Raw genomic sequence first — 231,073 nt, forward strand, 5'->3', positions numbered from 1 at the left:
TTTGCTGAATATGGCGTATCCATCGAACGTGGCATTGACATGTAAACACCATTCGACTGTTTCGCAATACAACACTAATAGGAATGGTAAGACTTGTATTGTTGAGTCAAGTGAATGTGAATGATGTATTGCTTTGAAGAACAAGTCAATATGCTTCTAATTTATGGAGAATGCCAACGAAATTCAGTGAGAGTTAGAGACTTATACACTGAAAAGATATCCTCAGTGTACTCACCCTACACATTTACTTTTATAATGTGTGTATGACAAATTGAGAACAACTGGGTCTTTAACGCATCGGAAACATATTCAGCAAAGGAAAGTTACTAACGAGGAAATGGAAGTTGGTACTCTTGCCACTGTGGTTAGAGGTTTTTGTGTTAGTTCGCGTCAAATCGCAAGGGAATCTGGCATGAGACAGAATAGTAGTGTTTGTGTTCTGCATCACCATAAATAACATCCTTACCAAATCAGTCTCCACCAAGAACTAACTAGTACGGAGTGTATGCATCGCATTGAATTCTGCGGATGTGCTTAAGTTCATATTCAGAGAGATGACACATTTATTAATTTAAAATCCATGTTGGCTGCAGTTAGTTGCACACTAAGAACAATGATTGGTGAATGTATGATGTGGGATACTGGAGGACAGAATTATAGGCTCCATTTCATCGAAGGAAATCTTAAAGGTAGGAAGTACGTCACATTCCTGCAAGACACATTAGATCTGTTATTGGAAGAAATACCTTTAGAAACAAGGAACAGAATGTGTTATCAACAAGATGGGGGTCCAGCACATTTTTCACTGATGGCTAGAAATGAGTTGCAGAGACAATTCCCAAAACATTGGATTGGACGCGGAGGAGATGTGTCCTATCCGGCTCATTCACCAGACTTGACGCCTCTGGATTTTTTTCTTGTGGGAATTCATAAAAGACATTGTTTGTAAAGACATTCCAACTACAGCTGAAGATATGCGAGAGAGAATTGTAAGAGTATGTGCTTCAATAAGTGTCGATGCGATAGGGAATAGCACTCAGTCCCTGATAAGAAGATTGCAGCACTGCATTGATACCAGTGGCCATCATTTCAAGCACCTTCTGCAGATGGACGCTCATACTACCTTTGTGACCTTCGTTGACCTTCAAAGACCTTACTGTTACACATCATTGGATTCGTCTCAACAGCCACTATCACAAAATAAGTACCAAACTATAGCATCCCATTTTAAAAAAAAGTTGACCTTCATATTGCTGAAGCGACACCACCAAGCAACAAAAAACCAACGTCATATTATGGCTCCCATTGTCCCATGCAACTTTTGTCCCACAAACCTTTCAGCTCCTATCATACTTTCAGAGTTATTCTAGGTGTCAATAGTTAGTGACTCACCCTGTATGTTGGGTTTAAATCGTGGTAGTTTGTTGGCCAGACGAATACAGTAAAATCATCCTTGTGCTCTTCAAACCATGCATGTACACTGCAAGCTACAACACACCGCGTTGTCTTGATAGCAGATGCCATCGTGCTGAGGAAAAACAAAGTGCATGGAGAAGTGAACACGATCCCCAAGGACAGACGAATACTTGGGTTAGTCCATTGTGCCTTTCAGAATGACGAAACAATTCCCAGATTGTAATGCTCTCTTCTCCACATGGGACCTTTCAGATAATTGTTGTAGGATGTTTGCTTTCCAATGTTTCATGCTGTACTCGCCAACAGCTTCCTGACTGATTGAGTTTAAAATGTGATGGCTGCCTGACATCACTCAGTGGGTGTCCAGCTAAAGTACTGGTGTGCAAATTCCAGTCTTTGTCAACAGTGAACAGCAGTCAGCACGGATGCATAAACTGGGCACCTGCTGTGGGGGCCCCATACACATCAACATTTGCTGAACGGTCATTGAGGAGACACTGTTGGTTCATCTGGGCACTCAGTTGCGCATCTATTTGCCTGTGAACATCTCCATAGCTGTTGTTCACCCCTGTCAACTGTGGCTTGTGGTGCACCACAGTTCCCTTGGTGCTGGTTGTGGATAGCGGCATTTTGCAGTGCTTGGTATACTTCTACCATGGCGGGTTGTGAACAGTTAACAACTTGCCCATTTTGGAAATGCTTCCATGGCCTGAAAGCCAATGATCATGCTGTTTTGGATGTCAGATACTTCGCTCAAATTCCACGTTATGCTGATGACTTCCATGTTTCCTCACCCCCAACACCATTTATACATACTCCACTTTTAGCGCTGTCACCTTCCATTATTGCACATCGATTCAGACACGGGTGATAGTCACATTAATGTGTCTGCACTGTATATTTCGTGCAGTGAGCGAAGGTTTGATTTAAATGTGAATAAATGTATGTTCTTGCAGATTAGGAGGAGGAATATTCGTGTAATGTCTGAATTCAATATCAATAGGATGATGTTTCATTGGTAAAATATCTAAGGGAGCCTTACAGACTTACTCTCTTAGGTTTCCTTCATACTTAACAGGATTTTAAGCTCAGTGCTCAGATATCAATTTTGTAAAGCTGTACGACACAAACATAAGACGATTTTCAAGCACTGTTAAATATAAAATATTTGCAGATATTTCACGTAACCACCGGTAGCTGGATGTGTAGTGTAAAAGTATGGTAACCTTAAAATCGCTGGTTTGACTCTCACTAGCCTTATGAAAATAAATTAAAATTTGATACATATGTGTAAATGTCTTATTGTTAAACAGAGAACTATACATAGCAATAGGCTAGTACTATTCAGTCTGTAGAAATAAATTATCATTTTCTATTTGGAGTTCCGCAATTTTGTGACACATTTTCACTTGCTGTGAAGACTGAAATTTTCATGTGACTAGTAATTCAAAATAGAGAGATGTAATTGTTATTAAAAAGTATTGCTCCAGTGTACACTGCCTGACAAAAAAAAGTATAGCACACAGAAGAGGAAATGAAACTATACAAAGAGCATATGTGATGTTCTTTCATTGATTACAAAATCAAGTCAAATTTACAATGAACACAGTGATGGCAGTATGAGACCACTTATCAATATAACGTCGGTCCCCATCTGGCCCGAATGCTTGCATCGATTCAGTATGGAAGTGTGTCATAAAGCCATTGTATCTCACCCTGAAGGAGTCTGGCTCACAACTGTTCTAATTGGTCCTCGATAACCTTCAATACTGCCACTGGGAAAGAGTTGGCATCCGAGCTGGCCTCTCGTTCATCAGGTCTGGAGGTCTGGAGGTCTTGCTGGTTACAGGAGTATCTCAAAATTGTGCAGATATTTTGCAGACACATGTGCCACGTGTAGACAAGCATTATTCTGTTGAAAAAATGGCACCGCAGTGCTGTCACACAAAAGGAAATGTGAGGATGCAGGATATCCCTGACGTATCATTTTGCTGACAGGGTTCCTTCGGTCACTACCAGTTGTGGCCTGAAATCGGGTAGGAGCAACACCACTGTGCCGCTCCAAAGCATTGGAAGCACGGGACCTATCTCCAGGTCACTCAAGTCGTTGCCACTTTTTCCGAGATAGTCATCCGGTGTATCGTAGAACACCGTGTGACACCATTTATCCGCAATCTGTGTTTGCCGATCGTGGCACAGCTCCAGTGGTGTCGATGGCACTCTATGAACGGGATGGTAATTCCCAAGTCTGGCTTCTTCTATTCTCTGATCAGTGATGTGGGATGACATAGAATGTTGTAGGCAGACCATTACTTGTTCTCGAATGGCGGGGGCAGGTGTGACGGGGTTACGATCTGCTCAGTGCGCACTACAGCTATCCCTGCCCCCCCCTCCCACCAGTGAGGTCACACGTGATCGATCGGAACCTCAGGTTCCCGCGCGGTCCAGCATATGGCCACTGTCATATCTGAGAGCTCCACAAATCTGGGCATTGCACGTTCCGACCAGTGGGCCAAATGTAGGCCCATAATGAGGCACCTGTCATGTGCTGATGATGCTGTCTCACACAAGTTTATGGCATCTCCGAGCCATTCGCATTGGGCACTGAACATCTGATGCTGTTTGTGTCCTTTGTATACCGAACCAGCCTGGCAACAACATTAAAGACGAACAACACTAATAGCCTCCATTGTCTGTTCTACTTATATAACCGCTATGAGTGAATTAGTTAGTTAGCTAGTTAGACATCTCACCATGTCTTGTTGGTGCTTCAGTTTTTGTCAGGCAGTGTATGTTAGTGTACATTTGCACTTGTTGAAAAATATGGGATTGAAATTAAAAAAAAAAATAAGTTGCTGTTGGTGAGATCTGAACCATTGACATTACAATTACCAGTCTTTTACGTTACACGCAAAATACAGATCTTGCAGTAAAGGCAGTGTACTACCTCAGGTATGTTGACAACTATCTCTCGTCAGTTAATGACAATGTCATCGTAATCTCTACAACTGCTGATAATGTAATGGAATATATCAAGTTCAGCTGTCAGACGGAAACCAATAGTTCCATTAACTTCTTAGGCGTAAACATCAGGAATGATAATGGGAAACAGTCTGAATCTTCAGAAAAAAATTACATGTGATATTATTGTTGACTACCACTCGGGTCACCCATATCAGCATAAGAATTTTTTTCTATTAACCGTCTTCTTAAGCTCCCACTTTCTCCAGCTGAACAAAAAGAAAAAGAATTATGCACCATTCAGTGGAGTGCCAGGGTGCACAACCACCCCTCATTAAGTAGATATTGTAAAAAAAAAAAATACCACATGTAAAATAACCTTTAGGTAATAACGAAATGGAAGATACAAGTAACAAATACATGTGTTTGCCGTACTATGGCATCTTTAGCACAAAAATAGTAATCGTTTTCAAAAAACAAGACCTAAAGCTGCTTGTCCTGTGAACACAACCTCTTGTCATTCAGGTGCTCTATGGGTATGAAGATTAGACTGATGCAAACTGTATCATCCAAGTTCATATAAAATGATAATTACCCCTATGGAGCTAATAGGCTACTTGAAAAAATTAGCTGCTGCACACACAGGGAAACTTCATTTGGTAAGTACCTGAACTTGTTAGGGGTCTCATCTGTTGCTTATGGTTGGAGGACCTGGGCATTTCAGTAGAATGATTTGGGTTAATGGTTGCTGAATGACACAGTCTGATCTTGTAAAAAGAATATTTATTCAAGCAGTGTATAAAAATTACACAGAAGACACAAATGTTGAGGTTATAAAACAATTGGAAATGAATTTACGTAATTGAAATATAATGATGATAAGAAAATGAATGGTTGTTACGGTCACCACCAGCATGATGCCGGACATTTACGACTGAGATAGTACCCAGACACATAAAGGACAAAAATTATATTTTCAACCATGATTTCAAAACTATGTAATTACACAGAAGAGGTATGGATCCAAACAGCAGCATGCAACTGATCAAGAATAAAGGAAGAATCAGAAAGAAATGTCAGTAGGCGGGGGTGATTTCCAGTGAGTTAACTCGAGTATAAAACAAAACATTAGCGGTTGTGAAAAGAATCCGCTTTTGAAGGAAGAAACACGTACATGCCCATGTGTGAAGCATGTAGATAAAGTTAGGTAAACTAAAAAATAGAAACCAGGAATGAACTCCTCTCCCCCACTCTTTCATGATTTCTGAAGGTGGGAGTATGGAATGCAAACATGATCTTACCACGTCTGCCATTTAGGTGGTTACCAGCGAGTCAGGGTGCGCCGAACTGCGGCTGCTGTTAACTGTTGCTGGGCTGAACCGATGTTATGAGATTGCAAATTGTGTATCTCGTCATCCTTCTCATTACTTGCTGCAGACATGCATAAGTTTAAAGTGAAACTTCATAGACTTGGCAGAGGACCAAAGTCAAGAAAAATACATTTGAGCACAGAGTCCAGAGTAGCCTCACCAAGTAGAAGTTCAAATCAGAATGCCTGTGTGAATCTGAATACAAATCCTAATACCTTTCTCAATTTTTGGTGCCCTCCTTTCATGCCTGGGAAAGGAACCCTGTGCAATATTTTCTAGCCAATCCCAGAAAGAGCCTAAGTACTCTTACAATCAGGGATGCGGGAGTCCATTCCCTAGCTCCCACCACAAAGTTAATGGTGCATGTGCCAGTGAGATACGTATATAGTCAGAAATTTTGGAAACTTGGTTGGGCTTTGCAAGGCATTTCCAAGGGAAGAGCAGAGTTTGGAAATTTGTAGACACATGAGTGGCTATTTATTTTTCTTGGGGAAAAATGTATGTCAATCACACACAGCAGGATAATAGCAAGTGGACAGCTGAGGACTTCACCCAAAGGTTACTGACAAGCAGAGTTCACACCCCTTCCGTCAGTGATTTTGTGTTCTGCTATGGAGGACAGCAGTCTTCCATTCCATCACTCATTGTCTGCAGAGGATGAGCATCCCTGAAAGGTTTGCTTGACTGTCCATGTGATCTTCTAGCATAGGAGCTGCCCTTTGTGAGACCAGCAGCTCTTCCAAAACATGTGAAATTTCTTCTGTTTTCACCCGAGGAGAAAGGAGACCCCCTGGTCAAGACCAGAGGTATTTAATGGGAAAAAACTACTAAAAGATTGAAATTTTAGGTTCGGTGCAGAGAGCTATACCTAACCAGTCATGTAATCGGCAAACAATACCAGTGAAAAGTTAACAAGTAAAAACTTAATCAGAAAGTAAATGAAGCAAGAGTTTCTCTTGTGCAAATAGGATAAAATGTGAGGAGAAAGTTCTGAAATAGGCCATCACCTCACAAGGTTTCCTTTTCAACTACAGCCTTGGTCATATCGATTGATTGATTTCTTCATTAATCCATGTAACAATTTACATTGTGTTGATTTCGTCAGCAAAATCATATACAATACAATATACCTAAAATTATACACATAAAATTAGTATTTACACACATTTTTGAGGTATCTTAAATTAGTTTTATATCCTTATGTAATTTGTCATTTTCTTATAGTACTATACAATTCTAGATTTCATATTATAATTATTTCCTCATGTATTACAATGCAGGCTACTTTAATTACACTACATGTTTTAATTTAGATAGTCCATTACTGCGTAATAACTTTTATTTAATAAAAAAAATTTTAGTTTTGTTTTGAACTGCCCAATTGTGTCAATATCTTTTATTTTTTGGGGGTAATTTATTATATAATTTAACGGCATTGTACAACAAGCTCTGCTGAGTTTTAACTTTATTTTTCCTCTCAAGATGAAGATTGTGTTGGTTTCTAGTTTCATAGCAAAAATGGGTCAAACGCTGATAACTCAGCGGTGCCTCAACCTTATATGTGTTCCATCCTTGTCTAGGGGAGTGCTGACCGCCTCTCCTTTCTCCACTAATGGGGTTGATGAAAGAATTGTGCACCATGAATAAGGTGTGTACAGGATAGAATGTCCAGGTTGTGACACCTGTTACATTGGACAGACAGGTAAAAGACTTGAGATCAGGTTTGGTGAGCTCATAGCTTTGGATGTAGTTAGATCCAACTGCATGGCCCAATCGGTTGAGAACGGATACACGATACTGTCTCTGAGGTCAGGTGTCAGGTTGCTACACAAAAACAGTAATATCAGAAATTGAGTCTGCCTGTTTTTCTATGCAAACACAGACCAAATGGAAGAGTTCCGAGATAAAATCATAGTTGCTACACAAAGCTGATAACAGCAGTCTCCTGAGCTTCCTGGAGGAGATGGAGATACACTCCCATCTGAGGCCATCTGGCATTCACATGCTCAGTGGGCAAGTACTAGTGAAGGGCAGCCAGTTTTGGGAACACTTTGACTGCCTCCTGCTTAAGGGCAGGAGACATCATGAGGGAACTAATATCGAAATTTTGGTCTGCATTGAGTATGAAAACAGTAGGCACAGTAGTATGTGAGTATGTAACACATTTAAATAACCCCTTGAAACTTTCCCCAAGTCTTCTTACAGTACAAATTAGATTCCTCACTTTTATGCATAATGAAATTAATTATAGTTTACGACCTCTGCATACCCAATTTGTGAGGCCAATGTTTACGCATTCCGTGCGCTAAATGGCGCCTCTTATTTTAACACACACATCTTAAATTCATCACTACTAGCTTACACTAAATAGAAATAATCCGCAAAATTCGTAAATTCTACACTTCAAAATGCGCTTATACAGGGTGTTACAAAAAGGTACAACCAAACTTTCAGGAAACATTCCTCACACACAAATAAAGAAAATATGTTATGTGGACATGTGTCCGGAAACGCTTAGTTTCCATGTTAGAGCTCATTTTAGTTTCGTCAGTATGTACTGTGCTTCCTCGATTCAATGCCAGTTGGCCCAATTGAAGGAAGGTAATGTTGACTTCGGTGCTTGTGTTGACATGCGACTCATTGCTCTACAGTACTAGCATCAAGCACATCAGTACGTAGCATCAACAGGTTAGTGTTCATCACAAACGTGGTTTTGCAGTCAGTGCAATGTTTACAAATGTGGAGTTGGCAGATGCCCATTTGATGTATGGATTAGCACGGGGCAATAGAAGTGGCGTGGTACATTTGTATCGAGACAGATTTCCAGAACGAAGATGTCTCGACAGGAAGACGTTCGAAGCAATTGATCGGTGTCTTAGGGAGCATGGAACATTCCAGCCTATGACTCGCGACTGGGGAAGACCTAGAACGACGAGGACACCTGCAATGGACGAGGCACTTCTTCGTGCAGTAACCCTAACGTCAGCGTCAGACAAGTTGCTGCTGTACAAGGTAACGTTGACCACGTCACTGTATGGAGAGTGCTACGGGAGAACCAGTTGTTTCCGTACCATGTACAGCGTGTGCAGGCACTATCAGCAGCTGATTGGCCTCCACGGGTACACTTCTGCGAATGGTTCATCCAACAATATGTCAATCCTCATTTCAGTACAAATGTTCTCTTTACAGATGAGGCTTCATTCCAGCGTGATCAAATTGTAAATTTTCACAATCAACATGTGTGGGCTGACGAGATTCCGCACGGAATTGTGCAATCACGTCATCACAACAGATTTTCTGTGAACGTTTGGGCAGGCATTGTTGGTGAAGTCTTGATTGGGCCCCACGTTCTTCCACCTACGCTCACTGGAGCACGTTACCATGATTTCATACGGGATACTCTACCTGTGCTGCTAGAACATGTGCTTTTACAAGTACGACACAACATGTGGTTCATGCATGATGGAGCTCCTGCACATTTCAGTCAAAGTGTTTTTACGCTTCTCAACAACAGATTCGGTGACCGATGGATTGGTAGAGGCGGACCAATTCCATAGCCTCCACGCTCTCCTAAGCTCAACCCTCTTGACTTTCATTTATAGGGGCATTTGAAAGCTCTTGTCTACGCAACCCCGGTACCAAATGTAGAGACTCTTCGTGCTCGTATTGTGGACGGCTGTGATACAATACGCCACTCTCCAGGGCTGCATCAGCGCATCAGGGATTCCATGCGACGGAGGGTGGATGCATGTATCCTCGCTAACGGAGGACGTTTTGAACATTTCCTGTAACAAAGTGTTTGAAGTCGCGCTGGTACGTTCTGTTGCTGTGTGTTTCCATTCCATGATTAATGTGATTTGAAGAGAAGCAACAAAATGAGCTCTAACATGGAAAGTAAGCATTTCCGGACACATGGCCACATAACATATATTCTTTTTTTGTGTTTGAGGAATGTTTCCTGAAAGTTTGGCCATACCTTTTTGTAACACCCTGTATACAAGCCTACACATCCCATGTTCTTCTTTCACAAGGTATAATTCTGCCACCATTGCCTTTTATAACTTTTCCCTCTCCAGTATGAGTATCTTTTGAACCTCACTTTTTTGCACTTTTTTACCTGTTCAAATTTCAGGTCTTATTTGTTGTTTACCAATGGACTCGCTCTTTTACATACAAAGTTTGTGAGTACTGCTGGAACATCACTTTTAGATTCGAGAAATGCACAGTTTCTTTCTTCATAATCATCACCTTCTAAATCAATGTCTTCCCATTACCTATTTTTATGTTCTCCCTACCTACCTCTATTAGCATCAACTATACTGTTTGTTTCCTCCAAAGTAAGGAGAACAGTAACTGTAACCTTTTCATGACCACACAGTTTACAACTTCATGTCCCTTTAACAAAAACTCACCTATTTCTTCCAAATCACTACCAACCTTATCACTATTAACTCCATTAGCAACTGTCAGTATATCTTAAACTCCATACATCTGTCAATACATTATAAAAATCACCACAATAATTCCATCAACCTCCCTCCACTGACACACCATGCAAAATGATGCTGCTGCATCACTTCACATACTTCACATCAGAATTCACAGTACACTCAAATTTTGCCAAATTTGGATCTACTTACATTCCCTCTCTTCTCACATCCCTCTGCCACTTTATATTTTGATCTACTGTCTAACATAATATTTTTACATTTATCCTTTAACATTCGCTCACAGTTCATGTTTTCATCAGGCGCCATCAGTTCACTTCCATCAATAGAAATGAATTCACAAGTCCCTTCCTCTGAGATATCTAAATCGGTATCTCTTCCTCCCTTTAACAATGTACTACCAGTTCTGCCATAACATAATAAAATTTGTCACCAACTGATGAGACTACTAAAACACTGTCTTCCCCAATAGCTTCACTTACTTCCACAAATACAAAATCATGTACATTACTTTCATCTACATTATTATAATTGTCACTATTGACTAGCACCTAATCAAAGTCATAATACATTCCACCTACAGCAAATCCAGATCCACTGCACCCTCTCTTCTGGCACAGAATTTTCCATCATTCATTCCATCTTTCACTTCCCTTTCACAAAATAATTTTTTCATCCCCATATCATCATTATCTACCTTCTTAATACATTCCATGATATTTCTTGTGCCTCTTTATGGTTGTATTGCTTAAAATTGTTCCCCATCTTATTCTTGCACCTCACTATCTCCAATTTAAATATTTATAGCTTCTCTGCCAAAAATGTGTCCTTTTGATGGTCATTTATTTTTCCATCTCCAGACCTGAGATGGAGCAACCTATAGGTTTCCAAACTCTTATTCTGTCGTTGCATTTCATGCAGTGCCTGCCCCTCAAATCTTCATTCCCAGTTTTGATTCCCAGTGTGAAAATTCCCATTTCCACTTCCCCTCTGAAAATTATTATTGCAGTGATAATTATTTTGATTATTGTTATGGTTATTGTTCTGATACCCATTTTCCTGTCTATTGTTCCCTTTATGCGGCTTGAATTTCAACGCCTGTTACAGTTTTTCCATAAAATCTAAAATTTATCAATGGAATTTGTCAGACCTGTGAACAAATCACATTGTAAAAATTCTGGTAATTATGTCTCAAGTGTTGTGATTTCCATGAACACTCCCGAAGGACAATTTTTATGCAGGACATTAGCCAGTTCATGCAAACAAAAATCCTGCATTAACCAACTTCCATGTTTGAAAATTTGGGGCTGATTAGGAACTCATTCTGAAGTCATGTCTGCTCTGATTCACTCCAGCATTTGTTCAGGAACAACTCTCAAAAATGAAGCACACATTAAATTTACCCATGATTGAGTGTTGTCCTCTAGATGTCTTTTTGTGAACTTAATTTTAGCCTCTCCCAACATTCATTGCCCAAAATCATCTCCACACCCAGCAATAAAATCAACTGATTTTCCATCGCTTCCAAAACATCTTGTCATTTCCGAATTAACCCACGGAATATCTTCCGCAGAAGAAGCCTGATTTGCTGCTAAAGAATTTAATTCTGCCTGCACATCTCGAATCTACTGTTCCTGCCGCAAAGCTTTGTCGTTTATTTCTGATTCGAAATGCTGTATAATTTGAATCACCTCTTCCTCACCTTCCGACACAGCTTTAGTGGTCCCTTCCTGAAGCTTACTTTGCTTCTGTATACAATTCTTTACACCACTGCCCAGCTTGTCCTGATGTTTTCCAACTTGTCACTGAAATCTTTTTCCACTATTTCAACTCCGGTATTAACTAGGCCGACCTCAGAAATTTGAGACAAAATTAGAGGTTTAAGGATAACCTCTAATTTTGTCTCAATGATACCTTCAGTATACGACTTAATTTTTCCCACTTTGGCTTTTACACTTTATGCATTTGTCTCTCATTTTCAGTTTTTGCCTACCATTTCAATATTTGAATTTCCATCTTTGTATTAAACGCCCCTATGTTAGATTGTAGTTCAAGCAAAATTCATATCATCTGAAAGCTTACTTCTCCTCTCTGATTTCTGACTATCTGTTCTGTCAGTAAGTTCCATATTGACATTACTACTTTCCGATTTAGAACTAACTGGCCCACTAGCATTACTTGAACCATGCAGACTGGTAGGTTCCTTATCCATTGTAAGCTCTCTCTAAACTCAAGTAAGACAAATTTTATCCAGTTCCATACAAAAACAAAAAAAGTGAGAGAAATAAATGTAACATGTGGAAATCAACCAATAGAAAGAATGGATGTGTCTAAATTTCTTGGAGTACATATTGATAGCAAAATGAACTGGTCCTTCCATATACAACAGACCTTTAAAAAAAATTGAGCTCGGCTATGTATGCTATCAGAATGATGTCTTCCATTGAAGATTTAACCACTACGAAGTCTGCGTACTATGGGTATTTTCACTCTGTTACGTGTTACGGAATTATCTTCTGGGGAAATTTAGCTTCGGCAAAGAAAATTTTTGTGACCCAGAAAAGGGCTATTAGAATTATGTGCAGAGTACCCCCTAGGACATCGTGCCGTAACCTTTTCAAAAAGCTGCAAATAATGACCACTGTATCCCAGTACATATATTCGCTGATGTGTTTTGTAATTAAGAACCCTGCACAATTTCCATCAAATAAGAACTATCACAAATATAATACAAGAGGGAAAGAAAATCCTCATTGTGAACTTAAGAATCTGACAGTTGTTCAGAGAGGTGTCAAATGGTCAGGAACAAAAATTTTTAACCATCTCCCTGACCAGATAAAATGTTTAAGAGAAAATGAATCTCTTTTTAAAAGCAAAACTAAAGAAATATTTGTTAAATATGTCTGTTTATACATTAGAAGAGTTTTATGATGCAAAAAGGGAAATAGCATTTAGATAGAATTATCCATCTTGTTAACAAAGAAATGTGCTTGCAATTTTTCTCCAAATTAAAACATGAAATTTTGTATTAACACTCAAAGAAATCTGCTGTTATATGTACAATATCTGTTTTTGCTCTAAACTTTGTATTAACTATATGCAGTTATGTAGAACATTTTTTTTATATATTTAATGAAGACTGTTTTGTATCTTTTTGTATGTTTGTTGTTTTGTATGTTTGACTCGTTCCACATCTCATGTGACGTGCTCACAATACGAAATCTACGGAACATGAAATAAATAAATAAATAAATTGACATGAACCTCATGGATTCACACATATTTACATTATTGATGCAAATACTTAACTTATTGATTATGCTGGCTGCTAATGTTGGGCTACTGCTGCTGTCAAAGGTGTAGATGCTGCTAATGGCAAAGATGTTGCTGACCCAGGTGAACTTGAAGTTGCTGCCAGTGGTCCGCATTGCTGTGTCTGCCGCTGTTGCTCTCACCACCATCGAAATCTCTGCTGGCACTCAGCAGGCCTCTTTGTTGCGTATTCCTCATTCTTGACTTTCCACGGTTAACTTCGCCACATGTAATTACTGTTACTAGTTATTGTGCACTGAAGTACTGCAGAAATCTTATTCTCAGTACCCCCATGCAAACTGCCTATCGTGTTGTAGTTTCGAGCTATGGGTCACAAACCATATTGTAAAGTGTTAGAATTCCAGTAGCATTTATAATGGCATTAGATTTTATCCAGGATGAGAAAATCCCAATTTATTGCAACTTTACCTGCAGGTACTTGGACCTTAGGCAACTGGGCTAAGCATAGCTCTCTTTAAAAAAGAATGGCTTGAGGAAGTTGTAGGATCAAGCTATACACACCTGTTTTCATGCCCAGCAGCTAACTGCCTGCAGTTAGTAACCAGTACCTGTGGTCTTGCAATCAAATAGTCTACACATCGGCCAGACTCATGAATTGATAAAATAATCAGCTATATTACATAAATGATAAATAAATAATGTATAAAAGGATTTTACTCTAACATCTGGCATTGATGTAGGTGACACCATAGGATCTTGTTAAATAATGATGACTGAAGAAAGTAATCTCAAATCAACGGAGAGTGGTCCTATGATTTTCATTATAATACAGACAGATAGATAACCACATTAAAATGCAATAAAGTTGCAGTAATTGCACAGCAATAATGATAGCAGAATCCCCAGGCTAAATAGCTGCCCAAGATTTGCAAAAATCTAAGTCCGTTTCGTGAACACACTATACAAATATTCCTCACCTCAAAATAATTCAAGAGCTCAACACGACGATTTACTCGTTACCACACAAGAGATGATGAGTAGGAACTTATACTCTGTCTATTCTCAAGTCTGCACTGCAAGTAAGTTAAAGTTTTCTAGCAGCCATTCACCAGCCAGAATGTATCTCTTACATGACAGAATATAACCACAGGCACATCTGCCTTGCACCAGATCCTGAATCGCTCCCTTGATTTTGCGCACCACTCAAAAAGGGTCTGTCTCAACTTGACTCCAGTAGTGTTCTGCTACTATCTAACTCTCATCCCCATCAAAGATATGTCGTTCTTATGGTCTACAGACATGCTCTGACACAACGTGACCACCTTCTGCACTAAACTCATATTAAATACAGGAATATTATAAAAATTGTCACTCTCAGGCATTTACAATGAATATAAATAACAGATTTTCATAAATAAATAATCTAGCATTCTTTCACTTTTACACTCATGTTAAATGACAAGGAAATATAAGTATTGTTTAACAGTTACTTATGTCTGCGTGTTAGAAGCATCTTTTGGCATTCTTTTCAATGGTGGTGTCAACTTACACATGTAATTTAACACTTTCAAATTATGTTGATTTTTTAGTATTTGTTGTAATGAAATTTAAATAAAATTGTTGAAAAAATGGTGACATTTTCCGTAAATAACTACCGAAGTATGACAAGAGATGTGGTATTCATTCTGCATACAGTTGCCAGTTATTGTGGTGGATATGATGTTCTGACAAATATTTGCATAACGAAAAAGATGTTAATGCACAATAAATAAGAGATAGAGACAGGCACCTTCCATGGATGGTAGCTACAGTGCTATGCTATCATCCAAAACTTTCTGAGATCACATATGTTTTCAGATTTACTTTATTATTAAACTGTGATTTATTTTTGAATCTCTGAGAGCTTTAAGTGACCATATTTCAGACCGCCTTAAACTGTGCCATTTCTGGTGTATCTACCGCATACAGCTCATGTGAGCAACCACCACCCAAATTCTCTGCTTTAGAATTTACCCATTTCCAGCTATACAGTGGCCACCTTTGTTCCTGGGCTGGACATGCTGTGCCGGAACTACCAACCAACACTCAGCTGCACAAATTTACCTTGCCTCATACCAATTTTAGGTAGCCAAATTGCTTGCCTAAGTGTTACAAGATTGAAGACATGTTTACTTGGTTAATATAAGAACATAAAAGACGTAAGAATGGAATGAGAGGGATCAGAACAAAATGGTGAAAAACAGGCAGAGAGACAAAGACTTTAAGACTTCAAAAGTCTCAGAGCCACCCTCATGTCAAACTCTCCCAATCTCTACCTTGGACTTTATTCAGCCCTCCTGGCACTGTTCTGCAGTAGTGAATGGGTAACAAATGCATCATCGTCTAAAAAACAGTAAGGGGCTCAATTTTATTGTCCAGGAAATATCTCATCAATCAGGTTTGTTTGTTTGTTGTTTCTTTTTTTTTCTTTTCTTTTCCTTTTTTTTTTTTTTTTTTTTTTTTTTTTTTTTTTTTTTTTTTTTTCCGTAACATTGGATTTGACAAAATCTTTGCATCACTAAATCTACCCATTGAACCCATGTTTATAGCAATACCTGAATAATTTATAAGGATTGCAGAGAAATCTTCTTCTTTCTTTTTTGCACCTCTATGCAGTGTCAGTACAATTACTATTGGATTTGGTAGAGTTAGTTTAAGGGCTGGCTGGATGCCCTTCCTGTCACTACACAGTTCCCACCTCAGGAGGAATATGTGTACCCCAAACAGTTTGTGTGTAGTGTATCAATGTGAAAATTTGGAAAACTGCCTAAAAGCCACATCCAGTCTATCCGGCAGTCCAGCCCTTCGATCCATGGCCAGAGCACCTGGCCGAATCTTGGAAGCGGCATGTTAACACTCATGGGCGTCTGTGTGGGTTAAGCCTACATGTCATTGCTGTTTAAAATGTGTAACGGGACATCCTCCTCTAGCATTACTTTTCCTCGACAGTAGTTGTCAATACCGGTAACAGTATTATTTTTTGAATTTTGGACAAGTCGATATTATCTCAGATGCTTTTCTGAAAACTTTCATATAATTTTGTACACAATATGTTGTATTTCAAGCTAAAATGTATGAAAATGAATTACTTTATTTTGGATGTTATAGTCGATAGCTACTAGTTCTGAATGTACAGTCAAAATGATTTTTTTTAGAAACATTTGAAATTACGAATGATTTGTCACACTTCAAATTTCTATTATTAATTACGCAACCTAGTATTGTTTATTATGTTTATTTCTGGATTCATTTCTGAAAAAATAATTGAAACTAATAGAAATCCATTTGTCAAGAAAAATGGTAAGTCCTTTGAAATATTGTTATTACTGCGGAGTGAAATAATAGTAAACATAAGGCTGAACGTATTTTTGTATTTTGCAAACTATGTAATTTCGTCTTTGTTAATGTGAAAACTCAAAAGACTCTACAATATATTAAAATGTAACAAAATATATAAACATAACAACAAAAATTCTGCAACAACAATCTTCAATTTTATTTAGATCAATTCAACCATGAGGACCTAAAATGTGAGAATTTCAGATTTGAGAATCAGACCCCTGCACAAGAAGAACTGGAGCCAACTCTACACGAAAAGCTAAGTAAACTAGAAAGTTAATTTGTAATCTTCGCTCCTCTCAAATTTTTTGTAAAAGACTTTGCTTATTGTGGACAATAACTGAAATTAGGAAGGAGGGAGGAGATTACAAACAAAATAAGAGGAAACAGATAACACAGGTTTTCTCACTGTAAGATGTTTTTCAACGAGACCTCCAAGACAACTTTAAAATGCCACTTCCTTTCAAACTTGGAGTGCTGTGCTGTGCTGTGTGACTGTTATGCACTGAAGAGCAGAAGGTCTACTGCTCTGCCGTCCCTCTCCTCTGCCTCTTCTGCTATTTGCAGTGTGTGGTGGTACTACAGTTTTGTCCTTTGGCCAACTGTGTAATGCTGGTATATGTCTTGAGACAGAGTAGCTCATGGTGCACTAATTACTCAGATTAAGTTCATCCAGATTAAGAAAGATTGCGCTTATTGACTTGCAATAAACTTTACACACAATTTTAAACATCTGCAAAACTTTTTCTCACTGACAGCCCCTACAAAATTATGGAAGGAAAAAAGTTTATCGCTCAGTCCACGTTGAGACATTACACATTCCCTTTCTATGAGATGAGGGATTGTGAAATCCAGCTCTCTCAACACGCTTTTATCTTATTATTATTATTATTATTATTATTATTATTATTATTATTATTATTATTATTATTATTATTATTATTTTAAATTTTGTTCAGAATAAGTTGGGATTGGGGTTGCAGAACTTTCTTAAACGTGTTCTGATACATATAAAATCTTATCTTGCATGCAAAACTGCACTTCAGACAGTGCCAAGTTTGAAGAAAAAGAGGGGAGAAGACTGAAAGAACTGAATAGACCAAACCAGGCTGGCAAAATACCAATATGCAACCAGCATGTGATACAAAAAACCGAAAATTTCAGCAATTTATGCATTAGCAAGCACCAGCAGAAATCTTTCTTGCAAATTTTCTGATTCTAAGAGCAGGGAGATTATGTAATTTTGGTTAAGTGTAAACCTGAATAATGGCCATTTGCAGTATTGAAGATGTCATCACCGAGAAGTGATTGTGTCATGTGTTATTATATCTTGTAGTTGCATGCTTAATTTAAATTCCCAGTAGCAACACAATTTGATGTTAAAATCACATCAAAAACGTTAGACCTATAACCCCAATCTTTTCAGTATCCATGGTTGGTAGCGTCACTGCCCAGCTGTTGCCAGCACTGTGTCATTACTGAGCACATATTTCTCTCATAAAAATACATTCCAGTTCAACATTATACAGCAAAATAATCACTTGTTATGTAGCACATTTAGGTAGAGTGCGCACAATTTATAAATAACCACAGCCAGCCGCGATCGTAAACAGAGTGGCGAGGAACGGAGCGAGTGATCAACCACAATGTCCGCATTATGTGCTCATGCAAAAGCAGAACTGATACAAAGATCATAGTAATCGCTGATTCCTTCTAGTGTTTTGAGGACAGTACTCGCGCCCAGTGTCCACAGCTCGTGGTCTAGTGGCTAGCATTGCTGTCTCTGGATCACGGATCCCAGGTTCGATGTCCAGTAGGGTTGGGGATTTTCTCTGCCCAGGAAGTGGGTGTTTGTGTTGTCCTCATCATTTCATAATAATAATAATAATAATAATAATAATAATAATAATAATAATAATAATAATAATCATCATCATCATCATCATCATCATCACGATTCATGACAGTGGCTAAATTGGACTGAGTAACAAAATTGGACTATGTGAAAAATTGGAACGTCTCAAAAATGAGATCGACAGGAAGTGCAAAATGGCTAAGCAGGGATGGCTAGAGGACAAATGTAAGGATGTAGAGGCTTAAATGATTAATGGAAAATCTCATATAAAGATGTGAAACAAATACTAACAAAGAGATAGAGGGGCGGGCCAGTACTTACCTCAGCTCATTACAGCCGATAGATACACATAAAACAGAACCGAAAATTTACATTCCTAGCTTTCGGAACAAATGTTCCTTCATCAGGGAGGAGAGAGGGGAAAGAAAGGGAAGAAGGGAAAGGAGATTCAGTTACTCACAACCCAGGCTATGAAGCAACAGGGAAAGGAAAATAGGGAGGGTAGCAAGGATGGAGGCATGGTTGTCAGAGGGCATTCTACTGTTAAGTACTGTGCCAGCTTCAAACCAAAGAGGATGCATACAGAAGTAAAGAGGTATAAAGATAAACACAACTATGTAGGATGAAAAGATGCGTGAATGGCTAAAGAGGAAAGGGAAAGAGGAGAAGAGTGAAGAGTAAATGGGAGTGAGGTTGTTTAACGTAGGTTCAGTCCAGGGGGATGGCGGGATGAAAGGATGTGTTGGAGTGCAAGTTCCCATCTCCGCAGTTCAGAGGGACTGGTGTTGGGTGGGAGAGAGAGAGACAACCATGCTTCCATCCTTGCTACCCTCCCTATTTTCCTTTCCCTGTTGCTTCATAGCCTGGGTTGTGAGTAACTGAATCTCCTTTCCCTTCTTCCCTTTCTTTCCCCTCTCTCCTCCCTGATGAAGGAACATTTGTTCCGAAAGCTAGGAATGTAAATTTTCGGTTCTGTTTTATGTGTATCTATCGGCTGTACTGAGCTGAGGTAAGATGTAGAGGCTTATCTCACTAGGGGCAAAATAGATCCTGCCTACAGGAAAATTAAAGAGACCTTTGGAGAAAAGAGAGCCACTTGTATGAATATCAAGAGCTCAGATGGAAACCCAGTTCTAAGCAAAGAAGGGAAAGCAGAAAGGTGGAAGGAGTATATAGAGGGTCTATACAAGGGCGATGTCCTTGAGGACAATGTTATGGAGGAGGATGTAGATGAAGATGAAATGGGAGATACAATACTGCGTGAAGAGTTTGACAGAGCACTGAAAGACCTGAGTCGAAACAAGGCCCCCGAAGTAGACAAAATTCCGTTAGAACTACTGACAGCCTTGGGAGAGCCAGTCCTGACAAAACTCTACCATCTGGTGAGCAAGATGTATGAAACAGACGAAATGCCCTCAGACTTCAAGAAGAATATAATAATTCCAATCCCAAAGAAAGCAGGTGTTGACAGATGTGAAAATTACCGAACTATCAGTTTAATAAGTCACAGCTGCAAAACACTAACGCGAATTCTTTACAGGCGAATGGAAAGACTGGTAGAAGCCGACCTCGGCGAAGATCAGTTTGGGTTCTGCAGAAATCTTGGAACACGTGAAGCAATACTGACCCTACGACTTATCTTAGAAAATAGATTAAGGAAAGGCAAACCTAAATTTATAGCATTTGTGGACTTAGAGAAAGCTTTTGACAATGTTGACTGGAATACTCTCTTTCAAGTTCTAAAGGTGGCAGGGGTAAAATACAGGGAGCGAAAGGCTATTTACAATTTGTACAGAAACCAGATGGCAGTTGTAAGAGTCAAGGGGCATGAAAGGGAAGCCACAGTTGGGAAGGGAGTGAGACAGGGTTGTAGCCTGTCCCTGATGTTATTCAATCTGTATATTGAGGAAGAAGTAAAGGAAACCAAAGAAAAGTTCGGAGTAGGTATTAAAATCCATGGAGAAGAAATAAAAACGTTGAGGTTCGCCGATGACATTGTAATTCTGTCAGAGACAGCAAAGGACTTGGAAGAGCAGTTGAATGGAATGGACAGTGTCTTGAAAGGAGGATATAAGATGAACATCAACAAAAGCAAAACGAGGATAATGCAATGTAGTCGAATTAAGTCGGGTGATGCTGAGGGAATTACATTAGGAAATGAGTAGTAAAGGAGTTTTGCTATTTGGGGAGCAAAATAACTGATGATTGTCGAAGTAGAGAGGATATAAAATGTAGACTGGCAATGGGAAGGAAAGCGTTTCTGAAGAAGAGAAATTTGTTAACATCGAGTAAAGATTTAAGTGTCAGGAAGTCATTTCTGAAAGTATTTGTATGGAGTGTAGCCATATATGGAAGTGAAACATGGACAATAAATAGTTTGGACAAGAAGAGAATAGCAGCTTTTGAAATGTGGTGCTACAGAAGCATGCTGAAGATTAGATGGGCAGATCACATAACTAATGAGGAGGTATTGAAAAGAATTGGGGAGAAGAGGAGTTTGTGGCACAACTTGACAAGAAGAAGGGACTGTTTGGTAGGACATGTTCTGAGGCATCAGGGGATCACAAATTTAGCATTGGAGGGCAGCGTGGAGGGTAAAAATCGTAGAGGGAGACCAAGAGATGAATACACTAAGCAGATTCAGAAGGATGTAGGTTGCAGTAAGTACTGGGAGATGAAGAAGCTTGCACTGGATAGAGTAGCATGGAGAGCTGCATCAAACCAGTCTCAGGACTGAAGACAACAACAACAATTTACTTTGTGTCTGGCATTTTCAAAAAATGGGAAGATGTGGTACAAAGTTACCTCGGTTGTCCATATATGTAATGCATCTGCGATAGTGAAAGGAAATTTGTTTACCGCTTCAGTTGTTGCGTAAGTTCGTATTTTATGTGTGTATCATTTCTACATAATTTTAGTTGTCTGTAACTTTCATTTCCAAACCTCTTGGAGATTGCCAGGCTACAGTGTGGTGTTAGAGACCATGCTCCCCCCCCCCTCCCCTACGCCCCCCGCCCCCTCGTACATAATTTTGGTTGGAGTGATAGACTTATCTGTTCATAGCCCAAGTGTAGACTAGATTGTAAGGTGATAATTTGGTTGAGAGTCAGCAAAGCTAGTGAATGTGAATGCCAAATAAAGGTTGTGCTACTATAACAGATTCACCTGCAGAATAGCCTAATTTATACACTGTCACCATGTTTAAACTTTCGTCATAGAAACTGAACCTATAAGATAAATCCATAAAACTTAGATAATGAACATGTTTGAGTGTTTTAAAGCATATGTTCAGGTCAATCCATGTGAAGTAAACAAAGGTCTGGTTCTTGATATCTCGCATTGATAGTAGGAGTTATTTGCATGAGAAGTCCCAAAAAGTCCCAAATTAAAAAAAAAAAAATCTGCTGTATGTTTATAATTTCCCACTTAGAAACAAAAAGGCTGGTGTGACATGTGCATTACCACACCTGAATAATTGGAGGAGAATTAATAGTTGGTTTTGCAGACTAGTTTTCACTGCAACCCTTTTTATTGCGTAACCATTATCGCACACTTCCTTTCCATGTGAAGTAGGTTAATAATGTCATCATCAATTCCTTTAAAACTTCCAACATGATGACGGAAAAGAATTTTTTCAGATTTGTATATTGTGGTGCTAAACCATCACTGAAATAATATGCTTTATTTCATGTTGTGAAGAAAATAAAATTTCATAATGTCTGTGAGCTGCTTCTGGAACATGTTTACAAGAATGTGTTGTGTGTTAAACTGTCAGAGAAATTTTTTAGGTACTTGTACAAAAGTAAGCACCTTGGCCATGGAATTATTTCAAAGGAATCTTGGACTTCATTATGATGCAGATAGGAATAGTTTTCCGCTAAATCACGTACAACAGTAGTCACATTCTGCAGTAGTGTAGTTCTTATTTTTCAGAAGAAAAGTGGCTCACTATTTTGCAGCAAAGTCATGTTTTGGATGTGTTAGTTGTGTACAAAAAATGTTCCATAAATTCTTCTGTTTTATTTAGTTATAGTGAAACGTGCAGTGGTCACCAGTAACACACTGCTTAAAAGTTTTATTTTCTATCATTTCCTCTTCAAGTGCAGAGATTAAGGCATTTTTAAAAAAATCTTACAGCAAGGCAGTAATGGTGCTCATTTGTGAAGTATGGAGTATTTATGGAGTTGCCCGTATTTTGGGTATGTGCAGTTGTACAATTGTTTAAGTAAATTGCAGTAAAATAAAATTTCAGTATGTTCCCACTGGAATACCATCATAAAATTTGTCGCACACATTAACAAATAGTGTATGACTGGCATAATTTTTTTCAATACCAACAAATGCCAATTTTGAAATTTTAAGAACTTAAAAAAAACTTTTGGTTTGAGAAAATTTAAATTCTTGTTAATGTGGTCAAATAGTACATATTTTTAAAGCTTACATGAAACTGAATGAAATGGTAAGTTTCAGATTTTTAAGGGAAATAGTTTTTGAGATATATGGTAATGTCACAATCTGAGGCCAGAAGAACCCCTAAAAACCTAAACATCAATGGGAAATGCTTCAAGGGAGTGTCCTCTTTTAACTACTTGGGAGCCCTCATAACAAATGATAACAGTACTGGAAAGGCTATAAGGGAAAGAATACAAGCAGGAAACGGAGCTTACTTTGCAAATATGCAACTTTTCAAAACTAGCCTTGTTACAAGAAAAACTAAACTGCTAGTATATAATTCCCTAGTCCGCCCATCTATCACATATGGGTCAGAGGTATGGACGTTGACAGAGCATGATAAAAATGCACTAAGAACCACTGAGCGGAAAATACTACGCAAAATCTATGGGCCAATAAGGGAGGAAGAAGGCTGGAGAATACATTACAATGCCAAATTACAAGAGTTAATACAAGGCAGGGACATAGTAAAATTTGTGAAATCACAGCGAATACGATGTCTAGGACTCTTGGAGAGAATGGCAGAGGATATTATTCCAAAGAAAATGATGAAAGGTGTGATCTATTCAGTTAGGCGAAAAGGGAGACCTAGAAGGAGATGGATCGACAAGGTAATAATAGATATCACCAGTAGGGGAGTCCGCGGGTGGAAAAGAGCAGCAAATAACTTTATTTATTTATTTATTTATTTATTTACATTTTCTTTGTGTGGAGCCATTGTAATGATGGCTTTTGCAAACGTCAGTGTGGAGGAAGATTGTTGAAGAAGCCAAGGCTCACCAAGGGCTGTAGTGCTACTGAAGAAGAAGTTTTTGAGATAAAGAAAACATGAAAAGAATTGCACAGTTTTGGAAACTTTTGAAAATGAAATGCCCAAAAGAATTTTAATTTTGGACTTTACCTTATTTTGGTAGGTAGAATTAAAATACAAAAACTTACAAAATTCTAAATCATTGATATTCATCTTTTTGTATTTAAAAAAAAATTTTTTTAATGGGTCGATTTCACTTGGGAAGACCGGTACAAATACCATTAATAAAACTAAACTAAAAAAATGTAAGGGGTGTCACTGTGTAACTTATACCATCTTATTTCATTTTCAGCATTTGATTCTGAATGATATGTATTTAAAGAAAGTCAAAAGATTCTTCTCTGTACTCTTGGAATTTTCTAAACTCCTCCATCTGAAACGATACTCAGAAAACCGGTGTGGTTCACATGGAAGTGGGTACCTCACTGTGTACCAGTTATTAGAGCTTTTTCCCATTCCAATCACATTTACATCACAGGAAGGATTATTGCTTAAATTCCTGTGTGTGGTCTAATTCCTCTAATCTCATTGTCCAATCCCTCTGGGAGCAATACGTAGGGGTTTTGTAATGCATTCCTACATTTATCACTTACACTGTGGTGACAAGTCATGGGATACCTCCAAATATTGTTGGACCTCCTTTCGTCTTGTGTAGTGCAGCAGCTCAACCTTTCTCAGCTTCAGGTTATGTAGCTGACTACTGTTTATGAACCTCATTAACTATCCTGTAAAATGAGCTTGAATGTATTATGGGTCAGGCACCCAGATAACAATGCATTTGGTTGACAGATAGCCAACAAATCTGGTGGATGGGCTGCCAGATGTGCATATGTGGAAAAATTCTTACTTCTGTTACTGTTACACTCTATAGTATCACTGATCTTAGTATGGCCATAACTGGATACTGTTCCTTGCTTTGCGTGTATTCTATGTCTCTGTTAGTTAATTTTTCCTTGTGTGGTTTTGGGAAATGCAGTCAGTTTTGATAATATGGTTGCATAAAGAGAAAGCCATACCAAACATGTTTGGACTCCATTCTGCATCCTATATTTAGACAGTGCTCAGCAACTGAAGATCTCCAACTCTGTGTACAAGTGTCCATTGTACACTGCTGGATTGGATGGGGACAGATGGTTTCAGCAATCCTGTGTGGTACAATGTGCAAGGGCCTCAGTGTCCTTTACTGTTCTAATGAAGCCTTAGATGGAGCTGTTTCTTCTATTTCAAGGCAGTCTAGGACTGGCCTCGTGCTATGGGGAGGAGCAGGGCAACATTGGAACACCAAAGACACATCATATTACCATACATAATATTGTGTAGGAAAAATGTTGGCATTCAAAACAGTTTCCAGTCATCTCAAAATGGATGAATACAGCTCCTGTATAATGTTAAAGGGAATCTTGTACCATTCTTGGAGATGGCTAGGTGATCATTCACCTTTCTCTCCAAAATAGACCACCATTCTCCTCGTTTGCCAGATTGCCCTGCTTACAAGAGAGAAAAGAAGATACAAGAGTACAAGTCCCTGGATTGCCTGCCTTATGCTGAGGCTTGCCAAAAATGTGACACACCCCATCCAGTGTCACTTTCTTCAACTTTTGCCTCTTGTTATATCCTTTCTCCCTCCTCCCTCTTCCTTACCCAAGCTGTGTCCCTGTCTCCCCTCCCCTTCCCCTGCAGTTCCCGTGCCTCCCCATCTGGGAGCCACTCCTCCTTTCTGGTCAAAGAAGTGTCCCCCTTCTTTGGCCCCTGCCAGTGATGGGGCTGTGCCTTGGGGAGATGCACCATATGTGCACCCCAAGATCACACACTCTCTTTCAGTTCCATATCTTGCACATGCCTGTACTCTCCCTGTGCCCTGGCCTCCTTCACTTCCGAATGAGAGGAAGAAAAAACATAAGTCCCAAGACAAGGCCGCTCGGGAGCCCCTGGAGGTACCATCTCCTCCCTTGCAGCCTGAGTCTGAAATCTTATTTATGGACGTCACCCCATCCTTGTCAGTGATGAGCACTGACCGAGTGATATGACCTCCTCTCTACATCTTTATGTCTAACTTTGACTCTTGCTAGTGGAATTCCAACAGATACTATTGTCACCTGAAGGAAATACAACATCTTGTTTCCTCCTGTTCTGCAATGTGTCTTGTTCTTCAAGATGACCACTGTCCAACATTTCGTCATTATCATGCTTTCTGTCATTACCCTGCCAGCTCCAGGATAGCATCTGGTGGCATTCGCACTTTGGTTTGCTCTGATGCCATTAGTGACTAGATCCCTCTATGTACCAACCCCGAAGTGATAGTGGTTAGAGTGCTAATGACCCTGGCAATCAGTGTTTGCAATGTCTGCCTCCCTCCAGGTAGGCCAATTCCTTATGTTGAACTGTCCACCTTAACACAGCAACTCCTACACCTGTTTCTCCTCCTTTGGGGCTTAAATGCCCAGCGCCCACTGTGGGGGACTGCCACTCCCACAGGTACGGGTCTCCTCGTTGACCAGCTTATTACAGACTTCGATTTGTGTCTCCCCAGTGATGGTTTCCCTGCCCATTTCAGTACTGCTCATGGCACCTTTACTGCTACCAATCTCACTGTCTCCTCCCGTGCTCGTGTGGCTTCCATACATTGGTCCTCCCTCGATGATATTTGTGACAGTGACCACTTTCCGGTGATTCTGTCGTTACCCTCCTGCCGCCCATCAGACAGGCCCCCACATTGGGCATTCCACAGGGCCATTTGGCCTTTATATAGGTCTGCCGTGCACTTCGACACCACCCTCTCGAATTGCATTGATGCGGTCGTGTGAGGCATCCCTGCCACTATTCTTCATGCAGCTGGCAATACTGTTCCCCTATCCACAGGTCCCTCTCTTCGTCGACTGGTAACGTGTTGGACCGAGGATGCAGCAATCACTTTCCAGGACTGCCGATGGGTGCTGCTGCAATTTAAATGACACCCTTCACAGACCATCCCCCTCACTTTTAAGCATCTCCATGCTAAGGCTCGTTACCTTATTAAGCAAAGTAAAAAGGGGATGTATGCCTCCCTGGGGCATATCCCTCTTCATCGCAGGTTTTGGTCCGAGCTCTGTAGCCTTCTGGACCACCAGCGCCAGTCAACTGTCCAGGGTCTTAACCTACAAGGTGCTCTGTGCACTGATCCATTGGTCCTTGCAGAGCACCTCGTGACACACTTTGCAACAGCATTGGCATCCTCTTCCTATCCTCCTGCCTTTCTTCGGCAGAAATGCTAGATTGAACACACCTGCCTCTGTTTCGACCCTCACCACACTGAACCATATAATGAACCCTTCACTGAATGGGAATTCTTGCAGGCTCTTACCTCTTCCAGTGACACAGTCCCAGGCTTGGATTCCATCCACAACCAGATAATCCAACACTTAGACGTTCTCCAGAGGCAACATCTTTTCAGGGTCTTCAATCGCTTTTGGCTCACAGGTGCTTTTCTGTCACAATGGTGAGACAGTACAGTTATCCCCTTCCTTAAGCCAAGGAAGAACCCGACGTCTCTCACAAGCTACCGCCTGATTAGCCAGACAAATGTACTTTGTGAACTGCTAGAGAGGATGGTTAGCTTTATATTATGTTCGGTAGTTGAATCTCAGGTCATTTTGTCCCTATATCAGTGTGGTTTCTGGGCAGCACAATCTCCAAATGACCATATACTCTGATTGGAAACAGCAGTCTGACAGGCTTTTCATTTACTAACTGCCGGCACCTTGTCATGGATTTCTTTGATCTACATAAAGCATATGGCATGGCTTGGCACCATCACATTTTCATTATCCTTCAGGGCTGGCTCTTCCGGGCTCAAATTGACACTTCACTCAGTGCCCCTTGGATTCTGTGCTAATATCACACTCTTCCTCATAGTCATCAGTGGGCTTGTATCCTCTGTTGGTTACCCTGGTATTGCATGTTGATAATTTTTGTGTCTAGTGCACTTCCCACTCAGTAGCATCTGCTGAGCACTATCTCCAGGTCAGCTTTCGACAGACCTCTGTGTGGTCCATCTCCCGTAGCTTCCAATTTTCTCCCTCCAAAATGTGGGTTATGCATTTTTGTCTTCGACCCACAGTACACCTCAATCCAGAACTTTATTTAGGTGACCAGCTCCTCGATGTTGTAGCACAGTTCCGTTTCTTGGACCTTATTTTTCATAAAAAACTGACATGGCTACCCCATATTCGCCACCTAAAGACTACATGCACTGGAAGCTTAATGCTCTCCATCTCCTGGCCCACACATCTTGGGGTGCAGACCGTACACTCTTCTCCATCCTTACCGTGCTCTGGTCTTGTCCAGACTAGATTATGGTTGTCAGGTTTATGGCTCAGTGGCTCCTTCCACTTTGCAACTACTTGACCCTATTCACCATTGTGTGGTGCGTCTGGCTATTGGTGGCTTTTGTACTAGTCCCATTGACAGTCTCCTGACAGAAGTTGGGGTTCCCCCTCTACAAATACGACTGAGCCAACTCCTGGTTTCTTACGCAATCACCAATTCCCTGATTATCCTGTGTACCCTGTTCTCTTAGCAAACGAGGAATGTCTCCCTCCTGACAACTGCCCACAGCTGGGTCTGCCGGTTGGTGTGCATCTCACTTCCCTCTGTTGGAATCTCCACTCACTGGATTGCACATCATGTATTTCCTCCCATGCCACTCCCCCCCCCCCCCCCCCTCTTGGATGGTGTCTACACCACGGATTAGGGCTGACCTATTCCATAGTCCTAAGGTCTCTGTCACCCCTATGGTTTTCCAGCATCTGGTATGTGCCATCCTTGTGGAGTTCCACGGTGCCACCATCTTCTACACTGATGGTTCTAAGATGATTAATAAGGTGGGGTATACTTTCATGTCTCCTTCTGGCTTGGAATACCATTTATTGCTGGGATTATATAGTGTGTTCACAGCAGAGCTTTTAGTCACTCACAGAACCCTCTATTATGTTTCTCAGCCCTCCTCCACAGTGCTTTAATTTGTTCAGACTCAATGAGCAGCCGGCAGTCTGTCGACCGATGCTACTCTCGTCACCCTTTGGTCTCTGCTATCCATGACCTTCTCTCTGTCCTTGGCCTTGCCACCTGCCCAGTTGTCTTTCTCTGGGTCCCATTCATGGGAATCCCAGATAATAAATTGGCTGGCCATTTGACTAGAGAAGCAGATATGCAGATCTATGTCAGATTTCTCTTTGCCCAAAGGTGGAATGACATCTGGTGTGCTACTGCTCACAGTAATAAACTCCGCACAGTCATGGGGTCTACTTCGCTTTGGCACTCTTCCTTCTGTCCTTCTCAGAAGGAGTCCACTGTTTTATGCCATCTACGCATGGATCATAACAGGCTTACTCTTTGTTTCCCTTAGTGGGGGTTCCACACTTTCTATCGGAATAGAGTGAGCCCTTTGATGGCTTCCTGTGGTGTCTGCACATTGGCCTGTATGGATATTGTTAGTACATGGGTCCCACTTCGTACACCATTGGAAGTGATTTCCGTTCAGGTCCACTTGGACTCTGCCATCACGGTTTGCAATCTCTATCCCCGTCCTGACAGGCTCCTCATTGACCAATTTCTTGCAGACCACGACCTGTGCCTTCTCAATGATGGTTCCCTTACTCATTTTATGCTTCATATGGCATTTTTTCTGCCATTGATCTTCTGCTCTCTTCCCCTCCCCTTCTTTCTCCCTTCCACCTGTCGCCACACAGTGACCTCTGTGTTAGTGGCCACTTCATGTTGATTCTCTCGTTCCCTTCCAAGCTCCTGCTGGCCAGGTTACCTCCTGGGCTTTCCATTGTGTTAGTAGGCCTCTATATTCCTCCCAGGTCATGTTTCCATATTCTTTGGCTGGTTGTATTGATGAAGTCATCTGTGATATGTCCCAAAAGACAATCCACAGTGCCAGCATTGTTGTTCCCCGCTTGATGGGCCCTGTTCACCACAATGTGGCTGTGGAGCCAGACTGATGGTATCTCACATACTGATTGAATGTCCCCTTCTTTTGGCCCTTCATGCTGATTATGGTCTTTTGGATTCCTTAATTTTAATATTAGCAGACGATTCACACATGGTTGGACTGGTCCTCAGTTTCCCCCATGAAAGTGGTTTTTATTTCCAGGTACAAGGTTTTACTTTACTCCTGGAGCAGGGGCAGGGTGGTTGTGGTTGAGACCTCCCCTCATGTCTTCTTGATTTGGGACTTCATGACCACCCCCCTTGGAAATACCACTCTTTTTTCCCCATTTTTAGATTCGGTCTCACCTTTTATGCCTTTTACTGTGTGTGTTTTAACGTTATTTTTTTATAATTTGACTCTCCTGCCTTGATCCATCCAATTTTAGCAGACCCTCTTTCACTGTGAGTGACTTCGGAATTGTAGGACTGATGACCTCACTGTTTGGTGCCATAAATCCTCTCAATTAATCAGTCGATCATGAGCCTGACATCTTATTTATGGATGTCACTTCGTCATGACACACTTTGCAACAGCATTGGCATCCTCTTCCTATCCTGGTGCCTTTCTCCGGCAGAAATGCTAGATTGAACACACCTGCCTCTGTTTCAACCCTCACCACACTGAACCATATAATTAACACTTCACTGAATGGGAATTCTTGCAGGCTCTTACCTCTTCCAGTGACACAGTCCCAGGCTTGGATTCCATCCACAACCAGATCAGTGGTGACAGACGGTGACGTGGCAGTGGGATTGACCCCAGCCTGTTAGCCTCTTATTTGGATACCCACTCCATGATTATTCAATATAACTTTAATGGATACTACCATCACCTCCCAGAGTTGCAATCCCCTATTGCATTTTATGTAGTGGCTTGTGTTGTTCTCCAAGAATCTCATTGTACTGATGCTCACTCACTGACTGCTTGGGGGTTCCACACTTTCTATCGGAATAGAGTGGGCCCTTTGATGGCTTCCTGTGGTGTCTGCACATTGGCCTGTGTGGATATTGTTAGTACATGGGTCCCACTTCATACACCATTGGAAGTGATTTCCGTTCAGGTCCACTTGGACTCTGCCATCACGGTTTGCAATCTCTATCCCTGTCCTGACAGGCTCCTCATTGACCAATTTCTTGCAGACCACAACCTGTGCCTTCTCAATGATGGTTCCCTTACTCATTTTATGCTGCATATGGCATTTTTTCTGCCATTGATCTTCTGCTCTCTTCCCCTCCCCTTCTTTCTCCCTTCCACCTGTCGCCACACAGTGACCTCTGCGTTAGTGGACACTTCATGTTGATTCTCTCGTTCCCTTCCCAGCTCCTGTTGGCCAGGTTACCTCCTGGGCTTTCCATTGTGTTAGTAGGCCTCTATATTCCTCCCAGGTCATGTTTCCATATTCTTTGGCTGGTTGTATTGATGAAGTCATCTGTGATATGTCCCAAAAGACAATCCACAGTGCCAGCGTTGTTGTTCCCCACTTGATGGGCCCTGTTCACCATTGGGTAGTTCCATGGTGGAGCATGTCTGTTGTCACCACCATCTGTGATCATTGTCATGCCCTGCAACATCTTAAGTGGAACCTGTCCTCCACCAATCTTTTTACCTGTAAATGTCTTCACACCAAAGCCCATTACTTAATCAAGCAGAGCAAACAGGTATCTTGGAAACACTTTGTCTGCTCCCTAGGTTCTTCTGTCCCTTTTGCACGGGTGTGGGGTACACTCCGCACCCTCGGAGGTTGTCAGTGGCAGTCTTCCATTCTGGGCTGTGCCATACAGGGTTGCCTTTTTAGAGAACCATGAGTTGTTGCCGAACACCTCACAACACATTTTGCAATGGCATCGACATCCTATCCAATTGCCTTCCTCCTCCAGAAACAGCGGGCTGAAGCTTTCCACTTATGTTTTCCCCTTTGTCAGGCAGAATCTGAAGGTGAACCTTTTACTGACTGGGTTGCTTCTTCTGGCCCTCTCTTCTTCCCGCATTTCAGCTCCTGAAACTGATTCCATCCATAACCATCCACCTACCCCCTATTCTCAGTGACCTATCTGGGGGCTGGTTTGCAGCTATCATCAAATCCGTTTTCTTCTCAATCGTGGCTGACTCTTGGGAGGCTACCCTCCCCTCTAATAAACTTCTCACATAAATCATGGGACTGATGACCTCACTTTGTGGTCCTCTCCCACAAATCAGCTAACCGACCAACCAGAACTTCACCTCGATGACCTACTATTCAATGTGATGAAGAACTATTGCTTTTTAGGACTGGTATTCGATGATCGGGTGACGTGGATTCCACATCTTTGCCAGCTTAAGCAAAAATGTTCGCTGTCTGAGTAACACCAGCTAGGGTGCAGATCGCACTACCCGTCTGCAGACACCGACCGTGTGGCGTTCTACCCTCTGCCTCCCCCAGTAGGAATCTATCATCCTCTGCTGTCGTAGTGTTGGCCGTACTGGGTTGACCTATCAGTTTTTACTCTGCAATGAGTCACCCCCCCCCCCATCCTCCTCCCCCTCCCCCACCCCACCCCCTTGTAGTTGCAGGCTCCACTCATGGTGGTCCATATTTTGCTGAACTGCACCCACCTTTTGGCCCTTCACACTAAATATACCCTCTCACCTACCTCGGGTGTTAGTAGATGACCCTTGCACAGTTACATCTGTCCTCAGGTCTTTTTTGCAAAGTGATTTGTACTCTCAAGTATAAGTCCTTGCCCTGGAATTTGAAACCCGCAGTTAGTGTAGCTGTTGGTGGTAGAGTCCTTGGCCTTGCCTCCTCACTGGTCAGGTGCTCCACATCTTTCCCCTACATATCGTTGTTGTGCTGTTTTGTTTCCCCTTTTATTGTCTCCTTCACCAGGTGTTGTCCTCATTATGTCGCGATAATGGTATAGTGGGGTGTCGGGACGGTTTGGTGGTGGTGCTGGTGACCCACTATGCTAGCATTTCTGGTGCACCCCTGCTCTTTCCCGTTTCCACCTAGCTGGCCGGAGTGGCCGAGTGGTTCTAGGCGCTTCAGTCTGGAACCGCGCGACCGCTACGGTCGCAGGTTTGAATCCTGCCTCGGACATGGATGTGTGTGATGTCCTTAGGGTAGTTAGGTTTAAGTAGTTCTAAGTCCTAGGGGACTGATGACCTCAGATGTTAAGTCCCATAGTGCTCAGAGCCATTTGAACCATTTGTGAACCATTTCCACCTACTCCCCTCCTGTTCTATCTTCTTCTGTCTGCCCTGACGTCCATTTTCCCTCTGTTTGCATGTTATCCCTTCCTCTTGACTGGAATGTGCTGGTTGTGTTGTTCCTACCTTGATTTATACCATCCTAAATCATGGGATTGATGACCTCACTTTGTGGTCCTCTCCCACAAATCAGCTAACCGACCAACCAGAACTTCACCTCAATTACCAACTATTCAGTGACATTTCATTTTCATTTTAGGATTATTGACGTAGACATGTCTTGTCTCCTGGCACAATATTATGAGGAAATTTCATCAGTTTTGCGTTCTTGGTCGATTTCTGATTGAAAGTGATGCTGTTTTATTTCATTCACCTTTCAATAAGCAAGGGATAAATTTTGAAGTGATAGAGTTTAGATGGTCAGTAAAATTTTGTGCCACAACTTCAGTGGAAACCACTCTGACTGCCAGCTGACAATATATGTGTGTATCACAACTAAAAGACTCCCCATATTGTGAACATATATTTTCAGGAAGGCCATCCACACCACAGGTCTCCATTGATCGACCGTCTGCCCTCTTTGAAACATTTCAATTCTTTTAGAACTGTGTACAACTTGTGCAATCTATTCCATACATTTAGTTGAGCAGTTAAAATGTTTTTGTAAATTTCTCTGTAGTTTGCAACGAAGTTACACACACACACACACACACACACACACACACACACACACACACAAACACACACACACACCATGACCTGTGAGTTCACTTCAGTAACTACAGGGATACAGATGAACCATTCTGGACTACGTTAAACTCCCAACTTTTTGTCAAATCTTGCCAGAGCAACAGTCGCAAGTACCAAGCTCACTCTCAGCAGTTGCCATTCAGAGGTGTTGTTAACACTCCTCATATAAGGTTAATGTTAGTATTTCTGGTGATTTCAAAGTGTATAGCCTTCCCTTCAAAGCTGAGAGGAACAACTGTGTTTAAATACAAGAGCTGGCTTGAGAAAAGATATTGAACTCATAGTGTGTAGAGTAATGGTGAAATAGGAAAGGAATGGCATCAGTATGAATTACTGTTGGTTCTATACAACTGTAAAATCAGTCGCGCAATTATTGAATAATATAAATAATGGAGGCCCTTAAGAGTATATTCTATAGCTGCATATATTGTAGAGATGATATAGCTGTGCATGATGCAGTTGATAGTGCAGAGAATATGGAGGAAAAAGACTGGAAGGCAACAGTAGATAGGTGGGTAATTATCACATGCAACAACCGTTTCAGTTTGGGATATGTATTGAAATGAAGTGAATGAATCGGTGGTTTGTGCAAGTTCACGCAGCGGTGATCAAATCATTAGTCACTACCTGGAAAGGGGTAGACAAAAATATGAAAACTCTACATTTTTTATGTCCATGCAATTAATTTGCGACATTGGGCATGATATTTTAAATCTTTACTAATAACTCTATCTGAAACACACTGTGTAGAAAATATCTGCATATATCACTGAATGTACCTACCAAATAAGATCACTGTGCAACACATACACATTACATCATTAACATTGAGATGTGTGAAAAATTATCTTCTCTGTAAAATGAAGTGAAAATTCCCTAGACTATACTCATCTGTTGTTTTTATATGGGAGCACTTAGTGATTTCCAACAAACTTTAAATATAATTTCAAATCTTTTCTAAACTTTTTCTCACTTATGCACTTAGAATAATTTATTTAACGCATTAACTCATGTGTAACAGAAGTGTGAAGCTGTTGTATAAATGGTAGTTTGATTCTTGAAAGAATTGGTGTTTTACTGGACTGTAGTAAGTAAAGTTTAGTATGCTGTTAGTCTTTCCCGTTTTACTTGTGTGCAAATAATTGTTTGTATTGTGTGTTTCAGAGCAATACTAAGTGAGAACAGACAGAAAAGCTGCAAGGTGTCAACAAAGAAAAGTCTGAACAAATCCAGGTTGTGGAAAATTAGCTGAAAAACATGAGGTAATAATAATTTCTGATTACAGGAGTAGGGAGGGTGGTCTGACTTCAGTTAAGGTTGCTCCCATTTTGCTGCAAAACTTGAATGGGTTTGGGGCAAGTGCAGAGAAATTGAGTCTTGATACTGGGAGACTTTTTTGTGTCTCTGTGTACAGGAGCTGTACAGTGCTCCTATGTTAAGCACCTTCAGTACTCACTGAAAAGACAGCATCACTAGTGTGAGAAGTTATGGGGACATGGCTGCGTTACTCATGACAAATAATGTGCCTTGCCTCCTACACTTATCCCTGACTTACAAGGATAATTGATAAACACCAATTTCACCAAATGATTTGGATTCTGGAAACTCATTTATCAACTCATATCCCCCACCCTTGCCTAGGGCATTTATTGCAATACTTGAGGCATATAATATTCTATGGAGCACCTTATCTACCTGTGTATCAAAATTTTTGTCAGTAAGTCATATTCCATTTGATGACTTGTGTTGGGACAGTACTGAGCATGCTGTACTTTGTCATCACTTTGGGGTACTCACCAATATTGTCCTGTCATTATATGCCATTTCCCTCAGAAATTTTAGGCAGTGCTAACTTGCCAACTGCTTTCATTTTCCTAACAAACCTCTGAAATGCACATTCATGAGGGCTAAGTGGGTATTACACTGCCTATGTGTCATGTTTGGGTACTAGGCAGTGCAAGGCTAGGTCTTAAAATGTTCTAATCAATTAAACTTTATGCTAGTTTCTTATATATGCTGTTGGATACCAATTGCCTGTTGCCAGGTACTCCTGTTTATGACCATTTACTTCAAATACTTGTTTTTCTACTGCATTTGTCACTTACAAGATGTTAATGTAACAATGCTTGTGGATCGGAAACATCCTCCTCCTCCTCCTCATTGTGTGTGTGTGTGTTCTCCAGTCATCAGTCTGTTTTCCAGGTACACAAATATTCCTGTATCAGTGGACAGAAGATACAGTTAAAAATCATTACACTTGCCCTATTACACATCTAGAAACTCACCACTTACACCAAACTGTAAATGGTAAACTCCTCTGTGTTATTTTGGTGCGATGTGAGAGAACGTTATTTCCATTATAATCTTATGCCGTATGAGATTGAACTACATCTCTAATGATCTTGTCAGTGGCTGTACATTAAATCCCAACCTTCATTTTCCTTAAAGAGGTATTGCTGGAGGCTGTTTAGATGTTAATTGTGTGTCTCAAATAACGTCTTCTTTGCACGTCTGTTTCTAAAGTGTATAACATTTTCTATACTATTTGTCTGTTTTTTGATAGGCTAGCCTCTCTGTTATCTTTGGCCGCAACACTTTAGATCGTGTTTGCTTTTCTCCTTCTATTTCTAATGCAATAATGAGATAATTTAGATAGTAATATACAGAGTGTCTCAAACCTTTTGGGTCAAATTGAAACATATAATAGTGAATCCACAACTGATTATACTGAGATAGGGAACCAATAGATGGAAAATGCATATTTATTCTGTTATGGACATTCACAGTGTATACCGCATAACACCAATGAGACTGCCAGTCTCAGTGCATGCATGGCAACAGCACATGAAGTTCTTCTGCACTCTCTTGAAGGTCCCGTGTCTGTCGTACCAGGAAACGGGCAGCTTGGTCTCTAGCAAGCAGTTCTTCATTCATTTCTATGGGGGGTTTAATACACCAATGTCTTGATGTGGCCCCAGAGGAAAAAGCCCAGAAGTGTGACATCCAGTGTTGTGCTGGCTGTGGACAGATCTCGCCTTCCAATCCAGCATTGAGGGTAAGTGTTGATCAGGTGCTCACGGGCATTAGCATTGAACTGGGCTGGTGCACCATCGTGTTGAAACCACATCCTTTCATGGACAACAATAGTTATAGTCTCCAATAACTGTGGCAGCACATCTCACAGGAATATCAGGTAACTTGGACCAGTCAAATTGGGAGGCAGCAGCAGATCAGGTCCCATTAGGTGATCTTGAACAACGTCCATCCATATGTTGACAGAAAATCATTGCTGGTGGCCACTGGTGTGGGTGGTGTACAGGTTGCCCTCACTCTAGACGTGGCTGCTGAAAACACCGTCATGAGTGAATGAAGCCTCATCTGTGAACAATACAGACTGTATGAAGTTCAGAACTACAGCACTGTGGCAGATAATCAACTGATAGAAATGAACACAGGACTCAAAATCCATTGGTTCCAGTGTTTGCTCACATTCTTTATGATATGGCTGTAGTCTCCACACTATGTCCTTCGAAGTGTGCATTTCACGGGCAAATTTAGGGGTGCTTATTGACGGGTGGTCAGCCACATGATCCAACACCATCTCCTCAATGTCTGATGTTCAGAAAGGTCTTTGTTTGTAACCTTGGATGGCTCTTTGTGGCATGAACGACCCTGTCTCTTGTAAACTGGTATCCACAGAGACAACTCTCTTCCAGTCACGATGACACCTGTTGGGAAAGCACACTCTGTTCGTTCGTGCTGCTTTATGGGCATTAGATCCTGTCACACTGTACATTAAATGCATGTCTGCCAACTTTCTCAAGTAATGTTCCACCTTTGACTATGCATCATACACAGTAGCACACATCACATTGAACAAATCATAAGCTGTTTGATGCAGTGGACAACTGAAATCCTACTTCCTCTTTCTGTGCTGCATATCTCCACTTCGACTCTCTCTTCCCTCCTCTGACTTTCGGTCAGATCGTCCTTTTTGTGCATACCCTGCCTAGACTTGGTTCACAATTTTGGTTTTGATTTCTGATTTTGCTCTCACCACTGTCTTCACCTTCCGTTAACAGTTATATGGTTCCCATTATTGGGTTTGATCTGCCACCTTTTCCAAATTTTACAGAAGTGTGTATCATGCAGGGAAGGTCACCCAATGCGGTATATGCTCCGCCTCTGTGCCCTTCCATCCTGGCACCCTTCCTTCGTGTTGTCGTATGCCCAAACTCCATCACAGTAGCCATCCCATTGTGGGGAGGTGGGGTCGTAAAGTACTTGCACGATGGCAGCTCCCTTACCACACAGGAATCACACTGTTGGTGTCTGCACTGCACGCTCCCCACTTATGCGATGGAGTATGTGCCCTTCATGACTGGGGCATAGGAACTCCTAGGAATGGATTACTAACCAGGTAGTTGTGGCTGGGTGGCACCGTGGGGAGTGTTGGTGCCTGCGCTGCTTGTTCCCCATGTATGCCATGGAGTATGTGCCCCTCATGACTGAGATACAGGAACTCCCAGGTAGCCATTACTGTGGCTGGGTGGCACCCATGGGGAGAGCCCCACTTCCAAGTGGGTGGCACCATGACAGATAGTTCACACATGAAGCGACTTAAACTTTCGTCTGCTAGTGATCGCACACCCCTGCAGTCTCTTCACTTGGAAAGGCCTCATACGATGCAATGAAGTGAAATCCCAACACGTTACCTTCCCTGGCCGTGCTGTAGGAGCAGTGCAGTACTAGACGACAAGGAGCAAAATCCTCCACCAAATACATGATATGCACCAGTACTGACTGGGACACCATTTGGCTACAAAGCCTTTATTTTTTGTTGAACACATTGAGGACAAATACAGGGAAGTTACAGCCATCTCCTTGATGAAGATCAGTTTCCTCCTCACTAAGACATCATCTCCTGCCCAGTCAAAAGCACACTGCTTACTTGTGAAAAGTTAGGTAACATTTCCATAACTGTCACTCCCCACAAGAGTCTCAATATGCTCCAAGGCATCATCTTTCACTGTGATCTTCTTTTGCCATATGATGATGAGTTGTGGACCACCTTAGAGCGACAGACTGTGCCATTCATCTGTCGTGTCCATAGGAGACCAAGGGGAAACAGAGTTACTACTTGGGCCTTCATCTTGCCTATCAAGGTGATACACTGTCTGAGAATGTGAAAGTGATGGTATGTTAGTGTGACATGAAACCCTGTGTTTCTCCTCCTATGAGATGCTTCAGGTGTATGAAATTTGGACATATGACTTCCCATTGCACCACTACCCCTGTCTGCAGGGATTGTGGATGTCATCTGCATGAGAATGTTCCTTGTGCCCTCCCCCCCCCCCCCCCCCTCCCCTCCCATCTGTGTAAACTGCAGCAAGCGTTGCTCCCCCTGTTCAACAGATTGCTACGTTTTTAAGTGTGAAAGGATAATCCAAGAGTTTAAGACCCTGGACAAGCTAATATATTAAGCCCTTGTGCCCCTCCCCCCATCTGCATAAACTGTGGTGAGCTCCACTCTCCCTGCTCACCAGTTTGCTCCATTTTTAAGTCTGAGAAGAAAATCCAAGAGTTTAAGACCCTGGACAAACTCACATATCAAGAGGCCAGAAAAAAGTATGAGCATCTAAGTCCCAGGCAATGCTGCAGTCTGATGTTGCATCTGCAATGTCGTCACCTTCTCTGTCAATGGTGCCTTCCTCGGTTGCACCTCTTACAGTGGGCCCTCAGAGCTGCCCGCTGATACCTGCCTCCTAGGTAGTTGGGGAACCTTCTGTTGCTTCCACTGCACCCACTTTGGAAGCATTCACTCCCCACCTGCTAGGGGCACTGGTCCCTAGCCCCAGGTCAGAGACACTTCATTCTCCTCCAGCTAGGAAGAAGTCCCTTTAGACTCTTCCTTCCACAGTTCCTGCTGGTCAATAGTATGTGTCAACTCCCTGAGACCAAGGTTCACTCCCTGATTTCTGACTGGCCCATAGCAGATGATGTCATTGTGGACCCTATTGCTATCCCCGACGCCTTGGGCCACCATTCTGTTGAGGTTTTGAGCTCCACACACTGCCACTCTACCTTCCTCACTCAGCAACTCGGGTGATATCCTTCTCCTCTCAGAATCGTGCATGCTACAGTGCAGCCTTTACTGTGAGGGAGCTTGACCATGCTCTCACCTCATCCTGATCTTCCGCCCCAGGGCCAGACAATTTTCACAATCAGTTGTTGCAGTGCCTTTCTCTTGCAGGCAAGGACTTTATCCTTCATATGTACAATTGCATTTGGGGAGATGGCATGTTTCCCAGGTGCCGGTTTGAAGCCACTGTCTTAGCCCGGTAAGGACAGACACCTTCCTTAGAGCTACCAACCCATTTTATTCACCAGCTGTGTTTGCAAGGTGACGGAAAGTGTGATTCGTGGCTGGTTGGTAAGGTGGCTAGAGTCATGCAGTCTACTAACCACTGCATAATGTGGATTTCATGCACACCATTCTGCAGTTGACCATCTTGTCACTTTGTCAACCAGTGTCATGAACATTTTTATGCGGAATTACCAACTTGTGGCCATGTTTTTTGATTTGGAGATAGCCTGAGTCACCTGCTGGAGGATGAATATCCTCTGTACTGTACAAATGTGGAGCTTCCAAGGCCTCTTGCCCCATTTCCTTCAGGAATTTTTAAAAGACGGAGTTTTCAAACTGTGTGTCTGTTTGGCCTTGTCGGACACCTTTATCCACCAGAAAAGGGTGCCTCGAGCCTCCGTCCTGAACTTCATACTCTTTGCTATTGCCATTAACCCTGTTATGGACTGTCACCTGCCAGAAATCTCCAGCTCCTTTTTCTTTGATGAATTTGCAATCTGTCGCAGTTCTCCATGGACTTGGGCTCCTCGAGTGGCATCTTCAGCGATGTCTTGAGGCTCATTATTTGTGGTGCACTGACAGCGGCTTTAGCTTTTCCACTAACAAAACTGTTCACTTGAATTTCTAGTGGTGCAATGGGTTTCTTCCACTGCTTTACATCTTGAGCCTGTTGCTCTTCCGTTTGCTGAAACTACGAAATTCTTGGGCTCATGCTTGATAGAAAACTTTCTGGGTCCTTCACATGTCTGACCTGGCCACACGCTGTATCGGGTTCCTCAGTGTGCTACTTGTCCTAAGCAGTACTTCCTGGGGAGTGGATCAGACCACCCTCCTCCATTTACACCAATCCCTTGTCTGTTCGACACTAGGCTATAGGTGCTTCATTCATTCCTCTACACATCCATCCATCTTACACCTTCTTAACACAATTCACCATTGTGGAATTGTTTTGCCACTGATGCCTGTTTACACTAGCCCAATTGAGAGTGTCGATGCAGAAGCTGCCAAACTACCACTGTCATATAAGTGTGATGTCTTCCTCAGCAGATACGCATGCCATATGTCTTCCGTACATGGCGACCCATCCTATGCCCCTTTTTTCAATGACTCTCTTGACTACCAGTGTAGTGTGTGCCCTTCTTCTCTGTTACCTCTGGCTTCATGCAGCAGTTTACGTTCATCTTGGACTTCATTCACTTCCCACGGACACTACTCTGGATTGGTTCAGTCACTGTAAGTTTCTTGATCTTCGCATGCAACTTGGTGGTAGTACCTTTGTGTACACTGATGGCTCTAAGACTGACCATGATGTTGGGTGTGCCTTCGTCATTGGCACCAACCACTTTTTTTTTTACAGCAGAACTCTTCACCCTCCATCAAGCCACCCAATAAATCTGGCAACACAGGCTTTTTAATTGTGTCATCTGCTCCAATTCTGTTGGTGCCCTTGAGAGCCTCTGTGTGCTGTACACAGTTAGTGCATAAGGTCCAAGAAAGCTGCCTCTTGTTCTCTGTTGAGGGAGCCACAAAGATGTTCATGTCGTTCCGGGTCACATTGGTCTGACAGGAAATGAGACTGCTGACACTTCTGCCAAGGCTGCAGTCCTCCTACCTCAACCTGCCTGCTAGCACCTACATTTCTTTTGTTGATCTCCGTGTTGCAGACTGTCAGCAGATGGTGTCACATTGGCATCATCACTGGACTTCTATTCACGGGAACAAACTCTGGGCAGTTAAACCTCTCCCAACAGTTTGGTGACATCCTCTCGTCCCTCTCATCATGAGGAAATTATTTTTGCTGGGTTGCATATTGGGCACTGTCATTTTAACCACCATCATTTTTTACATGGTGATACCCCACCTCTTTGTTCTCATTGTCATCGACCTTCAACGGTTCACCATTTCCTGACCCAATGCCCCTTTTTTAATTGCTTGCATTTCAGTGTATGTTTACCATCTGAGTTATTGGTCATTCTAGTAGACGAGGCGCGGGCTGTTGATTGTGTTTTACTTTTTATCTGTTGTAGCAATGTGGCGAAGGACATAATATTTGCTTAGGGACATCTGCTGTCTCGACAGCGTATTCTGTGGACCTTTCTCCAAGGGGAAGTCTTTCTTCTTACCTCGCTTTCCTTCCTTCGATTGGATGTAACATATAGTCACTTTTGTGTGTGTGTGTGTGTGTGTGTGTGTGTGTGTGTGTGTGTGTGCAGCACAGGTTAATGCACTGGTATGATGCATGTGGTTGACATATGATATACATGTTATGAGCTAAGCTGTGTGCAGTATGTCTGTCTGGTTGTCAGGGGTGTATGCTGTTTGTCACCTGCTGCCTGTTACAATGTACCTGACACCCAGAATCTTTACGGGAGTGCAGCATAAATACTTGCAAAATTGCAATACATTAATTGAGACTGGCAGTTGTCACTTTGAACAATTACTATGCGCTACATTGTTGCTACGGGATGTATACTGTGTTTGTGCATAAGAGAATAAAAATGCATTTCTGACTGTTTGTTCCCTATCTCAATAGAATCAGTTGTGGAGCCACTATAACCTGTTTTAATTTGACTCAAAAGATTTAAGATGGCCTGTACATTCTCTCAACTAATGTGTTGTACAAAAATCATTTGCCTTTTAGGCAGCAGCTACAGGAGGAGGCAATTGCATTACAGCAGCTTGAAAATAGCGTTATATTGCAAAATGATCAATATAGTTTGCTAAATCAAGAACTTATGGAGGCAGAAGTAAGTTAGTATTGATTTTGGTACATGTTATGTAAGAGTTCTGTGTAACCTAGATGATTTTCTTCTGAATGATACAATATGTAATAATTTATTCTATATTAAACTTACCAATCTAATATTTTCTTTAAATGCTCTTATTGAACAATAAAAATTGCAAATCTTAAAATTAATGGTTATTAAGGAATAACAAAAAGTCTGCTGAAGTCTGTTCATAATGCATATTAAGCTCTCTACGCAAGTATCCAGCAGTTGGAGGCAATATGAGAGAGTTTATTGTTTCAGTTGCAGCAGGCCTGACAAAGTATCTTCGGTTAGTATTTGTTTTTACTGTGTATACAAGATTCATTCATGGCAAATTTAAATTTGAGTAATGTTTCAAGGGACAAGCTATCTATCTAACTTAAGATAGTGTGAAGTTTTAAATTTGCGCATAAAAAGTTCTACCAAATTTCGGACAGTAACTACATGCAAACTTCTGATGCTGTACCATAACTGAAAGAAGGCAGAAAATAAGCTCAAATAAATATATTCCAGAGGCAAGTGAAGGTGTTATATGAGTAGATGTCCTTGGTAACCAGTGCTGTTGTTGAAAACTGGCTGAAATTTTGGTGGTGAAAATAGGTTGTTGCCATTAATGTAACCCATGTATAAACTTAGAGTTCAAACACTTTAATATTATTTTGATATTATCTGAATTACTGTTTATGGCTAGTATGGGTCTCACAAACTTCAATTTGGTACAGCTGCATACTACTCTCAGCAGTAGTTCTGTAGTTGCAGTAACTTAACATCAACTTTGATGTTAAACAATAAGTGTGACAAGTACACAGTGAACATAGTTACTTAATAGATCACACAAGACAACAGCAACAGTTTAGGCAGGTTATCACACTTTTCTTCAACTTACATAGAATCATTAATGTTAAAAGTTGACAGTAAGGCTTTGTTCTCAGTGAACAACGCTGTCATGATAGGTCATTGTTAGAGGTTGACACAGTCATTTGTATCATCTATAAGTTCACATCAAAAGTAATTATCAAAAATTGTAACTGAATTATTGGGTAAAAAGCAGCATTTGGCGAGCTTGGTACACTTTTCTCATTTAATGTAGGGGTTCTCAGACTTTTCGTCACTTCGTGTCACTTGATGTTTTTAGGAAGTTGGGTGTTCCGCTATAGTTTTATCACTTTTTAACTAACCCTGAGGGGGGGGGGGGGGAAGAGGGGGAGGGGGCAGAAGGTTGAATGACAGCTCCCACAGAGGTGAAGAACAGTATGTTGGACAATAGACTGGTGAAAAAATAAGATAAAACTGTGTCATCCCAACCTTTCAGTGTGTGGAAACAGACCAGCTTGGGGAAATGGGTAGTGAAAGATATCTGTGAGCCACAAGATACAGATTATGTCCATGTTCTGTGCTTTAGTGAGTGCCATGTTACTTCTGGTATAGAAAAACTTGTGATAAATAATTATTACATAGCAACATCACTCTCTAGAAAATCTAAAGAAGAGAGTTATGTTGCCATCTACTTGAAAACAATGTCACATGTAGAGCAATTTATTTGCAGAATTAAGTTTAGAACATTTGTAAGTGTGGTAACACTATACAGAGCACCTTCAGAGAATTTTAGTCTCTTTCTGAAGCAGTTAGATGCTCTCCTAATATACATATTCAAATGTAGGAGAGATGGGTCAATGTAAACTTTCTAACAAATTCCAGAGACAGATCAGACTTAGAAAATTTGATGTCCACTTGCAATCTTGCATCTTTAGTTGGTTTCCTTACTGGAATAACTTCAGATACAGGCGCACTAATGACATATTTATAGACCAGGCCAAAATAGGTGATACTACTACCAGGCAAGTCCTGAATGATCTCTCTGACCAATATGGACAAAGACACTCTGTGAAAATGAAAGTGACCTCCACTGGAAAATACACTCCTGGAAATTGAAATAAGAACACCGTGAATTCATTGTCCCAGGAAGGGGAAACTTTATTGACACATTCCTGGGGTCAGATACATCACATGATCACACTGACAGAACCACAGGCACATAGACACAGGCAACAGAGCATGCACAATGTCGGCACTAGTACAGTGTATATCCACCTTTCGCAGCAATGCAGGCTGCTATTCTCCCATGGAGACGATCGTAGAGATGCTGGATGTAGTCCTGTGGAACGGCTTGCCATGCCATTTCCACCTGGCGCCTCAGTTGGACCAGCATTCGTGCTGGACGTGCAGACCACGTGAGACGACGCTTCATCCAGTCCCAAACATGCTCAATGGGGGACAGATCCGGAGATCTTGCTGGCCAGGGTAGTTGACTTACACCTTCTAGAGCACGTTGGGTGGCACGGGATACATGCGGACGTGCATTGTCCTGTTGGAACAGCAAGTTCCCTTGCCGGTCTAGGAATGGTAGAACGATGGGTTCGATGACGGTTTGGATGTACCGTGCACTATTCAGTGTCCCCTCGACGATCACCAGTGGTGTACGGCCAGTGTAGGAGATCGCTCCCCACACCATGATGCCGGGTGTTGGCCCTGTGTGCCTCGGTCGTATGCAGTCCTGATTGTGGCGCTCACCTGCACGGCGCCAAACACGCATACGACCATCATTGGCACCAAGGCAGAAACGACTCTCATCGCTGAAGACGACACGTCTCCATTCGTCCCTCCATTCACGCCTGTTGCGACACCACTGGAGGCGGGCTGCACGATGTTGGGGCGTGAGCGGAAGACGGCCTAACGGTGTGCGGGACCGTAGCCCAGCTTCATGGAGACGGTTGCGAATGGTCCTCGCCGATACCCCAGGAGCAACAGTGTCCCTAATTTGCTGGGAAGTGGCGGTGCGGTCCCCTACGGCACTGCGTAGGATCCTACGGTCTTGGCGTGCATCCGTGCGTCGCTGCGGTCCGGTCCCAGGTCGACGGGCACGTGCACCTTCCGCCGACCACTGGCGACAACATCGATGTACTGTGGAGACCTCACGCCCCACGTGTTGAGCAATTCGGCGGTATGTCCACCCGGCCTCCCGCATGCTCACTATACGCCCTCGCTCAAAGTCCGTCAACTGCACATACGGTTCACGTCCACGCTGTCGCGGCATGCTACCAGTGTTAAAGACTGCGATGGAGCTCCGTATGCCACGGCAAACTGGCTGACACTGACGGCGGCGGTGCACAAATGCTGCGCAGCTAGCGCCATTCGACGGCCAACACCGCGGTTCCTGGTGTGTCCGCTGTGCCGTGCGTGTGATCATTGCTTGTACAGCCCTCTCGCAGTGTCCGGAGCAAGTATGGTGGGTCTGACACACCGGTGTCAATGTGTTCTTTTTTCCATTTCCAGGAGTGTAGCTAGGATAATTAATTATGAAACTCTCCAGAATTTAATCACATATTCAAGAAGTAGACTGGAGATCTGTGTATAATTTACGTAATGCCAATTTCAAGTATAATCTTAATGCTGAAGTGGCACTGATGTTTTAAAGTTTAAAGTACCTTCCAAAAAGAGCATATGTAAGACCCTAACCAAAGCCCCCACCCCCACCTCTCCACCCAAAGGCCCTGGATAACCACTGGTATCAAGAATTCATGCAAAAGGAAACGAGAACTGTACATCACTTCAAAAAATTCAGACAGCGCCAACCACTTTAATCACTATAAAAATATATTATCAAATAGTAACTAAAGTTATTCAGAAGTTAAAAAGTTTGTATCTGTGCTCCAAAATTAATAAATCTTGTAATAAAATCAAAACTGTATGGAAAGTGATGAGTGAGACTGGTGCAAATTGCCCCAGTATGACCCAAAACATTATTCTGAATGATGAAAATAGGCAAATACAAAATTGATTGATTGCGACTAAAATGAGCACTTTTTAAGTGTTAACTGAGAAAATAGAACACAGTGTCTCCTTAAAAAAGGCCTTAAAAATACTGAAGGCCCATTTCCCAAATTCCTTTGAGCAAATAGGTATAGCGCCTATGACGATGCAGGGAGTAGGAAAAAACCGTGATTTCTTTAAGAAGTGAAAATCCAGCTGGTGGACAACATTTTCAGCAAACTGCTAAAAGCCTACTGTAATCAGTTCAGTGAAGTCCTAGCTCATGTATTCAATATCTCTCTCAAACAAGGTATCTTCCCTGACAGGGTGAAGTATGCTGTTGTGAAGCCCTTCTATGAGAAAGACGATGCCCCAGATGTTACAAGCTATCATACTCTCTCTCTTTTGACTGCATTTTGTAAAGTCCTCGAAAAATTAATATATGCCAGGGTAGTCGGTCACCTAAAAAACTTTGCAATAGTGAATAAAAACCACTTTGGATTCAGAGAATGTATCTCCACACATGAAGCTATATTTTCACTTGCCAGTATTGTTTTGGAATGCCTTGACAGGAAGACATTGCCTGCTAGCATATTTTGTGACCTGTCTAAAGCCTTCATCCGTGTTGATCAAAGAATACTTATAGAAAAAGCAAGCCACTATGTACTCTGAGGACAAATGGGCAACTGGCTCAAATCCTACCTACAGGGCAGACAACAGAAAACAGTGTTAGATGGTAACAACATGCAGGCAGGAGGGGTAATTCCAACTGGTGAATATTACATTATGAAGTTCCACAAGGTTCTGTCTTTGGTTCCCTGCTGTTTCTCGTCTATATGAGTGTTGATGACCTACCTCCATCCTCAAACAAAGCAAGCAACTTTACAATGTTTGCAGATGACACAAATATTGTGATAGCCAGTAAAACATCCACTGACTCAGAGTTAAATGCCAACCAATTACTTATGGATGTTCTAAACTAGTTCATGGGAAATTCTCTATCAATAAACCTCAGCAAGACCAATTACATTCGTTTCCATTTTGATTACAAAAACCCACAGGACATAAACACTGAACACGAGAGGCAGCAGATAAGAAGGTACATTGTTTGAAATTCTTAGGTAGCCATATAAATAACAGGCTTAACTGGGAACAACACATCCATCAAACCCTGAAAGGCTTAGTTCAGAAACATTTTCCATCTGGATAACCGCCAAAATCGGAGACATCAGTGTCTCAAAATCTGACTACTTTGGCTACTCCCATTCACTTGTGTGTTCTGAAGTAATCTTCTGGGGCAGTTCACTGCTGTCAGAAAATGTCTTTGCAAGTCAGAAAAAAGGTTGTATGAATTTTGTGTGGCGTGCTTCCAAGAACCTCATGCTGTAATCTTGGATACTAACCAGTATCTTACAATATATCTTTTCAATCATGAAACTCATGCTTCACATTCCTTCTCAGAATAAAACAAATGGGTCATGCCATTGTCACAATACAAGAAGGAAATGGAACACACAGTGTAATGTGAAAAAATGGTCTCTGGCGCAAACATGTGTAAAATATACAAGCACAGAAATATTGAGTGCACTTCCCAGTAATATTAGTTGACTACAAGGTAATAATATACTGTTTAAAAGTAAATTAAAGGAGTTCTTGTTTGAAGAAAAAGTTTTTGTTCTCTAGATGAATTCTTCAGCAGAGAGAGATACGATTATTTGCCAAGTATTTCTGTGTATTCTTGCTTTAATGTATCTTGTTACTTTAATTACATTAATCTGTGTTCTGTAAATTAACAGGATGATCTTATTTACTTTATAAACAATTGTTTAAACAATAACTGAAAATTGTATCTTAACCTCTCTTTGTGAGTGTAATTAGAACTTACTGATTGTACTTTTTATTGTTATTTTTTAATTTGTATTTTTAATCATTGTTTGTGGTCCTTGATGATACAAACATACTAATAAATTAAATGTTTTGACTCATTCCACATCCATGCATTACCATGCAAAAAAGGATCTATGGAATATGTATTGCAGTAAATAAATACAGAGAAAATGGAGTGTAACTCAACACCCAATGAAGCAACAGCAACAAAAATAAACTGTTCACTGTGTAATGACTACTGCAGTGCCACTCATTGGTACAATGCATTAAGTTGGTAGCAGCTGCAATGTGGCACAGATGTTTGATAATACACCAACGAGACACTATAAAAATACTGGCGTCATCAAAATGAGATGAATCGTTCCTGGTTGAGGCAGCGATGACTACTTTACTTAAGGATGCTTTGAGGATGGTACAGTCTGACCTTCCTGTGTGCAGTTTGGAACAAACATTCTACAATAAATCCATTGTTTTCAACGTTATACTGACGTTGCCTTTATCAATCAGTTTCCTCACTATCATTGTAATTTAAAAATAGATTAACATAAGGGGATAACTTTACTTGTATCAGTGTGTGTTTTGTCTAGTCGTATGCATACCACCTTAAATGTCTTTTTGTGTACCACTAATGTCGTGTGTAACACTGTCTGGGAACCCCTGTTTTAATGTATCCACTGGACTGGCTGCAGTAAATTTTCCATATAGGCAGACATAGGTGTTATTCTATTACATAGTCACCACAGACTGACTCTTTAACAGTAGGTATGGGTCTTATAAAGAATTGGGTAAGAACTGGTATTCAAAGAACTACGTAATGCTTTAAAAATGGCTTTGTTGGATTTAAATTTTTTGGATGAGCTACAAGAAACAATAGAATTTTGTGTTACAGAAAACATTGCTGGTTATAAATTTAGAAAAATACTTGGACACTAGTTTTCTTCTTCAGCTGAATCCCCTCGTTTACATGAATATGCACCATATTGAAAATTATATAGCTTTATGTGAAATTGTTAAAAGAATGTACTGAGTGATTAAGTTAAGTTAAATTAGTCTTGTTTATGGATTTTTATGTCTGTGGTTTTATTGGAGATAAACAAAACTTGGAAAATAATTTCAGGAGAAAGAAAACATAGCATTGGATGTGGATACCCACATGCTGCGTCCTAAAGGCAAGGATCAGTATTCACACTCAGAGAGGCAAGGTAGCATGAATGAGGAATCCAGCTGATAAAAATACAAACAAACAGGGTGTAAGAAACAGAGAGGAACTTGCATAAGGAAGCATGGGTGGGTGACAAGGATTTTGACTCCAAAAGTTCCACAATAATCTTGACCTCAGCCTCTCCTAATCTCCACCTTCTTACCTCGTCCTTCTTTCTAATCTTCTAGTGCTGATTCTCCATTATTTTCTTTTCTTATTTCATTCTTACCTCTCATTATATTCACTTTAAGTAAGTAAAGTTGTCCTCAATTCATACAATGGTTTGAACACCTTAGTGCTTTAATAGGCATAGTCCTGTGGAAGGTGGTAAATGCTTACCTTTCTTTTTCCTCCATCTTTCAAACTGGCTTACATGATGTGTATCTATCAGTTCCTCTCTGCAGTTGAGCCTTGGTGCAAAGATATTCGTTTCCTTCTCTGGTATAGAGGGTGCATACCAAGGCCAAAGGGAAGTGTTAAACAGGGTGCATGTGCAGAACAGAGAGATAGCAAGTGATGGTGTGGCTTACTGGCCATGGCCTGAGGTGCTGTTGCTGTGCCAAAGCTGTGCTCATAAGTTTTTGTCTGCTGTTAAACTGACAGTGAGCATTCGGCTGGTTCTCCCAAGGATAGACTTTCCTCAGTGCAGTGAAGTTGTGTTTTATTGGTCCTGGTGCACCTCAGGTCTGAATTCCAATGGGGATGAAACATTGCTTTTCTTGGAAATGTTAGTCCAGACTGCTCTGCGTAACAGTCATCTGTAAACTTTCCTGAGATGTGAGGTTTTCTAGATGTCAGAAAGAAAAGTGACTTTTCAATAATTGTCATAATTTGATATCTTTTTTTGTTATCAGCTTATGCCTATTTTTAGAAGTCATTTGAGGTGTGTGTGACTCTCTTAATGTATAAACTGATTCTACTTCTCTCTCTGTTTTAGAAGCCCATTCGTTATTGTGTACTGTAGAGATTATTTGGCACAAGGTATGGGCTCAATGGCACTTGAGACCAAAGGCAGCCTGAAAATATTGACACTAGCCCAGTGAAACTGAGCACATGCCAATTTAAGGAACATACCTTTTTCTCTGTGTTAACATGTCTGCATAAAGTTTATTGGCTGTATTGATTAGAGTTGTTATTGCTTTGTGAATTCTGTATTTTTACATCCGGTTTCCTCAGAGGACTCAATTTGCAAGCCTCTGATAAAGGCTCATTGCCTTGCAGTTTTTTGAGAAAGAATGCTGAGTGTTCATTAGCAGTGGCACCCAGACACTTTATTTTACAGTAAATGTGTAAAGTATTTTTAACGGCTCTGTGCTGTAAACTCTGGTTTGATGCTCTTTTAAAAATTACCTTTACTGAACCCTTAGAGGTTTTAGAACCTTAATTGTTTAAAGCTTAAATTATAGTTTAAGTTCTCTATTGTTTTAAGGGGAAGAAGCCTGCTGTGTGCTTAACTGTTTTGGAAACAAGCCCATTACTTTCTTTAAAGAATTTTGCTCAGATTTAAGTGGGCCAGAGCCCACACTAAAGTGATATAAATTAGAGATATAGTTCTCAGTTTTGCTGAGGGCAGAAGCCCACAAATGTTTTAAAATCATTTGTGGGGGTGATGCCAGTCTATTTTGTAACTCTAGTTGGTTAAATCTTTAGTGGGTTAGAACCCTGTTTATATCTAGTTATTTTAACAGGCAGAAGCCCACTGCATATGTGTTACTGTTTGAGTGAAAGTCTGCCATGTTTCTAAAATTGACTACTGTTTATAATTCTGAAATGAATGTGTTATTAACCAAAGTATCTGCCAAAGTACCAACATTGTGTTTTAGTCATTTGCTGTGTAGATAACTTTGTAAATAAAGGTTGAGTTGCTTACCTCTTAAGGATCCCTCTCTCCAAATGAACCTGCTCCATGGTTAAACCTGTACCGCCACCACATCATAAGACAAAAAATTATATCCATAACTTCAATATGATGTGGACTTTGAACTGTGGTACATTGTAGGAATTTTCACATTGTCAAAGGCAAAAGAAGCAATAAGGGACAGAAAAATCTTAGAACTGACTGGGGATCTGACCCAGATGTTTGGATTTGTATCTAGCACTTACCAACTAGAAAAAAGAATCCACTGTAGGTGGACAGATTCAACATTATAAAAAAACTAGCCGAGTATTGGGCATTGCCAGGCATGTATTTATTCCAGTCTTTTATTGACTCACCTCCCCCTCCCTCTGTCTCCTTCTCACACCTATCTGCTATCCGTGTCCATCTCCCCTCCCTCCCTCCCATCTTCCCTCTCCCCATTTTTTGCCCAATATTAACTAACATATGTACCAAGTTTGGTTGAAATTCATCCAGGGGTTTAGGAACAGCATTTTACCTGCAGCTTCACTTGTGTATTCACATGTCCCATATATTTCACATGTATCCCAAGTGAATTTCGCCTTGTAGTTTTGTTTTTGCACAGTTTAATGTTTATGACTTCATATCTCTTGAACTGTGTGTCGTACAGTGATATAATTTTACAGGTACATTCAGCAGCATGTGTGGATAGTCTGTGAAATATGTAGGTAATAGAATTGATAGTAAGGAAGTAATAAATTAAAACATCATGACATGTGGCAGTTCTAAAGAAACAGCAAAAATGCAGTAAGCGATAAACTTTTTCTCTTTCATCCTTGTGTGTGATAGGGGGAAGATGGGGAGGTGGGGGAGGGGGGAATATCATCAACAAAAAGTTTCTTGAAGGTTTGAAATTATGTGTTAAGTTTGTTGCGAGGTGCTAAGTGCTCTCTTTCTCGAATACTGTAGGAATAAAGTCTGAGTATTTGCGCGTTGTGGGCTACACTTCTTTTTCACTCTCACCCCCATCCCGTTGATATAAAGGTATTTTTTACCTCACAGCACTTCTTTCCAGACTGTAAATGATATGTGTAACAAGTTTGGTTCAGATTGATCCAGTAGTTTAGGAGGAGCTGTAGAACCTACATATATAATATGTAAAGATTCAAGTGAAACGCCGAAAATTTAAAAGTAAAGATGTCATCACAGAGTGCTGTAGGTATTCCACTGTTAAACACAAAGAAGAGAACAGATAGGTGGAAAGGGGCACATTGAGGATTTGTACAAGTTGGGAGGAACTGTGTGCTAATGTAACAGAGAAAAATATGGATGTAGATGGTGTTAGATTCAGAGTACAACAGAACTTTGAAAACCCTGCTGCTAAATAGGGCAAATTGGATAGATGAAATCCCTGCAGAATCTCCAAACCTATCGGGGGAAGTGACAACCAAACAGTTATTCAAGTTAGTTTGTAAGACCTATGAGACTGGGGAAATAGCATCAGACTTTTGAAAGAATATCATCCATGCAATTCCAAAATAGCAAGTGCAGAGAAATGCAAAAATCATCCCACAATCGGCTTGACACCTAGTGGATCTCAGCTGCCAAGCTGAATAATATACGAAAGGATAGGAAAATAAGGAACTGACAGTCTCATAAATGCTGAACAGTTTCATAACATACAGTATGTACAATTGCCAAGAATGAACAATTAGAATGGAAGACCAGAAGTAAGGCAGAGGTGAAAGCCAATTTTTTAAGCATCTCACTTATGACATCGTATCTCGTGAATTTCATATCCTACAATGATATAGTTTTTCAGTGGTATATATGCTTCCTGTCTGCAAAACGTGTTGTGGATAGAGTTAATAATTAAGAAGTAATAAACTAAAATATCATGCCAGATACTGAACTTTTGCCATATGAATGGCAAAAATTTATTGTTTTTCCATTTGTCGTGTGTGTGTGTGTGTGTGTGTGTGTGTGTGTGTGTGGTCAAGAAGAAGTGCGAGAAAAGTTGCAACAGATTTAAAATTACGTATAAAGTTTGTTGGTAGCTGCTAAGTGTTCTCATTCTCAAGTACTTGAAGAATAGAGCCTGGGTAATTTTTACACACCAGATTACACCCTTTAAGACGTACACGTGGTTTCTAAATATACTACTTGTCTTACTGCATTAAACAACATTTTAAATAGTAATTGTATGAAATACTGAAAATCAAAGTTTTGTTTCCTGGAAGCTGTTAGATTGGCAACCTGCAATTCCAACCATGAAATGGGTTAGCCATTTAGTAATATAGATTGTTATACTAGACATATGCCTGAGGCGATGGTTTGGGCAATGAATTTTTTTCTGTGGAAAATATTAACTTCTCCGCTTTCTGCATTAACCACTAAGTTACTAAAGGACCAGAGCTGAAAGTGGTACTATTCTTGTAGCACTTCACTGAATATGTATTACAAAATTATATTGTAAGCATTGTCAGAAGTTTCATCTATGCGCAGCAAATTCCATTCCTTCCCTGCTCTTTCCATGAATCAATTGGGTAGGACATCTTAGCTTTGGACTCAAATAGAAGCTATCAGAACTACCATTCTTTAGGCCTGCAGTGGCATTTTGTGTCATGCCATATCATGTAGAAGCGCAATGTAATTCTTTTGGAGAACACATTCCTATTGTACTTTGTAATGAGGTTCATCTTACAATAAGCGAGGAAATATTCAGATGGAAGTGGTCAGATGTCTTCATTACTATATTGGATCAAAGAACAAAAGGAACTCTGAGTGTTTCTTAATTGAGACTCCCACTCAACGAGTCATAATAAGCTTCAAGTATAAGTCAGCATTTCTGTTTGTCCACTGAAGCCAACAGCTAGAACTGCTTTTAGCATCTCTGGATATTGTAATGTTAGAAATGAAAGTAGTGAATGGTTGTGGGCTAACATGTTTCTTCAGGGTGGATAGTGGATCATTGTTTTTTAGATCAGATTGAATGTACTTTGTTTTAGTAGGTCTGTAGTGAGGAGGTTGTCCAGAATGTAGAACATGTCCTTTTAGGAAAAATAGTCTCTGGTCAGAGAAATCATTCACATAAATCCACCATAGGAGAAACATTCATAGATTTCAGTGGGTAACATTTGTGTTCAGTGTTCTCCCCAGTCAGATTTGACTGCTTTCATTGGTAACTGAAGAATATGCTGTGCAAATAAAGTGTTGGCAGAAGAGCAATGTTTGTCCCACCACCAGATATAGCAACTTTTGGATCTTTCTGATCCTGCTGGGCACACTTACCTGCAAGAATTCCAAGGAAGTGAACAAACATGAAGTGGGTGCACCTGTTGCCATCTGAAAGTCTTAATCGGTTACGAAAGTAATAGAGGCTTTTGTCTTAGAAATAAGGAAGGAGTGTAACGTTGGTGCTTGAGTTTCAGAAACTGTCATTGGAATGTGTTATATTCACCAATTATTTTGGTGGTAGGAAGTGAACCTCCAGCTATAGGGTTCTGTGGCTACAGGAGAGTAGCCTCTACTTGCACGCTAGCTGTGGTCATGTCACAGGCCACTATGTCTGAACAGGATACTGGAACAACACATGAGAAACAAGAACAAAAATTTATTAAAATAATGTACACTAAAATACAGCTATAGGGTTCTGTGGCTACAGGAGAGTAGCCTCTACTTGCACGCTAGCTGTGGTCATGTCACAGGCCACTATGTCTGAACAGGATACTGGAACAACACATGAGAAACAAGAACAAAAATTTATTAAAATAATGTACACTAAAATATACCCAGCTTTTGCTTTGTGAAAAGTCATGGCACTGAGGTATAGTTCTGAACCTAATCTAGTGTAACACGGTAGATAATTAATAACTGATCTAAATGAAGTTCAGTTTGGAATGCAATTAGAGTTTGAGTTGAGTTTCTCAATAGATGAACACTTCGACTACTGTTTCGACTAATCTCCAACACTCAGCGTTAACTGTCCACTGGAACTGGTCGGCAGCTAATGACTGCAGATGAGAACTGTAGACAACTGGAACTGAAACCGGACAGTGATACCAGGCTGTGCGTCAGCTCGACATATTAACTCGTGACTGCAGGATACTGTTCCTGTTATGTGCGCCATCTAGGAGGCACTGGCCACACTTTCTGTAGCGCCATGTGAAGACTGTGTGTGGAGTGTGGTATCCTCTGAAATCTAGGGCACGTACTGCATCTGGTGGAGAAACAGCAGAATGTGGCGCATGGTACTTGGCTCAAGTCAGAGCGTCCCTTCATTAATCTGCTAACTGTGGGTGATTTTTCTTTACAAATTCATGGGGCATTTTTATTCTATAATTAGAATAGTTGTACAGATAGAATTGTGGGGATGTGAAAGGCAAACCCAACAAATACTTTATAGATGGTTTTTATTGACATTTAACATAAATAATGTGGGAAAGATGAAAATTTTCGAGTGTTGTATATCTTAAAGCAAGGTTCCGTACACAAGCTCGGCAATATGGTTACAAAATTGCTGCCATGAGAAGGTATGAGTATGTATGTGAGTGAGACAGGAGAATGTGTAAAACAAAACTCCCACTGTTTTCGATGGGAAAACAGCACCTCCATGTTCCAGAGCAACAGAAAAGTGTAAGTGGTGGATAGGGGGGAGGGAGGGACAGAGTGGTGGGGGCACATGGGGGGGGGGGGGAGTCATGGAACATGGTAGAAAACAATATTGATGGGGAAGAAGCAATGGGAATGACGACAAAGGAGGGAAGGGAAAGGGGAAAGGTGAGGCAGTGGGTAACAGGTTAGCAGAGATTTAGGCCAGGGGGATTGCAAGAATGTAGGATATGCCAGAGAGAGAATTCCTGGCTGCGTAGGTCAGAGAAACTTGTCCATATGGCCTGCATAGTGAAACAGCTGCCAAAGTCATTTGTGTTGTGGTGCACAGCATGTTCGGCAAATGGATGGTGATGCTCACAATGGGCCACAGTTTGGCAGTGGCCATCCATTCGAGTAGACATTTGGTTACCTCTTGTGCCCATATAGAATGCTGCACAGTATAGCTGATATACATGGCTGCTTTCACATGTGGCGCTGTATTTTGCAAAGTAGGAAATGCCTGTGGTAGAAGGTGGTGGGTGGGCATATGAGGTGGTCCACAAGGCTTTGGGTGATGTCAGTGTAGTTGAAGGATAGGGATATGACAAGGAGTATTCAAAGCCCTTTTGAAGGATGTGGTTGAGCTTTCCGAGGCCAGGGTGATGCTGGGTGTTCAGAGGAGTGGTGGTCGGTGGCTGGTTAACAGGTTTTGAAGGAACAGATGGCATGGGAGATCTGCTTGTGGACGAGCTACAAAGGACATTGTTTGTCAATGAAGACCCTGATAAGGTTATTGGTATGTTTCAGTAACTCCTGATTTCCACTGCAGATGTGGTATCTGTGGGTGGCAAGGCCATAAAGAAGAAACTTTTTGAATAGAGGACAGCTTCAAAATTGAGGCACTGTCAGAAGTTGGCACGCTCTATATGGAGGGGCGTATTTACAGAGCAATCTGAGAGTTGGATGTCGACATCAAGAAGATAGTTCGATGAGTTGAAAAGGACTGTGTGAAATGGATTTGGAAGTAGTTACTGAGTTTATGGAGGAATGAGCAAAGAATGTGCTTATCACAAGTCCAGCTCATGAAAATTTCATCAATGAATCTGAACTAGACACTGGGTTTTAGGCATTAAATGGAGTGGAAGGATCCCTCCAGTTGGCCCATCAACAAGGTTTAATGGTTGTAAAGTAGCTTTATCCTTTTTTTTTTTTTTTTTTTTGTTCTTGGCCATTTTTGCTATCAGTTAGATGCTCGATCCAGCAAAATACATATCTTGAGTCATTTTTGCTTGCCACTAAATGAATCAAGATTTTTAGCACTTGCTCTTGTCTGGTAACAATTGTATCTAGTGGGTGCGAGTCAGAAGTGCTCTTGCATTTGTAACTGGTTTTGTTCAAACTAAATTGAAGTTTATGATGTATTTGTGTGGCATACCTTATTGAGAATTGTATTTTTTGTTTGTTACATCTTAAAGGAAAGTAGCAGCAGCCTCAGAAAATAAGATAAGAGCAGAGCAGAAGTGAGATTTTTTGGTCATATAATATAAGCAGCAGAACAGTAGCAAATCAACAAAGTGTAAGAATTATAGGAAGTCAAGAAACAGTAATACTAATATTGACTGACCCTCTGCTGCCCTGCGAAGCACAGCAGTTTCCATTACTAGAAATTTTATTTCTGTGTTTGCATCACTGGCAATGATTTGGAGGACAGCAGTTTGCCTGGAGTAAATGAGGGTCTTTTTCTAGATGGCAAGTGGTATGAGAAGGTACTAAGTGTGGTTGATGTTTCCCAGTGCTACAGAGTTATGCTTTACATGTCTCCCATTCCTACCACCACACCCAGCCCTAAGGGTGAAATAATCAGTACATCACCAATCAACCCATAAACTCAGAAAAATATGAATCTGACATTAATGTAGCTAGTTTTGTTTATATTTCGTGTCACACACTCACCCTTCCTATCTTCAGCTTGCACCTAAGACAGGTAATGGCATCTTATTCCAATACTGTATTTCTCCAGGTAGCAATACATGTATACACAAATATAGACAGGCGCAACAAAAATTTTGTTTTTAGTATTTCATATAATTATTGCTCAAATTTAAAAATTCAAAATTTTGAGTAGTAGTAAGAGTAATCTTTAATATAAAAAGGTCTCACACAGTAAGATAAAGCATAAGAGTAGTAGGGGTAATCTTTAATATAAAAAGGTCTAAAACTGTGTGTACATCTTGAGACAGCATAAGCTGCAGTGTGCAAATTGTATATTCATCCAGTATTCAAGAATGAGAGCAACTAGTGACTTTGAACAAACTTTACACATAATTTCAAACCTTTATTCACTAACATGCTCTGTAAGATGAAAGTTTATCACTTACTACATTTTCATTGTTCATGCAATGAAACTTCAGCATCAAGCCTGATGTCTTAATTTATTATTTTTTTATGACAAACTCTATTGACAACACATTTTGCACATGGTATCCGCAGATACAACTGAATGTAAGTACAAAATTTTATTACTGTGTGACATGTAGTTCAGGAGATATTAGTCATAAACAGTGATATGTGTGAAAAAGTAACTTTTGCTTAAAATGGAACATAAATTACCTAGACTATACTCTTCTGTTGTTTTGCTAATGAGAGCAGTTAGAGACTACCAACAAATTAAAAAAAAAATTTAAATCCTTTGCTAAATTTTTTCTTGGTTTAATGTCAAATGTTTAACACATGAACTCGGTGTTCTCGGAGTCTTTCACGATGGCACATCTGAATAAAATCCTCTCGGTTTTCAAGCCATGTCAGTTTGAATAAAACATTTTGAGCTTTCAGTGGCCCTCTCTGTACCAAGCAGTAAGTGAGGACATGGACACAGACTGTGACCAATGTTCCGGTCCATCCCCAAGATACAAGATATGCTGCGACCTATTTGGTGTGTATGGCTCAGTACACACAATTGATTCCATCAAAGTGTACAGGCCTGAAGATGGCATTGACGTAACATCGAAACTAGTGGCCAAATAAATATAAAATCTTAAGTACAGATGGAGGAGTTTCATTTTCAACAAAAATTATACCAGCTGTGTCCCATCTTCATCCAATTTAAATATGGATGTACGAAGACTCTCTATTTGGTGTCAGAGGTTGCAGTCATGCCTACATAAGTGGAAAACCATACCAGCTATCTCAGTCAGTGGTTTTTAATCCTGATGACAATGGTGGATATAGCCATCCAAAGCTCGAGTGTTTTATTTGAATTGACAAGACTTGAAAATCGATAAGATTTTATTCAGAAAATTAACTCATTCATAAACAAGTCAGATATTTGAAAGTGTTTTACACGTGGCAGTCCAATTTTTTAAAGAGTCGACAGTTTACTGATATAAAGGGTGTCCGAGGAGGAATGGTCAAGATTCTGGAATGTGACAAGAACAGTCATTCAACGCATAAAAGTCTTATAAACATAGGCTCTAAAATGCTTAACCTACAAGTTATCAGCACTTCTTCAGTAGAAGAGATGTGTTTCACAGTAATTAAGATAAACAAGTGTTCACAGCTTTTAAGCTACATATTTTATAGCCCGTGTTTACTAGACTGTCTTTGCTTCGAACGATCGTTCCTGTCATATCCCTGAGTATTGACCATTCCTCCTGGGACACATTGTACATATAAGAGGCTATTAGTTTTACTCCTTCTGTTATTTATATTCCACCATGGAATGTACAATGTTTCAGTTGCAAATGACCAAAAGGTTGAGACTGGTGAATTTCACATATAAATAAAGTAATTTACACCCCAGAGCAGAAAATGTCTTAATTCAAAAAATTTTTAACATTTTCAGTTGTTTTTAATATTGGCAGTGCTTGGAGATGGATTTCATCTCATTATAATAGATTAAAGTGGACAAAGAGCTCGTGCTCTATTATGCTGAATTCAGCCTCAACGGAAAGATATTTGCCTAAGAGGTTTGTAATTTAGTGAAATATTGAAAATAAAATTTATGTTGCCCCTATGCTGCATGTGGTACTGAGATCTGGGTTTTGGTAATATAGCTAACAAATCTGTGACACATTTAGCACTAATGTGATGGTTTCAGTGTGAATGACTAGTAAATACACTGAAGCGCCAACAAATTGGTATAGGCATGTATTCAGATACAGAGATATACAAACACACAGAATATAGAACTGCGTTCAGCAATGCTTATATAAGACAACACGCATCTGGCGCAGTTGTTAGATGGGTTGCTGCTGCTACAATGGCATGTTATCAAGATTTAAGAGAGTTTGAGTGTGGTGTTATAGTCAGCGCACGAGCGATGGGACATAGCATCTCCGAGGTAGTGATGAAGTGGGGATTTTCCTGTATGACCATTCCACAAGTGTACTGTAAATATCAGGAATCCAGTAAAATATAAAATCTCTGACATTCCTGTGGCCGCAAAAAGACCGACGATGACTGAAGACAATCGTTCAACGTGACATAAGTGCAACACTTCCGCAAATTGCTGCAGATTTCAATGTTGGACCATCAAGTGTCAGCAGGCAAACCACTCAATGAAACATCATCGATACGGGCTTTTGGAGCCGAAGGCCCACTGGTGTACCCTTGACGACTTCACGACATAAAGCTTTACACCTCACTTGGGCCCATCAACACCAACATTGGACTGTTGATGACTGGAAACTTGGTGCTTGGTCAGACAAGTCTTGTTTCAAATTTTATCAAGTGGATGGACATGTACGGATTTGGAGACAACCTCGTGAATCCAAGGACCCCACGTCAGCAGGGGGCTGTTCAAGCTGGTGGAGGCTCTGTAATGGTGTGGGGCATGTGCAGATGGAGCGATATGGGATCCTTGATACATCTGGATACGACTCTGACAGGTGACACGTATGTAAACATTCTGTCTGATTACCTGCATCCATTCATGTCGTGTGTGCATTCCGACTGACTTCGGTAATTCCGGCAGGACAATGTGACACCCGAAATGTCCATAATTGCTACACAGTGGCTCCAGGAACACTCTTCTGAGTTTAAACACCTTCACTGGCCACCAAAATTCCCATACATGAACATTATTGAGCATGGGATGCTGTGCAACTTGCTGTTCCGAAGAGATCTCCACCCCATTGTAGTCCTACAGCCCTGCAGGATTCATGGTGTCAGTTCCCTCCAGCACTACTTCAGATATTAGTCGAGTACATGCCACGTCGTGTTGCGGCACTTCTGCATGCTTGTGGGGACCCTACACTATATAAGGCAGGTGTAGCAGTTCCTGTTGACTGTACTTAAGTGAAAAATATATCCCTTTATGAAATAAGTTGCAGATACATGGAAAATGTTCCCACAGTGAACTCTTCAGGACCTCGTCAGCTTTTCTCAAGCACATGTCACTTCACATCTCTGTGACGAACAACCCATCTCTCTTACGGCTCCGTTACAACATCTGACCTGGGGGAACTCGTAAAAAGTTAATACTTACTTCATAGCTAGTACTTGTTTCACACCAACATCTCTCTTACCTTTGGCCTAATTGTCTCTGGATCCCACATCTGCATGGACATGCAGTTCCTGTTCACATTTACTGCGGGCTTTCTCAGCATTGCTTCAAGCAATATCATCTTGTTTTTTTGTACAGTACTGTTCCACAGGTTACATTTTATGTCTAAGTAGAGCTGGGGGGCGTTAGAAAGTTTGGCAGTTGATTGCACAGAGACCTGTCTTCTGTAGATCCACCTAACTATAAGACAAGTACACCTTCTAGACATTTCAGGTTTCCAGATAACATAGAAAATTTATTTTAGCTTCCAGCTTGCCCTTTCTTCTGTGTCCTTCCTTTCTTAGGGTCCTAGGTAACTTTTATTTATTTATTTATTTGTTTTTTCAAATACTTGAAAAGTCCCATTTAATTCTACAATCTTTTTCTCCTTTTCCACCAAATAAAAACAGAATTTTCAGAAAACCATTATATCTTATAACTTGCATGTGTGTTTGTTGAATTACTACCATGTGTTAAGTAAAAATAAAAGGTGTTGGCAATGATACCTTACTTATGCATACATTTCAGAACAGTGTAAGCACTTACTGCCACTGCATTATAGAATTATGAACAGACCACGAGAACAATGTGGCAGAAACACCCACTCCCATATCAGAGTGAAATCCTGTCAATCCAATTCCATTGTTCAGGCATTTTCTCAAAGTCCTCCTTGGTAGCAGGAACCTGACTTTGTAATAACCTTGTGCATTATATTAGAGGACTGAATAACATCTCCAGCTTCAGAAGACAGTTAATGACATATCTGCTAAAGTAACAGTAAGGATTATCATTGCCCCTGTACATGCTTGTTAGTTTTGTACACCCTTCTTTCCAACCATATCTTCCTCGTTTCCCAGTATGTATCGTCGTCGTCGTCGTCGTCGTCCTCATCATCATCATCATCCTCATCCTCCTCCTCCTCCTCCTCTCTATTAGTGGCACATTTGCAGCGGTAAAAGTATTTCCAGTATTAACTTAGTTAGTTCATAGTCTGAATTATTTACTTACAGTGTCACTTCAGACATTCAAATCATTTTAACACTATTTGTCATATTAAAATTGTTGTTTTTTAGGTAACAATATCGTGAGAAACGTACTGCATGTTTGAAACCCTGGTCCAATGTAATAGAGGGCCTGATGGTTCTGACCAGATCAGTTAAATAAATGAATAAAAACACTGCAGGTTTAGTTCAGTTATCACTTGTTGTGTAAATCATTATATTAGAAGTGAAACAGTTTTGAGAAAGACCTTAAATACTGTTGTCCTCAAGGAGAACCTATTCAGAAATGCAGTCAGTTGACTTAAGAAGCCTTATGGTGATGTTGAAAGGGCCTTCATTTAAAAGTTACAAATATACATTAGTGAATTCAGAATTTCTTGCACATAGAATGTAAATTAGTTGCAAGGATCTGACGGAAATAGGGCGGTTCATACAGCAATGGGCAATCCTCCCCCAGGAGTTACCATGTTCACATCATCACTCCAAGTACACCATTTGTGCGACAACCACCTCCAGGACCAAAGAGATGCAGGAAAAGATTCAGACCTTTACTAGACTTCTGTTTACAGAGTAAGACTATTCTCATTAAACAACACTGTCACCTCAGGTGCTGACTCTGAGGGGGCCCGATCCCCCTGAATGATTTAAGAAAATTATTAGTTATGTTATGCTTTGTAAAATCACAAAATTATGTTGGAATTTTTTATTTTCATTGTTTGATCATAGTTACTTTTTAAAATACATTCAGTAATGAGTTAAAACAATTAATTATTATGGTAGTAAACAGGTTAACTGAAAACGAGTGGTGTGAATCACGATAGTGTTATGGTGCTGCGGGCACACTTAGAATTTGTCCCGGTGCGCGAACCTTCGGGTAAAGTCTGGCGCCGATGGGCCAGCGCTGCGGCCGCCGCAACATCAAAAGGACTGGAGCAGAAGCACCTGCAACTCTCCGCCTCACTTCGCCTTTACTCTTCAATACATTATGATGCTGTGGCTATATAAAGTCCACCCTGCTGCCACGTCATTCAGTGTGGATACTTTCATACAGTGCATGCTGCAGACGTGTTTCGTGTTTCGACTTTAGTGTCTAGTGGACTATTTTATATGACTATATTTTATTCGTTCACTTTAGTCTCTTAGTGTATTGTGAATTAAGTTTGCACTGGATAAATTTGTGACCAAAAAGGCACTTGGATGTTGATGATACTGCAAGTCAACCTCCAACGATTATTGTGTTGTCAATTGCTTCAGACTAGAACTGTTCACAGCCGAAACCTGAACAATCCGGTAAGGAAGATCATTTCAGAAGTCTTGGTTGTTCAAATATACATGGCTAGAATATGAAGCATCTACTGAAAAAGTTTTTTGCTAAACCTGCAAAGAGGCAGATGCTAAAAATCTATTACAATTTTCTTCAAAAAATAAGACGCATTTACTTCCACAGGGTTTTCTAACTGAAAAAAGGCTTTGGAAAAATTCTGTCTTCATGAAAATATGTTTATGCATAAAAAAGGTGTTCTGAAACTAAATTTTGTCACTAACTGAAGTGTGGCCTCCCCATTGAATGAACAGTTAGATAGTGATATGAAGAAAGGCCGTTTAGCTCTTGAGACATTTTTAGTGCCATGCAATTTATATGCTGACAAGGATTAGCAATTGAGGGCACAAAAATGTGAACTCGAATTTTTTTTCAATTGTAGAAACCCCAAAAGAATGACATACCTGAGTTTAAAGATTGGTTCAGGGTACAAGTGGACATCCCACGATATTCAAAACGAGATCATTGATCTACTATGAAAGTCTGTGTTGATAAAGGTATTGGCTTCAATTAAGAAGACTGAACATTTTTCTATTATGGTTGATGAAATAAGTGATTCTTTGATTCACGAACAAGTGTCATTTTGTATTCATACTGTTGATGATTCCTTAATCATCAACAAAAACTTTATTGGCTTGTACGAGACCCCCAACACTGAATCACAAACTCTGTTTAGTATTTGAAAAGACGTTTTTGCTCATCTTCATTTGTCAATGGATAACTTAAGAGGACAGTGCTATGATGGTGCCTCGAATATGAGAGGTAAGTTCAAAGGACTAAAAAAGTTAGTTTTGGTTATACAACCAAAAACACATTACGTGCACTGCACTGCTCACAGTTAAGGCTTGGCAGTTATAGACAGTCTCCGCAATCTTACGTCCTAGGACTTCATAAACACCGTAAGGAAATCCAACAGAAGGATGGGACTTTTCAGAAGCATACGCCGTGAGAGCACCAACGACCAAGCTGGTCTACGACCCCTTTGCCCAACTCGATGGACTATGCGAGCTTCTAGTATCTTGAAAATATTGAAAAACTTCGAGTTTTTCGAAACATTTTCTGCAGAATGTTCAGGCTACCTTGAGTCAATGTTACAATTCAAGACTTACTTCTTTTCACATCTTTATTGCCCTGCAATGAACCCAATAGAGGATATCAATGAAAAAATTCAGTGCCCTCATCTAAGTGTTGCTGATCTGGAAAAAATAAATGTGGGCTTGACTTGTATATTGAATGTGAGGCGTGATAGTTTTGAACTCTTTTGGGAATTGTGTTTAAATGAAAAACCTTCAGAAGTTGATGATCCTTCACTTCCTCGGAATCGAGGTACGCCAAAGAAGTATGAAAACAAAGAAGCCAGCTCACTGTGCACTTTCAAAACCGCAAAGGAATACTACAAAGCTATTTACATTGAAGTTTGTGAAATGGTGCAATCTTGCATTACTGAGCGGTTTGCTTCAACTGGACTCACACAGGTCATTGCAATTGAACAAAAGTGCTTGCTTTTAGTAAACAGAGGTGAAACAAATTTGGAAAAATCAACTGAGTTTTTCAAAATGACTCGGACATTGAGAGACTGCACTTACACTTGAATATGTTAGCTGATATCGCTAATAAAAAACAACTCGTCTTAAAAAACATTGATATAAGAAAGTACATTACACAAGAGCCTGCAGTTGGAGAAATGTTATGTGAAGTAGTGATGTGCATTAAGCTTCTCCAAGTAGTTCAAACCACGACAGCAACAGCAGAACGGTTATTTAGTGCCCTTAGACATCTGAAGTCATATCTCCGATCAACAATGGGACAGAAGTGATTGAACAACTTGGCTGTTCTTCATGCCCGCCGAGATGTTTTGGATGAATTGGATATCCGATCAGTCATCTACGACTTCACATTCAGTAATCCAATCAGACAGTCGACATTTGCACCTTGCTAAAGACACTATAGCCCTAATAATGGCATTTGGAGCAATATTAAAAATCTTTATAAAATAGAGAATTAAATACATACATAATGTTAAATTTCCAGTTTTGAAATTTATTACTAGTTTAGTACTGTATTACTATATTACTGTATTAGTTATTTTCAAATACTTAAATATTTTTAGGGTGCAAGATGCAATTAAAACCCGCTATTTACATACTTTTTGACTAAAAGTATTAGGCATACTGTATTAATTTTATTAACTGTATTAAAGCATTAACTTTGAGAAAGCATTAACTTTGAGATATTGTTTTTATTTAATGAACTCTGAGCCTTATTAAAAGCAAGCTTACATTAGCTATTTCACTTATTAATCAAAGTGCTGTAACTGTGCAACAGCAATATTTTATGTTTTATTCTTTTAATGATAGTTAAGGATGTATTTAAATATAATTTCAGCCTTTTCAGAGCTATATATTCACTGCTCTGTAATAGTCTATAAGTATGGGTATTACTGTAAATTAAATTAGCTTTTTACGAAAATACCATGCGTGTTTTATGTTTTGTTTCTTTTTTCAAAGCCAAAAATTGTGTCACACTTGTCGAGTTTCCTGGAGTGTCGAGTTATCGAAAGTCCAGGTTTTGGGGTTCTAATGTTGATCGTATGACTCTAAAAGACTTTAAAAAAAAACTTTAAAACTCATTTTTTCCATCTAAAATTTAGAAAATTTCCCAGGGCATGCCCCCCAGTATGGTCCCCCCCCCCCCCCTCAATATTTTTTATAAGTTGGCGCCCCTGATTATCATTATAGGTCATTCATAGCGTGTAGGCTTTCACGGCTGGCGTCTTCAGTAATTAAAACTTCCGGGCTAAGAGGCCGTGGTCCAATAGTAGAAATACTTCTCCCTGACGTGGTGATGAAGAGTGAAGACTACCACAAAAAGATCAGTGACCTTTTGGATCTTACCACTTATAAAAAGTTGAAAAGGATCCTACAACAAAAGTGTTGACGGTTACCAATCAATTAATAAAAAAGTCTTCTATTCCTTCAGAGGATAAAAAAGATCTTTGCAAAACGGAAGCTTATCCTCCTAGATTATATGGGCTACCTAAGGTGCATAAACCTAATGTCCCACTGAGACCGATAGTAAGTGCTATTGGATCACCTACTCAAGAGCTGGCTAGACATCTTGCCTCCTTGTTACAACCATTTATTGGAAAAACTGATCATCACATTAAAAACTCTATGCACTTCATCGAAAAATTGAAGGAGATTACTGTCAGCCCCAGTGATATTCTTGTCAGCTTTGATGTGGTGTCTCTGTTCACCATGATTCCTGTCGACGAAGCTCTTGCTTGCATATCTGACATATTTCCTACTGATATAGTAGCTTTGTTTAGACATTGCCTTCCACGACTTATTTTCAGTACAATAATGAGTTCTATGAACAAATTAATGGAATGGCAATGGGTAGCCCTCTAAGTCCAGCCGTTGCTAATATTTTTATGGAATTTTTTGAACAGCAAGCACTGCAGTCAGCCAGAAAAAGGCCTCTGAAGTGGTATTGGTATGTGGACGACACTTTTGTCATATGGAATCACGGTGAAGAAGAACTGAACCGTTTTTTGAAGCATTTGAATAGCATCAATCCAAAAATACAATTCACTATGGAGACAGAAAGTAATGGACAGATTAATTTTTTGGACGTCTCAGTAATTAAATGAGCAGATGGGACTCTGGGTCACAAAGTCTACAGAAAAGATACGCATACCGATCGTTATCTTCATAAGGATTCAAACCATCATCCCAGGCAGAAGAGAGGTATTATCAAGACATTGGTCGACAGGGCTAATAAAATCTGTGAGTCAGCTTATTTGCAAGAGGAACTAAATCACTTGCGAACCGCTTTCCAGGAAAATGGGTACGCTGGAAAGGAGATAGATCGAGCACTCCATCCCAGAAGAAAAATGTCCGAAAATGTGCAACAACAACAACCATCGGTGGGGAAAGTTTTTCTTCCATTCATCCACAATATTACAGACCGTATCGGGAAAGTGCTGGCCAAGTTCAGAGTTGAAACAATCTTCAGACCCACCAAGAAGATTAGTGAATGCTTAAGATCGGCGAAAGATGCACGACACCCTTTAGCTACTCCTGGTATGTATAAGATTCCGTGTAGTTGTGGGAAGGTTTACATTGGAACCACAAAAAGAAGTATCAATACTCGCCTAACTGAACACAAAAGGAACTATCGACTGGGACACACGGACAAATCGGCTGTAGCGGAACATGTTTTTGAAACGGGTGACCATGAAATAAAATTTAGTGAGACGAGCGTGCTAGCTAAGACATTGCATTATTATGCACGTATGTATAGAGAGGCTGTAGAGATTTTTAAACACCACAATAATTTTAACGGGAAAGAAGAAGGCTTGAAGTTAGATAAGATATGGCGATCGACTTTGTACCAAAGATGTGACAATCGATTACCTTTGATTGAGAGTAATGACGCCAGCCAGAGATAGTTTTACTGTTGACAACACGTGACGAGTAGTGGCGCCCTCTACACGCTCTATTTAACAGGACCTCCACGGCCTAGCAGCCAGTCGTAGACTCACCTCAGATGATGTTGCCCGCAGCTGGCAACGAAACGTCAGGGAGAAGTATTTCTACTATTGGACCACAGCCTCTTAGCCCGGAAGTTTTAATTACTGATTATAGGTCATTGTTAGAAATTGATATAGTCACTAGTACCATGTACAAATTCACATCAAAAGTGAGTCACAGATGACATAACCACATAAGAAAATGATTGATTCATCCAGTTGTGATGAAACATCCAAGTGAAGGAAAGTACCTGTCCAGATAGTGTTAACATGCCACTTCCAGGATTCAGAGAGGCATATCAGCTCCAGATCAAATCTGGCCAGTCTGAATGTAGTTTCTCACAGTTTTAATCTGCCAAGAAGTTTCGTATCAGAGCACATTCTACTGCACAGTTTTGTAATATGAGATTGTGCTCTATCTCTAATGACCACACTCCCAAAAGGATGTTAAACTCTAATCTTCCTTCCTTGTTCATATGTCGCACAAGTCTTTAGTTGTTGCTGCAGTTTCATAAAATTCTTGAACCTTTGTCTGCTGCCTCCACCATGACCTTCAGGGTTAAAATTAATGACTGCCAGTGTGAGCCTGCTTTTTTGATTGTATAGGTGAGGGACCAGCAGCTCGAACCTACACTGGAACACCAAAGATGCATGTATGGGAAAGTGAGTCACACAGCTTGAGTCATCCACACAACTGAGTGACATTATGTGGTGGAAGGGAACAGTGTGGCATTTACAGTTGCTGAATAGGTAGGTTGGAGAATTTAATAAGAGGAATTGGTATGTTGATGTTGGATATTATGGGAAAAACAGGACTTGTAGTCATGTGAGGATAGGGTTATCACCACAAAATCAAACAGAAGTAATGCAGTTGCAGTCTAATAAGCAGTAACAAAATTAGAATGCAGGTAAGCTACTGTGAATGCATAGTCAGTGCATTTTCCTAGCCAAGATATATATAAACCAACACCTATCACCATAGCATAAGTTTATGTGCTTATTGCTCACCAGAAATTGAATGAACATTTGACAAGATAAAAAAGAAATTGTTCAGATAGTTTAGGGAGCTGAAAATTTTAACTGTGATAGGGGACTGAGATGTGGTTGTAGGAGAAGGAAGAGAAGGAAAACTAGTAGGAAACATGGACTGAGTGAAAGGAATGAAGGGAAGTTACTTGGTATAATTCTGCAAAGAGCATAATTTAATTTTAATAATGAATTAGAGCGTCCACTGTCTTGCAAGAAAACAGTGTTTTCTTTTGTTTAGTTAAAAAAAAAACTGAGAAGATGGGGCCTATTTATTATAGCATGGGAACACAGCTTAAAATTCCATTATGATAATCCAGGGACAGATGTGGGATAGTGATGCACCCATATACAGATGGCAGTACTGTCATGTACACTAGGTATAAAAGGGCAGTACATTGGCAGAGGTGTCATTTGTTCTCTGAGGATTCGCGTAAAAAAGTTTCCGACGTGATTATGGCCGCACGATGGGCATTAACAGACTTTGGATGCAAGATGGTAGTTGGAGATACACGCATGGGACATTCCATTTTGGAAATCATTGAGGAATTCAGTATTCTGAGATCCACAGAATCAAGAGTGTGCTGAGAATAGCAAATTTCAGTCATTACCTCTCACCAAGGACAACACCGTGGCCGAAGGGCTTCACTTAATGACTGAGAGCAGTGGTGTTTCCATAGTTGTCAGTACTAACAGACAAGCAACAATGTATAAAATAACCACAGATATCAATGTGGGCCATACGACCAATGTATCCATTTGGACAGCATGGCAGAATTTGGCATTAATGGGCTATGACAGCAGATGACTGACAAGAGTGTGTTTGCTAACAGCATGACATCACCAGCAGCACCTCTCCTAGGCTCGTCACCATATCAGTTGGATCCGAGGTGACTGGAAAACAGTGGCCCGATCATACGAGTCCCAATTTCAGTCGGTAAGAGCTTATGGTAGGGTTTGAGTGTGGTGCAGAGCCTGTGAAGCCGTGGACCCAAGTTGTCAACAAGGCACTGTGCAAGCTGGTAGTGGCTCCATAACGGTGCGGGCAACCGAATCGATCATCGACTGGAAATAATTACGTTCGGCTACTCAGAGACCGTTTGCTGCCGTTCGTGGACTTCATTTTCCCAAACGACGATGGAATTTTTATGGACGACAATGTGTCACTGGGCCAAAACTGCTCACGACTGGCTCGAGGAATATTCTGGACAGTTCGAGTGAAAGATTTGGTCTCCCAAATCACTCGACATGAATCCCACTGAACATTTATGGGACATAATCGAGAGGTTAGTTCGTGCAAAAAATCCTGCACTGGCAACACTGTCACAATTACGAATGGCTGTAGAGGCAGCGTGGCTCGATAGTTCTGCAGGGGACTTCCAATGACTTGGCAAATCTATGCCACAACGGGTTGCTGCAGTACACCTGACAAAAGGAGGTCTGACATGATATTAGGAGGTATCTTGCGACTTTTGTCGCCTGAGTGTAAAAGAGGCTGATAGAAAGCACATTATATCTAAGCAGCAATGATTACGAGGACAAATGCGAGGCTGTAGGAGCGTGCACGACTGTGGGAGAAACAGATGCTCGTAACATGGCAAAACTATTCCACTTGATATGCAAGATATATCTGCCAAGCAAAATTCCCTCAGACCTTAAAGCAACATGTAGTAATTCCAATTCCAAAGATGTGACATGTGCTGACATGAATGTTACCAAGTCATGAGTTAAATAAGTCACAGTTGCAAAATACTGATACTATAAGAGCCAAATAAGACAATTATATGTCAGTCACTTTTATTTTCTTCTGTGATGTGTTTCAAGGGCATACACCCTTTAGGTGGATCAGTGGATTATATTACAATTTCATTTGCTGAATGTAGCCAGTTGCCTGTTTTGAACTTTATTTAGAAAAAGTTCCAGCGAAAATAACCACGAGGCTCATTGTAAATATACATTTTCATCATCAAATGACACAGAAACATGAAACAGCAACACAAACATTATTGTGATTGTACAGATGTAGAAATACAGTCCCAAATGTTACCAGCTTAGAGTACAAATTAAAGACACTGATAACAGCTATTGCATAACATAATATACTGAAAATAATTACATCCACATTCTGTGCTCTCCTTTTTCAACTGGTGTTTCCCACTCAGCTGTGTGCCCACTGCTAATTTGTTTATTACTCTTCCGGATATTATGTTCTTTCTCTCTCATGTATTTTCATTCTTCTTCCAGTAGAACAGTCCATCTACACAGGAATTTCTTAACAGTAAAACTCAATTTCATGGAAAGTGATCAATGTTCATTCTCTTCACAACAAAGACAGGTATCTTACTTGCACAATGTGAAACATAATGTGTGTACTAACACTAAAGAATCTACACAGATTAATAAGATATTTTAGCAGTTTGTACACATTTATATATAAAATTAATTATTTTCATAAAATTGATAAAACTAAAAATTACCAAAAATGGAACATACACTGAATTTCAGTACACTCATTTGGTTTGCCAAATATATCTTAACAAAACATGCATCCACATTAAATAACATTAAAACAATTCTGACCTTCAACTGATACCATTTTTTCTTGTACATTGTCCTTATTAAATAAGATTCAATCAAAAAGTTACTCTAAAATGTAAATAGCACAAAAAATTCTTAATACTATGCAGCAGTCATTACTGTGAGACATGTCCTGATGAAGAATCACTTTCCAATAAAACAACATTAAAGGCACCTAAACATCAATTCATAACAATCTTTCTAATGTTTGATAAGTAGCTGCACTCCCATGCAGATGGTGCTGACACTAAATATACCATTAATGAGTAACTTTGTATCTTTCTAAGGCACCAGTTGAGTGCAAACATACATTATTCACTGCTTTGGAACTTGTGCTGATGACATTTGAACTATCCTGGACGTAGCTCCTTAACAGTAGAGAAACTATACGAGTATACAACGTTGTTGCCATTTATAAGGAATGCCACCAACACAGGTCACCAATTTCTTACTGCTAGTTTATTCTCAATAAGTATCCCAACATATGAAAAATGCATAACATCATCTCCAGAATTGATAGTGTTGATGTACTTGTGTTCTGTCTGGTTCAGTTTCTCACCACAGCTCACAGAGTTCAATAATTGCACAGCTCAATTCTTTTCAGATCGACCAGATCTGTAGTTGGTCCACCGCTGCAGCTGAGAGGTCAGGGTGATATGCCCCCACGCGGGGGACCCGGGTTCGATTTCTGGTACTACCTGATTGTGAGGTAGCGGCACTGAGATCTAAACATTGACAAAGGTCATGAGTGTGGAGTGAAGACCCCATGCCCCTCCATACTGCATCTGATGATGAATAGCTGAGGGTGACATGACAGTCAGTCGACAATCATGTTGTCTCCGAGGCCTGATTGCAGGATTTAGTTTTTAACAATTTTTTAATACTGTAGTTGGCAGTATTTGCTGGCTTCCTGTTATTCCCAGCTTTACTGTTTTCTAGGTACACAACAGCAGCTATGAATTTATTATTCCTGGAATACTGATGGTGATGACATAAGTTTATCGTATAACATCTGCTGGTACGGAACCAGTGTGTCAGATATATTACAGGTTTCTTTATCACCTGGTGCAGACACAGTTAGGGTAGTGGCCAAAGGCAGAGGAAAGCTCTCTGTTATTTTCCTAACATCGGAGACAAAAGTGTCCTGCAATCTTTGACACCTTACATCGCTTTTCAAACACAATGGAGGCTCCAAATTGGGCACGAGGTCTTTCCTAATGCTGATACTTGCCTTTGTTTTGTTCACAAAATTTGGGAAACAAGAAGGTGGCAAATCATCAGATGCTGCATCCCTTTCCAGGCAGAGTGGATGATCTGAAGTTGTAAGTCTGTCTTCTTTAATTATGTCACTCTTTTTCATTTTTTGGCTACAATTAGAGGTAAGATGTGCCGGTACAGTTCTGCAAATTGAACTGTTTACAAAATAGGAAGAATGTCTTGAATTTGGCACTAAATATCCTTCAGTGTCAACTCTCAGTCCCATATCACTGTGGACACTAGAAACAGAAGACACTGCCAAACCTTTACTCCCGACATCGTGGCTTGAGCGTAGTGGAACCTCAGAGCTAGAGATCGGATTTTGTGTTGTTGTGCTCCACTTGGTACCACTGCTGGTTTCTTGAAAAATATTTAGATCCAAGTTCTCGGACACTGTTCTACTTTTCAAACACAATGGACCTTCTTCGTTGCTCGTCAACTGTTCCCTGGCACTGGAACTGCTAGGTGGTGGTAATGTTTTGTGCTCTGTGTCTTTTCCCAGATAGAGTGGGCACTGCACCTCTGCAGCTATGCTCTCACTGAAGTTAGTGACTGAGTGTATATTCCTGCTAACATCTGGGACAAGAGGCATGGGCACAGTTTTACAAACTGCATCATTTTGCATACACAGCAGATATTCTTCTCTCGAGCTCAGCTCTTCTTGGATGCTGACAGGTGTCATTATTTTGCCACTGAGATCAGAAACCAGTGTTCCCAGTTGGCCTATAGAAGTAGTATCACTTTCCAGATGTAGACATTCTGGATTGGTGAACAAATCTTTATCTGATTTGTTGCTTGTTTTCACACTGCCACTCACTATAGATTCTTGCATCCCTTCAGTCTGCTGAAACCTGTGATATTCATTATCTGCTGTTGCCTCTGTTTTGATATTGACTATTTCTTTTTCATTGCTGGTTCCTTCAGAGTTAGTTAGTCCCATATAGGGATACTTTCCCAAAGTAGTGGCAACATTTTCTTTGGTGATGGCACATAATTTTATATCAGTGCTGACGACGGATGCCATAGATGGCTCCGAAGTGTTTAATTCTGTGTCATTTCCCAAACACAGTGCATCTTCTACAGGTGTGTCTTTCTCATCTTTAATTATGAATGTAGGTTCTGTTATGGGTGCACTGCTGGAAAAGATTTGTGGTGGCATAGCAGTAGACACCCTATTATCTGCTGAACATGCCAAATCCTCCTCGTCAAAGATGCGTTCTTCTTTGATGAAGATGCTCACTCTGTCAGAGATAGCACCGGTATGTTCGGGGGAATCGTGTTTTTGTATCACCTCATCAGTGATTTCCAGTTGAAAGTCTGACTCTTGCAGGTTTTCCTCATCACACGGTAAAGCAAAGCCAGCAGTCGGTGTCCCTGTCCGTCTGCCACTAGTGTCTTCATTTTCAGTCTTACAGTAAGGTTGTGACTCGGGTTCGTCAGAACTCGTATGGCTCTTCTCTACTGGAAAGTAACCGTCACCCATTATATCTGAAAGGTGTCGAGAGTGTATATGATCGGCAATATCTTCCTTCGAGACAAAGCACGCTTTACAGTGCGCACACTGTAATGGCCATTCACTCGAATGAATGCGCATATGCTCCCTCAGCCTGTACTTGCGCGAAAACATTTCTCTGCATACAGGGCACACATATTTCTCTTCACGGTGCGTGTGGAGGTGTGACTTCAAGTACTCGGCATGAGTGAAACTTTTCGGACAGTAGTGGCACCCGAAAGGTCGCTCGCCCGTGTGCGTGCGAGCGTGGTCGACAAGGCGCTTCTTCTGTGAGAATCCTTTCCCACAAATTCGACAGGGGTAGGGCGTTTTGCCAGTGTGTGTCAACTTGTGCCGTGCCAGGTGTCCCGACTGTGAAAACCGTTTGCCGCACAATTCACATTCAAATGGCCTCTCACCGGTATGTGTCCGCATGTGGATGCCCAGGTTAACCTGAAAGAGAGGATGTACTTGTTACGTACATTTGCAGATTATATTACTGGCAGTTAGCAGATGTACAGTATTAATGAACTGTCAGTCTTAAATATTAATACCGATTCTGAGAGTGTAACTAGATCTTCCTTCTTATAAATAAGAAGCACAGTCAATAAAATGTATAGGAAGGATTTATTTTAACTATATGATTTGTATTTCATATTATATTTATCTCCCCATGAATTATGAACCTTGCTGTCATGGGGTATTTTGCATGCCTCGGTGATACAGAAAGCTGTACTGCAGATGCAACTACATCAGAGTGTTATCTGTAGAGAGACCAGATAACAAACAGTTCTTGAAGAAGGGCAGCAGACTTTTCAGTAGTTGCAGGGGCAATTATGTGGATGATTGACTCATATACACTCATAAGAGCAAACATGACCATGGTATATTGGTGCTGTAAATTACTGAAAGCTACAGACCAAGAGGCATGTATTGAAGTATATGATACAACACCAAATATATCATTTGAGCAACATTTTATGTTCATAAATTTTCTGACTCATGTCGCTGTTTATTCATATGCCCATTAATTGCCTGATAATTATGTCACTCTCGAATTTAAAAAAAAAAATTCTACTTTTGGTATAAAACATTATAATGTTTTTAGTTACTACATAATTTCAAACAAAAGCGAGCACATGACATGAATATATCCAATATTGAATTATATCACAAATATGTCATGTAATGTAGTATGGTATAACTGAAGAGCTAATTATACATTTAATTAAAATTTAATAGCTCTGGATGGTTGGAAGCACATATTTCATTTTCTTTAGCAACAAATCTATTTTTACACTTTATAATATGCCAAAGTGCATCTCAGTTGTATTATAATTAAATTCAGTAATTATAACATAATCAAAATTTGTGTTATTAACAATATTGCACTGTCTTGAATGTTATGAATATATGTAATGCCTGACAAGAAAAGAGAAGCACCAGAAGAGAAAGAGGAAATGAAATGAAACAATATAAGTTGAGAGTATTTCTTGATGTTACTTTAGTGATTTCAAAACTTGTGTCAAATTTACAATGAACTTCGACAGTATAAACCCATTTACCAGTATGACGTTGCACCCTCTCTCACCTGGAACCGTACGCTAATTTGAGAAGGGTGTCATAAAGCCATTGTATCCTCTTGTGAGACAATCTGGTCCATATTGGTTGTCACAGGTCACTGATGTGTCCGCAGCTCGTGGTCGTGCGGTAGCGTTCTCGCTTCCCACGCCCGGGTTCCCGGGTTCGATTCCCAGTGGGGTCAGGGATTTTCTCTACCTCGTGAGGACTGGGTGTTGTGTGATGTCCTTAGGTTAGTTAGGTTTAAGTAGTTCTAAGTTCTAGGGGACTGATGACCATAGATGTTAAGTCCAATAGTGCTCAGAGCCAAGGTCACTGATGTCCTGGATACTGGCATAGGAATGGAGGTGAGATCTGAGCTGCTCTCACATGTTCCATAAGGCACAGATCTGGAGGATCTTGCTGGGAGTACCTCAATATCGACTAGACAGGTCAGAGAGACATGTGCCGTACGTGGATGAGCACTATTCTGTTGGAAAATGGCACCACAATACTGTCACACGAGATGAGATAGGTGGTACGTGAGGATGTAGGATTTCGATGATGTGCCACTGTGCCATCGGACTTACTCCCTCGATCACTACTAGCCCTCACCTGAAGTCATACCTGATGACTTCACACACCACGTTGCCAGGAGTAACAGCCCTGTGCCTTTCCAAAATGACCTCCCCCAGGTCACTGCCGTATTCAGCGACAAGAGTCGTACGGGCTAGTGCGGAACTACAATTCGTAGCCGAACACAGTGTGACACTGTTCATCGGCGGTCCCTGCTCCCTGGTCACGGCACCACTCCAAACACCACTGTTTGTGTTCTGATGTTAATGGCTGCCTATGCACAGAATAATAATGCCCTAGTCTGGCTGTTGCCAGTCTCCGACCAATGCTGCAGGATGACACAGAGTGTTGCAGAAAGTCCAATACTCGTTCAAGGATGGCAGGCGCAGATGCGGAGGGGTTACAGCGTGCAATACAGCAGGCCTCTTTCGTGGTCAACTGTAACGTGGACAAGTATGCCACCCTCGACAATGAGTCTGCCGGCTATCACGTTACCGTGCAGCCCGACATCGGGCCACTGTCCAATTCGAATAACCCACAAAACTGGATATTGTGTGATGATTTGACCAGGTGGCAGGGTTGCCACAGGTTCTGGAAATCAGGGAATTTCAAATGTGTCACAGAAGTCAGGGAAATTTTAGGGAAATTTGAAAAAAAAAAAAAAAAAAAAAAAAAAACTGGAGAAATCTCGTGTTTGTCTCAGTACATGAAATGGTTTGTTTACTGAGATCTTGGACGTTGTCGCTGGCTGGGTGTACCTGAGTATGTGAGCTGCTTCCCCACTCCCTCATTCTAGCAGCTGCCGACGAGAGGCAGGGAGGTATGAGGAGTAGTTTGTTCAGATCTGATTCTCAGAGACTGCTGACACAGTGGCCAGAGACGGGCAGTCACGTGTGCACGATTGTGTGTGTCTGAATAATTGTGTGGATGCTCTTGTTTTCTGACAAAGGCTCAGGCCAAAAATGTAGTTGTGAGAGTGTGATTGTCTTTGCTATGTGCCTGTCTGCGGCTCAGCAATCATCTTTACAGTGAGTTGCTCCCTATCCTCATCAATGTTGATTCTCAGAGTATTTGTGCAAGTTACCTGTTGCACGTATTGATTGCCACAATCTCAATTCATCAACATGGTGTCTGTGATATGTGGGTAGCTGGCCACACCAGTGGACTTCCATGAAGGGCTAAAACCAGAGGCCATATCTGCGAATATCTCTAACAGACGCACCTGTCAATCTGAAGCCCATCGTTTACCACTGATGTGCAGGCCCTGCCTGTCGGATCTGGTCTCACCTATCTGCCCGCAGGCCAGGTCTGTTTGTGAGAGGCATAATGCAGTGGACTTTCATGGTTTATCTGGGGATCCAGAACTGCGGTGCTCCTCGGCAGGCCAGTGGCCACGGGTGATGGATTTCAGGAATTGCGACTGTCTCACCGCAAGTTGTGGTGTTTTACAGACATTTTATTTATTATAGTACATTTTGGCACTTCAAAAGTTGTTTATATGAATTAGAAAGTATGGAAAATAATAAGAAGAAAATTGTGGTAGTTGCTGATGTACTCATGTATGTCTTGAAAGAAAAACCACACAATACCCATAAAATAGTAAACATAACACAGTGGATAATAACTGACAATAACTAACATAATAGAACTGACATATTATTGGCAGTCACCTATAGTGTTGGTTTACACAACTCTTCCCTGCCTTATACACTTCTCTCAAGAGCCCTACTGTTTTCTGAGGTTATTTCTGATATCGGGAAAGATATTTTAATTCTTTCTTGCCACTCCAGTGAAATGCAAATTTTTGTTACCAGATGTGTTTCGTGTTATTGAAATAAAATAACATCAGTGGTTTTAATAAAACATATATACCATTTGGCTTGCTTTCTCCATCTAAAAAGATGTTGATGTTAGTACTTGAGATTTTAGCTCACACGTTTAGAAATACAGAAGTCCTTACATTTTTTGTCAACTTCTGTCTGAGACTTACTCTTGAGATCTCAAAATATGTCTGGGAAAAATGGTAAAACCTGTCTGGAAATCAGGAAAACATCAGGGAATTTCACTTGGGGGAACTTGTGGCAATCCTGGCTGGCCAAATGGAGACCTACAATGAGGCCCCTAGCAAACTGTGTCAGGTGCCGATAACACTGTCTCAAATGAGTAAACGGCATCTGACAGATATCACTGCACATCTGATACTGTTCTCATATCTTATATATGCTACCAGGCCTGGTAACACTAATGCAATCTGGTGGGTGTTCTACCTGTCACAGAGAATTATAGTTCTTATCATTTACATACCTGCCGTGGTGTGTACATGTATGAAGTTACATTGCCATCTGACCATGTCTTCTGGGTGCTTCACTTTTTTTGTAAGGCAGTGTTTTAGACATTACTTAATAATCTCAAATAGAAGACCATTTTACATCTGCATGGTAATGATATCATTTAAAACCGCTGACTTAACTGAATCGTATTTCTGAAGAAACTTTACCTGTGCTACAAAATGTTACTTGCTTTCACAAATCTTCGGTGAAAAAAATTATGCACAAGATTCCACCACCGTTATAAAGAGACTTTACTGAAAATATTACAATTAAGATAAACTGAAGAGTATTTCAGAGATATTTTCCATAGTGGGTAACTGAGCAAGAAATTTATTAAAAGAAGGTGGCATTTTTACACTTCTGCTGCACTTATTTTATTGGTTCATGAATAGTTTCTCCCTTTAATGCTATTTTCAAGTGATTTTCTGCAGTAAATAAATATTCTGCATTCATCGAAATGGCAGCATCTTTAAATTTCAGTACATATTTTTTCTACTGCAGAAAATCAGTATTAAAATGGCCTAATGAGTAGAAACTCATGAACCAATAAAATAAATGCATAACAAGTGGAGAAATGTCATCTTCTTTTAACATTCCAGTTGTCACTTGAAAATTAATGCCACCACCTGTCGGTTGATCGAGATGTTGGTTTCTAATGACACTGTGCGCAGTCTGTATCGTCTGTGGTCTGAGGTGCAAATCGTATTCAAACCCCGTGGTGAACCTGAAATAGCTTCTTCACTCATTTTGAAGTAAGAAAAGAAAAACAATGAGCACTGCGCACACAAACAAAGTGAAGTAGACAAAGAGCACTCGATAACACAGGGCGTTCAGCTTAAAAGAGGCTCCATCACTTATAGTCCACGACAGCATTTATGGCCTCTGCAACGGGTAGACAGATGAGCAGCTGGCCAATCAGCTCTCAGTCTGTTTCAGCATTCAATATTGTATAAACTTCCATCATATTTGAGCATCCTATTGCGTTTCATGTGAAAAATTACAACTGACTGATTTCTGCGGTTTTCTGTGTGTAATGTGAGTTTTCTCATAATGGCTGAAACACTTAGAAATTGCCAAATATTTCACAAACAGACAACGGACCTTATTTTTAAAGTGTACTTGTTCTTCAAATATGAGTCTGACTCAGGTGAGCCAATTTTTGACACTGAAATGGTGCAGGAATGTAAAGTAATTCCTGTCAACGTCCTTTGTCGAGTTGAGAATACTGCAGGCTTCACGAGCTGCACAGACAGAAGTCACGAATGTTGTTGCTGACTGTAGTTATAAGTAATATTTTATTGGCAGATTTACACCATAAGTTATTGTAAATTACAACACGTGTTCGAAATGTTGTCCATCCATTTCTTTGGACTTTTTGAAACATTTGACCATGTTCGTGGCTACACTTGTTAGCTTTACACTGTCTGTTTCATTGATTTTCACTGCCTTTCATTGATCGCTTTTATAATGTTCGTCTTCAGTTCCTGCAGGGCATGTGGATCGCTCCTGTAAGCTGTATACTTTGAGTATCCGCACAGAAAGAATTCTGTCTTACTAAGGTCGGCAGATTGTGGTGGTCACAATACTGTCAAAATAATTCTTTTGCCAAAAAGATCCTGTAGTGTCTCCACAGTGGAGTGAGCTGTAGGGCAAGTGGCCCTGTCCTGCTGCAACCGGCAGTCACGCTCAACCTCTTGCAGTAAGGTTATCATTTGCTGGATAATGTCTTGCAAGACAACAGCATCCACAGTTGTTTCGAAAAACAAAGGCCCTTTATTCACTGGCTTCAAACCGCAAATGATATGCCAATATTTTGTGTAAGGGGACTCGGTGAAAGTGTGTGGGTTGTCAGCACTCCAGGTACGGTAGTTCTGGCTATTAACATACCAAACAAGGTGAAACCGAGCTTCATCTGTGAAAAACTTTTGATCTAAAATGCCAATGTTGCCTCTAATGAGGGCCTTGAACTGTAGACGGTAGGGAAACCTTTTGACATAATCAGCACTATTGAACTCATGGAAAACCGGGTACAGATAACATTCCAGTATTCTTCTCATTACAGTGTGGACTGGTCCAAGTGAAATGTTCTTTTCCTGGTGTAATATGCACAAAGATTCGGGGACTTCTGCTTTAATATGCTAAATGACTTGCATCATTAAAACTGACATTCGTCTGGCACATTTCTTTTCTAAAATTGAACCTGTTTCGTGAAATTTTCCTTCTAATGTCTAAATAATACTTTTTACTGGTGCTTCCTTTCCACATTTCTCCATGAGATTTCATCATAAAACAAGTTTCCATCACGAACACATATTCTTCGACAGTTAAGCACATTTTAACAAACAACGAGACATGCTTATGCAACCTTGACCAAAAGCCAGTGTTCAACAATGACTGGGTAACTTAAGTGTGTAGGCAAAAATAGTCCTCCCATTCTGACTCCAGTCGGGCAAACATTATAAACACTTTTTCACTGATATCACACCAATGTATGCATTTCAGCAACAATATTTAATTAGTATAAACTATTGAAAGATGGAGGCTTTTCTAAGTTGAACATTGTAGCTGACACAATAGCTTACTGAGGTTCGCAGTGTTACAAAGGAGGCAGTAAAAACCTGACATCTACCAGTATTTCCCAACTATAATTCAAAACACCCACTACCTAAAACCGCCAAGTTAAAGTATCTGTGTGTGTGTGTGTGTGTGTGTGTGTGTGTGTGAGAGAGAGAGAGAGAGAGAGAGAGAGAGAGAGAGAGAGAGAGAGAGAGAGAGAGAGAGCCTAAACCAATTAGAACCAGCTCACCCTTTTCAAGCCTTGGTCTCCCTCTACACTCTTAACCCTCCTACGCACCCTTTCATTTGAAAATTAACAATTCCTTGATGCCTCATGATGGGTCATATCAACAGGTCACTTCATTTGATCTATCTGTGCCACAAATCTCTTGTTTACCCAATTAAATTCAGAACATCCTCATTAGTTACTTGATTTACCCATCTCATCTTCAACATTCTGCTGTAGCTCCACATTTCAAAAGCTTCTATTATTTTTTTGTATGAACTGCTTATCATATTTGTTTCACTCAGAGCAAATAACTTCACAAAAGACTTCCTTACAATTTATACTAGGTATAAAGAATGTTTTCTTTTTCAGAAATAATTTTTTTTTGTCATAACTAGTCTACATTTTATATTCTCTTTACTTTAGTCATGGTCAGTTATTTCGCTGCCCAAATAGCAAAATACATCAAATACTTTTAGTGTTGCATTTCTTGATTTAATTTGGCTACATTGCACTACATTGCATGCTGTCTTCTTCTTCTTCTAATTCTTCTTGATTTTTGTCTTATAATCTGTTTTCAAGACACCATCAGTTCATTCAGCTGCTTCTGCAGGTGCGTTGTCACCTCTGATAGAATTACAAAGTCCCTGGAAAACTGCAGTGTTTTTATTTCTTCTCCTTGAACTTTTAATTCCCTTTCCAAATTTCTCCTTTGTTTTGTTTACTCCTAGCTCACCGTACAGATTGAATATCACTGGGGGAGGCTACAACCTTCTTACTGCCTTCTTAACCACTGTTTGCCTTTCATGTCCTTTGACTCTTAACTGCAGTCTGGTTTCTCTATAAGTTGTAGATAACTTTTTACTCCTCGTATTTTACCCCTGCTATCCACAGAATTACAACCAGTATTTTTTGATATTGGGTGTTAAGTCTAGTATAGTGGTGGACAATATCACTCTTTTATTACAATTGTAATTTTAAGATCTGCAAACTAAAACTCACAAGAATATGCCACTTTCATTAAAGAGTGTATTAGTGATTGGTCTGTGTTATTGAAACATAAAGGCCTTCACATGTGGCATAGTAAGAGTGATTTGATGGAATAAAAATTAGTCAAGTAAAAATTATCTCTTTCCTGAGAAGTAGTTATAGGGTAACTCATCACTTGCGAATAACTGAGAGCATCCTTACCTGTCTGGGGAATGTTTTGCCGCACAGCGAACAAGAGAATGCTTTGGCCGTGTCCCTGTTGGCATGCTTCCTGACGTGGCGGGTCAGGGTGTGCCGCTGGTTGAATGCCTGGCCGCACACCAGGCATGAGTATGGCCTCTCCCCAGTGTGGATTCGGATGTGGGCCGTCTGTTCACACAAAAGCATCAATGTCACATATTTAAAGCAAAAATTAATGATTTGGTACCTTGTGCTTTCAGGGCACAAGGAGAACAGTCAGTCCCAGAATGAATCTTTCACTTTACAGTGGAGTGTACACAGTTTTGAAACTTCCTAGCAGATAGAACCTTCATTTGTGAAAAATATTCTTACTGGCTGACCTATCCAGGCGTCACTCAGGAGTTGCCCTCACAGTTTCGCTTCAGCCAGTACGGTCAACTCTCGACAATCTGAAGCTCGAGGCACATGACAAAAGTCAGATATCTCAGGGTTTAGTTTAATGAAGGTTTGTTAGGTCTAGGTGGAATCAGGACTGAAGGAAGATTAAGTTAAACTTGCTGTCATGAATGAGGTCATTGAGATGAGCACAAGCTCAGATTATGAAAGGGAGGGGGAAGGAAACTGTCTGTGTACTTTACAAAGGAACTGAAACTTCCTGGTAGATTAAAACTGTGTGCCGGACTGAGACTCGAACTCGGGACCTTTGCCTTTTGCAGGGTGTGCTATACCAACTGAGCTACCCAACCACGACTCATGCCCCATCCCCACAGCTTCACTTCTGCCAATACCTCGTCTCCTACCTTCCAAACTTCACAGAATTTCTCCTGCAAACCTTGCAGAACTAGTACTCCTGGAAGAAAGGATATTGTGGGGATATGGCTTAGCCACAGCCTGGGGTATGTTTCCAGAATGAGATTTTCACTCTGCAGAAGAGTTTGCACTAATATGAAACTTCCTGGCAGACTAAAACTGTGTGCTGGACCAAGACTCAAATTTGTGACTTTTGCCTATCGTGGGCAAGTGCTGAATACAGATAATTATTACTAATAAAGTAGAAAAAATCCTACCTACCATCTGAAAAATTGATCATATTCACTGAACACAACAAACAGGACACGGCGAATAGTTATCAATAATACATCTGAATGAATATTTGGAACTAATGGTTCCTGATTCCTCATTGTGGGTTGTGATGAGAAAAAGATGTACAAAGACAACAAGAGGAACAAACAGCCTCATTAACCCTTTCATTGACAATATTGCTTCCAAGCAACACTGATTTCCATACCACTTTATGGACACTGAGAGTCCTTATTATGTATTTTAACTGGTAGTTTTGCTCTCCGTCAGCTACTGACTGTATGCAGTTGGCATGCCTAGTATGGAGTGAGAACTGTACAGGAGTACTGTGAACTGCCAGATGGCACATGCCCCTTATGCTTAGTTTGATCGTGAATGATAAGAGACTTTCATGCAAGCTCTGTCAGCTATCTTCTATAAGTTGCATATGGGAACTTATAGAGTAATATTTTAGGTGATGTAGGACTTAATTGCTTCTGAGTGACATATTTAAACAAAAATTATAGTTGTTGTGGTCTTCAGTCCGAAGACTGGTCTGATGGAAGTCTGTTCTGTGCAAGCCTCTTCACCTCCGACCACGCCTTTGCACCTGCTTGCAATATTCAAGCTTTGGTTTCCCTCTACTGTTTAAATTGGCTCACTTCTCTTTGTTATCAAACTGACGATTCCTCAGTGTCTCCAGATGTGTCCTGTCAACCAATCCCTTCTTATAATCAAGTTGTGCCATAAATTTATTTTTTCCCCAATCTTCCTCATTTGTTATTCGACCTACCAACTTAATTTCAGCATTCTTCTACAGCAACACATTGAAAACTTCTTTTCTCTACTGGTGTTTCCTATCTATGAACTTCAATTGCTTTTCCAAATGTCTCCTCGGTTTCCTTTACTGCTTGCTCAAAGTACAGACTGAATAACATTGGGATAGGCTACAACCCCGTTTCACACCATGCTCAACCACCGCTTCCTAGTCTTGTTTCTGCACAAGTTGTAAATATGTTATCCGTAGTACCCTCAAAATTTCAAAAAGCATAGTTCGGTCAACACTGACAACAGCTTTCTCTAAAGAAATCAATAGATGTGATGATGTACAGACAAACAAATGATTACAATTCCAGAAAAAATCAAATGATTTATTCAAGAGAAAGAGCTTCACTATCCCTCATAACAACATCCAACAACTCTTTATCAATCAATGTCAAGCCGTATAGCTGCTTGCATAAGAGCGGGAGGTGACCAATGTATTATTGACTTGCGCAATGTGAAGCTTTTTCTCTTGACTAAATCATCCATTTTTTCTGAAATTATAATCATATGTTTCTCTGTACATGTACATCACATCTATCAATTTCCATCCCATTCAGATAAATCCTTCATGGTTTGTCCTCCTTTTTTACATAGAGTGTGTATAAATTAAAGTTATATAAATAATTCCATTAATTCAGGGAGCAGATGTACTTTGAAAACAAATTTTGAAAGCAGTGCCAGAAAACCATGAACTCCGTCAAGGAATGTGTCAAAGTGCAAGTAATAACATACAATAGTTCAAAAACCAACTAATTAGTAGCTGTTGGTCCTGATGTTGAGGTAAAATAATAATAAAACCAGAAAGTGCAATTATTACGGGCAAAACTATATGCAGGGAAATAAAGAGGGCAATATTACTTGAGAAAGCTGCTGAAAGTTACATTAATTATGAGGGTGTGCTGAAAAAGTAATGCCCCCAAACTTTTTATTCGGTTCTTAGTATTGGCTGAGGTGTTACATATCATCCATATTACTCAGTCAAGTTTTCCACTTCACTGATGAAAATTGCAACCCTCTGCCACTAGAGGGCTCTGAATTGTAGCGTGTAGCATGGTGGTGTACAATGTAACTATAATGGTGTGGGACAAACAGTGTACTGTAATAGAGTTTTAACAATAGAAAACTTCATCCACACATGAAACACACTTTCCTTCAGCATGACAATGCAAAACCACGCATGAGCACTGCAACAATCCAACACCTCAGCTTCCTGTGTTGTTGTCAATCCAAATACTTGTTTGATGCAGCTCTCCACTTGTGCAAGTATTCTCATATACACACAGTTGCTGCATCCTGCATCCCTTTGAAACTGCGTACTGTAATTAAGGTTTGGTCTCCCTCTACAATTTTTATCCCCCACACTTCCTCAGTTATGTTCCTCGATGTATATATGGAGACTGAAGCAATTAATGCTCACTAGGCAGATACGCCAATCACTAAGCCAGTCTGGCACAGTGGCTTTGCACGACTGCAAGGATACCCTAGCATGCCTCCCTCCTGAATCAAAATTCCCATGCACACTTCAGCTCACATGGTATTCCTCCTAAACTCAAACAGCATTTGCAAGTGGGCTGAGGAGTGAATGAGAATTTGCACTGACAAGGGAGGCTTGCTAGGATAGGCTGTACAGTAGTGCAAGGGCACTGTGCCAGAATGGCGTAGCGGTTAGCGCATCTGTCTGGTGAGCAGGAGACTCAGGTTCAAATTTACATTCATCACTTCAATCTGCTTATATACAGGGTGACGATTATTAAACTATATAAAAATCATAAATTAGTTACAAGCTACAGTGTGCACACACACTTTATTCAACACGTAAACATCACTACAGATATTTGGATTTAGGTTATGACATGTTCAATATGCCTGCCACCACTGGCAATGATGTGGCACAGGTGAACAGCAAAATTCTGCACTACCCGCTGAAGCGTCAGAACATCAGTGCTGTTGATGATCTCCCGAATGTCTGTTTTCAGCTCAGCAATGGTTTTGTGCTTATTGCTGTACACTTTGTCTTTAATCAAAACAAAAAGGAATTGCACTTGTTCAGATCTGAAGAGCATGACGGCCAATCGAGGCCCATGGCAGTGGGCTGTGGGTACTCCAGAGTCAGAATGCAGTCCACAAAGTGCTCTTCCAAGACATCAAACACACTCCTGCTTCAGTGGGGTCAAGCGCTGTCTTGTATGAATGAAACCGTGTCAAAACAGGATCACTTTGGATAATGTGAATGAAATCTTCCAAAACCTTCATGTACTGTTCAGCAGTCACCATGCCATCAAAGAATATTGCACAATTATTCCATGACTGACAGTCACCTGTTGAGGGTGTAGATCTCAGTCGCAAAATGCAGATTTTCAGTCCCCCAAATGCGCTAATTTTGCTTACTGACAAACTCATTCAAATGAAAGTAGTCATTGCGCAACCACGTGCATACTAATTCCCATTGTGCCCCGCGTCCAATCGTGCAGTTTGAACTTTCTAATGCAAACCATTCAGAAATTATGATTTTATTTCATAAGTTCAATAACCGTCACCTGTACATCATAATGTAAGACTTGAAAAGGTTTCTGTAGTCATATAGTTTCGTTTGGCCTTCCTTGATGCCACAGGATGTATCCTGTCAATTTATCCCTTATTTTAGTCAGATTGAATGATAAACTTCTTTTCTCCCCAGTTAATTTCAGTAGACCTTCTTTAGCTGTTCGACCTATCCATAATTCTTCTGCAGCACCACTTGTCAGAAACTTATGTTATCTTCTTATCTGTAATGTTTATCATCCACAATTCCTGTCTATAGGGTGTCACAGGAGAAATGGTCACTATTCAGGGTTACGACAGGAACGATCATCCAAAGCAAAAAGAGTCAGGTAAACATGGGCTCTAAAGTGCGTAAATTAAAAGCTATAAGCAATTGTTCATCTTTACTACTGTGAATCACATCTCTTCAACTTCTACATTATAGGATTGTTTTTCCTAATCCAGGAACTAACATTTTTTCACATTACTGTAAAGGACACCACATACAGACAACAAGAAATGAAATTTTTAAAATCATGCACAAACTAAACTAAATATCAGAACAAGTGTAAACTACTTTATAGTAGTAAATGGACACTTTTGTTACATTTTTATTGAAAAATGTTCTGTGATGTATAACACACAACTTATAAGTTCTGAACACATCTATTCAATAGCCTTTAAATGCTCGAGTCCCCAGCTGCAGCAAATTTCTTGAAATGACTTTTTTCCTGCACAACACTGTTTCTTGTTTGAAGTAAACACTTTCTTTCATTGGTAATGAGCTAATTTTCTCCCCTCGGTCATCACTGAGCAACATCAATTATATGCTTCCATTTGTCAGTACCACTAGCAGTGTGGAAAGATTGACATGTAATGGTGTCCTATATTCATGTCAAGTTGCAAAATATCTCAGATGCGTATAAGGTTATACATCTAGAATGTAAAATGTGCAACCTATATAAGACTTTGAATTTGTAGGCTTTCCTGGCAAAATAGCTTGTGGTACTTGCAGCTGGATCTTTGAGTCAAGTCAACACAATATTTCAACGGTCCAATTGACTGTCACCATCAGTGGAGATGCCACTTTTGCCAAGACTCGTCACACTGTTGCCACAGTGGCGATGGCACCTTTATATAGACCAAGAAAGTGTACTCAGTACATGTACCACATACTGTGAGTTCTGCTTCCCCACGCCAAAGCATACAACCATTGCCATCGGTGGTGAAGGCAAAACTAATGAGCTACTACTGCCATTAATTGCTCATCAACATTCTGCCAAATGACGGGCAGGTCACTGCAAGGTTCCACAACTTGCTCATATGATAGCCCTTGCCTCATTTATTAACTTCATCATTCTAGCCAATTTCAATGGAATCCTTCTACAATCCCAGTAATGTGAACTGGCAACAACCACATGTGTCTCATTATGTTTCACTGCATGTCCCCCTTTTACTCAGTTTGTTGTAACCTTGCATGGCGCAGATTTTCCACACACCTGTCCTAAAAAATATGAATAGTTTGCCCAACGTGTGCAATACTACAGTGGCGTAAAATCTTACGTGCACCAAATCCTATAAACACCAGCAATCCTTAACAGAACAAAAAGGGGTACTAATTTTGATTGGAGGCAAAACACATACTTTATGAAATGACACAATTTCAGAGAATGTACTGATCTCTTACAGATATGACTTTATGTATATAGACTGAAGCGGCAAGAGAAAATTTGTACCAAGGCTGGGAATCGAACCCAGATCTCCAGCTGACTAGGCAGGTGCTTTAGCCACTAAGCCTCCTTGGCACAGCAGTTTACACAGCTGCACAGACTACCCTGGCACACTGCAGATTCTCATTGCCACCCCAGTCTGATTTATAGTCCTCCTTACACTCGATGCTTCAGTCTACATACATGAAGTCGTATATGTATAAGACCTGTAAAGTCTCTGAAATGGTGTCATTTCATCTTTGTAAGTACCTGCATCTGGATTTCAGGCTGGATCCCCCATTTACTTTTGATGCTCAGGTGATATTCTGGAACGTGGAGAGCCCAGGAAATTCTGTTCGTGTGTGAGGAGGAATTTAAAGTAGACTAAGGTGGCAGTGAAAACTTGGATCAAGGAGGGAGGTTTGCCAGGGTAATCCATGCAGTTGTATGAACCTCTTTGCCAAGGTGGCTTAGTGGCTAATGCACCTGCCTAGTCAGCTGGAGGCCCAGGTTTGATACCCGGCCTTGGCATAAATTTTCTCTCGCTGCTTCAGTCCAAATACATACATTATGTTAAAAGTTGTTAAAATGCCCTCTATTTTAGCTTACAGGCTCACATCATATATAACATTGTGTCAATATGTTGCACAGAAGTGTGAGGCCAAGGGCAGCACAATATTATCGTGCAACATTTACGGCTAGGACAAGTCAGTTAGAACGCTGTCTTCAGAGCTAACGTGTCAATGCTCAAAGATGTAGAGTTCGCATGTATTGCAATATATTTGCTTGCAACACATGAGGAGAAATTACACATAACGGGCAAAAATAGTCTGAGAAGTTTTCTGTGAATATTTCAGTGGAGTAGAGGCTCTTTCATGGAAGCACAGATTGGTAAAACAAAACAACTAATCACAAATTAAACAATTGAACTGTATAATTTATTGTGTACATGTGCTGTTTTCTATGTATTTCTCTGCTGCAGCTATAATTATTGTAACTGAAAACTTGTGTGATACTGTGACAACTGTTGCAAGAAAATTAATGTGTGACCTCACTGGACAGCTGGCCTTACCTTGTTTATCAATTCTGAGAACTGCTATGAATAAACCTAATATTTCCGCTTACTGTCATGACACCATGATCTTCAGTTTCCTCTGCTGTTATGGAGAACAAGGAACATGGTATTTCTTCCTCTATCAGGAACTTTGTTTCGATATAGTGCTACATGATGCTTTCATATAAATTTTCCAAGCAAATTTCCAATTTTTGTCATTTACTTTTTTCAGTTCTTTGGAGAAATTCATTCAGAGCAAAATGAATTTCTGTCACTCTTGAGAAGTGCACTGCTCAATATTTTGAAAGATTGTCAATATTTTTTAAAGCTGGTCTGGTCCTTACAATTTGCAACTTCATTATTATTTTCTGTGAATGGGAGTATATAACATATTTCTTGTGTGCTATTGCTAGAAAATGTCTAAATGGGCTAAGTTAGCTGGTTGCATTATTCACCAACTAAAATTAGCTAATCTCTAATGAAATAAAGTGTTTATTTCACTTAAAAAACTGCCTCAGGAAAACAACTTCTTTCAAGATACCTCTTCAAATAGCTCAAAACTTTGTTGAACAGTGGTTGCTGTCATCACTTCCAGGCCCCAAATGCACAAAATTAATCCTTAGACGATGGAAAGTCCAAGATGGAATAACAACAGTATTATCAAAAGGATAGATTGCCACTCTTCACATAGAGGAAACTTTGTGTTGCTGACACACATAATCAAAACACTGCTAAACATTTAAGCTTTTGGACAAATAAAGTCCTCTCCGGAAATAGAAAAACACACACACACACACACACACACACACACACACACACACACACACGTGTTTGAGTGAATGTGTGTGCATTTTCTATTTCCGAAGAAAGAAAGACTTATTCTGTCCAAAAGCTGAAATGTTATGTTTAGCAGTCTTTTCATTACCCCTGTTTGCAACTCAACTTTTCTTCTTTGTCGTGGATAGCAATCCATACTTTTCATAATATTGTTAAAATTAATCCTTACGTATGATAAAGACTTATTTTCATAACAGTTGGAACAATTAAATAATTACTTAATGTAAACCTACTTATAAGGTGACAAGCAAAATGAAGCTTCATCAAGTTATTGCCCTAGCTTGTGGCAAACTCGTTATATTTCTGCAGTACATTAGATCATCAATTGTCATTACGAGTAACTCCTTCTGAGCGAAAGTTCGGCTGCACAGAGAACACGGGAAGGGCTTCTCGCCAGAGTGCGTTCGCAGGTGACGCATCAGGTTGTTCTTCTGTGCAAATGTCTTCTCGCACAAGTGGCAGGCGAACGGCTTCACTTCGCTGTGCGTTCGAGAGTGCACATTGAGTTCCGACTTCCGGTTAAAAGACTTCTCACACTTATCACACGGATGAGCTTTTCGAACCTGTAAAGAGCCAAATTTCAAACAATGTTAGTATTTTTCTTCGATAAACACAAAATTGACCTAAATTCCTTTTTTTTTTAATTTACAATGCATACACTGACTTAAAAAAACATATACCTTAGGTGTAAAGAAATTGTATAAATCATTAAATGGTCTTCTTTCTTATGTTTATGTCAACTGTTTACGGTGTGAGACTGTGTCTACCTCTTCCCAGATACCTAAAAGTGAGTGGTCTAGCGGTTCTAGGTGCTCTGTCCGGAACCGCGCGACTGCTACGGTTGCAGGTTCAAATCCTGCCTCGGGCATGAATGTATGTGATGTCCTTAGGTTAGTTAGGTTTTAGTAGTTCTAAGTTCTAGGGGACTGATGACCACAGATGTTAAGTCCCATAGTGCTCAGAGCCATTTGAACCAATCATACCTAAAAGTGAAGTCTTGTGCTGAAGTGAGACACAGATGATAAACTGTTGAGGCAAGAAGAAAAAAGAAGCTTTTAAAATGTGGCGTTACAGGAGAATGATGATTAGACAGATAGATCCAATAGCTAATGAAGTGAAACTTCCTGGCAGATTAAAACTGTGTGCCCGACCGAGACTCGAACTCGGGACCTTTGCCTTTCGCGGGCAAGTGCTCTACCATCTGAGCTACCGAAGCACGACTCATGCCCGGTACTCACAGCTTTACTTCTGCCAGTATCTCGTCTCCCACCTTCCAAACTTTACCGAAGTTCTCCCGCGAACCTTGCAGAACTGATATTAAACTTCCTGGCAGATTAAAACTGTGTGCCCGACCGAGACTCAAACTCGGGACCTTTGCCTTTCGCGGGCAAGTGCTCTACCATCTGAGCTACCGAAGCACTGTAGATGTTCACAAGACGTTTTTGTGGTAAAGTGTATTAAAAATTGTCCACAGGCCTCCTCTGTCTTGGAAATGTACATGTATAGTTCACAAGCTTAGGAAGCTTCCCAACAGTTGTCAGTTGTAGTGTTCTTTGGAAGTGGAAACTATTACAAAAGTTAACTTCCTTATATCTGCTCTGCTCCATTATACTTATATAAAAATATTACAAAATTACAACTGAATTAGATAATTACAATTCAGTTAATGCATGCCAAACCTTGTGAGATTCCACATGTGCCATGAACTCTGTTTCAGTTTTAAATGCGTTTGGACATTTGTCACACAGATATAGAGCTGGTTTCTGTGTCTGTGTTTCAGCTGCTGTAGGTGGCAGGTCCACTGCATCTACCTAAAACAAAGTGGTCATATGTCACATATCTATACTAATAAGAAAACTGTCATGTCTGTCTGTGTGAACACTCTTCTCCGAAACTACCATATGTATTTTCATAACTAACTTGAGCATAGCCTAGGGCAGCGTATGGGCTTTATTTAATCAAAATTAGATCACAGAAAAAAGATATAATTGAAAGTTTTATCCATACTATAGTACTATCACAAATATGAAAATACACTTGCAACATTTTCATGACTAATCCACTGAACCGATTTCGATGAAATTTGGTATGGAGATAGCTTGAACCCTGAAGGAGAACAAAGTGTGTAAGTATAAAATACTCATTGATTTGAAGAATATTATGTGAATCATGGGAAAATATTTACTGTTTTTAAAAGCTATTTACTGTTTTTTTTTTTATTTTGATCTTATCATATTTGTGAAAATGATTTTATTGGTTAGTGTGTGCTTGTGATATGATTCAAAGTAATGTATACAATCTTCATTGTGATTAATCCATGCTTTCACACTATTTGTTGTAGAATATACACTTTGTATAATGTGTAGCTACTTTAGTAGCACAATGCATATATGCACACTGCTGCCATTGCCCCTCTGTATGCACTGCTTGGCAGCAACACTGCACATGCCGACATAAAGTGCAACGGCAGTTCAGGAGCGGGGGCGAAAGCGGAGAACACATTGTGAACTATGCTTATCCAAACAGACACACATGTGAGGACAGCTAATGTTGTTGCAAGTACAGTACCTCGCTTACTCACTCATCGTAACAAAACTACTGATATGCAAGTTTAACCATGGGTAACAGCTATTACTTAACATAAATAACTTTTATGAAATCTATGTCCACTCTAATAGCTGAATGGTCAGCGTGACGGACTGCCATCCTAAGGGGCCTGGGTTCGATTCCCGGCCGAGTTAGGGATTTTCTTTGCTCAGGTACTGGGTGTTGCGTTGCCTTCATCATCATTTCATCCCCATCCAGCGCGCAGGTCTCCCAATGTGGCATTGAATGTAATAAGATCTGCACCGAGGCGGCCGAACCTGCCCCGTAAGGGGTCTCCCAACCAATGACGCCAAACGCTCATTTCCATTTCCATTAAATCTATTTGCTTTGAAAAGAACAGCTGTTTATGGAGTTTACTAACACTTGCCTGTCTTTCCCAGTAAAACATATTTCCTGAAAATAATGCTGATATGAACTAAGTGTTCGCTTTCATATTTTTCAGATCTGTCATAACATTGTTTGAAATTCTGCAGAAACAAAAGTATTGCTAAAAAGTAATTCACCCTCCAAATACAACAGAGATTATAAAAGGGGAACTAATTTATGTGCCAATATTTTTAAGGAGCTTAATATCGTGATTCACGCAGGATTATATATTACAAATGTGTGTGTTTTCTGTAGTCATCAGGAATTAACAGCCAAGTTCATAACTGTGAAACTAGAAATGAAATGATGCTAATCTGAAACAATTTCAAGACATAAAGAAGATAAAAAGTGATCTAACACATAATTGTGTAAACTCTGTTCTGCACTCTAAATATATGTGAGTCAATGTAACTCCATGTCTCTTTCTACATTTTGAATCATCCATAAACCAGCCTGTGCCACCTAGTGGAAGAGGTGGAACATAAGAGAGTTTTAGTGGTCCAATACAGGAATAGAAGGAAATGACTGAAAGAACAGACACCACATGAAATCTGCAGCTGTGACGCGTACTGCATAAATTGAAGATGACAGGAGGGGAAAGGAAAGGAAATGAAAGGAAAGGAAAGGAAAGGAAAGAAGAGGAGAGGGGAGGGGAGGGGTGGGGTGGGGAAGGGAAGGGTGGGGGGAGGGGAAGGGTGGGGGGAGAGGAGGGGAGTGGAGGGACTGTTGATATCAGCTGCATCGAGACTTTATGCAGAATTGGCAGTAATTATTGAAAATATGTGCCAGACCAGGACTGAAACCAGGAATCTCCTGTTTACTAGGCAGTTGCATTAACCATAGCACCATCCAGACACAATGTTTATCGCAGACTATCTCAGCACACTCCCTGGACAACTCACATTCCCACATAGTGCCACTTATCCGCAGCCTCCATCCGCGTCCTCTGTGTCATCGGACATGTCTGAAAGAACAGACACTGTGCATTCATATAATTGATTTGCCTCAACGGGCAGTGAATCCACAATCTTCAATGTAGATGCACATTTCATTTTCACTCATTGCTGCTGATTCTGCATAAACTCTCAATGCAGCTGATATCAGTTATTCCTTTCCTTTTCTTTCTCCTCCATCCACCTTCAATTTTTGTAATAGTTTTAAAATCAGTTCCTCTCTCCTGAATAATTAAGTTTTGCTGCAGTTCCATACCATTAAGTAGCTTGTCTAAATTGTTTTTGTTATGATATTTCTCTTCCTACAGCTGTTGCTGCATTGTGTAGAATGACTGTGTTGCCATTCAGCATTGATTCATAGTATCGTTATATGAGGGTCACCCAAAAAGTAGTGCACCACATCTTTTTTCTCAGAGGAAAACAATGCTATGAATGCAAAACATTACATATGTATTATTTGAAGTCTCCTGAATGAATGCACCAAGTTTCGTCACTTCTGACAGATAGCATAGCTGTAGGACAGTTTTAAAATGGCATCTGTAGGTTGTGTACATTACAAGCAACATGCCATCATTGAATTTGTCACTGCAGAGAAAGAAACTGTGGGGAATATTTACAAATGCTTGTGCAAAGTCTATGTTGACAGAAGTACAGTTAGTCACTGGGCACGGAGGGCAAAGTCATCAGAAGGCAGTTCGGCGGAGCTCCACGATTTGCAGCAGTTGGGGAGACCATCCGTGGCTGTCACACCTGACATGTTGCAGTGCGCTGATGTTGTCATCTGCAAGTACAGATGCTTTATGTCTCGGTAGTTTGCACTGCATCTATCTGTCAAGCAGCTAAGGCAGTTCACACAGAGAAACACTGGCTCTGCCACCAGGACAAGGATTGGTACCAACAGGGCATACACACCCTTGTTTCACATTGGAGGAAGGCCATAGAATGTGGCCGAGATTACATGGAAAATTAAGGTGTGCAGATAAAACACCATTCTTTCATGTGTGTAATTCTCATTATGTTCAATAAAGAATTGTTGAAGAAACCACGTTTTCATATGACTCAGTTGCACAAGAATTGGGATTCACGAAATCCAGTTTTAAAGCGCTATACAATAAGCTCATCGATTTGAAAAAAGTGTATGGGGTCTGAAGATGGCAAAATGAATTATCAAAACTGGTTGTGCTTGAAATAAAATAAAAACCCTACAGTTTATGCGTGCTGGTAACGTTTATTGAACTGAAAAAACCGATCACCACTGCTGCATTTCTTGTAGTCCTGGCTTATTCCCAGCCTTGTAAACCATTCCACTATGTGTTAAGTTATACAAGGAAGTCTTTTAATTAAGGAATGTTTTGGTGATTGTTTTTCTGTATTGACAGTTTGATTATGATACAATGCACTTCGTCTAGTTAGCTTCAAGAAGAAAAGTAGTGATAGTGTGACAGAAGTGGGTTGACTGTGGTATGAGTTTGTGTAATCATGGTTCTGAAGCTGTAGGACTGAAGTAATGGTGTTGAAGTGGTCCTTGATGTAGGTGAGATTATCAAGTGTGTGAATGAAGCAATAAGTGGTTCAAGTGAACTGTTTCATATCAAGTGTGGTGTAATACAGTTTGGCACGATTGAAATACGGAACAAGGTAAATATAGTACAAGTTAAATGGCATTAATTTATGGTGACATGTGTCTTTATAGTTGATTCTAGATGAGGTGTGGGATGTGATTGGAATATTAGTCAAGCACTGTATTTAAACATAAGTACAACAAACATAAAATTAATGTCCCTCAGGAGACAGCTGGCTAATACCATGTAACACCACCTTGACAATGGCCTGCATCTGGTAAGCGAGTGAGTCCAAATTGAGATGTCAAATTGCCGTGTTTCACCTGCTGATTCTACATCTCTACATCTACATCCATAATCCGCAAGCCACCTGATGGTGTGTGGCGGAGGGTACCCTGAGTACCTCTATCGGTTCTCCCTTCTATTCGAGTCTCGTATTGTTCATGGAAAGAAGGATTGTCTGTATGCTTCTGTGGGCTCTAATCTCTCTGATTTTATCCTCATGGTCTCTTCGCGAGATACACGTAGGAGGGAGCAATATACTGCTGGACTCTTCGGTGAAGGTATGTTCTCGAAACTTTAACAAAAGCCTGTACCGAGCTACTGAGTGTCTCTCCTGTAGAGTCTTCCACTGGAGTTTATCTATCATCTCCGTAACGCTTTCGTGATTACTAAATGATCCTGTAACGAAGCGCGCTGCTCTCCGTTGGATCTTCTCTATCTCTTCTATCAACCCTATCTGGTACGGATCCCACACCGCTGAGCAGTATTCAAGCAGTGGGCAAATGAGTGTACTGTAACCTACTTCCTTTGTTTTCGGATTGCATTTCCTTAGGATTCTTCCAATGAATCTCAGTCTGGCATCTGCTTTACCGACAATCAACTTTATATGATCATTCCATTTTAAATCACTCCTAATGCGTACTCCCAGATAATTTATGGAATTAACTGCTTCCAGTTGCTGACCTGCTATTTTGTAGCTAAATGATAAGGGATTTATCTTTCTATGTATTCGCAGCACATTACACTTGTCTACATTGAGATTCAATTGCCATTCACTGCAGATCCTCCTGCATTTCAGTACAATTTTCCATTGTTACAACCTCTCGATACACCACAGCATCATCTGCAAAAAGCCTCAGTGAACTTCCGATGTCATCCACCAGGTCATTTATGTATATTGTGAAAAGCAACGGTCCCATGACACTCCCCTGTGGCACACCTGAAATCACACTTACTTCGGAAGACTTCTCTCCATTGAGAATGACATGCTGCGTTCTGTTATCTAGGAACTCCTCAATCCAATCACACAATTGGTCTGATAGTCCATATGCTCTTACTTTGTTCATTAAACGACTGTGAGGAACTGTATTGAACGCCTTGCGGAAGTCAAGAAACACGGCATCTACCTGGGAACCCGTGTCTATGGCCCTCTGAGTCTTGTGGACGAATAGCGCGAGCTGGGTTTCACACGATCGTCTTTTTCGAAACCCATGCTGATTCCTACAGAGTAGATTCAAATAGTCCTGGACTTTTTGATGGAACTGAGATTAGGTGACTCATCAGACCAAACAAGGTGCAATAATGTGCCTGAGTGTTCACGAAACTGGCAACAAATGAATGCTGCTGTGCACACGGTTGTCATCACATTGGAAGGTGGGACTGTCCATAGCACAATCGGTATGATGATGTATTAGGTTGATGCACAAGTACATGGCATTTTTGTTTTGCATGTTGCTATTCTGGTTGCTATCGGTTCATTTATCAAATGTCATTTTTTATTTGTAGTTCACTGTTCTTATTTGTGTTTACATATTACCATTTTGTTGTCTGAAGACAGAGAGTGGAGCTGTAGATGCTAGAAAATAGAGTGCCCAGTGGAGAAATTGGAACATTTGCAACATATTCTTCTGTTGGAATTCAGTACGGGAGTGATTGCAATGTAAGAAACCAGAAACATTTGCGTCATGATGGGGATAATGCCACTGGACAGAATACAGCAAGAAAATGGTTCTCTCATTATAAGAAGGATAATTTTGACATAATTGATTCTTGATGTTGAAGAAGACTTTTGGGGTTTGATGATGATCATTTAAACATTTTAATCCACATCATTATATTTTGTTTGAGAACTGGCTATTGTGATGAACTGTGATAATTATATCATTGTGCAACATTTGCACGCAAGGGGGGAGGATCAAGCACGCAAGGGGGGAGGATCAAAAATTGGGTGTATGGGTACTGCATGCTCTAAGCCAAAATCACAAAAATCAGCATGTGGCATAATATGCATCTCTGCTTGCTCGTCATCAATTGGCTCGAACAACACTGACCATTCCTATCCTGTATTGTTACTGGTGACAAACAATGTTGTCTTTATGCTAACATAGGGAAAAGAAAGGAATGGTCAAGACCAAACAAAGCAGCAACTCTCCATATAAAGGCCTGTGCGCATCCTTAAAAGGTGATGTTATGCATCTGGTGGGATAGTGGTGGTGTGGTGTACTACAAATTGCTTCCACAAGGTGTAACCATCACTGCTGACATTTATTGTCAACAACTGAGATGTCTTGTAGATGCAGTCCAAGAACAATGACCAGGAAGACTGTGTTGAAGTGATGCTATTCTACAATAATGGCTGCCTGCATTCTGCTAGACTGACAAAAAATACTATACACAAGTTGGACGAGGTAGTCATTCTGCACCCACTTTACTCACCTGATCATGCACCCTCAGGTTTTCACATTTTCCACACTCTATCAAACTACCTTCAAGGTGCTTTCTTTCTGGATGAAAATGTACTCTGAATACGGCTCAAAAAGTTCTTCCCTCAAAAAATGGGTGATTTCTACAGTCGCAGAATTGAAAAGCTACCCCGGCATTGCCAGAGTGCTGTAAATAGTGAATGATAATATATTATTGATGACAAAAGTCTCTGTTACGTGTATCTGTTGTGTTTATTAAACTTTGAAAAAACGCTACAAAATTGTGGACCAACTCAGCTGAAGAAATGGCGACACTTGGTCACCAGAATGTTGTAATAAGCATTCTGACTGATGTTGACAGCAACCTGAATGAGTGGGTCCAAGTCATATACGGAAAACACCCCCCCCCCTCCCTCCCCCAAATGTCACTCTCCACGTGGTGCAGGTTAAATGCCTGGTAGGCCACTAATGCTCTCGATGCCTCAAAAACAGGCAATATCTTAACTTGTTGTACCTTATTACGTGCCTGCAATGATCTACTCCCCAATTTCTGTTGTTCGAATCATTAATGATGTGAAGCTTCATTTGCTGCTTTGAACAATGGTCGTCTTGATGTAACAGACTCTGAACTTGATTGCAAGCAGTTCCCTTAGCAATTTTTACTTTAAACTGGTTGAAATTGACCAGCATTCACGAACAGCAGCAATTCCAGTGAGGTTTGAAATCGGTTGTCACTGAGAAAATGTGACATTTGTCTCCAGTCCCGGTTGCTCACGACCACTGTTCTTTCACCGTGTTACATGGCTATGAGTGCTACACCGTACTTGTAGAGACATGTCAGACAGTCCACGTCGATAACTGGACAGTTTCATTCAGTGTGTGGTCTCTGGCATTTCCCTGGGCTGGGAGACATAGCAGGAGTTTAGTTACTGTAGACCAGTTAGACTTTGATCGCTGTGGTTACTTTAACCACTCATGCACTAAAAGTTTTACAGCTTTCCCTTGGCTCTCAGATTTACCTGGAAATCTGACAGTGTTTTCAACTATATTGTGTATGTTACTCAATTACTTCTTAAAACAGATCCCTGATTAGTTTTTTGTTCACATGTGTATATGTGCCAGTGTATTACGATTTCTGAGGTTATGTGTGTGATTTCTCTGTTTGTGACCACTGGTCATTGTTACATTAGCATTACAGATACACATTTCACGGGACAGTGTTGATGCCAATGATTAACGACTACAAACATTAACCATTGGTATACAGCCAAAGACTCATTTAGTGTGCCCACAGCTAAGAAAAACAAATGTCATACATTGCTCAAATTGTAAGGTATTGTATTTCAGGCAGTGATTTGGGTGAAACGTATAACAGCAAATATCTTCAGAAACAAGGAATGAAGTTGTTTGCCCCCAAATCCCAGACACTGATTTGATACATTAGGAACAGATAACCTTAGTTCTAACTGCACTGAACGTTTTGAAATGAGGAGTTAGGTTTTAAGATGGATTGAACTCTAGATCTTATGCTCAACTAAATTTGGAGCTACGTGTGTGGTACTCCATCCTACTATAGTACGTTTCATTGTGTTTATAATTTTCATGATGGACCACACTGTTTAAGTACTAGGAATTTTTTTCTTTTATGAGGCTAAATAAAGCAATGAAGAAAACATTAGATCAGTGTATTTATTTCTGGAGGGTCAAAGATTCACTGTGTTGTTGAAATATTGACCACAAATGGAATGATAGTCGATGGTTGTGTTGAAAGTGTAGGCTCGTCAATGTGTCCTCAGAGCCATGCTAACTCTGACTGCCTACAATTTTACCATTACTTCCTCTGCATTTAATAAAATGTATTGTATTAATTAGTATATAATCCTTTCATTCCAGTCCATATGTTCACTACCATAAATAACACAGAGTTATACATTACTGATAATCAAATTTGAATCTGAAAATTTGTCAAAGTATACCTGGTTTACAGTACATTATAAAATAATGGAGTGTTTTCTCAAGCCTAAATGTTGCAAGAGGGGACTGCTGGCCCCATATTCATGGAAAGTTTGCAGAAGCAGTTTTGAATTTGAGTTGTGATAGGGTAATAATAAATTATTTAGCTGGAATTTTGTTGTACTTCATCTTCGTATTAATTAAAGGAATATACTGTTGATTTATTGTGTTTGTATTGAACCGGGGACCTAGAAACAATGGAGAGGCGTTGTCCCGCCATAGCCCTCAGTGGTTCACAACTCCACAACAGGCCACAGCAGTCCATCCACCCCACTGCCGCCCCACACTGAACCCAGGGTTATTGGGCGGTTCGGCCTCCAGCAGATCCCCCCCCCCCGCCTCTCCTCACCCTGCCCCAATAACGTCTCATTCCAAAATACCCACCATTGATCTAATGGCAGCTATGATGTTACTTAGTAGGTAATCAAAATTTTTTGAAAGGAAGAAAGAGTCATTCTAAAAATTTGTTATTTTACGATTTTTTTCCCCTTTTTGAGATGGTCTCTCATCTTGTGCTACTCAAAGGATGTGAGTGATTCAAGCTTATTGATTTATATGAGAAGATTTTACTATCTATTCTGTAATCTATATGTAAAATATACAGTGAGAAATATATGTGGGTTTATGAATTAATTCATCATTAATTACTGTAGTCAGTGTAAGTTCTGGACCAAGAAGACTTAGCAATAGTTGTGTCTGATTTGCCTACGTTACGTCTAGCATAGGAATAACTATTGAAAGAAGTGGTGATATAATAGACCTCACAAGAAGTCACCAGAAGAATAATAGGTAAAAAGTAGAACTTTATAATATGTGCAGACACAGGACTGTGTGAGTGTGTCAACAAACTGATGTACAAGTCATCTACAACATTAATAGTATACATATTAATTCATTGTACAGCCTGCCCCCTCATCATTTGCTCTTGCAATTTTTTTTTTTTTTTTTTTTTTTTTGCTGGTCTTTCATTTCCTACTAGACAGGAGATAATGTTTCTGTACAAATACATTGTTGTAATTATATTTGTTAAATAAAATGGATACTTATGGAACAAATATGAACTTTTTTTGAGGCCATTACATGTGGTGCGGCCCACAATACTAGCAAGTCTGTACACGGCTGCCCTACAGTAATGCTCTGTGGCAGAAACAAGAATAGGGTGAAGTTGGCCAGGCATGAGTAAGATAGTGTTGTCACTGGACATATTTTACACAGTGTGAAATAAAGGTGCCCATGTTTGAATGGCAAAAATACAGGCAAAATGCATGTCGATGACATTGTGGTATTCCTTGACTTCAAAGTACTGAGGTAACTATCGGTTAGTGTGAATCTGTTCTTGTATTCGCAAAGAGAGGGATGCAGTTTGTAATGTGTTTAAGGTATAGGAACTCATTTCAATGGGTATCCGTTTCTCCATTTCATATCGTGACACTGTATTGATAAGCTTAGTTTGTCACTTTTGTACACAAAATTCAGATAAAATTATTAGAAATATACTCTGGGAGTAGAATATACGTAAGTAACAATTATGCGTGTGATTCTGTCACATCCATACTAACCAGCTATTAGTAACTTTTTAATTATGTTTTATAATTACGGTGTAAATAAACAGAAAAGATATAAAAGTAATTTTATTTTACAAAATTAATGTTCATAATATTAAATTATTGAAATAATTAGAATGGTTATTATTTGTTAACTTACATAAGTCTTTGTAAGTAACACATATCTTTGATTATACTGTGTGCCAAAAGTTTTGGCAGGAGGTGATGATGTAACTAAGTTCGAGGATAGCACAAAAGCAGTTTATTATAAGACATTGGACAAGTCAATTAATATCTACACAAATTAAGGTGATTTATATGCATACATATTTAAAATTACAAATAATACATTTCAAACATTTAAATATTCTTCAACAGATTCAAAAAATGGTTCAAATGGCTCTGAGCAGTATGGGACTTAACATCTATGGTCATCAGTCCCCTAGAACTTAGAACTACTTAAACCTAGCTAACCTAAGGACAGCACACAACACCCAGCCATCACGAGGCAGAGAAAATCCCTGACCCCGCCAGGAATCGAACCCGGGAACCCGGGCACGGGAAGCGAGAACGCTACCGCACGACCACGAGATGCGGGCTTCAAAGTAGTGATCCTGTAAATATGACTAAAGATTTTCCAATGGTTCTGACCTCAGTATTTTCTTTCACGCGTGTGAGAATCTTTTCATAAAATTTAATGCCCATGCATGCAGAAAGTACAGTTTTGGCACAGGGATGTATTGATTTGGGTTGTATGTAAGTTTTTGTTTTATCTTGTAAATTGCTCGTAATATCACAGTTTTTTGCAGTCTACTGTCCTTTCCTATTACTCTTATTTAAAAAAATATAAGAGTGCGCACAATGTAGATGCATGGAGAAGGAGGAATACCAAAGACCTCATACATATAGATTTGCATCCATACATGATTGTAATGGCCCTTTTTTGCAGTTTGAATGTGACGATGGGTGCTTTAGAGTTAGCTTAAAATGTGACCCCATATTTATGATGAGAATGAATTTGGATATGATAACACTCTTTTCTGTTTTTTTGCTACATCAGAATTTTAGTGAGCAAAGGAGGCAGCAGGTCTTGCTCAATTTTGTGGTAAGATATTCTAAATGCTTATTCCATTTTATATTGCTTTGCAGTCATAATCTGAAGAATTTAGTTGCTGTACTGTTATACCTTATTAACTGTTGACAGAGAGAAATGGGATGTACATATCCTTGTTCGGAACATTGTGAAAGTTTATGTGACAGGTTTTTTTACTATTTAGTAAAAGCAGATTGTTCTGTGCCCAGTTGCTGAGCTGTTTTATGACTGTGTTTAATTATTACTGTGCCAAAGGCCTTGCTGCAGTGGTAACACCAATTCCCATCAGATCCTAAGAATTTAGTTGTTGTACTGTTACACCTTCTTCATCATTGATAGAGGGAAATGGTCTTGGTTATCTCTTAGATGAGTGTCCAAGTCTGCCCAGCACTGTTGGCAAGGGGAGTGCACTCAGCCTTTGTGAGGCCATTTGAGGAGCTTCCTGATTGAGAACTAGTGGCTCTGGTCACAAAAACTGGCAACAGCCGGGAGAGCAGTTTGCTGACCACAAGCCTCTCCATGTCGCCATCCTGTGTGCCTATAAACTGAGGATGACACGGCGGTTGGTCAGTACTGTTGGGCCTCTAAGACCTGTTCAGATGGTAGTTAATTATTGCTGTAATTCTTCCTTACTTTCACATTTTAACAGAATTGTCATGTCACATCTGCAAATACGATGATTTTATAAGCATCCATGTTAAAGCTTAGGTCATTATTGTACAGACTGAAGAGAAGTTATCCCAGTACTGATCCTTGGTCTGTGCCATATTTAATTAGGTTATACTTTGACAAATGTTCAGAAACAGTTTCAACACTGACATTAGTGTGCCTGATGCTCACCTTCTGCTGAAGATTGCTCTGGAAGGAACTGATCCAGCAGTTGGACAGACCACAAATACAATATTTTCCAAGCTTTGACAGCAGACTATTATGATGTAAAAAGCTTTTGAAAAGTCAATAAATGTGCCTCTTGATTTCTGTTTCATTTCAGTCATCTGTGGAATAAAATTAATGCTTTCATAAAAGGTAGTTGTTGTTGACCTCTTATTTCTAAATCCACATTGTTCATAACAAAGGAGTTTGCTTTTATTTCAAAACCCCATAAATTTGACATATGTAACTTATTCTGATTTGAAATGCAAGAGGAATAATGACGAGCCTGTTGTTATTTACATCATCTCTCCCACCATTTTTATACAGGCAGTCCCAGGAGGAATGGTCAGTATCCAAGGATAGGACAGGAACAACCATTTGAAGCAAAGAAGTCTAGTAAACATGTGCTCTAAAATACATACTACGAGTACTTGTTCATCTTTGCTAGTTAGACACACATCTCTTCTGCCGAACAAGTGTGCAAAGTTCTTAAGGTACGGATTTTAGAGCCCATTTTTAGTAGCCTTTTGTTGCTTTGAATGATCGTTTCTGTCATATTGCTGAATATTGACCATTCCTCCTGTGACGCCAAGTGTATTGGGTTTATCTTAGATATTTTCAGTAGATCAGGCAAAGTCACATGTGTGTAAGTATTTCAACTAGTTTTATAGTACTCTTCTATTAAGATTGTTGCAGGGGCTCCATCATTGTCTGCAGAGCTGGAGTATTTTAATATTTCTAGTGCTTCGCTCCTTCATTTTGTGTCACAGTGGTGATGTACAGTGACCTACTACATGTTCGATTTTATCATATTAGCCGTAACATCTGTGAAAAGTTTGTTAAATTTGTTGGCTACTTGTAAGAGGTTTGATACTTCGATACTTTTATTATTTTCTTGTGATATATTTTTACACTGTGGCTCTGTTTTCACAAATTTCTTGTTTTTATAACACTCCACATGGTCTTCACTTTATTTGCAGATTTATACGTATACCATAGAAGACAGATATAGTATGGTTAGCAGTGTATAAAGTTGTGGCAAGATGGAAAGATGTGTTTAAAATAATGTGTGATCCAGAAGATTGTGAATAAACACAAAAATTATGAACATTGGATGTTGAATTAAATTTGACAAATCTAAAGTGTACAGTGAGAACTATTACTTGTGCAACAACGAGGATGCAGTGGAAATGCATTTACATCGATTGGATGAACGTTATGGAAACAATCACTCGAAACCGACGTTTCACAACAATTAATGTATAAAAAACACACCAAATGTCAGAAAGAAAGCGTGTAAACCGTCTGATGATGAATCGCAACGATTCGAAACCGGTAACGGTTTCCTTTGAATAAAGGAACTCAAAGTAAATTTGTGGCTGGTTGCTGTCCTAGCACCATCAACATTTGAAAACACTTTCTTGTTCCACATGTTTTAGTCAAAATAATTAAAATCCAGGTCATTCCTGAAAATAATGGAATGACTAAAATCAAAGCTGAGAGAAGCAGTACATAAAGATAAGTATAGTTAATGTTTGGCTTCCTGCTCATGTATAATTTTAAATACATTACAAAAAACTCATAATTTTTGCAATTACAGTTGAATTCCATCTACATTTAATCTTTGAGGACGCAGGGCAGGAGTGTTACAAGTTGCACATATGTCGCATAACTCCGAGACCACATGTAAGGAGCTCTCTTTATGTCAACAACATCTGGCTGTGCAAAACTAGGGAAGATTTTGTTCAGAAGATGATGTAAACTCGTTGATATGTGTGATAAACTCATTGATAAGTGAGACAGTATTGAAACTTTACAAAACATATTTGCCCCTGGACATATTTTTAGGAAGATAGTATTAAGAGTAATAGTGTTGTTTCTTATGTATTGGGCCACAAGCTTTCAATGTCTGATGAATTATTTTCCTGGTGATGAACTGTTTTTAGTGTGCCTCTGTACCAACTTCAGCGGTCAGTCTGAGTGAACTGCAACCAACAGCTGTTTGTTTCAATTACAATGCAGCATACTGCTCAGTTCAGGGGAAGATGTCTCAGAGAAAGACATTAGCGAAAATTCCAGAAGCATTCAAGAACCTACTAATAAGGAATAATAAGCACCATTTTTGTAATTTATGCAGCCTCTGCCATGAAAAGTATTCTGTCATTTGTAATGGGTAACAGTGCTGTGTCAGTTGAAAGGAGTCGAGGCTGTGCACACTCCAGCTGCTGAGAGTGACTCGGGGAAGTGGTTCTACTAGCACACACAAAAATAAAACCTGACTTGCTTTGCAACTCCCAGCAGAAGGTGTGGCACATGTAAAATGCAGGATAACATGAAAATATTGTGTGATACCAAGGTGTCATGTTGGAGAGTAAAAAATTATCTACACTTTTGTGTAGCACCAGTATAAGGGTCTTCTTAGGACAGAGGTCACGCTTCTGTCTATCAAATCATCCTCAATGAACTTGGCTTCTGAAGGGTTCTATGGGATGGGTACCAAAGCAGCTGGCAGAAGAATTCAAGGTGAAACATGTTCACATGTGCCAGTGCACACTCAACTGCTTCAAGATGAAAGGCAACTCATTTTTGACCAGGATAGTCATTGATCCCAGAATGAGATTTTCACTCTGCAGTGGAGTGTGCGCTGATATGAAACTTCCTGGCAGATTAAAACTGTGTGCCCGACCGAGACTCGAACTCGGGACCTTTGCCTTTCGCGGTCAAGTGCTCTACCTCGTCTCCTACCTTCCAAACTTTGCAGAACTAGCACTCCTGAAAGAAAGGATACTGCGGACACATGGCTTAGCCACAGCCTGGGGGACGTTTCCAGAATGAGATTTTCACTCTGCAGCAGAGTGTGGGCTGATATGAGTGCTCTACCATCTGAGCTACCGGAGCACGACTCACGCACTGGTACTCACAGTTTCATATCAGCGCACACTCCGCTGCAGAGTGAAAATCTCATTCTGGAAACATCCCCCAGGCTGTGGCTAAGCCATGTCTCTGCAATATCCTTTCTTTCAGGAGTGCTAGTTCTGCAAGGTTCGCGGGAGAACTTCTGTAAAGTTTGGAAGGTAGGAGACGAGGTACTGGCAGAAGTAAAGCTGTGAGTACCGGGCGCGAGTCGTGCTTCGGTAGCTCAGATGGTAGACCACTTGCCCGCGAAAGGCAAAGGTCCCGAGTTCGAGTCTCAGTCGGGCACACAGTTTTAATCTGCCAGGAAGTTTCATAGTCATTGATGATGAAACATGGATTCATTGCTATGAGTGCGAATCAAAACACCGGGGTAGGGAGGGGAAACACTCCAGATCACCACAGAAAAAACAAAAGGAGGAATAATTAGTGTTTAATTTCCTGTTGACAGTTAGGTCATTAGAGATGGAGAACAAGCTCAGAATATATTCGAGGGTGGGGAAGGAAATCGGCTGTTTTGTTTCAAAGGTACCATCCCAGCACTTTAGGGAAATCACGGAAAATCTATATCTGGATGGTCGGATGAGGATTTGAACAGTCATCCTCCTGAATGCAAGTCCAGTGTGCTAACTACAGTGCCACCTCACTCAGTTCTGGATCACCAAGAACAAAAGATTCAAGACACTGCCATCACCAACAGCAATATGAAACATATTAAAATAATAGTGCATTTAAAATAAAATATGTACATATTTTATAATAAGTGAATTACATTGCCTGTGAGTGTCTCATTAGGAAATATTAACTTAAGTGTCAACAATTTTGTGACCTTACAAGCCTGCGTACAGGACCTAAACATAGGCTTTTCCTCTCACTTATTCTGTTTTTGTGGACAGCCACCTGTACAGTCTACCTGATGACAACATCTATGTTGGAATTTGGGGGGGTAGTTTAATTTTTAATATTATGTAAGTGTATTTATCTTTTCTTGGATGATTTTGTATGATGATCATATTGTAGATACACAATATGGAAAGCAGCACAGAAATAATTGCAAAAGAACTAATATATGGTACCTGAATAAGCTCACCAGACAAATAAGATGGGAGAGTCAATTCTACAATGTACTTACAAAAATTGTAAGACATTTCCTGGGGCAGATGTGGACTCTGACCACAATCTATTGGTTATGAACTGCAGATTAAAACTGAAGAAACTACAAAAAGGTGGTAATTTAAGGAGATGGACCTGGATAAACTGACTAAACCAGTGGTTGTACAGAGTTTCAGGGAGAGCATAAGGGAACAATTGGCAAGAATGGGGGAAAGAAATTCAGTAGAAGAAGAATGGGTAACTTTGAGGGATGAAGTAGTGAAGGCAGCAGAGGATCAAGTAGGTGAAAAGACAAGGGCTAGTAGAAATCCTTCGGTAACAGAATAAATATTGAGTTTAATTGATGAAAGGAGAAAATATAAAAATGCAGTAAATGAAGCAGGCAAAAAGGAATACTAACGTCTCAAAAATGAGATCGACAGGAAGTGCAAAGTGGCTAAGCAGGGATGGCTAGAGGACAAATGTAAGGATGTAGAGGCTTATCTCACTAGGGGTAAGATAGATACTGCCTACAGGAAAATTAAAGAGACCTTTGGAGGTAAGAGAACCACTTGTACGAACATCAAGAGCTCAGATGGAAACCCAGTTCTAAGCAAAGAAGGGAAAGCAGAAAGGTGGAAGGAGTATATGGAGGGTCTATACAAGTGCGATGTACTTGAGGACAATATTATGGAAATGGAAGAGGATGTAGATGAAGATGAAATGGGAGATACGATACTGCGTGAAGAGTTTGACAGAGCACTGAAAGACCTGAGTCGAAACAAGGCCCCCGGAGTAGACAACATTCCATTGGAACTACTGACGGCCTTGGGAGAGCCAGTCCTGACAAAACTCTACCATCTGGTCAGCAAGATGTATGAAACAGGCGAAATACCCTCAGACTTCAAGAAGAATATAATAATTCCAATCCCAAAGAAAGCAGGTGTTGACAGATGTGAAAATTACCGAACAATCAGTTTAATAAGCCACAGCTGCAAAATACTAACACGAATTCTTTACAGACGAATGGAAAAACTAGTAGAAGCCGACCTCGGGGAAGATCAGTTTGGATTCCGTAGAAATGTGTGAACACGTGAGGCAATACTGACCTTAAGACTAATCTTAGAAGAAAGATTAAGGAAAGGCAAACCTACATTTCTAGCATTTGTAGACTTAGAGAAAGCTTTTGAAAATGTTGACTGGAATACTATCTTTCAAATTCTGAAGGCGGCAGGGGTAAAATACAAGGAGTGAAAAGCTATTTACAATTTGTACAGAAACCAGATGGCAATTATAAGAGTCGAGGGACATGAAAGGGAAGCAGTGGTTGGGAAGGGAATGAGACAGGGTTGTAGCCTCTCCCCGATGTTATTCAATCTCTATATTGAGCAAGCAGTGAAGGAATGAAAAGAAAAATTCGGAGTAGGTATTAAAATCCATGGAGAAGAAATAAAAACTTTGAGGTTTGCCAATGACATTGTAATTTTGTCAGAGACAGCAAAGGAATTGGATGAGCAGTTGAATGGAATGGATGGTGTCTTGAATGGAAGATATAAGATGAAGATCAACAAAAGCAAAATGAGGATAATGGAATGTAGTCGAATTAAGTCGGGTGATGCTGAGGGTATTAGATTAGGAAATGAGACACTTAAAGTAGTAAAGGAGTTTTGCTATTTGGTGAGCAAAATAACTGATGATGGTCGAAGTAGAGAGGACATAAAATGTAGACTGGCAATGGCAAGGAAAGCATTTCTGAAGAAGAGAAATTTGTTAACATCGAGTATAGATTTAAGTGTCAGGAAGTCGTTTCTGAAAGTATTTGTATGGAGTGTAGCCATGTATGGAAGTGAAACATGAACGATAAATAGTTTGGAGAAGAAGAGAATAGAAGCTTTCGAAATGTGGTGCTACAGAAGAATGCTGAAGATTAGATGGATAGATCACATAACTAATGAGGAAGTACTGAATAGGATTGGGGAGAAGAGAAATTTGTGGCACAACTTGACTAGAAGAAGGGATCGGTTGGTAGGACATGTTCTGAGGCATCAAGGGATCACCAATTTGGTATTGGAGGGCAGCGTGGAGGGTAAAAATCGTAGAGGGAGACCAAGAGATGAATACACTAAACAGATACAGAAGGTTGTAGGTTGCAGTAGGTACTGGGAGATGAAGAAGCTTGTACAGGATAGAGTAGCATGGAGAGCTGCATCAAACCAGTCTAGGTGCTAAAGACCACAACAACAAGTTACAAAAAAAGTGGTGCTTCGACATGTATATTATTTTTTAGCAGATTCTCTTTGTTTTTCAGTGCACTTGGTCTAGTGGTCCGCAAGCTTGTGTATTTATACTAAGAAGGTTTTTAGTTGGTTGCAAAGCTTCTTTTATACCAATTTATGCACTTCCACATTTGAAGAAAATCGACAACCTGGTAGAGCACACTTGAGCAACCCAGCTAAATGAAAGTTGGTGGGAACAAGATCTAGGTTGTAGGGAGGATGTTCCTGCAGCTCAAAACCCAATTTCTTAATGGTTTCAGTAATGTGGTGTTAATAGTTTCAATGGTGTGGCGAGCTATGTGCGGGTTGACATTGTCATGCAACAGTAACACTTTCTTTGACAACAGATCATAACAGTTCCTGTGAATCACTGGTTTTCGCCTGTTTTCCAAAAGTTCACTGTAAGACACTTCCCATGTCTTTACATGCTCTCAATATAATCATCCCAAATCTCTATCACCTTCCCCCATGCTGATGGAAGGTGTCGTACACAGTCCATCTCTGTCGATGTCTCACAAGGAAAGCTTTATGGCATGTATGATGTCTTCTCTTCTGTTGTAGGTTGCACCACAAAGAGGATCCTTCATTTTGGCAAACAGGTCATAATTGCACTGAATATGGTGGGCGGTCCAGTACAGCCCTCCCCCAAGTAGACAGGAGCTCCTGCATGGCTCGCCATGTAGCATCATGCATTGCCATGAAGGGTGATAGGATGCAGTGCTAGAAAATTCTGCTGCTTTCTTCTTCCTGGGGGACGAAGGTGATGTAGCAAGAAATTGCAGTAGTAGGCTCCAGTGACTGTCCGCTTCTGATGTACATCGTGATGCAGGATTAATCTGTAGATATTGTGAGCCACAGTAACCACCACTTTGGTACTAGGTGGTTCATGGCACACATTCAATGGCGGATGAGATATTATAAAAAAATCCAACAGTGGCCCAAATCATAGTGGAAATTAACTTGGCCAAAATTATGTACTGTCACAGCCCCCTTCTAACAACGGATTCATTTAAAAAAAAACTCAGTTAAGTTCTAAATATTTTGAGCTTATTAAAACAGTTCCCAGGAGCTGAGTGCATAGTATATTAGTTCAGTAACTGTGGAGACATATGTTTGAATCTTGTAGGTAGTTTCTCTTTTTTTTTCAACTTTTAATTATATTTTATGCCTATTAAGAAATGGAAACATTAATTAAGGAATATCTGATTGCAATTTATAATAAAAATAATATCTTTCCATTTCAATTAATAATCACTTGCACACTGCCTGAAAATCCAAGTATTCAAAACAAATTACAATTTGGCACAAAAATTTCTGAAGAATGAACAGTATTATTGAAGTATATAACTAATTTCACAACAATGCATTCTGCATGTTTACCAAATTTAATTTACACTCAAGCAAACGGAGATTAAAACTAGGAAGATCTATCAATAATTAAAAATTATGATTCAGTATTTGTTAATTACTGTTTCTGCTTGATAATAAATACAATATTTAAATAAAAGTGAAATAAATGTGCCAGTGACATGTAAACTTAAAACTTTCACATTTATTGGATTTCTATAGTAAGGCCTCAGCTTCTGGGATTTGTGTTAATAAGACTAAAAAGTTTGTACTTAACTGTGATTGAAAATCTAGCTTTCAGAGGTTTGATTCTAGTTTCTTTTAAATTGCATCATCATACTGTTTTAGAAACTTCATGTCCAGGCACTGACCTTCAAATCCTGTAAGTATGAAGAAAATCGAAGAGAGCCAGTCTGTAAGATCCCCTCATATGTAGAGTTTGTCATTATCTCACAATGAACACACAGAAAGTGACTGCAGAATTACACTAGGCGATCAAAAGTATCCGGATAGCTGGCTGAAAAAGACTTACAAGTTCGTGGCACCCTCCATTGGTAATGCTGGAATTCAGTATGGTGTTGGCCCACCCTTAGCATTGACGACAGCTTCCACTTTCACAGGTATACGTTCAATCAGGTGCTGGAAGTTTTGTTTGGGAATGGCAGCCTATTCTTCAAGGAGTGCTGCACTGAGGAGAGGTATTGATGTTGGTCGGTGAGGCCTGGCACGAAGTTCCAAAACATCCCAAAGATGTTCTATAGGATTCAGATCAGGACTCTGTGCAGGTCAGTCCATTACACAGACACTATTGTCATGTAACGACTCCGCCATAGGCCATGCCTTATGAAAAGGTGCTTGATTGTGTTGAAAGACGCAATCGCCATCCTCGAATTGCTCTTCAGCAGTGGGAAGCAAGAAGGTGCTTAAAACATCAATGTAGGCCTGTGCTGTGATAGTGCCATGCAAAACAACAAGGGGTGCAAGCCCCCTCTATGAAAAACGCGACCACACCATAACACCACTGCCTCCGAATTTTACTGTTGGCAGTACACACGCTAGCAGATGACATTCACCAGGCATTCACCATACCCACACTCTGCCATTGGATTTCCACATTGTATACCGTGATTTGGCATTCCACACAACGTTTTTCCACTGTTTACACTCCTTACACCAAGCGAGACGTCGTTTGTCATTTACCGGCATGGTGTGTGGCTTATGAGCAGCCGCTCAACCATGAAATCCAAGTTTTCTCACCCCTCCCGCCTAACTGTCATAGTACTTGCAGTGGATCCTGATGCAGTTTGGAATTCCTGTGTGAAGGTCTGGATAGATGCCTGCCTATTACGCATTATGACCCTCTTCAGCTGTTAGCAGTTTCTATCAGTCAACAGACGAGGTCGGACTGTACACTTATGTGCTATACGTGTCCCTTCACGTTTCCACTTCCTTATCACATTGGAAACAGTAGACCTAGGGATGTTTAGGAGTGTGGAAATCTAGTGTACAGACGTATGACACAAGTGACACCCAATCGCCTGACCACATTCGAAGTCTGTGAGTTCTGTGAAGTGCCCCATTCTGCTCTCTCACAGTGTCTAATGACTACAGAGGTTGCTGATATGGAGTACCTGGCAGTAAGTGGTAGCACAATGCACCTAATATGAAAAACATTTGTTTTGGAGGTGTCTGGATACTTGTGATCACATAGTGTATCTTCATGGTCAGCACAAAGAATTACTATTAATGTTATGTTAATAGAAAATGTAAAATTCTCCAGGAACTCAAACTATTTTCTCACAACAAATGGTAAGGAAATTCAGTTTCTTTTGGAAAGGAGTGTTGTTCAAAACCATAATAGGGGACATTCTGTATTTCTGTATATCCTCCGAACTTACACACATTTCATAAATGTATATGGAGGGAACAGTTAGGATTTGTAGTTTCCAAAATAATGGGTGACAAGACTCTGTTTGCTGTGCAGTACTCATGTATCAGACAATTTTCTTTTGGAGTTTCAGTATTTGTGATACACTATTTGAACTACACCAGAAAACTATCCCATATCTAATGACAGATTCAAAATAACTATGATTGCAATTTTTCAAATACGCAAGTCAGTGCACAGATAGCTCTCAAGACAAATAGATTTTGTACATTTACACAGCATTATTAAAGAAAGGTATAGTCCATTCCAGTAACAAACTGTATAATGCATTAGCCAAATCCAAAACAAATATAATGACCAGAAACAGTTTTAGATTAAGTGTGATGGATCACTTGTCACACACTACTGCTGTACAGTAAAGAGCATCTACAAAAACAAAACCGCAGTGCCGATTACAATTGTGTTTGTAAATTGTATAAAGTAATAAAATATTGTGTAATATTACTTCTTGCTAAAATGATGTGTGTAAAAATTTTAAAAAATGTGTAGACCTACTAATTAAGGAATGGTCGAACATATTTTGTACAATGTACAGTCTTATATTCACAGGGCCAACAAATAAATAAACCAAAACAAGAAATGACAAACTAACAGCACCTTCACAGTAGAGGAGTTTTAAGCAAGGCTGTTCTTGTTATTAATGCCTTCACACTGATTAAAATCCTGAAAATATCTGACAGGAGTTTTCTTCAAGAATGTTAATGTAACTTGATATTTACACCTGTCACTTGCCACATCGGGTGCCGCTTGGTTACAGATGACACATAAACATGGTGGGTCACTTCACAAATCCTGTTAATGTGTAGCGTGGAGCAATATTGAAAGTGGATACTGTGAGATATATCGGAAATGTGAGATGCTCTGTCGACAGCTTATTTTAAGTGAGCAGTGACTGAACTGCGGCAGACAACGTGTTTTTTAGCCCTGAATTTAAACTCATTTCCTAAGCTAACCACAACGTATCCAAGAAAATGGTGGTCAACAAGCTGTGACAGAACTAAAATGTTCACTTTGATCATGGCGATTACACTAACCTCTACGAGCAAACTGAAGAAAGAAAAAAATCTGTGCTAAAAGTAAACTAATTTCTTGCAGTAATTGGTCACCTGAAATTATCCTCACATTGGCTACAGGAGCTGCCATATTACCAACCGATGCACTGTCCTTGTTGGCAATTGGTAGCAGATTATAAGTGACACAGGCAGATACAGAAGAAAAAAGAATGATAGGAAGAAAAAATAAGGACAAATAAAGAAGTCAATATGAGGATGAAAAGGGCACAGCGAAGAATTAAAAATTAACAAAATACATTTAAACCAATTACAATTAGAAATTAAAAAATTATGTTTAAACCAATTAACTGACTAAAGAAAAACTCTACTCTTGACTAGATTCGAAACTTCTGCACGTCAGGTTTGTACACTAACCATTGTGCTAGGCTACAACAGTGCATTTAGTAGTTATATTTATGACTGTAGTGAACTAATCACAATGATGAACTGTAGCCTTCAAAAATTTGACATCATACAAAGTCATGCAAAGCTTATCTAGTGTAAGCCAATCTCTGTGATTATGATAACAGTATATGTGATGCTGAAGCCTGTCTGGTGCAGAAGTATCCAGTATAAAATGTACGTATTTCGTTGTATTGTGTGTGTGTGTGTGTGTGTGTGTGTGTGTGTGTGTGGTGTTATCATGTATGCTGAAATACGAAATAAAAGTGCCGGACCCATGATTTGGGATTGAAACACATAAAGAAAGAATGTCGGACAAGGAACTGGAACTGACTGACCAATTGTTGTGGCAGTTTGGCAATGGTGAGTGGTTCGGGCGTGATTTGGAGCACTCCGACTGGCAGAAAACAGCACCAATGTGTGAAATCGAGTAATTTTAATCAGCCTATAATGACACATGTTGGTTTCACCAACTCTCAAAACTGACTCTCGAGCCTAACCTAGACATAGGGCTACACGTAAGTCTGGAAACAAGAGAGAGAGAGAGTTTCCAGATGTGATGTTATGTGTCATAACAGATTAACACTATTTCATTCAATGCAAACCCTCATCTCCAATAGACCTATATAGATTTGCAGTGTCTGTAGTTTACAGTGTCCTTCAGACATGTAGAGAAGATGTCACTGACAATCCATAGCCATACGAAATAGAAGAGATGCATTCACAAATTACAAATAGGATTACACAACAGCTGTACAGTTTATTAGTAGCACATTAAAATTTTTTCTGGGCTGTGACCTGAACCCAGACCTCCCACTTAATGCAAGCTGTCACCTTAACCACTTTGGCTATCCATGCAAGTCTCACGGATCTCGAGCCAAACCTCTGTATGTCGCTGTCCACATCTCTTAGTTCTTACTCACTTTCTGCCATTCCCCTGTTGGGAATTTTATGCTACCCACACACCATTTGAAATTATACACAGACTCCACAGTATATGGGGATGACACTATATAACTAGTTAATGGGCAAACACACATTTAATATGAAGCCAGAAATTTTAAAAATGAGGCTACAGCAGATTCCGTGGGAGAAATTCTACTATTCAACAGAAGAATCCATTGAGGATGAAATGATAATTTGAGCAAGGGGTAATTAAGTGTTACATTTTATTGTATGTATATATGACAAAATTGTTTTATTGTTATGATGGTGTTTGTTAACTTCAGCTGTTCTTTGTTTATGGTGAAATTTTACCACAATTTGACATGTCTCCTGTACCCAAAGCAAATGATTTAGATTGTGTATGTTATGAGACAAATAAACCACAGTTGACAATTCACAGACTCATAATGAGTGACAGCAAGGACTGTTACTATTTAACTTTTCCTTCCATAATAATTACATTTTCTTATATGTAAATGCATGGGACTGGTGGTGTTTCATTTTTCCTAAATAGTGATCTTTGGTGTTTCCTTTCCATTAGTCTAAAATTTTCTATCATCTAAATAATTTCTAATTTTCACCAGTTTCCCTAAAATAGTACACCATATTTAAATACCGAGTAAGTGTTAGCAAAAAATGTGGTTCTGAGTTTATCACGATATACAGTTTCTTAGTACAGGGCTATTACAAATGATTGAAGCGATTTCATAAATGCACTGTAGCTCCATTCATTTGGTGATGAGGAATGGCGCCATTCCTTGCTCGCTCTCTTCGTTTCCGGTTGGTGGAAGTGAACCCAGGTTTCATCCCCAGTAACGATTCTTGCAAGGAAGCCATCACCTTCTCGTTGAAAGTGCCGAAGAAGTTCTTCACAAGCATCAAAACGTCATTCTCTCATTTCAGGAGTCAGCTGCCGTTGCACCCATCTTGCAGACATTTTGTGAAACTGGAGCACATCATGCACAATGTGGTGTGCTGACTCATAACTAATCTGTAAACATGCTGCAATGTCATTCAGTGTCACTCAGCAGTTTTCCTTCACTATAGCTTCAACTGCTGCAATGTTCTTTGGAGTCACAACTCATGTGTGACCTGGAGGAGGAGCATCTTTCACTGAAGTCATACCATTTGTGAACTTCCTACTCCATTCGTAGACTTGCTGCTGTGACAAACATGCATCACCGTACTGAACCTTCATTCGTTGATGAATTTTAATAGGTTTCTCACCTTCACTATGCAAAACCAAATAACAGAACACTGTTCTCCCCTGGTGCAAATTGCAAGTGGAGCGGCCATCTTTATACTGATACTGTGATGGTATGTGTGCATCTGCACTATGCTGCCACCTACAGGCCATTCTGCACGCTGTTTGTAGCATGCTTACCAACTTACAGGATAACGGCGCGAAATTTCAATTTGTTATTACAAATTTAAGGTTTTCATTTGACTCACCCTCATATAAATACAGGGTTATTACAAATGATTGAAGCGATTTCACAGCTCTACAATAACTTTATTATTTGAGATATTTTCACAATGCTTTGCACACACATACAAAAACTCAAAAAGTTTTTTTAGGCATTCACAAATGTTCGATATGTGCCCCTTTAGTGATTCGGCAGACATCAAGCCGATAATCAAGTTCCTCCCACACTCGGCGCAGCATGTCCCCATCAATGAGTTCGAAAGCATCGTTGATGCGAGATCGCAGTTCTGGCACGTTTCGTGGTAGAGGAGGTTTAAACACTGAATCTTTCACATAACCCCACAGAAAGAAATCGCATGGGGTTAAGTCGGGAGAGCGTGGAGGCCATGACATGAATTGCTGATCATGATCTCCACCACGACCGATCCATCGGTTTTCCAATCTCCTGTTTAAGAAATGCCGAACATCATGATGGAAGTGTGGTGGAGCACCATCCTGTTTTCCAAACCGTCAGCTGTGGTACGTTTAGCTCCCAGCTTGCTTTATTCGTCGACTTCCGCAGGCTACGCGTGAAACTTGCCCGCAGGCGTTCAACCGTTTCTTCGCTCACTGTGGGCCGACCCGTTGATTTCCCCTTACAGAGGCATCCAGAAGCTTTAAACTGTGCATACCATCGCCGAATGGAGTTAGTAGTTGGTGGATCTTTGTTGAACTTCGTCCTGAAGTGTCGTTGCACTGTTATGACTGACTGATGTGAGTGCATTTCAAGCACGACATACGCTTTCTCGGCTCCTGTCGCCATTTTGTCTCACTGCGCTCTCGAGCGCTCTGGCGGCAGAAACCTGAAGTGCGGCTTCAGCCAACAAAACTAAGTTTTTCTACGTATCTGTAGTGAAGAACTTCTTCGGCACTTTGAACGAGAAGGTGATGGCTTCCTTGCAAGAATCGTTACTGGGGATGAAACCTGGGTTCACTTCCACCAACCGGAAACGAAGAGAGCGAGCAAGGAATGGCGCCATTCCTCATCACCAAACCAAAGCAGTTTTGAACAGAACCATCAGCAGGGAAGGTTATGGTGGCTCTCTTTTGGGACGAAAATGGTGTCATTTTGGAGCATTACATGCCTAGAGGAACCACTGTCACCAGTGCATCATACACAGATCTCCTAAAAAATCATTTGCTGCCTCCAATCAAATCAAAGAGAGGTGGATTGCTGTCAGCAGGTGTCCTTTTGCACCATAACAATGCAAGGCCCCACACTGCCCGTACAACAGTTGCAACAATCACAGCCTGCATTTTGAGTGTCTTCCTCATCCGCCATACTCACCAGACCTTGCCGCAAGTGATTTACATATGTTTGGACCACTCAGAGACACAATGGGCGGAAAGAAGTTCCGTTCTGATGAAGAGGTATGCCACGCGGTGCCTGAGTGGTTGTGCAGACTACAAAAAGATTTTTTTTCTAAAGGATTTATGCACTTTGTAAGTGCTGGAGGACTTGCATTGAGCTTGGGTGAGATTATGTTGAAAAGTGATACAGCTTTGTACCACTTCTGCACAATAAATAATTTTTAGAAAAATATTTAAGGTTTTCATTTGACTCACACTCGTATTATACAGAAGCTGCTGTTATGTATTGAGGAGAGTAATTATAATGCCTACGAAACGTTTTTAAAAAATCAGTGTACATAAATGGATAAACGCAATGTAACAAATGATACAGAACTTGAAAGACAAACTCTTCAAGTTTTTTCAAAGGTGTGCCGCCAATTGCAGTTGCTCAAAATGGTGGAGAACCAGGCAGAGAGAGCATTGTGTGTGCTGGACTTTGCCTGTTACCAATCGGTAGGGTGTGTGTGTGTAAAGAGCTTTTTGGGCAAGTTTCACAACACACTACCAATTTACAACAGCATAATGAAGTGATACACAGTGGAAAATACTTTGTAACTGATTAAGAGTGAAGCTGGGCAAATTGCAATTCCTGTAAGCCATAAGCCATGGCGACAAACTGTGTCATCTAGAGTTCTGGATTGATATGCAGAACCATCTCAAAAATGACAGAAAGCAAATTAATCTTTAGTGATAAAGTCACTTTCCATCTTTCAGAAAGGTCAACGGACTCAACACCCACATATGAGGGTCAGAGAATCCACAAGTAAATGTCGATCCAGGATTCCGAGAAAGTTAACACCTTCCGTGCTGTGTCCAGCAAGACAGTCTATAGACCATTCTTCTTCACTGAGGAAATTGTTAATGGTATCACCTATATCTCTGTGCTGCAGTTGTGGTTCAGACCACAAACTGGAATCCATAAAACTGGAATCCATCTTTCAACAAAATAGTGCCCATTCACATTTCTACAATTGTGAACGAGACTACCTGTATGATGCATTGCCCTGTTGGTGGATAGGCTGCTGAGCTGGTGCTAGTCGAGCGGCTGCCACGGTCACTAAACATGATGCCTTTCGATTTTTTTATTGTCGGGTTACATCAAGAACACTGTTTATGTTCCACCTCTATCATAGAGACTTGCAACCCTGCATCACAGCAACTGTTGTTACTGTCAGTCTCGATACGCTGGGTTGGGTATGGGCAGAATTGGACTACTGTGTGGATATGTGCCGTGTGATAATCTATAAACATTGTAAAAAAAAAAAATTTAAAGTTTGTTTGTTACATTGCTATTGGTCGTTTATTTATACCATTTTTTTTGAAATGTTTCCTAACTTTATAATTATCCTGTACAGTAAGAGACTGAATGAAAGACACATGGAAATATACAGACTTGATTTCTCACAGTTTATGATACTGTTACTGAGTACCGGAGGAAAGTATACACCACCTTCTAGTTTCCTAATTTGAAACAAGTGAGAAGAAAAATTCATTAAATATTCATTACTGTAATTTAATAAAAAAAGACCACATAACATAAATTCAGTGTCCCACATGAGGAGTAGTCAGAGTTTGTATTATGACCTCGATAAACAAGAGTTATGGAAAAGTCACCCAGAACCCCTGGTCAGTGGAGACTTACAAGATGGGATGAGAAAGAAAGACTTTCCAATAGTGACATCAGTACAGGTGTAGCTGAGGTACCTCAAAACCGTATACCACTCAGAGGAATAATTCAGCAGAAGCCTTCCTTGAATCAACATTAACAATGATGTATCAACAAGAATGTCAATTGAATGTTGCACAGAGTCAGTCGTTTGAGATCATTTGCCTTGGCAAAGTGTACTGTATCTAAATCAAACGTTTACTCTTAAGTCTATGACTAGTCATTGAAGTATGATTGAGCTGTATGTGTATAGTTATGTTTTGAAAAATGAGGAGGACATGAGTTCTGCAGGGGCATAAGTTATCTTATTTTATCCTGCAGAACCCTCACACTATTCTGCTTGTTCTAGTTGATGATCTCAAGACAGTACGGGATATCCAGACATCAGTCGGTGCTGAACAGTACCTGAATACTGAAGGGGAAACATTTCTTCAGGCGACACAGCATCATGCAGGGCTCTCTTAATACATTCTATACCTGACAGTTCAAGAAAGTTTTGTGGGGGGAGGGCGTGGGGGAAGGTTATCAGTCTTCTGACTGGTTTGATGTGACCTGTGACAAATTTCTCTTGTACCAGTCTCCATCTCTGAGTAGTGCATTTAGTACTTGCACTCTATGTTCTCAATTATTTGTTGGATGTATTGCAATCTCTTTCTTCCCCTACAGTTTTTATCCTCTATAGCTCCCTCTATTACCATGGAAGATATCTCCTGGTTTCGTAACATGTCCTATCAACCTGTCCTTTCTTTGCGTCAGCATTCTCTGCGTGCTCCTTTCCTCACCTATTCTGCAGAGAGCCTCTTCATTTTTTATCTTAGCAGTCAACCTCATTTTCAACATTAGCTCCACATCTCTGCTTATCCAGTTTTCCCATGGTCCATTTCTATACAGTGCTGTCCTACAAATGTAGGATCTCAGAAATTTTATTCTGCTAATTAACTGATTTTTTATACTAAGAGATTTGTTTTGACTGAAAATTAGAAATGCCCCAAAGTCAAGAACGTGAATCTGCGTATTATTGACTGACATTCATTTGCGTGACATAAAATTTTGAGATTGGTATAATTATGTAAATTGTTAGTAGAATGGTGTAGAATCAAGAATCATCAGTTACTGGCAGGGTTTAAAGAAACAGAGTTGAAATTCTGATAATGTGTGTAATCTGATGCAAAATATAATGTCAAAATGTTCTGTAAAGTTGTCTTCAATAATCTTTGAGTTTTTAAAAGAAATGTGAAATCTGGACTGAAAGCATGGTAGATTAACCACTAGTTAAGTATAAGTTAATGTAAAGAGATTACCACGTCATATTCTGTATAGAAAGATATTACGGTGTACCAAGTTTCAGGCAATTTAAGTGATTTAACAAGGGTCCAATGATGACGGTATTGACAGTTCAGATGTAAAGACCACTTAATGCTCCATTTGAAAAATCACACCAAATACTGGAGTGTGCTGAAAAGTAGTGCCCCCGAAGCTTTTATGTGAAAACTTTTAAAGGTTTTTAAGTAAATTCTATATACCTTTATTCTTCATGTCTACATTTTTATTTCTCAACTTAATCACCCTGGTGACAAACAAATTTCTCCCAATAGCAAACCAGTTTGTTGATACCGTCACTGTACAATGTCTGATTTTGTTGACAGAGACATGACCTCATGTCTGCTTGCACCACTTCATCACAAAGTGAAATCCCTGAAAGTGTTCTCAAAGTTTAGGAAGCAGATGAACATCAGATGTAGCCAAGTAAGGGCTGTTGGAAGATGATCGATTACAATGAACCCAAGGTGTCACATTGTTGCAGATGCCGCAGCACTTGTGTGAGGTCTGCCACTGTCATACTGAAGGAAGGAGTGCTTCACGTGAGGACAAACTCTTCGAATTTGAAACTTGATTACCTTGATTACAGCATGCTGTTCCTCATGCATCGATATAGTTACATTATCAAACCGCCATGTTACAGATGACAATTTGGAGCTCTCTAACAGTGGAAGACTGCAAATATGTAGGCATGAAGAATGTTTGTTTTATTTAAAAAGCTTTGAGTTTTCACATAAAAAACTGGAGGCATTACAAATGAAATAGGAATGAAATGTTTTTTTAAATATGGATCTACGGTAGAAAATTCCCAATTGGAAAAGTTATTATTTTATTATGCCAAGAGAGCACTGTTAGATCACTGAGGCAAGCGTGCCAGCATTTTAAGAGGTGGCAATTCCGTTTCACAATCCACTCCCAATTGCACCCAGGGTATATAACCAACTCCAGAATTGCTTTATCGGTTCATTTGTTAACAGTGTCTCACTGTCAGACAGCAAGTCAGCGCTGAGCTTCACGATGGAGCAAATTGTGATGCTAGCTGCAACTGGGAACGCAAGCCTTCAATGGCTGCATAAGGACACATTTTGAGTGGTTATGAGAAACTTTAAGACTCCACTTTTGTAATATTAGGTGCACCAGCCTGTACTTAGAATGAAACTTCCTAGCAGATTAAAACTGTGTGCCGGACCGAGACTCGAACTCGGGACCTTTGCCTTTCACGGACAAGTGCTGTACCAAGGTAGGAGACGAGGTACTGGCGGAATTAAGCTGTGAGGACAGGTCGTGAGTCGTGCTTGGGTAGCTCAGTTGGTAGAGCACTTGCCCGTGAAAGGCAAAGGTCCTGAGTTCGAGTCTCGGTCCGGCACACAGTTTTAATCTGCCAGGAAGTTGCATACCAGGGCACACTCCGTTGCAGAGTGAAAATTTCATTCTGTACTTAGAATTATTTATACAGCTTTGTCTCAACTTTCTCCTTGGCTTACATATGTTGTAACCCTCTGCCTCTACAGGGCTCCAAATTTTAGTGTGTAACATGGTGGCGTGCAATGTTGGTACATGAGAAACAGCATGCTGTAATTGAGTTTCTAATCACAGAAAACACACCACAATTGGAGCATTCCATCCTTCGGCATGGCAGTGCCAGACCACATGCAAGTGTTGTGACACCTGCAACAATGCAACGCATCGGGTTCACTGCCATCAATGATCTTCCGTATAATCCCAATGTGCCCTCATTTGATTTTCATCAGTTTCCAAAATTTAAAGAACACTTTCGAGGACTTACCTCTGATAGTGGTGAAATGATGCACGCAGAGGTGAGGTCGTGGCTCCATCATCAAAGTCAAACATTCTATGGTGACAATATGACAAACTGCTCTCTCACTGGGAGAAATATTTGTTGCCAGAGTGACTATGTTGAGCAACAGGCGTGTACACATGACGATAAAGATGTAAAATGTTAATAAAGTTCATTTTATTTAAAAAGCTTTAGGACTTTTCACATTAAAATTTCAGAGGCATTACTTTTCAGCACACCTTTGTAGCTAATGGAACTTTGGTGAGATTTATGTTCTGAACTGTGCTAACTGCTGACAAGAGCAGTAAAAATTCATGAGATTTATGAAAAACTTAGGGTGTGAAACTATAGATTTTTGACTATTCATGATTACTGCAAATGGTGAACTTTTAATTTTAACATTACTTCCTTACACCCTTTCAAGAAGTGAGGAGGATTTTATTTTTCAGCCACAGTGAGCTAAAATGTGGACAGGCAGATTGCAGATCATGAGTAACACTAAGATTATTTTCTGATTGATCATTTAAGTAACTTACAGGTCCTTCTGGCATGGCTAAACTTCCATTTTTAGAACCGATGCACTGGGACAAACTTAAAACACTCGCCATCCCATAGCCTGTGCTGTTCCCCTGTTTCGGTCCTCCTTGCTTTGTCTGTCACAAATTAGTTTGCTTACAACATAGTAGAATTCCATCACCTCATCTACTTTTTGCCAACCAACTTTGATGTTAAATTTACTGCTAATCTCACTTCCACTATTCCTCATCCCTTCATTCTTCTTTGGTTTAATCTCAATCTATATTCTATACTGATTAGGAGGTTCATCCCATTCAAAAGGTCGTGCAATTCCTCTTCACTTTCACTGAAGACAGTAATGTCACCAGCACATCTCATCATTGATATCTATTCACCCTAAATTTTAATCTAATTCCTGAAAATGTCTTCTATTTCCGTCATTGCTTATTCGGTGTATAGTTTGAGCAGCCAAAAGACTGCACCCCAGTATAACACCTTTTCTAAACCGAGCACTTTGTTCTTCATCGTTCAGCACACCCTTCGATGTCTACCGACGATGCTCATGTCAACAGCCTCAACAAAATTGTGTGTGCCAATTGAACAGAAGTTGTCAAGAGAGACTACAGAAGAATGTAACATTTCAGTTGCACCATGTCATGAAATCCTGACACAGTATCTTGGAATGCATCGTGTTGCTGCCAAGTTTGTCCCACGGCTCATGAGTCACGACCCGAAAGACTTTCGTCTTGCAATCTGTGAAGAGCTTTTGGATTGCACAAATGAAAATGAGATGTTCCTTAAGGCAACCATAATTGGGGGTGTGATGTGGGTCTACAGTTATGATGCTGAAGCTAAGGTTCAATCTTCACAATGGGTCGGGAAAGATTTTCAAAGATCAAAAACAGCTTATCAGGTCAGGTCAAATGTCAAAGCCATGGTGATTGTTTTCTTTGCCTTGGAAGGATTAGTTCTTCATGAATTCATGCCACAGAGACAAACTGTTAATCAATGGTACTACTGACAAGTGGTGTGACACCTGCAAGAAAATGTGAGAAGGAAACGGCCTGAAATGTGGTGAGAGATTTCACGGCTCTTGCATCACAATAATGCACCCCCACATTCATCCCAGTTGGTGCATGACTATTGCACAAAATACAAAATCACTGTTCTTCCCAATTCTCCGTACTCTCCAGATCTGGCCCCTGCAGACTTTTCTTTAATTTCCAAAGGTGAAAACCCTGTTGAAAGCATGAAGATTTCCAACGATAGACGAGATAAAAGAAAGTTCGAAGACAGTGCTTTGCGTGATTCAGCATGAGGCGAACCGAGACTGCTTACGGAAGTGTAAATGGCATTGGGAGCGGCGTATCAATTGTGAAGGAGAATATTTCAGTGGGGATCATGTGCAATAAGTAAAATATGAGCATAGAAAAATTTTGTGGACAAAGTTCCAGAATTTTTTAAACAGGCCTCGTATATTACTGCTGCTCACACAGAATGGGTGAGGGCTTGCAATTGCAAAACAACAATGAAATGGTACAATACAATGTTTTGTGAGACTGGTGCACTTTGTACATAGGCGCACCTCCTCAAAGGTTAATGTTAATGGTATGCGTTGTATGTCTTGTAGGAAACGAAGTTGTTCTAATCATTCATTCACTCTCAGCACTTGCAGCCTCGAGTTCGCATTAAGTACTGCTCTGTTCTGACTCGGGTTCATTTTTCCAGCAGTGACAGTTGTACACTGGCATTGACACACAACAGTATGCATACATTTACTGATGGAGAGCTGGCCAATATGCACCCTGTGTAAAGGATTACAAAATGTGATAAAAGAGCGGCACGATGATGCTGTGCTGAGCTGTTTCCACAGTGACAGCAACCACATCACAGTGATGTTCCATCTGAGAGCTGTAGCATTACTCTTTGTTTTGTGTTGTATACTTTGGTGACAGCACATTACACAGTTTTTCACTGTTGTGATGGTCATCTTCAAAGCAACAAAGATACTTGTGGTAATAAATTGAATAAATTATATTGCTTCATTTCTCTGTAATGGGCTACCAAAGACCACAGATTCCTTGTACAAAAATACCCAGAAAACATCCACAGATACTATAATATTGTCAATAAGGTTTGTTCACCCTGTATTGACAATTTATTGTTAATACAATGTATGGATTAAGTTTCTATGCATTTTGTTAATTTATACCTTGACGTCTTTCAGATATTCGTCTAGCTTGATGGGATCTATGGCACACAATGAATGGATCAATGAAATTTCACCTGTTGATGACAGTTAAATGTTGATTTCCTCACAATCTCTCTCTTCACGCACAGTCTTAATATGTCTTTTCTGTTTAATACCTGTTTCTTTTTACTCTATATTACCCAATGAAGGTTAAAACCTGTTTATAATCTTGTTTCTTTTACCAAATAGGAGAACTCACAAGTTCTTTTAATTACATGTCCACTTGTTTTTGCAAGCATAAGAAGAACAAGAACTTTATGCAGTCTCTGTAACCATCTGACATGCAGGAATGTTTGCCTTTTTCATCTTTTTTAACCACTATCCTGGCAGAAGTAAAAAGCTTCAGGTTTGGACCATTTAGACTTAGGATACAAAAATATACAAGTTTTTTCTGAGGCCTTTCATTTAATAATCACTTTTCATCAGAAACAAACAACTGTGGATAATTATGAAACTACCGTTCGTTAGAGCCAATAGCTGAAGGCATCAAAAACAAAAAAACACTGCAATAAATTTACAGAGTTACCTGCTGTATAATGAACACTACTTCCAATTCCATGAATAGAACTGATTGAATACAAATTATCAGGAATGTTGATTCAACAAAAGTTTGACTAAATTATCCTATTTACAATACTCTTCTCCTCACACATTAACTGGATAAACAAGTCTCCCCTAACAACTAAGTTCTAAAAATATTTTCAGCAAAGTCTTATTCAAATGTTACCATCACAGTTTTACACAAACGACTGATGATAGTTTCACCAGTGCCTGGTGACAAAAATTCTAAAGCAATATAATTCTATAGGCTACTGCAGTTTCAATACATTTGTGAAAACATGGTACTTACGTGCAAGAGTTTAAAATTAAAAAAGTCTATCACCAATAAATTAATTCTTTCATTGAGCTCGTAACAATGTGAGCACAATCCATATTTTTATATGATTAGCATTTATGCTAAGCTGATCATTAATGTGGAAGAAGATAATGTGATGTATCTGCAGGTTCTGTTCTATCTTACATGAAGACAATGTAGTTATACTGTGCAAAGACTGCGGACAGCATTTTCATTCTTGACATAATTTAACTGGCACCTCACCACCTGTCTTTTGTGCTAGGAAACATTAGATACCAGTAAAAACATGACAGTTATTGCTAAGTACACAGCCAAATTTCACGGCAACCCATGGCAACTTTTTTGAGAAAGTTAAGGCGAAAGTTATCAGTGGAGAGTGTCTACAGTCTAGATTTAATCCTCATGTTCAATACGAAATATAGTAAGAAATTTCTGGCAAAATTTAAATAATTTAGGACTAAAAGGTATGCACACTGAATAGCAGAAGAGTTGAGTCACCGATAGGCACACACAAGAGAGGACGAGCACTTCCTGAAGAAATCTATAGACAAGCTAGAGTAGAAATATACAGGGCTATTACAAATGATTGAAGCGATTTCATAAATTCACTGTAGCTCCATTCATTGACATATGGTCACGACACACTACAGACAAGTAGAAAAACTCAAAGTTTTGTTCGGCTGAAGCCGCACTTCAGGTTTCTGCCGTCAGAGCGCTCGAGAGCGCAGTGAGACAAAATGGCGACAGGAGCCGAGAAAGCGTATGTCGTGCTTGAAATGCACTCACATCAGTCAGTCATAACAGTGCAACGACACTTCAGGACGAAGTTCAACAAAGATCCACCAACTGCTAACTCCATTCGGCGATGGAAGCGCAGTTTAAAGCTTCTGGATGCCTCTGTAAGGGGAAATCAACGGGTCGGCCTGCAGTGAGCGGAGAAACGGTTGAACGCGTGCGGGCAAGTTTCACGCGTAGCCTGCGGAAAATTGGCTCATGCCACAACTGGAGACCGACAGCGCCGACTTCATCTTTCAACAGGATGGTGCTCCACCGCACTTCCATCATGATGTTCGGCATTTCTTAAACAGGAGATTGGAAAACCGATGGATCGGTCGTGGTGGAGATCATGATCAGCAATTTGTGTCATGGCCTCCACGCTCTCCCGACTTAACCCCATGCGATTTCTTTCTGTGGGGTTATGTGAAAGATTCAGTAATTAAACCTCCTCTACCAAGAAACGAGCCAGAACTGCGAGCTCACATTAACGATGCTTTCGAACTCATTGATGGGGACATGCTGCGCCGCGTGTGGGAGGAACTTGATTATCGGCTTGATGTCTGCCGAATCACTAAAGGGGCACATATCGAACATTTGTGAATGCCTAAAAAAACTTTTTGTTTTTTTGTATGTGTGTGCACAGCATTGTGAAAATATCTCAAACAATAAAGTTATTGTAGAGCTGTGAAATCGCTTCAATCATTTGTAATAACCCTGTATATGCACATATGGTTGCGTGGCACCAACATCATGCCAGCTGGACAGATAATAGCAGGATTGCAGTTTGGAGGGTGGACTGGATTGGGGGTTGTGTATGGTAGTGTAGGTAGATGGAGAAAGAGGCAAGAAGTGCAAGGAGCAGTTGGGGATGGGTAACTAGCAGCTCACAGAGAGGCAGCATGTGTGTAGGCTAGAAATGTGGGGAGGGAGTGGTGACAGCTGCACAAGCTAGGCTGCAACACATGTGTACCATAGCCAGCAAGGGGCAGCACACAATGAAGTGCAGTGGAGGTGTGGACTGGGAGATTGGGACACAACAGAAGAAAAGGAAACTGTTGGATACATGGTGTGGAGACAGTGGGATAGTGCAGATTGACACCAGTAGTAGTATGAAAATGAAGGACATGTTGCAAGTGTAACTTCCATCTATGTAGTTCAGAATAGCTGATGCTGGAGGGAAGGTTCCAGATGGCATGGGTTGTAAAGCAGCCACTGAACTCTAGCACCTTGTGTTCACAGCGTGTTCTGTCACTGGGTGGTCCACTTTGTTCGTGGCCACAGTTTGGTGTGGCCATTCACTCTGATGATCAGCAGAGTTGGTATATGACAAGGCTGCTTTCATATGTGACCCTGCTTCTGATGGGATAGGATAAGTCTGTTACAGGACTGGGCTGGGATGTGGTGGGTGGGGGAATCTGGCAGATCTTGTATCCGAGACTATTACAGGGATATGACACTGTGGCAAGGGGTTGGGAGTGGGAATAGCACAGGGATGGATTAAGATGATGTGTAGGTTGGGTGGGCAACAAATTGCCACTTTAAAAGGGGTGGGAATGATTTCGGGTAGGATATCCCTCATTTCCAGGCATGACGATAGATAATCAAAGCCTTTCTACAGTGACTCGCAACCATTCCCACACCATCACCAACTGGATCACTACTAATCACTGTCCTGATGCCACCTCCCTTCACACTAATACCCAATGCCCTCGCCACTATCAAACACTACTTCTCCCTACATCCTTTCAATTCCAAACCCACTACCCATTCCTCACATGCCTTACAAACTACATCCTCATGCACAACTTCTCCTATGAGGGGAGATTATATAACCAAATCTGTGGCACTGCCATGGCCACCCTTATGACAGTCTACTGTGCAAACCTGTTTATGGGCCAGCTAGAGGAAACCTTCCTTCTTTCCCAAAACCCCAAACCCCTTATCTGGTTCAGGTTAACTGATATCTTCATGAACTGGACTCAGGACCAAGGCACTCTACCCTCATTCCTCTACAATCTCAACATCTCACGCATCCACTTCACCTTGTCCTTCTAAACCCAATGTGCTAACTTCCTGGACATTAACTTTCACACCTCTGATTACTCCATCCACATCTCTGTCCATGTCAAGCCCACTAATCACCAACAGAACCTGCATTTTGACAGCTGTCATCCCTTACACACCAAAAAGTTGCTTCCATACAGTCAGGCCACCTCTGGATGGTATATCTACAGTTCCCTTGCCCAGTATGTTGATCTGATAGTCTCACAGGCACAACCTCCTTCTCCCCCCAAAAACTAACCCGCAAATAGGCTTCCTGTGCAATGTCCTGATACACCCCTAATCCCCCAACAAACCCCAAGAACCAGCTGCAAAGGAGCACCACACCTGTCACGCAATATCACCCCAGACTAGAGCAACTGAACCATAACCTTTACTAGGGCTTTGATTGCCCATCATCATGCTTGCAAATAAGAGACATCAAACCCAAGATCCTTCCCAAACCTCCTACATTGGCATTCCTTAGCCCACTCAATCTACACAACATCCTGGTTCATGCCTGTCACTCCCACTCCCACCCCTTGCCACACGGTCATACCCATGTGGAAGACTCAGCTGCAAGACCTGCCCAATTCCCCCACCTGGCACAAAACTCCAGTCCTGTCACAGACTTCCCATCAGAAGCAGGGCCACCTGTGAAAGTAGCAATGTCGTATACCAGTTCTGCTGCATTCACCGCATAGTATATGGGCATGACTACAGCCAAACTGTGGCCAAGAACAATCCTCTACGCAGCTGGGACACCCCCTGCTGAGCACAACATGCTTAAGTTCAATGGCTGCTTCAAAAATCCATTCCATCTCAATCCTTCCATCCAGCTCTTGCAATACATTCTTTGCTCCCATAATCCTCCTTGCCTCAATTTCTGCTAAGCCAGTCCGCACACCCTTTCTGCAATACTTGGCCCTTCCATTGCCCGGTCACCTCCTCCCAATACACATCCAGTTGATTGTGCACTGGACATCACTGACTCTGGAGAGAGAGAGAGAGAGAGAGAGAGAGAGAGAGAGAGAGAGAGAGAGAGTGTGTGTGTGTGTGTGTGTGTGTGTGTGTGTGTGTGTGTGTGTGATATTGCACGCACACATGCATGCACGGTCTAGCTCAATTTCGTCCGGAAGGAATTTCTCATCTTGTTCTGTGTGCACCTGTGAACGACTCAATTTTTCTGCTAGTGGGTGAATGTCTCCTTTACTCCTAAGTTATTTATGTTCAATAAGAAACTTACTGACAACTTGTGCTTTGAATTTATTATGTTTTTATGAATGAAAAATAGCAGTAATCATAAACTCTGAATGTGTTTATACTATAGATTATTTACAATTACATATATATTCATTTCACAGTTCCAAAACCAGACATTTATACATATTATGAAACAAAAACTTTATCATCTTATAAAGTTCCTCAAACTCAAAGTGACAAACAACCAAGAGCTGTTGAACAATATGTCACTCCAGTCCCACACTTACAATTACATGCAACAGCCATAGACATGAAACAAAGTGAACTGTTATAGAAATATAACAAACTTCTGTTTCTCATTTGCAAAATTGAATTTTTCTAAGCAATACAGATTGCTACAGTGCTCATAGCATACAATAGTTTAAAAAAATATCATGTGAAAATTGTAATTATGTAAGTTGTCAAGGACCACAGTCCTTGTAAATAGAATCACATTGAAAGCTCAATTCGTAATAGGGTCAAGACTCTTGTTCCACAATAACAGAGGAAGGACTGAACCCACATGACATTCTTCTCAGAGAGAGACAGAGACTAGTATTTTTAAGCACCAACTTTTGTAATTTTGTATGATTTTTTTTTCTTTCTTCCTCTTCCCTTCCCTCCCCTCCCCCTAAAACTTCAGTGTTCTCTGATATCCTCTCATTATTATATCTCCCTCGCAAGACAATTGCAGAGGAAGTTGTATGAGCTAATCTTGCAGCTTATCAGCAACAATAAAAGGAGGTGATTATATATATATATATATATATATATATATATATAAAAAAGAGTCAATTAATTATCTATGCCACTTCCCCTACACACAGAGCACCAAAACAATAGCGAGTCTTCACAACTTTGCTCCACAGTACGTACATTCATACTGTGCTAGTATACGGGACACCTGTAGTTTCACTTTCGCCGGGATGTGCCTTCCTGATATGCACCGTCAACCTGTACTTACGAGCGTACGCTTTGTGACAATATGGACAAGCTGCTTTCTCCCGATGACATTCAGCATGCACTCTCAGGTAGGCTATCGACGTAAAATTTCTGTGGCACACCGGGCATTCAAAGGGCCGTTCACCCCTGTGGACTCGTTCGTGATCTTCCAGTCTCGCTCTGTCCGCAAATACTTTCCCACAGTCGGCACACCGATGCGGAGCGTCTGGATCTGGGTGGAGTGAGGCCATATGTCTCAAGAGGTGGGCCTTGTCCGAGAACCTACGCCCGCAGTAAGCACACTCGTAAGGCTTCTCTCCCGTGTGCGTCCTCATGTGTATTGCCATGTGTGACGTGTTCGAGAATCCCTTCCCGCACTCGGGGCACGAGTGCGGACGGGCTACCGACAGCGGTACACTGCCAGTGTCGACGGCATGCGTTCGCAGGTGGCGGATGAGACATGGCTGCTGCCGGAAGCGGTGACCACATATGCGGCACTCGTAGGGCCGCTCTCCCGTGTGTATCCTCCGGTGGACGTTCAGCCTGGCCCGGTCGTAGAAACGGCGCCCGCAGTCGGCACACTCGTGCTTGAGTGCGTTGGCATCGTGTGTGGCGACGTGGCGTTCGAAGCCCGGACGTGTCGTCAGCTGCTTGCCGCACTGCGGGCACTTGAACATGCAGGAGGCAGCTTCTTCTCCATCAGAATGGGCAGTTCGTCGGTGTCGGAAGAGCTCGACTGGCCGTAAGAAGGCACGTCCACAGTCTGTGCACGAGTGCTTTGCCCTGGCGCTCTGGTGTTCCTGCGTACGGTGCACATTCAGATCTTTCCGGCTCGGGAAAGCCATTTGACAGTAATGGCAGATGAAGATCCCCTGAGCATCCGGCTGAACGGTTTTCCGAGATGTCCCGTCAGCACCTGCAGCCAATTCTACGGTGCCATGTGCCTTTGCGAAATGGGTATCCAACTCGTGCTGGCTGGCAAAAGTGGTCATACACACGACACACACAATTGTCCTTTCCACCATTACCTTCACAGTGCTGTTCAACTGAGACACAGAGTTACGTGGCCGCAACCTCCCTACCACGCAGAGATGAATATCGAGGTGTTCCTGCTTCGTGAAAACTCGCTTGCAGAGACTGCACTTAAATCTCTCCTCCTCGTGTCGATTTGGGCATCTTCGGGCAGTGGCCAATACATAGTTTTCCATTAAAGGCAGATCCTTTCTTTGAAGTGAAAGCCCTGTGAGATCTCGTGCATCTTCCCTCTGAGAGTGAATATGTATACTAAACCTCGGATCAGCCTCCTCAACTTTGCTCATCAGAGGTCCACTGTTGACATCATTCCAATGCTTCTGTCCTGTGCTTGTCACCGGTACTGGCATCTCCAGATTCTGCAACTGCGACGTGACCAGCACGGATCCATCACCCTAGAACACCAGACAAGGCTGTTGGTCTTCTGTGTGTTTCATGTCTCCTCTTCATTTCAGCACAAAATGTTTCACAAACACAAGAGTCCTCCACTTACATACACCCGATATAATATCACATACTATGTCATGAAATTATTGTGTTCAAAAACACTGATAAAAACACACAGCAGACTTCATGAAGAATATGGGCAATGTTTCACACACACACACACACACACACACACACAAGCAAATACAAAACTCAATCAGGCCAACGTGAACATACAATGCAATGTAACAGACTGATATTTGCCTGCTGGACTACACAATACAGCTGATTACTAAACATCACAATACATGACCATTTCGTTACATAAAAATATACATATAGACTTGTCTTGATTTTCAACATACACTAATCATTGTATAATGGCACGAGGAGTAATAGTTGGCCCACAAAATAACAAACTTAATAAAATTATGGTTAATGACAAAACTGAGTGAGTGTAATATCAACAATTTTTAATTGGCTAGTCTTCAGTATGTATTAGAACAGTGTTTTTTGTACAAAGTGATAAAACTTTAGCATTTGGGTCTCCACTATTGTAGGGAACTAAGATTCCCAATTCCTTGTAATGAAATTTGCACATTTCAAAACTAATTAACAAAAGTATTAGTTTTACAGTATAAAGCATAGAAAAGATTTGCACCTCTCAAAACAATTTATTTAAATTATACTACCGTTTTCTTAAATCATGCTGTCATACGTAAATAAAGTTGAACAAATTTATACTCATTATAGATTATGAACAGTTATCATCAAAACAATATTGCAAAAGGTGCACACCATCAGAATCCTACATAAGGGCTAGTGTCAGGCCAAACTAGCTAGTGACAGAGTTCAGTTGTTAATATTAGTAGTGAGTTGTTCAGTATTTGTTTGACACAGTTTTATGAATAAATTAAGGGAATTACAATGTGTTTTGATTTTTATTTCAGAACGTAAAAATGTGAGATTTATGAAGTAATGAACCGTAATCCAAAAGCAAACAAGCCTTGGACACCAGTACTGAACAAGTTAAGAATCAATACATTAATGTATTGTTTCCTATTTTCTCATCATTTGCAGTGTACTCATTAACTTAACAGATTACAACACAGTGTGTGAACTGAATTAGCAAATTAAGTATGTTGTATATAGGAGGAGGAACATTAAACAACAAGCACTGTTTACTTTCTCAAGTACAGCATCCATTATGTAATGAGAATTTTAGTGACTGGGAAAAGACATATGTATGTTTTCCATGCTAGTTTCTAAAAGCTAAAATTAATCAACACATAGGAGAAGGCCAACCTGGATTTTGGACAAGAAAAGGAACCAGAGAAACTATAATTCCACCATAAATGATCTTGGGAAGAAGAAATGAGATGAACAGGAAAAAGTATGCCACATTTATTATAGAGTTTACTAGAAGATACTGTTTGCAAGGCTGTAGTAGGCTGTGAACTTAACTGTTTAATTTACTTACAGAAAGTGCTATGCAAACAATGAAAAGCAGCATCAAAGGGATGAAAGTTAATGGTAAATGAATACATTGTATTCTATTTGCTGATGATACAATAATCTTAGCAGATTCTGAAATGGATATTAACTATATGTTACTCGAAAGAGATGGGAATGTTTTTGTTTGTGAGTTTGGAACAGGCAACAGCTTAAACCTTCAAAGCAAGATGATGATGATGATGATGATGCTCTGGATAATCACAAACTAAAAATAAATACCAATAAGAATAAAATAATGGTGATTGGTGAATCAGACAGACAAATAAGGGCAAACATTAAGATGTCAAATAAAATATTAACAGAAGTAACTGAATTTTGCTACTTGGAAAGTAAAACAACAGATAACACCAGAATTATAATGGGCAGTCAGAAATTAGAGTAACTTATTTATTACCACCACTTTAATATAGAAGAAAGAACAAAATTCTTCTAAACATTTATTTCGAGTATTTTAAGCACTGGATGTGCATGGGGAAACATTAAAAGAAACGAAATAGAAGCAATAGAGATGTGGATACAGAGAGGAATCACAAAAATATTCTGGACTGAAAAGAAATCTAATGAACAAATACTGAAAGAAATTAATGAGAAAACAACATCAATTAGCATGATACAGAGAAGAAAATCTAAGTTACTAGGATACCCACGGTGTAATTCTCATTGAGGTGATATACATGTGCTGCAACCCACAATACAACACAGAAGCAACCCGCACTGGTGGAATGCACAAAATGTAGTTGAAGCGACTTAATTGGTTCACACCGAGACAACAGCAATGGAACTCCATACCATCTGCCGTATTACATGATGAATATGGAGTACTGGTGGCTCGACGTGTTTTATACGATACACCGGAATGTAAATTTCAAGTCATTTGACGTGCTTTTTTTCATATAGACAAAGCACATCCATCCACATAGTTAGTTTCTCAGTTATTCCTTTGCTGTTTGCATAAAATTTGTGCGTATTCTTTGCTAAGCAGTGTTTCCCACTTGATCTTGAGGAAACTATCTAATGAAAAGAAAATAAATAAATAATTTTCTTGCATCTTATTGTTTTATATCACAACTTGATCACAAAGTGCTTTCTTTTGGCTATTGCCCATAGTTATTGTGATACTTTGAGAACAATTAACACACAGTCCATATTTTGAAAGGTTTGCAGTAAAAAATGTAGCTGCTGACCAATTTACTTCTGGTGTGTTTTAGGTCACACAGTGCCAGATATGAAATGTAGCTATTACTCAGAAATTTTACATATGTGGTTTCACCATTTTGACTCAGCTACCACTACGAATTAAGACACAAAAGAATTACAGACACTGGCTATGAATGGAGATTGATTTAATTCAATGGGTAACATTGAAAATTTGTGCCAGACTGGGATTCAAACCCAGCTCTAGCATGCTGCTCGTCAAACCCAAATTCTCAACTTATCCACACACTACTATTGTAATATCTCTTGCCCATATGCTGATTACTGATGAAATTTCGCCGATTCCAATGAGTTCGAGCCTGATGTGCATCCGCACTGTAGAGATCACTGACTGTCCTCACTTTAATTACTGAAACCACTTTTATCGCTGGAAGGAGAGCCACGCAATTTTCCATTCTCGATTAAATGTGTGACATATTTGGAATTTGTCTGTACCAAAGCTTGCAACGATATACTACATCACTACATGTGACGATACTGCCGCCTGTTGTGTCTCGTTGTTTGTCATATCACTTCTGTGGGAACACATGTTGCACAGATAATTGTCCTGTTGTGCGACCTCTCTTGCATATCATATCACCCCAGTGAGAACTGCACCTAATTTGATGCAACAACTTCATAAAAAGCATCTTGAAAGGAAAAACATTAAGGAGAAAAAAATTGAAAATCAGGCCCGGAACATCCATATTACAAAGTATTATCAGTGGAATGAACTGCAGAAACTATAACCAAATGGCATAGATAGTAAGGAATAGAGAAAGATGATTTCAACAACAACAATATGTTGCCTTTAGTGTCTGAACCCTGTACCTATTTCTATCTCCTGGAATGAGCTATTCTTGCCCTCCCTGCCTACAGTTCTTCACACTATACTGAATAGCTTGTTTGTATTTTGGTATGTTGCACAGTTAGTTTTCTTTGTTTTGGTGGCTGTGTGTATTCATTTCAACTGTTGCTGCCTACCTTTATATCAACAAAGCTCACAACCAATTTCAAGACCAGGAATGTTAAGTTTCAGCAGTCACTGGATGTCACATGAGTGTAGGATTGCCCTACATTATACAGAAACAGGAATTAGTGGGTTAATTAGGGGATGAAAACTGTGCTTGGGGCATCAATGTTACTCAACTGAATCTCCAAGTTGAAACGAGAAGTTGATTCCGCAAGTGAAAATAAATCTTATAGTCCTTGTGCGTGACAGACAATCTATTGGTAGACTGACACTTTTCATACTGAAGGCAAAATAAATGTGATACTATTGTAATACCCTTGTGGTATTATTTTACGAAGACCTAGATAAGTTATCACAAACAATAATTTATCACATGCCGAATGAGTGAAGACCCAATGTGGACCAAAGTTAAGTGAACTGCAATAACACTGGCATTCATACAAGGTCAATGATTTTATTATTATCAGAAGTCACAGTGAAGTACAATTATGTAAATGATATTACATTTACAAGCTGAATTATTTCCTTCTGGGCACACTACTGGAATTTCGGAAAAGTCACCACTGTTTACTAATTCTGCAATTAATATACACATCCCTATGTTTGTACATTGCAGAATTATCTTTAGTCCTCATGTAAAATTGTTTGCAGCATAAATATAGTGAAATAATAAATATAAATTTATCGATACATAGAACATACAGTGTAACGCATTTTGAAATGACAACAATGGTACGCCATGTTTGAACAGTACACTCTGGATGGCTTCCCATTATGTAAATTGTAATGTAGTGAATAGTACATTAATGTTGAAATGTGTACATTAACAGTAATCACTCAACACTGGGTACAAAGCACTGCAATAATGTATCCAGAAGGAAATAAAACAGCAGTCAAATGGTGAAAACATAATCATTCAGGCAGTCACCAAAGGGTTCACCTTCAAAATTGAAAAGGAATGTGTGTCAGTGTTCTCAAAACTTACATGTGGAAAATTCAGAAAATGATGACAGAACACCTTCAATAACAAATTGACCAACGTTTGTAGTGTAACACGAGATTCTCCAGAAAAACACATTCCACTGTTATCCTCTTAGGCCATCGAAAAATGTTCATGAGAGAAGAAAACATGTTTTAGATAGTTAGTAGATTGTGAACACACAACTGAGCGCACTTTATGTTGATATTTGCAGAGATAATGAATGAAACGCAGATATAGGACATCAGCAAGTGCGACAGTGATTGGGCATCTCCACTGCTGTGAAGAAATTGCCTATGCTTAGGCATTGCGGCTTGATGGTGTTTCAGATGGCAGAGAGAGAGAGAGAGAGAGAGAGAGAGAGAGAGAGAGAGAGAGAGAGGGGGGGGGGGGGGGGGAGTGGTGCTGTCTATAATATAAACACCCAAGGCGGATGAGGAATTTTCAACTCCCAACGGCTGAGAGAGCGGAGGAACCAAAAATCTATAACTGCAAGCGTCTGTACCCAGATTGGGCGGCTTGTGGACAGCGTCTGTTCCTCATGTTAGAGGCGGCTGTTTCAAGAAAACCTTCTAACGCTAACAACGTTAGTCGTATTCCTGGTAGGTTACGCAAGTAATCTCCCCAACTTTGAAGAATTTCAACAGTTACAATCTTAACGCATGATGGAAATGTCTTTCAATAATGAAACTACCCCAGGTGGCCAATCCACCGTCGGCAACGACGCAAGCAGACCCATGGATTCTGGGGAGTCTGCAACACCATGCAAATCCAACAAGATTAAACCCAGAAAAATCTTCAACATAGCAACTCTCAACATAAACTCCCATCTCAAAGTGGGAAAACTTAAGCACCTTACAGACCAGTTACACACGGAAGATATACAAATTGTGGCGCTACAAGAAACTCGCTTCACTGATGAAAACACATTTGAATCAAACAAATTCAGAATATTTAAAGGAAAACCTGGAAAAATTGTAATGAAGAAATGCCCTCAGCTTGGCACAGCTTTTGCTGTAAACACAAAAATTCTGAACTCTGTCGAACATTTTTGGTCAACATCATCGAGAACATCTTTCCTCACTTTTCGATGTGCGAATAAAAAATACACATTAATCAATGTTCACCCTCCCACAAATGACAAAAATAATGCTAAAAATAGGGAAGAAACAGATGAATTCTGGGAAAACCTTAAGGATCATATATCAGAAATCGCAGAAAACAATGCAAAAATACTTCTAGGAGATTTTAACGCTCAGATTGGAAAAGAAAAGAAATTCCGCGATATTGTCGGCAACTTTCCCGCACACAAACGAACCAACAAAAATGGAGAAAGGTTAATTATGCTCCGTAAGCAGTTTAAACTCAAGCTAATGTCAACTCGTTTTAAACATCTTCCCAGAAAACAAAAAACTTGGGTATCTCCGATAAAGAGTATCGGAGAATTTCAAATAGATCACGTTGCCATCTCCTCCAAATGTGAAAAAGAAATATTGAACACACGTGTCCGAAAATCTCTAAACCTCGACTCCGACCACTATCTCACGAAAATAAAAACTAAACTGATCCCACAAAACAAACAGAAAAGCAGAAACGGTGAATATAAAAACAGAAATAAAATAAATTTTGATCTTACAACCCTGAGAAATTACAACCTTAAGCCCAACTCTAACCTCAAGGATTTTCAGAAAAAACTAAAGACATTCTCCCCTTCACAAAACCTCCAAGAATTTCAGAACAACTTGATTGAGGCAACAGAAACAACCTTTCCAAAAAAGAGCAAACCGAGACACCCATGGTGGGACAGCAACTGTAATGAAGTTCTGCATGAAAGACTTAAAGCCTGGAAAAAGTGGAACTCACATAAAACTGAAAACAACTTTGATGAATTTAAGCAAGCCAGGAAGAATGCCCCGAAAACTATTCGCAACACCAAGAGACAATATGAAAAACAACAACTGGACTCAATCGAAGAGAATTTCAAGAAATGCAACACGGCAGCTTGGTACAAAACATTCAACCAGAAACTCCGAGGATACCAGTCCCCTTGCCTAAACCTTATGAGAAATAATAAGACTCTCGCCACCAACAATACTGAAAACTGTGAAATCCTGGCTGAATATTTTGAGACACTCCTAAACTGCCAAACACCCATCCAGACTCTCAGTTTTACGCAACCAGAAACATTACCAACACATTCAACACCTCCGACACGAGAGGAAATCACAAACATAATCAAAAATCTCAAAAACAGGAAAGCATGTGGAGAAGACACAATTACAGCAGAAATGCTCAAGCTTGGGGGAGAAACATCAGTAGAAGCACTACACAAAGAACTTGAACAAGTATGGGAAACCAAGAAAATCCCAAGTCACTGGAAAACTGCCCTAATTCACCCTTTGTTTAAAAAAGGTGACAAAAGGGATGTTAACAACTATCGTGGAATATCGCTTCTCCCAGCCCCATACAAAATTCTATCAAAAGCCCTGCTCAATCGTGTATCACCAATTATAGAGGGAAAACTTGGAGAGTATCAAGCTGGCTTCAGACCAGGAAGATCCTGTGCCGAACAAATTTTTAACCTCAAAACAACAATGAACTATTTATCTACAAGGAGCAAGAAATATTTCATAACATTCATTGATTTCAAAAAAGCTTATGACTCAATCGATAGGGACACACTCATCAAAACACTTCGAGAATATGAAATAGATGAAACAACAATCACCATAATCAAAGAAACATTAACAAATACAACATCAAAAGTAAAATTCCAAGGAGAAATTTCACGGCATTTCGAGGTCAAAACCGGCGTCAGACAAGGAGATGCGCTGTCCCCGGTACTCTTCAACTGTGTTCTTGATAAAGTCATAGCAGAATGGAGAAAACTCACGCAAAAACATGGAGTTGAGAAAGTACAAATTGGAGGGAAGTGCTACAAAGCCATTGAAACCAACTGTTTTGCCTTCGCTGACGATCTCGCCTGTTTAGCTTACACACAATAAATAATAATAAACACCCAAGAAAACGAAAATGATTTAAGTCTGATATGTAACTAACTGATGTACTCCTTGAAGTGATATCAAAAGATTCACTCCATATACAGTTATTGCAAGATCTGTTCATCTTATTATGCACTGGTTTTATTTGAGCAATCGAACACAGAAGTGTTCTTTTGAAAAGGGTTGGCGCAATTTGTAGTGATTTGGCATAGTTGTGAACTCTCTTACAGCCCTCGACCCTCTGCAGACAAGGTATAATTAATGGAACTGAACAGCAGGTCAACAGCTTCAAGGAAATGCAACAAGGTGACCAAGGGTTAAAGTAAGGCCAAAGCTGAGCATAAGAAGCATCAAGGTGACAGGCCAATCGAGAAGTGAGAACTTAGCTACAATCCATAACAAGGGTCTCCCCCATTGTTCCACTACTGGCTGCAGTATACAACTAGTAATTTTACCGTTATGTTGATCCTGTATTGAAAATGAATACGGGGTGTCAGACAAAATGCCCCAATTTGAAACACTTTTACTGAACATAATAACCAACCCCGCCAGTTTTGTTATGTGTTAGATGGTAGGTTAGCCATGGGATTTTATTATTTACAATTTTACTACAAGTTCATGTTTTTCTTTTTAATCATTTTTTTTATTTGTAGAGCTAAAAACCAAAGTAACTGAAGTATTTTGAAATAACTGAATTTGGCAGTTAATGTTGAAAAAAGCATAATCTGTGTATTGATATGCAGAATTCGGATTCATTATTGCAGTTCAGTGATGCTTTTGTTTAGAACAGCACAGAAGCCCTCCCAATGCCACTAGAATCAAGATGTGAAAAGCAGAGATTCTACAAACAGGATCTGTTGCTAAGAAGCACGGTGGAGGATCATCGGAAACTCTAGGGGATACCGTTAAACAATGGAAACTTTAAGATGGAACAACGACAACATTATGAAGGAGATAGCTGCAACTCACCATATAGATGAGACGCTGAGTCACAGACAGGCACAACAAAATGACTGCTACTCACCATCTCCTCTACAAGAGGTTACTCTTAATACCATTTCAAATATGTTTGCAAAAAGTCCTACAAAATCCATTAACATGGCATCACATCACCTCAGCGTCAAAAAATCAACTACCCATGACCTGCTACACAAGCTTTATGCATACAAACTGCAGTAGTTATAGGAGGTGAAACCCAATGATAAACCCAAGTTTGCCAATTACAAGCTTCAGCAGATAGACATAGCCAGCAAATTCTCATCTGAGATTGTTTTCCGATGAGGCAACATTTCACTTCAGCAGAAAGACTGACAGACTAAATGTGCGAATTTGGGGTAGTGGGCATACTCTCAGAGCACAGAGAGTCAACATTTCGTATGGCTAAATGGAGGATGAAATTATTACATCTTCTTTCTTTGCAGTGACAACTACGGCTGGTCGCTCATGTCTTGACACATTAGCTAATTTTGAGTTCCCTCACATAAGACATTGATACGCACACTGCTCTTCCAGCACAATGGAGCACCTTCAAACTGGCATGGGAAAGTTTATAACACACAGAATGCTGAATTACCACAAAGATGGATTGGGACAGGTGTCCAATCTCATGGCCACTCCAGTAACTTAACTCTCCTGGTTTCTCCCTGCTGGGATACGTTAAGGGCAGGGTGTATCATATCAAAAAGACAACTCTGGAACAGCTTAATGAGACAGTTACACCATAGATGCTAAAGTACCTGGAGAGAAACTGAGTATCAACTAGACATCCTCCATGCCACTCTTCGGGCTCGTAAAGAAATGTATAACTGAACAAATAAAACTTTGTGTACTCACTGTTATGTGAATGTTCTTTATGTATCGAATACATGTTGTATTACAGACATGTCAAATTATGGTGTTTCATCTCGGGTACATTGTACCTTCCAACACATGAAGGCTGAAAAACACTGAATATAAAAGGCAGAGAAAAGTTACTTCATCTAATGAAATTTCGTTCTCTTTAAATGTTTCTAAGGAATAAAAAATGACCACTTGCATAAAAGTTATGTAATTTCTATGATGCAAGATACACTGCAAAATATTTGCTTCATCCTTGAGATAACATGCATTCACAGTGTAAATGATCATCACTTTGGGCAATTAGACGTAAATAAAATGAATCTTTCAGAATATATTCCATATTAAAACTTCTCAAAAGGTTAAAACTGTACACCAGACCAGAACTCAAGCCCATATCATCTCCCTTTGTCAGGAAATGGTTCTACCAGCTAAGAAATCCAAGCATGTCTCAGGAACAGTCCTGTCAGGGCCTCCTAGCATTTCTGAACTCTGCAAAGACACACTGACATACATTGCCTGTGAGAGTCTGTAGTGTTTCAGGCATAGTTGAAAAGCACTGGTAGATTGAAGCCTGGAGTTGACTGAGAGATGCACCCAGTAACTCAACCTATAAGAGGACAGCTTGCCACAAAGTTTCAGATCAGTGCACATTCTGCTGGGGAGTGGAAAGATCATCCTGCAAACAATCCTGTAGGTTGTGACTAAGCCATTTCTTCACAGTATCTGCTCTTCTATTAGTGATATTTCAGCAAAATGTGCTGAAATGCACGAAAGAGATGCATACTCTCTTGGCAATTTAAACCGCGAGTGCATGTTGTGCCTGGATAAATCACACAGTCATCAGAGATGGACTGTGTAATGTTGACACTAACACTGTCTGAGACTCTCTGAATTCTATCACGTTCTAAAGCAAGAAATTGTTCCAGAAGAAAATGTCCACTGGCTGAAAATGCAAACCTAGAGTTTGTAAACAAAGTAATTTTAACCATCAAAGGTATCAATGATGTGTCTTAATATTTTTTATCTTAAAAACTATGTTTGTCATCTCTAGTGTCCTTTCCAAGAAATACTGTGAAGACAAAGCCTCCGGACAACCTAAGCTACTCACTCAAAAAATGCCAAATGTGCAACCAACAAGCATGTATGACTCCTATTTGCTACTACTGTTTAACTAGGATAAAAAAATTCCATAAGTGAGATTAACCATTAAGTCCCATAATTCTGATCCTTTAAAACCTTTATAAGTGTGAATGGAGACACACCTATAAGAGAGTTGTTTTTTCATGTCTGGACCTTTATGAGATGCTCTTGAGCTTCTGGCTCGATAAGCAGGAATGGCTTGAGTTACTTTATGCATAATTTTAAATAAGAGGCGTGTCCAAAATGTGTCCTGATAAACATTCCAAGACTTGCTAAATATCTCAGAGCTTTTAAAAACAAAACTTGAAACAGGAGTAACAAAGTGAAGTGCTATGTTACATCATCTTACCCGATTCCATAATTTACGACGACAAACCATCACAAAACAGTACACTTGTGAATTCAAGTGTACTTGTGAAACAGTTCACACGTGTGAATTCTGCACGAGATTTGTTCAAAATGGAGGGCATGCATCACAACGTATTACTTCTCAGTTTTGATGGGACCACTGTCTTAATCAGAGGTATGTTTGACCTCTGATTAAGACTCACGGCACATGGTTGAAAGTACCGATGATGGCTGTTAATCAGTTGAAATCGATTTGCAAAAGTGAATAAGTAACACAGCTGTCCATTTTGCGCATCTGATTCAGGCATTTATCCTAAAGACAACATTCCTGCTGTTGGTCAGACCACCTCCTTCCCCTAAATGGATCTGGGGAACTTTCGAGTATTTCCTAAGCTGAAAATCTCCCTGAAAGGAACACGTTTTGAGTTGAGAGAAGACACTGTGCGGAATGTGATGACCCAACTGATTGTCATTCTAAAACATACATTCCAAAAGCATTTCCAATAATGGCAGGAGGGTTGGGAGAAGTGTGTGCATTACCGAGGATACTATTTTGAAAGGAAGTAGGGATCTGTACATACGGACAAATAAATGTATTTCTGCCAACTAAAGGCTCAATACTTTCTGATCACATCTCATTTAAAATACAGTAAACGTGTGTCTATTACATTTCCCAATCTGGATGCTTTAGAAATGTGTGGATAAAGCAAACATTATTTGGAATTATTATAAGAAAGGGCATATGCTTAATTTATAAAAGATCAGACAAAATGCAAGTCACCATTTCTCCGCAAGCTGAGAAAGCTAAGATACAAACACAAATCAGTTGACAAGTGTCAACCTCCAAGGAAGGAACATCACACTTTTAGGACGTAAAAGTGAAAGACTGAAGTGTTTGCATTACATTATAACCTTGAAACATGGAGTGTGTTTGAAAGTGGAGTTACAAAGTGAGATCCTATGTTCCATGGGCTTAACCTCATTCCATAATTTATAAGATGATAAAACATAATGGTACTATTACTTCTTAGTGGTCTGAGGGACATGGAAATATTAAAAGGTTAAGAATTTCTTAACACTGAGAAGTTCCTCGTGGAATGGATCAAACAAACCCTTGGTGAAAATATCTACATCTACCTAATATCTACATCCACAAAGTATTCCCACAGATGTGCTACTGCTGAAAGGGAAAGCTCATGACTACACCAAAAAACAATGGTTGGTTACATGGTTTTAAGAAACAAAATGTTTTTGTTTTTTACAAATTGGCTGCAGACAGCAAATCAGTGGATCAACACATTTGAAGATCTAGTGATTTTCTTCAGCGGGTAGCAACCAGACAACATTTAACACAATGCAGATGAGACATGTTTGCTTTTCAAGCGCTTTCCAGGTAAAACTTGTCGAGGAACATATGGAAAACAACACTGTTGCAGACTGTGACTGTATGCCCGAGGTCATAAATGGCAGCGATAATGAAAACACACAAATGGTTTTTTGATGAGGCAGAAAGACGCTATAGGGAAAAGCATTAAGCTTTAAAAGCACTAGACAATTTTGAATTTTCAATTAATACTGATCAGCCAATGTCTGGTAAGATTGGAAATCATGTTCAAGGTACCAAAACAGGAAAACAATGAAAAATAACAGTTTTCTTTACATAAGTATATCACTGTACAAAATAATTTTTTGGGTAATTATGCTGTAAGTCATTCCTGTTTTTCTTATTTTCATGTGCACTCCTTACCTTGTTTCTAATCTTTTCTTCAACTTCCCTAGGTGACAGATGCAGCTGCTAGAACTGGACTAAGGAAAACCTCTTTACGTGAGAGAAGCCACTTTTACTTTGATATAAGTGAGGAACCAGGTGAGAGAAAAACCTCAAATCCACTGAAGATGGTGACCAGGAAATATGCGTTATTTAATCTTCACAGTCATCATATCTGTCTTAGATATTTAAAGCAAGGTTAGTAGAGACAACATCACATTTTTCTGTTGGCAGCAATTCCTGTGCTATTAAATAAACAATGTCGAACAAAAAAGTCATTTCAGAGGCTGGCAGTTATCTTTGCTGCACAGCAGCACTGAAAACCACAGTACAACCACTTAAACCTTTACAGGACATCTAGAGAACCACAGTTCAAAGAAGACAGTGCTTCTTCAGATATGGGATGACTACAAAATGACCACTACTGCTTCCTATATATTGGGGTATTTTTAAAAGCTGTTCACAGCTGCAAAACAGGTATTTAATAAAATGAGATAAGGACATTATCCCATCAAAGTGAGGAATCAAGATCAGCAATAGAGAATAATTAAATACTTTAATCATATAGATTGATGCAACAAGGACAAGGAGGAATGCCATCCTACTGAGCCTTTGAATTTGGCCCAGCTGACTGCTAGTTCTCAGTGACTTTCAGGAGATTTCACCGCTATCCAGATGGCGGTGCTGTGGTACTTCCACTGCAATGCACAATTTTTCTGGGGCACCAGTGGTACGTACTTCTCACCAAAACATAAACATGCCCTCCTCAGATGCTTCACTGACAGTCATCACAGTCCAAGAATGACAATAAGCTGTTCCACCAAAATATGACAAAGTTTCAGCGACACCATTCAACACTATTCTTGAGAGCCTTGTGAGGTGCATCCACACAATACCCATTTTCTATTCAACTTCGTGTGCATGTGCTTCACACTGCCAATAGTGCAAGCACACTTGTGAATTCTGCACGAGATTTGTTCAAAATGGAGGGCATGCATCACAACGTATTACTTCTCAGTTTCGATGGGACCACTGTCTTAATCAGAGGTATATTTGACCTCTGATTAAGACTCACAGCACATGGTTGAAAGTACCGATGATGGTTGTTAATCAGTTGAAATCGATTTGCAAAAGTGAATAAGTAACACATGATCTTGCGACTGGTTGCTGCATATTTGATAATTTTATGGTTTACGGTCGCTATACGACTTGGAAACCACATGGAGCCCACCATTCAATACTAAATGTATCTTTATGTCTACAAAGGAGTTATGTCACTGAATTTGTCTCATACAAATTTCCTATTCTAGTGTAAAAAATACCATAGTTCCAATTTTTTTAAAAGTGAATGCCCTTATTTCAGTGATTAATGAAGTAGTTTGGAAGCATGTTGGTCTTCATTTCATGAGCTCCTGGGCTATTCATCTGGGTGAAGAGAGGGAGCAAATATCTTTATTTGAGATCAAAGGGGCACCTCAGTTTGTGTGTGTGTGTGTGTGTGTGTGTGTGTGTGTGTGTGTGTGTGTGTCTGTGTTTCACCAAACATAGAGCATGCTAAGGATTAGGCAGGCATGTAAAGAAATGAGAAACTCCTTAGCAATGCCTCAACTTTGACAGCTATGTTCTATTCCACACCAGTCTTTCCTACACAACTATCTGTGGACGTCTCACGCACAGGGATCAGCAGTCTCCGTCTCCGTCTCCAAGTACAATAAAGGACTTAGCAAGTCTTTACAGAATGAAACTACTCTACCAACCTCAATGAGAAAAAGTGTTCCCATATGCTATCACCACAAACATCAAACTTTTTTTCACAGATACTAATTATACTGAATACTTATTCAGTATCACCCAGGACTTGAACAACTAAATTCAGTGCTCCACCAGGGCTACAGTTGTCACTTGTTGTAACCTGCAATGAAGAATATCATCCTCAAAAAACTTACACCCCTCCCAAAGTGGTAGCCTATCAGTCACCCAACCTATGGGAGGTTTCTATTTGTCCCTATGCACTCCAGCTTCCAATTCTTGTCCTTAAGGTTGTGTCCCTTGAGAAGATCACAGTACAAGACTTTCCTCATCCCCTCACCTATCACCTTCTGTTATAGCCCTGTCACTGACACCTGTGAAACCAACCACACACTGACTGAAAATTCAATCTGCTGGGCAAACACCATCAATCACACGGACATATACGCCACGAGGATATCTTGTTTCTAGGTTAGAATCTGCTGAAGATGGGCAAATGTGATGACAGTGAAGGCTAATGAAACATCAGAAATAGCACTGCAGTTGTTAACTGTCTGGTGAACCTGAACGTTTCTCATCAGTTACATGTACTTTAGAAAATTTACTTTCCCATACAGTGCACAGCATCTGCCTTCAAATCACAGTTTTGCACTTCAAATGACAGTTTTGCACATCTCCAAAAACTGTCTAAAATGATGTGGCTACCAAGTGAATGATACACAGTCCATTGCATGTTTGTTATCTATCAATTTAAAATTTTTAGGTTAGCAAACACAGTAAGACAATGAGAGTAGAAATCTCAATATGTCCTTCCAACTGCAACAACACTTTAGGTTGGGTTGTTTGGGGGAAGAGACCAAACAGCGAGGTCATCGGTCTCATCGGATTAGGGAAGGATGGGGAAGGAAGTCAGCCATGCCCTTTCAAAGGAACCATCCCAGTATTTGCCTGGAGCAATTTAGGGAAATCATGGAAAACCAAAATCAGGATGGCCGGACGCGGGATTGAACCATCGTCCTCCCGAATACGAGTCCAGTGTGCTACCACTGCGCCACCTCGCTCGGTAACAACACTTTATTTTTACTCTCCATCTATACAGGATGTTACAGAATGACACTTTAAAAATTTGGGAGGCAGTAGAGGACGAAATTTGGAATGTTCTGCAATAACAAACCTATAGCCTTAAATGTGAAAAAGTTTCCACAGCAGTGGGAAGTGTTTGACAACCTATCACTTTCATCCAACCACTGACACTATGTTATTATTGTGGATGGAAGATTGTACCCCCCCCCCCCCCCTCATGAACCATGGACCTTGCCGTTGGCGGGGAGGCTTGCTTGCCTCAGCGGTACAGATAGACGTACCGTAGGTACAACCACAACGGAGGGGTATCTGTTGAGAGGCCAGACAAACGTGTGGTTCCTGAAGAGGGGCAGCAGCCTTTTCAGTAGTTGCAAGGGCAACAGTCTGGATGATTGACTGATCTGGCCTTGTAACAATAACCAAAACGGCCTTGCTGTGCTGGTACTGCGAACGGCTGAAAGCAAGGGGAAACTACGGCCGTAATTTTTCCCGAGGGCATGCAGCTTTACTGTATGATTAAATGATGATGGCGTCCTCTTGGGTAAAATATTCCGGAGGTAAAATAGTCCCCCATTCGGATCTCCGGGCGGGGACTACTCAAGAGGATGTCGTTATCAGGAGAAAGAAAACTGGCGTTCTACGGATCGGAGCGTGGAATGTCAAATCCCTTAATCGGGCAGGTAGGTTAGAAAATTTAAAAAGGGAAATGGATAGGTTAAAGTTAGATATAGTGGGAATTAGTGAAGTTCGGTGGCAGGAGGAACAAGACTTCTGGTCAGGTGACTACAGGGTTATAAACACAAAGTCAAATAGGGGTAATGCAGGAGTAGGTTTAATAATGAATAGGAAAATAGGAATGCGGGTAAGCTACTGCAAACAGCATAGCGAACGCATTATTGTGGCCAAGATAGATACGAAGCCCACACCTACTACAGTAGTACAAGTTTACATGCCAACTAGCTCTGCAGATGACGAAGAAATTGAAGAAATGTATGATGAAATAAAAGAAATTATTCAGATAGTGAAGGGAGACGAAAATTTAATAGTCATGGGTGACTGGAATTCGAGTGTAGGAAAAGGGAGAGAAGGAAACGTAGTAGGTGAATATGGATTGGGGCTAAGAAATGAAAGAGGAAGCTGCCTGGTAGAATTCTGCACAGAGCACAACTTAATCATAGCTAACACTTGGTTTAAGAATCATGATAGAAGGTTGTATACATGGAAGAACCCTGGAGATACTAAAAAGGATCAGATAGATTATATAATGGTAAGACAGAGATTTAGGAACCAGGTTTTAAATTGTAAGACATTTCCAGGGGCAGATGTGGACTCTGACCACAATACATTGGTTATGACCTGTAGATTAAAACTGAAAAAACTGCAAAAAGGTGGGAATTTAAGGTAATGGGACCTGGATAAACTGAAAGAACCAGAGGTTGTACAGAGTTTCAGGGAGAGCATAAGGAAACAATTGACAGGAATGGGGGAACGAAATACAGTAGAAGAAGAATGGGTAGCTCTGAGGGATGAAGTAGTGAAGGCAGCAGAGGATCAAGTAGGTAAAAAGACGAGGGCTAGTAGAAATCCTTGGGTAACAGAAGAAATATTGAATTTAATTGATGAAAGGAGAAAATATAAAAATGCAGTAAATGAAGCAGGCAAAAAGGAATACAAACGTCTCAAAAAGGAGATCGACAGGAAGTGCAAAGTGGCTAAGCAGGGATGGCTAGAGGACAAATGTAAGGATGTAGAGGCTTATCTCACTAGGAGTAAGATAGATACTGCCTACAGGAAAATTAAAGAGACCTTTGGAGATAAGAGAACCACTTGTACGAACATCAAGAGCTCAGATGGAAACCCAGTTCTAAGCAAAGAAGGGAAAGCAGAAAGGTGGAAGGAGTATATAGAGGGTCTATACAAGGGCGATGTGCTTGAGGACAATATAATGGAAATGGAAGAGGATGTAGATGAAGATGAAATGGGAGATAGGATACTGCGTGAAGAGTTTGACAGAGCACTGAAAGACCTGAGTCGAAACAAGGCCCCCGGAGGGCCTTGGGAGAGCCAGTCCTGACAAAACTCTACCATCTGGTCAGCAAGATGTATGAAACAGGCGAAATACCCTCAGACTTCAAGAAGAATATAATAATTCCAATCCCAAAGAAAGCAGGTGTTGACAGATGTGAAAATTACCGAACAATCAGTTTAATAAGCCACAGCTGCAAAATACTAACACGAATTCTTTACAGACGAATGGAAAAACTAGTAGAAGCCGACCTCGGGGAAGATCAGTTTGGATTCCGTAGAAATACTGGAACACGTGAGGCAATACTGACCTTACGACTTATCTTAGAAGAAAGATTAAGGAAAGGCAAACCTACATTTCTAGCATTTGTAGACTTAGAGAAAGCTTTTGACAATGTTGACTGGAGTACTCTCTTTCAAATTCTAAAGGTGGCAGGGGTAAAATACAGGGAGCGAAAGGCTATTTACAATTTGTACAGAAACCAGATGGCAGTTATAAGAGTCGAGGGGTATGAAAGGGAAGCAGTGGTTGGGAAGGGAGTGAGACAGGGTTGTAGCCTATCCCCGATGTTATTCAATATGTATATTGAGCAAGCAGTAAAGGAAACAAAAGAAAAATTCAAAGTAGGTATTAAAATCCATGGAGAAGAAATAAAAACTTTGAGGTTTGCCGATGACATTGTAATTCTGTCAGAGACAGCAAAGGACTTGGAAGAGCAATTGAACGGAATGGATGGTGTCTTGAAAGAAGGATATAAGATGAACATCAACAAAAGCAAAACGAGGATAATGGAATGTAGTCTAATTAAGTCGGGTGATGTTGAGGGTATTAGATTAGGAAATGAGAGACTTAAAGTAGTAAAGGAGTTTTCCTATTTGGGGAGCAAAATAACTGATGATGGTCGAAGTAGAGAGGATATAAAATGTAGACTGGCAATGGCAAGGAAAGCGTTTCTAAAGAAGAGAAATTTGTTAACATCGCGTATAGATTTAAGTGTCAGGAAGTCATTTCTGAAAGTATTTGTATGGAGTGTAGCCATGTATGGAAGTGAAACATGGATGGTAAATAGTTTGGACAAGAAGAGAATAGAAGCTTTCGAAATGTTTTGCTACAGAAGAATGCTGAAGATGGGTAGATCACATAACTAATGAGGAAGTATTGAATAGGATTGGGGAGAAGAGAAGTTTGTGGCACAACTTGACCAGAAGAAGGGATCGGTTGGTAGGACATGTTCTGAGGCATCAAGGGATCACCAATTTAGTATTGGAGGGCAGCGTGGAGGGTAAAAATCGTAGGGGGAGACCAAGAGATGAATACACTAAGCAGATTCAGAAGGATGTAGGTTGCAGTAGGTACTGGGAGATGAAGCTTGCACAGGATAGAGTAGCATGGAGAGCTGCATCAAACCAGTCTCAGGACTGAAGACCACAACAACAACAACGGAAGATTGTAAACACCCAACTAGGTTAGTATAGCACAACTTGTACAGAAAGTTGTTTACTTGGTGCTTGTCATCCATCAGTTCACTACTTCCATCCACTGGTGCTGTGCTGTGAACACACAGCTAGTCAATGTGAGGCCTTGTAGAGTTATCTGCTTATCATGCTTCAGATGCTGTAATTATGTTTTGACTTCATGAATGGTAATAACACATTTGAAGAACTTATTGATATGCATTTGTTTTATGGTTAAGCTCACAGGAATGCCAGGGCAGTTCACTGGTGGTACGCAGGAATTCCAGAACAACTCATTGGTTGTATACAAATTGCAAAACGATTTGGAAAATATATCTAAATAGTGTGTAAAATGGCAATTGACGCTAAATAATGAAAAGTGTGAGGGCATCCAAATGAGTGCTAAAAGAAATCCGTTAAACTTCGGTTACATGATAACGATAAATGAGTCAATTCTAAAGGCCGTAAGTTGAACTAAGTGCCCTGGAATTACAATTACAAACAACCTGAATTGAAAAGAACATGTAGACAATGCTGTGGGGAAGGTGAACCAAAGAATGCATTTTATTGGCAGAACACTTAGAAAATGTAACAGATCTTCTAAAGAGACTGCCTACTCTACACTCATCTGTCCTCTCTCTGGAGTACTGCTGCACAGTCTGGGATCCCTACCAGATAGGATTAATAGAATACATCAAGAAAGTTCAAAGAAGAGCAGCACGTTTTGTAGTATCCCGAAATAGGGGAGAGAGTGTCACGAACATGATACAGGATTTGTGGTGGACAACATTAAAAGAAAGGCGTTTTTCACCAAGGCAGAATCTTCTCCCAATATTTCAATCACCAACTTTCTCCTCTGAATGCAAAAATATTTTGTTGAAACCAACCAACATAGGGAGAAATGATCACCGTAATGAAATAAGGACAATCAGAGCTCACACAGAAAGATATAGGTGTTCACTTTTTCCGTGCGTTGTTCGGGATTGAAATAATGGAGAATTAATTGTTAAGGTAGTTCAATGAACCCTCTGCAAGGTACATAAGTGTGATTTGCAGAGTATCCATGTAGATGTAGATACACAGGAACATTCAGATTACATTTTAGCATCCCATTATTCACTAATGTTTATTGTTGACATAAACATAGAGGAACCGTGTCACCTAATACACAAGAGGCACTTGCAAGGAGGAGGACATGAAATCCTGAATTTCTGGCGGGTTCTGCACGGTATTCACGTTCATCCATTCCATGACTGATCAATTCAAACCTTCAGACAGCCCCATGGAAATAATTCTCAGTGCACTACTGCCTCCAATTTTTCAGACCTGACACAGTTAACTGATGAGTCAACTTTTACAAGGCATTTTTAACTCCCACAACAGACACCAATGGGCTGTTGAAAATCTATGCACTACCCTTATGAGAAGTTATCAGGTGATATTCTTAGTAAACGTTTGGGCTGGTATTCTTGGACATCACCTTACTGAACCACACATCTAACCAGATCATGTGAAGTTTCGAGAGAATGCTTTGTCTATGCATCTGGAGGACTTCCTCTTGCAATTGTGTGCTAGTTTGTGGTTTCGGGACAATGGTGCCCCAGTGCACTTTGATCACTGAGCCGAAGCAGGCTAATTCAGGCAGGGAATAACTGGAAGGGATGCCCAGTACCTTGGCCTGTGCATTGCCCTGACCTCACCCTCCTTGACTTTTTCCTCTGGAGACATAAGTCCCTTGTATACTCAACACTGGCAAGAACAGTTCCTGAATTTATTGAGCACATCTTTACAGCATTTGATACCATCAGGGGAAAATGTGGAATTTTACAGAGAATCAGACAAAACATGGCTCATTATTACATACAGTAGTGTGCAAAACTTAAGCACAAAAATAACTTTCACATGATTTGTCACTGCCAAGTAACACAGCTCAATGAAACTTGGACCGTACATAGAAAGAACTGCTACATTGTAGTGTAGTATACCATAGAATAGTACAGTAGAGTGTAGAATGGCATAGAATAGAATAGAATAGAATAGTACGGTTCAGTACAGAAGGTAACTGGAAGAAATATGCATTGAGATGAACAGAAATGACATTTTTATTCAAAGGTAATAATTAAACTGAAGACACCGAAATTCACAATGGTCCCATGGGCATTACAAACAGTGGGATGTGGTTCTTAACTGGGTGTGTAATCACTACAGATGGCCATAAGTTTGATAAGGAGTTTTTGTGGTAGGTTTTCCACTCCCCCCTAGCATGGTTGACAGCTGCTGGATGGTCATTGTGGACTTGCTGCAATATGTGTCTCCAATACATCCCACACATGCTAAATAAGACTTAAGTTGGGGGGATTAGTCAGTGCAGTTCATTCGACCATACAGCAGTTATTAAATGAAACAACAAGTTTACTGTTACCAGTCTCTGTTTATTGATCTCCACAACACATTTCAAAGGTTTACATCTCCATCATTAGGTAGATTTACATTTTTTAGTATGACATTTGTGTGTATAGTGTTACGATTTTTTGGAGGAACTAGTGGCACTGTCTAGTGGAGAAACAAAACACTATTTGAGAACATGGTTTTGAGTTTCTTTTGACAAAAAATTAAACATATATCTAACGATAAACAGAAAATAAGTAAAATAGAGTACCTCCAGTGGTCACATGTTTCTTTCACTGTCATAACACATCACATGTAAACTGTCATATTCTGTAAACAAATATGGTGTCTGGAAACTATTGGTGCAAGGCTTGTATAGCAGAAGAGAAAACATTATCAAAAACGTACAAAGAATATACACCGTAACAACATTATTACACAATAAATTTTAAAGGTTCTGGAGGGGTTTGTTTTGAGGTGTCGAATACATGCGTTGGAATAAATACTTCAGGTAGTATGTAAATCCGATTTTGACAAGTTAAAATAGCTTAAACTTCATACTCGTTTATATGATCGGGTGAAATGTTACAAACTTTAAGTATAATAATAGTATTGGCTACAGTGGTAAAATTATACACAAATAACAATTTTTGGTTGGGATTCATAGATAGATATGAAAGGCTGGGGGCAGAGGGAGAGGAAGAGAAAGCAAAAGTCAGAGGGAGAGAGAGGGTGGAAAGAGTGATTGTATGACAGCAAACTTTACAAAGCAAGATGTCTGAAGATTATATCTGTTACATGTAATAACTGCCTAAAGGTTGAGGTGATACATTGGTTAATGCTTTAAAATATGTAGATGGATGTACAATTTGTGCCAGCAGTTAATATACATATAGTTTAAAACTGACAAGGGGTACAAGCTGTTGGTGTGATGATATATCTGTAAATGAGGTCAATCTCTTGTACAATAGGCGGCTCTCATGGTAATATAACTAAATATTAAGGTGTGAAGGTGTGTGTGTGTGTGTGTGTGTGTGTGTGTGTGTGTGTGTGTGTGTGTGGGCGTGCGTGCGTGCCTGCTGCTGTGTGTGTGTGTGTGTGTGTGTGTGTGTGTGTGTGTGTGTGGGCGTGCGTTCAAATGGCTCTGAGCACTATGGGACTCAACATCTTAGGTCATAAGTCCCCTAGAACTTAGAACTACTTAAACCTAACTAACCTAAGGACATCACACACACCCATGCCCGAGGCAGGATTCGAACCTGCGACCGTAGCAGTCCCGCGGTTCCGGACTGCAGCGCCAGAACTGCTAGACCACCGCGGCCGGCGTGTGTGTGTGTGTGTGTGTGTGTGTGTGTGTGTGTGGGTGTGTGTGGGTGGGCGCGTGTGTGTGTGTGTGTGTGTGTGGGCACGCGCACGCATTGCAATTTTAATGACATACGCAGTTGCTGAAAACAGAGATGATACTATTATAAATTTTGTCTTTTTGTCATTTAAGATGGATTCAGGTTGTTTTGTTTGGTGTTTGTATATTTGGAGTGTTTCAAGGATGTCTAGTTTTCTGCCTTCTGGTTGGATGTGTAGGATGCTGATACTTTTATTGTTAATATGGTGTTTTGTTTCATGCAGGTGGGTGGCTATTGCTGATGTGTGGTATTTTTTGGTTTTTTAGTGCTGTCATGTGTTTTTTGAATCTAATCTCACATAATCTGCCTGTCTGGCCTATGTAGAAACAGTCACAGTCCAAACATTCAATTTTGTACACACCAGTGTGATGAAGTGGGTTTCGTGGGCTGCTGATGTGGGGTAACTTCTGTCCAATCTTGTTGTCTGTGGTAAAGGACATGCTTATGCCTTTTCATTTGAAGACATTGGCAGTCTGATATGAAATGTCACCTAGAAAGTGGTTTGTATGGAAGATGTTATTTTCTTTTTGTTTTTTGTGTTATAATTACTTTGCCATTATGAGTGTTTTAGGGTGTCTACTATGGAGCTGTTATAACCATTTGCAATAGCTGTTTGTTTTATTATTTCAATTTCTTGATCACATTTGTCTTCAGAGGGTGGCAGATGGATAGCTCATTGATCATGTACCGGAATGCTGCCATTTTGTGGGCTGTGGGGTGACAAGAGGAGTTGTGGATTGTAGTGTGTGTATTGTGGTAGGCTTCCGATAAATTTCAAACTGATGTCTGTTACTCTTTATTCTAATGGCAAGGGAGTTGTTGAATAACTGGTTCAACTCACTGATGTCATCTTTAGTGCCTTTGATTGAAATGATGGTATCATTGACATATCTGTAGTAGCAGATGATATTTCTGAGGAGGTGGTGATTGTAATTCAGGATTTTGTCCTCTAAATTGCTTATAAATACAGCAATTGTTAACTGTGCTGAAGGAAGAACTCCTCGACAACCTGGCCAGCATGGGAGCACATTCAAGACCACAAACTCACACTTTTGGTGATCACAAAGGTTATTAAGAACCACATCCTGTCTTTTGTAGTGTCCAGAGGATCATAACGAATCATGGTGGCTTCAGTGTAATTATTCACTGAATACATGTGTCATTTTGATTCTTTTCATTACGTACTTCTCTCTGCACTATACTATAACAGTTCTCTCTATGTATGGTCTAAGTTTCATTGAGCTATGTTACTTGGCAATGACACATCATGTAAAAGTTACTCTCATCCTTCAGTATTGCACACCAATGTATCATGTGATGAAGTTGGTGATTGTCACACCAAACATCTCCTTTACAGTAATGAAGTCATAGATTCAGTTTACAGTATTTGATTGTGCTCTACTGTTCTGTCAATGAAAGTATTCAGGTGTTTCATTTAACCTACCAAATGCATAGAAAATGCTTACTGCTGTGGGAACTTAATTTCACATTTCTGGCTATACATTCCTTATAGCAGTATATTCCAAATTGCATCACTACAATCTCCCAAATTCTTATAATGTCATTCGGTAACACCTTGTATATACGTAACCGGCAGATCATACAAGATGAAGTTGTGAAATGAATTAAATACCGTATTTACTCAAATCTAAGCCGCACTTTTTTTCCGGATTTTGTAATCGGAAAACCGCCTGCGGCTTAGAATCGAGTGCAAAGCAGAAGTTCTGAAAAATGTTGGTTGGTGCCGCCATAACTAACTTCTGTCCTTGAATATATGTAGCGCTTCGCAGGCACAAAGATAAATACTGGCACCAAAGCTCTGCATCAGTAAATAAAAAAAAAAAAAAAAAAAAAAAAAAAAATGTTGGAAGACGAGCTTTTTTTTTTCCCTGCCCTGAGTTTTGACCACTGCATTTTCAACATTATCCAACGAAATAAATACAAATTCCGTATTGTTCATCTTCGAATGTAGCAGCATTTCAATGTACTACGAAAATCCGACTGGCAAGACTGTTTGGGGTATTTGTCAATATGGCCAAATCTGCGTTCTGAATTTTTTCCTACCTGTGAGAAGAGATGATTGCTAATAGGAACTTTTATGAATTATGAATCACATGCACTATTCTCTTCACCATAATAATAATACGAACATAAACATTTTGCCATGTATTCTTTGGTGTTTGCTGCTATCTCATTTAAATCCTGTCTGCCTAATAAACTACGAAACTAGAGTGAAACAACAGCAAACGCGGAAGAATATACATATCATGTCATGTTTATATTCGTATTATTCTTATGCCGAATAGTGATACAGTCAGAAATGAAGCACGGCAACTGATTAAAAAATTTTTGCTAAACTCTCGTTCAGAACATCATCTACCATACGCAGTCTATTATTTGGTTCTTGTTCATCATTATCAAAGAAAGCAAGCAGTGTAAGTAACAACAAATAGCAGTCTCTTGCCATTGTTAAAGCAAGACGTGCCGCGAGCGGCGACAGGTCGTAAACACTCATTATCAGAATGCGACAAACAATGCATGACACAGTACAGTAATGCATTTTCAGCTCTGAGTGACGTAAACACCTATAACAAAGAGAACGGCACTTATCAGGTCAAAGAAAAATAAGCAATCAATTCAAACCAGACGAAGTACGTGAAAAAGGAAGGGTACCCGTATAAATAAGGACGGAGTGCCTGACGTATAGCCACGGCTACCTGGTAAAGCTTAACTGCTAAGCTTACGACTCTAACCAAACTACTATAGCTCTATCATCATTCATTTGACCTAAATTGTGTCTCATATTACAATGGACCAACTTTGTTTCAATTTGGAGGTGCAGCCTAAAACTTTTCTCTCCCCTTGACTTTCGAGTCTCAGATTTCAGGTGCGGCTTAGATCCGGGAAAAATTTTTTTCCTCGATTTCGAGTCTCATTTTTCAGGTGCGGCTTAGATTCGAGTGTGGCTTAAATTCGAGTAAATACGGTAAGCATTCTGTCACTACATTTGACTAGTCGTGCAGAGTACAAAGTTGTTACATATCAGAGAAATGTGACTGTGGAGGTTCTTTCTTTAAAAAGTAAGAATTGTGAATGAGCAACCATTTAATTGCCAAGTTTACGACTAATTTCTATGTTACAAGAGACTACATGGAACGACAGTGTAGTTAAAAAGTGCTTATGCAAGAGCAGTTAAGGAGGACAGTATTGTTACAGACACAAAGCAAAACTCACTACCCACATTCATATAGAGTTAAGAAGTCAGTACTCACTGAGGTTTGGCTCAAAAGTTGTCGTTCATCATCTTGGTAATGATCCTTGTCCAGAACCTAAAATAAAAAATATGTAATTAATATCTGTGTATTGTTGTGTCAGTTAAAAAATTGTACCTATACTGGAAAATAAATTTAAAAAATAGAAAGTCAGATATGCATTCACATTAAAGAGAGTGAGTCCCAGGTGGCTTGCAACTTGCTGTAGTTCGGGGAATTTGATTTTAACACGATGCCAATGCTGAGTTCATTAGTTGCAACGCATTATAAGTAAATGTGTGAGGATCAGTAAGTATTCTGACAAAACGCTTCCCAATGGAATAATTCTGCCGTATACCTGGATTATTTAGAAAATTCTCAGAATGAGAACCAGAATAATTAGTATGAATCTAACAATACACTAACACAAATAATTTGTTACATGAATGAATATTTCAATCTGTACTGGAGGGCGCACTTTTTTGAAATTTACCAGCAGACTGTCTTTTGCAGGCAAGACCCAAACTGCCCTCACAGTTTTTAACTCTCCCAGTGACCTGAACATTGAGAAGTCCGTACTGGTGGAAATAAAGCTGTGAAGACAGTTTGAGAGTTGTGCCATTGCCCATGAAAACCAAGGTTCCAGGTTCAATTCCCAATCCAGCACACAGTTATGACAGGGAGAGTAATTTATTACTTAGGTAAACATGGGGTCCCTCAAAATGGTGCTTTACTTCAAGTCCACAAATCGACAAACACCATATGACGGAAACAGCAGCTAAGGCAGAATTAAGTATACTGCTTTCAGAGACGAACAGCTAGCACTGCAGTCTTTGTGTGCACAAAGACAGGGGTTTGAATCCTGGTGCCTTCTCAGATCAGAGAGAGGGAGGCCTGGAAGGGAGTCCACGCAGTCTCGTGAGGCCAAATGAGGAGCTGCTCAAAGAAACAGCAGCACAATCACAAGTCATCTATTGGAGCATTGGGCAACATGCTGATCACATGCCCTACGATCATAGGTCACTTCTTGTACTGCCTTACAGGCAACAGTTGGCCAGACGGAACAGGTCCGAGGCATAATCTGTGAGTGGTGTTTATGTTTTTTTTTATATATACCAGCAGCTATGGCCATCCCTGAAGCATGCAGAAAATCTGGACTGTCTGATATGGTGGTGAATGTCAAGTAGAGTTATGCAGGAGTACTGATGATAAATACGAGCCCAAATCAAATACAGGACAAGCTACTGTGTGTGTGTGTGTGTGTGTGTGTGTGTGTGTGTATGTGTGTGTGTGTGTGTGTGTGTGTACAAACACACTCATTTCTCTTCAAAAATGAAGTGCCTAAAATGAATAAATGGCATATCCTATTTCACTGTCTTTACAAATTGGACTACACAGAATCTGATTTTATACAGCATGACCGTATAAACCTGAACTACTTTAAAGAGTCATAAGATCTGAACCAATAACTGGACACATTTGCAATTTTGCGAGATGATAATTGGGAGCTTACACACATGCACACACTTATACATACTATCCATACAAAGTTCTCGCAGCAAATTTTGGTAGTGCCCTCCACCAACATCAATGCACAACTGCACTAATTTCACCATATTCCACAATATTCTATGAAGTGTATCCTCATCAATGTTGCTTGTTTCATGTGCAATGACCTCAATGAGTGCCACAGTTACCTGTGGTCTGTTCTTCTATACTTGGTTTCTCAGATACCCCAAAAACAAAAAAAAATCCATGGGATTGGGGCAGAAGGGGGGTTAAGTTAGGTCATGTGAACGAGGGGGGTAGAAATTTTTTGAGGTTATTCGATCACTAAAGAAACTGGTTACAAGTTGCATGAAGCTTCAGGCATGTGACACATTGTGATGTACCTTTTGCATTTCTTGCTTTTTATGTTTTTTTTCCTTCCGAAGGCAAAGAGAAAAGGTGAGTCGGTAACCCAGTATATAGCCTGTCATGTATTTTTTTTATTTTCAAATGTTAAGAAAACATAAGATGTTTTTCTTGTTCTTTGGTAAGAGGAAGGACTCTCTCTCTGTTAATGAATGAAAGTAGACACACGTTATTTTAGAGCGAAATCAGTAGTACCCATTTTAGTTGTGAGAATAAGTAAAAAGTCTGTATTTTCCATGTGTGTAGAAGAAATAATATAGTGGTATTTCACCAGTGAAAAACTGAGTTATTGTTCCCAGTAGTACTGCGATATATAAAAATCCAAGAAGCCCACCAGTGTACTTCGGAGTTATTATGGAGATCCAATTACAAAAGGAATGATGGACATGGTTAAGATTTTGTAGGTGGATATGGCGATCGGATATAGAATTATTAATTGGTAAGCATAAATCGTCAACAAGAGAAAGGCTATTTCATTTATGTAAAACTAATATGAAAATATTCTTTACCCATTTACAAGCATAGCTCAGCTTATTGTGATAGTCCGACATGCCGAAAAATTAATCTCTCATTATTTCCATATATCAAACACTTATTACGATTTTTAAAATTATATTATAATATTGCTCCATCTTGTTAGAAACAATCTTCCATAAATTCGACATCATCCAGCTGCTCCACAAATGTATTGAAGAAGTGTGTAAAAACTGCAGTGTCTACAGTTGTATCGAAGAAAATGGAGCTGACAATCCTGGAAGCTGACACCTCACACCACACTTCAGCCTTTTTGTCATGCAGTGGTGTTTCGTGGATGATATGGGGGTTACACCAGCACAGTATCTGCTGTTTTGTCAGTTGGTGTAACCTGACAGATCAAACCATGCCTCATCCGCAAACCAACTTACAGAGAGAATGTCTGGACATTGAATAAATACCCCTAAAACAATCAACAGTAATGATTTCTTTCCTTGTGGTTTGTTTCTTGCACTGCTTTCATCATGTGCAATTGCAATGCAGATTGCTTCGCAGCTCTGCCACATGTGTCGTATGAAATGCCTGTCTCAATCGGTGCACTGATTTCATTGGGGAGTTTACCAGGTGCCTTTGAACACTATCAATAACCTCTGCACTCAATGATGTCTATGTTTACCACTGTCTCTGTTTAGTACATCATAATTCTCCAACTTTCTTCCAATCAATAAAATTGCTGCCTTCTCTCCAGAATGCCTGTTGTGTTATAGCCAGTGAATTTGTCTTCGAATAGATTTTCACAATAAAAACCTGCTCTCGAAGTGTGTACTGAATGTTTCTGCCAGCTAAAGATTACAAACGAATCACTGATTTGCTCATTACTGTCAGGTGGCCCAAACTACACACTTGCAGACCTCGCAAACCACAAGCGATGAGGCTACAAATGAACTAACATGGGCCAAGCAAGTGCGGCATTATACCGGACAAAGGACATTGTGTGCAGAAACAACAATCAATTTGCCAACAAAGGGCAATATTTCTGATTCTCTCAGAGCTACTGAGATCATTAAAACAATATTTCTATTTCTATGACCTTTTGGGAGGAAATTATGACCCACTGAAATAATTCAGGTTTATATGGATCAGCCTGTATTTCTACTGTTTGCCTTTTGTTCAATGTTTATGAATCACATGTACAGGGAATTTGACATTCTGTTGTTTGGCTTTTACAATATATTAATGCTGCTGTCGTAGCTCAATCATTGTCTGGCATGGAACACGGCAGCTTGAAGAGCAATGCAGCTACATGTTAAACGCGTCCAATACTGCAACATACTGCCCGTTTGCAGCTAGGGTGTCCATTTAATTATCATTTCATTTCTAGCAAAGCTGCATGGTCATCAACGGTAACTGTTCTTTTGGGAACAGATACTACTGTCATATATAGTTAAAATATGGCTTCCCGGCCATTGACCTTCTTGTGCAAACGCACACGCTATGCCCGAACTCGTACGGGACTTGGTAGATTAATCTGCCATGAGTAATGAGTATGATGGGCAAACATCTGTTACGCGCACTACGAATGAAGTGGTGTGGACATGTTGGGAATGTGGGCCTCACGGGGAGTGTGCACGGGATAAGTCCCTGCAGGCGCACTATGCTCTGTGCCCTCGATGGCTCAGATGGATAGAGCGTCTGCCATGTAAGCAGGAGATCCCAGGTTCGAGTCCCGGTCGGGGCACACATTTTCAACATGTCCCCAATGAAGTATATCAACACCTGTTTGCAGTTAGGGTGTCCATTTAATTATCATTTCATTTATAGCAAAGCTGCATGGTCATCAACGGTAACTGTTCTTTTGGGAACAGATAATACCATCATATCAACTGCAATATTGACAATTTGCGATTTACATTTCATGGGAGGAACCCAGTAAAGTAACAACCACCATGGGAAAATACATAGTGCAGTGTTTACTTCCGTGTTAAACTTTGATGAACAGAGTATGGTAGAAGACTTTAAGCAAGGGATGCCCTCTTTGTCTTTACGATGTTGCACAGGCTGAGTGAGGTAACTATGGAAACCCTGTATCTGAATGGTCAGATGAGGCTTTGGACCCTACTCCCCCACAATGGACGTCCAGAGCCTTAACTTACAAGGGGACTGCACCCACTTGTTATGGATTGTGTCCAAATTTATGGCATATGCCAGGACTGGACAGAAGTGAAAAAAGCAGTAAGTGGGAATTACGGATGGCCAATATGACTACGGAGCACACTTACTTGCTAGCTCTTTGACAAGTAAAGTGATTTATTTGAGAATACAGTGAGAACACCGAGAATGATTTGACCAAACCTGTCCAACAGTACAAGTGAATATAGCAATGTGCTTGGAACATTGGTAGAAAAAGAAAAGGAGCCACACAATGATAGCATCCACAGTGATATGTTGAAGCAACAATTGAAAATGGCAGAACATATCCTAATTGCAAGTAAAATAAAAGAGAAAGTAAAGGAAGTTTTATCAGATCATATGTTTGTGTGTGATGACGAGTTGATCTGGTCCAAAGAAGTCATTAAAACGTAAATGTCGTGTGACTAGGGCCTCCTGTCGAGTAAACCGTTCGCCGGGATTCGTAAACCGTTCGCCGGGATTGAGGGAAACAAAGTAGGGGAGAATGACTTTTAATGTTACGTAAAAACTCAACACAGAAAAAAAAATTCTTTAGGTACTTGGCCCCATGCCCCTCAGATCACCATTCTGTACTCTTCCCGCTGTGCCAACCACTGCCTGGAAATTACACTAAAATAAATGGCATGTGCATCACCCAACCAGGGTAAAAAATGCTACGGTTGGCACTTCCATCACTTTCAGTTCTGCCCCATGCATATACCAAAAATTTGGACAAAATTGGTGGTGATGAGTAGGAGTGGCCCCCTCATCAGTGTTATTTCCAAGATTTTCACAGTGTGACCTATAGATTTGTGTATGTCTGGCCAGACTGATGAGTCCATTTTAACACAAGATATTTTGAGGTGACCAAGTAGTTTGCCAGGAGCCGCAAGTCACGATAAGTCCATAATGTGCTCACCACAGCAATCCCTACTTCGCCTTCCATCTCGCACACTTTGTTGGATATTACATTAGCACCAGTGCCCATTCTCTGCATCTGCACACACACACTCTGCAAACCACCCACAAAGTGCACAGAAAAGGTACAGGACTGTATGTTAGGATTTTTTTCTCATATGGAGTGCAAGAAGAATGACTGCTTAAATACCTCTGTGTGCATTGTAATTAGTCTATACTTGTCTTCACAATCCTTATAGGAGAAATATCTAGTGAGACACACAACATCTCTACATTCTTCACTAAATACTGTTTCTTGAAACTTTGTAAGTAGGCTTTGATGAGATTTGTGCATGCCAATTCTGGTTTTCCAATACTCACTCTGCTGTGAGTCAAACACTTGTTAATAATAATAATAATAAGACTGGCAATGGGAAGGAAAGCGTTTCTGAAGAAGAGAAATTTGTTAACATCGAGTATAGATTTAAGTGTCAGGAAGTCATTTCTGAAAGTATTTGTATGGAGTGTAGCCATGTATGGAAGTGAAAAATGGACGGTAAATAGTTTGGACAAGAAGAGAATAGAAGCTTTCGAAATGTGGTGCTACAGAAGAATGCTGAAGATTAGATGGGTAGATCACATAACTAATGAGGAAGTATTGAATAGGATTGGGGAGAAGAGAAGTTTGTGGCACAACTTGACCAGAAGAAGGGATCGGTTGGTAGGACATGTTCTGAGGCATCAAGGGATCACCAATTTAGTATTGGAGGGCAGCGTGGAGGGTAAAAATCGTAGGGGGAGACCAAGAGATGAATACACTAAGCAGATTCAGAAAGATGTAGGTTGCAGTAGGTACTGGGAGATGATGAAGCTTGCACAGGATAGAGTAGCATGGAGAGCTGCATCAAACCAGTCTCAGGACTGAAGACCACAACAACAACAACAACAACAACAACAACAACAACCATAATAATAATAGCAATAATCTTTATTTGTCAGTAATAACTTTACAGTCATGGACATCATCATTTTCTGTACATTTAGAACAATGATATCATGCAACTCATATAATAAATATATATAACTAGTTGTGCATTACATACTACTATATAAACACTTACTGCCATTGATATACTGCAGTACCTGTACAAAAAAAGTAGAATTGTTGATAATGGAGCTCAGAAATGTCTGAGTAACTATAACCATCTGGTGGTGATTGGCAGTAAAATAAGATCAATAGTTTTTTATTCTACTTAATAAGAGAATCTGATTGCTTTTACAAAACTTCAAAATGCTTTTTTAATTAAATGGTCTTTGCTTGTGCTTCTATTGGCTCCAACAGACATGAATTTTTTCTTGTCCCTGCCTATGATTAACCCTATGTGATCATTTGATTTATGTCTCTAAAAATCATTACACCCAGGTAATCAAATTGTGATTCATTGATGTTGTAGTTATACAATACTACTTTTCTAGGTTTCGTGAACTGCACAATTTTACATTTCTGAACACTTAAAACAAGTTTAAAATTTTTGCACCGCTCTGAAATCTTACAAAGATCTGACAGAAAATTTGTGCAGCTCTTCTCAAAGAGTGTTTCATTACAGATAACGCATCATCAGCACAAAGGCTGAGTTTAAAATTAATTTTATAAATGTATGACAATAAAAGTGAACCATCCAGAAGGGGAGGAGGAAACAAAATTATTCATCACAGGGTGAGAGGGTTTGTGGTGTTATCTCAGTGATTACAAAACCGAGTCAAATTCACAAAAAACTTTGAAGTAGGATCCACTTATCAGTCAGACACTGCATCGAGGACAGGTCTGGGGTCACTTAGACACGAGAGCATCTTAACATTACACAGGCAGTTCAAAGAGAACGAATTGATATTCAGTTCATTCACACACATGCCATGTGTAGACGAGCATTGGTCCATTCAGAAACAGCACCAGAATACTGCTGCACGAGATGTAACACACAATGATGCAGGATGTGATGTATCATTCTGCTGTCAAAATTTCCTCTATTACCAGATGCAAGCTGAAGTCACATCCTGAGGCTTCCCATACTGGAACACCAGGAGTAACACTGCCGTGCTTCTCTAAATATTGGAAGAACGGGACCTTTCCCCAGGTAACCATCTTACTTTCCTGCAAATGGTCATCCGGGTTGGTACAGAACCACGATTCATTGCTGAATAAAACGTGATGTCTGTCACTTGCGGTCCATACTTCCCGGTCAAGGCGCCACTCCATATGCAGCCGTTTATGTTGTGGTGTTAACTGCATCCTGTGCACGTAACGGTAAATACCTAGGCCAACTGCTGCTAGTCTTCGACCAATGGAGCAGTATGGCATACCATACTGTAAAGTATCCATTACTTGTTCTCAGATGGCAGGCACAGATGTGAAGGGGTTATAATGTACTAAGTACGCAAATCAGCAGTCCTCCTTGTTGCTGGTCACACTCGGCCAGTTGCAATCTTTACAACGAGTATGCCTGACCTCACATTCTCATGCAGCCAACACCACGCCACTGTCACATCTGAAAGCTCCACAAATCTGCATACAGCACAATTTGGCCAGCTGGCTAAATTAATATCCACAATGGGAGAACTTACAAATTCTGTCAGGGACTGAAAACAATGTCTCTCACAAGTAGGTGGTACCTCCTAGTCTTTTACAGTAATCATAAATGCATCTGATGCTGCTCACGCCCATTGTATACCCTACCGGGCATGGCAACACTAAATGTGAAAAACACAAATGCACTCTGGTGGCCACTTTACATTTCACTGTGAATTGCAACTCTAAACATTTACATACACAGCAACAGTGTTTATGTGTATGAAGTTACACAGTGGCAATATTGACTATACGAAAAATAAAAAGTAAATTAGTTTCAAACTACAGTGTGCACACACTTTATTCAACCTGTAAACATCACTACAGATACTCTGATTTAGGTTACGACATCTTCAATATGCCTGCCATCATTGGTGATGATGTGGTACAGACGAATAGCAAATTTCTGCATGACCCGCTGAAGGATCAGAACATTGATGCTGTCTGTGACCTCCAGAATGGCTTTTTTCAGAACAGCAATGGTTTTGAGGTTATTGCTGTACATCTTGTCTTTAATATAGTCACCAAAAAAGGAGTTACATGGTTCAGATACGGAGAATACGGCGGCCACTTGAGGCTCGTGCCAATGGCCTCTGGATATCCCTCAAAGTGCTCCACCAGGACATCAAACACTCTCCTGCTTCGATAGGGTTGAGTTCTGTCTTGCATGATCCACATCTTGTCAAAATCACCTGGATAATGGGGATGAAATCATCTTCCAAAACTTTCACGTACTGTTTGGTAGTCACTGCACCATCAATGAATATTGCACCAATTATTCATGAGTGGACAATGCACATCACAGAGTCAACCGCTGAGGGTGAAGAGACTTGGCAATCGCAAAACGCAGGTTCTCAGTCCCCCAAATGCACCAATTTTGCTTACTGACAAACCCATCCAAATGAAAGTGGGCTTTGTTTCTAAACCAAGCCATGCATGTGCATACTAATTCCCATCATGCCCTGTGGCCAACCGCGCAGTTTGAATGTCCCAACACAAACTGTTCAGCAGTTGTAACAATTTTATCTCATACAGTCACCATGTGCCTACTGGGAGCTACTGGTATACTTTGAAAAACTGCTAAATAGCAAAAAACCAAACCATAAGGCATTGTGGAGAAGAAAGCATATTAGCAGAAAAGTTGGAAGTAGCCGACCCAAACTTAAAAAAATATGGTGCATAATACAATTCTAAAAATTTAGCAAACAAAAAGAAATACGAGAAAAATAGAAATGCACCCATCCGTGAAAAAGTAATAAGAGTCAAAACAGATACAAATCATTGGAGAGGATCTTACAAAACTATTTCACGGGAATATTGGGTAGGATTCATGAAAGAAATGTCAGATGTGGAACAAATTATAAATATGAAATCAGCAATCCAACACTATGCACTGCCAAAATAGAAGTATCTCACTTTTGCATATGATTCAATCAATGATCACCCCTCTTTTCACACTCCATAAACTCAGTGTCAATGACAAACTGATAACATTTAAACAAATGATCTGTAACAAACTCTACATGTAAACTGAAATTTCTTCGTTGTACTTTGGAACAACACAATAATTCCAATTCCAATGAAGGTACATGCTGACAGGTGTGAATGCTAGCACACTATCATTTTAATAAAGCATGGTTGCAAAATACTGACAAATTATTTACAGAAGAATGGAAGACTGGTAGAATCCGACTTCAGGGAATAGTGATTTGGGGTTCAAAGACATACAGAATGCATGAGGAAATACTGACCCAATGATGAATCTTTAAAAGACAGTTTGAAGGAAAGCAAGCCAACATTTATAGAAATTGTAGAGCCAGAGAAAGCTTTTGACAATGTTGGCTGGAATACAGTGTTTTAAATACTGTAGGTAACAGGGATTAAATACAGAGAATAAAAGATTATTTACAACTTGTACAGGAATCAGACTAGTTATAACAGTCAAAGTACATGAGGGAAGGGATTGCGAAGGGACTTTAAAGAGCAGTTAAACAGAATGGATAGTATCTTAAAAATAGTTATAAAAGAAACATCAACAACAGCAAAATAAGTGTAATGGATTATAGTTGATGCTTATGCACAGGGAAAGTTATTAGGAAATGTGACACTAAAAATAGAGAATGAGTTTTTCCTATTTAGACAGCAAAATAACTGATGATGGTCAAAGTAGAGAGGATATAAAATAGAGACTAGCAATAGCAAAGAAACGTTTTTGAAAAAGATGAATTTGTTAATATCTAATATAAACTTATAAGTCATAGAAAGTCTTTCGTGAAAGTACCTGTCTGGACTGCAGCACTGCATGGAAGTGAAATGTGGGCAACAATCATTCAGACAAGAAGAGAATAGAAGCTTTTGAAATGTGGTGCTACAAAAGAATGCTGAATATTATTAGATGGGTACATTAAGTGACTTATGAGGATGTATTGAATCAAACTGAGGAGGAAAAAAAAAAAGAAATTTATAGCTCATCGATTGGACACATCTTGAGGCATCAAGAATAATCAGTTTTGTTATGAAGGGTAGTGGGGGCAGGGTACAAATTTTAGAGGGAGACTAAGGTTTTAGTTGATGTAGATTTCAGTAGTTATTTAGGGATGAAAGAGACTTGCACAGGATACAGTAATGCAGAGAACTTCATCAAACCAGTCTGGACTGTAGAGCGGAGAGCTGCATCAAACAAGTAGCTGGACTGGAGACCACAACAAAACAAAACAAGACTAGGAGTAAGGCAGTAAGAGAGATTAGCACTCATGCTCTTTAACTCTATCTTCAGAATAAAATCATCTGGGAATGGGACAAAGCACAACAAGAAGCTGGAATAAATCACCAACTAAAACTAGGATCAAAAAATAAAGGAATAATGAAACTTCCTGGCAGATTAAAAGTGTCCTGCAAGAGAGCTTCTGTAAAGTTTGGAAGGTAGGAGACGAGATACTGGCAGTAGTAAAGCTGTGAGGATGGGCGTGAGTCGTGCTTGGGTAGCTCAGATGGTGGAGCACTTGCCCGCGAAAGGCAAAGGTCCCGAGTTCGAGTCTCGGTCCGGCACACAGTTTTAATCTGCCAGGAAGTTTCATATCAGCGCACACTCTGCTGCAGAGTGAAAACCTCATTTTGTAAAGGAATAATATTTTTTACTGCACAAGGTTATTCAGATTGTTTATTTGCACTTGCCCACATGTAGTAGAACAGGCTTTATATTTATGGCACGATACAACTGGAATCACTATATTAATTAATGTTCATATTACACGTACAATTTATCTTAGACTAACGAGTTGTAAAGAATTGTAATAATAATCTTAAAACTCAATTTGTACATTACAAGTATCCAAGGAATTCTCTTAAACTGCAGAATTGACTGTGTGTGAACCAGTTATACAAATTAACTTTAAAATTGAGATGTGTACTGAGTGCAGAATGTGCTAAATTATTAAAAAATTTTGAACAGTCACTTTGTGAGAGTTGCCTGCTTCTGTCAATTTATGACTACGACTGTCAATACCATTTTGTTGCTGGTGTCATGACTGTATATTTTCTCTGTTGTTGAACTTTCTTACATTGTTTCTAACGTATAGCAATGATGTATAAATATAAAGATTTATCACTGTCAATATTTTATCTTACAAGGAGACGGCACGACCGTGGGGTCGGGGATTTTTCCGAAATTTTGTGTGGTGAAAGAGGACCTCTAACACCTCACGTGGTTGAGATACTAGGACACACAACCCGGAAAATCCCGGGAAAAATCAATCCAAAGTTTCTTAGGTGCCTTATGACTATACAATGTTAGTCCATTGCCGAGCCTCCGTCTGGCCTAAATGGTTAGGACTCTGACCCTTACGGCAGATGTCTTGGGTTGGATTCCTACCCCGGCACTTTTTTTTTCTTCTGTTTCATTTTCTTTTGTTATTCCACCAATCATTCAAAAAGTTTCTCAAACCTACATTATTTTAAAACATTTTTTTTAGCTCAAGAACGTAAAGTTTTTCATTCAGTGAAAAATAATCGTGTTCGTTGTTCTATTTCGTTTTATGAGGTTTCAAGATTTAAAGGGGCTTTGTAAGGGTCCCCTTGGGATTATAACGGTCATCTGCGCATATGACTGTGCGCGATCCGTGAGAAGTACATGGCAGTTTGTTTTTCGATTTCGTCATGAACAGACGTGCCTGTTTCAAATTTCAACGTATTATTCCGATCCGAGGCTAAACATGTCGACTGAAGAAGTTGATGGCTCGTCTGGAACAGGAGAAGAAATTCCTGAAGAATCTATTCTTAGTGATCTATCAAAATTACGATTGAAGGACGCAGCGGTGTATTATGAAAAGCTGTTGATAGAAAATAATTTAATTGCATCGACATCTTCGGAAGAAATCTCTCGCGATGCTATGTTCTTGTTTATAATTATTATATGTATAAAAATTGAATGTTTCCCAATCGACTTTGTTATTCTGATTAAAAACCCAATGTTTCTCCACATATACTTTACAATGAAAAATGGAAAACCCACAGCCATGAATTGTGTTTTTCGCCAAAAGGAAATAATTTTTATTCAGTAATGTAACTAATTTGTTAAAGATAATGTAGGTTTGGGAAACTTTCTGAATAATTGTGGAATAACAAAAGAAAATGAAACAGAAGAAAAAAAATTGTCAGAGGAGGAATCAAACCAAAGACATCTGGCATTAGAGTCCGAGCCCTAACCATCTAGGCCAGAAAGTGGCTTGACAATGGACTAACATTGTTTACTCATATGGCACCTAAAAAACTTTGGATCCTTTTATCCCCGAGATTTTCCGGGTAGTGCATCCTAATATTTTAACCATGTGAAGTGTTAGAGGTCCTCTTTCACCACACAAAATTTCAGACAAATCCCCAACCCACGGTTGTGCCGTCTCCTTTTAGTGAATAAAGGATGGTAATGTTCCCTTGGACCAATCCTTCACATTATTTGTAGCACCTTTTTCTGAATCAGTAATACATCACTGACATGAAACAAATGAACCCCACAGCAACAATCCACAAGATATGAGAGACTGAAAAAGTCCAAGGTAAGCTGTCCTAAGATATTTATTACTCACTACTCTGTCCAAAGAGGCACTGCAAGGCCCAACAGTACTGACCGGCCACCGTGTCACCCTCAGCCCACAAGCATCACTGGATGCAGATATGGAGGGGCATGTGGTTGGCACACTGCTCTCCTGGTCACGTCAGTTTACGAGACTGGAGCCGCTACTTCTCAATCGAGTAGCTCCTCAGTTTGCCTCAGAAGAGCTGAGTGCACCCCACTTGCCAACAGCACTCAGCAGACCAGCTCAACAGCGCTTAATTTCAGTGATCTGATGGGAATCGGTGTTACCACTGCAGCAAGACCAGATCAGCTAATTTCCATTTGAGCTAGGACACCAGTGATATATTTTTGCAGACAAGGTTAATGTGCATTGCCAGTTTGGCTTGGAATCAATATTTTTCTGCTTCTTTAGCCAGTACCAGCTGGAGGTGTTGAGTTTTCTGTGCATTACACAGCAGTTTGTTAGATGAGGACCAGTTTCGTGTTAAGGAGAGCACATACCGCCATTTCTGGTCTAACTCTGATAAAAATCAATCCATAGTGATTAAAATTGTATCATCTGCATAGCAGATAGCTGACTGAAGCCCAGCATAATGTGACAAATTGTTGATTGCAACAATGAAGAAGAATTGTCCAAGTGCAGTTAACCTCCAGTTTATCAGAAGAAAATTGCACAAAATCTACAAGAGAGACAGAAAAATGAGACATACCAGTGAACAGAGTATCTCCCCAAGTTTAAATTTGTAATACATGCTGCAGCACAATCACACTAGGGGGGGAGGCATGGTAAGATATGCAGAGAAATCGTCCACTTCATATCATACTGAATAGTTCGTGCCCACTGATAGGCAACCAAATGAACAGATTTCGAAAGCGAGCCTGCCGTTGCACTTTCCCTGGCAGTTCATGTCAGCACCATCAATGAACTGCTTACACATAGGTGTTTGACATGCCACAAATGGTGCCCCTTGTGATGCAAAGATCCTCTACAACTGATGTTTGTATTTTATGTATGTCATGTAGTTTTTGTGCAGTCCTCATATGAAACATTTGAGATACTTATGAATAATCTTGTGCTGTTATGAATAATCCCACCAAGGGATTTTTTGAGTGTGTTTCTTAGTAGCCCATCAACAAAACAGGATCAGAGAGGTGTCTATTAATTTTTAAAAAAATCAACTATCTCGGTTTTGAAGATAACATAGCATAGCAATCTTTGGCATGGGCATTTATTCAACCGTGATTCAAGTAAATCTTATATGGAAAATTTTATGAGAAAAGAGGCATAAAAATGTCTGCATCCAAAATTAAGAAAATTATTACCTTCTTGAATGCTCTGAAATCACTAGAAATATGCTTTAGAAGGAACAACAAAGTATTAAAAAACTCTTCAAGGACATATAAAATTTTAATCTAATTTCCATTTGCAAAACAGTTTATTGACACAAAAATCAGACAATATACCATTGTAACAGGACTTTAAGCACTCTATAGAGCATCATTTTGCCCTTAAGTATGATAAATGAAAGAAATACAAACAACAAAAGAGAAAGATAATATTTCAAAACATTTGGATGCTGAAATGGATGAAAATGGGAAAAATATATGCTAAGGACAAACATAGAACTCTAAAGCAAACACCAAGACATTTCATACAAAATTTGGAGGGGGGGAGGCACTTTTTTTAGACATCTATATTACTAACCAACTATCTAGGAACATGGTACCAGTTGCAGGTTGCTATCTAATGGCTACTAAGGGCAACAAAAATTTGATTTTCAATATTTTGCTTAATTATTGACCAAATTTAAAAATTTTAAATGCTATTATACTCCATTCATTAAAAGATATAATCTTGTGTTAAAATTGAACACAATAAGACAAGTATTACAATTAGAAACTGTGTGTTTGCCTTGAGGTGATGGTGCACAAATACCCAGACTTAATTCATCCACTATTTGACAATGAGAACACTAATTCTCTTCCAACAAACTTTACACGCAATTTCAAACCTTCACAAAACTACTTATTTCTGATACCTCTCCCTAAATTGATGACAGCAAAAAAGTTTATCACTTGCTACATTTTTGCTGTTAATGCAGTAAAACTTCAGGAGCAGACATGACATTTTAATTTATTATTTCTTTACTACTGACTATTTGCAAAATAGTTTATTGATGGTATCCTGATACATCACTGAATAAACTGCAAAATTATATTATTGTACGATGTATCATTGTACTAGATATGTCATAAACATTGAGATGAGCAAAAATCTTGCTTTTGCTTAAAATTAAGCACAAATTACTCAAGACTATATTCATCCAGTGTTTCATAATGAGAGCACTTAGCGACTTGCAATGAACTAAGCATAATTTCAAACCTTCTTCTCTAAATTTATTCTCGCTTACATGCTCAACATCAAGTATTTAACACATTAACCCATTTATCAATTAATCAGATGTTTGAAGCTGTTTTACACATAAGCGTTTGATCCTTTAAAGAATCAGAGGTTTACTGGTACAAAAAGAATAGAGGCAAATAGATTAACTAAATAAATATTTCAATACATCAACAAGAGAAAGGAAAGAAGTAACTGGATCAATGGAACTCAAAATACATTCAGAAGATTGAACGTTTCTGACAAAGATATCCAAAATAGAGAGAACTTTAGACACAACATCATAAATAATCTCCACTGAGAAACAGAGGTTTGTTATTGTGTTGTTTTTGTTTTTGTTGTTGTTGTTGTTGTTTGGGGTATTCAATATTTAGGTTATTAACAATCACAAATATTTTCCTTGGACAAGTGAACTTCAAAAGAATTTAATACATTCCTCCTTATCCACTCATTGAACAAACACTAGCAGACATAATTTTCAAAGACTGGTCCAATAATAAGACAAAGGCCTTAACATCGTGGCTGGCTGAACACTAATAAAAATGGAAGGAACCAACCTCTCTTACAAATGTCATACTCACTCGCTAAGACACACAATCTCGATGTTAAAAATTCTAAATTACTGAAAAGCTAAAACCTTTTTAAAAAAATGAAATACTGAAATTAATGTGTAGTTGTCGAGTGACTATACAAGGATACAAAATGACAGAGTTTCTAGTTGGTGTGATGGATAGCAGCTTGCCTTAGACGAAGAAAAATGCAAGTCAATGCGGATGAGTAGGAAAAAGAATCCTATGAATTCAAACACAGCATTAGTAGTGTGCTGCCTGGCACAGTCACACAAATTAAATAGCTAGGCATAATGTTGTAAAGTGATATTAAATGGAATGAGATTGTAAAGTTTGTAGTAGGGAAGGTTAATATTCGAATTCATTTTATTGGGAGAATTTTGGAAAAGTGTAGCTCATCCATAAACGAGACAACATGTAGAATGCTAGTGCAACCCATTATTGAGCACTCCTCGAGTGTTTGGGATTCCACTAGGTCGGAACACAGGAAGACGTCAAAGTAAATCAGAGGCTGCTAGGTTTGTTAACGGTAGGTTCAATCAGCACGCAAATATTACAGAGGTGCTGCTTAAACTAAGATCGGAATTCCTAGAGAGAAGGTGATGTTATTTTCGGGAAACACTACTGAGAAAATTTAGACAGGCGATATTTGCTCCTGACTGCACAGCAATGGGAATTACTAGTGGCAGTTGCTTCATTCTGTATGTATCGAACCAGAGATAATCCTCAGAGTAAGGATGCAACAGGCAAATCCTGGGAAGTATGACTGTAACCAAGATACAAAACGACAGAGATAAAAGCAAGGAAAAGAGTGAGAGGGAGTAAGGTGGGTGAGTTGCCATCCACAGAATGCAGTTGAAGGCACGGGTCGAGACACACATCCTCTGTATCACAGACAAGATGATAAAATTATAGGAAAGACAAAATATTAAAAATGGAAAATATAAAAGAGTAACGAGAATTAAAGGTGGGAAGGGAAGGAGTCAGGCCAGGCCACCGAGCAAGAGCCAGTTTGTGTTCCCAGTCCACAGCAAGTGGGAGGTCCCCCTCCAACCCCCCAGGCGGTCAATGTGGTCAAAGCGCCCCGCCTCACAGAGACGAGTAGAAACCACCTTTGCAAGAGCAACATAAAATCAGGTCAGCCACTTTAGCATCATCTGCTAGCGCCAGAGGTAGTGTTTCAGCAATGTTGAAATATACTGCAAAGTAGCCAAATCTGGACAGTCCAGTAGGATGAGTGCTACCATCAGGGGGCACCACATGGGCAGTAAGGTGAGTCCTCACGTCTGAGAATGTGCCTGTGGGCCAGTCGAGTGTGGCCAACATGTAGCCAACAAAGGACAGTGGATTCCCTGCGAGAAGCACAAAGGGAAGACTGCTGTATGGTCGTGGTCTCCTTTATTGCCCTCAGTTTGTTTGGGGAGCCTAGGGCAGTCCATGCCTGGTGGTGTCTGCTTTACATTTATCAATGGAAATGGTTGGGTAATATTCCATACAATGTTTCAATTGGGAGGTAAATTTGATGAGAATGTTTATCGGTTGTTGTCGGTTCATCTGGTGGAAGCTGTTACAGTGACACATTGCTACTTACGTACCGGCAGGTGGTTCCCGAGACATGTCAGTACCTCCTGCTACCTGAAGTGTGATGTTCACATGGCAACTCTGCTAACGAAATCAGCCCACTGACCTGCAATTACTGGCAACAGAGACTGTTTAAGTTTGACTGGCACTTTGCTACCTCCCCACCCTCCATGATTTTTCACTTACAGATCAAGGTCTCCAGGTGTAGGATTGGCTTTTTGAAAGCGTCTATACGGTGGTGTAGGTTAGGGTCGTAGATATCACAACCTGCAGCCATTTGGAGCAATGGGTCTTCATTTATGCGTAATAGACAAAAAATTAATTTGTGTAGTGTTCTAGAGCCTTAAAATTGTAAAGTGAATATTTGGAGTGATGGTGTAGCACAGTGGTTCCAATGTATTACAGATGTGTTGAAGGTTGTGGATTTGAATCCCATTAGGTGTTTTAAAAATTTTATTTTTAGATCTACATTAATGACATTAATCATTATTTTCAGTCAGTTTATCAGTTGAAATGTAATTTTTTATTTCTAATCCTTAGCTACACCATTTTAATCATCCTATTAACGTTTTATTTGCTCTCATTTTTTTCTTCCTATCGCTCTTTTTTCATTTGGAATCTTTGTGCATCTGCTCTTCTTTTCTTCTGTTTTATCATTTTATACTTATGTCTATTATTCATCACTGCTGTTCTTCATTTGCTTGAATTTCATTTTATTTATTGATTAAACCTTCATCTGTGTTATTTTGTCCATAGTGCAAGAATAATTTATGTTTTAAATGTTTGTTTGACAATTATCATAAAAAAATGTACATCTTGTAATGGGAAACACACTATTGTCACAATTGTACAACCAATATAAAAGATGATTTCTCCAATTGTTTTTTAATAAACAGACTGGCATTTTCAAACATTTAAATATTGTGATGGATAAATAAAAATAATTAAAGTCACATGCACAAAGATTCCAAATGGAGAAAAGACAAAGAAAAAAATGGGAGCAAATAAAAAGTTAATACAATTATTAAAATGATGTAGCAAAGGATTACAAATAACAAGCATTACATTTAAACCAGTTAAATAAATAGGAGTAATAATCAGTCACTTCAATAACTATTTAAAAATAACAGTTTAAAAGCACCTAACATGATTTGAACTCACAACCTTCAATATGACAGTAATGTATCTTAACCACAACGCAACACATACCACTGCAGATATCACTTATAATTCTTAAGGTCCTAGAGCATCATGCAAAATTCTTTTTTATATCTATTACTCGTAACTGAAGGCCCACTGCAGTGTGCGATACTTGGGACCCTACCTACACAACTGTACAGACAGTTTCAAAAAGTCGATCCCACCTCTGGGGACTTGTCCTTGTTAGTGGTAAGTGGCTGGCTTTGTGAAATATCGATCATGCTCTGCAATGTGTGTGTAGACAGGAAATCCCATTTCACTCATATAGAACAGTCCATAATCGCAAGTAAATTCTTATACTCCTGCCACTTGAAGCTTGTCCATGAGGTCTCTAACAAGAACCCAGGAAGTTTTCTATTTTGTTGTTGCTGAAGTAAGTCTGCTCAATTCCACATCGTCATAGAATCTTGCCCATTGTATCACTAATGTTTAAGAAATGTCATAGTTTCATCCAGAGCTGCTGATAAATCCTTTATTATGACCAGTTCTAGTCCCCATACCCTTATTGGATATGATAAAACATTTACAACTTACATGGTCTTATAAAACCTATGGTGTCAATTGATATAAAATTCATCATTTGTCTCTGTTGTCATACAGCAAAATATATTACATTGCCAATAATAAAATGTACCAAATACTGGGAAATCAAACAAATTTTGTTTATGCATATTATAAACCCCACACCACTATTCTGTGTGTCTGTATGTTTAGGGAATTTGATATGCTGTTCACTAATATGTAGACTGATCCCTCATAATTGTCAGGACAAGGTTTGTACGAGGGAAATGTTTTGAAAACCCACTACAAAAGTCAGAAATGTGGATGATATTTTTGTATGAAAATCTAATAGAAAGACAGTTCCACTTTCACATGTCTTTTATAAAAAAAAATGAAAAAAGTAAAAAAAAGTATGATGTTCAGTTTGATGGTTCTGGTGACACGTTTTCGTAATGGCAAACAATTCCACATTGAATATTGGTATTTAAAGAAAAACAATACAATTGAAAGTGATATTTTAGTGTGTTATTGGCAGTGGTGATATCCTTGGTGTGCTGCAAATATTCAATTGATTTCAGTATGTGATTTATATCTTTGGGAACAATGCCACCAGTAACACACCAAGTCAATGAGATTGAAAAAGAGCATAGACAGTGTTTGGAGGCAAATTGAACAACAATACTTGGCTACATACATTATGATTCCTACATACAATGGATGTAGCCAAGTATGACATGCTCAGTTGGAGCTTACGCACAAAATACTTTGGAACGTCGACAAGTAGACAGCCAAAATGATAATTTGAACTGAAGAATGAATTCCAATTTATTTCATTTAAATAAATAAATGATTTTACTGAACTTGTTTTCAAGTAACTGAGCGACAGAAAGACAATGCACAGCCTAAACCCCTGTACATACAGACATGTTACACAATAATACACAATAAAAACTTTCTGTTAAACCAGCTGCAAGAAAGAACATGCTAAGCTGTGCTGTGAAAATCTGCAGTTTTGTTTTCCTTTTTGCAGTCATTTTTAACAGAAAACAGGAGAGTTGTGTCTATGGCTAACTTTATAATCCTAACTGTCCATAGATTAAAACCATGTGGAATACTGTCAATAAAGTTACTAAACTCATGGACCCAGAGCCGGAAAGGTCTCTCTCATACTCCGTGTACTAACGATTAAAACTGATTTATCCATTCATTTTGACTTCTATTCACAATGTCATAACAATATATAATGTCAGAGAAGGGAGGAGGAGATAGAGTAGGGGGGAGGAGAGGGATAAGAAGAAGGGAGAAGGATGATATGGACAGAGAGATGGGAGAAGAGGGTATGGACATGGATAGAGAGGGTTTGGGATAAAAGAGTGGGAGGGGATGGGGGTGGTGGACAGAGATAGGAGGGAGGAGGAGTAGATGGACAAAAGATGAGGGAAGGAGGAAGTATACATATCCAATTCCCATACATATTTAGCAATTATGAAGCATTGCCAGGTTCACTAGAAATTTATAATTGTAGTAATGATGTGTGTGTAATATATGCATTGTTATTTGTTTCATGTTTAATGTGTGTTTGGTATGACATCTTGTGGTAAAGGTGGGAGCTACAAGCTGATCAGCTACAGGGGAGGCATTTTGTGGTGGGGAAAATCAGTACAGTAAACAGCCACTCCAAGTCCAGAAGGCAGCAAAACTTGACCAGAATCTATACATACTATAAATTCAAGTCATCTGCCACATATTTTTCTGTCTGCATGTGACGGCTAATCTCAGGAACTACAGTTGGGATTTTGATACAGTTTTCACTGATAGATGGAGTGATTCACAAGGACGTGTGTATATAATTTATCACCCACTACAGGAGACAAGTCAACCGGCCGGTGCTAAGTGATAACTGTGCGAAGCCAGAGCAGGTCACTAGTTATTGCCAATGTAAATGTATTTTACTTCCCGATAACAAAACTTAATGGCATCTGACACCATGGGTTTTATATCGCCATTTAAGTTGTTTTAACCCTTTGACTGCTGCGGAATTGTTAACTCGTCATGCCTCGTTGTTCCCCTGGCATGCCTGGCGTGTATACACGTGGCCTTGGGTCTTCCCTACAGCACTAAGGATGTGTTTACGCATCCCGCGCCACTGGCCTTCCCACTGCTAGGGACAAGTTTAGGCGCACCGAGTCACAGCTACCACAGCACTACGGAGGTGTATACATGCACAGCTGTCTTTCCGCCCTGCTCTTTTAGTAGCTGTTCAGTGGTCTGACTGTGTAGTTACAGAGTGCATATATATTTGTTGCTGTGTTCACTCTTTGCAGAATTTGACTTAGATTCCTGTATTTTCATCAGCTTTCTTGTTTCATACGAGAGAAGTCACATCACCCTGGTTTCACAGATAAAGAAATCCTGGATATGCTCACTAAGAGCGACAGTGAGTGTGAATTATCTAATGTTGCTAACAGTGATGAGTCTTCAACAGAATCTCAAAGCTGTAGTCCTCAGTCCTTTACATCAGAGAGGAGAGGAAGAATTACAGTCAGCAGTTCCTCTGAATTCGAGGGATAAGAAAGTGACAGTGAAATGGTTCAGAAAAGAGTGTACTTGAGTGACACATTTGACTGGAAAGAAACCGATTTCCAGCCGTTAAACCATTACTTCGATGGCTCGAGTTCAGGACACAAATGTCAATTAGATACTGACCCGAGCATTCTTTCAATTTTTGTGATATTTATGTCTCAAGAACTGTTGCAATTTATTGCAGATGAAACAAATCGTTTTTACGTTTACACCAGAGAAATTACTACAGAATCTGTGAATTGTCGACTGTCAAAGTGGAAAGACACTGGATTTGAAGAACTGTATTGTTTTGTTGCTGTTTGCCTTCTAATGGCGCCTTCTAATGGCGCGTTTGCCTTCTAATGGCGTTTTCGTCTACTTCTCAGAATGTTACACTTCAGTGATAACTCTGTGCGTACTGGAGGCGACAGTCTATTTAAAATTAAGACAATTGTTGACAAAGTTCGTAAGACGTTTGGTAATTCATTTCGCACACATCACAAGTTTTGTATAGATGGAAGTCTCTTGCTGTTCAAAGGACGATTATCTTTTAAGCAATTTATTCCAACCAAGTGAAGTAGATTCGGAATAAAGCCATTGTACTGTGTGACTATCAGAGTGGGTATATTTTAGATTTTATTGTATATACAGGCGCAACAACACAAATTGGGTTCCACAATTTGGGAAAAAGTGGTGACGTAGTGGCAACTCTTATAGGACCATATGTTGATAACTGGTACTCCAGCCCCGACCTGTTCCTCTGGCTTCACAACCATGGAACAGCCGCACGTGGCACTGTTCATAAGAACAGGCGCAACATGCCAAAATTGCAGAAGAAATTAAAATGAGGAGACACTGAGTTTAGGTCCACTGACAAGGTCCTTGCTATCAAGTGGTGTGATAAGAGAGAGGTGTACATGTTGATCACAAGTTACACAACACAAATGGTTGAAACAGAGAAGACTGACAGAAATACTGGCAAAAAAATAAAGGAACCGCAATGTATTGTAGATTACAATTTGAGTGTGGGTGCAGTTGACCGTTGTGACATGTTACTGAGCTCAGTGGGATCAGTACGTAAGACTGTGAAATGGTATAAGAAATATTTTTTTCACATTCTGGATTTGTGCATTCAAAATGCTCATGCTCTCCACCGGTCAGTAACAGGGTGAAAAATGGCACTTGCAGAGCTTCCCCTTTCTCTTGTAAGGGAGATTGTAGAAAAATATGCTACAGAACGGAGAAAAGCTGGTAGGGGAAGGCACTATGATGACGAGAATCCTCTGCGATTCACAGTGGGACATTTTCTGGCTGTTATCGTGAGTGAACATTCACAGAAAAGTACGCTAATGCACAGATGCGTGGTTTGTACGAAACCGAAAGTGCGTCGGGAAACTAGATACCAGTGCAAAACTTCCAACGTTCCATTATGTGTTGCACCCTGCTTTGAGACTTATCATACAAAGAAGCATTACTAATCATTGGGAACTAAATATGAGAAAATTTATTGATGCTTCTGAATGAATTACAAAAAAACAGGCAAAAATGTAAAAAAAAATATAGATTTATATTTTTAACTTCGCCAGTGCCGGTCCAAAGACCAGATCGTAAAAAAGAATGGGAAATAGATGCAACAGGTGTAAAATTATTCAAACGAAGCCTGACTTCATCATATGTAGCAGTTTACTAGCAAATGAACGGACTTGGTGATTGAGATGGCGCAATATCTGTACTGTGGCAAATGTAATTACGCCAAGTACAATGCGCCAGTATAACAAAACCCATACATTAATCTGTGAACAATACATTTAAATTATTAACATGTCACATGGACAGTTATATTCTTTTATCCTTAGTAGTACAAGTGTAGATCACACTCGGTCTACTAGTACAAAAGATGTTTTCCACAACTGATTTAAATGCCTTTGATCAATGAGAAACAACATGCCAAAATTAAAACTCTTTTCTCAGTGTGATTTTTCTTGCTACTCTGCTTCTGTTGTTAGCCAATATTGAAAATTAAACTCATTGTTCTGGGGAGGGTGGGGGGCTTAAAATTTGTTGTTCGAATGAGACTGCCTTTGAAGCATTAATAGGAAACGGTATTTGAAAAGAAGTAATGAATACACCCTTTCATCATTTCATAAAAGTCAACATCTTTTCGACTAATTTGCAGATTATTGGAAAATAGTAGGGGAGTAAAAATTTTTATTCCTTATCGTTGTGCAGTCAATCTATTGCACTCTAAATTCATTTTCATCATGGGTTCACACTACTAGATATGCTAACCTGAATTTTACATTGTTTTCAGGCCTGATTTTCGCGCCCAACTTTCATTCCAGTTGTACAGCTTGGTATGTTTTATGGAGCACAGTTTTTTAGAAAAATCGGAACAAAAATACCGCATTTTTGACGTTTTTACAAAATCTTCAATTTTGTGCTTAACTCATTCAGTACTGAAAAGTGCTATGGAAATGAAACTTTATATTTAAGAACCTTGTGCTGTTAGCTTACTACATACCAAGTTTCATGTTCATCATAGCATTAGTTCAGGAGACGCAAGAAGCTAAACTTCGATTTACAATTTTCTGGTTCAATAAGGCTCGCAAAATTCTTTTCATTACTATTAAGAGAATGCATAAGGTTGTACAAGATGGCCAAATTTTATTTCTTTACATAAATTATTGCCCGGGATATTAGAGCTCAAAGTTGCCAAAAATTCACGCTGACTCTGCGCGAGTCGTGCTCAACCAAGTAATATTCAGCACAAGGTGGGTTGAGCAGCGTGGGCCGATCCGGTCCCGGCAGCGGCTCCGAGAGACAGGCACGCAGCACAGGTAGATGGATTATGTCGCAGGCCGTGGTGCCTCAGCACGCCAAGCAGGTGCCGTGCCTTCAGCAGTCAAAGGGTTAAATGTCTAATGCCTGGAAACTAGTCGTAATAAAGAAAGATTTGTTATCCACTCTTGGCATTGAACTAAGGCTTATTTTATTCAATATTCATAACCTGTGGGGCACTTATAAGCTGTGGGCCACCACCTTCAAAAATATATTGTATCACTAGAGGGGGGCCTCACGTGCACAACATTTATTATGCAATAATACTGTGCCAATATACTGCACAAAAGAGCAACGTCGATACTGGCGCAATATTATTCCGCAATATTTATGTGCGATATGTGTCAGCTAGAACTCTGTCTTTGTAGCAGACGTGTGAGCACTTAACGACAAGGAACTTGCACATATTGCAATTGTGATCACTACGTGCAGTGAGAAGAAAAATGAGAGGAAGTGGTGTTGGGTCAAAAAATAGCTTGGAAGATGTTTGACATACAATCATACTAATATGCTAGGAGAACTTTTAGCAGAGCTGGCAGAGTACTACAATTAAAAGATGAATGAGTGAGCTTTCAACAAATTGTTGAACCTTTTTACAACTTATGAACAAAGAAAAGATACAGTGTTGAGGGCAGCAACCAACACCCAGGAAAGATTATCCATCACACTATGTTACCTGACAACCAGAAACACTTTTGAAGACGTCCAATTTTCAACATTCACTGCACCAACTACTACCAAGTGTATTGTAATCAAAACCCTGAAGCTACATGCATCTGCTTGAACAAATACACCACAATAAGTGACGTGCAAGTAATAGAAAATTTATGAATCCCAGAGGACAGAACTACATGGTAAAAGTTTTTGTGGAAGCAGTCAAATAGCAATTCTTTTGCAGATATAATTATTACACTGGAATTTACAAACAATCTTCTAATGTCTACATTATGAGAAATGATAAAATTTGAAATGAATATACACCGCACAACACAAAACTCAACAGAGCATACTTCAACAAACGTATGGAATTACGAAATTTCAGGAGACAAATTTGTAAAATAGAGACTAGCACCTCGTTGTACAATGTGCGGACTGGTTGAAGCACTTGATGGGCTTCAGAAATTAGGTCTTGGAGACGTGTGTTGAAGTTTATGTAGAACCATTTATCACCACAGAATCTCTTCGCAAGGTGCCCATTACCCCTTCAAATAAAATGTCATTTATAAATTTCTTTGCTAATGTTTGCTGCATTCTGTCCATTTTCTGTAGTTCACGGGCCCACATTATGCCAATGAGGTCCTCATCAGACATCAGTTCCTGCAGTCGCTGACATGCATGTTCTAATAAATCCTCATTTTTTGCCTGTGCCGACTTCCTTCTTTTTGTTAAAGGTTTCTTCAATGGTATCTCAGTTTCTGAAATTTCAGAGTCCTGAAAGAATAACACTAATGTAATGGACCATTTGGTATATGTCACATTTACAGCTAACTTCAGAACATATTATCCTATTATTTAGTTGCTTTAAGGACTGACACAAGACCTATCAGTGAACTGCTAAAATGATATTACAGCAGGCTTCAACTGAAATATCGATTTACCCCGTTAAATATCATTATTACCCATCAACATTGCTAGAATATGCACATCAAATGACTGCTGAAAAGTGCTAGTTCTAACTTTCCTTTTCAGATGCCTGCGACTCCCACTGAGTGGAAGTGTGCGGCATAACAGTTTTGTGACTGCTGGAATTTCCTTCAATGCCTTGGAGAAATTGATGGTCAACATGTACACATTGTGAAAAGACCTCATTCTGGGTCACATAAGGCACATTCAGTATCGGGTTGCTGACAGCTGTAAAGGCTAATTAGTAATTGATTCTGGTTGATATTAGCATAAATTGCCACAAATCTCATGGTGACATGCTAGGATGCTCTGCCTTTGGAAAGCTGCTTGTTGAAAACCAGTTGAACACTCCAAAAGAAGAAGCAGTCCCCAAGCATACAACTAAACTGTCTTGTGTTTTTGTTGGCAATGATGCTTTTGCTATGTCCGAGGATCTAATGAAGCTTTATTCTGGAGGAAATCTTAACAGTCAACGGTGAACATTCAACTATCATTGTAGCAGAGTATATCGCATTTCCGAGGAAAAACAACATTTGACACTTTGGCCTCAAAGTTTGGATTTTCTAAAAGAGTTTTCCTCATTTCCCTAGATAAGTGCAAGAAAATTGTCCTGGCTAGCTGCTGTTTGCATAACCACCTGAAGCCATGTAAATACATGGCACGAGGGTCAGTGGATCTGGAGCTTGCAAACATAGGTGACACAGTTGCAGAGCCATGCAGAAACAAACGTGCTGAGTTGCTTGCCTCGCAAACCACAAGCACAAATTACACAAACCAGGCGAAACACGTCCAAGAAGCTTATTGTGAATATTTCAAAGGGCCAGGGGCTTTTGTGGCAGCACAGACTCGTAAAACACATTAACAACAATAACAACAACTAATCACAAATTAAACATGTGAACTGCACAATTTACTGTGTACATGCAGATTTTTGAAAAGAATAGACATGTAGGTAGTGCTGACATGTATTTCTGCAATAAATATTTTAAGGTTCTGAAATGAATAAATAAGCAGTTTCTGTGCTATTTTGTCATTTTTTTTAGTTATAAGTGCCAATAAAAAAGTTTCCATTTGAAGGTCTTACTGTCCAGAATCTGTATGCCAACAAGGATGTAAGCACTGAGGCAATCATACCAACAATGCACCAAGCAGCAAACACCTGTTTGGTTGAACACCATGTCCTGCTGTGTGAAGAAGTCCGTGACAGCCTGCAGCACATCATTGCCTGACAGGAATTGTTGATCCTTCAAGGGCTTTTTAAGAGATCGAAGGCATAATAATAGCACGGGGAAAGATCAGGACTATAGGGCTGGTGCTCGAGTGTCTTCCACTTGAGTTGGTATAGCTTTTGCTTTATGAAATGGGGGACATGTATTATTTTGAAGAAGCAGCAAGGATCTAGGTGCACCAGTCCACAACAGTGGTATTTGACAGACAAGCTGCCTCACACATATTCCTCATTTTCCGATGCAGTGTTTTTGTCCTTTGATAGCCAAGAAAAGAATAATGGCACATTGTCCCGTTTGGATGCATTTGGTAACTATGTCGCTGAAGTTCACATTTCTGCATTTACCGCAAGCATGTCGCAAAGATACAAATGCCATACTAATCCCTTGCCTAAATGTCTGTGCTTATATATCTACATCAGAGCCATGCCACGTTACATATATACTGCAGCAATTCCCTCAAATGGAAACTTTTTGACTGCCCCTCACAATGGTGACTTTTTTAACTAACAGTATGCCTGAATGAAGTTTCACACATGCGCAGCTGTCTACCAATTCTTTAGGAAACTACTGCAGTGTTGGTTCAATTCAGTAGTAATTTGGAAGTCAGTGAGAGAAGATTGCAATGGTTGAGACAACTGTTGAACCCACGTGCTGTGATTAGGTTTTTGCTGGTAAAAGGATTTTCAGCTGCTGAAATACATTCTGAGATATGCCTAGTGTACAGACCTGAAATAATGAGTGAGAAACAAGTTCAAAAATTGATCAAGTAAACTAAAATATTCAAAATGATTGGCGATTGATCGTTAATGGTCTGGCTATGAATTCGAAAATGTTGCTCAAACCTCAATTTTTCAGGATTGCCACCGAGCAGCTCGGGTATCACAAACTGTGACAGTTTCTGTAGCGCTGTGGACAAGATGGAGATAATTTGTTTTATCACATGGTTCCAGGCAATGAGAGGTGGATATTGTACACCAATGCAGAGGTGAAATTCAACTTCACCCAAACCAAAAAAGTTTAAGCAATCTCTGTTCTTGAATCGAAAAATGATAGCTACCATTTTTTGGGATGAAAATTGTGCCTTTTTGATTGATTTCACTGATCATGGGTCAACAATTACCGCTGAAGTGTACTGTGAAATACTAACAAAACTGAGACATAGTATCCAAAATCAATGCCACGGGAAACTGTCAGCTGGTATAATCCTCCTTCACGACAATGCATGCCCTCACACTGCTCCCAAAAACCAATAAGATTCAAGATTTATGTTGGAAACTTTTTGAACACCCTCTGTAGAGTCCTGGCCTTGCACCAAGCAACTATTTCCCAATCATTCATCTGAAAAAGTGACTTAGTAGACAACTACACTCCTGGAAATGGAAAAAAGAACACATTGACACCGGTGTGTCAGACCCACCATACTTGCTCCGGACACTGCGAGAGGGCTGTACAAGCAATGATCACACGCACGGCACAGCGGACACACCAGGAACCGCGGTGTTGGCCGTCGAATGGTGCTAGCTGTGCAGCATTTGTGCGCCGCCGCCGTCAGTGTCAGCCAGTTTGCCGTGGCATACGGAGCTCCATCGCAGTCTTTAACACTGGTAGCATGCCGCGACAGCGTGGACGTGAACCGTATGTGCAGTTGACGGACTTTGAGCGAGGGCGTATAGTGGGCATGTGGGAGGCCAGGTGGACGTACCGCCGAATTGCTCAACACGTGGGGCGTGAGGTCTCCACAGTACATCGATGTTGTCGCCAGTGGTCAGCGGAAGGTGCACGTGCCCGTCGACCTGGGACTCCAGCGACGTACGGACGCACGCCAAGACCGCAGGATCCTACGCAGTGCCGTAGGGGACCGCACCGCCACTTCCCAGCAAGACCGTAGGATCCTACGCAGTGCCGTAGGGGACCGCACCGCCACTTCCCAGCAAATTAGGGACACTGTTGCTCCTGGGGTATCGGCGAGGACCATTCGCAACCGTCTCCATGAAGCTGGGCTACGGTCCCGCACACCGTTAGGCCGTCTTCCGCTCACGCCCCAACATCGTGCAGCCCGCCTCCAGTGGTGTCGCGACAGGCGTGAATGGAGGGACGAATGGAGACGTGTCGTCTTCAGCGATGAGAGTCGCTTCTGCCTTGGTGCCAATGATGGTCGTATGCGTGTTTGGCGCCGTGCAGGTGAGCGCCACAATCAGGACTGCATACGACCGAGGCACACAGGGCCAACACCCGGCATCATGGTGTGGGGAGCGATCTCCTACACTGGCCGTACACCACTGGTGATCGTCGAGGGAACACTGAATAGTGCACGGTACATCCAAACCGTCATCGAACCCATCGTTCTACCATTCCTAGACCGGCAAGGGAACTTGCTGTTCCAACAGGACAATGCACGTCCGCATGTATCCCGTGCCACCCAACGTGCTCTAGAAGGTGTAAGTCAACTACCCTGGCCAGCAAGATCTCCGGATCTGTCCCCCATTGAGCATGTTTGGGACTGGATGAAGCGTCGTCTCACGCGGTCTGCACGTCCAGCACGAACGCTGGTCCAACTGAGGCGCCAGGTGGAAATGGCATGGCAAGCCGTTCCACAGGACTACATTCAGCATCTCTACGATCGTCTCCATGGGAGAATAGCAGCCTGCATTGCTGCGAAAGGTGGATATACACTGTACTAGTGCCGACATTGTGCATGCTCTGTTGCCTGTGTCTATGTGCCTGTGGTTCTGTCAGTGTGATCATGTGATCACACTGACAGAATGTGTCAATAAAGTTTCCCCTTCCTGGGACAATGAATTCACGGTGTTCTTATTTCAATTTCCAGGAGTGTATTTTAGAACAGTAATGAACTCAAGACTGGCATTACCAACTGGTTCACATTCCATGTGGCAGACTGCTATGCAGAGGGTTTAAAAAAGCTGGTGCAACATTACAGAAAGTGTACAAATGTGAACAGCGATTATGTAGAAATGCAAAGTAGTTATGTAGTAAAATATTACTATCAATAAAACCTTTTCTCATGAGCTTATTTTTTATGACTCACAAGCTTATTTTTTATGACTCACAAGCTCATTTTTTATGACTCACAAGCTCATTTTTTATGACCCACGAGCTCATTTTTTATGACCCACGAGCTCATTTTTTATGACCCACGAGCTCATTTTTTATGACCCACGAGCTCATTTTTTATGACCCACGAGCTCATTTTTTATGACCCACGAGCTCATTTTTTATGACCCACGAGCTCATTTTTTATGACCCACGAGCTCATTTTTTATGACCCACGAGCTCATTTTTTATGACCCACGAGCTCATTTTTTATGACCCACAAGCTTATTTTTTATGACCCACAAGCTTATTTTTTATGACCCACAAGCTTATTTTTTATGACCCACAAGCTTATTTTTTATGACCCACAAGCTTATTTTTTATGACCCACAAGCTTATTTTTTATGACCCACAAGCTTATTTTTTATGACCCACAAGCTTATTTTTTATGACCCACAAGCTTATTTTTTATGACCCACAAGCTTATTTTTTATGACTCACAAGCTTATTTTTTATGACTCACAAGCTTAATTTTTATGAGACACAAGCTTATTTTTTATGACACACAAGCTTATTTTTTATGTCACACAAGCTTATTTTTTTATGACCAAATGGATCTTAGTTTTAGAATATGCCTCATAATTGAGCAAATATTAAATAGAATATGTAATCAAACTACTCAGCTGAATGAATTTCAGCATATGAGTCCTTTCATGTGTCTTTCCTGATGTATCCACATTCATTTTCATAGCTGGATCACCAGTTATCACTTTTGCAAAGCACACAGTCACAGTGGGAACTTGTGTGTATTGTGCAATATTGCTGTTGATGGTACAACATACTGAGCGAGAGTCATTATTTTTACATTCTCAAATGCTCAATATTATTCGACAGTGCTCAGTACTGCACAATAAATATTCAGCGTTTGAGGGCGCTTAATGCCATACACTTACGGCAGATGGGCAATTTGTGTGACATTTCTTCCTGAGTGCTCTTGCTCTTATCCCTCATTACCACAGCTTTCTTTGGTGTACTCTTGTTACAACCATTTGCCCCAATAGTGGTTTGTTTATTACAAAGTTCACCTTCCAGGCTGTCAAATTGAAGATTCGTTGTGCTCTCATTTTACCACCAAGTTCTCTTGTTATGAGTATGAGTAGTGACGAGACATGGTGCTCAGATTTCTGTGTGGGCTACTACTATGCTAGTTAAAATCTATGCCGTAATGTTTTAAAGAATAGTCCTGTTACCTCACAAATTTTGAAAATACTTGCTACACTCTTCCAAACATCACCTAACAATACATAAAATAAAGGAAAGGCAAACACTTACCTTTAGCAGACTGACAAGCGGTGCATACATATACGTAGCATAACGCAACATTGTCAAACGTCATCTAAAATAGACAGCAAGTCCATAGGCAGTTGTTGGGAGGAGAAATCAATGTATAAGGGGAGTGGGTACAATGTGGAGGCATGTTGATAATGCTTCAGTGCATCTCTTTGACAGGTGAAAGTGCATCTCTTTGACAGGAGAAAAAAGTGCACCATGGCTGGACGGTTCACTTCACCACCCAAAATTATTTCTGCCACTTCCAAAGATTTTTGCTTGTCCAGGAGCCTGTGGCTACTGGAAGCCCGTGTCAAAGGTTACTAAAAAGTCGTACAGCCAATACATCAGCACTTTACGAGAGGGTCATCATAATATTTTATCAACTCAAAAAAATTAAGTTATATAACCTTCACTAATCCCTTTTCCCACCTACATCCATCTCCTTTCCTGCTTCCACTCCAGCCACAAACACGCCAGCTATCTACCCCATCTTCCTTCCCCCGCAGCACGCTTGCTTAGACATAGTCCTCTTCCCACCTTTGCTTCTCTCCTCATGCGACACAGTCTCCCAACACTGCACCTAACAGCCCAGTATCGCAGTCTCCATTCCTGCATGCTCCCTTAGGCAGTAATAAAGCATCTCCCCTACCCCTAACCTCCTATCCCTTCACCTCCCTGTTCTACACCTCTTCTGTGCCACCACTACCCATCCCAGCCGAGATCACATGGTCACGACAGTCGGGCCTCGGCATCCTGAGATGATGGTCATGTGTGAGAAATGCGGGTGGTAGAATATTCTCTCTCTCTCTCTCTCTCTCTCTCTCTCTCTCTCTCTCTCTCTGTGTGTGTGTGTGTGTGTGTGTGTGTGTGTGTGTGTGTGTGTTTTGGTTGGTTGGTTTGGGAGACAGGCCAAACAGCAAGGTCATCGGTCCCATCAGATTAGGGAAGGATGTCGAAGGAAGTCAGTCGTGCTCTTTCAAAGGAACCACCCTGGCATTTGCCTAAAGCGATACAGGGAAATCACGGAAAACCTAAATCTGGATGGCTGGACGCAGGTTTGAACCATCGTCCTCCCAAAAGAGAGTCCAATGTGCTAACTACTGCACCACCGTGTGTGCGTGTGTGTGTGTGTGTGTGTGTGTGTGTGTTGTAATGGATCATATTCTGGTGGTGAATGTCAGTTGCCACTGTGGGCTACAGCATCTGTTTCCTGTCTTCCAGGGACAGGAACTGTTTTCTTGACTGCAATAAAGAGGGCAGTTTTTTCTTAATCCGGCTAACAGGTGTAGAGGCCTGAGTGGGAGATTTTCAAATGCTAGTGTTTCCCACAGAATGAATGGTGTTTCCTAGCAGCCTCTGGGAACAATATTGAAAGGCAGGCAGCAGCACTTTATAGTAGTATTATAAGTGTCAGTTTCTTCTCTGGAGGTTGACTGGCCGAACTGTCTACACTTGAAAAGAATTTTGCATAGCACATTTCTCTGGTTGCCATGTCAAAATTTGCTTCTTTTGCCATAACACAGCGGAGTTTACACTGTCTCTCCCCACTAACTTGTTTTGCAGAAACAATTTTAAGAGAATTCTGAAACAATGGTTTATTACGTGAGGAAAAGTAAAGTCAGTAGCTGATGAAAAAGCCCATCATCGGAACGAAAAGTGTAATGTCTTCACATATGTTATTACAAAACCCATAGCATTTCTCATTTAACCAGCTATCGATGGCCCTTAAAAATTACATTCTTTCACCAAAAAAGTCTGTAGTTATTGGAATAACACACCAGATAATAAAGTTTTACATAATAACGATATGACAAACTACTCTCCTCTTTCCATGCTATCATTTTTGAAAATCTCAATTCAATATTCAAAACCTTTTACGAAAGATGAGGAATGCTGTAGGTATTTCACTCCGGCTTCATCGCTGGTGTCGCACAATAGCAAATGAGTGTGCTACATCAGATCGATTTTCTTGAGATTGGTAGCAGATGGATAGATATATAGATAGATAGATAGACAGAAAAATTCAAAATTTCATACAACAACGTATCATGTAATATGTACCAAATGCAAAATCATAGTGACCTCCATATCATGTCATGCATTCTGTCATCGCTGACTGGCCGAAAGGTGGAAAACAATTTTCGGTCTCCTCTTCCGAACAAACGAATGATCTAACCCAGCACTTTGGATGAAAAATGGTCGCTGCACATCGGTCACCATATCCAACATGAGCTATAGCTGGTGGTGTCATCTAACAGATGCAGAGGACTTCACAAGTTGTTAGCAGAGAACAAACTCTATTTTGCTTCAATGTAAATTTGAACACTGTAGTTCTTGTGTATGGCCTTATCCTCTCTGACTTTAGACTGTGATACTGTGTGGTTTACAGAAGAGTTAGTAGAAACCGACTGGTGATGGTACACAGCGTCACTGCATGGTTTACTGTCATATCCAGTGGTCACACTCAGGAATCTCGAGAGAGGATTGCTCCAGGGCACTGAGTAGCAGCAGCAGTAGTAGTAGTAGTAGTAGTAGTAGTAGTATATAGGACACAACTGTTTTTTAATCTTTCCTCATGGATCAAAGTGATGCTGGTAACTGTGGTTTCAGTTGCCTGAGACTACAATCATGTTTGTGAGTTGCTTTTGCATGAGTGTGTTTGTGCGCATGTGTGTGTCTATTGTTGACAAAGGACAATGGCCAAAAGCTTTAAGTGTGAAAATATTTTTGTTGTGCCTATCTGCAACTCAGCATCTCCATTATATGGTGAGTAGCAACTTTCCTTCTCTAATATTGTTAAATTCCTTCCTGGATTTTCCATTGTTTGATTTTTAACTCCGATTTAGATTGAGAGCATGTGTAGAGCAGCAAATAGGGATATCCAGGCCTGCAAAAAATGTTTTGGAGGAAGTGTACGGAGTAATATGATGCACAAACTGTCACAAACACTGCATGGCGCTAAGAGTTCACGGGTGCTGGGCCGCTCATGGCAACCACGTCTTCAACAGATTCACACATAACCTCAAATATTTCACAACCTGTGGTAGTGTAAACCATAGACATAACATCTAGTAGCTCCTGAAAAATCTGTTGTATTTAATCAGCACCCTGCACATATGCAATCTAGTGTTTTTCCAATGTATTCTTAATTTATAGAATTCTCGGGTGTCCCACCAGGTCACGCCACAATCCCTCCACAATATTTCAGCAAACAGAAATGCTGCCATCTTCAGGTAGTCCCTGATAAATGCTGCAGGAGCACAGCATTAGTCAGAGACCATCTGAAGATGACAGCATGTCCGCTTGCCAGAATACCATGGGGGAATTACGAAGTGACATGGTCAGACACCCGAGAATTCTATAAACCCCACACAAATATGGTAAGCTGTACATAATCTGTTACAACAGTGGTTTCATCAAGTGCTAATGAAGCAGCAACAAAGGTTTGACCTTTCTCCTTGAGTCGGTTTTCCAGATCCACACCCATTTCCTGGATCTGGCAAGATACTGTTTGCTCAAAGAGGCAAACTTCTCATTTCTTTACCTCTCCTCATGTTAAGCACTCTGCCAGCAAATACATGAACATATTAAGCATCCTGTGGCACAAAAGGAAAATGGCAATGGGCTCTTCTGAGAAGTCATCATTTTGGCTACATTCACTAGGAAGTGAGAAGCATTAATAAATCGTACAATGCCAAGCATCAGACACACCCAGGTGTACAGCAAGACAGCAGCCCACGAAAACAGTGTGACAGGACTGCATGGCAGGTTGCCTATTCAACCCGCATCTGCCCTCTGGCGAACTGATTACATACTGAATAGAATAGGGGGGGGAGGTGAGGTGAAGGGAAAGGGGGGGGGGGGGGAATTGTAGAGGGAGACCTAGGCATGAATACAGCAAGTAGGTTCACATGGATGTAGACTGTAGTGATTATGCAATAAATGTGACTGGTTACAGCAATTTGTTTTTTAAGTTGTTAATCATAAGGGCTACATCAAGCATAATCTAAAGTTTTTGCATTTTAAATTACCATTATGTCATGAGGCTGAAGTCCAGATCAGGGACAGCAGAAGTCACTGTGATGCTTAACTATTGCTCACAGGTTGGCAACACGTCAGTTTCGCGTAGCCAACGGGATGATTTTTTTGACACAACCAATGAGAGGCAAGAAGAGAAACAATGCATTTCTAGTACCGAAATTGAAACCGTTGTTTTGTTTGCTGTTTTTGGGAGTGTTAGTGAGTTTCGAGAGAAATATTTTGTGACTATGGCAACAAATGCTACAGAGTGGACTGATATTGGTACGGATTAACTGCAGAGACAAAAAAAATCTATCAAATGTGCTGGTGAAATGATTAATTGAAATGTGGAAGAAGGCAGGTGGACCAATATTTATTTTTAATAGAATCGCAAGTTTGATGTATTAATAAACATTGCTCCGCATATCTTCTCCCATGATTTAATCAAAAACATTGTTCCACCTGGCTCCTCCCATGATTTAATTAAAGAACACTGATCCATTTACTCAGTGTGCTCATGCAGATTGATTCCATAACAACACAGAGGAAGGAAATATTTCACTGCTTTTTTTTTAATACATTACGGGCTGTGATGCTGTCTTGGTTTGCAGATAGTAGCCCTGTTTAAATAGCTGTGACTCAAACAAGGAGCAATTAAATTTATAAACCTTGTTTACAGCAATGCTTCCCCCTTTCTTCTGACTGTATTACTTCGGAACATGTCGTCTGCCTGTTGCTCTCTCACTGGCTGCGTAACACAAACAGCTGACACGTCTTCTGTCCCCTCCATTCCTGACGGCAAGTACTGATAACATTCCTGCACAAAACCCCTAAATACACCACTGGCCCTATCCTAGACTTTTACCTTGTCACGATGCTCTAGCAAATATACTTACTGGAGGAGTTGGAGCAGGATCAATGGAGATCTTCAAGTTAGAGGGCTCCTCCTCCTCGAACCGCACGGACAGCATGGATGTGGGGTCTGGAACGGCCATATCTTCATCGTCTTCATTTTCATTTCCTCCGCACACTGGTTCAGAGTCCTCACCACTGTCATCCACCGGCTCCACTTTCACCTGGTGGAGTGGCATCTTGCCCGGTTCAATGTATGCCTGTGAAATCAAAGATGCAGTATAACTAACTTTTGATGGTTTGGTGCTACATAAAGCCACATTTCCAAAGACAACAAAAACTTGCACAAGCACCACATCACCACCATCCTCCGAGGCTTTCTCCACATGCACAGTCTGATATTCTGCTGGCACTGTATTCATGATGGTGTCAACTAACGTAAGACATGCAAACGTATAAATGTTGTTGAAAAGGGGTCAAGTATCATTCTAAAAGTATAGGAAGAAGTAAAACTACTCCTGAATTCCTCCATTTCTTGATCTACACAAAAGTCAGGCGTATGTACGCTAGATAACATCACAGCTTGCCTTAAGTTACAAGTAACGTTAAATACTTGGCTGCTGGAAACATCCTTACCATCACTAGGGTATGCTTACTGCACTTCTAAAAAACACATTTTCTAAATTTTTAAGAGAAATTCTGGCCACTATTCATAATATCCTGAAGATGTATTGAAAAGTAACGCTTTTATCTTAACTGTCATGTTGTGTTTTTATTTTTGGAGTTAGTCATGGTTCTGATATGTCACAGGTGCTGAAAATACAAATTTTATGTCACTAAACACAAACCAAAATAGCCAGTAGGATCAGCTTAAGAGCTCCTGCAGAAAAAAAAAACCAAATTTTTACAAACATTAAAAATGCACCAAAATTTCTCAAAATGGGTACTGATCAAGCTGACAAAGTTAAAAAATTTAAATACCTTGATTTGAAAAATGGGGCTATAGAACAAAAGATATGCAAAATGGGAGACTTTTACAACAAAAAAACACGTCTAAAAATGAAAAATTAGGCATTACAATACAATAGCAAAGCCAGAATGTTTATACGCAGTTGAATGGCTAACATTAAACTATAACATACATAAATTAGAAATAACAGAAAGGAGAATCATTAGGAAAATATTATGAGCACAAAAGCTAAAGGAAGTTGGGAATTACACAATACTTATGAAATTTATTGAAACGTAAAAAACAAAACCATATCTGAAGTAATGATTAAAAGAAGACTGGTATTTCTGGATATCTATATTGAATTAGAAAAAAAATAATATAAAAGCCATAGAAAAAAACAGAAGTTTTTAGAGAAAAAGTGTTGAATATAGAAGGGTTCCATGGCAATGGAGTCAAATGCTAGCGTGAAATTGTCAGAAGACAGGAGGAAAAAACATAGCGAACTTAGTACAGGAAGAAAAGAGAATAACAAATAAGGAATTGAAATTGCCACATGGTCTTTAATTCGGCCATGAAAGGCAGGCAGGCAGGCAGGCAGGCAGGCAGAGAGAGAGAGAGAGAGAGAGAGAGAGAGAGAGAGAGAGAGAGAGAGAGAGAGAGAGAGAGAGAATAATAAACAGCCGATACACCATAAACTCCCTTTTCCTGTTCGCATTCTAGCCTAGTGTTACACTGTATCTTTCACTCCTGTTTAAGCATTGCATTGATTAAACCAATGTGACAGTGGAGTGGAGGATGCACTGCAATCTGTGCAGACGTGTCTACATCAATGGTTCAATGCCATCAGCTCTAGGATGGTTTGGTGCACACTTAGTGTAGACATTTGCTTCCATTGTCAAGTCACCACAAGTGGCTAAGGCTGCATGACAATGTTGCCATTGACATAGTGAATTCCAAAATGTAGTGTTTTCAAATGCAACATAACACTGTCACATATATTCAATTCCACAAGTACTGCAATCGTGCTTACCTATGCGTCTATATCGTTACCATGACACTATCTGGCAGTGTGCATTGCTCGGTGTTATAGTATGCAGCTGAGTAAGTGTTTAAGGAGACAAAACAGCAGAGATCATCAGTTTCCTATTCACCCCCAATGACGCAAGCATGGTACCCAATCTGTCTGGGTATGGAGTAAATTCCGTGTGCAAGTGTACTAACCGTTTGTGTAGCATGTATCCGAGTCATGACGTGGTAACCAGCATGGCGTTCACATAGTAGGATCTGGGAAACCGCCTGAAAACCACATCCAAGCTGGCTAGAACCCCAACGCCCCCCCCCCCCCCTCCCACCCCTGTCATTTTGCCGGGCAGATTCGATCTGGGGCCAACATACCTCACTGCTCCTGAAGCAGTCATGTTAACACACATCTACCCAAGCAGGTACAGAGGACAGACGGTGTTGGTTTTAAGCACCTATAGATATTACAAGCAATTTCAACACCATGGTACTAAGAGCAACTGCTACAAGCTAAATTCTGAAAATTGTAGGTCACTTCTATTTCTATGCCATTATTAGTGCATTGTCATGCCCCTAATCCATGGTATCAGATTTATTTCAATCAAATGACTTCTCCTTAGCGATGCAAATTTAGTGCATTTATTTTTTTGTTATGGTTTCACCACTCAACCATTGACTGAGAAAACAATGAATTGAATATGCTAGTTAGTACCATGTACCAGTTTATGTTTAACACAGCAAACTTAAGATGAAAGCATTTTTAGAAAGCCGTTAAGTTTACTTTCTTGGTTATTTGAAATAGAGGCTGTTTATTTCCTTCTCCTAGTTTAATATGAGCACATTGATATGCAACGTGTAACAATAATTAACTGTGTCCGATAAGAATATAATCCCAGTTACAAAGGGCACTGCTAGTTGGCATGCAACTCATTAAAATCCTCATTTATTGTTTGAAGATTGATATTTTGTAGTAGGAATTTCAAGATGGCATAGTTTCATCTTTCTTTTGAATTTATAAATCTCGTCATTTTATCTCTTTATGTTACGTTGAAAGTTGGTGAAGATTTATTTCAATCAAATGACTTCTCCTTAGCGATGCAAATTTAGTGCATTTATTTTTTTGTTATGGTTTCACCACTCAACCATTGACTGAGAAAACAATGAATTGAATATGCTAGTTAGTACCATGTACCAGTTTATGTTTAACACAGCAAACTTAAGATGAAAGCATTTTTAGAAAGCCGTTAAGTTTACTTTCTTGGTTATTTGAAATAGAGGCTGTTTATTTCCTTCTCCTAGTTTAATATGAGCACATTGATATGCAACGTGTAACAATAATTAACTGTGTCCGATAAGAATATAATTCCAGTTACAAAGGGCACTGCTAGTTGGCATGCAACTCATTAAAATCCTCATTTATTGTTTGAAGATTGATATTTTGTAGTAGGAATTTCAAGATGGCATAGTTTCATCTTTCTTTTGAATTTATAAATCTCGTCATTTTATCTCTTTATGTTACGTTGAAAGTTGGTGAAGACAACTGTAACAAAATATGGTACACCCATTACAAAATAAAATAAACGAAACACAGCCTTTGTCATGGGCTAATACAGCACACCACCACTAAGTACTGTTTATTAACTTTGATTGGCACAGAGAGAAAATGGTCAATAGCAAAAAGAAGTCATCGACTACTGATTTCTAGGCCTACATCCCTGTCAGACACCACAAAAAATGACAAGTTCATGTGTACACAATTTCTGGAGAATAACAATAAAAAAATTCCAAATTGGAATGTTACTCAATGAAAAATAACTGCATAAAATCAGTTACAAAAGGACACTGCTCAACAAAAAGTGAAACACCAAATGACATGAGTAACAGGGAAGAATACAAACATCAATAAGGAATTTTCTGCATTAAACAATGATTCATGAAAATGAAATAAAAGACTTTTTTAAATTTTATCTCTCTTTCTTGCTGTTACACTTTGGTGTATTATTATTACAGTAATATGCTCACTAATATAAACTAATGAATGGAGATTAATAATGGCATGAATTCTATACAGTACTTTTGTCATCCTTCCCTGTAAAACATTTTCATCTAAAATAATACTTATCTCGTGTGTGTGTGTGTGTGTGTGTGTGTGTGTGTGTCACAAAACCGGCCCAAAAATATCTCTAAGGTGATAAAATTTTACTGTGTACCACAGATGTACACAACTAACGAATTTATGGTTCAATGAAAATCTGACATTCACACTAGTTATCGCCGCTGATTATCTCATAACACATCTTGGACTATCCCAGCTACAATGTATTCTGGAGATCCCAGTAGTAATTCTGTATGTCAGAATAGACGGTGTCACAAACCACTGAAAAAAGATGCATTGATGCATATGTATGAATACAGTTATTTAAGACTGCCACAAACAAGAAACTGTTCTTAATCACACCAAGAGCATAAATGGAGAAAGGGACGTTCACGCCACTTAAACGTACCACAGTTAACTAAATACGACGCACAATTTTATCAGTTGTAAAGGTCAACTGCAATCAGTGCCAAAACAATATGACCAGATGACATACAATTCATAAGTTTCGTATTGTTTACAGACAAGAACACACCAGCAAGCAACTTATTCTCGCGACAACTTCCAAAACTTCGTTCGATTTATGTTTGTTCACTAAGTCTGAAACAATATAATCCCACTCCTTAATAGTTTTCGTGTGTCACTAGTTTTTCTATCAGTTTAATGTTCCGTAAACAGTTCTTTTGTGAGAATATGCAGAGTCCTCCAAACTTCGTTATATGACGAAAATGTAAAGGAAATAGGGGACACTGCCACGCTTTCCTTAATTTATTGGATATAGCAGAGAAAATGACATTCATTTTCGTACATAACATTCTGCAGAAAAGCTGTTTATGTTCAGGAATATTACACGAAATAGAAATTGACCCTCGCTTTTTCCGTTCTCTTATTCATAAACTACACTTATGCGTACCATTTGAATAGTAAAAAAACCTCTGAAATATGTATCACATAAATTAACACGTATTTCCGTAAGTTTAATTCAAACAAACACTGACTGTGGATCTACATGAAAAGCTTTCATCGATGCTGATATGGCATTCGCAATCGATACTTAATGGGCTGCCAAAGAGAAATAAAATTAATAGTATTGATCGCTAGGTGTAGACAATTACAGTAAAAATGTATGTTATTTAGTTGCACGAATACCATATTGTTATTCCATCAGAATATGAAAACTCTATGCAATCCCGTGGTACTCATTTGCGGCGACAACAGACTAACCCACAGACGCTACGCAGTTGTTTTTTTTACTATCTGTATCGGCATTCCATAATCCAATCCACCCTTGCCGAAAATTGTACTGACATGGATTTTTATTTCATACAGATAATAACGGAACTTTTTTTCACGTATATACAGAAAGAAAACCATAATGGCAATCATTGTTCTAAATTTAAAAAATTGAAGTAACACATTATCAACCCATTTCGGCGAATATGATAGCACACTTACGCCAGGCAATTGCAGAGCGTAAAGCTGGTTGAACTACATACGTAACATTCGGTTTTCTACTAAGAGAAATTTGGTGATTCCAAGTGCACTCATGTTACGAAAGGAAACACCGGTACTTCTGTATAGTATTATAACGCAAAAAGGAAGATTAAACGTCTAATCGAAAGCAAGAGCTTTAGAACCTGCAGTGCAGTTTTCAAGTGCACCATCCACCTATTTACTTTAATCGATTTGGTGAAATCATGGATATCCTAAAAATAGATATCCGGAACCCCGCCTCCCCGGATGCGAGTTCATTAGCTTAATCACTGCGCGATTTTGGTCGTCAATTTTGGAACGTAAACGACTTTAAAACATGTTGGATGACAGGCCTAATGGAAAATATTATTACTTTTTATTTCAGGGGTTTGTGATAAGTCTTCTTACTTTTTGTGTGAGGCTCTTATAAATTTCTTCCAAGTGTCAATCCTTCCTCTCCGAGTACCACTTGAACCTTACATCGTGTATTATTTATTGGATGTATTCCAGTCTCTTTCTTCACCTGCAGTTTTTACACACTACAGCTCTCAGAAGCTCATGCATCATAGAAGTTACATCTTAACAAATATCTTATCATCCTGCCCTTCCTTCTTGTCAATGTTTACCCATGTTCCTCTCCTTGACAGTCCTGTGGAGAACCTCTCAGTTTCTTTTCTTTCAATCGATTTGATTTTGCAATATCCTTCTGCAGTACTAGATGCTAATAAGAATAAATCCCATGTCCGGCCATCCTGATTTAGGTTTTCCGTAATTTCCCTAAATTGTTCCAGGCAAATGCCGGGATGGTTCCTTTGAAAGGGCTCGGCCGACTTCCTTCCCCAGCCTTCCCTAATCCGATGAGACCGATGACCTCGCTGTCTGGTCTCCTTCCCCAAACAACCCAACCCCCAACTAACAAGAAGGGGAAAATAGTAGGGGGCTACTGTACAAATTCTCTCACTCACTCATGGAAAAGAAGATTATCTTTTAATGACATTTCAATGACAAGGTGTTAAGAGACAGTGCACAAGATCAAATTGGACAAGGAAACCAGCTTAGATTCCTTCAACCACCAAATAATTGAGGAAAACCTAATTATGAATGGCTAGGCAGGGGTTGTGGTGTCCTGAAGCTGATTCCAGTGACTTAACCACTGAGTGACCTTGATCGTAATTCACATATGGAGGTTGAGTAATTCGATTCATTGTTACACTAGTCTCATCAACTAATGTGCATGCTCACTGTAGTGACCATGGATCAAAATACATGTTCCTCCACATAATAATTGTTTCCATCACGAGTAGAATATTCTGTCTTTATCTGTCACTAGTGAACAACCAGCCATTGCTGCTTTTTAACTGAAATTGTAGAGTAAATGCTATATGTTAGTTGCAAAATGTTGAAATTTCACATTAATCTTTATATAATTTCAAAGAGGTCCATAAACTGATAACTTAGTTCAAATATTAAGGGAGAAGGGAATTATAATGTCCTATGACTACAATTTCAGGAGTCACAGTTGGAATCAATGGAATCAACCAATTCATACAAACACCTGGGTATCACAGTTTGTAGGGCTATGAAATGGAAGAATCATGCAGACTCAATCATTGGTAAAGCATGTGACAGACTGTGATTCACTGGTATGATAGTGGGATAATACAATGACTCTCTGAAGAAGATTGCTTACAAAAAGATTGTGCGACTCATCCTAGAATGTTGATCAAGTATGTGGGACCTGTATCAAATAGGACTAACAGGGGATATTGAACATATACTGGGTGGTTATAATCAAAGTGCAGCTACCCACAGAGATCCAGTGTGGGCTCTAATTGTAGTATGGCAGCAAAGCTTGGTAGGTATCCTAATGCATTAATGCAGAAATGATTTACGCTGGAAAAAAATTGGTTTTAACTTTAGCCTCCAGGAGCAAATCTGGCACTGTGAATGCAAGTAAGATGTTACATATGTAGTGGAATACGAACAGGACATGGGCAGAAAATGTCAAACAAGTGAGGCATGCATAATGTTGATTTTGTTATTAACTGCCACCTACACAATTTGTTCAGTATGCGCACTGGAGACGTCATTGAGGTGCTGCATCTGTAAAATGACGTGATCAACAATTGCTTGCAGCAATTCCAGAGGAATCTAAACAATGTGTTCCTGTATACTGGCCTTCAGATAAGGTACAGATTGAATGTGTCTCTGATAAATGTGTTCCTTTAGAGATCCCCAGAGCCAAAAGTCACATGGATTCAGAATGAGTGATTTTGCAAGCCATACATCTGTAAAACCTATGGAGATATCACACTCATGGAAGGTTTCATCTAACAGATGTTTCACTGGGTGAGTGAAATGACATGTTGCCCCATTTTGCATGAAAACTATGGCTTCCACACAGTTGTGCTCTTGCAAAGCAGGAATTACATACTATACAAGGAGATCTCGATAACACACAGACATTGAGATACATCTGACAGGCCTCTGGGTGTATTCTCTTGAAAGAAGCACAGACTGAGAACAAAGATGCTTGTGAATCTACATCACACAAAAACATATAGCAAGTGCATTGGCTCTTCAGGCACAACATGTACATGTGGTTTAACAGTACCACAAATTTGGCAGTTCTGTGTATTCACTGGTGCCTCGTCACACTATTGAATAATGCTTGGGCACATGTTGTCAACATTGATCCACCCCAGAAGTCAAAGAGCAAATTCAGAACATTGCTGCAGATCATGAAGTTTCAGTTACTGCATCACCTGGATCTTGTATGGATACTGTGTAATATAGACCATTAAACTTTTCATACTGTTGACCAAGGGATTGACAATTCTTGTGATACTGCTTGAGCACTAGCACTAGCCTGGGCAACTGCTGTGGGGTCGGTTATGGCAACAGCAACCTCATCAATAACTTCTAATAGGATAGAAAGCCTTCCCCTTCCAGGTGCCACACCAAGCTCACCCATATTTTTGAATTTCATTATGATCTTCTTTAACCCATTATTAACAATGGGTCTCTTCTCAGACTTTTCAGTCAGCAATACTCTCTCAATGTGGCACTAATTTGCTGGCATTCACATAAAACAGTTTCACTTACAGTGCCCAGTCTCTCTTCTCAATACCCGCACTGTCCGCTCTCGTTATCACTTATCAAATGACATTGCGGATGTCATATAACCTATGTACAGCACTTCATTTGCACCTGGTAGCCACAACTGGAACTAATTTGTTTTTCTGTGTAAATTGGTCCTGCATTACCATATCTACTAAGGTTTGCTGCCATACAGTAATTACAAACCACAATAGACTTCTGTCAGTACCTGGACTTTATTATACCCACCCAGTGCATAAAAGGGCATCTCAAATGATCAAAAGTTTGTTTTGCCCATGCGAGAGCTACACAGAGATGCTGAAAGTTCTGAACTGCAGATACTTGGAAACAGATGCAGACTATCCAGTGAATGCCTACTTACGAAGTTTCAAGAACCAGCTTCAAGTGAGAAATCTAATAATGGATTACGATCCCTTACTTTTGCTCCTGCAAGTCTCATGAAGACAAGATGCTCAGCATTATTTAAGCAGTCATTTGACTCATGCTCCATACACAAATGGAATGGGAAAAGCTCTAATAACTGGTACAATGGGCAGAACACTTCACACTGGTTTGACACTAGAAAGAGAAATGAAGATTAAGCAAAAAATAGGAAAGGACACCACTAACACATAGCTGGTTGAAGCAGGAAGCACTGAAACACTTACAGTACAGAGAGTTAATTAGCTTGTGAACTCCCTCCCCCCTCCCCCCCCCCCCCCTCTCTCTCTCTCTCTCTCACGAATGCGCATGTCCACAAACACATACACACACACACACTTGTACCTCGAATCTTTCCTCAGATTTGTTTATTTTGATTGTTCTAACACTTTCACAGTGCTAATTATAATTTAGATTCACTATCACCATCAACCATTTGAAAAGCACCTATTGGATAAAGCCCTCCTCTATGCTTTTCCATGTTCTGCAGCCTTCAGCTAGAGGCATATAAGTTGCTCCTGCACATTTTCTAATCTCATCTGTGCACTGTCGATAAGGCCACTGTCTCTGCATTTTCATACCTTCTGTAATCTAACAAATAACTTGCTTTGTTTATTAATTCACCTGGCTTTATTTCTCACCCAGCTCCATTCTGTTTTCATTATAAATATACTTGTGTACAAACTCCAATTAGCCCCCTGATCATTTGCATCTTTTCCTGTCTCTTCTAGAGATTCCCAACATTCCACTTTTGATTGCTGTTTCTCAGTTCATTTCCACATTAAAAGTCCATGTCTCATTGCCATAAATCAATGCTGTTAACATGCCCTGATAGCAATTTTTCTTTTAAGATCCACCAGAGATTTAGTTTTCAACACTGTACCAAGTTTATTAAAGCCACTCTAGGCCACTTTTAGTCTTCTTTTTATCCAGTCATTGTCTTCCATTGAGCAACGGAGTTTTTGCTACTGCTTTGTTACAGAATTGTGGAATCTTATAGGTTGGTGAGTGGGTGCTGGAACAAATATGCTATTTGACCAGAGTCTTCCAATTTTTTACAATTTGTGCCAATTGAAGACTGGAGTGAAACTTTTTAAGCTAGAGTGCTTCAAATTGTTTCATTGAATATTAAGGGAAATGAGAAACATAAACTTTCATCTTGTTTTAATTTTTCTTTCTCAAATACTTTAAATGAGACATTTGGATCATATTTGGAGAAAGATGCAGCAGATTTTTTGTCAAATACAGCAGTTATGTTGGTACAGATGAGCTAGTTAATGAAATGGCAGCTTTCAAATTCCTGTAGAAAGAGCTAATAAAGAACACTGACACAGTTCCCCATTTGGATATTTTGAAGATATTTCTCTCCAAAGTATGAGTTACAAGATCCTTATCTAAACATTGAAATAGCTTTGATAATATTTATGACAATTCCAAACACTGCAGCATCTTGTCAATGCATTTTTAGAAAATTCAAGATCACAAGCACCACTGTAGGTCAAGTATAGGTGAAGGAGAGAGTCAAATTCCTCTATCTTGTAGACAGAATGTGACATTGTTGCTAAATCTGATTTCAATGATTTAATCAATTAGTTTGCTTCACTCAAAGCGTGGATATGGAAATTAAATTATAATAAAAACACAATTCTCGGAAAGTAATATGTTCTCAACATCTAATTATAGCCTTTTTCTTTATTTCCAGTTAAAAACTTATACACTCCTAATAATTTATGAGAAGCCACTGCAGGATTCAAGTTAGCTTCTTATTTCCGTAGAGAAAATATGGAAAATGGAGGAGTTGCCATATTTGTCAGAAACTGTTTTGCTTTCAAGAATATTGATATTAATAGTTTTTGCTCAGAGCAGCACTTAGAAGCTTGTGCAGCAGAAGTAGTATTTCATAATTAGTCCTTTATAATACACTACTGGCCATTAAAATTGCTACACCACAAAGATGATGTGCTACAGACACGAAATTTAGCCGACAGGAAGAAGATGCTGTGATATGAAAATGATTAGCTTTTCAGAGCATTTACACAAGGTTGGCGCCGGTGGCAACATCTACAATGTGCTGACATGAGAAACGTTTCCAACCGATTTCTCATACACAAACAGCACTTGACCGGCGTTGCCTGGTGAAACGTTGTTTTGATGCCTCGTGTAAGGAGGAGAAATGCGTACCATCACGTTTCCAACTTTGATAAAGATCAGATTGTAGCCTATCGCGATTGCGGTTTATCGTATCGCAACATTGCTGCTTGCGTTGGTGGAGATCCAATGACTGTTTGCAGAATATGGAATCAGTGGATTCAGGAGGGTAATACGGAACGCCGTGCTGGATCCCAACGGCCTCATATCACTAGCAGTTGAGATGACAGGCATCTTATCTGCATGGCTGTAACGGATCGTACAGCAACGTCTTGATCCCTGAGTCAACAGATGGGGACGTTTGCAAGACAACAACCATCTGTATGGACAGTTCGACAACGTTTGCAGCAGCGTGGACTATCAGCTCGGAGACCATGGCTGCAGTTACTCTTGTCGCTGCATCACAGACAGGAGTGCCTGCGATGATGTACTCAACGATGAACCTGGGTGCACGAATGGCAAAACGTCATTTTTTCGGATGAATCCAGGTTCTGTTTACAGCATCATGATGGTCGCATCCGTGTTTGGCGACATCATGATGAACGCACATTGGAAGCGTGTATTCGTCATCACCATACTGGCGTATCATCCTGCGTGATGGTATGGGGTGCCATTGGTTACATGTCTCGGTCACCTCTTGTTCACATTGACGGCACTTTGAACAGTGGACATTACATTTCAGATGTGTTATGACCCGTGGCTCTACCCTTCATTCGATCCCTGCGAAACACTACATATCAGCAGGATAATGCACGAACACATGTTGCAGGTCCTGTACGGGCCTTTCTGGATACAGAAAATAGTCGCCTGCTGCCCTGGCCAGTACATTCTCCAGATCTCTCACCACTTGAAAACGTCTAGCCAATGGTGGCTGAGCAACTGGCTCGTCACAATACGCCAGTCACTACTCTTGATGAACTGTGGTGTCATGTTGAAGCTGCATGGGCAGCTGTACCTGTACACGCCATCCAAGCTCTGTTTGACTCAATGCCCAGGTATATCAAGGCCATTATTACAGCCAGAGGTGGTTGTTCTGGGTATTGATTTCTCAGGATCTATGTACCCAAATTGCGTGAAAATGTAATCACATGTCAGTTCTAGTATAATATATTTGCCCAATGAATACCCGTTTATCATCTGCATTTCTTCTTGGTGTAGCAATTTTAATGGCCAGTCAGTAGTGTAGTAGGTATATACAGATCACCTTCAGGAAATTTTGACCTCTTCATAAAAAATCTGGAAACTCTGCTGTCCCATCTCATAGCAAAAAACAAGGAAATAGTGGCTGCTGGGATTTTAATGTGGATTTATTGATAAGCTCTGTCAGTGAATAATTATTGCAGTCAGTAACACTATCATTCAATTTAGTTCCTACTGTGAATTTTGCTAATAGGATATGTAAATGCTCTGAGACTGCCGTTGATAATATCTTTGTAGACAAATCTAGAGAAAAAAGTCATATCACAAAACCAATAGTAAATGGGCTATCTGATCATGACATGCAGCATCTTGTGTTAAATGTTGAAACTTGTCAGGATAAAAAATCTATTAAATCTGAATACGGGAAGGTAATAAATAAGTCAAAAAATCTGACTCAAATGGAAAATACAATGTGTTCATTAATAAAGTTGCCTCCACTTTTGAAAATTGTTTTCCCCTAAAGGTAACTCAAATCACACAGAAGTCAAAAAATAAACTGTGGAGTACACAAGAAATAAAGATATCATGTAGGACAAAAAGGAGACTGTATGTACTATCTAGGAACAGCTCTGATGTTAGAACTATATCACAAAGGATACTGCAAAATATTGAAGCAAGTAATCCAGAAATCAAAGCAGCTTTATTATGAGAAAAAGCTAATTACATCAGGTAAGAAAATAAAAACTGTATGCGATATTGTGAAGACAGAGACAGGTGGGACCAAACAGGAAGAGGAACAGATAGCTCTAAAAATAAATGAGACTTTGGTAACAAGTACATGTAGTGTTACAAACATCTTAAACAAGTACTTCATTTCTGTTACTAACAGCTTGGGGTTATCAGGTTCAGTGAACAGTGAAATGGAGTATCTGAGACCAGTCTTTAAAAATAACTTCATTAAAATAGAAATGACACTCACATCTCCCAAAGAAGTAGCATCCATCATGAAATCCTTAAAACTTAAGTATTCCAGTGGATATGATAACATATCAGCAAAGTTAATCAAAGAGTGCTCATGCAAGTTGAGTTATATCTTAAGTTATTTGTGTAATCAATCTCTTATCAGCAGAACATTTCCAGACTGGCTAAAACATGCTGAAGTTAAGCCTCTTTACAAGAAGGGGGATAAAGAGATACCATCAAACTATCAACCTATTTCAGTTTTGCCAGCTTTCTCAAAAATATTTGAAATGGTTTTGTTCAAGCATCTCCTTGAGCATATGACTGCAAATAATATATTGTCCATGTCACAATTTGGATTTCTTAAGGGTTCTGATTTAGAGAAAGCTATTGACACTTACATTAAGAATGTACTCAATTCATTAGATAATAAATTAGAGGCTACTGGCATTTTCTGTGATCTGCCAAAAGCCTTTGACTGTGTGAATCACAGCATTCTCTTAAGTAAATTAAAATATTATCTTGTCACCAGCAATGCTGTGAAATGGTTTGAGTCTAATCTATCTAACAGGAAACAAAGGGTGTCATTGCAAAATACCTGTGCAGTGAGCAGTCAGTCTTCATCATGTGTTGTTCCTCAAGGTTCCATCTAGGGCCCATTGCTTTTTCTTGTGTACATTAATAACCTCTCATCTGTTACATTGCCAGATGCTAAGTTTGTTTTGTTTGCAGATGATACAATCATTGCAATAAGTAGCAAGTCAAGTACAAATTTAGAAATAGCTGCTAATCCAATTTTCACTGACATTAATGAGTGGTTTAAATCTAATTCACTGTCATTAAACTCTGAGCAGACCCATTCATGAGTATAATATATAAAGACATGCAGATCAAAGAGGTTGACAGTGTTAAACTTCTGGGATTACAACTTGATAATAAATTCAGTTGGGAAGGGCATACCACAGAATTGCTTAAGTGCCTACAAAAGTCTGTATTTGGCATGAGAATTATGTCTGATGTAGGAGAGATAAGTATAAAAATCTTGCATACTTTGGTTACTTTCATTCTATTATGTCATACAGGACCATACTCTGAAACAACTCATCAAACAGACTAAAAGGTTTTAGAGTGCAAAAGTGTGTTATAAGAATCATTCATTGTGTAAATTCAAGAACATCTTGTAGAAACCTGTTCAAGGAACTTTGTATTCTAACCACTGTTGCTGTTGTTGTTGTTGTGGTCTTCAGTCCTGAGACTGGTTTGATGCAGCTCTCCATGCTACCCTATCCTGTGCAAGCTTCTTCATCTCTCAGTACTTACTGCAACCTACATCCTTCTGAATCTGCTGAGTGTATTCATCTCTTGGCCTGCCTCTATAATTTTTACCCTCCATGTTGCCCTCCAATGCTAAATTTGTGATCCCTTGATGCCTCAGGAATGTCCTGCCAACCGGTCCCTTCTTCTTGTCAAGTTGTGCCACAAACTCCTTTTCTCCCCAATTCTATTCAATATCTCCTCATTAGTTATGTGATCTACCCATCTAATCTTCAGCATTCTTCTGTAGCACCACATTTCGAAATCTTCTGTTCTCTTCTTGTCTAAACTATTTATGGTCCATGTTTCACTTCCATACATGGTTACACTCCACACAAATACTTTCAGAATCAGCTTCCTGGCACTTAAATCTATACTCGATGTTAACAAATTTCTCTTCTTCAGAAACGGTTTCCTTGACATTGCCAGTCTACATTTCATATCTTCTCTACTTCGACCATCATCTGTTATTTTGCTCCCCAAATAGCAAAACTCCTTTACTACTTTAAGTGTCTCATTTCCTAATCTAATTCCCTCAGCATCACCTGATTTAATTTGACTACATTCCATTATCCTCCTTTTGCTTTTGGTGATGTTCATCTTATATCCTCCTTTCATGACACTGTCCATTTCGTTCAACTGCTCTTCCAAGTCCTTTGCTGTCTCCGACAGAATTACAATGTCATCAGCGAACCTCAAAGTTTTTATTTCTTCTCCGTGGATTTTAGTACCTACTCCAAATTTTTCTTTTATTTCCTTTACTGCTTGTTCAATATACAGATTGAATAACATCGGGGAGAGGCTACAACCCTGTCTCACTCCCTTCCCAACCACTGCTTCTCTTTCATGCCCCTTGACTCTTATAACTGCCATCTGGTTTCTGTACAAATTGTAAATAGCCTTTCGCTTCCTGTATTTTACCCCTGCCACCTTTAGAATTTGAAAGAGAGTATTCCAGTCAACATTGTCAAAAGTGTTCTCTAAGTCTACAAATGCTAAAAACATAGGTTTGCCTTTCCTTAATCTTTCTTCTAAGATAAGGTCAGTATTGCCTCCCGTGTTCCAATATTTCTACGGAATCCAAACTGATCTTCCCCGAGGTCGGCATCTACCAGTTTTTCCATTCGTCTATACAGAATTTGTGTTAGTATTTTGCAGCTGTGACTTATTAAACTGATTGTTGGGTAATTTTCACGTCTGTCAACACCTGCTTTCTTTGGGATTGGATTTATTATATTCTTCTTGAAGTCTGAGGGTATTTCGCCTGTCTCATACATCTTGCTCACCAGATGGTAGAGTTTTGTCAGGACTGGCTCTCCCAAGGCTGCCAGTAGTTCTAATGGAATGTTGTCTACTCCGGGGGCCTTGTTTTGACTTAGGTCTCTCAGTGCTCTGTAAAACTCTTCACTCAGTATCGTATCTCCCATTTCGTCTTCATCTACATTCTCTTCCATTTCCATAATATCTGGAGCATGAAATTTCAAACTTCTTCTTGTCTAAATTGCATTTGTCCACATTCCACTTCCATACAAGGCTACACTTCAGACAAAGGCCTTCAGGAAAGATTTCCTGACATCTAAATTTATATTAGATGTTAACAAATTCCTCTTTTTCTGAAACCTTTTCTTGCTGTTGCCAATCTACATTTTATATCCTCTCTACTTCAGCCACCATCCTGTATTTTTCTGACCAAATAGCAAAACTCATCTACTACTTTTAGTGTCTCATTTCCTACTCTAATTTTCTCAGCATAGCATGGTTTACTTCCACTACATTCCATTGCCCCTGTTTTACCTACTGATGTTCTGTCTATAACCTCTTAACAACGACACATTCCTTTCCATTGTTATTTTCATGCCCAGTGCCATCTCTGACAGAATTATCACATCATCAGAAAAATGCAAAGTTTTTATTTCTTATTCCTGAAATTTAATTCCTTTTCCAAATTTCTCCCTGGTTTCCTTTATTGCTTGCCGAAAGTACAGATTGAACAACTTTGTGGTTAGGCTACTACCTCACTCAGTCCCTTCTCAACTTTTGCTTAGCCTTCACTTCTTTCTGCTCTTATAACTACAGACTGGTTTCTATTAAAGCTATAGATAATCTTTTGGTCCTTTTATCATTGCTACATTTAACATTTCAAAAAATTCGAAAGTCCAGTCCACACTGTCAAAAGCTTTCTCTACATTGACACATGCCGTAAAGGTATGTTTGCCCATCTTCAATCTATCTTCTTGGACAAGTATTGTCTGATGTGTTTTTACATTTCTCTGGAACCCAAACTGATCTGCTCCAAGGTCAACATCTACCAGTTTTCCACTCTTGTCTAAATAATTTGTGTCAAATTTTGCAACCATGACATATGGTTTGGTAGAATTCACACCTGTCAACATATGCCTCATTTGGGATTGGACTCATGTGTATTTGTTTAACGTGATCTGATTAGAGTTTTCTGGCCCTCTCTTATATTGGACCAGGGTTTCACACATACAGTACCTCCTTTTACAGCATAGTTACATAAGAAATAAACAATTGTAATATGACAAATAATGTAATATTAAAATGAACTGAGTATCAGTAGAGACAGTGCAAGTAAATAATATTGACTAAGAACTAATAAGGTTACTACTGTCAGTACTTGTACTACTGCTGCTGTCGCCACTAATCATGATGATGATGATGATGATGATGATGATGGTGATGGTGATGATGACAATGATGATACTGGCAGATATAAAAAGAACTTATATGTGTGAAAGCAAGATGTTTTCTGATACAGCGAGTTCTGGGGGAAAGGAAATTTAAGGAGGCTGCACCATCTAAGAAACTGAGAAATGAGGAAGTTCTGGATGTTAAGAGTTAATGAGTTTGTACAGGGACAATGGTAATCCTTATTGTTCCTTCAGTAAATACATCAACTGTGAAGCTGGAGGTGTCATTCAGTTCCCTAATAAAGTGAGAGGTGATTCCAGAGTGGTGCTCCTGTTCCTGAGAAGGATTTCAAGAAAGTGGATGAGTGTTAGAATGGCGCAGACAAGATTTTGCTCTGATGGAAATGGGTGTTTGTGCCATGCTGTTCAGACTGTACTGTACATGTAAGATTTACTGGACCAATAAATACAATACATGAGTGTTAAGGTCAGAAAGAGATATGAGGGGCAGTGTACATTGATAAGACAATAGAGAAGCAGAGTATGGAAATCCTGCACTTGTCTGCACACAACGTGGTGAATATGAAGAGTCAAAAGTCACAGATACATCAAACACAGGCACTCATACACAGTTCCAGGTGAAGTAAGCTTTCCTGAACAAGACCTTGAAGGGTAACACCACTGAAATCGATAATAAATTGGAAGTACACTGTCCAGTGACATGAAGGCGACCGTCTGTCAGAAACCTGCATTATCAGTTTTTGCAGCAAGGGCCACTGTCAGGCATGTAGGAAGAGAGTCAGTGAGGTTCTGGAAGCAACCGACAGGGATGTAGAGCTGCGCCAATTCCAGTCCCGTGGCCAGCTATGCTAGATTTCTAGGTTGAGAATCCATGGCGCGAACTGTCCACTCATGATGGTCCCACGGATTCTTGATCGGGCTTAAGTCCAAAGTGTTAGGTGGGCAGGGGAGTACAGTAAACTCATCCTGGGGCTCTTCAGACCACTCATATACACTTTGAGCTGTGCGACACACTGCATTGTTCTGCTGGTAGATGCCATCATGCAGTGGAGAAACAAACGGCACGTTGGGGCAGACATGGTCCCCAAGGATAGATGCATATTTGTGTTGATCCATTGTGCCTTCCAAAATGACAAGATCACCCAAGGAATGCCACAAATAGATTTCCCAGACCACAATGCTCCCTCTTCATTTGATTTCAGACATTTCATGCTGTATAAGCTGATGGATATCTGTCTGAGTTGGCACAAAATGTAACCCATCTTACAAGGCTGACTGTTGCCACTCACTGGACATCCAACTGCAGTATTGGCATGCAAATTCCAGTCTTTGTTGCAGATGAATAGCTGTCAGATGGCTGCATGAACCATGTGCTTCCTACAGAGGCCCCATACGCAGCTATGTTAACTGTACAGTTGTTGTGGAGACTCAGTTGGTAGCCCCTCAGTTCACCTGGGCAGTAAGTTTCATGTCTATTTGCCTCTACACATCTCTGCAAGTGTCGTTCATCCCTGTCATCTATGGCCCGAGGTGCATCACAGTTATTACAATGCCAGTTTTGGACAGCGCCATTTTGCCATGCACAATATAGTTTAACCGTGGGTGCACGTGAACAGTTTACAAACTTAGCCATTTCGGAAACACTTTCACCCTTTGCCTGAAAGCCAATGATCATGCCACTCTGGACATCAGATAAATCATTCCTTTTCTGCATTTTGACGATGACTGCAGTGAAACTTCCTGGCAGATTAAAACTGTGTGCCCGACCGAGACTCGAACTCGGGACCTTTGCCTTTCGCGGGCAAGTGCTCTACCATCTGAGCTACCGAAGCACGACTCACGTCCGGTATTCACAGCTTTACTTCTGCCAGTACCTCGTCTCCTACCTTCCAAACTGTAAAGTTTGGAAGGTAGGAGACGAGGTACTGGCAGAAGTAAAGCTGTGAATACCGGACGTGAGTCGTGCTTCGGTAGCTCAGATGGTAGAGCACTTGCCCGCGAAAGGCAAAGGTCCCGAGTTCGAGTCTCGGTTGGGCACACAGTTTTAATCTGCCAGGAAGTTTCATATCAGCGCACACTCCGCTGCAGAGTGAAAATCTCATTCTGGATGACTGCAGTGTTTTCTGCATCCCCGTGACATGCTTTACAGACCCTCCACTGCTAGTACTCCCACCGGCGCCTGTGTATGGTAATTGCACACTGATGTCAAACATAACCAGCGGTCACTTTAATGACTTGACCTTACATAAGTGTTTTGTGCAAGTTTCTTTTCAGGTCAAGAGGAAAGAGCTTTTTATATTTTTGTAGGACATGAGAGGGATGCTGATGCCTTCTTGTACATTGTAGTTACATGCTCAGTCGAATTTTGATTTTCATTTATTGCTTTTTGCTGAGGGAGAGAAGTTGATATTTGTCCCATTTAGGACTGAAGATGATAGGGATTCCCAGTATTTCAGGCTAATGGGACTAGAATTGAAAAACCAGTACCACTTAGGTTTTGGAGAGTTAAGGTTTAACCCTATATTCTGTGCCTATTTTGAGAGTACACATGTGTCAGTATTGAGATTCTCTATAGCTGTTTAGGATTTATTGGGTTTGCACTTAGATACAACTGGAGATCATCAGCGTATATATGGAATTTGCAGTAGGACAAAACTGATGACACATCATTCACATAGAGTGAAAAAATATAGCACGTAATACTGAATCCTGTGGGACACCTGATACTACCTGCCTACATTGTGATTTTATGGTGCCAGATATTGTTGGCTACATCTCAGGCCCCTGAACAGTGCAGGAAGACTTCAGATATGTTCAGTAATCAGGTGCTGTGGCAACGTCCTTTTTAGGTATTGGCTTAATTAGTCCCCGTATCCAGACCTCAGTGAAAATATTTGTGATTAAGGAGCGGTTTGTTGTAGTGGTCAGTGGTGGTCAGTATTAAGCTTCATCATTTGGACTGTGATGCCATTGTGTCCAGTAGATGTTGATCTGATACGCACAATAGCAAGTAACGTGGCCCTTGGACAGCCCCTACATATATTCCCTCTGCTTGTCAGTCTTTCATTCTTTGCTTAGTGCTTCAATTTTCCAACAGGCGGCTTCTATGTTTCCTCTAGTTATGTATGCTTCTACTACAGCCTTGCATTTATCCTCTACTGATTCCTGCTTAAACTATTCGGACTTTCAGTGAACCTCATTTTTTAGACATCTGTATTCCATTTCATCTGCTTAATTGGCTGCATTTTTATATTTTCTCCTTCTATCAGTTAAATTCAGTATCTCCCAAGCTATCCAAATACTTCTGCTAATCCTTGTCTTTTTAACTATGTGATCCTCTGCTGGTTTCACTGTTTCATCTGTCTAAGCTAGACACTTATTTTCTGTTGTATTCATTTCCCCTGGTTTATTGCAACAATGACTAGCACTTCCTCTGAAATTCTTGACAATTTCTGGCTATTTCAATTTATCGTGGTCCCATCTTCTAACTTTTTGCAATTTCTTCAGTTTCAGCCTGCACTGAATTGTGGTCCGAGTCTACATCTGTCCATGGAAATGTGTTGCAGTTTAAAATCAGGTTTTGAAATCTCTGTGTTACCATTGTATATTCAATCTAAGAATTTCAGTGTCCCTAGATACCTTTCACATATACAATTTTGCCACTTGATTATTAAACTAAGCAATAGTTAAATTATTCTAGCAAGTGGCTTCCTCTTTCATTCCCTTCCCCCAACTCATGTTGTCCTACGTTTTTCCTTTCTCTTCCTTTTTCTACCGCCAATCAATCAGCACAATTAAATTTTCATATCCTTCAACTATTTGAATAATTACCTTCATCTCATCACACATTCTGACAATCTATTCATCATCTGCAGAGCTAGTTGGTATAGAAAGTCATACTACACTGGTTGGCTTTGGATCTATCTTGGCTACATGTTTGTGTCAATATTTTTCAACCATTATTTGTTAAACTGATGGTTCGTTAGTTTTCACATCTGTCTTTTTATCTTGCACACCATTCAGTGCTTTGTCAAATTCTTCTCCAGTAACTTATCTCCCATCTCGTCTTCTATAGCCTTGCATTTGACCTCTAGCCATTCCTGCCGAGACATTCTGCACTGATATTTATATTTTGATCAAATTATTATTCTCTTGTGAAGATTCAGAAATCTGTTGTGAGTTTTGCACCACTTCTTCGTGGGAAGAGCAAAGACTTTTCAAAAAACTTAACTACTGTAAGTGATAATTTATATTTCACATGAAATAGTTTGCAGAAGGTGTAGTGTTCTCAAGATCAAGAACAGAGTTCGCATTGTCCCTGAATTTATTTGTGTCGTGATCATCTTCGATCACGACCGGATATGAGACATAGCAACTACGAACAGAGAAACCTAAGGGACCAGACAGATCTGGAAATTTTCTTTGCTATTCTACACTACATGTTAAAAGAAGTTGGATTTAAATCACAAACAAGGTAAACAGCAATGCCTCTTCTGCCTTAACTACGACGTTTGCTGACATGCAGTCAGTCCCTGGTAGCTGTTTGAAAACTATAAAAACACAGTTATTTCTGTTGCTATTAATAGGAGATGGATAGCATAGAAATACTTTAAGTAATAAGCAGGCAATACTGTAGTCAGTATTGCTAACAATAGGCTCCATACAATTTCTATTTTCTATCTCTCTGGATGTTTCCTTAAACAAAGTCCTTTAACATCTTCGATATTTCATCTTAGATGCACACATAAATTCTTACGTAGCACTGAACAATAGTAATATTTTATAATAACTAATTACTGATAGCAGACCACACCATACACACGTCCACTGTCTTTAAAAAATATCACGACTGTGGTAACAGAAGAGGATTACATTCTTCAGCTGTCAAAAAATAAGAAACACAAAATATCTCTATTGATATAATTTATGAACAATTCATATTCCACACCATGGCGTGTAAGGTATTCTTCGAAACATCAGGTGGTCGCTGCTCAGCGACAATCTAAGAGATTTTTACACAAATTGTATGGCTTTTATGAGCCTGCATGGTTAGGTTATCGAATGTAAGTTTATTTAAGCTATTGAAACAGATACTAATATTACAATTTCTATTAGACCTTGTCTTTTTAAGTGTGTGATCCTCTGTTGCCTTCCATATTTCATTTCTCAAAGGTACCCATTTGACATCTACTGTATTTCTTTCCCTTGTTCCAATCCTATATTTCCTAACAGTCCCTCTGAAACTCTTCACAAGCTCTGGTTCATTCAATTTTTCCAGATATATCTCCATTTTTTTACCTTATACAATTTCTCCATTTTTAATATATAGTTCATAACCAATAAAATACAATCAGAGCCTACATCTGTCCTTGGAAATCTACGTTCAATATCAGTACACAGTGTATCATCATTAACCGTGCAGTAGTCGCACCATTATTTGCACCATTAGTACTCACTGTGGACTGTCAGTCTGCATTGAGATAAATGTGGATTTATAAATAAAAATCAACAAAATAATTGTGATACATGAATCACTATGTCTAAATTTTAATGGTAGCTCAGATTTCCATGTGTTCTGAAACAAGCTGATAATACAACCAGTAACAAAAATCTCTTCATACAGTACCACTGTCTGTGTTAGTGGCATAAATTACCAGGGAATTGATGCCTCTAAAATTCAGCAGGGAATAAGATATGACCATAGGCAATCAGTAGTGTGTCTTGAGAAACTGTAGACAGCACACAATTGTCACCTGTCTACACCTCCTTTTGTCTTGTGCACAACTGCCACTTCTGCTTTGTCCATCCCTTTAACACTGTCATTATGGTGGAGACTGGATACAAGTATAATTCAACATTTTCACCTTTCTTAGGCATAAATGGTATAAGAGTATAAGATTTTTTGAAGGCAAATTTGAAGCCTCTGGATGATTATTGGCTTTGTGTATTCAAGGGGCAATTCCATTTCCCAAAAATATGTGAACAGAATAATTAACTGACCTCTCCCTAACAAAAGAATGTAACTAATGGAAGGTAACACCACAATAATAAGAAAACCCTTGAGAATAAAGTACAGTATTCCAGAAATGGTTTCCCTTTTACTGTTTCTCCTAGAGGCAACAATGTAAATCATACCAAATTCTGCTGCTCAGATGGGACAGTCAGTCTGCAATTCTTGACCATTTCACCACTGCAGCTCCAGTAAGAATGAAACAAAGGAGGAACATATTACTGCCAACAGGAAGGTACTTGGGTCATTTTTTTCCTTGATCTGAAGGGATTGAAAGGAAAGGAAAAAATGTATTCGTGCAGACTGTCAGTCTGCATGTGACTACTGCAGGGTTAATGGTGTAAATGCACACAGTTGAAAGTGCACGACATTAGAAGCAAAAAAGTCTCATTAAAAACAGGTCTGCAAACGAACCGTTCATGATATAATTGTGCTTTTGCAGTTACCAGCAATTACTGATATAACACTGCATGCTGGTCCACGGTGTGATCTTCATTTACATTTTTGAGAGACAGTATGGATACGACAGAGTACACAGTCAGAGTATCACATGTGTCAGTTGTTTGGGAAACATTAGTTGTATTGTATGAGTGTTGGTAGTAATATGGAACATTACAGTAAAGAGGAGTATGCAGATATGCATTTCACGTACATTAAGGTTAACAGCAAAAGACGGGAGACTGCATAATTGTACAAAGCACCCTGGGAGTCAAACGTTTACAAGGGCGCATCAATGCCTCTGATAAAATGGGAGTTTTGCATGTGCTGTGTGAGAGGGTAGGTCACATGAATTACACCTGTGCCTGAGGATGTGGCACTGTGAACAGTAGATCACTCTCCATAAATCTCGACAAGGAAGTTGCGTCACAAATTCTTGGAATGAGGTACAGTAGTGTCTGGAAAATAATGCATTGCAATGCAATGTAGCTGTATCATCTCCAATGAGTTCAGTGTCTTAATGAGGCAGTCTTTAGTCCTAGACTAACATTCTGTGTGTGGATGCATCAATAAGCCAAAGGCAACCCTACATTTGACAATAACATTTTATTAGAGATAAGGCATCATTCACACATGATGGTAGGTCTATTTATAATAATTCTCATATTTAGTAATTGAAGCTCCAATCCACAAGCTGTGCATTAATCTCCACATTCGTAACTTTTCTTATTGAATGTGTGGTTAGGGGTACTAGGTGATCATCTAATTTGGGTCTTACATTTACTAAAGAACTCAATGGACACAATTACCTTCGGTTTCTGAGGCATCATCTTGAAGGATTGCTTCACGATGTTTCTTTTGAGCAGGGGTAGCCCAGGATTCAGCTCATGAGCTGTGCCCGGCACGAGTGCCACAGCACTCAGCCTGGCTGGTACACTTCCACCACCAGCACACCACACTGTCTGAATGTCAGGAGGGGGACAAGAGGGAACTGTGAATACATTACATTTAAACGGCAATGTAGTCACACTGCATATGAGTTGGTTTTATATTTCACATTTCTCAACAACATACATAAAAACAAAACAAATTTTCAGTTTTATTTCATTATTTTTGGCATGCTGAAGACCTAATATAATTTTTAGCTGGTACAAACTGTCAGCATATGGGCAGACACAGATAATTTAATAGATTTTCACACTCAGGTTTCCATGTAATTGTGACTTATTTAGTTTCATAATCAAAACACTGTCTTTGATACACATTTGTTAGTCAAAATATTGTAGCACTTTTCCATCATTATTACCAATATGATGAAACTACCTGAGGAAAGCAACGTAGATGTCCTGGGCAGTTTTAATGTTAAATGGATTTGTCTTTACAACCAAAACTATTAAGTACATCTGCACATGCACAGGGGCACTTTCAACTGAAACAGCAAATGGTATTGAAGACAGATATAAGATTATATGAATGCGTGGTGTCTGTTCTTTCGGACATTTCATATAATTGATATGCCAACGTAGGCAATAGATCCACCCTCTTCAGTGCGGTTGCACACATACGTCCGACATCCTGTGGGAATCACACAGTGAAATGGACAGGACTGTGGATAGGTGGCACTCGCTGGGAATGTGGATCGGCTGTGAGGCGTGCCCAGATAGTCAACGCAGTTGCGATAGCACGGTGTCCCGGATGGTTTAGTAGTTAACCCACCTGCCTAGAAAGCAGGAGATCCCGAGTTCAAAACCTAGCCTGGTACACTGTTTCATTCTTTGCTACTGATTCCACTTAATGTCCCACTGCAGCTGACAGTAGTGATCCCCTTTCATTTACAGATATAAGATTGGCAGTGCACTCAAAATGTTTATGAAACTATCCTTGTAATTCTTCCAAAGCCACAATGAATCCTCCAAACCTCACATTTTATTTAATGTCAGTGAGCTTAGGAAACTGGACTGTATTTGTCAGAATTTGTTCCTTCTATAACATGATTTTCTTTTCCAAATGCATCCCCATCAGATCACAATGAAGTTGTGTTTCTCACTTTGCAATGTCTTACTGTAGGCAGTGTGCAGTCAAGTCCACTTAAAATGCGAGATCTGCAGTCCATTTAAGATGTTCTAATTTTCATTCCTATACTCCATTTCCCTTCACAAATTCACCAATAGCAAGTTTTAAATACAAAAAGCATTCCTGGGATGCCCCTTGACTTAACCAATGTAATTTGCAGGTAACTGGATTGTGTTTATCAAAGTGTGTCCCTTCTATAGCATCCCCATCAAATCAGAAAGTCTCCACACTCTTTGTTCAGTTCTATTGAAAATGATTGCAACTGACAACGAAATAATGTGTGCAGCTTCAGAAATTTTATTATTTGTGTCACCAATTTCTTCACATGTTCCATGCCTGCAAATTTAGTACAAAATGCATCAAGATTTAAAGAACAATGAAACCCATCTGTCGAATGTCATAGTTTTTCACTCTTTCATTGTCAACTAAATCTTTAAATTCTTTCTGCACGGTACCATAATGTTGTGTCAAGTAAAATTTGCGGTATTCGTCACTTATGTTACTGCATAAAATATACTGAGAATTCCCACACACTTTTAATGACTTGTGATGATAGATCGCTTGGGTGCCTCTTTTTGTGCAAACACGATCTATCTGTGAAGTCCTTCATACCGTGAACAAATAGTGGAGGTCAAACAGCACAGATACCATGGTTCTGTTGAACTGACGAGAGTTGTGCTGACAGAAAAATGCCACACAGCAACACTCAATGAAATGTCATGCTGTTCTGGGTACTTTCGAGAAGGAGCAAGCAAAGCCAAGAAAGGTAGCACACCTGCACGCGTGATGTTTAGCACACTGTGGCCAGCCCTGCCTTAGAGCAACACCAGAGGATGGGGTACATGCATGGTGGAGCACTGGAACATTTTTCTGCTTGATGAGATGACATCTAACATGCCAATAAGGCCAAAGATGCATTAGGCAAGGAGAACCTATATGTGGCCTCCGAGATCGTTTTATCTGAACCCCATCATTTTGTGTGTTTGGGGCCACTTTAAAGATGTAATGTATGCCACACTTGTTAATGAGGTTGAAGAATTGGAATAGAGATTTGCCAAGAATTCCAAAATGATCCAGTTGTGTTTGAAAGGATATGAAACTCACTGCAGCAGAGACAGGTACAGACCTGCATCTGCTTACAAGAACAGCACTTTGAACACCTCTGACTTTAACTACTGTCATGTAACAGTTGTTGTTCATTAAAAACTTCTACACCTCTGCCAAAGTATTTCTAATAACTTTTCTTAATTTGTACAGTATTTGTACCTCTTCATAACTGGGACGACATTTACACAGAATCAAGTCAGTGGTTGCTGGTAACCACAAAGTCGCTGTTATCTTACAAGTGGTTCATTTACAGACCCATATTTGCTGAGACAATTTGCTTATAGTATCATGTACTTTCAACTGTATGGTTTTACACCATTAACTATGACACACTCTGTGTAATCAATTTGAAACCTTCACATGTCCCCTGATCTCTTCCACATATATCACCTTCTTTCAAGATTCTTAAACTATGTGTTGCAATTTTAAAGTATGCTGTGTGTAAAATTCCTCTTTCATTCCTTCCCCAAGTCCATGTTCTCCTACTATTTTTCCTTCTCTTCCTTTTCCTATTACCAAATTCTAGCCAGGAATCACAATTAATCTGAATAATTGGCTTCATCTCATCATACAATCTTTCAACCACTTCATCATCTGCAGAAATAATTGGTTTGTAAACTTGTACTACATCTGCAGTGGATTGAAGACCTCAGATTTTAAGTAGACTTGACAGCACACTGCCCAAACATGGACATTCAAATGTTGGACTATTTTACCCCTAGAACATTGTTCCCAAAAGGATGTCATCATCATTAAGCTCCATAGTAGAGTTGCATGCCCAAGGGTATAACAAAAAGTAATGGTTGTAGCTTCCAGCAACTGTTGGTGTGTGGTTTGATACAGCTGAGCCTTTTTTAGGCCTTTTAAACTCTTCCACACTAAATGCAGCACTGACAGTCTATTTACCAGGTACAAGTGGAAGACACCACTAGCATTGAAAAAGGAATGAACACTGCCTTCACTTTGGACCCAAGTTTTGCTGTCGTCATCCTGGTCTTCCAGAAACCCCTTGTGCCACCAAAATTCTCAAATGCTGCTCAATCACTTGACGCATTTTGGCACCAGACTTCCCATTGTTTCACACAGATTTGATTCATACCTTTATTTCGGTGTATGTTGGATCGTATCTGGAATCGGACCACAACACACAGCTTCACACAGTGACATGCCCCAATTGTCTGTTGGCTCAGAGAAAGGGGTGGTTGGTCACATTGGAAAGCTAACAGCCCCTACCGACTAGCCCATGTGGGTTAGCATTACTCATTGTTGAACATTTATTGTAAATGTACTTAAATTTATTATTAACTTGACGTGTTCCACTACCCAGAAGGTTCTTTTTTATGATGAGATTCACAGAACATGAAGTGTGACTGAATGATTCTCATCTGACTCTTAATCTACACAGGACAAGTAAGTATACAGGGTGATTCACGAAGATATGCAAATATTGTAATATGTTATTGTACAAGTAAAACTAAAGAAAAAAGTTTATATAAACATTGATCTGCAAATGTTTAGTTATGGAGTTACAGCTAATAAAAGATTTTGCCAGAAATTTAGCAACTTCGCTAATGTAAAGCCATCACAAAACTGTACAAGGTTAAAGTGAAGCAAAATTCCCATTTATTTTGTTGTTATTGGTCTGGTGAGTCTAATAAAACATGTCCCAGACATGTATCTGCAGTAGTTTTCCGGAACATCCAGAGAAGCAAAGATTATAATAACTGAAACAAGCAACAAAATGTGTTCATACACTTCCAGCTAAATGTGTTGAAGTTGGTGGAGACTTTGTTGAACATTTATTGTGAATGTATTGTGAAATCATACACTGTACAATTTCCTTAACACTGAGCTTTGTTTTTTTCCAGTTTACAATGAATTCAGGTGTGCCATGGTATTAATAAAAGCAGATTATCTGACAGATTCAGACAGTTTCAGTTAACGTTATTACAGTCATTTTTCCAAAATTAAATTTTCTACAACTTCTGTTGAAAACTTCGTGCATTTGTTTGTAATTGAAAAACAAATTGGGCCAAGTAGTTAATAGATTAAAAATTTTATGAAATTACTTATTTGCTTCTCTTATATATTTTACTTATACCACCTTATACATACACTTACTAATTAGTAATTTCTGTAAGTAAATATCAAACTACTTGTATGAAACCCTCTGGCTATCAGAGGTTATACATTATATGTATTCAAGTAAATATATTAGAATCTGTTTTGGTGCTTCCTTAATGTAGTGTACTCTAAATTCGTATTTTTTTTCCATGCCTTGTTTTTTAACTGTGGATAATGTTACAGCAAAGTAATGTCTCTTGCAGCTTTACTATTTGAACTGAAGCAGAGATGATTATTATATTTTGACTGAAGTTCAGTCTTGATCACACCATTTATGTTTCAATGACACAGGTAACCGGTTTCGGCTATTTTTACATAACCATCATCAGACCTGTGGATTAATTTTAGGAAATACTAGAAACCAATCTTTAAATAAAATGAACGCTGATTGGCAGTTGTGAAGTAGTGTGACAGGAAGTAGGCGGAGCCTCTGCATATTTAAGCTCGTGCTCAGCACTCATAACCATCAGTTGACTTCGTAGCAGCTGAGGAGAGCTCCTCCTACCATCCTAAGGCAGCCATGGGTATAATTAATTTTATTTTATCTTGTTAAATTTTGACGTCATTAGACACTTTCATTTTATTTAAAGATTGGTTTCTAGTATTTCCTAAAATTAATCCACAGGTCTGATGATGGTTATGTAAAAATAGCCGAAACCGGTTACCTATGTCATTGAAACATAAATGGTGTGATCAAGACTGAACTTTAGTCAAAATATAATAATCTATTGATCACTGTATTCCAAAAATGTTTACCAAAATTGTACAGAGATGATTATGTTCCCAATGCCTGTAATTGTTCTGACTGCTTTGTTTTCCCACATAGATACTGTTTGTGCAGCAGGAACATTGCCCACACATTCATACTGTTAGGCAAAATGGCAGATGTCATAGTAGGGAGACAGAAACTGACTCTTACTAACAAATGATTTTAATTTGTATAACAAGTAAGTCAAAATGTGTAAGGTATGGTTTCTTTTCACTGCATTCCTGCAGAGACAAGCTGTGCAACTGATCTAATCTTGCAGAAGTTTCTTTAAGTTAGTTATATTTCCTTAAAGTGCTGAAATGTTCTCCGTGTGGTTTTCTTTTAGCAGTGAACCAATGCTCTTGTACAGACAGTTTTTAGGGAATTATAGACCACCATGTACACCACAACAGATTGTTACTTCTGTTGCTGCAAGGGAAATGTTTTTGCATTATGTTGGTCAGAGTACAAAACAGCTACAAGGGTAATAAAAAAGAAAGGTCTTCAAAGTATTGGAAATGCAGAGAAACTGTTAATGTGGCTGTGGCCCACACTGTTGTGATTGGTACTTTCCCCACATCCAAATTACCCTCCGCACATCATGCTGAGGTGTTCAGTCTCGGCTTTGGAGCTGTCGAGAATAGAGCTCCTCTTGGATACTTCTGCCCAGTCCAATGTATGCACAGTTATTCAGTTTATGAACACAAAAGGAGTGAAATTGATTGAAATTCATTGCCAGTTGCCAAAAGTGTATGTCGAGTCATGTACGGATGTCAAAAACTTTCGCAAATGGTGCAGTGTTTACAGCTGATTGCACTGAAATCCACCGAGAAGAAAAGAGAAGGAGACCATCAATTTCTGATGATACGGTCATGAAGGTTGAGCAAACTGTGCATAAAGATTGGCAAATTACTCTCAATACTTTCTCCACTTTGATTCTTTAAGTTTTCTGAGACAACATCAACAGGATTTTAATGGAAAAGTTCTCAAGCACATGAAGTGTGACATGATATTTTTAGGATGGTATGTTCCACTTTTGAGCTTCCATGATGACAAAAGATGTTCATGACATTTAGTAGTACGTAAGTGTTAGGACATCCCACTCCATGAGATATTATTATGACATGAGCAGATGGTAGAACAACTCAAATCAATCACAACTACGAGGCAGGACGGTGAGTCAGGGTCTCCACCTGCTGCATAGGTCCATTTGTTCCTTGGCATCAGGCTTTGAAGGTGTATAGAAGAAAAGGAGAAAAAGAGAAAAGGTCATGGCTGCAAAGGACACCATGAAAAATGACTGTCAAAATGACTTATGTTAAGATGCAGTTGTCATCTTGATTGGGTCCAAGCAACATCTGTTTGAAAACGTATGTCAACCTGCTGTGATACGAGATTGTATGTTAATGGAAATAAGGTTTAAAGTTCAGTTGTTTATGCCATTCAAGTAGCTCGAAAGACAATTAACGCTCTCTTTCAGTATCAGTACATGCAATGACTAGCGGGTCCACCTCAGCCAATATCAAGAAAGGCAACTGAAAGAAATTTTATTAAATAAATCTACTGACATCAAACATAAAAGAGTTACAGATCATGCACAGGAAATGTAACTGTGGTAATAAACCAAAAGCAAACTAATTTGCATTTCAAAAGCCACAAATGACAATGAGTTGATATTTCCCAAAGTATTCTTTGCCACAATGCAGACAAAAAGGACAACATTTTGAGACTCAATTGTCACAGCTGACAAAAACTGGACACTGCACTCTATACCTGAAACATAACAATAATTACACAAGTGGCATCATTCCTCTTCACCTGAGCCACTAAAATTCAAACAAAGACAGTCTGCTGGTAAAGTCATGGTAACTATGTTTTGGGATGCCTACTGGGACCACAATAAACACTGATAGGTATTGTGAAACTAACTCAGATGGGCAATTGAGAACTGAAGAAGAGAAGTGTCGAGCAATGGTGTAAGCATTTTCCACGGCAACACTTGCCGACATTTCAGTCATCAATCCATTGCTCTCCTGCTAGAGATTGAATGGAACATCAGCCCCAACTGTTCCCTAAGCGGAATGAACATTTGGCTGGAAGACAATTCAGCTCTGTACATTATCAACTGAAATGGCTCTGTATATTTTTTTCCACTTGTATTGTAAGATATCAATCTTGTTGCTCTTGCAGATAATAGAAGTATAGGAACAAAATAGCACTAGTCTCTTACAAATAGGACAGTCAGTTAAATATCTGTTTGAATTTGTTCAGTATCAACCACTGAATACTTCTCATACAACACCATAACCTGTAATTATAATCTATTCAACCAGTTTAATAGTAAAAGCAAATAGCAATCTGGTTTTGTACGAAAAACGGATCACAGCCTGACTCACAAAACCCACACTTTACGCTGAACAGATGGTGTTCATTTTGCTACATTTATCTCTGATTAAATACACATGTAGGTGAACTAAAGATGAAAATATTATTTTATTCTGGCTATTAACACGACTTATAAGTTACGGAATTATTATTTCGGTAAACATGATGCTCACAGCGCATTTCCTAACACACAAATACATTACAAAAACTATATCTGGTGTTAATACAAACCCTCAAAAGAGACCCTTTGAGAAAAATAGTATACAGACAGTAGTATCTAATACACATATTCTTCTTCCACTATCACCCATTCTAGTTCTTTTTATTAGAAATGAAACTCCTCCAGCTGTACTTAAGATTTTATATTTATTTGGCTACTATTTTCGACGTTGCATCAACGCCATCTTCAGGCCCGTACACTTTGACGAAATCAATTGTGTGTGGCTGAGTACCAGAAGTCCACAGTGAGTCCAATACGTGCTCCACATGAATGGCGGGCAGTAACTCATTCTAATTCCATCACTAGAACCTCTTACCCAATTAGAGGCAGGGCCACGTTTGACAGCAGCCGTGAGGTCTACCAACTTAGCTGCAACCACTGTCCAGCATTCTATGTGGGCACGACGACCAACAAATTACTCATCTGTACGAACGGCCACTGCCATACTGCTGGTTAGAGAGTTATTGTGCATGCCACCTGACACAGTGTGCTCGACTTCAAAGATTGCTTCACAGCCTGTGCCATTTGGATGTTTCCTGCCAACAACAGCTTTTCTGAATTGCACAGGTGGGAACTCTCCCTAGAACATGCCCTTCATTTCATCAATCCTCGTGGCCTCAATGTTCTACAATCCCTGTACCCACCTACTAAACCCCTTCTATACTCCACTCCAGCCTCACGAACTCGTGCTATACCTCAGTGGACTTGCACAGTCCTTTCCCATTTTCTAACACCCCCCCTCCCTACC

The 231,073-nt window shown here is 39.8% G+C and overlaps 1 protein-coding gene and 3 non-coding genes across 7 annotated transcripts; 1 reads left to right on the forward strand and 3 right to left on the reverse strand.

The window, feature by feature from the left end:
- Positions 1–7,261: 7,261 nt before the first annotated feature.
- On the reverse strand, positions 7,262–7,357 carry LOC126107092 (U6atac minor spliceosomal RNA). The gene has a single exon (XR_007523502.1). It is a non-coding gene; the product is annotated as a U6atac minor spliceosomal RNA (small nuclear RNA).
- Positions 7,358–71,652: 64,295 nt separating this feature from the next.
- On the reverse strand, positions 71,653–203,248 carry LOC126106861 (uncharacterized). Of its 4 annotated transcripts, none has more exons than XM_049913259.1 (7): positions 203,123–203,248; positions 197,951–198,166; positions 161,018–161,074; positions 93,189–93,320; positions 91,845–92,072; positions 83,527–83,694; positions 71,653–75,540 (listed from the first exon to the last, which is right to left on the reverse strand). In XM_049913259.1, the coding sequence occupies exons 1-7, from the start codon at positions 203,123–203,125 to the stop codon at positions 73,303–73,305; spliced, it is 3,042 nt and encodes a 1,013-aa protein (XP_049769216.1). In that variant the 5' UTR covers positions 203,126–203,248; the 3' UTR covers positions 71,653–73,302. The 4 variants fall into 4 exon arrangements, with proteins under 4 accessions (XP_049769216.1, XP_049769218.1, XP_049769217.1 ...); XM_049913261.1 differs by having other exon boundaries at positions 93,189–93,316; positions 161,014–161,074; XM_049913260.1 differs by lacking the exon at positions 203,123–203,248 and adding an exon at positions 202,887–203,002.
- Positions 89,643–89,714, reverse strand: Trnat-agu (transfer RNA threonine (anticodon AGU)). The gene has a single exon. It is a non-coding gene; the product is annotated as a tRNA-Thr (tRNA).
- Positions 165,048–165,122, forward strand: Trnat-ugu (transfer RNA threonine (anticodon UGU)). The gene has a single exon. It is a non-coding gene; the product is annotated as a tRNA-Thr (tRNA).
- Positions 203,249–231,073: the final 27,825 nt, after the last annotated feature.

This window comes from Schistocerca cancellata, chromosome 10 (genome assembly GCF_023864275.1).
Source record: "Schistocerca cancellata isolate TAMUIC-IGC-003103 chromosome 10, iqSchCanc2.1, whole genome shotgun sequence".
Classification (NCBI taxonomy): Eukaryota; Metazoa; Arthropoda; class Insecta; order Orthoptera; family Acrididae; genus Schistocerca; species Schistocerca cancellata.

Coding starts and splice junctions, on each gene's coding strand:
- LOC126106861 (XM_049913259.1), bottom strand. Junction 161,075..197,950: donor ATCCTGCTCCAACTCCTCCA/GTAAGTATATTT, acceptor TTTTTATTTTAG/GTTCTGGACAAGGATCATTA. Junction 75,541..83,526: donor GCAAAACATTCCCCAGACAG/GTAAGGATGCTC, acceptor CCTCTCTTTCAG/GTTAACCTGGGCATCCACAT.